The sequence below is a fragment of the Homo sapiens genome, chromosome 12 (assembly GCF_000001405.40).
Source record: "Homo sapiens chromosome 12, GRCh38.p14 Primary Assembly".
Classification (NCBI taxonomy): Eukaryota; Metazoa; Chordata; class Mammalia; order Primates; family Hominidae; genus Homo; species Homo sapiens.
The window spans coordinates 116,610,107-116,884,097 of record NC_000012.12 but is presented as its reverse complement, the minus strand read 5'-3'; the positions used below and the strand labels follow the sequence as shown (position 1 = coordinate 116,884,097).

The 273,991-nt window shown below is 46.8% G+C and overlaps 3 protein-coding genes, 2 long non-coding RNA genes and 2 pseudogenes across 15 annotated transcripts, besides 24 other annotated features; 4 read left to right on the top strand and 3 right to left on the bottom strand.

Moving 5' to 3' along the window:
- Positions 1,503–2,464: an enhancer, noted in NCBI's record as "H3K27ac-H3K4me1 hESC enhancer chr12:117319439-117320400 (GRCh37/hg19 assembly coordinates)". NCBI's record gives its function as "activates a minimal SCP1, AML or CMV promoter by ChIP-STARR-seq in naive H9 embryonic stem cells {active_cell/tissue: H9 hESC(naive)}" and the evidence as "EXISTENCE:reporter gene assay evidence [ECO:0000049][PMID:30033119]".
- On the top strand, positions 2,657–27,954 carry HRK (harakiri, BCL2 interacting protein). Of its 2 annotated transcripts, NR_073189.3 has the most exons (5): positions 2,657–3,122; positions 5,554–5,640; positions 7,298–7,407; positions 16,307–16,449; positions 22,632–27,954. NR_073189.3 is itself a non-coding variant. In NM_003806.4 (2 exons), the coding sequence occupies exon 1, from the start codon at positions 2,791–2,793 to the stop codon at positions 3,064–3,066; it is 276 nt and encodes a 91-aa protein (NP_003797.1). In that variant the 5' UTR covers positions 2,657–2,790; the 3' UTR covers positions 3,067–3,122; positions 22,632–27,954. The 2 variants fall into 2 exon arrangements, 1 of the variants encoding a protein (NP_003797.1); NM_003806.4 differs by lacking the exons at positions 5,554–5,640; positions 7,298–7,407; positions 16,307–16,449.
- Positions 2,970–3,049: a silencer, noted in NCBI's record as "silent region_4907". NCBI's record gives its function as "represses an Ori minimal core promoter by ATAC-STARR-seq in GM12878 lymphoblastoid cells {active_cell/tissue: GM12878}" and the evidence as "EXISTENCE:reporter gene assay evidence [ECO:0000049][PMID:35858748]".
- Positions 3,928–4,128: a silencer, noted in NCBI's record as "peak1984 fragment used in MPRA reporter construct". NCBI's record gives its function as "represses an SCP1 promoter by STARR-seq MPRAs in K562 erythroleukemia cells {active_cell/tissue: K562}" and the evidence as "EXISTENCE:reporter gene assay evidence [ECO:0000049][PMID:32103011]".
- Positions 9,887–10,096: a silencer, noted in NCBI's record as "fragment chr12:117311807-117312016 (GRCh37/hg19 assembly coordinates)". NCBI's record gives its function as "represses an EF-1alpha promoter that drives an FKBP-Casp9 reporter gene in an ReSE screen in HepG2 liver carcinoma cells {active_cell/tissue: HepG2}" and the evidence as "EXISTENCE:reporter gene assay evidence [ECO:0000049][PMID:32094911]".
- Positions 20,320–20,614: an enhancer, noted in NCBI's record as "tiled region #3661; HepG2 Activating DNase matched - State 13:Ctcf, and K562 Activating non-DNase unmatched - State 13:Ctcf". NCBI's record gives its function as "activates a minimal TATA promoter and a strong SV40 promoter by Sharpr-MPRA in HepG2 and K562 cells {active_cell/tissue: HepG2 | K562}" and the evidence as "EXISTENCE:reporter gene assay evidence [ECO:0000049][PMID:27701403]".
- A 2,512-nt stretch (positions 27,955–30,466) lies between the features above and the next one.
- Positions 30,467–145,783, bottom strand: RNFT2 (ring finger protein, transmembrane 2). 6 transcript variants are annotated; one of them, NM_001109903.2, is made up of 12 exons: positions 145,728–145,783; positions 143,577–143,753; positions 143,004–143,062; positions 133,791–134,257; positions 130,038–130,114; positions 117,184–117,284; positions 104,750–104,903; positions 50,157–50,306; positions 48,073–48,138; positions 47,816–47,917; positions 34,614–34,784; positions 30,467–31,760 (listed from the first exon to the last, which is right to left on the bottom strand). In NM_001109903.2, exons 2-11 carry the CDS (start codon positions 143,598–143,600, stop codon positions 34,650–34,652), a joined length of 1,335 nt encoding a protein of 444 aa, NP_001103373.1. In that variant the 5' UTR covers positions 143,601–143,753; positions 145,728–145,783; the 3' UTR covers positions 30,467–31,760; positions 34,614–34,649. The 6 variants fall into 6 exon arrangements, with proteins under 6 accessions (NP_001103373.1, NP_001369195.1, XP_047285701.1 ...); NM_001382266.1 differs by having other exon boundaries at positions 30,467–34,784; XM_047429745.1 differs by lacking the exon at positions 34,614–34,784.
- Positions 45,125–45,321: a silencer, noted in NCBI's record as "fragment chr12:117276582-117276778 (GRCh37/hg19 assembly coordinates)". NCBI's record gives its function as "represses an EF-1alpha promoter that drives an FKBP-Casp9 reporter gene in an ReSE screen in HepG2 liver carcinoma cells {active_cell/tissue: HepG2}" and the evidence as "EXISTENCE:reporter gene assay evidence [ECO:0000049][PMID:32094911]".
- Positions 64,366–64,725: a silencer, noted in NCBI's record as "silent region_4906". NCBI's record gives its function as "represses an Ori minimal core promoter by ATAC-STARR-seq in GM12878 lymphoblastoid cells {active_cell/tissue: GM12878}" and the evidence as "EXISTENCE:reporter gene assay evidence [ECO:0000049][PMID:35858748]".
- Positions 64,926–64,975: an enhancer, noted in NCBI's record as "active region_7101". NCBI's record gives its function as "activates an Ori minimal core promoter by ATAC-STARR-seq in GM12878 lymphoblastoid cells {active_cell/tissue: GM12878}" and the evidence as "EXISTENCE:reporter gene assay evidence [ECO:0000049][PMID:35858748]".
- RNU6-558P (RNA, U6 small nuclear 558, pseudogene) lies at positions 101,890–101,993 on the bottom strand (annotated as a pseudogene).
- Positions 123,168–124,367: an enhancer, noted in NCBI's record as "MED14-independent group 3 enhancer chr12:117197536-117198735 (GRCh37/hg19 assembly coordinates)". NCBI's record gives its function as "activates an origin of replication core promoter dependent on BRD2, BRD4, P300/CBP and CDK7 cofactors, and independent of MED14, by STARR-seq in HCT116 cells {active_cell/tissue: HCT116}" and the evidence as "EXISTENCE:reporter gene assay evidence [ECO:0000049][PMID:35650434]".
- Positions 123,168–124,477: a biological region, named in NCBI's record as "MED14-independent group 3 enhancer GRCh37_chr12:117197536-117198735".
- Positions 123,893–124,477: an enhancer, noted in NCBI's record as "H3K27ac-H3K4me1 hESC enhancer chr12:117197426-117198010 (GRCh37/hg19 assembly coordinates)". NCBI's record gives its function as "activates a minimal SCP1, AML or CMV promoter by ChIP-STARR-seq in primed H9 embryonic stem cells {active_cell/tissue: H9 hESC(primed)}" and the evidence as "EXISTENCE:reporter gene assay evidence [ECO:0000049][PMID:30033119]".
- RPL21P105 (ribosomal protein L21 pseudogene 105) lies at positions 128,181–128,745 on the top strand (annotated as a pseudogene).
- Positions 145,501–145,760: an enhancer, noted in NCBI's record as "active region_7100". NCBI's record gives its function as "activates an Ori minimal core promoter by ATAC-STARR-seq in GM12878 lymphoblastoid cells {active_cell/tissue: GM12878}" and the evidence as "EXISTENCE:reporter gene assay evidence [ECO:0000049][PMID:35858748]".
- Positions 145,951–146,210: a silencer, noted in NCBI's record as "silent region_4905". NCBI's record gives its function as "represses an Ori minimal core promoter by ATAC-STARR-seq in GM12878 lymphoblastoid cells {active_cell/tissue: GM12878}" and the evidence as "EXISTENCE:reporter gene assay evidence [ECO:0000049][PMID:35858748]".
- Positions 146,029–173,927, top strand: SPRING1 (SREBF pathway regulator in golgi 1). 5 transcript variants are annotated; one of them, XM_024449189.2, is made up of 5 exons: positions 146,029–146,244; positions 160,875–161,031; positions 163,651–163,802; positions 164,222–164,335; positions 166,205–173,927. In XM_024449189.2, the coding sequence occupies exons 1-5, from the start codon at positions 146,131–146,133 to the stop codon at positions 166,286–166,288; spliced, it is 621 nt and encodes a 206-aa protein (XP_024304957.1). In that variant the 5' UTR covers positions 146,029–146,130; the 3' UTR covers positions 166,289–173,927. The 5 variants fall into 5 exon arrangements, with proteins under 5 accessions (XP_024304957.1, NP_079014.1, NP_001340552.1 ...); NM_024738.4 differs by having other exon boundaries at positions 146,029–146,308; NM_001353623.2 differs by lacking the exon at positions 160,875–161,031 and having other exon boundaries at positions 146,029–146,308.
- Positions 146,291–146,340: a silencer, noted in NCBI's record as "silent region_4904". NCBI's record gives its function as "represses an Ori minimal core promoter by ATAC-STARR-seq in GM12878 lymphoblastoid cells {active_cell/tissue: GM12878}" and the evidence as "EXISTENCE:reporter gene assay evidence [ECO:0000049][PMID:35858748]".
- Positions 146,529–147,487: an enhancer, noted in NCBI's record as "H3K27ac-H3K4me1 hESC enhancer chr12:117174416-117175374 (GRCh37/hg19 assembly coordinates)". NCBI's record gives its function as "activates a minimal SCP1, AML or CMV promoter by ChIP-STARR-seq in naive H9 embryonic stem cells {active_cell/tissue: H9 hESC(naive)}" and the evidence as "EXISTENCE:reporter gene assay evidence [ECO:0000049][PMID:30033119]".
- Positions 156,969–157,470: an enhancer, noted in NCBI's record as "NANOG hESC enhancer chr12:117164433-117164934 (GRCh37/hg19 assembly coordinates)". NCBI's record gives its function as "activates a minimal SCP1, AML or CMV promoter by ChIP-STARR-seq in naive H9 embryonic stem cells {active_cell/tissue: H9 hESC(naive)}" and the evidence as "EXISTENCE:reporter gene assay evidence [ECO:0000049][PMID:30033119]".
- Positions 165,847–166,376: an enhancer, noted in NCBI's record as "NANOG-H3K4me1 hESC enhancer chr12:117155527-117156056 (GRCh37/hg19 assembly coordinates)". NCBI's record gives its function as "activates a minimal SCP1, AML or CMV promoter by ChIP-STARR-seq in naive H9 embryonic stem cells {active_cell/tissue: H9 hESC(naive)}" and the evidence as "EXISTENCE:reporter gene assay evidence [ECO:0000049][PMID:30033119]".
- Positions 166,377–166,906: an enhancer, noted in NCBI's record as "H3K4me1 hESC enhancer chr12:117154997-117155526 (GRCh37/hg19 assembly coordinates)". NCBI's record gives its function as "activates a minimal SCP1, AML or CMV promoter by ChIP-STARR-seq in naive H9 embryonic stem cells {active_cell/tissue: H9 hESC(naive)}" and the evidence as "EXISTENCE:reporter gene assay evidence [ECO:0000049][PMID:30033119]".
- Positions 174,747–174,926: an enhancer, noted in NCBI's record as "active region_7099". NCBI's record gives its function as "activates an Ori minimal core promoter by ATAC-STARR-seq in GM12878 lymphoblastoid cells {active_cell/tissue: GM12878}" and the evidence as "EXISTENCE:reporter gene assay evidence [ECO:0000049][PMID:35858748]".
- Positions 176,227–176,276: an enhancer, noted in NCBI's record as "active region_7098". NCBI's record gives its function as "activates an Ori minimal core promoter by ATAC-STARR-seq in GM12878 lymphoblastoid cells {active_cell/tissue: GM12878}" and the evidence as "EXISTENCE:reporter gene assay evidence [ECO:0000049][PMID:35858748]".
- LINC03088 (long intergenic non-protein coding RNA 3088) lies at positions 185,919–222,554 on the bottom strand. Its single transcript, XR_007063473.1, has 2 exons — positions 221,852–222,554; positions 185,919–186,243 (listed from the first exon to the last, which is right to left on the bottom strand). It is a non-coding gene; the product is annotated as a long intergenic non-protein coding RNA 3088 (long non-coding RNA).
- Positions 210,845–211,154: an enhancer, noted in NCBI's record as "active region_7097". NCBI's record gives its function as "activates an Ori minimal core promoter by ATAC-STARR-seq in GM12878 lymphoblastoid cells {active_cell/tissue: GM12878}" and the evidence as "EXISTENCE:reporter gene assay evidence [ECO:0000049][PMID:35858748]".
- Positions 217,754–218,305: an enhancer, noted in NCBI's record as "H3K4me1 hESC enhancer chr12:117103598-117104149 (GRCh37/hg19 assembly coordinates)". NCBI's record gives its function as "activates a minimal SCP1, AML or CMV promoter by ChIP-STARR-seq in primed H9 embryonic stem cells {active_cell/tissue: H9 hESC(primed)}" and the evidence as "EXISTENCE:reporter gene assay evidence [ECO:0000049][PMID:30033119]".
- Positions 220,706–221,330: an enhancer, noted in NCBI's record as "H3K27ac-H3K4me1 hESC enhancer chr12:117100573-117101197 (GRCh37/hg19 assembly coordinates)". NCBI's record gives its function as "activates a minimal SCP1, AML or CMV promoter by ChIP-STARR-seq in naive H9 embryonic stem cells {active_cell/tissue: H9 hESC(naive)}" and the evidence as "EXISTENCE:reporter gene assay evidence [ECO:0000049][PMID:30033119]".
- Positions 221,269–226,477, top strand: LOC124903028 (uncharacterized). The gene is made up of 3 exons (XR_007063474.1): positions 221,269–221,958; positions 222,152–222,414; positions 225,356–226,477. It is a non-coding gene; the product is annotated as an uncharacterized LOC124903028 (long non-coding RNA).
- Positions 225,066–225,569: an enhancer, noted in NCBI's record as "H3K4me1 hESC enhancer chr12:117096334-117096837 (GRCh37/hg19 assembly coordinates)". NCBI's record gives its function as "activates a minimal SCP1, AML or CMV promoter by ChIP-STARR-seq in primed H9 embryonic stem cells {active_cell/tissue: H9 hESC(primed)}" and the evidence as "EXISTENCE:reporter gene assay evidence [ECO:0000049][PMID:30033119]".
- Positions 226,478–273,991: the final 47,514 nt, after the last annotated feature.

Here is a 273,991-nt window from a genome sequence, read left to right as displayed (position 1 = left end):
CAAAGTACACTATTTGACAACTACATGATCCACTCTAAAATATTAACAGTAGTCAACATTTATTAAATGCTAGTGATGGGACCGGGCATGGTGGCTCATGCCTGTAATCCCAGCACTTTGGGAAGCCAAGGCAGGAGGATCACTGAAGGTTAGGAGTTCGAGACGAGCGTGGCCGACATGGCAAAACCCCATTTCTACTAAAAATACAAAAATAAGCTGGGCGTGGTGGCGGGTGTCTGTACTCCCAGCTACTGGGGAGGCCAAGGCGGGAGAATCGCTTGAACCTGGAGGTGGAGGTTGCTGTGAGCCAAGATCGTGCCACTGCACTCCAGCCTGGTGACAGAGCAAGACTCTGTCTAAAAAACAAACAAACAAACAAACAAAAAACAAAAAACCTAATGATGGGCCAGGAGGCACTGTGCTAAGTAAGGGCTTTCCTGGTATTTAGGCTGGGAGGTGGGTACTATTATTATTCCCACTTTACAGTTGAGAGAATGGAGGCTCCAAAAAGCCACCTCTCAAGGCCATGCTCCCCAGTTAGTAAGTGGTCCAATAGCACAGGATAACTCATGTGTGCAAATTAAGGACTGCCAGACTTAAGAGTGTCAGGGAGAGAGAGGTCCTTCCTTCTCTCCCACTTTTTCATCACCCCCTTCTCTTCCCCCTCTGCTGAACGTTGCATCCCCACGGCCAAGATTGCACCCCCTCTTCTACAGACAACATCCAAGCTGCTGGGACCCGACCCAGCGCCACCTTGCGAGCCCAGCATTTCGAGGGGCAGGCTTCCAAACAGGGTAATAATCGTCCCATTAAAATTAATGTCCATGAAGTGAGCCGTTAAAAGCGTGCAGATTAAAAATGGGGGGAGGGAATTGTTCAATTTAAATCCAAAGGGCTTTTTAAATAGACACTGTGTCTTCATTCTTGGAACGCTACACCCGGGCAATGGATCAGGTCCCCTCTGTAAAGACTAGGGGGATTAAGGAGGTGAGTCCCAGGAGAATGGGAAGTGGTTCTGGCGAGAAGCAAAGGGAACCAAGGTCTATCCAGGGCCCACTGCGTGCCAGGTGCTTGGCACACATTTCTCTCATTTAATCTCTGCCCCAATCCTGGGATGGAGGTATTATTATTCCCAGATTACAGGGGGCAGTATAAAACCGTGGTTAAGAGCTTAGAGCCTGCGGCATACTGCCCTAGTTCAGATGACGGTTTCATTCTTAGCTACTCTGTGAGCTAGGGCAAGAACCCTTACCTACCTGTGCCTCAGCTTCCTCATCTTTGAAATATTATAGTAATTGCATGTAGAATTGTTGGGAGATTTACCTTTAGGCAGCAGAGGCAAGGGCGCCCAAAGCCCACAGGTGCCAGACATAGAAGATGCGCAGTAGGTCTTGGCCATTATGAAGCCTAGAATAATTGGAGCTGGGTGAGGGAAAAGGCCACCAGAATCACACAGTGTTGTGGGCTTTGAGCCCTGACTTTGTTGTCATTTCACCACGCTGTGGGCCAAAAGGGACATTTCTCCTCCTGATCAATTCAGACCAAAACTAAGTTCACAGACTCGAAGAATCTTGGTTATACTCTGCGGTGGGAAGGCAAGAACGGAAGCTCCCTCAGCAGGTTCCAGACTCCCAACTTGGAGCCATCTCTGGACTCATCCCGATGGTCTGAATCCCAAAGTTGTCTGAATCCCAGTCGATTTAAGATCACAGGTTTCATTCTCCCCCACAGAATCCTGACAGCCGCCCAGCCCATCTGAACCTTCACCGTTTGTGACAACTGCAGACGCTCCAGTCTGGAGGTGCACAGGAGTGGCTGTCGGATTGGAAAAGGGGGAATTAAAGTCCCCCGCGCCCCTCCTCTCGCCGACCCCTTAGGGTCTCCACTGCGCATTAAATCGGGGTCATCGCAGAAAACTGTAACGCCATCAGGAAAATAATGTTCACAAAGAAAGCAGACAAGAAGTTTCCCTTTAGAAAGCCCCTTGCGAGGGTCTTTTGGGTGCGGGTGCCGGGCAGCGAGAATGCCTCCGTCCGCGCCCCACGCGAGCTCAGGTGGGCCCATCCAGCCTCCCACCGGGCGCTGGGGGCACTTTAGGGTCAGGTTTCTAGCCAGGCGCTGGGGGCACGTTAGGGTCAGGCTGAAAGCCTACAGGTGCCAAGTCAGACCTGAAACGAGGCAAGTTGGGTGTAATCTGACCCTTCCATAAGATTTTGAATCCACCCACCTCCCCCAAACAAAACAACAGCCTCGGAATATTTTTGAATAATGCAGCCGAATTCAGCATCAGCTTCATCCAAAACGGCAAACAAGCCTTTTTCCCTCGCCAAATCGGAACTCGAGCTGAATTCAGGAAAAGGGGAAGGAGAACAACCTTCCCTCGCGCTCCGCGCCTCCGCGGGGGTCCCCCGAGACCCCCAAAGCCCAGGACCTCCGCTGCGGGGAGCCTTCTCGCGCCGCCCCGCGCCGCGCTCCCCGTCTCCCAAACCTCGCGCTCCCTAGCTGCCGGCGCCGCTAGGGTTAAAAGTTACCTCTCGGTTTCTTCTGCCTGCAGCCCCCCCCCCAACCCCCGGGGGCCGGATGATGTAACCCCCCTCCCCGCCCCCCTCCACCATGTGACACTTTAATTAATAATAGCGCCGTCAGCACAACAAACGCACAACACAAGGAGAAACTTGGTGTCCAGGGGAGGCCCCCGGCGGCTGGAGCGCGGCGGCAGCGGGCGCAGAGGCCGGAGGGAGAGGAGGCGAGGGGCGGCCCGAGCGCGGGGCGGGAGCGAGGCCAGCGGTCATGTGCCCGTGCCCCCTGCACCGCGGCCGCGGCCCCCCGGCCGTGTGCGCCTGCAGCGCGGGTCGCCTGGGGCTGCGCTCGTCCGCCGCGCAGCTCACCGCCGCCCGGCTCAAGGCGCTAGGCGACGAGCTGCACCAGCGCACCATGTGGCGGCGCCGCGCGCGGAGCCGGAGGGCGCCGGCGCCCGGCGCGCTCCCCACCTACTGGCCTTGGCTGTGCGCGGCCGCGCAGGTGGCGGCGCTGGCGGCCTGGCTGCTCGGCAGGCGGAACTTGTAGGAACGCGGGGCTTCTTGGTGGGGCCGGAGCCGAGACCCAGCCGGAGCGAGCAACAGGTACGCGAGCGAGCGAGCGAGAGCCGGGGCGCGGCAGCTGGGCACTGGAGACGCTGGGCTGGCCCGGGAGCGGGAGAGTGGCAAGTTTGGCTTTCTTCTTTTCCCTTCTCCTTCTTCCTCCGTTCTCTTCTCTTGCAAGCATCTCCACCTCTCCTCTTCTACCCAGTCCCCAGTCTTCCCTTCCAAGTGTAAGGTCCACCGTTTCTGCCCCCATCTCTGCGAGTCCTTAAGCGCATCTTGCTACTCACTTATAGCTCAGTGGCTTGCGGAGGACTTCAGCCTCCATAATCCCCACCAGCCCCACAAATAAACACACAATGCAAGTAAAAAGTGTGCTTGCTATGGGAATGTAGTTGTAAGCCACGCCAAATACTTAAAATCTATCGCACTTCCAAGAAAGGTCCCCGGTCCCGTTCCAATCCTCTTGCCGTTCCTGAGTCGCCCCCGTCTCCATCACCTTTGCTCCCAACCTCTTGTCCCTAAGTGTCACTTCTCCAATCTCTGATCCCCATTATCTGGCACCCCAAGCGCATCTCGAGACTTCCTCCCCCTCCAGGTTTCTGGCTGGCCCAATCTTTCTTCCCAAGCTCCGCGCATTTGCAATTTTCCTCTGCCCTGCCAACTTCGCTCCTTCTCGAGTGAGGTGTCCTGTTTAAGGAGTTTGGCTTCCTTCTCCCCAGACGGTTGTAGCTGCTACGGGAAGGAGACGCCCTCGGAGTGGGCTGGAATAGGGGGCTTTCAGGGAAACTCCAATGGGAAGCCTTAAGGAAGGAACATTTATTGAGCTCCTTCGGGGTGCTGGGCACTGTTTAGGGAGGTCATGTGTTGAGAACTTAGGACAGGAAGTGGGTACTGAGCACCTAGTGTGGTTGGTATCAGTGGGAGGAAGGTACTAGGCTCTTGGGGTGGGGGGATCATTGTGCCCTAGCTGTGCGCCTGGCACTGTGCTAGGCGCTTTGAGGAAGCACACAGCGTAAGCATCGTCTTACTACTCTGGATCCTGGAGTAGCGAGGAGCGCTGCAGAGAATGAGGGAGAGAGAATCAGGCTGAGCCCACCATAGATGGGTCTAGGGCCGGAAGGTGAAGCTCGAAGGTGACATAGCCAGCCGCCCTTAGGTCCCCGCCCCCGAGCCCCGCCGCGCGCCGCAGACACCCTGGGAAGTTGGAGCGGCGCCTGAAGGCGAGGCCCGAGCGTCTGCGCCCGCGGGGAAAGGCGGCAGCCGGAGCGTGGGGGGTGGCAGCGCCCAGGGAGCTGCGGGGGTGCGCGGGGTGTGAGCCGGGACCGCAGGCGACAGATGTCGCGTGGGCCCGCGCAGCCCGGGCGCTGGCGAAGAGAAATGCGCGCTTCGGGGCGCTCTCTGCCCGGCTCCCGGGCGCCGGGGGTCCCATCCACTTCTCCCTACCTTCTCTCTCTCCTGTTGGAGAGGCCAGGGGCTCCCGCGACTGAAAGGGGCCAGGCTGAGGCTGCCCAATCCCAGGGACAGGAAGAACATTTTGGATGGATCGCGGGGTGCAGAAAAAGGAAGTTGAGCGACAGACGCGAAGCCCAAAGCGTGGAATTTGGGAAGAGGCAGAAAAAAAGTGGGCGAAGAGGAAGAGAAAAAACAAGCGACGAGATGGGGAGGGACAAGAAGTTTGGGGAGGATAGAGAAAAAGAGAAACTGCCTGGAAAACAAGTTGCAAGACAATTGAAAAGTGAATGAGAAGGAAAGAGAGGAAGGTAGTAAAATCAAATAGAACTGTGGAGAGAGGGCTGGGACACGGCTTTCTCTGGTTCTGTCGTCCAGGAGATTGGAAACGCTCTCCCCTTCCGGCACCAGGCGTGCGGGATGTCGGGTGCCCCTCCCGGGAGGCCGAGGACTCCGGGCCGGAGCCTGACTGTGTGTTCCTGTTTGCCGGTGTGTGAGTGTCGGGGTGGGAATGCTCCCGGGGCCTGGAAGGGGAGGCTGCGGGCGGGGCGGGCAGATTGCGCCGCTCTGCGCCGGAGCGCAGGGGAGGAGTTGGGTAACTGGGGCCTGCGCTGCAGGGGAGGGCGGCGGCCAGGAGTTTCGCTGTTTTGAGTCGGTGTTGGGGGGCAGCAGCAGGTTATTGTCTCTGTGGAGTTTATTTCCCCCGCCCCGCCCTCGCCTTCTACCCCAGAGTTACTTCCGTGCTGCGCCCTGACTCGGAGACACCCTCTTCCCACACCTCTGGGTTCTTCTCCTACCTGCCTTGTCCCGCCCGGGCGTCCCCTGCAGCCACACCCTCCAGGGTTCTGCAGCCTCTGGCGCCCTGACCTCAGGATGCCCCGCTCGGCTTCCCAGCAGCACCGCCCCTCATACCCTCGGGACACCCGTAGAATTGCTCACCACCCGCCTTCCTGCGCTCCCAGGCCGGGTTCTCAGTGCTCGGGCTCCCTGCACTGGCCCTGATCAAGTTCTCTCCCTGCAGCCTACATCTGACCTCAGAATACCAGCCGCTCCGGCCTTTCTTGTGCTTTTGATTTAATTTGGGGAAACTCATTTTTTCCCAGCTCTGGTAAGTTAAGTAAAGGGGAAAGAAAAATCACCGGAGGAAGACAGTCTGTTGCGTTCTATGCTGGATATGGGGTGCTCTCCACCTTCCCTACCCTAAAAGAAAAAGGGGAATGTTCACAGCTGTACCTTAGGTGTTTGAGGGAGGCCTGTGCCAGCCATATAGGGTGGGAACTACCACTTTCAATTCCCATAGGTTTAAAGGGTGTGCTCCGCTATATGCAGAATCAATATTTTCAACATACAGGCCAGGCAGGTTGGCTCACGCCTGTAATTCCAGCACTTTGGGAGGCCAAGGCAGGTGGATCACCTGAGGTCAGGAGTTTGAGACCAGCATGGCCAACATGGTGAAACCCCATCTCTACTAAAAATACAAAAATTAGCTGAGCGTGGTGGTGCACACCTGTAATCCCAGCTACTCGGGAGGCTGAGGCAGGAGAATCGCTTGAACCTGGGAGGCGGAGGTTACAGTCAGCCAAGAAGAGCTGAGATCACACCACTGCACTCCAGCCTGGGCGACAGAGCGAGACTCCATCTCAATAATAATTTAAAACATATATGTGTATATACACATACATATATCCAGCATACTTGTTTTGAGTCTCTACTGCGAACCAGCAATACTTTTCTCAGAAGTCATCCTTTAAAAAAATAACAAACAGAAACAAAAACCCAAGACTAAGTTTTCCCATATGTAAAATGGGGGCAAAAAATGGGGGCCCACCAGCCAGACTTAGTGCATAGGCACGTTATTAAGGGGGTTAAATGAATTCATACACGGAAAGCTCTAGAACAGTGGATATACATGTGAGCCATCATGATTATTATTGTGCATTTACTATCATTCTTTCCCAAGGTAGTCAACATTTTACCATTATTATTGCTGGCCATTCCACACCACTCCTACCTGCCCTCCCGGGAAGTCAGTGCCAGAAGGGTCAGGAGAGAATAATGGTTAAGAGACTCTTAAGTGTCCAGCCATTTGCTGACAGCGTGACCTTGAGAAAGAACCATTACCTCTGCACCTTTATCTGTAAACTGGAGCTGTATCCTTCCAGGGTTATTGGGAGAATGATAAGAGAACATTCATTTAAAGTGTCCAGTGCAGGCCGGGCCAGTGGTTCAGTCCTGTAATCCCAGTTCTTTGGGAGGCCAAGGTGGGCGGATCACTTGAGCCCAGGAGTTCAAGACCAGCCTGGGCAACATGGTGAAACCTTGTCTGTACCAAAAAAAAAAAAAAAAAATTAGCTGGGCATGGTGGTGTGCACCTGTAGTCTCAGGTACTCAGGAGGCTGAGGTGGGAGGATCACTTGAGTCCCAGAGGCAGAGGTTGCAGTAAGCTGAGATCGCACTATTGCACTCCAGCCTAGGCGACAAAGTGAGACTCTTGTCTCAAAAAAGTCCAGTGCAGTGTCTGTCTCTTAACTTCACTCAACAGAGGATGTCATGAAATGGTCAGTGTCATTCCTTTTAATTCAAAGGGGAAGCCGAGGCAGAGAGCATCCACCTAAGTGATCCCCAGTGGAACTGCAGCTTCTGTCTTTGAGGGCACACAGCGCCCCCCACCCCATGACTTGCGGGGGAAGAGGAGATAGGGGCAGTAAGCAGACCGGGTTGGTGCACAGTGAATTCCTGTACAAGTGAAATTCCCTTTCTTCCAGAGCCCCAGGGGAGGCTCCTCTGAGGCTGGGGAGGCCTGGAGGAGGATGGGTATGATTTAACCAGTCAATACTCAAAGATACAGGAGAGAGGGAACAAAAGACGCTTTATGGTGAGTGCTGGCTGGCGGAGGCGTGGGAGGGAGGGAGGGAGAAGCGTGCCTGGGGAGGGGGCAGGGAGGGAGAGAGAATGGAGCCGAGGAATCTGCCTGGGAGTCGGGGCCAGGGCTGGGTAGAATCCTGCCTTGGGAGCAGGGGAAGGGGAGAGAGGGGGACTCCGCAGGCCCATAAGGCGACGTGGTCAGTGGCAAGGAAGATAATGGGCCAGCGGGAGCCTGCTTTAATGAATTAATGACAGCCTGGCCCACCAGCCAGACATGCTAACTGGTTCTTGGCAGGTACTTTGGGGATTAAGTGGTTAAACCTGGAGGCGCATCCCGCAGGCCTCCCTCCCAGCTCGCAGCACCCCTGCCAGAATTACTTTTAGAGCTTGAAAGCTTGGCCTTCTGTTTGGCGAGGGAGCCCGAGGAGGACAGCTGTTGGGGAGGAACCCCCCGGGAAGGGGCCAGATGTGCAGAACCAGGCAGCCTTCCTGCCACATGGTCTCTGTCTGGAGTCATCCGCTCGCATAGTGAGAGGCCAGAGTACAAGTGACTGAGCTGTGGATGGAAAAGAGCCACACCCGGGGATAATTAAATATACCCCCAGATGTGGGCTGGCTGGATTTGGCAATCATAACTCTAGAGTTTTTGAAAAGTCAGCCTTTTAGACAGGCAGATAACGAGAGGTGGGGAGGGGGCTTCCGTTTCTTGGTAGTCCTCACTAGTGTCCCTGTGATAGGATTTCACGGGAATAGAAAGCTAACCCACAGTGTCCCTAGTCCCTGGCAACTTGCTTGTCTCATAGTAGGTGTACAATAACTATGTGCTGTGTTAAATGAATCAGAAACTATGCAACATCAGCCGGGTATGCTGGCTCACACCTGTAATCCCAGCATTTTGAGAGGCTGAGGCGGGTGGATCACTTGAGGTCAGGAGTTCGAGACCTGCCTGGCCAATGTGGTGAAACCCCATCTCCACTAAAAATACAAAAATTAGCCAGGCATGATGGTGTGTGCCTGTAGTCCCAGCTACTTGGGAGGCTGAGGCAGGAGAATTGCATGAACCCAGGAGGCGGAGGTTGCAGTGAGCCGAGATCGCGCCACTGTACTCTAGCCTGGGCGACAGAATGAGTGAGACTCTGTTACAAAAAAATAAAAAATAAAAAAAGAAACTATGCAACATAGTCACTATTGTTTCCCAAATTCAGGTTCTTCCACTTATACAACTGCTAATTATTGAGTACCTTCTGTGTATAGGGCACTGTGGATACAGGAAGGACCAAGACATAAGAGTTCCCTGCTTTCATGGAGCCCACATTTTAGTGGGAAGAGACAGACAATAAGTAAATATTGTTCTTGTTACTACTTCTGTGTAACAAATTACTCCAAAACTACTAAGTTTTGCTTCAAACAACTAGAGCCATCCCTCTGTCTCTGGGCGGGAGTGGTTCCAGGATCCCACTTTGGATCCCAAAATCCAAGGATGCCAAGTCCTTGATATAAAATGGTGTAGTGTTTGCATATAACCCACACACTGTAGGCTTTAAATCATCTTTAGATTACTTATAATACCCAATACAATGTAAGTGCTATGTAACTAATTATACTGTATTGTTTTTATGTGTGTTTTTTATACTTGTGTTATTTTTAAATTTTTTTTTCCAATAGTTTTGATCTGAGGTTGGTTGAATCCATGGATGTGGAACTCACCTATATGGAAGGCTGACATATTTGACCATGCTCACACATTCTGTGGGTTAGGAATTTGGTCAGGGCATAGTGGGGGTGACTTGTCTCTGCTCCAGGATGGCTGGGGACTGGAGTCATGGGTGGGGAGGCAACCTTATTTACATGTCTGGCTGTTAATACTGGGAGTCAGCTGGGGCTGTCAATTGGAGCAGCTATACTCAGCCTCTTCGTGTGGCTTGGGCTTCCTCACAGCATGGCAGCCGGATTCTGACACAGTGACTGAGAGCTCCAAAAGCAAGTACCCCAGGGAACTAGGTGGAAGCTGCTTTGCTTTTTCTGTCCCAGCTTCCAAAGTCACTTGGGTCAGAAGCAAGTCACAAGCTGATACAGATTCAAGGTGGGGCGGAATTAGACTCCACCTCATGGGGGAGTGGTGAGGTTCTAGAATAGCATGTGGAATGGGAGATATTTTAGTGGCCACCTTTGGATTATGCAATCTAACACAGAGATAATTTTAGAAACTCCTCAGGGCTTTGAAGGTAATACACAAAGGTAACACAATAGAGAGTGCCCCAGGGACTCCTCACCTGTGGTGATGAGGGAAGGCAGGACACTTTGAAGAGGAACCAGGGGAATAGTGGACTTGAATGACAGAAAGGAGCCAGCTATATGAAGACATGCGAGAAAGGTGTTTTGGGAAGAGAGAGAGCTAAGTCCAGTGGCCCGGAGGTAAGACTGCATAGTACGTTTCAGGAAAGAAAAACAAGCAGTGTAGCTTGGTGCCAGGGCTGGGTGCCCAGATGCAGGGATGCAGAGATGAATGAGTCCCAGCCACAGCCCTCAGGTGACCCCAGACTCTTTCAGAGACAGGAGACCCAGGCTTTGCCCCTGCCCTCACCTCTTAGTAGAAATAAACCAGTTCACCTCCTGCCAAGGTCTGAGAGGTCCTGATCCCTGAACCAACTCACTCATGCCCACTCCCCTCAGTGCCAGGGGAACATTGTGGACATCGATTGGGTTTCCATCACCCTTAGAACTCTCACCATTCAACTCAGCACTGGCTCCCCTCTCCTTTCCTGCTCTAAACTGGTGCCCCTGCTGTTGGGTGGGGGATTTCTGATTTAGCCCACATCAATAAGTTGCATCCTTTTACGACTTCTGGTTGGCCAGGCAAGGAGAAAGCTCCTTCCTTTTCCTGTGGGGAGGCAACTGGCTTATCCAAGATGGCTGCTTTCCACAGAGCTTTCCCACACTGAACCTTTGCTCCATGGGCCAGAGACTTGGGCAGGGTGGAATTTAATTGCTCTGGGAAACTTGATATAATATTACTTTTTTAAAAAGTAGCTGGATGTGGTGGCTCATGCCTGTAATCCCAGCACTTGGGGAGGCTGAGGTGGGAAGATTGCTTGAGCCCTGGAACTTGAGACTAACCTGGGCAATATAGTGAGACCCCATCTCTACAAAAAATAAGAAATTAGTGAGGTATGGTGGTCTGCACCTGTGTTACCAACTACTCGGGAGGCTGAGTGAGGTAGGAGGATTGCTTGAGCCCAGGAGACTGAGGCTATAGTGAGCTATAATCGTACCACTGTACTACAGGCTGGGCAAGAGAATGAGACCCTGTCTCAGAAAAATAAATAACTTTTTCTTGATGACAAAAAATATGACAAGTTCATTGGCAACTATTTGGAAAATGCTGAATAAAAGAAAATTGTAGTCAGGCGTGGTGGCATGTGCCTGTAATCCCAGCTACTGGGGAGGCTGAGGCAGGATGATTGCTTGAGCCAGGACTTTGTGGCTGCAGTGAGCTATGATTGTGCCACTGCACTCTGTCCTGGGTGACATAATGAGACTCTGTCTCAAAACAAAACAAAACAAAACAAAACAAAAAAATGAAAAAGAAAATTGTAGTCTTGCCTCTGGAGAAAGGAGGTTCAGCTTTGAGCAGAAGGTCTGAGTAGCAGAAGATTGCAGTCCTTTCCCATGTAAAGACCAGACAGATTCTAAGCCTTTCTACCTTTCCATTGCATTAGATTTGACCCTTTAGTGATGTGATTTTCTTTCCTTCTTTCTGCCATTTCTCTTTCCTTTCTTTCTTCCTTTCTCTTTTTCTCTCTTTCTTTCCCTCCCTCCCTCCCTGCCTGCCTCCCTCCCTCCCTCTCTTCCTTCCTTCCTTCCGTCCCTCCTTCTTCCTGTCTCTCTCTGTTTCTGTCTCTGTCTCTCTCTCTCTTTGTTTTTTTGAGACGGGGTCTTACTCTGTCACCCAGGCTGGAGTGCAGTAGCAGGATCGTAGCTCACTGCAGCCTTAACCTCCTGGGCTCAAGCGACTCTCCCACCTCAGCCTTCTGAGTAGCTGAGACTACAGGTGCACGCCACCACACCTGGCTAATTTTTGTATTTTTTGTAGAGACAGGGTTTTGCTATGTTGCCCAGGCTGGTCTTGAACTCCTGAGCTCAAGACCTCCTGCCTTGGTTTTCCAAAGTGTTGGGATTATAGGTGTGCACCACCATTCCTGGCTGGATAGGTACTTTAAGACTTGGAATCACTATAAATATATTATCTGTAACCTGACCTTTTCCATATATCACAGGCATTTGTTCAACAGCTTAATATTTTTCTATGAGACACTTCTTTTTGTTTGTTTGTTTTGAGATGAAGTCTCACACTGTCGCCTGAGCTGGAGTGCAATGGCGCAATCTCTCTGCAACCTCCACCTCCCAGGTTCAAGAGATTCTCCTGCCTTAGCCTCCCGAGTAGCTGGGATTACAGGTGCCTGCCACCACACCTGGCTTAATTTTTGTATTTTTAGTAGAGACAGAGTTTCACTACATTGGCCATCCTGGTCTCGAACTCCTGACCTTGTGATCCACCTGCCTTGGCCTCCCAAAGTGCTGGGATTACAGGCGTGAGCCACCATGCTTAGAAGTTGGTTGGTATTGCTTTATTTGGTTAGTCCATCATTTACATTCCCCATCCATCATTGTGAAGTCACTTGAGCCCAGGAGTTCGAAGTTGTAGTGAGCTACAATTACACCACTGTACTCCAACCTGGGCAGACAACAGAGTGAGACCCCCATCTCAAAGAAAAAAAAAAAAGAACTAATTAAAACAAATTTTTTTAATGCTCACAGGTGAGAGGATTGCTTGAAGCCAGGAGTTCAATACTAGCCAGGGCAACAAAGTGAGACCCAATCTTTACTAAAAAAAGAAAAAAGAAAAATTAGCCAAGCATGGTGGCTTGCATCTGTAGTCCTGCTACTCGGGAGGCTGAGATGGGAGGATCGCTTGAGCCCAGGGAGGTTGAGGCTGCAGTGAGCTGTGATCACGCCACTGTACTCCAACCTGGGCGACAGAGCAAGACCCTGTCTCAAAAAAAAAAAAATAATAATAATACTTTTTTTTTTTTTTTTGGCTGGGCACGGTGGCTCACACCTATAATCCCAGCACTTTGGGAGGCCGAGGTGGGTGGATCATTTGAGGTCAGGAGTTCAAGACCAGCCTGACCAACATGGTGAAACCCATCTCTACTAAAAATAGAAACAAATTAGCCTGGTGTGGTGGCACATGCCTATAGTCCCAGCTACTTGGGAGGCTGAGGCAAGAGAATCGCTTGAATCTGGGAGGTGGAGGTTGCAGTGAGCCGAGATCGTGCCACTGAACTTCAGCCTGGGTGACAGAGAGAAACTCCATCTAAAAAAAAATGTTTTTAATGCTCTCAAATGTAACTTTGATATCAAAACATATTTAGCGTTCTTTTGGCTGGGTGTGGTGGCTCACACCTGTAATCCCAGCACTTTAGGGGGCCAAGGTGGGTAGAGCTCCTGAGGTCAGGAGTTTAAGACCAGCCTGGCCAACATGGTGAAACCTCGCTTCTACTAAAACAAAACAAAACAAAACAAAACAAAACAAAACAAAACAAAAACAAAAATTAGCTGGGCGTGGTGGCGCGTGCCTGTAATCCCAGCTACCTGGGAGGCTGAGGCAAGAGAATCGCTTGAACCCAGGAGGCAGAGGTTGCAGTGAGCCGAGATCATGCCATTGCACTCCAGCTTGAGCGACAGAGCGAGACTCTGTCTCAAATACAAACAAACAAAAAACATAGTTAGCATTCTTGTATTATAAAGGCTGTCTAGAGCATAAAATCATGTCAAGATCTGGAAACACTGCCGTTGGCTCCCATATCTCATTCATGTCATTGGCCTTTATTTATTTATTTGAGACAGGGTCTCTCTGTTGCCCAGGCTGCGGTGCAATGGCACAATCAGGGCTCACTGCAGCCTCGACCTGGGCTCAAGTGATTCTCCTACCTTTGCCTCTCCGGTAGCTGAGACTACTGGTGTGTGCCACTAATTTTTTACTTTTTTTTAGAGATGGGGTCTCGCTATGTTGCCCAGTCTGGTCTGGAACTCCTGGGCTCAAGCAGTCTTTCTGCCTTAGCCTTCCAAAGTGCTGAGATTCCAAGTGTGAGCCACTGTGCCCAGCCCATGTCACTGGCCTTTATATGTCAGGTGTCTGTTGGCTTTTGAGCTGGCTGTGACTGGCCTCAGCTGAATCTCTGTTGCCTTGCTGTGGACTGGTCTTCATGGACCACACCTCTAGCCAGTGTGGGAGTGTGGATGACGCCTAGCGTGCCTCTCCCCACTTCAGGGAAAGGTTCCAAGTCTCAGTAATGTCACTAATCTGGAAAGCTTCTCTGCCTGACTGTACCTATCATCCTGGGGGCAGGAATCATGTTCATCTAATATTCTTGGAGCTAGCACATGGTACTTAATAAGTCCTGTAAAATGCTAACACACTGATGCTGGAGAAACTAAGACAAAATGGCTTGCCTGGGTGGAGAGGGAGGTCTTCCAGGAGTGGGGATGTGTCTGAGTTACTGGAATGGATTCAAGAAGAGGTACCATTTTCTGTTTTGTGTGTGTGTGTGTGTGTTTTAGATGGAGTCTCACTCTGTTGCCCAGGCTGGAGTGCAGCGGCACGATCTTGGCTCACTGCAACCTCTGCCTCCCGGGTTCAAGCGATTCTTCCGCCTCAGCCTCCAGAGTAGCTGGGATTACAGGTGCCCACCACCACGCCCAGCTAATTTTTGTATTTTTAGTAGAGAAGGGGTTTACCATGTTGGCCAGTTTGGTGCTCTAACTCCTGACCTCAAGTGATCCAGATATGCCTGCCTTGGCCTCCCAGAGTGCTGAGATTACAGGTGTGAGCCACCACGCGTGGCCAAGGTCCATTTTTCAAAGATAGCTCAGACTTAGAATATGTGAGACTGTTGGCAGACCAAAAAGCCTAAGGCTTGATTCAGAAAATTTAACTCTGGTAACTGTGTATCTTCCTCACCAATACTTTATGCTGAGGCAGGGAAGCTTCATGGAAAGGGACATGAATTTTGGAGTCAGGCCGACTTTCACATCACTTTCTCCATCTCGCATTTGCCAGTTGTGTGACCTTAGGCCGATCCCATTACCTTCTGAGCCTTGGTTTCCTCATCTGTAAAATGGGAAGAATAATAGCATCTGTGCTGGAGGAGCACTATGTATAAAGCAGCTGGCGCAGATTCAGCCCCCTCTACATGTGAGTGGCTTGGAGAATAAATTCTGTTTTATCTCTGTAGTGAGCTCCTAGCATGCTATAATCTACTCCAGTGCAGTACAAGGATGTACTGGTGTTCAGAACATGGTGAGTGACAGCCTATGATATGTGTTGTTCTTATTTGGTGTAAAATTGAGTCCATAGGCTGGGTGTGGTGGCTCACACCTGTAATCCCAGCACTTTGGGGGACCGAGGTGGGTAGAGCACTTGAGATCAGGAGTTCAAGACCAGCCTGGCCAACATGGCGAAATCTCGCCTCTATTTTAAAAAAATATGTACAAAAATTAGCCAGGCATTGTGGCACACACCTGTAGTCCCAGCTACTCGGGAGGCTGAGGTGGGAGGATCGCTTGAGCCCAGGAGGTCAAGTCTGCAGTGAGCTATGATTGTGCCACTGCACTCCAGCCCAGACAACAGGCTGTTTTTAAAAACCCTGTCTTTAAAAAAAAAAAAAAACGAAGAAGAAGTTTAGTCCATGGGCCCATCTTTATAGTATGGCCCATCTTTATGGTAAGCCTTTTGCTTAAGGCAGTTGCTAATCTGCTTTAATCCTGCCTTCCCCAATCTGGGACTCACCAAGGGCCTACTTAGGCCACTCTGACAGGGCTGGGAGAACCACTAGATCAGGGCTTCCCAGCCCGGGCAACACTGGCCTTCAGGTCCCAGAAAGATGCAAACCGCCATGCCTATTTTGCCCATTACTGTATCCCAGCACCTGGCCATGGTGACATTCACTAACTGGTGAATGAATGAATGAATGTAGGGGAGGCCTCAGGAAATTTGTGAACACCCAGTAATCAAGCTAATAACATGGCTGATTTCATCCTCCTCTTCTACTTTCCCCTACTTGGGACAGAAAACATAGTTTGGATCCAATTCTCAAAAGATCTGTGAGCCAAAAGGGTCTGTGTTCTGGAAACATAGCCAGAGCCAGACACGACATTAGAGACATCTAACCCATCTCCGTCATTGTACAGATGGAGAACCTGGGGCCCAGAGATAGCTGCTGAGGGTTAAGATGAGGCGAGCTTAAATGCCAGGGGATAGTAGGAGTGTCTGAGTATCTCAGGCAGGGTGAAAATGGGTGGTCTTCTAGCTGAATTTGGCTTGCAGTTGAGTTCTGTTTGACCTGCGTGGTTTTCTCCCAACACTTAAAAGTCAGGCATTTTAGCCAGGCGTGGTGGCATGTTCCTGTAGTGCCCATTACTCAGGAAGCTGGGGCAGGAGGATCACTTGAGCCCAGCAGTTCGAGACCAGCCTGGGCAACAAAGTGAGATCCCATAAAAAAAAAAAAATCAGTCATTTTCAGGTAGAAGCCTGTATTTCCAATTTTTCTTGAAAAATGAAAAGATCTAACAATGTATTCTAACACATGTATTCCCATGTGGCAGAAACAGGCTGGAGATGAATGTCAGAAACCCCTTTAGAAAGCACAAAAACACTACAGTGTCCCCAGCCCCTCCTGGGTACCTTTAGTGGGTCCAGTGCATTTCAGTTCATGACCCCTGATTTCAGGGAGCCCCCTATGCTCTTCCCTTGATGCATAGACACCCACACACGCATCCTATTTTAAATACATGAGCTCATACTGTTCATGCTGTTTTGTAACCTGCTTTTTCCTCACTAAAAATAGGTGGTTGAGATCTTCCCATGTCAACACGCAAAGGTTTTCCTCATCCTTTTTAATGGCTGCATGATGTTCTGTTGCTTGGATGAACCAGGATTTCCTTATATGGTCACTTCCTTGGGAACATTTGCATTGTTTCCTGTTTTCTGGTAGGGTAAACAAGGTTGTTAGGCACTTTTTTTGTTGTTTTAGAAACAGGGTCTTTCTGTGTCACCCAGGCTGATGTGCAGTGGCATGATCATAGCCCACTATAACTTAAACTCCTGAGCTTATGTGATCTTCCTACCTCAGCCTCCTGAGTAGCTGGGACTATAGACATGCACCACCACAATTGGCTAATTAAAAATTTTTTGTGGCCGGGCGCAGTGGCTCAGGCCTGTAATCCCAGCACTTTGGGAGGCCAAGGCAGGTGGATCACCTGAGGTCAGGAGTTCGAGACCAGCCTGGCCAACATAGTGAAACCCCATCTCTACTAAAAATACAAAAAAAATAGCGGGGCATGGTGGTGCATGCCTGTAATCCCAGCTACTTGGGAGGCTGAGGCCGGAGAATAGCTTGAACCAAGGTGGCGGAGGTTGCAGTGAGCCAAGATTACGCTATTGCACTCCAGCCTGGGCAATAATTGCGAAACTCCATCTCAAAAAAAAAAAAAAAAGTTTTTTTTTGTATATGTGTAGATGGAGTCTCATTATGTGGCCCAGGCTGGTCTGGAACTCCTGGGCTCAAGTGATCCTCCCATTTTGGCCTCCCAAAGTGCTGGGATTACAGGTGTGAGCCACTGTGCCCGGCAGGGGACATTCATATTTGGACAACTTTGCAAACAAAAAGTGAAGTTCCTGAAAGTGAAATTGTTAGGTCAAAGAATGTGCATAGTATAACATGTGGGACATGGGACATGGGCAACATTATCTTACAGGCCACAGTTTGCCTTAAGAAGAGTCTGTATTTTTTGTTTGTTTGTTTTGGCGTTGATTCTGTGCTGAGCTGAGCTACTACCCAACTCTCACTGCTTACCCTTCTGAAAGTCAAGCGAGTTGGGCTTCCAAGGCCCACCTGCCGTAAGTTCCTAGTGGGTAGGAGCTCAGGTCTCTCTCCATAGACTTTAAGTAATCACTATCTAGTAGCTGATAGCATTGATAACTGTTCACTGATAGAAGAGAGCTGGGCCAAGGAGAGCAAATACTTCTTCCAGAGGCTGCCAAATGGCCTCTTCCTTCCTCACACATCACAACCTAGCCATCTTTTCAGCTTCCTTTCCACAGTCTCCTGTGCACTCAGCTTCCTACCTGGCCGACATGAACTATACAGATGGAGATTTAAGGGATAACATGGACCGGAGCAATCTTCTTTTCAAGAGGATTCTGCATGGAGAGCTTCTCCTCCAAGTCTTTTTTTTTTTTTTTTTTTGAGACAGGGTCTTGCTATATTGTCCAGGTTGGCCTCAAACTCCTGGGCTCAAGCAATCCTCCTGCCTCAGCCACCTGAGTAGCAGGGATTAGGGACACATGCCACCATGCCCAGTCCTTCCTTCAAGTCTTAGGGACTAGGATGATTGGTACCATTGAAACTCCTTGGTCAAAATCAACCTGCTGAAACCAAAGACAGAAGATGCGAGAAACTGCTTTTTTTTTTTTTTTTTTGAGATGGAATCTTGCTCTCTCTCCCAGGCTGGAGTGCAATGGTACCACCTCAGTTCACTGCAACCTCTGCCTCCCGGGTTTAAGTGATTCTCCTGTCTCAGCCTCCTGACTAGCTGGGATTACAGGTGTGCGCCACCGCACCTGGCTAATTTTTGTATTTTTAGTAGAGATGGGGTTTTACCATGTTGGCCAGGCTGGTCTCAAACTCCTGACCTCAAGTGATCCACCTGCCTCGGCCACCCAAATTGCTGGGATTACAGGCGTGAGCCACCACACCCAGCCTGTCATCTTTATTCGTTTGCCACTTATTTACTCTCCCTCAGTAGATAATGAATTGAGCGCCTAGTATACGCTGGGCGTTGTGCTGGGCTCTGGGAACCTAATGGTAGGAAAAGAACAAAAAAGAGACATGGCGTATACAAATGACCAGAAAATACTCTGGGAGGCTACACAACCAGCCGGTAATACTGGCTGCCTCTGGGAAAGGGAGTGGGGCTTAAGGGTTGGGTTGAAGGGGCTTTCCTTTTATTTTTATATTCTTCTTTGCTGTTTGAATTTGTAACTTATCACTTGTGCAAATAGCAAGGGCAAAAAAGGTATTTTTTAAATTTTATTTATTTATTTACTTATTGAGACAGGGTCTGGCTCTGTTGCCCAGGATGGAGTGCAGAGGCATGATCTCAGCTCACTGCAACCTCCACTTCCCGGGTTCTAGAGATTCTCGTGCCTCAGCCTCCTGAGTAGCGAAGATTACAGGTGTGCACCACCACACCTGGCTAATTTTTGTATGTTTAGTAGAGATGAGGTTTTGCCATGTTGCCCAGGCTGGTCTCGAACTTCTGGCCTCCTTGGCCTCCCAAAGTGCTGGAATTACAGGCAAGAGCCACCACACCCGGCCAAGGTTTTTTTTTAATTAAAAATTGGGGCCTCTTAGGAGGGAATCCAAGAGTCCTAATTCTTTGCTGACATCAGAAAAAGGGAATAAGCCTCTTGCCCCATCTAATGCTGCACTGGGGTTTACGGTTTTCAGCTTTCACCTTCCATACCCAAAGCGGCACAACATCACTGCAGCCCACGGAGGCAGGACCTTGTGGGTTCAAGTTCTCCCTCTCTGCCCGCCTCCCCCCTCACACGGTGGATGAAAAATGGAAACAGGGACATTTTTTCAAAGGTATTTCATGAATCACTTCAGCCACGAGTTTTGGCTGTGAGTTAGCATCTGAGAAAATTCTTTACGAGCCAAGTTTAAGGGAACACATCCCAAGGGTGGGGCAGTGGCTCACAGGGGTTGATGGACTTGATGTTTTAAAAATAGTTTTAAATTGCACGATTACTACTGCTGCTTGGAAAAAAGAAAGAAAGAAACCCTATATATATAAAATATAGCCCATAGCAGCCTCAAACTCCTGGGCTTATGCAATCCTCTCTCCTCAGTCTCCTGAAGTGCTGGGATTACAGGCGTGAGCCATAGCACCTGGCCTCAATTCCTACAACTTTCTGATACAGTTCCCTGCTCATCACGCTTCCCTGTTTGTGCCATGCTTATCACTGTCCTTGGTCTTGTTTGGGCCCTTCCCCCACCTAAGCCACGCTTCCTTTTTCCAAATATGGAAAAAATATGTGTGTGTGTTCTAGGTCCTGATCAAATCCTGGGTCCGCGCTGAAGCTTCCCTGGTAATTGTAACCCCATTCTGACTTCTAGGCTATTGGTTCACCTCCAGATATTGGTCATTTACAGTACTGGTCTCTGGCATGGCATATCCTTCCAGTAAGCCTGGAGGCAAATTTAAAGCAGGCACCTGGCCTTATCTGGTGCGGATAACCATGCTTAGCACGATGTCCACACACTCAATAGCATAATAGGTACTTAATAAGTGTTCCTGTCTCTCCTTCCATCCCACCTGTGCTTAAGGCAGCATAATTATTTTAGGCTAATGCTGCAGGGTTACACTGACTTTCATTCTGTAGGTTTATGGCTAGACACCAACAGAGATGTTTAGGGGTTACAAAAGCTGGTTTCATAAACTAAATTTAGAATGTATTTATCAATTGAGTTGATTGATGACTAATTCCATATTCTATGAAAATATATGGTGGCTACATAACAATGCAGAGTTCCTACTGTGTTTGTGCCCTCGTGAGATAGAAGGGGAATTGGCCTGGTGTGGTGGCGCACACCTGTAATCCTAGCACTTTGGGAGGCCAATGCGGGACGATTGCTTGAGGCCAGGAGTTTGAGACCAGCCTAGGCAACATAGAAAGACCCTGTCTCTAAAAGAAAAAATAAAAATAATAAATTAGCCAGATGTGGTGGTGCATGCCGATAGTCCCAGCTAGAGGCTGAGGTGGGAGGATCGCTTGAGCTCAGGAGGTCGAGGGTGCAGTGAGCTATGATGGCGCCACTGCACTCCTGCCTGGGTGGCAGAGCGAGACCCAGTTTCTTTAAAAAAAAAAAAAAAAGCAAAAGGTTTGAAGTCACTGATTTGGATCCTTGTGACTGTCAGCTGACATAGACTATGGGGTCCATGTGTTTATGACTCATATCTTTCATGCAGTCAGATGTATCCATTAGGGCCCGAGTAAGAGGCAGAAAGTGTTTCCAAACTCAGTAATCAGAGGAGAATTTAGGACAGCTTCAACAGCAAAGGCGTGGGCAGGGTTTGGGAAACCAGCGAGAGTGAATGCAGTACCCAGGCTTGGCCATAGAGGGGAGCTATTCCCACCCTGGCCTGAAGGTGCCAGGGTAAGGAATGGGACCTGGAGTCTCCAGGAGGGTGTCACTGTACCAGAGTCCAGACAGCGGCTGTGGCCAACCTCTGACCAGTGGGAGGGGAGCTGGGGAACAAACACCTGATCTTACTTTCCCATTAGTGCCTCCTGTTGGCCAAACCCAGAAGGAAGCCAGAAGTCAAGGGTACCAGCTGCTACAGTTCATGCAAGTCAACATCTCAGACTTTTTCAAACCCAGAAGCCATAAAGTGATCTCCCTTCCACTTTCTCTCCTATATCACTTGGTGTGTATTACCCACATGCTCGTTCATATGCCACCTGCTTTAGAATAACGGGTGATACGTTCTTATCTCCCCCGCTAACTTATAGCCACCTTATCTGTCCTTTTAAGTCTGGGCACGGTGGCTCATGCCTGTAATCACAGCACTTTGGGAGGCTGAGGTGGGTGGATCACTTGAAGATAGGAGTTCAAGACCAGTCTGGCCAACATGGCAAAACTCAGTCTCTACTAAAAATACAAAAATTTAGCCGGGCATGATGGCATGCACCTGTAGTCCCAGCTACTTGGGAGGCTGAGGCAGGAGGCAGAGGTTGCTTGAACCCAGGAGGCAGAGGTTGCAGTGAGCTGAGATCGTACCACTGCACTCCAGCCTGGGCAACAGAACGAGACCTTGTCTCAAAAACAAACAAACAAACAAACAAACAAACAAACAAACAAAAAACCCTACCTTTTTAAGGTGTACAAGTCAATGATGAGGAGTATACATAGAATTTTGCAGCCATCTTCACAGTCAACTTTGGAAAATTTTCGTTTCCCTGAAAGAAACCCCATGCGCATGAGTATCACTCCCCAATTCCTCCTATCCGCCCCGGCCCTAGGCAACCACCATTCTCCTTTCTGTCCCAGAAGATCTGCCTGTTGTGGACATTTCATATAAATGGAATCACACAATATGTGTCCTTTTGTGTCTGGCTTCTTTGACTTAGCATGATGCCTTCAAGGTTCATCCATCTTCACGTATCAATACTTCATTCCTTTTTGATGGCTGACTAATAGTCCATTGTATGGAAAGACCACATTTTGTTTATTCATCAGTTGATGGACATTTGGGTTGTTTCCGTATTTTGCTATTATGGATAATTCTGCCATGAGCATTTGTGCACACATTTTGTGCATTCTGTGGTGGATGCTCCTGGGTATGGGCTGTTTTTTCTGCCCTGCCTAGGATGCCTCATTTTCTTATCCTGGTTAGTTTCCTGGCACTCTTCAATAGTCAGCAGGGGCCTGCCACTCTCTCTGAGGAGTCTGCTTTGTCTCCCTTATGAGCTGCCTCCCCTGGGCTCCTATAGACCACGTTTCCCCAGACTGCATGTGCTCTTTACATGGGACTGTCATTATCCACTTCTTCCCATCTCCCTGTTGGTTCTGAGCCCCTCAAGGGGCAAGAATTACGTCATTGAACCTGTAGCCCCTAGTATGGCACTTGGCATACTTGGGAATAAGTGAATGGATGAATGAACGAACAAACAAACAAAAGAGAACAGAGACTGCCCTACAACTCTCTCTTGAATCTGGGTCTATGAAATGAATCGAGGAAGGTCCTGTTCTGAATTTGGAGAAGCAAAAAGTTCATGTGTCTCTAGATTCTTCTTTTTAAAAACATCTCTGAAGATGCCTATGTAAATATCTAGGTCTAAAAGCAGAGAGGGGAGTGTGTGTGCACGCACAAATGTCTATTTGGGGAAGGCTGCTACATAGACAGAGATTCTGGTAAGGGGAAGAGTGCCAAGACTAGCTTTTGAGGCATCCTTCCTCCAAAACCAGAGCTTTGCATCCAGTAGCTCTCCCCTCCCTCCTCCCCCTCCCGACATCCGGGGCTGAGCGTGCAGAGGCCCACTGCACTGACGTCACCCCCAGCAGCTGTCTGCACTGACCAAAATACCAATCTTTATTTCTGCAGGTTGGTGAAAACCCTGTGTCCTTGGAGAAAGCTGGTTCCCGTTTTCCAGAGGGGGAGCCCAGAGCTTGAAAGGCCGCGGTTGGCACTTCGAGAAGGAAGTGGAGAGTAAAGACAGCGCCTGGAGCGATCGTAGAAACACAGAATGGGACTGGGGAAGCCCTTTGGAAATCCAGCTGCAGAAACAGACACCCCAATGCTATTTACATACAGCTCTATATATATAAAAAAAGAAAATATGAATATTACGTATCAGTGCATGCCTTGTTGAGGACGTGGTTGCCTTCCTTTTCTGCACCTTGCGATGTGAACTTTGATATTCTGTAATGTCTGGGGCGCCAGAAGAGAGATGCCTGCTGTGTACTTAGAAACTATTTGCAAAGACTGGTGGGAATTAGCCCCAGCATCGGCCAACTGCCTGGGGATAGATGCTGGTGGAATAAGAGGTAACAGTGCAAAAGGCATGATAGAAAAAAAAAGTGAGGACTTGGGACCGATTGTGTAGGGGCAGTCTGGGATGCCTCCATTTCTTGACTCGTCCTAGCCTCTCCCTCTGTACTTACCTAGGTCGATCGCTAGATCCCACTGTCACGTCAAGAGAAATGGGATTTTTGTGTCTCTGGTGCTTCACTTAAAATTTTGCTGGTGCTAAGTGCGTTCCTGCTGGTGCTGCTGTGGTATTCTGTTGACAGACTTGGAAGGCCAGGGGACAAGAGAGATTTCTATTTTGCTGTTTCAGATTCTTTTTTTTTTTTTTTTAAGGGACAAGTTGCAAAAGTGCCACTTGAGAGTCTCTTCTCTTCTTCTACCTGGGGACGAATATCCAGAGGTGGTTTGGAGCAAACCTTGGGGTCTAGGAGGGAGGATGGCATTGAGAGGCTTGCTGGTTATGAGGCAGAAAGCTGACCTCATGCATGACTTGGTTGCTATCTCCCCCACCCCCACAAAAGTGTCCTCGGAGTTCAGCCCACAGCCTCCTCCACTCCCCAAGGGGATTTCAGGGTTTAGGTTTTATGGATTAAAGAGCCAAGAAATGGCTACATTCTGTTCAAAGATGATTTATAACCGGGGGATGTTGTGGGAGGGAGTGGGCCATTTAAATGAAATGCACCAGCATCTCACTGATTGACAGAGGTCTGATTTTTTTCCCCCCAAGGATAAGCTACTATTTTCAGAAGTTTCTAGAAGGGCTAAAAAAAGATGTGTGCTGGACGGAGACTTGGCTGCAAAGACTCTTCAGGGAGCAGTGATTATTTTTTGCTTTCATTTTCGAAAAATCCAACATAAGCAGGTATTCTTCCTCTGTGCAGGATACCACACACTGCCATTTTCAAAGCCGAGGTGGCGAGGTGTCAGGCTGCAGATTCGGACGGTCATTCTCCAAGGCTGGATTTGCAGGTCACCACCCGGTACCTATAGACAGAGGGTCCAGCAGGCTGGTTAGCAGACACCGCTCCAGTTCTAAGACGCCAGCAGTGGGATCCATGTTTAAGGTGGATGCGGCTGAAATGGGAATTATCCCCCCACAGGCTTTGCTGTACAGTTCTAAGAAGCCAGCAGTGGGATCCACATTTGTTAAGGTGGATGCGGCTGAAATGGGAATTATCCCTCCATAGGCTTTGCTGTAAATGACCAGGTCCTTTAGAATGTACAACCTCTCAGTGCTGCTGCAAGCTGGGAGCTGGATTTCTTTCTGTCTTCCTTTTAAAATCCGTTCCTTGTGTTTTCCTAAATAGCCCTTTAAAGAGAAATGCAACCCCAGGGCTGCTGAATGCCAGGGAAGACTCCCCCACCCCGCAGCTTTGAACTCAGCAAACCAAAAAAAAAAAAAGAAGAATAATGCTTATTTTGGGAGAACGTGTTTCTCCTCATTACTCGTGCCCTCCCCCTAGCTGATGTTTGCAGGGGACCCTCGCTTAGCTGGGGACTGCAGAGAGCAGTGGGTAATATTCCCACAAAGCTACGAACTTAGAGAAGGCAAATTCATTAGAATAATATGAAATACAGTCACTGCTTCTATTTAATCACTTTCTTAGCCACAGACTAGGGTCTTTCCAGCTCCCCCCATTTTCTGGGGAGGGGCGTCCATTACTACACAGCTGTATCCAATCACAGTTCTCTGCTTCTTTAAGGCTGTACCTTCAAGATCGTAGTGGGGGCATGCTGACCACCTGTAGACACAGGAGAAGATGAAAGGTGAGAGGATCCCTTTTTCAGCCCCGACTTGCCTACTGGCTTTTGATGTTTCCCCTGGAGGATACAAACTCCAAACGCTGGGGTTGGCATTTTGGGTGATTTTGATTTCAATGAAGCCACTTTGCTGAGAGAACTGGGGCACCCACGACCTCCTGATAGAGCTTCTCAGCCAAGTCCCTTGTAGATATTCTCCTGTTTTATTAGAGACCACGTATTTATCGAATCCTGACCTTTCCTTGCACATCATTCATTGGAGTGCACTTCTCGACTGCCCCGATTTTTGACACGGGGTTGTTTTTAATGCTTGTTTTTATATGAGATTTGACTTCTTGATGGACATTTGTATTAGGAAATTGAAGCATGATATATATGTATATATTGTCTCCACCATCTCTCCTGTTGTATTACTTGGATTGCATGAGATAGTGGGGTGGTTCTTGTTTTTTAAAAAATATTTCCACAGTGTGCAAAGTGCTGGCAACATCCCTCCCTCTCCTCCACCGCTCCCCCACTTTTCTCTGGCTGCCAAGGAGTCATTGATTTTGATTAGCTTCACTGCAGAGCGTCTGTGAAGAGAGAGAGAGAGAAAGGGAGGGAGGCTTTGAAATAAATTTTAAAAAAGACCTCATATCGGGTTTCAGCAGACAGCAGTGTGTGTGTGTGTGTGTGTGTGTGTGTGTGTGTGTGTGTGTGTGTGTGACCGTACAAGCAGAGGGAGGCCTCTGAGATCATCGTTTAGGTAGCTTGCTGCATAATGAGATGAAGAGACTTTTGCCTCTTCATTTCTGATGGTGCTGCTTGCTCTCAGAGAGTGGGGAGCCAGGAACCGCTGGGACTGGAGCCCCCGGGACTTCAACACTCCGAATGAGATCCAGTCCTTTCTGGAAGCTTCTCACCCCCACCTGATCTCCCACAAACAAATACAATCTCTTCAAATTTGGGGGTCCGTTTCCTATTCTCTTTGTTATTGGTGTAGCTTGAGTAGGAAGTTTCTCTGGGGAGCCCATTGGCCCCAATGGCTGCTGTCCATGGTCCTAGGCCGTGCGCATGTCCTAGACCCCAGTTCCTGTTTTGTTTTTTTTTGGGTTTTTTTTGGCCCTGCGCATCTCTTAGAGCCCAGTTCCTGTTTTTTTGTTCGTTTTTTTTTTTTTTTTTTAGCCGCCTTCATTTGGATACTGGGGACTTCTTTTCCACTTCTTCTTCTTCTTCTATTTTATTTTGAGACAGAGTCTCACTCTGTCACCCAGGCTGGAGTGCAGTGGTGCGAGCTCAGCTCACTGCAACCTCCACCTCCCAGGTTCAAGCGATTCTCCTGCCTCAGCCTCCTGAGTAGCTGGGATTACAGGCACCCACCACCACGCTCGGCTAATTTTTGTATTTTTAGTGGAGATGGGGTTTTACCATGTTGGCCAGAGTGGTTTTGAACTCCTGGCCTCAAGTGATCCACCTGCCTTGGCCTCCCAAAGTGCTGGGATTACAGGCATGAGCCACCGAGCTCAGCCTCCACTTCTTATTTTGATTCTTTTCTGTTTTGATGGTGAGAGGAAAGGGTGATTTACCCAATACTGTCACAGAAAAATGAAACTGTGACTGGTTTTCACAATGTATGTAGCTGATCTCATGTTCTCCTATTATTATGTTTCTGACAGTGATAAAATATCACTCTCCCTCCCTGGGGCATTAGAGGAGTCCTCACCCACCCACCTCCTACACAAGTATCTTTTAGGGACAGTGGCTCACCATTGTGGACTTTTTGAGTGTCCACCTGATATTACAAGTTGCATTGACCAGAACACAGATTTTGCTCTTCTGTGTCAATACCCATTTCTTTTCTGAAGGTCAGAAGTTGGTTAAGGGTTTGGGGGACCAGCTAGACACTCTTCTTAGTCCCATGGAGCTGACTGGAAGTTCCATGAGGGGAGGAAATTGATGTCAAAGTGTCATTTTAAAGCTTAAGCTGAAAGTTTATTTTTTAAATTCTCATTCATTCATTTAGCATATATTGATTGAGCATCTACAATGTGCCAGTTGTAGAATTCCATCTCAGAAGAGACTTGACTTGTGGATGGTGGAGGGGCAGTCCTGCTCGGAAGCAGATGATGTGAAATGTTCCTTTCCAGTCTGGTTCACGATGTTTAACAGATTTGTCAGGTCACCACTGTGACCCCAAGCTTTGCTGGCAGATTGTTATATAGTATTTACTGAGAGCCCTGCTATCTGGTAAAGGCAGTTAAAAAGCCTGCAATCTCGACTCATTTCCAGCATGAACAGACTGGTCCTTGCTGCTTTACACAATAATCAAAGCTACCTTTTATGGCGTGCTCGCCACTCCCAAGCACTGGGCGAAGTGCTTTACCCGTCTTCCCCTCCGCGATGCCTCATGCCCACTTTAGCAGATAGTACTGTTAGCATTCCCATTTTACAGTGGAGGAAGCTGAGGCTCAGAGAGGTTAAGCAACTTAGCTGAAGGCCACACCACCAGCGAAGTGCCTGAGCCAAGATTTGGACTCGAGTCCATGGGACCCCCACGCTCGTGAGCTGACTGCTCTGCTCCACTGGGTCCCTTCATGAGGTCGTCCCACAGCACTGCTAGTTCCAGGGCGAGTGCCAGCACATGGCCCCACTGGGAGCCGGGGCCTGACTTAGGTCTACTGGAAAAAGTGTCACCTTTGGGGACACTCAAGGACAGGCTGGTTGGTTTCGTTGTGGATTTTATATACTCATGCCCTAACCCTGTGTTCCTGGTTTCTATAAGGCCCCGGGGAAGGTGCAAGGAATTTGCAAATAGGGCCTGTATGACTTATTTCCTAGGACACGGGAAGCTTTTCTTACCTCCTTTCTACCCTCTTCTCCAACCTGAACTCCCAAGTTTCTTCTCCTGAAGGTCTTTGCACTATAAGCGCCAAGGAGCCCGTGTGCGTGGCAGGGGCGGCTGGGAGGGTATCTGGAGAACCTTAGTGAGGCCTCTGGCCTAGCCAGAGAGGCAATAAGCTTGGGGACGTTCCGTTCTGGGTTCTGACGTTGTTGGTTCTGACGTCGTTGTGCTCTTTTGTAAGAGGAATTTCATACCTTGGAGACGCTTTGTACATATTTGTAATGACTTTATTAAAAAACTGATTGTGCACTTCTAGCCAAAGACATTTGTGTTTTCATTTCCTTTTGGAAGGCTGGCCCTCATAGACTCTGGGAGTACCCAGCTGCATAACAGGGACAGGATCCCTGCCCCTGGCTCCTGCCTGCCCCAATGTTCCCTTGGGCAGAAGGCCAGACACTTCCTTCTCTCCTCTAATTCCTAAGATCCACCGCCCCGCCCAAACCCTGAAGGGAAGGACTGGCCTAAAGAATGCCCTTGGGTTGGGCCACAGGTTTGGGAAACTTGCCCAACAGTTCGAGGTGAGTGCACACAACCATAATTTATGCATGGTATCCTGTGGACAAGCCAATGAGGCTGCAGATTAATGTCTCCAACTGCGGACAACTCGGGTTCTAGTCTCATCCTAAGAATGGGAGTTTGAGTACACATACCTTTTTTTTTGGAGACAGAGTTTCTCCCTTGTTGCCCAGGTTGGAGTGCAGTGGCACGATATTGGTTCACTGCAACCTCTGCTTCCTGGGTTCAAGCTGTTCTCCTGCCTCAGCCTCCTGAGTAGCTGGGATTACAAGCGTGTGTCACCACGTCTGGCTAACTTTTGTATTTTTAGTAAAGACGGGGTTTCACCATGTTGGCCAGACTGGTCTCGAACTCCTGACCTCGGGTGATCCACCTGCCTCGGCCTCCCAAAGTGTTGGGATTACAGGCGTGAGCCACCGCGCCTGGCCCAGGTTGTTTTTTTAGATACCAGACCTTCTCTTTTCCTTTGAACACCCATCCCTGCCCCACTTTCAGTCTACATGACTTAGAGGGGCCGACTCCATCCTCTCACTACCTCAAGAGCTCAACAGCTGGCCCAGGCCTGGCCAGTGCTCCACATCTCACCAGCTAAAGTAATTGGTTTGGGACAAACAAATGAGAGTCAGTCTTAGGACTTTTGGTGGAGCTTTCGGGATGCAGGGGTTGTTAAGCTGCTAGAACATAAACGCAGAACTGCTGCGGGCCATCTTACCACCACATGGGTCCAGCTGCCTGAAAATCAAACTGTCTCAGAGGAAAACAGAATTGAGGGATGGCCAAGACACAATTCTCTCTCTCTCTCTCTCTTTTTTTTTTTTTTTTTACAGAGATAGGGTCTCACTCTGTCACCCAGGCTGGAATGCAGTGGTGCTATCTCAGCTCACTGCAACCTCTGCCTCCAGGTTTAAGCGATTCCTGTGCTTCAGCCTCCTGAGTAGCTGGGATTACAGGTGTGGGCCACCACGCCTGGCTAGTTGTTGTGTGTGTGTGTGTGTGTGTGTGTGTGTGTGTGTGTGTGTGTGTGTGTGTGTGTGTTTAGTAGAGAGGGGATCAGGCTGGTCTCCAACTCCTGACCTCAAGTGATCTGCCTGCTTCAGCCTCCCAAAGTGCTGGGATTACAGGCGTGAGCCACTGCGCCTGACCGAGAGACACAATTCTATATCAACACTGGGAGTCTCTGAATCCAGCTGTGCCTGAAGCCCATACAGTTACGTAAACCAAATAAAGTCTTTATTTTACTTAAGCCATATTTGAATTGGTTTTCTTTTTTTTTTTCTTTTTTGAGACAGGGTCTAGCTCTGTTGCCCAGGCTGGAGTGCAGTGGTGTGATCACGGCTCACTGCAGCCTCCACCTCCTGGGCTCAAGCGATCCTCCCACCTCGGAGTAGCTGGGACCACAGGCGCATATCACCATGCCTGGCTAATTTTTTAATTTTTTTTGTAGAGATGGGGGTCTCGCTATGTTGCCCAGGCTGTCCTCAAATTCCTGGGCTCAAGCGATCCTCCCACTTTGGCCTTCCAAAATGCTGTGATTACAGGAGTGAGCCACCACGCCCAGCCTTGATGGCAACCCAAAAGTTTGGCCTGATGCGATGTTTTCATGGCTGGTGTCATAATGTTGCCCTGAGAGGCATGTACTGTCACCTCGTGCTATTAATCTACATTTAAATATCTATCATAATCTGGCGCCCTGGAAAACCCTTCTTGAATCAGCCTATACATTTTTGGTCCGCAAAACCTCCAGTTAGCCCCTGTAGTGGGCACTGTAAGTGCCCCACAGAGGCCCTTTCTGATCCCTTTTGCCAGATTCCTATCCTGCACTTTCGTGTGCTTTGCTGGTATCTGGGGCCTTCAGAGGCTTCCCCTTGGAGCCTCTTAGGGGAGAGTCTGAAGTGCAGGAAGTCCCCCCATCAGCCCAGTGCCAAGTATCAATTGGTGTGTATTTTGTGGGATGGGACAAACTCTGAGATGAAACTTATGCTCCTGAGCTCCCTGGGGGATCCGGCTAAGACTGAGAGTTCGCCAGAGCTTGGCTTCTTTCCCTTCCCTGTTCTATTTCACTCATGATTCCCTTACTGGTTTCTCGTGGGAGCACTGCTGTAATAAATCACATGCACCTGAACAGGATCTGCTTTAGGAGAAACCAACATAAGACAACCACCCACTCCGCGAAGGGCTTCTTCTCCTTTGATCTAAGACAGTTGCACTTGGCTTCAAGAGGTGAAAGGAAAATCAAGACCACAAACACAAGTTGCACCAACAGATGGTATTTATTGGCTGAAGGGTACTTTGGGAGACATTAAAACACCAAAGGCAGCTGTTTGTCCTACAGCAGAAGTCCTAAAAGATTCCAGGACCCACTTTATTTACCTCTCTTTCTTCTAATCCCGAGTCTCAGCAGCCCGGATGTCTTCCTAACACTCTGCACATCATTCTTCTCTTCCGAAGCTGATGCACCTATCATATCTGTGTCCAAAGCTTGCCTTTCTTATTCCCTCACATTTATTATTCTCAAGATATTTTACATGAAGAGGTCCATTTCTAAGGACTTCGTGGAACTTGAGTCAGTGAATCATAAAATAATAAGGGCAGGATACTGTGAACCTGATACTCGATTAACCCTACTTACAACAAATGAGTTGCAGAACCAAGATACATAAAAGAGAGTGGCATTGTTCTTTTCCAACGGGGACTCCTGGCTGCTTTCGCACTGGTATAGGGGAATTCATGTAGCCTGTGTTGGAAACACTCCTCATCAGACACTGTTTTCCCTAGGACAGAAGTTAAATCCCCCCACCGAGAAGAAAACCTCAGATGGGACGTTCCCCCAGAGGGTAGGGCATGCACTAATAAAATCCTAAACTAAACCATCCCATCTGCCCCTGTGTGTCCCCCACATGTTACATTCTTTACAGTGTTAACAGGCATGGCTCACTCTTTGCAGTGTTAGAGAATTTTGTTTTATTGTTTTGGTGGCATGGGCATAATTGGAGAAACCATTGGGGTATTCACTAGTAACCTACATTGTTAGTTTCCTTGGTTCCAGCAGGTAATACACTGGGTTCCGTCACCCTGGAGATGGCTACAGGGAGGCTGAGTGACTTCCCAAAGTAATAAAGAGTTTGGAATCAGAATTCCAGGTCTGACTCCCAGCAGACTGTTCTATTTCCTTACACACCTGCACTTTCATCAATCTTCTCCAGCTCCAATTTCTTGTGCCCCTTCAACAGCATCTGCAGGCAGGATGATCTTTCCGATAAAAACCAGTTGCAGAAGTTCCTGTTGCTTCCCTTTGGTTTTTCCTCAGGGTAGGGAGAACAGAGCAGCTGCATTCACATGGCCCCATTTCCCTCTGCTTCCCCTTCCCACTTGATTATTCAGGCAAGTGGGATTGTAACATCATGGCCATCGCCATAGTAACGGAGCTTGAAAGATGCTACACTGCCCTGGAACAGACGTCTTGCTGGGTACCAGGAGAGAGCCAGGGATGCCAAGCCAAGGGGAAAGTCCTGGTTTGGTGGCACACAGGGGCAAATGTCCTGAATCTACGGCGGGGCAGGGGGAAGGGGACATGTTAATACTGGCTGACAGCGAGGTGGCTACAAAGCTCCTCCATTTCTCCTGGGGCTTGCATGGTAATCTGCCCACTAGCCACACAGATTGCTTTCTCTGTAATGCCATTGGCGCCAGCCTGTTGTGCTGAGGTTGACAATAAGAGAACAGACTTGGGAGGAGGAATAGGGCAGGCAAGATTCTGGTGGCTTCTGCGTGGTCACCTGTGCCATCTCATGCCAGATTTCAGAGCAGGGAACATTTCAGAGGTGGAGAAGTGGCTCTGTCATAGAGATCACAGAAGCACAGATGGTTACGGTGCTCCATGCCACTACCCTGGTTGGTGGAAACATCCATAACATAGGTTGTCCTGTTTGCTCTGAAGGCTACCAGAGGGGATGGCAATGTCCACAGGAGCTGCTGACAGGCCTGAGACTTAAGTGAGGGAGATGACAGAATAGGAAGAGGAGAAAGACATAAAGACAGGAGACCAAGGGGTAACCACATCTGGGCCAAAGCTGACCTTTCTTTCTTTCCTTCCTTCCTTCCTTCCTCCCTCCCTCCCTTCTTTCTTTCTTTTTTTTTTTAGACAGAGTCTCACTCACTCTGTCACCCAGGTTGGAGTGCTGTGGTGCAATCTCGGCTCACTGCAACTTTCACCTCCCGAGTTCAAGCAGTTCTCCCTGCCTTAGCCTCCTGAGTAGCTGGGATTACAGGCACCCGCCACCGCGCCCGGCTAATTTTTGTATTTTTTAGTAAAGAGGGGGTTTTGCCATGTTGGCCAGGCTAGTCTTGAACTCTTGACCTCAGGTGACCCGCCTGCTTCAGCCTCCCAAAATGCTGGCACTACAGGCATGGGCCACCACACCCGGCCTCTCGTGTGCTTTTAGAAGACCGTGTCTGCTGGGCCCCATGCCTGGAATGTCTGAGGGGCAGAGCAGTGCGGAGGTTAAGAGTGCGGGCTCTGCTGGGGATAGCGGAGTGTGCCTGTAGTTGCAGCTGCTTGGGAGGCTGAGGAGGGAGGATCACTTGAGCCCAGGAGTTTGAATCTAGCCTGGACAACCTGGATTTTTATTAGAAACCTCATCTCTAATAAATTTATTTTTTTTTAGATGTGGGTTCTGAAACTGTACCAGGCCTCTGTTGGAAACTTGGCCCGCCCATGCTGGCTGGGTGACCCTGGGAAAGTTACCGCACCAAGCTCTGTGCCCAAGTTTCCTCATCTATAAAACAGGGGACCCAACAGTACCTCCCCCATCACAGGGCTGTTGTGAGGATGACAGCACGTAATCCAAGCAGGATGCTGCATGCTTTGCCTGCTGCGCATGAAGTATTTGGGACCTTAAGTCATTACAGGTATATGGTGGGGCCCAACAACTGTATTTTGAAAATACTTTGGGCCAGGTGTGGTGGCTCATGCCTGTAATCCCAGCACTCTGGGAGGCTGAGGCAGGTGGATCACTTGAGGTCAGGAGTTTGAGGCCAGCCTGGCCAACGTGGTGAAACCCCATCTCTACTAAAAATACAAAAAAAAAATTAGCTGGGCATGGTGGCACGCATCTGTTGTCCCAACTACTCGGGAGGCTGAGGCAGGAGAATCACTTGAACCCGGGAGGCGGAGGTTGCAGTGAGCCAAGATCGTGCTATTGCACTCCAGCCTGGGCAACAGAGCAAGACTCTGTCTCACAACAACAAAAAAAAAAAAAAAAAGAAAAGAAAAGAAAAAATACTTCACAGGGCTCACAGGGATTCTAATCTGCAGGCCTGGGCTATCTGGGAGGCAGTGATCTCTAGGCTCCTCCCCAGCCTGCACCATCAAGTCCTAGGTACTAGGTACTAAGTTAAAATAACCAGCAGGTGGGCTGGGCACAGGGGCTCATACCTGTAATTCCAGCACTCAGCACTTTGCGAGGCCAGGACAGGAGGATTGCTTGAGCCCAGGAGTTTGAGAACACCCTGGACAACATAATAAGTCCTCGCCTCTACTAAAAATTAAAAAAAAAAAAAAATTAGCCAGGCCTGGTGGCACACACCTGTAGTCCCAGCTACTTGGGAGGCTGAGGCGGGAGGATGGCTTGGGCCCAGGAGTTCAAGGTTGCAGTGAGCTGTGATTGTGCCAACTGCACTCCAGCCTGGGTGAAGACCCAGACCCTGTCTCAAAAAAAAAAAAAAAAAAAAAAAAGTGAGCCTGGGCACGGTGGCTCATGCCTGTAATCCCAGCACTTCGTGAGGCTGAGGCGAGCTGATCATTTGAGGTCAAGAGTTGGAGACCAGCCTGGCCAACATGGCAAAACCCTGTCTCTACTAAAAAATACAAAAATTAGCCAAGTGTGTTGGTGGGTGCCTGTAATCCCAGCTACTCGGGAGGCTGAGGCAGGAGAATCGCTTGAACCCAGGAGGTGGAGGTTGCAGCGAGCCGAGATTGTGCCACTGCACTCCAGCCTGGGTGATAGAGCGAGACCTTGTTTTAAAAAAAAAAAAAAAAGGAAGGAAGGAAGGAAGGAGGGAGGGAGGGAAACAGAGAGAGAGAGAAAGAAAAGAAAAGAAAAAAGAAAGAGAAAATAACCAACAAGTGGGAACTTCATGTATTGCCAGGTCCTTGACTTGGAGTGGAGAAGGAAGATGCATCTAGAAGGGCATCAAGTCTGAGTTAGGAAGACGTCCCCTTTTGCAGGGGAAGGAGGCACGCACTATACCACAGAACGAGAGAGGAAGATGAAGGTCAGAAGGACAAGACAGGGGCGGGACTTTGGGGTCAGAGGTGGTGGAGGGCAAGAGGCAGGATGTAAGTGCTTGAGGCCTGTTTCTCAGGAAGCCCCCGCAGGGCTGGGTCCGGGCATGCTGACCCTTGGCGTCCTTCTGGGTGTCCTCAGTGTTCGGTCCTAGTACACCTGGAAGTGTGCGGACGTGGCGCCGTCCTTCCAGCAGCGCAGGGTGTCCACGGCGACCGAGCGGCAGAGCGGGCAGGTGCGCTCACGGTCCAGCCACAGGCAGAGGCACTCCTCACAGAACACGTGCTGCGGGGACAGCAATCAGCAGGCACCAGGACTCTTTACTGAGCGTCTGCCTCGGTCTCGGGAGCAGGAGAAGGGGCAGCGGACTAGACAGACAACCCCTGCCTTCGGGGCGCCTGCACTCGCGTTGGGGAGACAATGCGACTCCAAAATACTGAGTTATCAGTAGGAAGCACCAAGATGAAACAGCAGGGGAGGGGACAGGTGTGGTGGCTCAGGACTGTAATCCCAGCACTTTGGGAGGCCGAGATGGGCGGATCACCTGAGGCAGGAGTTTGAGACCACCCTGGCCAACATGGTGAAAACCAGTCTCTACTAAAAAATACAAAAATTAGCCGGGCGTGGTGGTGGGCGCCTGTAGTCCCAGCTACTCGGGAGGCTGAGGCAAGAGAATCGTTTGAACCCGGAGGCAGAGGTTGCAGTGAGCTGAGTTTGTGCCACTGCACTCCAGCCTAGGTGACAGAGCAAGAATCTGTCTAAAAACAAAAAAACAAAAAACAAACAAACAAAAAGCAGGAGGGAGAAGGAACAGGGAGGGCTTGGGCGGGTTGGGACGTTAAGGACAACTTTACGGAGATACTGACATTTGGGTAAAACTTGCAGGACAGTGAGGAGTGAGCCCTGATGAGATCTTGGGGAAAAGCACTTCTAGCAGCAACAGCAATGTGCAAAGGCCCTGAGGCTGGACTGTGTTTGATGTGCGGGAGGAACAGGAAGGAGAGGATAGCTGGGCTGGGGTTGTTGGGGTGGATGGGAGAGGGAGATGAGGTCACAGAAGTGATGGAGGGTGAGGGGTGCATATGGTGTAGGTACTTGTGGGCCATTGTGAGGTCTTTGGCTCTTATTCTGAGAGAAGTAAGGGGCCCATGGTAGGGCTTGGAGCAGAGGAGTGACCTGATATGATTTGCAGTTTAAAGCGATCCCTCCGCCTTCTAGGTTGAGAATAGAACACAAGGGTCAAGAGGAAAGGCAGGTAACTAGTGCTACGATAAACAGATACATGCACGCATACGTTCACTGCAGCACTATTCACAATAGCAAAGACATGGAATCAACCCAAATGCTTATCAATGATAGACTGGATAGAGAAAATGTGGTACATATACACCATGGAATACTATGCAGCCATAAAAAGGAACGAGATCATGTCCTTTGCAGGGACATGGGTGGAGCTGGAAGCCATTATCCTCAGCAAACTAACACAGGAACAGAAAACCAAACACCACATGTTCTCACTCATAAATCAGAGCTGAACAATGAGAACACATGGATACAGGGAGGGGAACAACATACTGGGGCCTGTTGCGGGGGCTGGGGGAGGGAGAACATCAGGATAAATTGCTAATGCATGTGGGGCTTAATACCTAGGTGATGGGTTGATAGGTGCAGCAAACCACCATGGCACACGTTTACCTATGTAACAAACCTGTATATCCTGCACATGCATCCTGGAACTTAAAATTAAATTAAATTTTTTAAAAAAGAGAGAGGGCCAGGCGCGGTGGCTCACACCTGTAATCCCAGCAGTTTGGGAGGCTGAGGTGGGCGGATCACCCGAGGTCAGGAGTTTGAGACCAGCCTGACCAACATGGAGAAACCCCATCTCTACTAAAAATACAAAATTAGCCAGGCGTGGTGGTACATGCCTGTAATCCCAGCTACTCGGGAAGCTGAGGCAGGAGAATCACTTGAACCCTGGAGGCAGAGGTTGCGGTGAGCTGAGATCGTGCCATTGTGTTCCAGCCTGGGCAACGAGAGCAAAACTCTGCCTCAAAAAAAAAAAAGAGAGAGAGAGAGAAAGGCAGGGAGATTGGAAAGACCAATGGGTTCCACCGTTCTCTGGCTGTATAACTTGGACAAGTAATGCAACCTGTCTGTGCCTCAGTTCCCCCATCTGTAAAATGGGGATAGAACCCCCTCATTGGAAGATTAATTAACATGTTAAAAGTACTTAGCTATGACAACCAAATGCAGCACATGAGTCTTGATTGGTCCCAGGGGTGGCAAAAAAAATGCCAGCTATAAAGGGCACTTTGAAGGCAACTGGAGACATCTGAATATGTACCATATATTAAATAATATGTCACATTAATTTAAAATTTCCTGGGTGGCCAGGCACAGTGGCTTACACCTGTAATGCTAGCACTTTGGTAGGCTGAGGCGGGGGGATCACTGAGGTCAGGAGTTTCAGACCAGCCTGGCCAACATGGTGAAATCCCGTCTCTACTAAAAATACAAAAATTAGCCAGGCATGGTGGCACACGCCTATAGTCCCAGCTACTTGGAAGGCTAAGGCAGGAGAATCGTTTGAACCCAGGGGGCAGAGGTTGCAGTGAGCCAAGATCGCGCCACTGCACTCCAGCCTGGGCAACAGAGTGAGCTAGATTCCATCTCAAAAAAAAAAAAAAAAAAAAATCCTGGGCATGCTAGTGGAATTGTGATTATCTGAGAGTATGTCCTTGTTCCTGGGAGATGCACACTGAAGTATTTAGGGATGAAGAATCTAAATGTCTACCACTTACTCTTAACTGGTTTAGGGAAAAAAAAATTGATGTCAAAAAAAGGGCAAATGTAAAATGTTAATGATCAGTAAATCTGGATGAAGAATAGAAGAGTTTCATGCAACTTTCCTGCAGGTTTGAAATTTTTCAAAATGAAACATTTGAGGAAATAATAATAAAAAAATCTAAACAAAATGTTTTTTTAAAAGCAAAACCACAAAAAAGAAACTGGGCACAGTGGCTCATGCCTATAACCCCAGCACTTTGGGAGGCGAAGGCAGGAGGATGGCTCGAGGCCAGGAGTTTGAGACCAGCCTGGGCAACATGGCGAGACTTCCTCCACCCCCATGCCCCATATGTCTCTACAAAAAAAAAAAATTAGCTGGGCATGGTGGCATGTGCCGTCCCAGCTACTTGGGAGGCTGAAGTGGTGGGAGGATTGCTTGAGCCCAGGAGGTTGAGGCTGTATGAGCTATGATCATGCCACTTCACTCCAGCCTGGGAGACAGAGTGAGACCTTGTCTAAAAAAATAACAATAATATAAAAAAGAAGGCACTTGGAATAATGACTGGCAAATAGTAAGTGCTCTATAACTATTAGCTATTATGATAGTAATAATGATTATTATCTTATGTGTTTACAGTTTATTATCTGTCTCTCCATACCAGGCTGTAAGCTTCTTGTAAACCCCTTCATTCCTAGCATGGTGTACAGTGGGTGCCTAATTGTAGACAGTGCTCTGAAGGAGATTTCCATGGTATTATGGAGGTGTGTGACAGAGGGACCAGTTTGATCCAAGGGGTAGTCAAGGAAGGTTTCCTGGAGGTGGGGACACTTGAGTCGAAGCCTGAAGAACATTTGGCAGTTAACTGGGCAGAAGAGAGGGGATGGGATAGAGATAGAACATTCCAGGCTGAAGGAAGTCTCCTGTGCAAAGCTCCTGAGATAGGAAGATGTTTGAGGCACTTGAAGATAGCTGATGTGGCTGTAGTTGGGGGTGCAGGGGAGAGAGGGATTGGGGAAAGGAGAGAAGTCCACACAGAGCCGCGAAGACCATACTGGATTCTCATCATGGTCTGGAGGGCAGGACCCAGGGGTCAGCAAGCCCTGCAGCTTCTACAGATTCCCACTATGGCACCCATTACCCTCTATGATGGCCCGTCTCCCGTCCAGCCCCATCCTCACACCCTGGAGTAACTGATGTCATTGACGTGCCACATGACCTTCAACCCATGGCTTATTCACAGCCTTCCAACCAACTTTAGTATCACTCTGGGATGCCCTTTCTCCATCTTGACCAGCTGGGTGCATGCCCAGTTCTTTTGGAAGACTCAGCCAAGCAATCATGTCTCCCCTGTTTTATGATGTTGCCCCGATTCCATCCTGTTACTGTCTCCTGCAAATGTAAGTACTGATCGCGTCTTCTCTCCTATGCCATTCTTCCTGGTGAAAACCCCTCTCAAAGCATTGCATGAGGAATTATTTGCAAATTCATCTGATTGTTCACTAGATTAAGAGCTCTCTCTCTCTCTCTCTCTCTATATATATATATATATTTTTTTTTTTTTTTTGAAACCGGGTCTTGCTCTGTCATCCAGGCTTGAGTGCAGTGGTGCGATCACAGCTCACAGCAGCCTTGATCTCCTGGGCTTGAGTGACCCTCCTGCTTCAATCTCCCAAGTAGCTACAACTATAGGCACGTGCCACCATGCCTGGCTAATTTTTTAATTTTTTTGTGGAAATGGAGTCTCACTTTGTTGCCCAGGCTGGTCTCAAACTCCTGGCTTCATGTGATCCTCCCACCTTGGCCTCTCAAAGTGCTGGGATTATAGGTGTGAGCCACCATGCCCAGCCACTGGATTGAGAGCTTTCTGAGGGCAGAACCTGGTTTTATGCTGAGTACGGTTCTTGCTCAGATGCTCAGTAAATATCTATTGACCAACCAAATGGGACTTAACTATGCTACCCTGGACAAAAGAGGTACTTACATAGGAGAATGCAACACAACCCCTGTTCACATAGACTTGGTTAAGTGAATGGGAAATAGCCATGAAATTTAGCAGTTTTTTCACTCATTCATTCAACACATTCACTGAGGCTCTCACACTTCTAATTTAATAGTTCTCAGATATTCTGGTGCTAAGACCCCTTTATATTTTTTAAAAACACTGAAGACCTCAAAGAGCTTTTGTCTATGTGGTTTAAATTTGTCTATATTTACAAATTTAGAAATATTAGAAATATTTAGAAATAGAAACGGAGACATATTTAAAACATAATGGCCAGGCACGGTAGCTCACGCCTGTAATCCCAACACTTTGGGAGGCCAAGGTGGGCAGATCACGAGGTCAGGAGTTGAAGACCAGCCTGGCCAACATGGCGAAAGCCTGTCTCCACTAAAAATACACAAATCAGCTGGGCATGGTGGCGTGTGCCTGTAATCCCAGCTACTCGGGAGGCTGAGGCAGGAGAATTGCTTGAACCGTGACCTGGGAGGTGGAGGTTGCAGTGAGCTAAGATCGTGCCACTACATTCCAGCCTGGGCTACAGGGTGAGACTCTGTCTGAAAAACAAAATGAAACAAAACAAAAAAAAAACCCATAATACACAAGCACATATTCATGAGCCACCAGAGTGATGACCTCCTCGCAGGCGATGCAGCCTCTGGAAAACTCCACTGTATACTCATGAAAGAACCAGAGTGAAAAGGCCAATAATGTCTTAGTATTATTATATAAATGGTTTTGACCTCACAGACCCCCTGAAAGGAACCCCCAGGGGTACCCTGGCCACACTTTGGGAACCACTGTTCTAAATGCTTAGTCAACATCTGCCCTGCCCTCTAGGTGGTAAACGCCATGAGGGCAGCCATGTTGTTATCGTACTCCTACTGTCCAGCCCTGAGCTGGTACAGAGTAGGGGCTCTGTCAATGGAGAGGACAAATGAATGGGAATGCAGATGACAAATGACCAAACAGGAAAGTCTGGCGATACTAGGGTGATGAAGGACTGGTCCCTGCCCTCCGGGAGCTCACAATCCCTTCCTCAGAGAAATGGGAGGACAGAATCTGGTGTCAAATGAAAAGGTTCAAAAAACCAGGTTTACCCCAGGGCCCAGCTGAGGAGTTCACGGCTGTGGACTGCCTCCAGCATGTGGAGAAAGGGATGAACGTCTACAGAGGAAGGGGGAGGAAGAAGGAGCCCTTTCTCAGCTGGGAAGGATAGGATCGGGTGGATTGATGGGCAGTGGGGAAGGCAGGTGGCCCTGGATTGTTTTTTTGTTTGTTTGTTTCTTGGGGTTTTTTTTTTTTTTTTTTTTTTTGAGACACAGTCACACTCTATCACCTGGGCTGGAGTGCAGTGGTGTGATTAAGGCTCACTGCAGCCTCGACCTTTTGGGGCTCGAGTGATCCTCCCACCTCAGCCTCCTGAGTAGCTCGACTACAGGCAGGCACCATGGCACCCAGCTAATTTTTGTATTTTTTGTAGAGTTGGGGTCTTGCTATGTTGGCCAGGCTGGTCTCAAACTCCTGGGCTCAAGGGATCCAATCGCCTCAGCCTCCCAAAATGCTGGGATTACAGGTGCAAGCCACTGTGCCCAGCTGGCCTTGGATTGTTAACTGCCCCCTGGTCGTGCCTCCCGAAGCACAGAATTGGGGTTAAACCAGTCACCTCACCCTCACCCCAAATTCTATCCAGGTCTTGCCCAAAGATCCAGAGCAGGCAGGTGGGGCTTGGGACAAGAGCCTACAATCACAAGAGCCAGCCCCAATGTGAGAGAAGAGGCTTTGAGTGGGAGAGGGGCATTTCTGGACCTAGCACTTGGTGTTCAGCGTGAGCCGAGAAAGCAGGAAGCAGCCAGGCCTGGGTCCAGGTGGATGAATGCAGGTGAGGAGGAGAACAGGCAGTTATGAGCCACTACCCCTTATAAAGTATAAACACGCCGGGCACAGTGGCTCACACCTGTAATTCCAAAACTTTGGGAAGCCAAGGTGGGTGGATCACTTGAGGCCAGGAGTTTGTGACTAGCCTGGCTAACATGGCGAAACCCCGTCCCTACTAAAAATGCAAAAATTAGCTGGGCATGGTGGTGGGTGCCTGTAATCCAAGCTATTCGGGAGGCTGAGGCAGGAGAATCGCTTGAACTCGGGAGGCAGAGGTTGCAGTGAGCCAAGACCATGCCACTGCACTCTAGCCTGGGTGACAGAGGGAGACTCTGTCTCAAACAAACAAACAAACAAACAAATAAATAAATAAAATAAAGTAGGAACATGATACCAGGCCCTGCCAATGTTCTTTATGTGCATAATTGCACCCCAGTCTCATAACAGCAAACAGACAGGTCAGTGAGACTCAAGAGAGGGGGAGCTGTGCGCCCAAGGTACACAGCTGCTAAGTGGCAGGGTTGGAATCCAACCTCGGGCATGTGAGAGGCAGATTTCCATTATGGCCCCCAGTATCCCCTTCTCCTGGTGTTCATAGCCTCATGCATCCCCTTCCCTTAAGTAAGGGTGGCGCCTAGTGACCTGCTTCCAACAAGGAGGATACAGTGAAGGTGATGGGGTGTCCCTTCTGGGATTAGGTTACAAAAGACTGTGACTTCCAGAACTCAGGGTATCTACTGGCCACAAGAGCCAGTGAGGAACTGAGGCCTCCAATTTCACAGCCCATTAGGAACGGAATCCTACCAGCAACCACACGGCGGAGCTTGGATGCAGCTCCTCCCCAAGTTGAGCCAGGAGAGGACCACAGCCCTGGTAATACCTTGACTGCAGCCTGTAAGAGGCCCTGTGGCAGAGGACACAGCTAAGTTGTACCTGGATCCTCCCTCTCTCTCTCTCTCTCTCTCTCTCTCTATATATATATTTATATATATATTTATATATATATATTTTTATATATATATTTATATATATATATTTTTATATATATTTATATATATATTTATATATATATTTTTATATATATTTATATATATATTTATATATATATATTTTTATATATATATTTATATATATATTTATATATATATATTTATATATATATATTTATATTTATATATTTTTTGAGACAGAATCTTGCTCTGTCACCCAGGCTAGAGTGCAGTGGCATGACCTTGGCTCACTGGAACCTCTGCCTCCCAGGTTCCAGTGACTCTCCTGCCCTAGACTCCCGAGTAGCTGGGACTACAGGTGTGTGCCACCATGCCAGGCTAATTTTTGTATTTTTAGTAGAGACCGGGCTTCACCATGTTGGCCAGGCTGGTCTCGAACTCCTGACCTCAGGTGATCCGCCTGCCTCACCCTCCCAAAGTGCTGGGATTACAGGTGTGAGCCACCATGCCCAGTCATTTTATTTTTTTGAGACAGGGTCTCCCTCTGTCACCCAGGCTATGGTGTAGTGGTGCAATCTCGGCTCACTGCAGCCTCCGCCTCTTGGGCTCAGGCAATCCTCTCACCTCAGCATTCTGAGTAGCTGGGACCACAGGCGTGCACCACCACACTTGGCTAATTTTTGTATTTTTTGTAGAGATGGGGGTCTCGCTATGTTGCTTAGGCTGGTCTTGAACTTCTGGCCTCAAGCAATCTGCCCACCTTGGCCTCCCAAAGTGTTGGGATTATAGGCATGAGCTACCATGCCTGGCCTGTGCCTGGATTCTTGACCCGTAAAAACTGTGAGATAATAAACATTTGTTGCTTTAAGCTGCTGAGTTTTGGGGTAACTTGTTATACAGCAATTGATAACTGATACTAAAAGCATCTGACTTTGTAGTGAAAACCCTTACTCATTATAGGGAATCTGGGAAAGGATGTTTGAAGCATTTAATTACGAAAAATGACATTACTGAAAATGTGGCTACTACCAGACAGGACACACACACACACACACACAGACACATACCCCTAACCTCAGATCCTCTTTAATCACACAAACCAGGCCAGCCAAGTCCAGACTTAGAATTAAACACTAATACTGAATATCGGTATAATACACTATGATTTTCAAAACCCATATACAGCCCTATACATCATCTCATATGACTCTTAAAAAAGTCCTACAAGCTGCCCAGCAGCTTGTCAATCTTGGGTGACAGATGACATGGAGGGTCAGGGTCACAATGAAATGCATTGCTCAGGGTTACAGAGTTAGTGCCTAGGATATTGTTGGTGCTCAATAAGCCCTCAAAGCATAGATGACTGGATGGAGGAGTCAGAGGTAGGTGTCAAGAACTCTGATTCCAGCTTAGCCATTCATTCATTCCGAGGAGGCAACGTGCACAGGCCTGGCTGGACACAGCAGAGACTATTCCCAGGAATTTCTGGAAAAAGTGCTCTGATCTTGTAATGCAGCCCTGGGGGCATCTCAAAGCCTGAGACCAAGCCTTGTGGAATGGGCATGGCCAATGGCATCAGAGGCTCTGGATTTGAATCCTGGTTCTGTGACTGAGGAACAACGGGACCTCAGGCAAGTCCATCCCTTTGTTTTTCTGAGCCTGATTCTTTGTCTCTATTAAATAGGGTAACTACTTCCCGCCCGAAGTGTCTGTGAAGATGGGGACAGATAAGGTCAAGTATGAAGAACTTGTAAGCACGAAATCAACAGGAGTCACCATTCTCTTGCCCTCTTGCCTTCATATCATAAAACATGCAAAAAACCAAACTCATAGTGACCAAGAATTGGAGGACAGTTCATTCTCTAAATGCACTCTTACTCTTCTCTTTGGCAAAGGATTTCTTTAAATGAACCAAGCTTCTCACTTTGTGTTCAAAATGCCCTTTCCCTGGCTCCCTGTAGCCTGTCAGAGGGCACACCATAAATACTTGCAGAGTGCCTAACTGGGCAAGTGTGCTCCTGAGCAGAGTGTTCTAACCTCAGGACATGCTCAGTGTCTGCCCAACCAGCTTCAATTAACAATCTGCTTCCTGAGCCCTAGCTCAGGGGGTAGTGGGTGGAGTGGGAGTGACATATTGAGCTTAAAGGGGAGACAAGGTGTGGCTTTAGCCTAGTGGGCCCCTCCGCCCCTCCCTCCCTCCCTCCCTTCCTTCCTTCCTTCCACCTATCCATTCACCCACCCACCCATCTATATACCCACCCATCTGTCCATTCATTTGCTCACCCACACTGTCACTCACCCACTTATACCTCTATCTACCCACCTTTACACTCACCCATCCACTCCTCCACTTGGACACCATTCCATCCATCCGTCCATCTGTCCATCCATCCTATTTACCCACTCATCTGTCCATCCATTTGCCCATCCATACAGTCACTCACCCCCTTATACCTCTGTCCACCTACCGTTCACTCACCCACCAACTTCTCCACCTGTCCATCATTCACTTCCATTCATCCATCCATCCATCCATCCATCCATCCATCCATCCACCCACCCACCCATCCCATCCATCCATCCATCCATCCACCCACCCAACCATCCTATTAATCTAAACATTCCATCCAACCATCCCATCCATCCTTCCTTCTGTCCATCCATCCCTCCATCCATCCATCCATCCAATATTTACTGAGACAGTACTGTGGCTCTGCTGCTAAACAAGACAGACATGGTATCTGCTCTCATGTTGCTTGTGATTCACCAGGAGGCAGACAGACCTTGCCCATCTAATTACCAAATGAACTACCTAGTTAACAATTGGAATAAGTGCTAAGTAGGAAAAACACAGGCATCTATGAGACCATATAGCCAGGGACGTGACTAGTCTGGAGAAGCAGAGTCAGGAAAGACTTTATGGAGGAAGCAACATCGCAACCAAGTCATTCATTCATTTGTTCATTCATTCAATGCTTTTAGGAATCAGCATGACCCATTTACCTATGTGAATCATCTCTGCCTTTCCAGGCCTAGCTCACAGCAACAGAGCAAGACTAAAATGTGTGCCTGGCCTGGTCATATGTACAGTCTTCAACCAGCACTGGGTACAGCTGTTACTCCTAGATCTGGGACAATGGGTGTCTTGTCTGACTCCTCCCAAGAATTTCTAATCCAGTTGCACATAGTGGTATCAGGAGAAGAATGGAGGAGAGACAAACAGACTGAGGCTTAGAGAGCTTGTCAGACTTTCACCTTGACATCATGTTCAAATTGTCCCTGCTACCAAGAAGGAACTACAGATGGCTCTGAAGCATATGAAAAGATGCTCAACCACGCTCATAATTAGGGAAATGCAAATTAAAACTGCACTGAGATACCGTTTGTCACCTGTCAGATTGGCAAAGCTCAAAAGAGGCTTGGTAACGCTGTGTGTTGGTGAGGGAAGAAGCAAGCGGCTGTGTCATACTGCATACTAACAGCCTAAGTGGATACATTCTTTACAGAGGGCAGTTTAGCAATAACTGTCAAAACTGTGTGCCTTCTGACCCAGTAATTCTTCCACTAGAAATTTATCCTACCAAGAGCTCATGTGTGTGTGAAATGGGATGCATGCCCATAAGAGCTAATATTTATTGAACCCTGACCACGTGCCAGGAGCAGTTCTAAATGCTTCCCTTGAATTAACCTTTAATCAACACGATGGGCCCAGGTTGGTGCAATTGATCTCCCCATTCTGGATCATTCATGACAGCCTTATTTGTAATAACAAAAGATTATCAGCTACTAAATGCCTATCAATAGAAGAATGGTTAAACAAACTGGTCTATTCATAAAATGGCACATTATGCAGCTATAAAATAGGATAAGGAGCAATCTCTAAGATAGAGTTTTAAGTTAAAAAGGAAGGTGCAGAAAACAGCATAGGTAGAATGTACTATAACTTATGTTTTTTTTTAAAAAAATATGTTTGTGTGTGTATAAATATATACACACATATACATACATATGGTGACAGGCCTCCTTTTTATATCTTTCAAAGATTTTTTTTAAAGTAAACTTTTTATTTTGGAATAATTTAAGGCTTACAGAAAAGTTGCAAAGATAGAACAGAAAATCCCAGTACACCCCTCACTGGGTTTCAGTTTCCCCTAATGTCATCATCTTGCATTACCGTGGTACATTTGTCAAAGCTAAGAAACCCACGTTGATATGTTACTATTAACTCAACTCCAGACTCTATTTGGATTTCATCAAACCTGTTTTCTACTAATGTCCCTTCTCTGTTCTGGGATCCAACCCAGGTCCCAGACTGTGTTTAGTCATCATGTCTCTTTAGTCTTCTTTTTGAATGTTGATTCATGCAAATATATTATCCATTTAAAAAGAAATACAATTGAACATGAAAAACAACCTCCCCCTTCCAAATCTCCAAACAGCAATAACAACAGCAACAAAAATGCTTGTCGATGTTAAAAAGGAACCCACCTTCTATCCCCCTACCCGTAAGCCTTTCCATGCCTTTTAGTCTCCAGGCTATGCCTCCTCCAAAAACCCTTCCCAACCTGGAACTCATCGCTCTCTGCCTCAGTCCCCCGAGACACTGCATGAATCTCTCTTACACGGCACTTATCACTGCCTGCCTTGCTTCACAGTTATTTATGTAAGTGTCTGTCTCCCGGCAGAGACTGTGAGCTTCCAGAGGAGGGGACGGGATCTGTGGGCCCTCTGCCTCTCCTTCCTGGGTCAGATAGGATGCTTTGACCCCAATACACATTTGCTGAATTGACACCTAGTCCCTGATGTCAGGAGGAGGAGGAGGGATGCATTTAGGGATTTAAAAGGAACCGGCCAGCACTTACGACTGTGGGCTGGTGACCCACGACTAATAAAAACAAATGGTAATAATAATTATACAGATGACAATGATAATTCTAGCAACTTCTATGGTTGAATAATTGAAATTTAGTTCTTTCCATGGATGATCTACTTTAATCATAATAATAGCCCTATGAAGTAGCTGTTATTATTATGTCCTTTTTTTTTTCTTTGAGATGTAGTCTTGCTCTGTTGCCCAGGCTGGAGTGCAGTGGCATGACCTCGGCTCACTGCAACCTCTGCCTCCCGCGTTCAAGCAATTCTCCTGCCTCAGCTTCCAGAGTAGCTGGGACTAGAGGTGTGTGCCACCATGCCTGGCTAATTTTTGTATTTTTTTTTTAGTAGAGACAGGGTTTCACCATGTTGGCCCAGCTGGTCTCGAACTCCTGACCTCAGGTGATCTGCCTGCCTCGGCCTTCCAAAATGCTGGGATTACAGGTGTGAGCCACTGTGCCTGGCCACTATTATGTCCATTTTAGACATGAGAAAAACCAAGGCTCAGAGAGAGAGTGACTGACCCACAGGGGGTCAAGAATGCTGCTGAAATTCACATGCAGGATATTTTGATGTTACACCATACGGAATTTGGCATTCTACATCTTACTAAGGAAACCAAGCCTCAGAGAGGTGAAATAACGTGCCCAAGTCCACCCAGCTACTAAGAGGCAGAGGTGAGATTGGAACCCAGGTCTGGCTGACTCCGGTCTTAACCGGATTGCCCCCCAGAGACCCATGCCAGAGACCCGAGGACTGCCCATGGGGAAGGGTCCTACTCTCCCCCAGCCTTGGTCTCCAATGGTCCCGCCTGAGCCCTGCTCACCTGGCACAGGAGAATCAGAGGCTCTCGGAACTCGGCCTGACAGATGGCGCAGATGTCACCAGCTTCTGTGCACTGCTGCCCGGTGGCTCGGACTCCATAGTTCTTTGAGGGAGGGGAGAAGCAAATACAGCTATGGGCGCCCTTGGGAACTACGCCCTCAGGAGCACTGTGAGATCTGTGGGCTGAGGAAGGGGTCGCTGCTGTTTCCAGTTCCTGATTCTCAGGACCCTGGTGGGGACCACCTGAAGCCAACTCACCTGAGAGGTACAGAGAAGCTTCAGGGCTTTCCTAACTCCGCCCACACGTCCACAGATGTCGAAGGACTGAAAGGAGAGCAGGGTGGTGGCTGAAATGTACCCAAGGATCACTCGTGACCCCTGCACAATCACCCCACCCCATCCTCTGACCCTCCACCCATTTTTGACTCAGAACATTTTTAGGGCTCCTCTTCTCATTTGCACTTCTTCCTTCCCAACAGTGTTGCATGGCTTTTGTCTTGTTGCCTAATATCAAGAGTTTCCCCTGCTACCTAGGCCAGAATAGCAAATATATGGCATGCATAGTGCCTATTTCCCTTCCCAAGCCCACAGCAGGCATTGATAATCGATCACAGCACTCTTCCTCTGAGCCCAGCCCACCCTGATAACCCTTCTCCATCTAGCACTCCAGTCAGCCACTGTGTTGATCAGAACCAGCAAGTAATCAGTATGCCCCAATGGCTGATACTACATGGATTGCCTTGCCAGTCCTGCTGGAAGGAAGGAAAGAGAAGAACTCATGCATCCTCCCAGGATTCTCTAAAGCCAGAAATGGAGAACCAAAGAGAAAGAGAAGGATGTATGGATTTTTAGAGGGTAAAAAAACCTCTGATTTGTACTAATGATGAAAAGAAAAGCACTACATACTAATTTGAGGAGTTGAGGGTGTGCAATTTAACACGGATACTATTTTTGAGGTAAGAGAGATAGAAAACATTCAGTAGAAGTGTGGTTGGGAGCTTATGGCTTTAGAGGCAGCCTGCCTGGGTTCAATGCTTATTCTGTTGTCTTTACCTGAGTGACCTTGGGCAAGTAACCTCAGTTTCTAACCTCCCTGAACCTCAGTTTCTTAACCTGTAAAATGGGAATAATGGGGGCCAGGTGGGGTGGCTCATGCCTGTAATCCCAGCACTTTGGGAGGCTGAGGCAGGTGGATCACTTGAGGTCAGGAGTTTGAGACCAGCCTGGCCAACATGGTAAAACACCATCTCTACTAAAAATACAAAAATTAGCCAGGTATAGTGGTGAATGCCTGTAATCCCAGCTACTAGAGAGGCTGAGACATGAGAATCGCTTGAACCCGGGAGGCGGAGGTTGCAATGAGCCAAGATTGCACCACTCCACTCCAGCCTGGGCAACAGAGCGAGACTCGGTCTAAAAAAAAAAAAAAAAAAGGAGTAATAATAGTATGTACCTTGAAGGGTTTGTGAAGATGACTATTGGAAAGAATATCATATGGTGAGCTTCATAGGTGAGAAATTAGGGTAGATTAAACCATAAAAAATACTGATACATGTTACAATGTGGATGAACCTCAAAAATACAATGTTAAATGAAAGTGCCAGACACAAAAGGGCACCTATTACATGATTCCATTTATATGAAACATTCATAATAAGTATATTCATAGAGACAGAAAAAGCAGATTTGTGGTTGCCAAGGACTGGGGGAAGGGGAGGTTGGAAGAATGGGGAGTGACTGCTTAATGGGTATTTCTTTTCAGGGTGATGAAAATGTCTTGGAACTAGACAGAGGTGGTGGTGGTTGTGTGACATTGTGAATCCGCTCAATGCCATTTAATTATACACTTTAAAATAGTTACTGGAGGCCGGGCGTGGTGGCTCATGCCTGTAATCCCAGCACTTTGGGAGGCAGAGGTGGGCAGATCACTTGAGGTCAGGAGTTCAAAACCAGCCTGGCCAACATGGTGAAACCCTGTCTCTACTAAATATACAAAAAATTAGCTGGGTATAGTGGTGGATGCCTGTAGTCCCAGCTATTCTGGAGGCTGAGGCAAGAGAGTCACTTGAACCCAGGAGTGGAGGTTGCAGTGAGCCGAGACTGCGCTACCGAACTCCAGCCTGGGAGACAGAGTGAGACTCTATCTCAAAAATAAATAAATAAAATAAAATAAAAATAAAACAGTTAGTGGTTAATTTCATGTCGTATGAATTTTCCCTCAATTAAAATAAATAAATAAATAAATCAGCATGGGTATTCTAGGTTGCCCAGGAGCCCCCTGAGGCCTGACTAGTGAATGGGGCCCTCCTTAGGCCGGCCCTCCAGCCTTGGGGCCACCTCACCTTGCAGAGGCTGTAGAGAACGATCAGGACCCCGCCCAGGAAGTAGCTGTTGGAGGAGTCGTCACCCATGATGTATTTGTACCACAGCTGGATGGGGACAAGGGATCGGAACAGCTGGCTCAGCTCCTCGATGACCAGATAGAACTTTCCCTGCAACCACACAGAGAACATCAATTATTATTAGCAGTAAAGACCCAAAGGACCCAGCTGGGGGGCCCCCCGCCCCGGGCAGTGATGACATTCTAGGTCACAGGCAGGCCATTAATCAGCTCTGGAAAGCACTCAGGCCAGCTCCTAATGGGGCTGCGATATGGCCAGGGAGACGCGGCCCCTGCCCACTGCCCTCACCCGCCACCCAGCAGCCCAGAAGACCAAAGTGCCCAGGATTGAGGATCGAGTTTCAGGGTAGGAGAAACCCTACACCTTTGGGCAGAGGGCTGGAGAGTGGGTCACCCTCTGGGTCTCGCTGTGGCTTGGAAGGCTCAAAGCCCAAGGTGGGGGCACAGTCCCTGCCCTCCGCATCCAGGCCATCCTCATCTTTAGAGGGCTGACTCGAGCATCACAGGCGACTGCTCTCAGGGGCCTGGGCAGGATGGGCACAGAATGCAGGTAAGGCCAGGCAATAAGGCCCAAAGCGGGGAGATACGTGTCCTTCCTAGCTCCACCACCTGCTCTCTTCCAAGGAGGCAGGATGAATACCTAGTTGTGTTGAGAAAGAACAGGGGCCGGGTGTGGTGGCTCATGCCTGTAATCCCAGCACTTTGGGAGGCCCAGGCAGGTGGATCACTTAAGGTCAGGAGTTCAAGACCAGCCTGGCCAACATGGCGAACCCCCAACTCTACTAAAAATACAAAAATTAGCTGAGCGTGGTGGCGCACCTGTAATCCCAGCTACTCGGAGGCTACTCAAGCGAGGCAGGAGAATTGCTTGAACTTGGGAGGCAGAGTTGCAGTTAGCCAAGATATCACACCACTGTACCACTGTATTTCAGCCTGGGCAACAGAGCAAGACTCCATCTCAAAAAAAAAAAAAAAAAAAAAAAAGAACACGACTTGGGTACTCACACTGGGCTGGGATTGAACCTGACCTTGCTGGATGTTCATGACCCTTAGTTTCCCCATCTACAGAATGGGAATCAGAATTCCCACCTTACGGGGTTGCTTTGAGGATTAAAGGAGATGAACAGGATAAGCACCTAGCATTATTCCTGGAGAAAAATCCTATTTCTCTTCCTCCCCTTGACCTTGGACAAGTCCCTGAAGCTTTCTGTGGCCTGTGTTGTAAAATGGAGATGAAAATACACCCACTCTGTAGTGTCTAATAAAGTTGAATACATACCTACTTTATGACCCAGAAATTCCAGTCTGAGCTATTTACCCGAGAGAAATGAAAACATATGTCCACATGTATGCCAATGTCCTTAGTGGCTTTATTCATAAAATCCCCAAACTGGAAGCAGCCCAGACGCCCATCAATGGAAGAACGGATAAACAAATGATGGCGTATTTATACAACAGGATACTGTCCAGCAATAAGTATACATGAATGCCTGAGATTCGCGATGACATGGGTGAATGTCACAAACATTATGTCGAATCAAAGAAGACAGTCATGGAAGAATATTTGTTGTATAATTCTGGTTTATACTAAGTCCTAGAATAGGTAACACTAATCTGAGATAATAGAAATCAGATCCCTGGTCGTCTGGGGTGAGAGGTGGGGAGAACTGACTGCAAGGAGGTGTCAGGAAATTTTGGAAAGGGATAGAAAGATATATATATATATATATATATTTTTTTTTTTTTTTTTTTGAGACAAGGTCTTGCTATGTTGCCCAGGCTGGAGTGCAGTTGTGCGACTATGGCTCACTGCAGCCTCGACTTCCCAGGTTCAAGCAATCCTTCCACCTCAGCCTCCCAAGTAAATGGGATCACGGGTACACACCACCACGCCTGGCTAATTTTTTTGTATTTTTAGTAGAGACAGGATTTCACCATGTTGCCCAGGCTGGTCTCAAACTCCTGGGCTCAAGCAATCTGCCCCTTGTCAGCCTCCTGAAGTGTTGGAATTACTGGTGTGAGCTGCTGCACCTGGCCTAGAAATATGAAATATTTTATATCTTGATTGGGATGGGGGATACATGGGTGCGCACGTTTGCCAAAACTCATTGAAATATACACTCCTAACATGTGCAGTTTACTGTATTTAAATCCTGCTTCTATAAAGCTGATAAAATCAAACAAACAACACTGCCCCAAGCATCCATATCTGTAAAAATATGTATAATCTTTACTCTAACAATTCTATGTCTGGCAATTTACCCTAACAAAATAATCAGAGATAGGTGCAAAGATGTGCCTATAGGAATGGTCACTACAGCATTCTTTGTAATACTAAAAAAAAAAAAGTAAAAAACACAATGTACAAAAAAGAGGGTCTGATTATGTTAGAGATCTATAATGGAAAGCCATACAGCCATTAAAAATGTACCCTGAAGAAATAGCAACTTTATGGTGAAGAAAGGAAACATACATCATATTAATCAGGTGATCAAGGTTAACATCCCCAGTGAGAAGTCATTTTGACATCCTGAACCCTCTGACATGATGTCCTGAAAAGACACAGTATCACTTCTGTGGTATTCTCACCAAAACTCAGCAATAAATTCTAATCTAATCATGAGAAAACAAGAGACATATCCAAGTTGAAGGATATTATCTCTCTCTCTCTCTTTTTTTTTTTTGTAGAGAGACGAGGTCATGCTGTGTTGTCCAGGCTGGTCTCAAACTCCTGGGCTCAAGGGATCCTCCTACCTCAGGCTCCCAAAGTGCTGGGATTATAGGCATGAGCCATTGCACCTGGCCCCAAGTTGAAGGGGCCCAACACTCTTCAAAAATGTCAAGATCATGAAAGACAAAGGGAAGACCAAGGAGTGTGAGGTTGGAGAGAATTAAGGAGACGTGACAAATAATGTAACATGGGATCTTGGTTTCAATCCTATACTCTCTTTCTCTCTCTCTCTTTTTTTTTTTTTGAGACGGAGTCTTGCTCTTTCACCCAGGCAGGGTGGAGTGCAGTGGCACAATCTCAGCTCGCTGCAACCTCTGCCTCTTGGGTTCAAGCAATTCTCCTGTCTCAGGCTCTCAAGTAACTGGGATTACACACCACCATGCCCGGCTAATTTTTGTATTTTTAGTAGAGATGGGGTTTCACCATGTTGGCCAGGCTGGTCTCATATTCCTGACCACAGGTGATCCACCTACTTCACTTCAGCCTCCCAAAGTGCTAAAATTACAGGTGTGAGCGACCGCGCCCAGCCCTGATTCAATCCTATACTAGCAAAAAATGTCAATAGGCCAGGTGCAATGGCTGACACCTGTACTCCCAACACTTTGGGAGGCTAAGGTGGGAGGATCCCTTGAGCCCAGGAGTTCAAGACCAGCCTGGGCAATAGAGCAAGATCTTGTGTCTACAAAAAATTAAAAGATTATCTGGGAGTGGTGGTGAGTTCCTGTGGTCCCAGCTACTTGAGAGGCTGAGGTGGGAGAATTGCTTGAGCCCAGAAGTTCGAGGCTGCAGTGAGCTATGATTGTGCCACTGCACTCCAGCCTGGGTGACAGAGTAAGACCCTGTCTCGAAAACAAAAAAACAACAATAAAAATTGAAAAACAAAATAATGTCAATGGGGCAACTGGCAAAATGTGAATGAGGTCTTTAGGTTAGTAGTAACAGTATTGATGTTCATTTCCTGCCCTTGCTAATTGGACTCTGGTATATCAGATATCAACATTAGGGGAAGAGGAATGAAGGGTATATGGGAACTCGCAGCATTACTTTTGCAACTTTTCTTTAAGTCTAAAATTATCTCAAAATTAAAAGTTAAAAAAGAAATCATCCTGATGAAAGATATCATTTGACCCAAGCAAATGCTCATATTATTGTTCCAAATGGAAATAATAGAGAATGCAAAAAAAAAAAATCCTCATTCTCTTTGTGTTTTTATGCTCTCTCCAGATTTTTTATACTGAGCATGTGATATGTTTAAATTAGAGGGGAAATGAGTCTGGGCATGGTGGCTCACACCTGTAATCCCAGCACTTTGGGAGGCCAAGGTGGACAGATCTCTTGAGGCCAGGAGTTCAAGACCAGCCTGGCCAACATGGTGAAACCCTGTCTCTACCAAAAATACAAAAAAATAGCCGGGTATGGTGGCACGTGCCTATAATCCCAGCTACATGAGAATCACTTGAACCCAGGAGGTGGAGGTTGAAGTGAGCCAAGATTACATCGTATGCGTGGCATGTGGACAGAGATTTATAGCCAACTTTTATATTCCATCTTGATGGGCTGGGCACATGTCACTCAGAAGAGGATTCCTTGGAGCACGTACACCCACATCTACCAAGGACCAAGAAAGGGCATCCAATCATCACTCACCCCCTGCCTGATTTTTGTGACTAGTTCGCCACCTCCAGTTGTGAGGCCATTGTTTCCCAAAGGGCCCTCCTTTCCCCTCCTGACTCCCACCAGTCCCTGAGCCCCAGAAACATCCCCTGGAGGGAAATGCTGGTTTCCCTCTGGAACTTTTGGGAAGATGGGGGGTGACTGGAGTACAGAGATGTAGGGGGTGGCCGTCATGTTTGTTTTACATGGACAAGGGCATGATGGATGCTGGACCAATGGACAGCAACTTAGTGTATGGCCAGGGCTAACCAAGCCTGTCCATATCCTGCTGCAGACCCCAAGATCTGCAGAATATCCATGATTTGAACTTTCATTCCCTGAACCACCCACCCTCAGCTGCCCCATGCCTCCCTCATGTCTCCCAAATTGCTCTCACCCATGGTCTCTCAACTCTTGCATATTCCATCTTACCCTGGACTAAACTGTCCAACCTCTCTCAACTGCGAGTCTTGACCTGCAGTTTTTTTTTTTTCCACTTAAAACATTGTGTGTTTTAGAGATGGGGTCTATCTATGTTGCCCAGGCTGGTCTCCATCTCTTGGGCTCAAGTGATCCTCCTGCCAGCTTGGCTTCCTGAGTCCCCTGTAGGGACTACAGATGTGAGCCACCATGCCTGGCCTTAACCTGCTTTTGTCACTCTTCCCTACATTCAGTGCACCCCTAGATCACTCTTGTTTCCTTCCTTCCTTACCTTTCTTTCTTCCACCCATCTGTATTTCCTTTCTTCCTTCCCTCCCTTCCTGCCTTTTATCCATTGATGCTGCCTTCCTTCCCTTTCCTCTGCCCCTCCCTCCCTCTCTTCCTTGCCCACTCCCTTTCTTCTTCCCTCCCATCCTTGCTTCCATTTCTGGACACCTACTATGCACCAGACACAATGCCAGGTTCTGGAGGTACTAAGATAACTAAGACCTCATCCCTTCATCAGGAAGCTTGCTACCCAATGAGGAAGACCATCACTAAGCAAACTACTATAATACAGTGTGGTAGAACTCTGCTAGAGGTGAATGTGAGTGGGCCCCAGAATTGAGGCATGGGATGTGGAGGGGAAACTGATCAACAAAGTCTAAGAGAAGTTATCTTTCCAGCCACCCAAAGTGTGAGCCATGAACCAGCACCATCAGCATCGCCTGGGAGCTGGTTAGAAATGCAGGCTCTTAGGCCTCACCCCAGACCTCCTGAAATAGAATCTACAATTTAATAAGGTCCCCAGGTGACCCGAGTGCACATCCAAGTTTGAGAAGCACTACTTTAATGGATGAATAAGAGCCAAGCTGGTGAAGAAATGAGGGCAGGTAAGGGAGGAAGGGTGTTCCAGAGCCAAGAGGTGAAGGAAAAGATGGTCACTGGTCTGAGCGCCATCTTGGTGGGCAGCCTCCTGCTTCGTCTGCCTGGTCTCATGACAGGTAAGGACACGGCTACCCCATGAAACGTCCCTGTGTCTCTGGGAGCCCCTGCCTGCTGGCATCTGGCTGACTCTGGTCCCCTCTCTCTGTTCTTCCTTGCAGGCCAGTCTCAACAACCAGTCTGGCTTGGTGGTCAAGAGCACAGCCCCAGGAACCAAAGAGGCTGGGATCAGACCTAGGATTGTCACTTGCCACCTTAGGTTTAGTTTTGGTCACTGTCTTTGGATCTTCCAATTCTCAGGCCCCTGAGCTGCAGGCTGGTTTCTGGGCCAAATCCCAAACTTCCCACTTGCTATTGGGCAGCTCTAGAACAAGTGTTGGCAAACTTTTTCTACAAATAACCAGGTAGTGAGTACTTAGCCTTTGCAGGCCATACGGTCTGTGGCACCACTACTCACCTCTGTCACTACAGTAGGAAAATAGCTGTGGACAATAGGTAAGTGAATGGGTGTGGCTGTGTTCCAATAAAACTTTATTTATAAAAACAAGTGGCAGGACGTATTTGGCCTGTAGCCTGTAGTTTTCTGACCTGTGGTCTGTTCTATCAGAATCTAGATAAGTCACGATGGGGATTCTAACACATCCCCAGGATTTCCCAGAAGGCTCTAATACCAGCTTCTTTCCCTGTCTTTCGGTTGCTTAAGGACACCAAGCTCTTCCTTTGCAGATGGAATAGTGGTCCCTCTACTCTTTGCTGAGCTAACATCTATTCATCTTTTGGGTCTCAGCTAACTGTCACCGCCTATGAAAAGCCTTCCCTGACTTTTTAATTGAATCAGGTGCTCCTGTTATGTACACCTTTGAAGACTCCCCTAAATCACTCCTTTCTTTCTTTCTTTCTTTTTTTTTTTTTTTGAGATGGAGTCTCACCCTGTTGCCTAGGCTGGAGTGCAGTGGCATGATCTCGGCTCACTGCAGCCTCCGCCTCCTGGATTCAAACGATTCTCCTGCCTCAGCCTCCTGAGTAGCTGGGATTACAGGCACCTGCTGCCAGACCCAGCTAATTTTTTGTATTTTAGTAGAGACAGGGTTTCACCATGTTGCCCAGGCTGGTCTCGAACTCCTGAGTCAGGTGATCCACCCGCCTCGGCCTCCCAAAGTGCTGTTTACAGGTATGATTCACCACACCCAGCCCCTAAATCACTCCTTCAAAGCATTTTTCACAATATTAAAAAATTATTTTTACTATCCATCCCTCCCACTGGACTGTAAGCCCCTTACGGGAGAAGATAATTTGACTCTGGGTATATTCCCAGCATCTAGCATGTAGTAGGTGCTCATGTAACAAAGGAGGACCTCTTGAAGCTGAAGATTCCATCCTTATTACTCAAGTCAACTTCCTACAGTTTGCTGATGGAGGAGAGTTGAAACGCTGAAGAGAGAATATCTCTTTATAAGCAAGCACTGATGTCACAGCAAATAAATTTAGGAGAGTGAGAGCCTATGTGGCACCCCGTTAAAGGTAGCAATTAGCTGCCGGGGGTGGGCCACTTTGAAAAGGAGATCAAACCACCAAGGAAAACTGGGCATATCCCAGCAAAACCATCTCTCCCTAATTAAGCAGTTTTATAATTCCAGGTTTCTTAAGCATGTTATTTCTGACGACCACCAAATGGGATGTGTGGTTTCTCTGGGGCTTCAGAGAACAAGGAATACGATCAGATTATGAGCTGTCTCGCCTCCCTGCCACCGTGAAGGGGAAACGGTAGCAATTGTTGCAGGACGTGCTTGGGCATGGACGGTTCTCTGCTTGGATTCAGATAAAGGGGGTGGGAGTGTCAAGTTGGGAAGGCGGATTCTATTCCGACTTCCTCACTGCCAAGATGAGGGGTGGGACAATAAGAGAAATGGGAAACATCGAAACAACAGAGGGCTGGCTCCAGAAGCGGGTGGGAAATGAAGGAGAGTAGGATGCTGAGAAGCAGAAGAAATGAACAGAGAGGAGAATTTTTTGGAAGAACGCACCTACATGGGAAAGATGATTTGAAGACTTGTGGGGGTGGGGAGGAAGGGAGGAGAGGCATAATCAAGTATCTGTCAGCAGCTTCAATGTATGAAAAATGCACAGACAGAGATGAAACCTTTTTTTTTCTGTATCAAGATGAATAATATTTATACAGCTTTGCCTGTTTACGAATCTCTTTTATACACATTTTTTCATCTGTGGAGGCAGGACAGCCTAGTGGTTTAAAGGCGTGGGATTTGGGATTCTAAGGTCACATCTATCACCTATTAAATTGGTTGATTTGGCACAATAATTCAACCTCTATGACCCTCAGTTTCTTCATCTGTAAATGGGGTTGAATACACACATACATACACACATACATATAGATATGCATGCAGTGCTGTGCTGGAAAACTAGGTCTCTGGGGGAAAGAAAAGGCCCTGATTTGTGTGTTTGCCAATTTCTGTGGTATAAATGTTCCCACAAGGCCAGCTTCAAGCTACCAATGATTTAACAACTGTTTGCAAATTTCATGAAAATGTAACCATTGGCTCTCACATGTCAGTAAAACCTGTATTCAACACACCAAGGTGATCTTATGGATTAAATAAGCCAATAAATCTAAAACACAGGTACATAAGAAGGGCCCAGTACATGATACAGCTAGTACTGGCCCTCATGATAATCCAGAAATGTGGCCATTATGTTACTGCTGCCTTATTTTAGAGATGAGAAAATGCAGGTTCAAATGAACTAAGGTGAACTAGAATTAAGGCAAAAGTGATATCTGGGACTTCCAAGCCTAGGCCTTAAGAGATCAGACAGCTTTCACTTCCTTCCTTTTGCTTGTTCTCCCTCCTCCAGCCACCATGTTTGTGGGAAGCCCAAGCTATAAGGAGAGTCCCAGTGAAGAGGACATGTGGAAGGGGAGCAGCTCTGAGACTAATTGGAGGAGAAACATGAAAACCAGCCAACGGTGAGAACTGAGGCCCCAGATACAGGACCTTAAGAAGGCCATTCCTGCCATTGCAGCTGACGCATCAGACCTGGGAGTGAAGATGCCATCTTGGACAGTCCAGCCCCAGCAGATATCATGGGGAGGAGAGACAAGCTGTACCCGGTGTGTCCTGACTGAACTCCTGACCTGCAAAATTGTGAGAATTAAATGGTTTTTTCAAGTCAACAACAACAACAACAAAAACTAAAGTACCATCTAAGGCTACTCAGCTGGTGCTATAGACTGAACTGTGCCCACCTCAAGTTCCTTTGTTGAAGCCCTAATCCCTAATGTCATGGTATTTAAAGATAAGGCCTCTGAAAGGTAATTAGATCATGAGAGTAGAGCTCTCATGATGGGATTGGTTCCCTTATAGGAAGAGACATGAGAGATCTCTCTGCCACTTGAGGACACAGTGAGAAGACAACCTTCTGCAAGCCAGGAAGAGGGTCTTCACCATGAACACAATTATAAGCATCATGTAGAAACTTCAGAGAAGCTTTCACCTTATTCTTCCCCACTTTCTCTATCCTACTGTCTGGAACTTGGATGTGATGGCTGGTGCTCTTGCTACCATCTTGGACCATGAGGGGGAATCCCACACCCTAGAGCTGGTGAAGCAGTGGGCTGGAAGGTGTCATACTCCCAGGCTCGGGCTGCTTATCTTTGGCCTTTACATGAGAAAGAGATACATTTTTTAAATTTAAGTCTTATTATTTTGGATTCTTTGCTGTTACTATTTGATTCCAATCCTAACTAATAGAAAGCGTTTGGGACTCAGTAGGTGACCAAGAAATATTTGCTGAATGAGTAATGGACAAATGAGGGGGCAAAGTAAATGGCCTTGTGCTTTGAAACAGCTGGGTTTCCCATAGGCATGGCTCATAGAGAGCTCTAATGCTGAAGATACTAGGAATGGGAGTCTATACATAACAAATGTTCTAGAAAATGATGAGGGTAGGAGTGAGACGGGGAGGGTTGGCCAGTGACTGCCATGTTGGGCACAGAAATACCATGGGAAAGACCTGGGAAAGAAACGTGGCCCTGGGTGCAGATCCTAGCTCTGCCTCTTCAGAGATGAGGCCCTGGATTCTGAGCAAGCACAATGGCAAAGAGCATGGACTTGGGAGTCAGATGACCTGAATTTGAATTCTGATTCTGTCTCTTCCTGAGTTACCTGGGGCAAGTCACTTCATCCTTTTGTGCCTCAGTTTCCTCGCTAGTAAAATGGGGCTAATGGTAGCCCCTGGCTCCTAGGGTTGTTGGGAGGATGAATGAGCAAATGTGTGTAAAGCATTGAGTTCAGTGCCTGGCGCATGGTAAGTGCTCAATAAATGTTAGCTGCAGCACTGTTAGCAGCCTGGAAATATGAAAAAATAAATTAAGTCTGGTCAAAGAGGATGGCAGTGGACCAGGAAAGCAGAAGAATTATTATTATTATTTTTTTTAGACAGAGTCTTGCTGTTTACCCAGGCTGGAGTGCAGTGGTGCAATTTCGGCTCACTGCAACCACCGCCTTCCGGGTTCAAGCAATTCTCCTGCCTCAGCCACCAGAGTAGCTGGGATTATAGGTATGCGCCACGGCGCCCAGCTCATTTTCATATTTTTAGTAGAGACAGGGTTTTGCCACATTGGCCAGGCTGGTCTCAAACTCCTGACCTCAAGCGATCCACACACTTCGGCCTCCTAAAGTGCTGGGATTACAGGTGTGAGCTACCACGCTTGGCCTGATTTTTATATGTCACCATTTATAACATGAAAACAGGGTTAAAGTGTGGCATTTGAAGTCAGGTAGCTAGGTGCGCATCCTCTGTATCTGTGTGACTTTGGGCAAGCTGCTCTCCCTCTCTGGGCCTCAGTGTTCTGTGTGATGGGGGTGTTGACCCAGCTCCGCCATTCTGGGCCTCTATGCACTGTTAAAACAACTACTGGTGTCACTTTAGGCTATAAGTGACAGCTAACATGAAGTAGCTTCCACAAAGAAGGAAATGTATTAGGTCACAAAACTGGGAAGGCAGGGGTGGCTCTGGCTTCAAGGATTCCTGGATCCAGGAGGTCAAACAATATAGTCAAAGAGCCTTCTCTAGTTCTCTAGTTGTATTTTTCCTTTTGTCTTTTCGTTTTTTGCTTTTTGAGACAGAGTCTCGCACTATCGCCCAACCTGGAGTGCAGTGGCTCAATCTTGGCTCACTGCAATCTCTGCCTCCTGGGTTCAAGTGATTCTCGTGCCTCAGCCTCCCAAGTAGCTGGGATTATAGGCGTGCACCACCATGGCTGGCTAATTTTTCTATTTTTAGTAGAGATGGGGTTTCACCATGTTGGCCAGGCTGGTCTCGAACTCCTCAGGTGATCTGCCCGCCTCAGCCTCCCAAAGTGCTGGGATTACAGGTGTGAGCCACTGCACCCAGCCAGTTCTCTTTCTATCTCTCCTCTTCTTCCCCATCTCTCAGCTCAGATGTCTCTGTTTCTTGTGTGTAAGTTTCATTCTCTCCTGCCAAGGTTGGACTCACTGCAGGTGGTAGTAGTGGTGGTGATGATGATGATGGTGACTTAGCTGTTAACTATGTGCTAGGCACCACTCTGTGCACACCACTATGAGGCAGGTGCTATTAATACTCTCACTTTACAGATAAGGAAATGGAGGCACAGAAAAGTTAGATAACCTGCCCCAGGTGACGCAGCTGGAAAATGCTGGATCTGACAGTATCTAGTAGGAAAGATGGCCACTGGCAGCCCCAAGCCAACACTCTTACAGCTGGAATTGCCACAGAGAGAGAGAGAGACAGAGAGAGAGACAGACCCTGTTTCTCCTGGGGCCATTTGCCAAAATGATGGCCCTGCTTCCCTCTGGGAACCAAGCTCTGAGGCCAAGAGGTCATGGGGTTCTATGATTGGTCAGTCCTGGTCACAACCATGGGGGCAGCACTGTGACTGACGGTGTCATCAGAACTAAGGGGACAGAGAGGAGGGCTGGTTCCTCTGGTTGAAGGAGGTTGGCCAGGCAGGGTGGCTCACACCTGTAACTCCAGCACTTTGGGAGGCCGAGGCACACAGATCACCTGAGGTCAGGAGTTCAAGATCAGCCTGGCCAACACGGTGAAATCCCGTCTCTACCAAAAATACAAAAAATTAGCTGGTGTAGAGGTGCACACCTGTAATCTCAGCTACTCTGGAGGCTGAGGCAGGAGAATGGCTTGAACCCGGGAGGCAGAGGCTGCAGTGGGCTGAGGTTGCGCCACTGCACTCCATGCACTCCATGCACTCCAGCCTGGGCGACAGAGTAAGACTCTGCCTCAAAAAAAAAAAAAAAAAAAAAAAAAAAAAAAAGAAACAAGTAGTCAGAAAAAGGAGGATAGCTTCAAGGACTAAAGCTAGCAAGCTAGCACAGGGCCAGGAATCTGCATTTCAAAGCCCTCCTTCCACATGTGGAAAAATAAGCAGGAGGGACTGCTTCCAGCCTCCTGGGCCAGAGGGGGCCCTCAGCCTCCTGCGAGACTTTTCCTTGCTTGCTTTTCTTCCCTGGATGGACTGCCTGTTGGCTCCCAAAAGCCCCAGGGTATGGGGGCCACAAGTCCTGCTCCCAAGTGGGCGGCCAGGACAAGGAACTGAAAACAAAGACATGTTGTCCTGGGAAGGTGGCCTGCGGGCCTGTTAGGATGGTGGGGTTGTGGGGACCACAGCTGGCAGAGTCCTGCAGACCCAGCACCGACCTGGAGGCTTGAAGGGCTGGGCTAATGAGCTGAGGCCCGTGCTGGGTCTCCTCCAGTGCTGGGGGTGGGATCGGGGCTGGACCACTGACTTCACAGCAGCGCCCGGCCAGGAGGGGTGGGAGAAACAAGTGTGACGGGGCAGGACTGGGGATAGAAGCAAGGCTAGAGAAGAGCACAGGAAGGAAGGAGGGAAGTGGATAGAAACAGGAGGGGGAAATGGGGCTGGGGGCAGAAGAAAGGAAGAGAGAAATGGCAGAGTTAGAGGCCAGAAGAGAAAGAACACCCAGGAGGCAGAGTCCAGGTGAGAAGGCAACAGGGGAAGAGTAACCCCCGTATTAAGCGCTTACCAGGGGCCAGGAACGGCACACCAATTGCTCCTCTTGTAGGTAGTTATGACGCGTTCCCATTTCTTAGATGAGAAAGCTCAAACACAGAGGCAGGGGAGGGAAGAACAGAGTGGGAGACCCAGCAAGTGAGAGGATTACAAGAGGAAAGAGAGAAGGACTAGGGCTGGCTTCTAGTTTAGTGATGAGTTTCTCGGTTGAACACTTAGTACCTGCAGGCTGTCCCCAGACTCTGACAATCCCAGGAGATGGACACTGAAATTATTTGCCCCTGTTAACTGGTGAGGAGAGAGAGGCTCAAAGAGGCAGGGTATGTTGTTCGAAGTTGCTAGACAGTGGTGGAGCCGGGATTTAAATCCAGCCTGATTTTCCAGAGTGGCTTTGTGCCACTCTGAGAAACAGAGAAAGGGAGACCCTAGGAGACCTTAGGAGATAAAGTAAGATGTGGGAGAAAGAGAAAGAAAAGATACAAGCTATGGGGGTAGAGAGGGAAGGATAACTGAAGGATGATAAAATTCAGAATAATGGGTACCCCTGGTGGGGGAAGTGAGGACACAGGAACTTTCCAGATGCCGGAAATGTTCCATATCCACCACAGCCAATCCAGTAACCACTGGTCACATGTCGCTATGGAGCACTTGAAATGTGGCTATTCTGAATTGAGATGTACTGAAAGTCTAAAATACACAGGGATAGCTGGGCATGGTGGCTCACACCTATAAACCCAGAACTACGGGAGGCCGAGGCAGGAGGACCCCTTGAGACCAGGAATTCGAGACCAGACTGGGAAACATAATGAAATCCTGTCTCTACAAAAACTAGCCAGGCATGATGGCGCACGCCTGTAGACCCAGCTACTCGGGAGGCTGAGGCAGGAGGATGACCTGAGCCCAGGGAAGTCGAGGCTGCAGTAAGCATGATCGTACTTCTACACTCCAGCCTGGGAGACACAGTAAGACTGTCTTTAAAAACAAACAAACAAACAAACAATATCCCTTAAAAGCAAAAGAAACAAGGAATTTCAAAGTCTTAGAAAAACAACAAAAGGTAAAATATCTCATTAAAAATTTTATGTTGATTACATGTTGAAATAATATTTTGGACACATTAGGCTAAATAAAATATAGTATTAAAATTAAAGTCACCTGTTCCTTTCTAGTTGTTTAACGTGACTACTAGAACATTTAAAATCGTCTGTGTGACTACTCTTATATTTCTGTCGGACAGCTTTGTTGATACTTTGATCTGAGTGATTACATATGTTTGTAAAAATCCACTGAGCTTTATAATTAGGGCACTCCACAGTATGTAAGTTATGCCTCAATACAAAAGAAAAAGGAAAAAAGGCAAGAGAAGGGCGAGCCAGGATGGAAAGAAGCGCAGCAGGTAGGAGGCGGGGCCAGCGGGGCGGGGCTGGTGGCCGCGCGTTGCCTGGCAACGGGTGCTGCCGGTGACGTCACCACCCGGCGGCAGCCATTAATCCCCCTCCTGGCGGCGCGGGCTGGCCCGGCCGCCTGCCTCCTCCTCCCCCGGGCCCGGATGAGATCACCGCGTCGGGCGGCCGGCTGTCCCCGCGCTCCCAACAAATCGACTCCTCGGCGAGCGCCGGCATCTCATGATCTCATGGCCCCGCGGGACGGCGCCGGCCGATGAGGTCACAGCCCCGCGCCCCGGGCCGCCCCGCTCTGCGCGCCGCCGGCTCCGGGTCTGGCCTCCGGGCGTCCCGCGCCGGTACCAGGCCCCCGAGCCTGAGGCTCTTAGCCCTTCGCGGACAAAGGAGATCTCAGTTTGCGAAGGGCAAAGCTGCCTTTTCCATCCTTTTGACGCATCTTTGCGCGTCCACTCCCCGCTCTCTTATTTGGACATTTCACCCCGAAGACCCCTTGTCCAGCAGGGAGTGACCTCATCAGCTCCCCTAAACTTGAAGTCAGGGGCCATGCGACGCGGCTTGCCTGCAGGATTTCACAGCCACTGAGTGAAGGAAGTTGTGGAGCTGTGTCTTACAGACGAAGAAACGGGATCAGAGGGATAAAGGAATCTGCCCCAGATTACCCACGTAGGGAAGGGTGGCGCAGGAACCCGGACCTCCATGATGTGAATGAGCCCTTTGACAGCCTTTTTCTTCTCCTTACCTGTACCCCAAACCTCTGCACCTTTACCCCAGTTCCTCCTTGCTCTGGTGTAAACAGTGGTAACGGTCCCACTTGCGGCGTGCCCCCGCAATGCTGGGTCCTGTTCCACATGACAGACCACTGTAGAGGAATTATACGGACCATTTTACAGATGAGAACACAAGGCTCGGAGAGGTCAAGTTACTTGCTGCAGAACTGGGACTTGTACCCAGGTGACTTGACTCTACAGCAGAGCCTTTCAATTACTCGACACCACCTTCCCCAGAAAAAGAGGAAGGCTTCCGAATGTTGACAGTGGACGATACACCCTCCCTTCTCTCTCCGACAGGGTCGCCATCAAACCCAGTTGAAGAGGGTCCAGTGAGAGCCTATTAGAGGCTTCACAACTCACTTGCCAGCAGCAGATTTCTCCCATCGCTTAGAGACTGCTCACTCACACCACTCCTCAGAAGACCTCCAGCAACATACACAGCCAGGAACGACAGGAAGGAAGGGACATGACATTTACTGAACGGCAGTGCTGAACCAGGCACTGAGCCAGGGCCTGTTACTAAGGGCAAAGCTGGGAGGGATATTACCAGCCCAGGTTTGCAGACGAAAAAGCGGATTTTTTTTTTTTTTTTGAGATAGGGCCTCACTGTCACCCAGGCTGGAGTGCAGTGGTGCGATCTCAGCTCACTGCAGCCTTGAGTTCCTGGGCTCAAGCGAGCCTCCCCTCTCAGCCCCACGAGTAGCTGGGACCACAGGTGTGTGCCACCATGCCCCAGATAATTTTTTAAAGACTTTTTTTGTAGAGAGGGGGTCTCCCCTGTGTTGCCCAGGCTGGTAAATATTTTTTAAAACCAAAGTCAGATGTCAAGGAAGTACAAGTTTCAGCTCAAATGTCCATCCCACAGAGAAAGCCCTTTCCCGTTTCCCTAAACGAATTCTCCATGAATTGTTTTTATTTGTCTCTAGTGCTTGTTGAAACTTGAAGTTCTATATTTGCGTGTTGATATAGTTTAATGGTGATTTCCCCCAATGAAATGAGAGCAGGGACTCTGTTTTGGTCTGTTTCTTTCATTTATCATCTTATCCCCAACACCTTCGCAGTGCCTGTCATAATATGACACTGAAATATTTTTGGAGTAAATGCAAAGAATTGGTGGCTTAGGATGGTGAGCAGTGCTGCTCAAAACTCAGGTTTGTTTGAGTGTAAAGTGTGGTCTTACTCCATACTTTCTAGGAAGTTCAAAAGCCCCTTGCTACATATACTTTACTTACAGTGAAGTCCCTGTGGTGCTTTTCAGAGCCTATTAATTCTTAAGTGTACTACAGTAGTGACAAGTTTGGCATTCTGGTTTCCCAATCAGTAGTGTCCTCTGTTGGTAGCTGAGAGGAGAGGAAAATCAGAGGAACTGAGTAGGAAATTAGGCGTGGAAGGGACAAGGTTATACAGCTTATGCTCTCACCTTTAATAACAGCAAGGAAGAAGACGTAAAAACTACAAAAATCAGGCTGGTGCAGTGGCTCATGCCTGTAATCCCAGCACTTTGGGAGGTTGAGGCATGAGGATTGCTAGAGGCCAGGAGTTTGAGACTAGCCTGGGAGACATCATGAGACCTCCTGTCTCTATTTAAAAAATAAAAACAGGCCAGGTGCAGTGGCTCACACCTGTAATCCCAGTACTTTGGGAGGCTGAGGCGGGCAAATCACTTGAGGTCAGGAGTTCGAGACCAGCCAGGCCAACATCGTGAAACCCCATCTGTACTAAAAATACAAAAATTAGTCGGCCATGGTAGTGCGTGCCTGTAGACGCAACTGTTTGGGAAGCTGATGCATGAGAATCGCTTGAACCCAGAAGGTGGAGGTTGCGGTGAGCTGCGATCGCACCACTGTATTCTAGCCTGGGCGACAGAGCGAGACTCCATCTCAAAAAACAAAACAAAACAAAAACAAGGAAACTACAAAGACCAGACACAAGGAAAACACACAAATGGTAATCACAAAACTTTTCTTATGGGCAAAGGGAGGGAAGAAGATGGATGGAACCCAGGAGATATACACAAGGGGTTTCTAAGAAACTAGCAGTTCTCTACTTTTTAAGCTGGGTACACGAGTATTTGTTATTTTTTGTTTTTATACCTCATACATGTTATTTTTTTAAGGCCACAAGCTGAAATTTTGCTTACCCACTTTAAAAATAGACTATAACAACCCCATGAGGGGGGAAATTGTCACCTCCACTTTGCAGATGAGAGAAACTGAGGCTCAGTTTCAGAGAAGTTCACCATTTTGCCTAAGCTTATAGAGCTCAGATGTAGCAGAGGTGGGATTTGAATCCAGGTCTCTGATGTCTGTACAGATGCTCTTACCCACAACATCTGCCACTAGATAACTGGACACTCACTATTAAAACCAGAGCTGATGAAAATGTGTCATTTTCTCCCTCTCACCCCCAATTTCCTATAAAGATCCTCTCTCTGCTCTTCTGGCGAGGAGGGGGAGGAGGAGGCCGCGATCGCCTCTGGTGCTATGGTCCCAGGGGCCAGCTGGCAGAGTCCTTGGGGCCAGGCTGAGGCCCCAAAAGAGTTGCTGGGCTGTGAGTAAAAATCTTCCTGTCAACAGCAGCAGTGGGGTACCCAATTTCATTGGCCATGGTTCCCTTGATCTAAGAGCATCGGCCCCATGAACAGGAAGGGCCCAGCGCACGTGCCCCAGCAACTGCATCAGCAGCTTCCCTACACACAGGGCCCTGCTCCCCAGTACCCAGGAGAGGCCTAATTATAAGATGTTGATGATTAAGCCCATAGTGGCCTGGGACCCTGTTAGCTACGAAAAGGCGTTCTCTTCCCTCTGTCCTGGTCCCAGGTGGATGGATGAGCTTATCTGTCCCCAAGTCAGCTATAGTCTTAAGCACAAATGCTCTGGGCTAAACTGCCCAAGCCTGGCTGTTTCCCAAAACACTAGGGAGTGGAGGGAGAGGTGCAAGGGAAGGAGGGAGACAGGCAGAGATGGGCAGAGGGCATCTCCTTTCCTGGTGGTCTGGAGCCCATGACTTCAAACTTGACAAACAGGGTCCTCAAGTGTGGATCTGTCCTGCTGGGAGGGTGACTTTGCCGAAGTCATATCAATCACTTCTCTGGGCCTCAGTTTCCTCGTTAGCAAAGTAGGGGATATGGAAGGCTGAATAATGCCCCCGCCCCAAAGATGTCCATATCCCAATCCCCAGAACCTATGAATTTGGTACCTTACAGGGCGAAAGGAATTTTGTGCACGTGCAGATGTGATGAAATTAAGGCTCCTGAGATGGGGAGATTATCCCAGGTGACCTGGACGGGCCCAATATCATCACAAGGATCCTTATTAGAGGAAGGCAAGAGGGTCAGGTTGAAGGAAGACAATGAGACAACAGACACAGAGGTTGGAGAGATGCACTTTGAAGATAGAGAAGGGGACCAGAGGCAAGGAGGGCAGGGAGCTTCTAGAAGCTAGAAAAGACAAGAAAATGGATTGTCCCCCGGAGCCTCCCAAAGGAACCACAGTGCAGACACCTTGGCTTTAGCCCAGTGACACAGATTTTGGACATCTGACCTCCAGAACTGTAAGATAATACAGTTGTGTTGTTTTAAGCCACAAGGTTTGTGGTTATTTGTTACAGTACTCACAGGAAGCTAACACAGAGAAGAAATAGTTAGACTGTCATGAGGGTAGTGTCAGGATGGCATGGCTGGAGCATCTCTGGTGGGCTGGCTTCCATGGCAAGATGGGAGGAGGCCAGAGCACACCCAGGCCTGGGAGTGGCCTCTGAGCTGTGGTTACAACCACCTCTTTGACTACATCTACTACTACTAGGACCGGCTACATCATTTATGATACCCAGTGTAAAATTAAAATGCAGGGCCCCTTGTTGACATACTAAGAATCTCGGCTGGGCGCCGTGGCTCATGTCTGTAATCCCAGCACTTTGGGAGGCCGACGCAGGCGGGTCACCTGAGGTCAGGAGTTTGTGACCGGCCTGGCTAACATAGTGAAACCCCATTTCTACTAAAAATACAAAAATTTAGCTGGGCATGCTTGCACGCAGGTGAAACACCATCTGTACTAAAAATAGAAAACTTAGCTGGGCATGGTGGTGCATGCCTGTAATCCCAGCTACTCGGGAGGCTGAAGCATGAGAATCACTTGAACCCAGGAGGCAGAGGTTGCAGCCAGCCGAGATTGCACCACTGCACACTCCAGCAGTCTGGGCAACAGAGTGAGACTCTGTCGGAAAAAAAAAAAAATATCATACGGCAACAGTGGAGCATTAAACCAAGTGTTTGGGCCTTCTGCAAAGGGTGCTTGCCCATGAAGTTGCCCTGCCCCTTCTTCTGCTCCAGCCACACAGGCTCATTGCTCCTTAACCTTGCCAAGCACGTTTCCACCTCAGGGCCTTTACATATGCTGTTTCCCCAGCCTGGAATCCTCTTCCCCACATATCCACATGGCACACTCCCTTGCTTCCTTCAAGGCTTTGCATGAATGTTACCTTCTCCCTACCCCCCACCACTGTCTAAAAGAGCATCGCCCTCCCTTCCCCGCCCTGCAAACAATGACACTCCCTGTTTGATCTCCATCTGACATATTGCCTACTGATTTCAGCATCTTTTTATCTAAGTCCCTTGAAAGTGCATGCTCTGCTTCTTCACTGCTGTATTTCTGGGACCTAGTCCTGGGCCTGGTACAGAATAGGTGGCCAAAAAATACTGGTTCAGTGGATGAAGAAATGGATGAATGGAAAGTGCCTAGGACAGTGGCTGGCAGGTAGTACGTGCATGGTGACTGGCTTCTACAATGTTGCCATGACAATGACTATCATCATCTACTCCTGGAGAATGACACGGGGAGGGCTGGGGTCATGTTTTCCAAGGCCCCGTTTCCTCTGCTTACCTTGTTTTTTCACTAATTGATAAATCGAGCCTAGCACTTACTAAGCTGTAGTGATCAAAAGGCTTCATTCATATTAAAGGTATGGTCCTGTTTAATCTTCACATCATGAATACTATCCCCATTATATACGGAAGAACACTGAGGCTTAGAGAAGGCTACTGACTCATCCAAGGTCCATGACTTATAAGTGAAAGAGCTGGGAATGGAACCTGCTTGACTCCAAGTCTGGTAGACCCTTCCAACTGAATTCACACTGCCTGCTTCAGAGAAAATATAGTGAAGGGAGAAATATCTGCAACATTCTCATGAATTAATTACCTTCAGCGTATGTGTTTTGAGTACCTGCTATGTACCATGCACTGTGCTGGGAATAAAATGAAATATACAAGAGACTTGATCTCTGTTCTTGCCAAGTTTTAAGTCCTAATGGGGGAGACAAACCAGCAAACACAACATCACATGATGCATTCACAACAGAAGTGGCCTCGGGGCTATGGAAGCACACAGGTGAGTCACCCAACCACAAGTTTAGACTTCCAAGTGGAAATGATATCTAAACACCTGAGGGTGATGGGGTGATGAGGGGTCAGCCAGATGGGGCTGGGGAGACAGTGTTCCTAGCACAGGGAACAGCCACTGCAAAGGCCTGGAGGAGGTGAGAGAACAAGAGCATGATTCAGCCCTAAGAGGCATTCAAAACACTTGGCAAGCGATGGCTGAGGTGTCGGGCTGGGAAGAGAGGCGAAGGCCAGGCAAGCATTCAAAAGGACTCCCTTGGCCAGGAGGCTCACACCTGTAATCCCAGCACTTTGGGAGGAGGCCAAGGTGGGTGGATCGCTTGAGACCAAGAGTTCAAGGCCAACCTGGATAACATGGCAAAACCCTGTCTCTACAAAAAATACAAAAAAAATTAGCCAGGCATGGTGGCACATGCCTGTAGTCCCAGTTATCGGGGAGGCTGAGGCAGGAAGATGGCTTGAGCCTGGGAGGTCATGGCTGCAATGAATCGTGATCGTGCCACTGCACTCCAGCCTGGGTGACAGAGTGAGACCCTGTTTCAAAAGAAAAAAACAAAAACAAATGACAAAACAAAACAGAAAACCAAAGGACTCCCTTGCCTCTGAATGGCGTGGGATTATGGACAAGGTACTGAAACTCTTGGAACGATGGTTTCCTCCTCCTAAGATAGGAACAGCCCTAGCCAGGCGCAGTGGCTCACACCTGTAATCCCAGCACTTTGGGAGGCCAAGGCAGGTGGATCACTTGAGGCCATGATTTAGAGACCAGCCTGGCCAACATGGTAAAACCCCATCTCTACTAAAAATACAAAAATTAGTCAGGTGTGGTGGCGCATGCTGTAATCGCAGCTACTCAGGAGGCTGAGGCAGGAGAACCGTTTAAACCCAGGAGGTGGAGGTTGCAGTGAGCTGAGATCGCGCCACTGAACTCCAGCCTGGGTGACAGAGTGAGACCCTGTCTCAAGGAAAAAAAAAAAAAAGATAGGAACAGGCCTAGACACAGAAGGCTGGCTGCAGAGATCTCCCCGCCACCTCCTGGCCTCACCTAGTGTAGTGACAAGTCTGCTTTCAGTAATGCCACGCCCCAGGGACCTGCGGTAATCTGGTCAGGCCCATGAGGGAACAGAGCTGTCCCTCCTCTCCTCCCTCTGCCATCCCCGTCCTCTGCCTGCATCTCTGCGTTGTCACTCAACGTGTATTTATGTCGGGCTGCTATGGTCATCACTCAGTGTGTATTTATGTCGGGCTGCTATGTGCCAGGCACCCTGGATAAGGCTGCAGCAGGGAATAAGTCTGTGTTCCAGGTGCCATCTCCCTCTGTCTTGTTCTTGTTCTTTTGTGTGTCTCTGCCCCACCTCTCCATCAGCCCCTTGAAGTCAGGGTCAGGTCTTATCCCAACAGCTGAGATTGAGCAGGCACTGAAAACTCTGTTCTAAACCTCATGACCTCATTTGTTCCTCACCGGGCTCCTCCTGGAGCCAGGTAACATCATCAGTCATGTACACAGAAGAGGCATCAGAGTTTGACCCGGTGAACTCACTCACCCGAGGGTATATAGCTAGTGGCAAAGGCAGGATTCAAACCAGGCAGCCCCAGGACCCAGTCCAGGGCTGGTGCCTATTGGTAACTAGTAAGGATAATATTTCCTCCCTTCTTTTCCTTCCTTCCATTCAGGGTTCTGATCTTAGCACTTCTGGGCCCCGAGGAGAAGAGCCAGAGGCCAGCAAAGCCTCGGTGGGCTGCCAAGCCCCCTGCAACAGGGCCTGGATTTCCACGAGGGTCATGAGGGTGGATGCACACACACACAGACACACACATGCACAAACGCACGCGCACGCATGCCGGGTGCGTTGGCTCACGCCTGTAATCCCAGCACTTTGGGAGGCCAAGGCGGGCAGATTATTTGAGGTCAGGAGTTTAAGATCAGCCTGGCCAACATGGCGAAAACTCGTCTCTACTAAAAATACAAAAATTAGCCAGGTGTGGTGGTGGGCGCCTGTAATCCCAGCTGCTCAGGAGACTGAGGCACAAGGATTGCTTGAACCTGGGAAACAGAGGTTGCAGTGAGCCGAGATGGCCCCACTGCACTCCAGCCTGGGCGACAGAGTGAGACTCTGTCTCAAAAAAAGGAAAAAAAAAAATACACCCATTGAGCATTTACATGTGCCAGGGATTGCTAAAATCACCTCCACCTGCATTGCTTCCATTTATTTTTTAAATCACCTCCAGTCTCCACCCTACCTCCAGAGGTAAACAGGAATATTTCTTTTTTTTTTGAAATGGGGGTCTTTCTATGTTGCCCACCTGGACTTGAACTCTTGGGCTCAAGCCATCCTCCCACCTCAGCCTTCCTAGTAGCTGGAAAGACAAACTTCCGAGTAGCGTGAGCCATCATGCCTGGTGGATAACTTCCTTTTTTACAGATGAGGAAACTGAGGCATGGAGAAGGGAGGTGACTGACTGGAAGTGATACTGATGGAAATGGTGGAACCAAAATTCCAGCTCAGATCCACCTGACTCCAGAGCCCAAGCTCTTTCCAATCCACTCTGGAACCTTTCTGGACAAGCTAAAAGTTGAGACGTGTTATCAGTGGGCTCCCTGAGGCCAAATCTCAGTTCTGCTACCTTTTCTTCTCTCCAGGGAAGGAGAAACATCTGGGGGAAATATGGAAGCAGGGTAGTCCCCCCTACCCCAATGGAAGCAAAAAGCAGGAAACCAACACAGCAGTCCCTGTCTTCCCCCTCAGGAGCAGGGAGCCAAAGTAGACACCTCCAAGGCCCCCTCAGGGAGCCTGGCTGCCTTGCTTAATCATTGAGTTGAAGAAGAGAAAAATGATCAGCCCTTAGCTTGATGATTAATTCCCCCAGCACCCCACAGCAGGGGTTGCCACCACATACCCATGATGTAGTTTGGAAAGGTGGGTCAGGGTGGGTCTCGGAGCCAAGAACGTGAGTCTCCCTGCTTTGCCCTGTGAGCAAATTCATACCAACCACTGCTGTTTGCTCATCACTTTATTTGAGAGTCACTCACTCACCTACCCTGAGCCACTGGGCAGATTCTTATTCTGCCCCCATGGAGCTTAGAGTCTGGTGGGAATGGGATGTTCAGGAGTTATCTGGAAAAACGCACACCCCGAACTGTTTTCCACTTCCACACCATGGCTGCGGCTGTCCCCTCTTCCTGCCGTGCCCTTGTGGCTTTGCGATGCCTGGGTAACTCCCAGCCCTGCTTTAAAACTCAGCTCTGATGTCACCTTCTTCAGGAAGTCTCTGCTGGGGACTGGTTTAGGTGTCCATTCTCTGTTTTCCCAGAGGGCCTTGGAGTGACTGCTTCCTTGCCTGCAACACCCCCACTGGACTGTGAGCTTTCAGCGTGAAACTCCTGGTCTGCAGAACCCCATGCCTAGCATAGGTCTCGGCACTCTGGGGTGTCCAATATATCTGCAGAATGAATGCATGAGAAAACAAATCATGTGACCCAGAACTGGTCACTTTGGGGACTTGGTTTCCTCAAATCAGCAGAATAAGAAGGTCTTTCTGGCCTAGGCACGGTGGCTCACGTCTGCAAGCCCAGCACTTTGGGAGGCCGAGGTGGGTGGATCATCTGAGGTTGGGAGTTTGTGACCAGCCTGGCCAACATGGTGAAACCCTGTCTTTACTAAAAAATACAAAAAATTAGCTGAGCGTGGTGGTGGGTGCCTGTAGTCCCAGCTACTCAGGAGGCTGAGGCAGGAGAATAGCTTGAACCCGGGAGGTGGAGGTTGCAGTGAGCTGAGATTGTGCCATTGTGCTCCAACCTGAGCAACAAGAGCAAGACTTCATCTCAAAAAAAAAGAAAAGGTCTTTCTGGGTCTACCGGTCTGTGAAAAAGAGGGCAGGGGTGAAGCCCAGTCTTTGAGGAACCAGAGAGACCTCCGGGATGTCTGAATCGGGAACTGACCATCTTGGCATGGCTCCCAGTGAAGCCATGAGCAGGCCAAAGCCTCTCCCAAAGGGGCTGGTTGCATATCAAAGTGCTCTTTACCTGCGAGAACTGGAGCTGACTCTGGCCCATTCCAGCAAAAAAGAGGGGGCTTTGGAAAGATTGTGGATCTTCTCGGACTTCAAAGAAGCGCTGGACCCCCCAGGCCACATGAAGGAGTTGCCGAAACCTCACAACGAAGTGGAAGGACCTCTCCTCTCATCAGCACTTCTCAACTCCTGTCAGCACCTGAACCACCAGGAATCGAGTTCAAACGCAACCTCTGATGGAGGAGGACTGGGATGCAGCCACGACTCTGCTCCCAGGTGATGAATGAATGAATGAATGAATGAATGAATGAATGAACAAACTCAGCTCTAACTGTGCCCAGCCTCTGTGTTCTTCAGTTCCTGGGGGAGGGCACTGGATGGCTCCAGCAAGGACTAGGTGCCTGCTCAGGATTACCAGCGATAGGCAGGGGAGAGGGGCACCAAAAAAGCCATGGCTCCGGCCCTGTGCATCCAGTTATAACCACAGAAGGGTGGGCCTTGGGATGGGGCGGCCATCCTAAAAGGGGCTGATGGCAGCTGGGGCGGAGCCAGGCCAGCTCGCCAGACAGTGACCATCTGAGCTGGTGACAAGTATCATCTTTCAACCTGGAGGTCGATTTCCAACGGCCCAGTGCTGGGGGTGAGAGTGGGGGAGCCAGGGGGAGCACAGGACGGGGAGCAAGAATTTCAATAGCAGCTATGTTCCTAATTTCCCCAGGAGGAGGCCTGACCGCCCCTCCTCCCTGCCGTTTGCCATTAAAAACAAACAGTATCATTTGGTTCAATAGAAAATGAATTAAAGGAAATTAAACTGCGGGGGCCATGTGGCAAGCCTTGTCTTCCATTGTCTGAGGTTGTTTTTCATCTTCTCTAGTGGCGGAACAACAGCTTGGGGGGTGTGGAGCCAGGCGGGACTACATAAATAAATAAATCACCCAAAACCTCCCCACCATCTTCATCCAGTAGAGGGTGGGGTGTGGGAAATCCCAGGTGCCTGCTGGGGCCCTGTCCCTGCTGCGTCCCTTGGTGGCAGAATGTAGCCTTTGGGAGTCTCCCAGGGGGCAGAGTGAAGGGAAAAACAAAACAAAACACAAGGACAGCAACAAAACATGAAGGCTGGATGCAGCGGCTCGCACCTGTAATTCCAGCACATTGGGAGGCCAAGGCAGGAGGATTTCTTGAGGCCAGGAGTTCAACACCAGCCTGGGCAATGCAGCAAGACCCCGTTGCTATAAAAAACTTAAAAATTAGGCCAGGTGTGGTGGCTTACGAGCACTTTAGGAGGCCAAGGCAGGTGGATCACCTGAGGTCAGGAGTTTGAGACCAGCCTGGCCAACATGGTGAAACCCCCATCTCTACAACAAATACAAAAATTAGCTGGGCATGGTGGCGGGCGCCTGTAATCCCAGTTATTTGGGAGGCTGAGGCAGGAGAACGACTTGAACCTGGGAGGCGGAGGTTGTAGTGAGATCGTGCCATTGCCCTCCAGCCTGGGCAACAAGAGCGAAACTGTCTTAAAAAGAAAAAATTAAAAAATTAGCTGAGTGTGGTGCACACCTGTAGTCCCAGCTACTCAGGGGGCTGAGGTGGGAGGATCGTTTGAGCCCAGGAGTTTGAGGCTGTAGTGAGCCACAATCGCATCAAAGCACACCGGTTTGGGTGACACAGCAAGACCCTATCTCAAAACAAAAACACAGACTCAAGAAAAAGTGAGGTGCAGGCCCCACAGACAGAAAAGGAGGGTACCAGGGTAGTTGAGGGAAGAGGATGTAAGGAGGCTGGGGACAAGGGTGTATGGTGCCTGGGTTGGTGGGAGCAGTTTCGATGGTTCTGCAGGTGCACAGGGAGCAGTGGCTGCTGCTGTTTGAGTTGCAGTCTCTGGGTCAGGGGAGTGCGAGTGGGGAATGGTGCGGGGAGAGGCAGAATCATGCAGTGATTAAGAGTCTTAGAGTCTAAGCCCTGTCATTTACATACCCCAGGCAAGTCACTTACCTTCTCTGTGCCTCAGTTTCCTCATCTGCAAATTGGGGGCATTAAGAGTGTCTACCTCATAGGATTGTTGTGAGAATGAAATGAGTTCATGTTAATGAAGCATTTAGACCAGTACTAGGGACACTGGATATTTATTATTACTCCGTCGTATTATCATCTAATATTTCTTACTTTATTACTATCACGGGTCCCTAATGGCATCTCCCTTGGCATCTGGAAGACCTGGCCTCTGAAGTCACAGCCTGGCCACAGACTTGCTGTGTGACCCTGGATAAGTGAACACACCTTGCTGAGCTTCCAGTCTCTCATTTATAGACAAGGGATAATCACCCCGGTACAGAGATTGCTAGTGCCTCCCGATATTCCTTCTCCCCTTCCTCTTTCAAAATAAGCGTCTCAATCTTTGCTTAGGGCCATTGGCACCCAGCCACAAGATGACACTCCCCAGCCTGCCATGCGGTAAGTGTGACTGAGTGGTGGCCAATGAGATCTAAGTGAAAGTGACGGGAGCCATTTCCGGGAAGCCATGTAAAAAGGGAGAGGAACACTTAAGAACTTTTACAAATGAGGAGCAAAAATCCCAGCAGAACAGTGGCACACGGAATCCAGAAGTACATTCAAAGAATAAGAGGTTATGATCAAGAGGGGTTCACTGAATGTAAGGATTAATAGAAAATCTAATAATGCAGCTCTTCATAGCAACAGATGAAAGGAGAAAAATCAAATGCTTTTTGATCAAATTCAACAGCTTTTTTTTTTTTTTTTTGAGAGAGGGTCTCTTGTATCACTCAGGGTGGAGAGTATAGTGGCATGACCATGGCTCACTGCAGCCTCGAACTCTCAGGCTCAAGGGATCCTCAGTCTCCCGAGTAGCTGGGACTACAGGTGTGCACCGCCGTGCTCAGCTAATTTTTTAATTAATTTTTTTTATAGAGAAGGTGTCTCACTATGTTGCCCAGGCTTGGTCTCGAACTCCTGGCCTCAGCCTCTTAAACTGCTAGGATTATAGATGTGAAACACTGTGCCTGGCCATAACAACCATCTTTAATTTTAAACATTTTACTAGATTAAACTAGATGAATCTATCTATCTATCTATCTATCTATCTATCTATATATATATATATATATTTTTTTTTTTTTTTGAGACAGTCTCACTCTGTTACCCAGGCTGGAATGCAGTGGTGCCATCTGGGCTCACTGCAACCTCCACCTCCCAGGTTCAAGCTATTCTCATGCCTCAGCCTTCCAAGTAGCTAGGATTACAGGCATGCACCACCATGCCTGGCTAATTTTTGTATTTTTGGTAGAGATGGGGTTTCCAGGCTGGTCTCGAACTCCTGGCCTCGAGTGATCTGCCCACCTCGGCCTCCCAAAGTGCTGAAATTACAGGCATGAGCCTCAGCACCCAGCCAAGATGAATACTTTGTTAACATGATAAAACATCAGCGCCAGCTTCAAAGCTGCCCTCTTGTTTAAAGGGGGACTATATGTTTAGTTTAATGTCTCGATTCAGCTAGCTAGGCTGTAGTATTTAGTTATGCAATCAAACACTGATCTGGGTTTTGCTGTGATGGCATTTTGTAAATGTTGTTAACATCTACAATCAGTTGACATAAGCAATGAAGATTTTCCTTGATATCCTGGGTGAACCTCATCCAATCAGCTGAAGGGCTGTAAGAACAAGACTGAGGTTTCCCCGAGGAAGAATAAATTCTGCCTCAGGACTTCAGCATCAGGGCTGGGCACCGTGGCTCACGCCTGTAATCCCAGCACTTTGGGAAGCCGAGACAGGCAGATCAGTTGAGGCCAGGAGTTCGAGACCAGCCTGGCCAACATGGCAAAACCCTGTCTCTAATAAAATTATAAAAATTAGCCAGTGTGGCGGCTCACACCTGTGGTCCCAGCTACTCAGGAGGCTGAGGCACGAGACTTGCTGGAACCCGGGAGGCGAAGGTTATACTGAGCTGAGATTGCGCCACTGCACTCCAGCCTGGGCGACAGAGAGAGACGCTGTGTCAAAAAACAACAACAACAACAACAAAAAATGCAGCATCAGCTCCTTCCAAGAGCTTTCAGCCTGCTGGCCTGTTCTGCAGATTTCAGACTTTCCAGCCCCTGCAGTCCTACAAGGCAATTCCTTAAAATAAATCTATGTACATATATTCTACTGGTTCTGTTTCTCTGGCGAACCTTGTCTGTTACAGGCATCCTAGAGGCACTCCCATCAAGATTAGGAAAAAGAGAGAACTGCCCGCTATTACCTCTGTTAGGCAAAGAAAAATCAAACATCAAGAAGTAAACCCACCAAGCAGTGGGCGATAGAGGAAGTGATGGAGCCAGGTTCTGTGTCCATGTTTAAATCTAAAACTTCTAAAAAAAAAAAAAAAAGACAATGTCTTAACCCTTTCTTGATAATGTGTCTCTAGTACACCTTGAAGATAAGGGATTTCAAAGTAATGCGAAAAGCTTAAAGGAAAACAAGAAAAAACAACTTGTATCCAGCATTGGAAGAAGTGTAAATTGCTATAGCTTCTTTTTCTTTTTTGACAGGGTTTCACTTCATCACCCAGGATGGAGTGCAGTGGTGTAATCGTGGATCACTGCAGCCTCTACTTCCCAGGCTCAAGCAATCCTCCCACTTCGGCTTCCTGAATAGCTGGAACTACAGGCATGTACCACCATGCCTGGCTAATTTTTGTATGTTTTGTAGAGACAAGGTTTTGTCGTGTTGCCTAGGCTGGTCTTGAACTCCTAGGGGTCATCTGCCCACTGTGGCCTCCCAAAATGCTGGGATTACAGGCGTGAGCCACCGCACCCAGCCTGCCTCGAGAAAGAACCGTCTTGGGATTCTGGATAAAGCTAAAGCTACTCAATCCTAAAATTCAACAATTTCATTTCTAGATGGCTGTGTTAGAGAAACTTTTGTGCATATGTAGTGAGATGATCATTACTGTAATATACATAATGGTAAAAAAATAAAGAAACAATCTAATTGCTCATGAGTTAGGGGAATGGATGAATAAACCAAAGAATATTACATATTGCTGAAAAATGAATAAACTGAGAACTAGAGCTACACATATTAATAAAGATCTGTGGTTATCAAACTTCAGTGTGCATTCAAATTATCTGGAGGATTTAGAAAGGCACAGACTGCTGGCCCCACCTCACAGTTTCTGAATCAGTAGGTCTGGGGTGGGGTCTGAGGCTTTACATTTCTAACAAGTTGCCAGGTGCTCATGCTACTGGTCCAGGGACTGCACTTTGAGAAGCAAGAATACACACAAACCTCAAAAACACAACACTGTGTAACAGCACAAGTTGCAAAAGGATGTATGTAGAATATAAGCTATGTTAATTTGATATGCACCAAAACCAACACCATATTTTGTTTATGGACATAAATGTGTAGTAAAAGTAAGGAACCAGTGGTAACGTCTAGGGAAGGAGAAGGAATACACATTTCAAAGGATGTGGCAGAGATACTGCCATGGTTCCCCAAGTCCCACTTAATCTTCCCCCAGGCTCTCAGTAAGACAAAAGTTTCCCAGATTATCCGCTGTTAGGTGAGGCCTTCTGACTGGGTCCTAGCCAAGGAAAGAATGTGGGTGGAAGTGTTCTGCACCACTGCCTTGGGCCAAAAACCTTTCATGTAATTCTCCAGTTTCCCTTCCCTCATTGGCCCCCTGATGTTGAGGTTCCAGTGGAGACTGAGGTCTCATCCCCCTGCTACTCAAGGCTCTCCAGATGACTTTTATATACACCTCAAGTTGAGAAATTGTCCTATGAGAACATCCTGGGGGATGGTGATTTCATTCCATGGAAGAAGCCACGATCCCTAAATGACTGCCTGGAGCAGAGCACCTTGGCCAACCTCCACTGGACTCTGATGAGCTGAAAAGAATGTTGGGTGACAACTTTGAGACTTTGGTGTTGTTGACAGCAGCACCTGGGATACCCTGATTAATACAGACAGGAAACAATACAGTGGATGTAAGTGGGGTCAGCGGAGTGGCTTTTATTTCTCTAAAAGGAAAGAGGAAGATCTGAAGCAAGCATGGAAAAGGTTCAATCTCAATGGTAGGTGTGGAGATCCCCATTATATATTATTTTCTGTATAGTTGAAATATTTTATAATTTTAAAATATTCAAAAATAACCTAAAAATGAAAAATCTCAGATGTATACAGGCAACTAATGACAACTGGAACAAGAGGAGGGAGAGTATAAAACATCACCCCCGTGGCAGGTGGTGTCGGTTGCACCCAGAGGACTTTATAACCTCCACTGCTGGCATAACAAGACCAGGTGTTTCCTCTGCTGTTGTGAATGTCGCTCATGAGATGGACCAACTTCCTTCTCTGACAAATACAAGTGGCATAAACACCTGTGTATTTGTTTTTGATTTTTTTTTTTAAGACAGGGTCTTGCTCTGTTGCCCAGGCTGGGGTGCAGTGGCGTGATCTCGGCTCACTGCATCCTCTGCCTCCCAGGCTCAAGAGATTCTCCCACCTCAGCCTCCTGAGTAGCTGGGTCTATATGCATATGCTACCGTGCTAGGCTAATTTTTTTTTTTTTGGTAGAGACAGAGTTTCACCATGCCACCCAGGCTGGGTTCGAACTCCTGGATTCAAGTGATCCTCCTGGCTCGGCCTCCCAAAGTGCTAGGATTACAGGCATGAGCCACTGCGCCAGGCCCACCTGTTCATTAGTTTCTTGTAGCTCCTGTAGGAAATTGCCACATGCTGAGTGGCTTGAAACAAAAGAAACTTATTCTCTCCCAGATCTGGAGGCCAGAAGTCCAAAATTAGTTTCCTTGGGCCCAAATCAAAGTGTTGGCTGGGCCACATTCCCTCTGGAGACTCTAGAGAAGAAAGTCATTCTTTGCCTCTCCCAGTTCCTGGTGGCTGGTGGCATTGTTTGTCTTGTGGCTACATCATTCCCAATGTCTGCCCCCATCTTTACACTAACTTCAGTTTTAGCGGACTTTTTTTTAAAGGACCAGACAGTAAATATTTTAAGATTTGTGGGCCACAGAGTCTCTGTCATCATTCCTCAACTCTGCCACAGTACAGTGAAAGTCACAGACAATGCATACATAAATGGGCATGGCTGGTTTCCAACAGAACTTTATTTACAAAAACAAGCAGTGGGCCCACCTGTAGTTTGCCGACTCCTGAACTAGAGTCTGCAAGATGCTGTGCTCCTCAATAAAAGGGTCCCATGCTTAATAAGTTGGAAATGTGTCAGAGAAAACAAAGTGAAATGAATTTCTTTATTGCGGGACTTCTCAGAGCCTTTACTATGTGAGTGTGTGAGTAGGGGATAATATACAGAGCATTTCCCAAAGTTATTTAACCATAGAACACCTTTTTATAAAATGCCTATTAGGCTGGGTGCAGTGGCTCACACCTTTAAGTCACCACTTTGGGAGGCCAAGGCAGGTGGATCACTTGAGGTCAGGAGTTCAAAACCAGCCTGGCCAACATGGCGAAACTCCATCTCTGCTACAAATACAAAAATTAGCTGGGCATGGTGGCAGGTGCCTGTAATCCCAGCTGCTCAGGAGGCTGAGGCAGGAGAATCGCTTGAACCTGGGAGGCGGAGGTGGCAATGAGCCAAGATCGCACCACTGCACTCCAGCCTGGGCAACAGAGTGAGACTCTGTCTCAAAAAAACAAACAAACAAACAAACAAACAAACAAAAAAAACCCCACAGAAAACAAACAAACCAATAAAATGCCTATTAACATCTCCCTAAGGGCCCAGAAACATAGTTTGAAAAACGGTATTCTGTTCGATCCTGACTTTGGTTAGATTCTAACTTTCTTACTCACTTTAAATTATAAACAGATGGCTGCTAATGCTCTTATCTTCCTCAGAATGACAATAATTAACTAACCAGCCAGCACTTGACTTGTGTTATTTAATTTAATTCTCACAACAGTGTTATGAGTTAAGTCCTGCTATTCCCATTTTAAAGACAGAGAAACTGGGGCTCAATGAGGTTAATCAAGGTCTCAGAGGCAGAAGGAGCTAGAACTTCAATCTAGGTTTAATTTTAGGGTATAGTATGTGCTCTTTCGACGATTCCACAGGGCTGCAGAGAAAGACAATTACTTGCTTTTCTTGCTACATGCTCTAGAATCTTCCTGGCAACAGAAAGGGAGGTACATTTTGTAAAAGCATAAAGCCAACTAAATATCAGGTAATATTAACATTGCTAATGATTAGTATCTCACTGGCTTTCTCTTCTGTTCCAGTAAAACCTGACGGTGAGAAAAGGGACATCTTCAATAACAGCTGCAGGCAGACAGGGCACCCCCTGGGCTCAGCACCCCCTGGCTTTGCTGCTCACTGCTGGGTGGCATTCCCTTGCTGGCCCTCAGTTTCCTCATCTGTGGAATGGGAACAATAACAGCACCTCCCTTCTCAGAGTGTTGCTGAGAAGACCAAATGAAATCATGCAAATAAAGCACTTCACACAGTGGATAAATACACAAACAAGAAGAGAATCCTAGACGTATCAGCTGTTATTCTTATTGTCACCCAGTCAAGCTGAGTTGAGTCCTACTTTGTCACCTTCCAGCAGTGACCCTTCACAAACTGGTTAGCCTCCCTGAGCCTCTGTTTTATCTGTTAAATGGTTTTTATTTTATTTTATTTTATTTTATTTTATTTTATTTTATTTTATTTTAAGATGGAGTCTTGCTCTGTCACCTGGGCTGGAGTGCAACGGCACAATCTCAGCTCACTGCAACCTCCACCTCCCAGGCTCAAGCAATTCTCTTGCCTCAGCCCCCTGAGTAGCTGGGATTACAGGCACGCACCACAGTGCCAGCTAATTTTTTGCATTTTTAAACCATTTTTTTTTTTTGAGACAGAGTCTTGCTCTGTCACCCAAGCTGGAGGGCAGTGGCATTATCTCGGCTCACTGCAACCTCCCGCCTCTTGGGTTCAAGCAATTCTCCTGCCTCAGCCACCCGAGTAGCTGGGATTACAGGCAACCACCACCATGCCCGGCTGATTTTTTATATTTATAGTAGAGAAAAGTTTCACCATGTTGGCCAGGCTGGACTTGAACCCGTGACCTCAGGTGATCTGCCCGCTTCAGCCTTCCAAAGTGCTGGGATTACAGGTGTAAGCCACTGTGCCCGGCCAATTTTTTGTATTTTTAGTAGAGACAGAGCTTCACCATGTTGGTCAGGCTGGTCTCGAACTCCTGACCTCAAATGATCTGCCCGCCCTGGCCTCCCAATGTGCAGGGATTACAGGCATGAGCCACCATGCCCGGCTGAGACTAGGTGATTTGTAAAGAAAAGAGGTTTATCTTGGCTCATGGTTCTGCAGACTGTAGGGGGAGCATGGCACCTGCATATGCTCGGCCTCTGGTGAAGCTTCAGGAAGCTTTTACTCATGGCAGAAGGTGAAGGGGGAGCAGGTGTGTCACATGTTGAGAGAGCAAGCAAAAGAGATGCCAGGCTCTTTTAAACAGTCAGATCGTGCATGAACTAATATAGCAATAACTCACTCATCACCTTGGGGAGGGTACCACGCCATTCACATGAGATTCACCCCTGTGACCCAAACAACTCCTACTAAGCGCCACCTCCAACAATGGGGAATCACTTTTTACCATGAGATTTGGAGGGGACAAACATCCAAACTGTATCACCACACTACCCCTAATTATCCAGGCCATCATTTTCATCACTGGACTGTAAGTTCCAAGGGACAGGTACATATTTTTAGTAGACACGAGGTGACCTCAGGTGATCTGCCCACATCAGCCTCCCATGGTGAAACCCCGTCTCTACCAAAAAAAGGGATTACAGGCATGAGCCATCGTGCCCAGCTGAGGAATCCCTTTAAAAAATCCTTGATAAATCCAAACAACTTCCATAATACACACAACCGCTGTTAAAAAAAAACACAGCTAACTTATAAATACTGCATACTAAGAGATGTGCAATTGCATTTTCACAACAACCCTCTGAGATAGTGCGGTGGGCACCCAGCAAAATTTCCCATCTTAATGCCCAGTACTACGAAGGTAATGAAATATCACATCTAGATCATATTACAGGCTACACGATAAAAGGGATTTTGGAGATATAATTGAGGTTACTAATCAGTTACCCTTTAGTTGGTTAGCAGGCTGTCCCAGTGAGTCTAATTTAATCACCTAAGCCCTTTAAAAGCAGAGTTTTCTTGGGCTTGGGGAAAAGGAAGTCAGAGAAATGTCAGACACAAGAATAGCACTCTGCTTTTGGCTTGAAGATGGTGGCAACTGTGTACAAGGACTGGAGCGTGGCTTCTAGGAGCTGAGAGTGACCTGGATGGCAGCCAGCAAGGATGGAGGACCTCAAGTCCTACGATCACACAGAACTGATTCTGCCAACAACCTTAATGAGCCTGGAAGTAGACTTGTCTCCAGAACCTCCAGATAAGAGCCCAGCCTGGCCAACACCTTGTTTTTGGCCTTGTGAGACCCTTTGTAGAAAACTCAATCAAGCTGACCTGGACTGCTGACCTACAGAACTGTGAACTCATAAATGAGTGTTTTCTAAGCCACTAAGTCAGTGGTCATTTGTTAGGCAGTAAATGAAAACTAACACATGTAGGTACTGTTATGATTGGACCAGGCACAGTGGCTCATGTCTGTAATCAGCACTTGGAGGCGGAGGCAGGTAGATCGCTTGAGCTTAGGAGTTCGAGCCCAGCCTGGGCAACATGGTGAAACCCCGTCTCTACCAAAAAAAGAAATATATGAAAAATTAGCTGGGCATGGTGGCACACATCTGTGGTCCCAGATTCAGGAGGCTGAGGCGGGAGAATCACTTCAGCCTGGGAGGCTGAGGTTGCAGTGAGCTGAGATCACGCCACTGCACTCCAACCTGGGTGACAGAGACTCTGTCTCAAAAATATAAAAAATAAAAATAAAAAAAACCTAATGCAGATAGGTACTATTATGATCCCATTTTACAGATGAGAAAATGAATGCGAGAGATGCAAACTACCTTGCTAAGGTCCCAAAGCTGGTAAATGGCAGAGGGTTTCTCAAACAGGATTTGAACACAGGCAATCTGGCTCCAGGGTCCATGCATTTAACCACTGTGCAGTGTTTTCTCTATGTATTTATCCGAACAATCTCTAAGATAGATGGATAATAAAAGCAACGTGGGAGCTGTATATAGAATGTTACTATTCTATTTGAATATATAAAGGTGAGTAAAAAGAACACGCACATATATTTGCTGCTGCTGCTGCTTCTTTTTTTTTTTTGAGACAGAGTCTCGTTCTGTTTCCCAGGCCTCTCTCTCCTTGGCTTGTAGGTGGCTATTTTCTCTGTGTCCTCACGTGATCTTTCCTCTGTGCCTGTCAGTGTTCCAAATCTCCTTTACAAGGACACCAGTCCTATTGGACCAGGGCCCGTCCTAGTGAGGTAGCAGGCGGGACTTGACTCCAGAGATGGGGCTCAGATATGGGGCCAAGTTGAGAGCTAGCTAGAACAGGGACAGGGTGGAGGCAGCTTTCCATAAGCCATGCCCAACAGTATGCCATGTTAGTTTACCATTGCCATGGCAAAACCCAGGAGTTACCACCGCTTTCCATGACCATCACCCAGTGACCCAAAAGTGACTACCCCTTCCCTGGAAATTTCTGCATAAACTGCCCCTTAATCTACATGTAATTAAAAGTAGGTATAAATATGGCTGCAAAATTGCCCTGAGGTGCTACTCTCTGCCTATGGGGCAGCCCTGCTCTGCAGGAGTAGTCACGGTGCTGTAACACTGCCTGAGCTGTAACGCCTCTTCAATAAAGCTACCTTCTTCTACCCTACCACTGGCTCACCCTTGAATTCTCTTGGGCAAAGCCAAGAACCCTCACAGTCTAAGCCCCTCTTTGGGGCTTGCCTGCCTTGCATCACTAGTGACCTCACTCTAACTTAATAACTTTTTTTTTTTTTTTGAGATAGACAGGCTGGAGTGCAGTGGCATCATCTCAGCTGCAACCTCCACCTCCCGGGTTCAAGTGAGTCTCCTGCCTCAGTCTCCCAAGTACTGGGATTACAGGCACACGCCACCAAACCTGGCTAATTTTTGTATTTTTAGTAGAGACAGGGTTTCACCATGTTGGCTAGGCTGGTCTTGAACTTCTGACCTCAAGTGATCCACCTGCCTCAGCCTCCCAAAGTGCTGGGATTACAGGAATGACCCACAGAGCCTGGCCATCTTTATAGACCCTATTTCCAAATATAGCCAAATTCTGAGGTCCTGGGGTTTGGACTCCAACACACATATTTTGGGGGGCACAGTTCAGTCCATAACATTCGGGGAGCACAGTTCAATCCATAACATTTGGGGAGCTGACCCAGTTCCATAAGGCACACATTTAACCCAGAGTTCCTCAACTTCAGCACTGCTGACATTTAGGGCTGGATAACTCTGGGTTGCAGTAGAGGGCTGTCCTGTGCACTGTAGAATATTCAGCAGCACCCCTGGTCTCTGTCCACTAAATACCAGTAGCACACCCCCTCCAATGGTGCCAACTAAAAATGATCCAGAAATTACCACAGCCCCCTAGTTGGGAATCACTACTTAACCTTCTTCCAGCCCCTGTGTGTGGGTAGTTGGAACCAGTGTGGCTGGCTCTTCTCGAAGTTCTTATTCCAGGATGGGGCACTGTGTCTTTACACACAGAATGTTATGCAGCCAAAACCATAGCTGAGGCTTAGAATACTCAGACCTGCCCCAGCATAGACAGATGTCTGATTGGGAGAAGGGAAGGCGGGGAGAGGGGAAGGTATGACCTCCAGGAGCGAAGATGCCTCCAACAATGGGAAACCACTTTGAGAGCAAAAGTGCTGGGTTCAGGGCCTGGAAAATGTAGAGATTTTAATGGCACTGAAAGCCCCATGAATCCTCTTGGTTCTCATGTCAGAGAAGACCACCTTTCTTATTTTTGTCCACCTTCCCTCCCCGTCCCTGTGCTTAGAGAAAAACCAATAGGATTGAGAGCCTATGGAATCTCACCCTACTGGAACCTCTTGTCCAGGGATTTGGCTGAGCCTACTGAGCTAGAACTTAGTTAAGATGATTCAGGATATGGAAGGGCTTCCTCCTCCCTGTCCTCATGGAAAAGATGGCAAGTTGGTCAAATGCTGTGTTATTCAGAGAAATCAGTTCAGCTAAGCCTTTCCTTGTTTCTGATACAACCAGTCCTAGTAACCACCCAGCAATGAGATACCTGACCTTGCACCTTATGATAACCTTAAAGAGACAGAAATGACCACTGGAGAGGCTGGGCATGGTGGCTCACACCTGTAATCCCAGCACTTTGGGAAGCTGAGGCAGGTGGATCACTTGAGGTCGGGAGTTCAAGACTACCCTGGCCAAAATGGTGAAAACCCTTCTCTACTAAAAATACAAAAGTTAGCTGGGTGTGGTGGTGGGCGCCTGTAATATCAGCTACTTGGGAGGCTGAGGCAGGAGAATCACTTGAACCCGGGAGGCAGAGGTTTCAGTGAGCCGAGATTGCACCACTGCACTCCAGCCTGGGTGACAGAGTGAGACTCTGTCTCAAAAAGAAAAAGAAAAAGAAATGACCACTGGAGAGATGAAGAAGCTGGGAGCCTCAAAAGAGCAGCCAAGGTTACCTGGGGAATAAGTCAGGAAGCCAGGATTTGACCCCAGTTTCGTTGACTCCAGCTGTGTTCTTTCTACTCTGCAGTGCTGTCTCCCTGAACAGGGGACTTGTAGAGAGTTCTTAGGGAAGGGCCCGCTTTTATGTTTCTCCATCTGCTACCTGTACTTTTGGGAAGCTGAATTAAACTTTGTCCTAAGAACATTCTAGAACAGCGTTTTCTGCATGGATGGAAATATTCTACCTCTACATTGTCTACCCTAGTAGCCGTGAGCCATTTCTGCGTTTGAGCCCTTGAAACGTGGTTGGTGCAACTGAGGAACTCAATTTTAAACATAATTAATTTAAATTTAGAGAGCCACATGTGGCCTGTAGCTACTATATTAGACAGCGCAGTTCCCGGATCTTGGGCTAAGGGGAATTCATTTTCTTTCTTCTTTCTTTTTTTTTTTTTCTGGAGATGGAGTCTCACTCTGCCGCCCAGGCTGGAGTGCAGTGGTGTGACCTCGGCTCACTGCAACCTCTGCCTCCTGGGTTCAAGCGATTCTTCTGACTCAGCCTCTGGAGTAGCTGGGATTACAGGCACATGCCACCACACCCGGCTAATTTTTGTATTTTTATGGTAGAGATAGGGTTTTGCCATGTTGGCCAGGCTGGTGTCGAACTCCTGACCCCAGGTGATCCACCTGTCTTGGCCTCCCAAAGTGCTGGGATTACAGGCATGAGCCACCGGGCCCGGCCTTCATTTTCATAAAGAGGCAATGTGGACACATCAAATGTTTAATAATTAGTATTAGTATTATAGAAGTAGGAGTATATGATATATTTCTATGTATGTTTCTGGGACAGAGGATTTGCCTTCTTACCAAGGTTTGGGCTAAGTTAATATAAAACCAAGTTTCATTCACAGAGAATCAAGTAAGTGGACAAAGGTTACGATGATGTCTTACTCACTTTTATATTCTCAGGATCTAGCATTGCCCCTGTAAGCAAACAGGTCCTGAATAACATCAGTGAAATTGGTGAGACAGGGGCAGTGGCCGAGCCGAACTCCATGCGGTGGGAAATAAGCAGGCCTGGTTTTGTTTTTTTAGCTACTATATTAGACAGCATAGCTCTGGGATCTTGGGCTAAGAGTAATTCATTTCTTTCTTTCTTTCCTCCCTTCCCTTCCCTCCCTCCCTCCCTCCCTTCCTTCCTCCCTTCCTTCCTTCCTTCTCCCCTCCCCTCCCCTTCTCTTCCCTTTCTTTCCTTTCTTTTGTTTTTTGAGACAAAGTCTCACTCTGTCACCCAGGCTGGAGTGCAGTGGCACAATCTCGGCTCACTGCAGCCTCCCCCTCCCGGGTTCAAGCAATCCTCCCACCTCAGCCTCCCGCGTAGCTGGGATTGCAGGTGTGCACCACCACACCTGACTAATTTTTGTGTTTTTAGTAGAGACAGGATTTTGCCACATTGGCTAGGCTAGTCTCGAACTCCTGACCTCAAGGGATCCGCCTGCCTTGGCCTCCCAAAGTGCTGGGATTACAAACGTGAACCACTATGCCCAGCCCTGGCCTGGTTTTAAACCTTCTAATAGATCATTAATATCAGGCTTTTTTTTGAGACAGGATCTCATTCTGTTGCTCAGGCTGAAGTACAGTGGCCCAGTCATTGCTCACTGCAGCCTCAACCTGCTTGGCTCAAGCAATCTTCCCACCTCAGCCTCCTAAATAGCTGGGACTGCAGGTGCATGACACTATGCTTGGATACGTTTTTAGTTTTTTATAGAGACAGGGTCTCACTTTGTTGCCAGGCTGGTCTCGAACTCCTAGGCTCAAGTGATCCTCCCACCTCACACTCTCAAAGTGCTGGGATTACAGGCGTGAGCCACAGCACCCAGAGAAACTCTGAATTCAGCCCACAGTGGTACATTCCCTGTGAGTCAAGAGCAACCTAGGGGTCTTTGCTCACATGAGTTCACATTCTAGTGGGGAAGGACAGAAAATAAATAAAGACAAACAATCTGATTATTTCAGATACTGGTATATGCTAGGAAAGATATAAAATGATGGTGGAATACTGCAGGTTGGAGAAAAGCACTCTCAGCAGGGTGGTTAGGAAGGACTTTCCAGAGGTGGTGACATTGGAGTCGAGATCCAAGTGATGGGAAGGAGACAGCCATGGAAACATCCAGGAAAAAACTGCTCCCAGCAGAGGGAACAGCAAGAACAAAAGCCTGAGAAGGAAGGCGCTGGGTGCTTTGGAGGCACCAAGAAGTCACCAGCATGGCTGGTCCTGAGTGAGCAAGAGACAGAGTCATGGGTGATGATGTCGGAGAGGTGGAGTAGGAGCCAGGCCAGGCAAATGCAACACATATGAGCTATATAGAAGTTTTCTGGACCAGGCACAGTGGCTCACGCCTGTAATCCCAGCACTCTGGGAGGCTGAGGTGGGAGGAGCACTTGAGCCCAGGAGTTCGAGACCAGCCTGGGGCAAGACAGTGAGACCCTGTCTCTACAAAAATTTTAAAAATTAGCTGGGCATGGTGGCATGTGGGACACTGAGGTGGGAGGGTCACTGGAGTCCAGGAGGTCAAGGTTGTGGTAAGCTGAGATCACGCCACTGCACTCCAGCCTGGACAATGAAACCCTGCCTCAAAAAAAAAAAAAAAAAAAGCTATCTGGATATGTAATGACAAGTGGCAGCTCAAGACACCTGGCCAGTGTGATGGTTTTGGGGCTGAGGTTGAAGATCAGTCAATGCCACCTTTAACCCGTCTTGGCTGGCCAGGAAGCCCAGTTCTCCTAGAAGGCCCAGGTATGAGGATTCCTGACAGACCCTCCAGCGTTGCAAGGCACGTGGGAATTGGCATTGGCAGCGGGATGATTAAGAAAGGCAGAAAATGGAGAGATTCCCAAAGTCCCTAGACAAGGTGGCTCACCCAACCTCACACGTCAGGGCCATCAACCGACCCAAATAGCAAAAGCACTTTCAATATAATAATTATAATATTAAAACCAACCCACCTTCTCAGTGGATGGTGCGGAGGCCCAGCAAAGAGCATCTGTGCCGTGAGCCATTAGGGGTCTCTGACAAATGTGTCTTCCCCCCGCTGCAGATGAAAACCCATCCTTTTCTTCTCCACAGACAAGGATTGATGAGGATTCGGGAGAGCACTCAGACAGGCAAGGGAAGGCTGTGAACCTTTTCCAAGCCTGCAATTTATCTTGGGGAAGACTATTCACATCACTTTCTACAGGCTAGATTACGCGCTGACCTGGCACATTAATCTCACCGAATAAAATAATCATCATCAAAAAAAGGGAGCTGGACAGTTGCCAGGGAGGCATTAATAACTGTTGCCCACAGCTCGGAGGCGCAAGAAAGGGGTGCTGGGTCCATCCCCGCCTCCTCGGCCCTAGCAGTGTCCGTTTCAAGGAGAAGGAAGTGAGGTAGCTCTGGCCTGGACTTGGGGGAATTTTATGTGAATGGTTTAGGAGGACTTTTCTCCAAAATTAATTCTCAGAAATTTTCTAGGCTGGGCGCAGTGGCTCATACCTGTAATCCCAGCACTTTGGGAGGCCGAGGTGGGCAGATCACCTGAGGTCAGGAGTTCAAGACCAGCCTGGCCAACATGGTGAAACCCCGTCTCTACTAAAAATACAAAAATTAGCTGGGCGTGGTGGTGCACAGCTGTAATCCCAGCTACTCAGGAGGCTGAGTCAGGAGAATTGCTTGAACCTGGGAGGTGGAGGTTGCTGTGAGCCAAAATTGTGCCACTGAACTCCAGCTTGAGCAACAGAGACTCTGTCTCAAAAAACAAAAAAGAAAATTTTCCAAAGGAATTCAGGGAACATACACGGGAAGGACCGCGGTCTAATAATTCAGGGTAGCAGTTCTGGAGCAGGAGGACTGCCTGAGTTCAAATCTCCACATAGCCACTTGTGAGCTATGTGGCTTTGGGCTACTTTCTTAGCCTCTGGCTGTTTTCATTTTCTTCCGCTGGGCATGTGAAATGGTGCAGGCACTGTGGGAAGGTTTGACAGTTCCTCAAAAGGTTCAACATAGGATTACAGCATGATCCAGAATTCTCTGCCTATGTATTTACCACAAAAATTATGTTCAAACAGATACTTGTCTGCGAAAGCTCACAGCAGCACTATTCACAATAGCCAAAAAGCAAAAACAGCCTAGATGTCCATTGACAGAGGAATGGCTAAACAAATTGTAGTCTATCCACACAATGGAATATTATTTAGCCATAAGAAGGAATGAAAGCCGGGCATGGTGGCTCATGCCTGTAATTCCAGCACTTTGGGAGGCCGAGGTGGGCAGATCACCTGAGGTCAGGAGTCTCAGACCAGGCTGGCCTACATGGCGAAACCCCATCTCTCTAAAATACAAACATTAGCCAGGCCTGGTGGCGCACTCCTGTAATCCCAGCTACTCTTGGGGGCTGAGGCAGGAGAATTGCTTGAACCCGGGAGGCAGAGGTTGCAGTGAGCCAAGATCATGATGCTCCACTAAAGCCTGGGCAACACGGTGAGACTCCGTCTCAAAAAAGAAAAAGAAGAAATGAAGTGCTGATACATGCTACAACATGGATGAACCTCGAAAACATAGCACGGCATGAGAGAAGCCAGACACAAAAGGCCACATAGGGTATTATTCCACTTACACAAAATGTCCAGCATAGGCAAATCCATAGAGATGAAAAGCAGATTGGCAGTTGCCAGGAGCTTGTGGGAAGCGGGAATGGAATGTGACTGCTTAGTGGGGACAAGGTTTCCTTCTGGTGTGATGAGAATGTCTTGGAACTAGACAGAGGTGGTGGTTGTACAACACTGTGAATGTACTAAACGCCACTGAATGGCATACTCTAAAATGATTAATGGTTTATTTTTATTGTTTTATTTTATTTTTTTCAGACAGGGTCTCCCTCTGTTGCCTAGGCTGGAGTGCAGTGCTGCGATCAGGGTTCACTGCAGCAGCCTTAACCTTATTAGGCTTAAGTGATCCTCCCACTTCAGCCTCCCAAGTAGCTGGGACTACAGGTGAGTGCCACCATGCTCGGCTAAATCTTTGTATTTTGGTGGAGACAGGGTTTCACCATGTTGCCCAAGCTGGTATTGAACTCCTGGGCTCAAGAGATCCTCCCAACTTGGCCTCCCAAAGTGCTGGGATAACAGGCATGAGCCATTGAGCCCAGCCTAATGGTTAATTTTATGTTACGTGAATTGTATCTCAATAAGAAAACAAAAAATCAAGACAACAGCATTTCCCTCATGAGGCTGACATCAGATGGAAATGAATTAGAGCCCTGCCTGCCCATGTGAAAGGCTGGCCCCACACTGGCTGCTCCCGCTGCTATAAGTTTGTTACTGCAAGGTTTGCGCTCTTTTGCAAGTTATTTAACTCAGTTTCCTCTCTGTGAAAAGAGATATCAACAGCATCTACCCTCCTGGGACTGTTAAGATTAAATGAGACAATGTCTTTAAGAGGATATAAACTCACGAATACAGGGGTTTCTATTTACTGGTTCACTGATGTATCCTCAGAGTTTAGAACAGAGTGGGGCATGTAGCTGGCATTCAGTAAATATTTCTTGAACAAATGGCATTGCTTAACACATTGCCTCATAATAAATGCTCAGCAATATTTAGCCATGTTTATTATTATAAGTGTGGCTGCCAGATTTCTTTCAAAGGCCCTATATGGTCTTTTCTAGCACAGAGAAGTGAGTGCTACTTTGCTTATAGGTTTTTGTGTCTTCATGAAAGAAGTGTTTTGACACCTACCAAATATAAGAGGTTTGAGCTGAGCTGAAAATGAAATCCAAGCTCTTGCTGTTGCTGTAAGAGGAGGTAGTGAGTTATTACAACTGATTAGACTATCCATCCATCCATCCATCCATCCATCCATCCACCCACCCATCCACCATCCATCCATCCACTCTCCTCCCATCCATCCATCTACCATCCATCCACCCACCACTCTCCTACCATTTACCCATCCACCCATCTATCCATCTACTCACTCTCCTCCCATTTACCCATCCACCCATCCACTCTCCTTCCATTTACCCATCCACTCTCCTTCCATTTACCCATCCATCCATCCACTCTCCTCCCATTTACCCATCCACCCATCCATCCATCCATCTACTCTTCTCCCATTTATCCATCCACCCATCCATCCCTCTACTCTCCTCCCATTTATCCATCCATCCATCCATCCATCCATCCATCCACTCTCCTCCCATCCATCCATCTACCATCCATCCACCCACCACTCTCCTACCATTTACCCATCCACTCATCTATCCATCTACTCACTCTCCTCCCATTTACCCATCCACCCATCCACTCTCCTCCCATTTACCCATCCACCCATCCACTCTCCTCCCATTTACCCATCCACCCATCCATCCATCCATCCATCCATCTACCATCCATCCACCCACCACTCTCCTACCATTTACTCATCCACTCATCTATCCATCTACTCACTCTCCTCCCATTTACCCATCCACCCATCCACTCTCTTTCCATTTACCCATCCATCCATCCACTCTCCTCCCATTTACCCATCCACCCACCCATCCATCCATCCATCTACTCTTCTCCCATTTACCCATCCACCCATCCATCTACTCTCCTCCCATTTACCCATCTACCATCCATCCACCCACCACTCTCCTACCATTTACCCATCCACCCATCTATCCATCTACTCACTCTCCTCTCATTTACCCATCCACCCATCCACTCTCCTTCCATCTACCCATCCATCCATCCACTCTCCTCCCATTTACCCATCCACCCATCCATCCATCCATCTACTCTCCTCCCATTTACCCATCCACCCATCCATCCATCTACTCTCCTCTCATTTATCTACCCATCCATCCATCCATCCATCCATCCATCCCTCTCCTCCCATTTATCTATCCATCCATCCATCCACCATCCATCCATCACTCTCCTCCCATTTACCCATCCACCTACCCATTCATCCATCCACTCTCCTCCCATTTATCCATCCATCCATCCATCCATCTATCCATCCATCCACCAAACTTCCCAGATGATCATCTAATTCATCTATCTACCTACCTATATATCCATTCACCCATCCATCTACCCACTCAAACACACATGTATACATACTTACATACATACAATGAACACTTCTGGATACACAGCAGATACTGATGATCCATCAACAAACAAACTGGATGCATTCATTTCCTGCTGTCACAGAGGTTACAATCAAGCAGAGAAGGCAGACATTTAAACAAACAATTACAGTCAGAGTGGTGGGTGCCAGAATAGGGGAAGTATAGGGTGCTGTAGGAGTCCTCGTGGGAGCACCACACCTAGCCTGAAGAGGCAGGGTAGGTTTCTAAGAGGCAGTGATCTGCAGAAAGAACAGGAGTTATCAAGACATGAGAAAGAGGGAAGGCTCTTTGAGGCAGATGAATCAGTAGGTGCAGGTGGGAGACAGGGCAGCAAGCAGCCCACTCTAGAAGATTGTAGGTTAGTTTCTCAATGTCTCAGTGCCTCAATTTTCTCATCTGGAAAATGGGATAAGAACAGCATCTACCACATAGGGATGCTGCAGAATGGGGCGAGTTAATGAGTATAAAGGAGCAAAAGAGGCTGGGCGCAGTGGCTCACGCCTGTAATCCCAGCACTTTGGGAGGCCAAAGCAGGCGGATCACCTGAGGTTGGGAGTTTGAGGCCAGCCTGACCAACATGGAGAAACACCATCTCTACTAAAAATATAAAATTAGCTGGGTGTGGTGGCGCATGCCTGTAATCCCAGCTTCTCGGGAGGCTGAGGCAGGAGAATTGCTTGAACCCGGGAGGCAGAGGTTGTGGTGAGCCGAGATTGCGCCATTGCACTCCAGCCTGGGCAACAAGAGCGACACTCCATCTCAAAACAAACAAACAAAAAAGAAGCAAAAGAGGTAGGGTCTGTCTGTCTGGAGCACAAAAAACAGAGTAAGAGTAAGGGAGTGAAAGAGGGAGAGGGATGAGTAAGTAAGATGCCAGACAGGGAGGTGGGACCCATGATGATGGTCCACAAAGCCTCACCTGCCTCCTCTCTAGGTGATAACTCTTCATACACACATTATACACATTATATCTTTTTTTTTTTTTTTCTTTTAGAGACAACATGTCCCTCTATTGCCCAGGCTGAGTGTAGTGACATGATCATGGCTCACTGCAACCTCAACTCCTGGGCTCAATGATCCTCCCACTTCAGCCTCTCAATTGGCTGGGACTACAGGTGCGTTCCACCATGCCCAGCTAATTGATTTTTATTTTTATTTTTATTATAAAGATGGCATCTTGCTGTGTTGCCCAGGCTAGTCTCAAACTCTTGGCCTCAAGCAACCTTCTCACTTTGGCCTCCCAAAACAGGGATTACAGGTGTGAGCCACTGTGCCCTGTCAAGTCTTTTTACCTTTACAGTATCTAAAGAACGCTACTGTTAACATCTCGATTTTCTGCAGGAGGAAAATGCTCACATTAAGCGACTTGCTCAAGGCACCATGGCTGGAAAATTGCAGGTTAGGAATGGCCTAGGCCCTCTAGCACCTGGCCGATCTGGCAGATGATCTCCTGGTCCTCAGAAGTAGCCACGGGCTTGGGAGTTGGAAGAGTTGGATTTTCATTTTGATTCTATAACTGAGCAACTGGGTGTTTTTTGGACAAACTATCTCACCTCTCTTTCAGCCTCAGTGTAGTAAAGGAAATAACGGCCACTCAAGGATACCAGGAAGCTGTGAATGTGACATTATTTAGAAAATAATCATGTCTTTGCAGATGTGATTAAGGATATCGGCATGGGGAGGTTACCCTGCCTTATCCAGCTGGGCCCAAAATACCGTTACATGTGTCCTTATAAGAGAGAGGCAGAGAGAGGCATCATTCACAGAAGAGGAGAAGACCATGTGGCCATGGGGGCAGAGACTGGAGTGACACAGCCACAAGCCAAAGACACCAGGAGCCACCAGAAGCCCGAAGAGGCAAGGATCAGATTCTCTCCTTGAGCCTCCGGAGGCAGTGCAGCCCCGCTGACACCTTGATTTTGGCTCAGTGACACTGATTTTGGATTTCTGGCTTCCAGAACTGTGAGAGAACAAATTTCTGTTATTTCAAGCCACCAAGTTTGTGGTATTTCGTTACTGCAACCACAGGAAACTAATAGTTTTTCATCCAGAAAGAGGTGACAGTGAATTGTATCTTACAGGGGTATTGAGAGCCTTGGAAGAGCTGGACTATGAGAAAGAATCTAGACAGAACCCAGAAGGCGCCAGGTGATGAGTAACCTCAAATGCCTTCCTTATCTTGTCCCAAACCCACTCCTTTGAGGTAGAGCTGGAGTCTTGAAGTTGTAAAGACCTGTGCTGTCATCCTGACCCCACCACCGAGCAGCTGCATGACTGTAAGAACTACCCGATCTCGGCCGGGCGCGGTGGCTCATGCCTGTAATCCCAGCACTTTGGGAGGCCGAGGTGGGTGGATCACCTGAAGTCAGGAGTTCGAGACCAGCCTGGCCAATATGGTCAAACTAAAAATACAAAAATTACCCAGGCGTGGTGGCACGTGTCTATAATCCCAGCTACTTGGGAGGCTGAGGCAGGAGAATACCTTGAACCTGGGAGGTGGAGGTTGCAGTGAGCAGAAGTCACGCCATTGCACTCCAGCCTGGGGGACAAAAGTGAAACTCTGTCTCAAAAAAAAAAAAAAAAGAACTACCTGATCTCTTAACCTCCATCGCCTCATCCATTGATAAGAGTAATCAGCACCTATGTCAGAAGAATACTGAGAGGCTGGCTCTATTGCCGAGGCTGGAGTGCAGTGGCGCGGTCTCAGCTCACTGCAACCTCTGCCTCCTGGGCTCAAGCAATCTTCCCACCTCAACCTCCTGAGTAGCTGGGACTACAGTCATGTACACCACATCAGGCCAATTTTTTTTTGTATTTTTTGTAGAGACAGGGTTTCACCATGCTGCCCAGGCTTGTCTCGAACTCATGAACTCGAGCGATCCACCCATCTTGGCCTCCCAAAGTGCTGGGATTACAGGTGTGAGCCACAATGCCTGGCTTTCCTGTTTTATTTTCGTCTGCTGAAAATAAACCAGAAGGCACAGGGCAGGATTGAGCTAACTTCAGTTTCTCTGCCATTTCACTTACTCACCGTTTACAGAGCTCTGCCCAGTGCCCAGTGCTGGGCCGGGTCTTACAGATACACTGGTGGGCCAAACAGACTTTTCAAATAGTGAGGAGGCAGGAATGAATGTAATAATTACACAAGTACTTTGGAAGGCTGAAACAGGAAAATCACTTGAGCCCAGGAGTTCAAGACTAACCTGGGCAACAAAGTGAGACTCCATCCCCAAGAAGAATTAAAAAATTAGCCAGGCTTGGTGGTGCACTGAGCAGTCCCAGCTACTCAGGAGGCTGAGCTGGGAGGATCACTTGAGCCCGGGAGGTTGAGGCTGCAGTGAACTGTGATTGCGCCTCTGTACTCCAGCCTGGGAAGCAGAGCAAGACCTTGTCTCAAACAAAACAAAACAAACAAACAACCCCCCCCCGCCACACACACACACACACACACACACAGAAGTAGGTAATCACAAATGCTATGAAAGAACTGGACTTAGGGGGATCTAGAAGAGACTTCTGAACTGACGCCTCAAGGATCCATTAGAGAAGGAGCATCTCTGGGGGTCTGAAGGGCATGTGCAAGAGGCCGAGACAGGAGGGAGGAGGGCAGAGGGAAGAAACAGAGGGGGAACCAAGGCGTGTCAGGGCGTGATGCTGGTGGCAGGGGCAGAGGCAGGCTGGGTAGGCTTTGTAGCCTCACCTGTGGAGCTTGGTCTTTGTCCTGAGCACAAGGGCAGCCCCTGGAGGGTTTAAATTGGGTGAAGGTGAGGGGAAGTGATAGGAGAGGACAATCAGATTAATTTTCTTTTAGAGTCCTGCTCCGCTGGCAGGGAAAAGAATGAAGTGGAGGGGGTTGGAGTGGACACACAGAGGGAGACTACTTTGGTCTCATGGTGGCGAGCACTAGGGTGGTGACGGTGGAGATATAGAAGGAGGATGGGCTCCCACGTCACTGGGGAGGCAAAATGAACAGAACTTGGTTGCTGACTGGAAGAAGCAAGGAAGAAAGAGGAAGAGTTAGAGGTCCTTTCCAGGTTATTGATGTGAACAGTGGGGTGGAGGGAGGTGCTACACTCTGAGATCTAGAACAATGAGAAGAAGCCCAGGCTTTGGGGAAGATCCTGAGTTCCTTCTTGAAAATGGGTCTACTATGCCTCATTGCTTTGCCTGGTTCAACCCAGGCCCCAGATGAAAGAGCCTCCCTAGGCAGCCATGTTTTTTCGTACCAGCTGACATTGCCTCCTCCTTGGCAACAGTTGATTGGATAAGGACTAGGCACATGACCATGTGCAGCCCATTCATTGGCCAGCTGCTGACCTATGAAATAGCTGGTACACAAAATGACCGGGGCCAATCAGACCTTCTCCCAAGAGCTGAACTGGGGAATTGTAAGAGGACACGACACGTGCGGCGGATGCTGCCTACCACAGACCGTGAGCTGCAGTGAGAGCCAGGGAGACTGCTAGGAAGCCTTGGTCTAGCTTTGTACTCTCATCTCTGAGTCTACTTACAGAAGTGAATCTGTACAATGCCCCGTGCAGTAACTGGACAGCATCTCTGTTCTGACTACAGCAGACAGATTAAGAGCTCAGACTCAGGGGCCTGACTGCCTGGTGGTCTGACTTTGCTCTTCAATTTCTAGCTGTGTGGCCTTGGACAAGTCACTGAACCTCTCTGTGCTGTGCTGTAGCTTCTACATCTGTGAAAATGGGATGGTGGTAATAACAGGACCCTGTTCACAGGGATGTGGTCATGACTCAATGAGTTTGTACATGTAAAGTACTTGGGACAGTGGCCAGTACACGGTTAAGCGGCCTCTAAGAGTTTGCTATTACAGTTGTTATTCCTGGTCCTAACTAGAACAGGCAGAAAAATGATCCGTTGTTGACAATCTGTTCTCAAGTGTCACTTAGCACTCTGTGGGCTCCGCCTGTCTTGCTCCTCTGTCTGACCTGGCTGGCTGTGGAGAGCCAACAAGATTCCAGCAGCCAACAGGTGCTAAGGAAAGGTGGAAGACATTGCCACTTCTCAGCACTGGCTTCAGTCCAGGCTCCTTCCCATCCTGGGTTCCTGGGGTCAGAGCTTGGCTGTAGCTGGGCACAGGGAGGGGTGTTATTGCTCAAGTGAGGATGATGTGCCTTGTGCCTGCAGGTGGCTGCAACCTGTGTCGCCTTGCAGGAGCTGGTCCACCTTGACGAGGCAGCTGATGGCTGCAGCCTATTCCTGGTCAACATATGTGGTCCCCAGGAAGCCGACAGTATAGCTCTCAGACCTTCACTGGCCAGACCTGTCATTATCTAACAAGGGAGTGAGGCCTGAGCAGATGTTTCAAGGAGGAGGCCAACCAGAAGCATCCCCCTAGGGTTGCCAGCCCAAGAACACGAAGCCAGTGTAGGGGCACACAAAGCTATGGAAATAATCACCTGGCTAGGATTCTCAGAGGTCAGACAGCTGGGAGAAACCCTTGGGTTTGGCATAAGGCAGACCTGAGTTCAAATCCTCATTCTGACAAGTGTCTATGAGGGGATCTCTGAGCCTCAATGTCTTTGTCTGTAAAATGGGTATAAGAGTGTGTATCTCCTACCGGGTGGTAGCAGCAGTAGGAGGAGGAAAGATGGGCATAGTAGTGATTTAAAAGCATCACCCTGGTAGCCAACATGTATTGAGCACTTATGATGAGCCAGGCCAGCCCTGAATATTCATAAACTCTGTTCTCGCCATGAGGGAAGTCTCATGGTAGAGTGAGTAGGGTCCTGGCATACTAAAATCAGGTAACTGAAGAGTTTAATACCTGTGCTATTTACAAAGGTGCGGGCAGGGTTTGGGGAAACCAACAAGGAGTGGTCTAGTCTAGAAGGGTACGAGGAGGGCACAGTTACCAGACCTGGATAGAAAGCTGTCTGGAGGAGCTGCCTGTGATAGGAACTGTGTGTTCAGACTTATTTTCGGCATGTGAGAAAGGGGGTGGTAGGAATAACAGTGCCCGCTTCCCAGGGATGTTGTAGAGATTCAGTGGGTTACTGAGTGTGAAGTACAAGGAATAGCATTGACCCATGGTAACCTGGGAGGGAGGAAATCAGGTGTGGCAGGGAATGGAATGCTGCGCCCACCCAAAAATGTCCACGTCTTTTAGAAAATTATTTTATTTTTATTTACATTTTTTATTTTATTTTTTTTAAGAGGCAGAGTCTCACTCTGTTGCCCAGGTTGGAGTACAGTGGCACGATCATGGCTCACTGAAGCCTGGAACTCCTGGCCTCAAGCAATCCTCCCATCTTGGGCTCCCAAATAGTTGGGACTGCAGGCATGTGTCACCACACTCAGCTAATTTTTTAAATTTTTAGTAGAGAGTGTCTCGCCAGCAGGCTTATCTTGCCCAAGCTGGTCTCAAAGTCCTGGCCTCAAGCAATCTTCCTGCCTCAGCCTCCCAAAGTGCTGGGATTACAGGTTTGAGCCATTGAGCCACCACACACAGCCCTATTTTTTTTTAATTAAAAAAAAATATAGAATGCTTCATGAATTTGTGTGTCATCCTTGCACAGGGGCCATGCTAATCTCTGTATCGTTCCAGTTTTAGTATATGTGCTGCTGAAGTGGGCATGATGTCCACATTTTTTTTTTTTTTTGGAGACGGAGTCTCGCTCTGTCGCCCAAGCTGGAGTGCAGTGGTGCGATCTTGGCTCACTGCAACCTCCGCCTCCCGGGTTTAAGCAATTCTCCTGCGTCAGCCTCCCGAGTAAGTAGGACTACAGGCGCATGCTGCCACGCCCAGCTAATTTTTTTGTATTTTTAGTAGAGACGGGGTTTCACCGTGTAGCCCAGGCTGGTTTTGAACTGCTGAGCTCAGGCAGTCCACCCGCCTCTTCCTCCCAAAGTGCTAGGATTACAGGCGTGAGCCACCGTGCCCAGCCGATGTCCACACCTTAATGCCTGGAACCTGTGAATGTTACCTTCTGTGGCAAAAGAGACTTTGCTGATGTGATTAAGGATGGGAGATGAGCCTAGATTATTCGGGTGGGGCCAGTGTCATCACAGGGTCCTTATAAGAGGAAGGCAGGAGGGCGAGAATCAGGAGATGCGACAATGAAGGCAGAGGTGTAGGGGGAGGGAGAGGGAGAGAGGAGAGAACGCTCAACCTGCCATCACTGACTCGGAAGACGGAGGAAGAACACAGCCCTGCCAAAACTTCTGTTTTCACCGCAGTAAAACCCACTTTGGACTCCTAACCTCCAGAACGATAAGATAATAAATTAATGTTGCTTTAAACCACTAAGTTTGTAGCAATTTGTCACAGCAGCCACAGGAGACTAACATGCTGGGGGAATAAATACCTCTGCCTCTCTCTCCTCTTGGGCTTCCCATCAGCTGAACCCAACTGGAAGCTGATGGGCACAGGAGCCCATTGATATAGTTCGCGCAGGTCAGCCCCCTGGGCAGAGAGCAGGGTGAGAAAGATGGAGGGTGTAGCTGAAAGGGCCAGAGGAAGTCATTTAGCTGGAAAACTATTACCCCATTTTACAGATGAGGGCACTGAGGCTAAGTAATTCATCCAAGATTGCACAGCTAGTCAGTGCAGAGCTGGCAGTCATGAAGATTAGACAACACAGGTATTGTGAATCACTCATTGAGCAATTACTATGTGCAGAGCGTGGAGCAAAGCACTCTGTATTTCCCACAACCAATAGTTCTTACAAAGTGAGTACTTTGGAGGAAGGCGCTATTGTTATTTTCAGTTGACAGATGAGGAAACTAGGTTTTTGTCACCTGCCCAAAGTCACACAGCTGGAGAGGCGTATGGCTGGGATCTGAACATAGATGTGTCTGATGCCAAAGTCCATGGGCATAGCCATCAGGCCATGCTGCTTTCCAGTGTCAAGTGCGTGGTGCCGACCTGGAACCCTGCATGAGCTCAATGGGCAAAAGGTCCTCGTCATTCATGGTCTTGGGGAGGGTCAATGGGAGGCATCTTAGGACTTCCCTAGGCCTGTTGTTTTCCCTCTGGCCTTTCTTCTCCACATCTCTTTTTTTTTTTTTTGTCTTTATGCCATTTTGCGTTTCCTGGCACTGCCTTTGGGTACCAGAGCTGCGGCTTCATCTAAGAAAACCTCAACAGCCTAGGATTTTGGCTCAACTAGAAACCAGGGGTCCTGGGGCTGAAGACTGGTACTAGACTGTGGCCTGTTAGGAACCAGGTCGCACAGCAGGAGGTGAGCAGTGGGTGAGCAAGCATTACCGCCTGAGCTCCGCCTCCCATCAGATCAGCTGCGGCAGTAGATTCTCCTAGGAGTGGGAACCGTATTGTGAACTGCACATGTGAGGGATGATCTAGGTTGTATGCTCCCTATGAGAATCCAATGCCTGATGATCTGAAGTGGAACAGTTTCATTCCGAAACCATCCCCACCCTGATCTGTGGAAAAACTGTCTTCCATGAAACCGGTTCCTGGTGCCAAAAAGGTTGGGGACCACCATGTTAAGTCACACAGTGGAGAAAGGGAGTGGACATGAAAGGTGAGAGGACCAAAACAGGCCCAAAGATTGGGGTTATGGGTTGGGTTAGTTACCACTCAAGATCGATGGTCACTTCCAAGCTGCTCTGCTGCCAAGCAATGCCTGGGACATGTCTCAGCTTTCTGAACTTGAAAGATGGCTGTTTTTACAGAATGGAAAGCAGGAGACTTCAAACACTCTTTAGTCCACCTGCTTCGGTCCAGATTCCCTTTGGGTCACCTTACAGAGCCACTGGCAATCACTATGTCCTACAGGTGATACCTTGTCTGAGCCCTGCTCAGTCCTCTGAACTCCAATGTCTATTCCCCAAGGCCTCTTCATTCCAACACCTGCCTGGAGGCCTTTCTCTATGATACACTGCAAAGCATCATTGCCCTCACTCCCCACTGCAGGGTCTGTGGCAGACATCACTAATCAATCATGGAGCTCTTTCCTTCTGAGCCTCAGTCCCCTCTATAAAATGAACTCCTGGAAGCCACGAAGAGTCAAAACCTATTAGGGCTCTCCTTCCCTGGGAGAAGCAGGTCCCGGGGCATGCTAACATGCTTTTTTTTCCTCTCTCAGGTGAAATGTGGATGAAAATTGCATCAAGGGTAGCTGTGAACAACCTAACTTAGGAAATGCACTTGGAAAGTAGAGGTGTGACAAAGTGGTGATGACAAAGAGCCATGCTCAGCTTTGTGGAATTAGAAGAGGTGGGTGACAGGAGCTATGAGCTCAGGCTCTGTTTATTTTATATGCTGACATCAGTCCACCCTCATCCATTCTTTCCTCCTCAGAAGGCACCCTGAATCCTCTGCATGATCCATGTGACTGGGGCTACCTTGTGGCCGCAGCCAGTGCCTACCTTGGACTTGACAGCCAGGATGATCTTGGGCAGGGCCACGATGAGGCACTTGAGGGCGATGGTGATGTACTTCAGAACAAAGTCTGCGATCCCCACAATCCATAGCAGGTCAAAGAAGTCCAGCATCTCCAGGTTGGGCTTCAGGAATATGAGGCTGGGGGGAGGATTGAGAGAGTCAGAAGGTTCCCTTAGGGCCAGGCCTCAGCAGCTCCTTCTACTCACTCAGGAGCCTTCTAAGTATCACCTGTAGAAAGAGCGCTGAACTGGGAGTCAGACGTCTGTGTCCTTTTCCTGAATCTGCTACTAACCTGCTGTGTGACCTCACGTGGATCTTTTAACCTCTCTGAGTCTTAGTTCCCTTGAGAGTTAAATGGCCATATTGGCCTGGAGTTTCATTAAGGTCCTTGTTTTAGTCCTTTTTTTGTGTTGCTATAACAGAATACCTTAGGCTGGGTAACTTATAGAGGAAAGAGGTGGTTTTGTTTGTTTGTTTGTTTTTGAGATGGAGTCTTGCTCCGTCTCCCAGGCTGGAGTGCAGTGGCATGATCTCGGCTCACTGCAACCTCCACCTCCCGGGTTCAAGTGATTTTCCCGCCTCAGCTTCCCAAGTAGCTGGATTACAGGCACCTGCCAACTCAGCTGGCTAATTTTTTGTATTTTTAGTAGAGACAGGGTTTCGCCATGTTGGCGAGGCTGGTCTCAAACTCCTGACCTCAAGTGATCCACCCGCCTCAGCCTTCCAAAGTGCTGGGATACAGGCGTAAGCCACTGCTGTCGGCCAGAGGAAAGAGTTTTATTTAGCCCAGGGTTCTACAGGCTGGAAAGTTCAAGGGCATGGCACTAGCTTCTGGTGAGGCCTATTTTTCTGGTGCATCATAACATGAAGGAGAAGGCCAAAGGGGAAGCAGACAAAACCCCAGGGGCGTCTTGGCTTTATAAGAACCCACCCTCACAGGAACTAATCCATTCCCATGTGACTAATCCAGTTTTACCAGAGCAAGAACTCACTGTCATGAGAACGACACCAAACCACTCATGGAGGATCCATACCCATGACCCAAACACCTTCTGCTAGGCCCCACCTCCCAACATCATTGGGGATCAAATTTCAACATGAGTTTTGCTGGGGACAAACCCAACCATAACAGTCCCCTCTAGTTTTGTGGGTCCACAACAGGCTTTACGAGAGGAGGCAAAAGGAAGGAAGGAAGAAAGGAGGGAAGAAAAGAAAGGGGGAGGAAGAGAGGGAGGAAAGGCAGGGAGGAAGGAAATTAGGAAGGCAGGCCAATACTATGAAGGAGCGGGGGAAGCTGATGTGCCGGGAACTGTGCTAAGCTCTTTGCTCACTGTGTCTCACTAATCCTCACGACTGTCCTGTGCAGTGAGTGTTGCTTATCTCCAGTTTATAAATAAGGCACTGAGGCTTGGAGAGGTGGTCAGCTGCCCAAAGTCACACTACATAAGCATAAAGGCGTTGGTATCGGACAGACTTGAACTTGAATCCAGGCTTCTCCATTTATTGGACTCTGGGCAAATAAAGTTATCTCTGGAAGCCTCAGGGTTCTCATGAATAAAATGGGAATTGTTCCCTTCCTCATGGTGTTATTGGCAGGATTTGATGAGATAATGGACAGATTACAGACCCTGCGGTGCAGCAGTGATGATGACACTAACATTATGAGGCAGGTACTTTTATCCACCCCATTTTGCAGATGAGGAAACTGAGGCACAGAAAGGCAAATATGTGGAAGGTCCTAAAAATATTAAGGGACAGAGGTGGCCTGGAACCCAGACATCCTGGCTGCAGTTACAGTTCTCCATCCATACTCTACAGCTGAGTAGTGTAAACCTATCCATGACCAGATATGTGAAACCTCATGTTCAGTTTCTGTACTTAACTCACTGGAGACAGACAACAGGTGGCTCTCAAACTGGCACTGGTGAAGAGACAACACTTTGAGTGGCACTGCTCTCCAACATCCCCCAAGAGGGGGATGTTCTTTGTAATAGTGGCTAAAATATCCTGGCTTTAGATGTCACGCAGGCCCTGCTCTGTATATTTTATATGTCTTAACTCATGTTGTCTTCCCAAAGACTCTATGAAGTAGGTACTGTGAATATCCCATTTTGAGGCTGGGCACGGTGGCTCACGACTGTAATCCCAGCACTTTGGGAGGCAGAGGCAGGCAGATCACTTGAGGTCAGGAGTTTGAGACCGGCCCGGCCAACATGGTGAAACCCTGTCTCTACTAAAAATACAAAAATTAGCTGGGCATGGTGGTGCATGCCTGTAGTCTTAGCGACTCGGAAGGCTGAGGCAGGAGAATCACTTGAACCTAGGAGGCAGAGGTTGCAGTGAGCCGAGATCGTGCCACTGTACTCCAGCATGGGTGACAGAGTGAGACTCCTTCTCAAAAAAAAAAAAAAAAAAATCCCATTTTGAGCTGAGGACACTGGGGCACTAAGAGGTGGAGTCACCTTCCTGCAGCATCTCGGGTTGAATGTGGAGCTTAGATTGGAACCAGTACTCAACCCACGCTGGTCCCTCTCCTTTCTTCCCACTGGATTACAGGCTCTGGGCAAGGGCCAGACTGAATCCCATCTGTCTCCTCCAAAGCAGGGAGAAGTACACTCAGCATAGAATGGATGCTTTCTATATGCTTTGGAAATACTCAGCTGGGCTGGCAGAAAAAGGTGCAAAATGAGGCCTCTATTCTAGCATCCTAAGAACGGATTGGTCTGGGTTATTTTGAGTAGGGCAAAATTACTGACAAGTCACTCACAACACCTTCAGTGACCCTCCCACATCCCTGCCCTGTCTCCATGGAATTCCTCACCTGCAAGTTGGAGTGGTCATCCAGGTCATAATACAGGGAGAGGTTTGCGGCCCTGAGCTCCCGTCTTTAGCTCTGCTCTTGCCCTTCCTGGGATATCCCAGGCTGGTTGGTGGATTTCCACACTCTGCCAAATCTCCAGTGCTTCCATGATCATGATCAAATGAAGATCTGACTTATCCTTTCCATTTTATCTTGAAGATCTGCCTTATCCTTTCCATTTTATCTTGGACACAAGTTGGTGTTCAATCCATCTATCTGGGTTTTATTCTATCATCTTAGTGAGTTTTTTTGTTTGTTTGTTTTTGCTTTTGGTTGGGGGGTGGGTGCCAAAGTGTTTTTCTATGGATTCATCATCAAGTCCAATCATTTCTAAATTACTCTACAAACTTTAATGGACTGATATATTTTATTGTCAGTTTTGCTCCTCCTTAGGCACCTCCACCAATAATTACGAGTTTTTTTGTTTTTTTTTTGAGAGTCTCGCTCTGTTGCCCAGGCTGGAGTGCAGTGTCACAACCTTGGCTCACTGCAACCTCTGTCTCCTGGCTTCAAGCAATTCTTCTGCCTCAGCCTCCCGAGTAGCTGGGATTACAGATGCCTACCACCACGCCAGGCTAATTTTTATATTTTTAATAGAGACAGGGTTTCGCCATGTTGGCCAGGCTGGTCTCAGACTCCTGGCCTCAAGTGATCCACCCACCTTGGCCTCCCAAAGTGTTGGGAATACAGGCGTGAGCCACTGTGCCCAGCCTAATTATGATATTTAATCGTAAAAGAATCATATTAATTGTGATATATGTCCAATGTTTTATTGTTTACCCAGTACTTTAATGAGTCTTATGACATGTGGCCTTCCTAACTAGCCTGCAGGCAGATAAGGGAAGAATGTGGACTTGGTTCCAATTTTGCAAATCAGGAAACTAGGGAAGGCTCAGAGAGGTGACATGACTTGCCCAAGGGCACAAAGCTGGGAAGTGGTAGAATTAAGGCTCTGATGTTGGTCATCAGACATCAAATCCTGAGAAGATTCAAGCTCAGTGGTAAGTGTCGCCTCCAAGGCTAAGACTCCTTAGCAAGGGCTTCATGAAGTCTCAGTGTCCTCACCTGTGAAATGGGTCCCCAGGAGGCCAAGATAATGGTTGTTGGTGTCACATACAAGCACCGTCTAGACTGGTGACTTCTGGTGACTTCAGTAAGGACAAGGACTCAGCTATGTTGCTCTTCTCTCTCTCTTTTTTTTTTTTTTTTTTGAGACGGGAGTTTCACCCTTGTTGCCCAGGCTGGAGTGCAATGGCGCAATCTTGGCTCACTGCAACCTCTACCTCCCCGGTTCAGGCGATTTTCCTGCCTCAGCCTTCCAAGTAGCTGGGATTACAGGCATGTGCCACCACACCTGGGTAATTTTGTATTTTTAGTAGAGACAGGGTTTCATCATGTTGGCCAGGCTGGTTCAAACTCCTGACCTCAGGGGATCCGCCCACCTCAGCCTCCCAAAGTGCTTGGATTACAGGCGTGAGCCACCGCACATGGCCTGTTGCTCCTCTCTTAAGCTTCTCTCTCTCTCTCTCTCTCTCTCTTTCTGTGCACCAGTTTGACTCAGCCTGCTTTGATGGGGGCACAGAGGTCTGAGACTGGGAATATCATCATACCCAGAAAATGGCATGAGCTGGAAATTCATCCAAGGTTCTGGGAAACTCCACCTCCTCCACCCTCCATCCCCTCCACCCTCCACCCTCCACCCGGACCTTGACATTCTAGACCATGCACTGAATGCGGCGTATGAGATCTGTGTTGACGCCTCAGAACTGAGTCCTCAAATTGCTTTTATGGGTAGCCTCAGAAGATGGCAAAACCACTCAGTCCTTAAAGTTCATTTTCAAAACAGATGGATGTGATCTGAAAGGCTGACTTGAGTTTCATCCCTGTCCTAGAGGTCCTCTGGCCAACCCTACCCCCAACCATCCACAAAAGAATCTTCCCTCAATTCTGACAGCTCTGATAGTTTCCACAAACAGCAATCACGTTCTGATTAGCATTCGCTTATGCAGTGATCTCTAAATACTTTTTTTTAAATGAAGCTAAATGTATTCTGCTTACAGGATTATTTTTCTTTCCTACTTAATTCTTTGGTGTTAAAATAACCATTCTTTTATGAAATGATGTCAGTGGTAGATGATCTTTTTTTCTAATTGTGGTAAAACACACATAACATAAAAGGTACCGTCTTAACCATTTTTACGCGCACAGTTCAATGATGCTAAGTACATTCACATTGTTGCATAATCATCACCACTATCCAACCACAGACCTCTTTTCATCTTGCAAAGCTGAGACTCTGTACCCATTAGCAGTAACTCCACATTCCCTTCTCCCCCCAGTCCCTGGCAACCGCCATTCTTTCTGTCTATAAATCTGACTACTTTAGGTACTTCATGTAAGTGAAATCATACACTTAATGTCCTTTTTTATCTGGCTTATTTCAATTCACAAAATGTCCTCAAGTTTCATCCATGTTGCAGCATGTGTCAGAATTTCCTTTCTATTTAAGGCTGAATAATATTCCACTGTATGTACATACCGCAGGGTGTTTATCCATTCATCTGTCAATAGACACTGGGTTGCTTCTACCTTTTGGCTATTGCATGATGATCATTTTAAAAATATGTTTTCAGTTGCAAAAAGCAAGCAGATATCTACATGGTAAACCCCTGGACTTTGTTGTGGGTCAATTTACTGGTTTGTGAAATCTCTAAGTCTGGGACTTACACAATTTTGTATCTGATGTAGAGATGTGATTCCCATCACCCTTACACCCTCTACAGATTCTTCCAAGTAGTTGCATTTAGGGCCTCTGCTGAGCCTGTGACTATTCTGAGATGTGCTCACCACTGCCATCCTCAGGGAAAGCATCCACATCCCCACTGGACTCTGCGACCCAGCCCCTCTGGCCCATGAAAAGCCAACCAGAAGCGCTCTGTCTTTAATTTTAAAGGAGAAACAGAGACTGCCAGTGAACGGCTAAGTCATGCCAAGAACTGAACATCAAATTCCAGGAAGTCCCTGGTCCCTGCCCTTTCTCGAGGCTTGTTGTTTGGTTTTCCTAGGATTGTTTGAGTCCCTGCATGGAACAATGCCTAAAGGAAGAATTCCCTGTTTGCTTAAGTTAGTAACCCAAAGGGCCCTTAGTTGATATGTTTTCTTAATATAGTCCTGGGCACACACACAGGAAGTGTCAATAGACGTTACTTGCGGCTGGGCATGGTGGCTCACGCCTGTAATCCCAGCACTTTGGGAGGCCAAGGCGGGCAGATCACCTGAGGTCAGGAGTTCCTGACCAGCCTGGCCAACATGGTGAAACCTGTCTCTATTAAAATTATGAAAAATTGGCCGGGCGTGGTGGCTCATACCTGTAATCCCAGCACTTTGGGAAGCCGAGGCAGGTGGATCACAAGGTCAAGAGATCGAGACCATCCTGGCCAACTTGGTGAAACCCTGTCTCTACTAAAAATACAAAAATTAGCTGGATGTGGTGGCATGTGTCTGTAGTCCTAGCTACTTGAGAGGCTGAGGCAGGAGAATTGCTTGAACCCAGGAGACGGAGGTTACAGTGAGCTGAGATTGTGCCACTGCACTCCAACCTGGGCGACAGAGCAAGACTCTGTCTCAAAATAAATAAAGAAATGCTCCTTGCATTTGTTGACATTTCTTGTGCATTAAAGTGATATGCTGGTAAATGAAAGAGTTGTAAAATGGCATGTTCTGCACACTACAACTTCCACAACAAATATGTATAAATATGTAGAGAAAAATGTTAGCAGAGTTGCTGTTAGGTGACAGAATTGGAGGTGTTTTTGGTCCTTTTTAAATGGGTTTTCCAATTTTCACAATTAAAAATAAATTACTTTTGGGCTGGGCGCAATGGCTCACACCTGTAATCCCAGCACTTTGGGAGGCCGAGGCGGGTGGATCACGAGGTCAGGAGATGAAGACCATTCTGGCCAATATGGTGAAACTCTGTCTCTACTAAAAATACAAAAATCAGCCGGGCGTGGTGGCACATGCCTGTAATTCCAGCTACTCAGGAGGCTGAGGCAGGAGAATCGCTTGAACCAGGGAGCTGGAGGTTGCAGTGAGCCGAGATCGCACCACAGCACTTCAGCCTGGTGACAGAGCGAGACTCTGTCTCAAAAAATAAAAACAAAATAAAATAAAAATTACTTTTGAAATTAGAAATATAAGTAACTTTACAAACTGTGACCAGGTGTGGTGGCCCATGCCAGTATTCCCAGCACTTTGGGAGGCTGAGGTGGGAGGATCGCTTGAGCCCAGAAGTTCAAGGCTGCAGTGAGCCATGATGGCACCACTACCTTCCAGCTAGGGCAACAGAGCAAGACTGTGTCTCCAAAATAAAAAAAAATCTGAGATACTCATTTATTTGACAAATATTGATGGGGCAGCAACTATGGGACAGCATTGTATAGGCACCAGGGGAAACAAACTCATTAAAAAACATCGGAGGCTGGCAAGCAGCCCTGAAGGAACTCAGGAGGGAAACTGTTGACCGTTCGAGATGTTCATGGGAGTGAGTGAGATTCTGCCTGCTTCATTTACGTTGGCAGATTTGTGGAGGAAGCGTCTCGTTTCAAAAGAACTTCCAGGTGCATGGCTGCCAGGGTGACAGGGATATTTTAAGGAAGCTGATGATAAGTCGGGGCTAAGTAATCCATTCAATTTCCTGTGCTTTGCCTCCCCACTTGCCCCACCACATTGCGTAGAACTCTGAGTCAATGTCACAGAAGAGGGTGCCCACATCATGGGACATGTATTTGGGGTGTAGGAGCAAGAAGCCCTGTTACCTTGTCTCTGCACAGCTCAACCCAGATGGGGTAGACATTTTTATCACTTAACATTATTTAAAAAGCACTGCTATTACTATGTAAAAAAAAGTGTCCATTACAAAAAAATTATAAAATACAGATAATTCTAAAGAAAAAAATAAAATTGCTCATATACGTATTTTTTTTTTTTTTTTTTTTTTTTTTTTTTTTTTTAACGATAGGATCTCATTTTGTCACCCAGGCCGGAGTGCAGTGGTGTGATTATGGCTCACTGCAGCCTTGACCTCCCAGGCTTATGTGATCCTCCCACCCTAGTCTCCAGGGTAGCGGGGACTATAGGTGCACGCCACCATGCCCGGCTAATTTTTGTATTTTTTGTAGAGATGGAGTCTCACCATGTTGCCCAGGATGGTCTCGAACTCCTGGGCTCAAGTGATCTGCCCATCTCGGCCTCCCAAAGTGCTGGGATTACAGCGTGAGCCAACGCACCTGGACTATCCACATGTTTAACGTCTAGAGGACCACTGTTAATATTTTAGGTCAGGAGTCAGCAACCTTTTCCTTTAAAAACAGAGAGCAAATATTTTTGGCTTTGTAAGCTATATGGTCTCTGCCATAACCATTCAACTTTGTTGGAGCACAGATGAACTCATAAATGATACGTAAATGGATGGGTGTAGCTGTGTTTCAGCAAAATGTTACTAATAAAAATGGGTGAATGGCTGTAGTCTGCCAACCTCTGTTTTAGTGAGTATCTTTAAGGACTTTTAAAAAGTACAGGCATAAATGAATGAAAGAATGAATGAATGAAAAAAGAAAAAGCTGGTCACAATGGCTCACACCTGTGAGCCATTTGGGAGGCTGAGGTGGGTGGATCACTTGAGGCAAGGAGTTCAAGACCAGCCTGGGCAACATGGAGAAACCTCATCTCTACTAAAAATAAAAAAATTTAGCTGAGCATGGTAACATGCGCCTGAAGTCCCAGCTACTTGGGAGTCTGAGGTGGGAAGATTGCTTGAGGCTGGGAGGTCAAGGTTTCAGTGAGTGTGATCACACCACTGCACTCCAGCCTGGGTGACAGAGCAAGATGTTGTTTAAAAAAAAAATGAAAAAACAAAGAAAAAAGACATACATACTTAAAATAACTTTTAAAAGCTGTTACATTCATCAGATGGGGGAAAAATCAAATACAGTCATACATCGCTTAATGACTGGGACATGTTCTGAGAAACACATCCTTAGGTGACCTGGTCCTTGTGTGAACACCACAGAGTTGACTTACACAAAACTAGTTAGCATAGCCTACTACACATCTAGGCTATATGATATAGCCTATTACTCTTAGATTACAAACCTACATAGCTTGTTACTGTACTGAATACTATAGACAATTATAACACAATGGTATCTGTATATCTAAACAGAAAGGGCACAGTAAAAACACTGTATAAAGGATGAAAAAAGATACACCCATATAGGACACTTACTATCACTGGAGCTTGCAGGACTGGGAGTTGCTCTGGGTGAGTCAATGAGAGAGTGGTGAATGAATGTGAAGGCCTAGGACATGACTATACACTGCTGTAGAATTTACAGACACTGTACATGTAGGCTACACTACATTTATTTTATTTTATTTTGAGATAGAGTCTCATTCTATCACCCAGACTGGATGCAGTGGCACGATTTTGGCTTACTGTAGCCTCTGCCTCCCGGGTTCAAATGATTCTCCTGCCTCAGCCTCCCAAGTAGCTGGGATTACAGGATCCTGCCACCACACCTGGCTAATTTTGGTATTTTTTTTAGTAGAGACGGGGTTTCACCATGTTGGTCAGGCTGGTCTCAAACTCCTGACCTCAAATGATCCACCCACCTTGGCCTCCCAAAGTGCTGGGATTACAGGCATGAGCCACCATGCCCGGCCGTTACATTTATTTTAAAATGTTTATTTCTTCAATCATAAATTGACCTTAGCTTACTGTAACATTTTTACTTGGTACACTTAGTTTTTATTTTTTGACTATTTTATAATAACACTTAGCTTAATACAGATTGTACAGCTGTACAGAAATATTTTCTTTATATCCTTATTCTATAAGGTTTTTCCTATTTTTAAAATTTTTTGTTACAACTTAAGACATAAACGTACACCTTAGCCTCACCCTACGTGGGGTCAGAATCATCAATATCACTGTCTTCCACCTCCACATCTTGTCCCACTGGAAGATCTTCAGGGGCAATAACACCCATGGAGCTGTAATCTCCTACGATAGCAATGTCTTCTTCTGAAAGGCACTGCCTAAGGCTGCCTTACAGTTAACTTTAAGACGGAGTCTCACTCTGTCTGGAGTGCAGTGGCGTGATCACGGCTCACTGCAACCTCTGCCTCCCGGGTCCAAGCAATTCTCTGGCTCAGCCTCCCAAGTAGCTGGAATTACAGGCACCTGCTACCACGCCCAGCTAATTTTTGTATTTTTAGTAGAGACAGGGGTTTCACTATCTTGGCCAGGGTGGTCTTGAACTCCTGACCTCGTGATCTGCCCACCTTGGCCTCCCAAAGTGCTGGGATTACAGGTGTGAGCCACTGCGCCCGGCCAACTTTTATTTTTTACAAGTAGAAAAAGTATACTCTAAAATGACAATGGGTGGGCACTGTGGCTCACGCCTGCAATCTCAGCACTTTGGGAGGTTGAGGCAGGTAGATCACCTGAGATCAGGAGTTTGAGACCAGCCTGGCCAATATGGCAAAACACTTTCTCTACTAAAAATACAAAAATTAGCCGGGCGTAGTGGTGAGCACCTGTAATCCCAGCTATTTGGGAGGCTGAGGCAGGAGAATCACTTGAACCTGGGAGGCGGAGGTTGCAGTGAGCCGAGATCACACCACTGCACTCCAGCCTGGGCGACAAGGGCAAAACTCGTTTCAAAAAAAAAAAAGAGAGAGAAAAATAAAAAAAAAATGACAATGAAAAGTATAGTAAAAATATAAACCAGTAACATAGTCTTTTATGATCATTATCAAGCATTAGGTACTGTACATAATTGCATGCACTCTACTTTTATATGACTGGCAGGACAATAGGTTTACCCCAGCATCACCACAAATACATGAGTAAGGCACTGTGCTACAGCGTTATGATGGCTGCAATATCACTAGGTAATAGAATTTTCTAGCTCCATTATAACCTTATGGGACCACTGTTGTCTATATGGTCCATCGTTGACAGAAACATCATTACGTGACACATGACTGTAATATAAAAGGCCAAACTGGGCTGGGTGCGGTGGCTCATGCCTGTAATCCCAGCACTTTGGGAGGCCAAGGCCGGCGGATCACCTGAGGTCAGGAGTTCGAGACCAGCCTGGCCAACATGGTGAAACCCCATCTCTATGAAAAATACAAGAATTAGCTGGGCATGGTGGCAGGTGCCTGTAATCCCAGCTACTCAAGAGGCTGAGACAGGAGAATCACTTGAACCTGGGAGGCATAGGTTGCAGTGAGCCGGGATTGCACCACTGCACCCCAGCCTGGGCAACAAAGAGTGAAACTCCATCTCCAAAAAAAAAAAAAAAAGGCCAAACTGTGCAAAGTAAGTTTCTGATCTCCAGTGCCCACCAAGAGGCAATTATTATTTCTAGTTTCTTGGTTGTCCTTCCAGAAATATTCCAGACCTGCACTATTCATACAGTGTTCACTAACCATTTTGAACACTTGAAATGTGGTTAGTTGGAACTGACATGAGCTGTATATGTAAGATACCAGATTACAAAGAGTTAACGTGAAAAAAGAATGTAAAACCAGGGGCAGTGGCTCACGCCTGTAATCCCAGCACTTTGGGAGGCCAAGGCAGGTGGATCACGAGGTCAGGAGTTTGAGACCAGCTTGACCAATATGGTGAAACCCTGTCTCTACTAAAAATACAAAAATTCGCTGGGCGTGGTGGCGCATGTCTGTAATCCCAGCTACTTGGGAGGCTGAGGCAGGAGAACTGCTTGAACCTGGGAGGCGGAGATTGCAGTGAGCTGAGATCGTGCCACTGCACTCCAGCCTGGGCGACAGAGTGAGACTCTGTCTCAAAAAACAAGAAAAAACAAACAAAAAAAAAACATAATTTTTATATCGATCGTATGTTGAAATGACAATCTTTCGGGGCCAGGTGCGGCGACTCACACCTGTAATCAATCCCAGCACTTTGGGAGGCCAAGGCAGGTGGATTGCCTGAGCTCAGAGGTCCGAGCCCAGCCTGGGCAACACAGGGAAACCCCATCTCTACAAAAAATGTAAAAATTAGCCAGGTGTGGTGGCATGCACTTGTAGTACCAGCTACTTGGGAAGCTGAGGTGGGAGGATCACCTGAGCCCTGGGAGGTCGAGGCTGCAGTGAGCCATGATCACACCACTGCCAGCCTGGGTGATGCAGTGAGATCCTGTCTCAAAAAAAAAGCAAAACAAACAGACAAAACAAAAAACAAATATTTTTGATATACTGGGTTAAATAAAATCAATTATTATAATTGATTCCACCTGTTTCTGTTTAGTTTTCAGTAACTAGAAGATGTTAATTTACCTATGTGGCTTGCCTTGAAATTCTACTATTGAGTGCTGGTCTAGATATATATAAGTAGTAACAGCAGGGTGGAATTTGGAAGTTACAACATGACATAGAGCTTGTGCCTCATTCTCAAGTGAAAGGGTACGTGCCCCAAGCCCAGCCAAGTGCCCCACTCTCCCACCGTGGGGGTTGGATTCCCATGCTCACCTGTTGTACAGCTGCTGGGAGCTGAATGTATAAAGCACATAGAGGGTGTTCCCCGCCAGAAAGGCCAGGATCCACAAGATGACCAGCACTGACCTCTTCTCCTGAAGACAAAGCAAGAGATATGTGATATCAAAGGTGCATGTGGCAGAACCTTCCAGAATGTACCCTGATGACTGGCAGCTTTTCACTTTGTCAACATTTTGAAGGAAGTGGTGCTGAAGGTGAAAGGAAGGGCATTGGCACCTTTCTATTCCACTGATACCCAAGCGGTGGTCACGGAGAAGGTGGCAGAATGGTGGACATCTGCTTGAAAAACTATCTAGAAAGGCAAGAGAACACCATGGTTCGCAGCAGACTCCAGAGCAGCATGGCACACATTCAAATCCCTGGTCAAATCCTGTGTGGGAGCTGTCCAACTCCAGGCAAGTTATTTAAACTCTTTCAGTTTCCCTTTCCTCATCTGTAAAATGGGTATATCTTAGTATCTACCTTATAGAGTTGTAAGAATTAAAGTACATAAAATGCTGTTAAGAACTAAAGCACAGAGAGGTTAAGAAACCTCAAGGGGCTGTGTTTTAAGTCTCAGTGTCTTCATTTGAAAATGGGGTTGTTAAAGATTAAATCAAATTTTTTATTTTAATTTTTTTTTCTGTTCCCTAGGCTGGAGTACAGTAGTGTGATCATAGCTCACTGTAACCTTGAACTCCTGGGCTCAAGTGATCCTCCTGCCTCAGCATCCTAAGTAGCTAGCACCACAGGCAGGTGTCACTATACCTGGCTAATTAAAAAAAAATTTTTATTTTTTTTTAGAGACAGAGTCTTGCTATTTGGCTCAGGCTGGTCTTGAACTCCTGGCCTCAAGTGATCCTCCTGCCTTGGGCTCCCAAAACACTGGAATTACAGGCAAAAGTCAAATTTTTAAATGCAAACATTCAGTCTGGTACAGATTCATATTTAAAGCTTGCTAAGGGGTAGGACTGATTATTAAGAGTTTACAACCCAGCAGAAGATTCAGATCTAGAGGCTGGAAATTTCTGCTTTCACTTTTTCTAGGGAAGACCTCTGGCCCGCTGCCCTGGACTGACCATTCCATGGAATGCCACAGTGTAGAATTAAATCCAAGCTTATATACCTAATTCTCAAAGCCCTTCACAATCCAGCCCCATTTCTCCTTCTTCAGCCTCATTCCTGTCTAGTCCCCAGGAAGACAAATTGGAAATCCTCAGTTTGCTGTTTCCCAGCAGTTTCATAGCCTGACAGCAATCCTAGGAAATGTCTGAAGGAGATGCAAAGGGGGGCGTGTTCCTGCCTATGTACCCTGGGACACATAGGCAGATCCCTCTGCTGTTGATTCTCAACAGCTCGTGCCTTTTTTCAGACTGGAGTGGCTGCATTGCTGGAATAAGATGAGGTCATAACTTTCCCAGTGTAACCTTCCCTGTGGTTTCGGTAAATGCTCAATACACAGTGTCTCCAGACACAGCTCAGTGCCCCACGCACTGTTATGATGCACATTTCCAGAGAGTGGACGAAACAAATGCATCTCCATCCACCCATTATTCCAGGAGCAGTCAAGGTTAATGATGCTAGAAACCACCTCCAACCAACCAACTGCTCTTATCAATGTGATTAATCCACCTGGCAGCTCTTTTTACTCCAATGAATAATAGATTCCAGTTTAATTCTCTATGAATCCAAACCAAAGGTGGAATAGGAAGAGGGAATTAGCAATGTTCTGGGAAGACAGAAACTGAAGGACAAAGGAGGTAGTTCTCTCCTAATCAGCTGCGACGCCTAAGCTTACTAAGGGCCATGTAGACCTGCTCTTATGGAAGATACGCACATACAGGCAAAGTGTCACCTGTGTCTTCATGAGCATCAAGGACCCCTGGAGGCCCGTCCATGGATACAGAGATCCTCTCAGCTCCTAAAATTTAAGTCAAGGTGCCATTTGGATGTTACTGCATTTGAGACAGACCTAGCCCCCAAAGCTGCCTCCTACTGTTTTGTTTGTTTGTTTTTGAGACGGACTTTCGCTCTTGTTGCCCAGGCTGGAGTGTAGTGGCGCAATCTCAGCTCATTGCAACCTCCGCCTCCTGGGTTCAAGTGGTTCTCCTGCCTCAGCCTCCCAAGTGGCTGGGATTACAGGCGCCCACCACCATGCCCAGCTAATTTTTGTATTTTTAGTAGAGACGGGGTTTCACCATGTTGGCCAAGCTGGTCTCGAACTGCTGAACTCAGGTGATCTACCTGTCTCAGCCTCCCAAAGTGCTGGGATTATAGGCGTGAGCCACTGTCCTTGCCCCCTCCTACTGTTTTAACAACAGCAGAAAGGAGTTTGCATAAAGAAGATGAGACTAAGGGTCAGGAAGGACCTCTGACTCTGTCCCCAACTCCGAACCTCAATGTGCTCATGTGCAAATGGAGACTGGGTTGTCCTCCATGCTGCATGGAGGCCCAAGTGCTTTTGAGAAAGCAGACGATGCTATAGAAGGGTCAGTGAAGCTGGTGATTATTATGGGATCACCTGTGCAGGAGAAAGCACAGACTTTAAAAAAAAAATTATTTCCATAGGTTTTTGGTGAACAGGTGGTATTACATGAATAAGTTCTTTTGTGGTGATTTGTGAGATTTTCGTGCACCCATCACCTGGGCAGTATACACTGAACCCAATTTGTAGTCTTTAATCCCTCACTCCCTTCCCACTCTTTCCCCCAGAGTCCCCAAAGTCCACTGTATCATTCTTATGCCTTTGCATCCTCATAGCTTAGCTACCACTTATGAGTGAGAACATACAAAAGGTTTAGCTTTTCATTCCTGAGTTACTTTACTTAGAATAATAGTCTCCAATCCCATCCAGGTTGCTGCGAATTCCATTAATTCATTCCTTTTTATGGCTGAGTAGAATTCCATCATATACATATACCAGTTTCTTTACCCACTCATTGGTTGATGGGCATTTGGGATGGTTCTACATTTTTGAAATTGTGAATTGTGCTGCTATAAACATGAGTATGTAAGTATTTTTTTCGTATAATGACTTCTTTTCCTCTGGGTAGATGCCTAGTAGTAGGATTGCTGGATCAAATGGTAGTTCTACTTTTAGTTCTTTCCCCCCCCGCCCCCTTTTTTTTTTGAGATGGAGTCTCGCTCTGTCACCCAGGCTGGAGTGCAGTGGCGCGATCTCGGCTCACTGCAAGTTCCAACTCCCAGGTTCACGCCATTCTCCTGCCTCAGCCTCCCGAGTAGCTGGGACTACAGGCGTCTGCCACCACATCCAGCTAATTTTTTTTTTGTTATTTTTTTTTTTAACTGAGATGGGGTTTCACTGTGTTAGCCAGGATGGTCTCGATCTCCTGACCTTGTGATCCACCCACCTCAGCCTCCCAAAGTGCTGGGATTACAGGCGTGAGCCACTGCGCCCCACCTAGTTCTACTTTTAGTTCTTTAAGGAATCTCCACACTGTTTTCCATAGTGGTTGTACTAGTTTACATTCCCACCAGCAGTGCAGAAGTGTTCCCGCATTCATGCCGACATCTATTATTTTTTGATTTTTTGATAATGGCCATTCTTGCTGGAGTAAGGTGGTACTGCATTGTGGTTTTGATTTGCATTTCCCTGATCGGTAGTGATGCTGAGCATTTTTTCATAAGTTTGTTGGCCATTTGTATATCTTCTTTTGAGAATTGCCTATTAACATCCTTAGGCCACTTTCTGATGAGATTTTTTTTTTTTTTCTGAAAGCACAGACTTTTGAAAACTAGCTCAATTAAATGTTTCCTACATGCCAGGCACCATGCTAAACATTGCCTTCTTTTTATTTTTTCTTAAACAGAGAAGGTCTTGTTCTGTTGCCCAGGCTAGAGTGCAGTGGTGCAATCATAGCTCACTGCAGCCTCAAACTCCTGGGATCAAGCAATCCTCCTGCTTCAGCCTCCTGAGTAGCTAGGATGACAGGCACATGCCCCCACACCTGGCTAACTTTTTAAAAAAACTTTTGCAAGCCAGGTATGGTGGCTCACGCCTGTAATCCCAGCACTTTGGGAGGCTGAGGTGGTCGGATCACCTGAGGTCAAGTGTTCAAGACCAGCCTGGCCAACGTGGTGAAACCCCATCTCTACTAAAAATATAAAAATTAGCCAGGCATGGTGGCATGCACCTGTAATCTCAGCTACTCAGGAGGCTGAGGCAGGAGAATCACTTGGTAATCTTGGTGGTGCACACCTGTAATCTCGCTACTTGGGAGGCAGAGGTTGCAGTGAGCCGAGATTGCACCACTGCACTCCAGCCTGGGTGACAGAGTGAGACTTCATCTCAAAAAAAAAAAAAAAAATTGGTAGAGAAGAAAGGGGTCTTGCTATGTTGCCCAGACTGGTCTCAAACTCCTGGGTTCAAGGGATCCTCCCGCCTCAGCCTCCTGAGTTGCTGGGATTACAGGCATAGGCCACCATACCCAGTACTTGTGCTAAACACCTTGTATGCACTATTTCTTTCTTTGTTTTTTTTTTTTGTTTTGAGATGGAGTGAAACCATCTCAAACCATCAAACCATCTCAACCCAGGCTGGTGTGCAATGACACAATCTTGGCTCACTTCAACCTCCACCTCCCAGGTTCAAGCAATTCTCCTGCCTCAGCCTCCCAAGTAGCTGGGATTACAGGTGTGAGCCACCATGGCTGGCTAATTTTGTATCTTTTTAGTAGAGACGGGGTTTCACCACGTTGTTCAGGCTGGTCTCAAACTCCTGACCTCAAGTGATCCACCTGCCTTGGCCTCCCAAAATGCTGGGATTGCATGCATGAGCCACAGTGCCTGGCTCTTTTCTTTTTTTCTGTTTTTTTTTTTTTTTTGAGACAGTCTCACTCTGTCACCCGGGTTGGAGGGTGGTGGTGTGATCTCGGCTCACTGCAACCTCTGCCTCCCAGATTCAAATGATTCTCATGCCTCAGCCTTCTGAGTAGTTGGGATTACAGGCGTGAGCCACCGCGACCGGCCTGGATGCACTATTTCATTCAATCCTTTCAATGGGTTTGTGAATTGGTGCCAACAGGCTCTTTTCCAGAGGCGGCACCTGAGGCTGAGATCACCAAGGTAACCTAATTGAGGGTCTGCAGGTGGGTGGAGGAGCAGGGATTTGAACCTGGAATGAGCACGGGCTCAACTACCCAGGTGCAAATCATGATGCCATCACTTGCACTGGCTGTGTGACCTCAGGTAAGGAACTTAGTGTCTCTGAGCCACTGTTTCCTCAGTGGGAAAATGACAGAAAAATGATTTTGTTTCCCTCCCAGGTTGCTGGGATGAACCTGCTGAGATGAGCAATGGGCTCAGTACTGTGCCGGGCACGCAGTTAGTGCTCAGCAGACACAGAGGACATGCAGGAGGATGGTGGTGAAGCTCTATGTCCACCCAGCAGCATAAGAGGAATGGCCATAAGCATGAAGGTGGAATGAAAGTAACCTAATGGGGCCAGGCATGGTGGCTCACGCCTGTAAACCCAGCACTTTTGGAGGCCAAGGTGTGCGGATTACCGGAGGTCAGGAGTTTGAGACCAGCCTGGCCAACATGGTGAAACCCCGTCTCTACTAAAAATACAAAATTAGCTAGGCGTGGTGGTGTGTGTCTGTAGTCCCAGCTACTGGGGAGACTGAGGCAGAGGAATTGCTTGAACCTGGGAGGCAGAGGTTACAGTGCGCCAAGATCATGCCACTGCACTCCAGTCTGGGCAACAGAGCAAGATTCCGTCTCAAAAAGAAAAAAACAAAAAATGAAAGTGAGCTAATGAGCTGAATGTCTGCGGCGTAAAGGGACTGGGCTAGGTGTACGTGGAGGAGATGCTGCTGTTGGAGGGGAGAAAGAAGGAACATTCAGGGATCTACCCAGGGGTGATAGACCGAAGAATGGCCTCCCTAGGAGGCTGAGGTCAGAGGATTGCTTGAATCCGGGAGTTGGAGGCTACAATGAGCTATGGTCATGCCACTGCACTGCAGCCTGGACAACAGAGCAAGACTCTGTCTCTAAAAATTATGAAATAAAAGAAGAGGTTTTGGTGAGATCATGGCGGATGGGAGGCAGGACTAGATTGCAGCTCCAGAGAGAGCAGCGGGCGGCAGCTCGCATTGTGAATTTTAGCACCAGATTGACTGCAAGGACAAACCAGCAATCCCGAGAGGACCCACAGACTCTCTGAAGGAAACGGACTGCTCCTGCAGGACCCAGGAGAGCCCCCCAAAACTGCGAATGCCCCAACTGCGGAAGTGGGAAAGGGAGACCCTCCTCTCCCGAACACTCACCCTCACGGGGGAAGCTGAAGGTCTGTTTGCAGGAGAAGTTTCCAACTTTATCTGGCGCTGAGTCAATTTGGAAAGCCAAGCAAAATACAGGCGTAGAGGAAGCAGCAGCAAGGCCCTGGGAGCTCACTGGGTCCCCCAGCAGCCCATTCCTGTCTGGCACCACGGGGATCCAATGGGTAGGAGCAAGGGCTAAAACTCCACAGGGAGAAGCAAATCTCTAGCTGAACTGTGTAACAATTTGAACAGGGTAAGAAGCCTCCTGGCCAGAACTCAGGGGAGGGTGCAAATCCAGTGTGCAGACTCCACAGCGGCGGCACGAACTAAACCCTCTTCTTTGGCAGCTGGGAGGCGGATAGTCTGGGGCAGGTTTTCAAGCCCCTATCGCTCTCCACCTGGAAATGGTCTGGGGGCTGTTGTGGTGGGCATGGTGGGAGTGAGACCGGCCCTTCGTTTTGCAGGGGAGCTGGGTGAGGCCTGTGACTGCCAGCTTTCCCCCACTTCCCTGACAACCTGCATGACTCAGCAGAAGCAACCATAATCCTCCTTGGTACACAACACCAGTGACCTGGGAATGTCATCTACTTAACCCATAGCAAGACCCGCCCAAGGAGAGTGAGAGGTCAGAAACGCCTAGCCTCACCCCAACCCGATGGTCCTTCCCTCCTACCCACCCTGGTAGCGGAAGACAAAGGCCATAGAAACTCGAGAGTTCTAGAGCTCCACGGGTTCCTCGCCACGCTACCACAGCTGATGCTCTCTGGAAAGCGCCACCTCCTGGCAGGAGGCCAACCAGCACAAAAATAGCGCATTAAACCACCAAAGCTAAGAACCCTCACGGAGTCCATTGCACCCTCCACCACCTCCATGGCAACAGGCACTGGTATCCATGGCTGAGAGACCCATAGACAGTTCACATCACAGGACTCTGTGCAGACAACCCCCAGTACCAGCCTGGAGCCAGGTAGACTCGCTGGGTGGCTAGACCCAGAAGACAGACAACAATCACTGCAGTTTGGCTCACAGGAAGCCACATCCATAGGAAAAGGGGGAAGAGTACCAAAAAGAGGGAAAACCCCCTGGGACAAAAGAATCTGAACAACAGCCTTCAGCCCTAGACCTTCCGTCTGACGGAGTCTACCCAAATGAGAAGGAACCAGAAAACCATCCCTGGTAATATGACAAAACAAGGCTCTTCAACACTCCCCCAAAATCACACTAGTTCACCAGCAATGGATCTAAACCAAGAAGAAATCCCTGATTTACCTGAAAAAGAATTCAGAAAGTTAGTTATTAAGCTAATCAGGGAGGGACCAGAGAAAGGCAAAGCCCAGTGCAACGAATTCCAAAATATGATACAAGAAGTGAAGGGAGAAATATTCAAGGAAATAGATAGCTTAAAGAAAAAACTATTAAAAATTCAGGAAACTTTGGACACATTTTTAGAAATGCGAAATGCTCTGGAAAGTCTCGGCAATAGAATTGAACAAGTAGAAGAAAGAAATTCAGAGCTCGAAGACAAGGTCTTTGAATTAACCCAATCCAACAAAGACAAAGAAAAGGGAATAAGAAAATATGAACAAAGCCTCCAAGAAGTCTGGGATTATGTTAAATGACCAAACCTAAGAATAATCAGTGTTCCTGAAGAAGAGAATTCTGAAAGCTTGGAAAACATATTTGGGGGAATAATCGAGGAAAACGTCCCCGGCCTTGCTAGAGACCTAGACATCCAAATACAAGAAGCACAAAGAACACCCGGGAAATTCATCGCAAAAAGGTCTTTGCCTAGGCACACTGTCATCAGGTTATCCAAAGTTAAAACGAAGGAAACAATCTTAAGAGCTGTGAGACAGAAGCACCAGCTAACCTATAAAGGAAAACCCATCAGATTAACAGCAGATTTCTCAGCAGAAACCCTACAAGCTAGAAGGGATTGGGGCCCTATCTTCAGCCTCCTCAAACAAAACAATGATTAGCCAAGAATTTTGTATCCAGTGAAACTAACAATCATATATGAAGGAAAGATACAGTATTTTCAGACAAACAAATGCTAAGAGAATTCACCCATTACCAAGAATTTGCCATTACCAAGTCACCACTATAAGAACTGCTAAAAGGAGCTCTAAATCTTGAAACAAATCCTGGAAACACATCACAACAGACCCTCTTTAAAGCATAAATCACACAGGACCATAAAACAAAAATACAAGTTAAAAAGCAAAAACAAAAAATGAAAAAACCAAAGTACACAGGCAACAAAGAGCATGATGAATGCAATGGTACCTCACATTTCAATACTAACATTGAATGTAAGTGGCCTAAATGCTCCACTTAAAAGACACAGAATCACAGAATAGATAAGAACTCACCAACCAACCATCTGCTGCCTTCAGGTGACTCACCTAACACATAAGGACTCACATAAACTTAAAGGGGTGGAAAAAGGCATTTCATGCAAATGGACACCAAAAGCAAGCAGGGGTAGCTATTCTTATATCAGACAAAACAAACTTTAAAGCAACAGTGGTTAAAAGAGACAAAGAGGGACATTATATAATGGTAAAAGGCCTTGTCCAACAGGAAAATATCACAATTCTAAATATATATGCACCTAACACTGGAGCTCCCACATTTATAAAACAATGACTAACAGACCTAAGAAATGAGATTGACAGCAACATAGTAATAGTAGGGGACTTCAGTATTCCACTGGCAGCACTAGACAGGTCATCAAGACAGAAAGTCAACAAAGAAACAATGGATTTAAACTATACCTTGGAACAAATGGATTTAACAGATACATACAGAACATTTCATCTGACAACCGCAGAATACACATTCTATTCAACAGCGCATGGAACTTTCTCCAAGATAGACTATATGATAGGCCACAAAACGAGCCTCAATAAATTTAAGAAAATTGAAATTATATCAAGTACTCTCTCAGACCACGGCAGAATAAAACTGGAAATCAACTCCCAAAGGAACCTTCAAAACCATGCAAACACATGGAAATTAAATAACCTGCTCCTGAATGAGCATTGGATCAAAAATGACATCAAGATGGAAATTAAAAAATTCTTCAAACTGAATGACAATAATGACACAACCTATCAAAACCTCTGGGATATGGCAAAGGTGGTGCTAATAGGAAAGCTCATAGCCCTAAATGCTTACATCAAAAAGACTGAAAGAGCACAAACTGACACTCCAAGGTCACCCCTCAAGGAACTAGAGAAACAAGAAGAAACCAAATCCAAACCCAGCAGAAGAAAGGAAATAACCAAGATCAGAGCAGAACTAAATGAAATTGAAACAAAAAAATTCAAAAGATAAACGAAACAAGAAGCTGATTCTTTGAAAAGATAAATAAAACTGATAGACCATTAGCAAGATTAACCAAGAAAAGAAGAGAGAAAATCCAATGACCTCACTAAGAAACGAAACAGGAGATATTTCAAGTGACACCACTGAAATATAAAAGGCCAATCAAGGCTACTATGAACACCTTTATGCACAAAAACTAGAAAACCTAGAAGAGATGGATAAATTCCTGGAAAAATACAACCCTTCTCGCTTAAATCAGAAAGAACTAGATACCCTAAACAGACCAATAACAAGCAGCGAGATTGAAATGGTAATTTAAAAATTACCAACAAAAAAAAGTTCAGGACCAGACAGATTCACAGCAGAATTCTACCAGACATTCGAAGAATTGGTACCAATCTTTTTAACATTATTCCACAAGATAGAGAAAGAAGGAACCCTCCCTAATTCATTCTATGAAGCCAGCATCACCCTAATACCAAAACCAGGAAAGGACATAACCAAAAAAGAAAACTACAGATGGATATCCTTGATGAACATAGATGCTAAAATCCTTAACAAAATACTTGCTAACCGAATCCAACAAATTACCAAAAAGATAATCCACCATGATCAAGTGGGTTTCATACCAGGGATGCAGGGATGGTTTAACATGCACAAGTCAATAAATGTGATACACCACGTAAACAGAATTAAAAACAAAAATCACATGATCATTTCAATAGATGCAGAAAAAGCATTTGACAAAATCCAGCATCCCTTTATGATTAAAACTCTCAGCAAAATGGCATACAAGGGACATACCTTAGTGTAATAAAAGCCATCTATGATAAACCCACAGCCAATATAAAACAAACTTTCCAGATACAAGATTAATGTACAGAAGTCAGTAGCTCTTTTATACACCAACGGCGACCAAGTAGAGAATCACATCAAGAACTCAACCCCTTTTACAATAGCTGCAAAACAAAAAACAAAAAACAAAAAAAAACCTTAGGAATATACCTAACCACGGAGTTGAAAAACCTCTACAAGGACAACTACAAAACATTGCTGAAAGAAATCATAGATGACACGAACAAATGGAAACACATCCCATGCTCATGAATGGGTAGAATCAATACTGTGAAAATGACCCTACTGCCAAAAGCAATCTACAAATTCAATGCAATCCTCATCAAAATACTACCATCATTCTTCACAGAATTAGAAAAAAAAAATTCCAAAATTCATATGGAACCAGAAAAGAGCCCACATAACTGAAGCAAGACTAAGCAAAAAGAAAAAGCTGGAGGCATCACACTACCTGATTTCAACCTATACTATAAGGCCATAGTCACCAAAACAGCATGGTACTGGTACAAAAATAAGGACATATCTTTTCCTTTCAGCCGGAACTGCCATCTTCTAGTAATTCGCCAAAATGACGAACACAAAGGGAAAGAGGAGAGGCACCCGATATATGTTCTCTAGGCCTTTTAGAAAACATGGAGTTGTTCCTTTGGCCATGTATATGTGAATCTATAAGAAAGGTGATATCGTAGACATCAAGGGAATGGGTACTGTTCAAAAAGGAATGCCCCGTAAGTGTTACCATGGCAAAACTGGAAGAGTCTACAATGTTACCCAGCATGCTGTTGGCATTGTTGTAAACAAACAAGTTAAGGGCAAGATTCTTGCCGAGAGAATTAATGTGCATATTGAGCACATTAAGCACTCTGAGAGCCGAGATAGCTTCCTGAAATGCATGAAGGAAAATGATCAGAAAAAGAAAGAAGCGGAAGAGAAAGGTACCTGGGTTCAACTCAAGCGCCAGCCTGCTCCACCCAGAGAAGCACACTTTGTGAGAGCCAATGGGAAGGAGCCTGAGCTGCTGGAACCTATTCCCTGTGAATTCATGGCATAATAGGTGTTAAAAAAAAAAAAAAAAAAGACCTCTGGGCTATAAAAAAAAATAGGGACATAGACCAATGGAACAGAATAGAGAACCCAGAAATAAACCAAAATACTTACAGCTAACTGAACATAACAAAAACATAAAGTGGGGAAAGGACACCCTTTTCAACAAATGGTGCTGGGATAATTGGCTAGCCACATGTAGGAGAGTGAAACTGGATCCTCATCTCTCACCTTATACAAAAATCAATTCAAGATGGATTAAGGATTTCAACCTAGGACCTAAAACTATAAAAATTCTAGAAGATAACATTGGAAAAACCCTTCTAGACATTGGCTTAGGCAAGGATTTCATGACCAAGAACCCAAAAGGAAATGCAATAAAAACAAAGATAAATAGCTGGGACCTAATTAAACTAAAGAGCTTTTGCACAGCAAAAGGAACAGTCAGCAGAGTAAACAGACAACCCACAGAGTGGGAGAAAATCTTCACAATCTGTACATCTGACAAAGGACTAATATCCGGAATCTACAACAAACTCAAACAAATCAGTAAGAAAAAAACAAACAATCCCATCAAAAAGTGGGCTAAGAACATGAATAGACAATTTTCAAAAGAAGATATACAAATGGCCAACAAACATGAAAAAATGCTTAACGCTGCTAATGATCAGGGAAATGCAAATCAAAACCACAATGTGATACCACCTCACTCCTGCAAGAATGGCCATAATCAAAAAGTCAAAAAACAATAGATGCTAGTGTGAATGCGGTGGACAGGGAACACGTCTACACTGCTGGTGGGAATGTAAACTAGTACAACCGCTATGAAAAACAGTGTGAGAGATTCTTCAAAGAACTAAAAGTAGAACTACCATTTGATCCAGCAATCCCACTACTGGGTATCTACCCAGAGGAAAAGAAGTCATTATTCAAAAAAGATACTTGCACACGCAAGTTTATAGCAGCACAATTCACAATTTTAAAATTGTGGAACCAACCCAAATGCCCACCAATCAACGGGTGTATAAAGAAATTGTGGTGTATATATATGTATATACATATATACATGGTGGAATGCTACACAGCCATAAAAAGGAATGAATTAACAGCACTTGCAGTGACCTGGATGAGATTGGAAACTATTATTCTAAGTGATGTAACTCAGGAATGGAAAACCAAACATTGTACGTTCTCACTGATATGTGGGAGTTAAGCTATGAGGACGCAAAGGCATAAGAATGATACAATGAACTCTGGAGACTTGCCGGGAAGACTGTGCCTGGCTTGTGGCTTATTTGTTGCAGCAGCCACAGGAGACTAGGTCGGAAAGTGACTCACCTTCAGTGAGACCTGTTCTCGAAGCGTGGAGTTGGCATAGGCGAAGGTGCTGGCCATCCCGATGCACACAGCAATGCCTGTGGGACAGAGAAGGGCCTGATGTCACCCACTTAGACTCATCAGGCCTAGCCCAGGTGCTGAGCAACATGGGGGAAAAGGCACATCCCTGGTCCCCTCAGAGTTGACAGAAGAGAGAGAAAAATAAAAAAAATCCCACTTCTTGGGGATTTGGGCTGCCATCTAAATCTCTGGGAATTCTGAGCCATTCTGACTTAGGGACAGGATTTAGGTCCCTGTGGGGATACTTTATAGCACTGGATCAGGGGATGGGCTGTGCAGTCTGGTAAGGGCTGGGTTCAATTCCCAGCTCTGCCACTTCCTCTCTGTTTGAGCTTGGGCAAGTCACCGCACCTCTCTAAGCCCCAGTTTCCTCATCTGTAAAATGGACAGAACAATAACATTACTTATACCTCATAGAGGGATAAAGCTTCTAGATCATAATCCCTAGCAGTTAGTGAATGATGCCTCTTATTATTTCTACTTTTAAAAAGAATCTGATTGATAGAATCAGATAGAATTTGTGATAAAAGCATACATTGAAAAAACTCACCGCTGGGTGCAGTGGCACACACTTGTAATCCCAGCACTTTGGGAGGCCGAGGTGGGCAGATCACTTGAGGCCAGGAGTTTGAGACCAGCCTGGCCAACATGGTGAAATCACATCTCTAGTAAAAATACAAAAATTAGCCACACATGGTGGCATGTGCCTGTAGTCACAGCTACCCAGGAGGCTGAGGCACAAGAACTGCTTGAACCCAGGATGGGGAGGCTGCAGTGAATTGAGATCACACCACTGCACTCCAGCCTGGGCAACAGAGCAAGACTCTGTCTCAAAAAAAAAAAAAAAAAAAAGAAAAAGAAAAAAGAAAAAGAAAAAACTTACAACGCCATAAGGAATTCAAGTTTAATGTTCAATGAGAAAAAAAAATCCCAGCTAACAGACAAACATGACCCAGGCAGATGGCAGAACGGAATTGAATTTTCTTCCACCAGTCATTTCATTGCCACTGTTTGCCAAGCTACAATCTTGGAATTCTCCCCAAATAATGATTTTCGAGTCCTGCTTTTTGTTATTTGTAGACAGGATTCCTCTTTCACCTGATGCACTTACTGTTTATTTATTGAGACACTGTCTCACTCTGTCGCCCAGGCTGGAGTGCAGTGGTGCGATCTCAGCTCACTGCAACCTCCACCTCCTGGGTTCAAGTGATTCTTGTGCCTCAGCCTCCCGAGTAGCTGGGACTACAGGTGTGTGCCACCACACCTGGCTAATTTTTGAATTATTAGTAGAGATGGGGTTTCACCATGTTGGCCAGGCTGGTCTCGAATTCCTGACCTCAAGTGATCCGCCCACTTCAGCTTCCCAAAGTGCCAGGATTACAGGCGTGAGCCACCGTACCTGGTCGCACTTACTCTTTTAATAGGTATGTGTACTCCAGCTATTTTTCCAGATCTACTTTGTAGAAGCTGTATTTCTTCACTATAAGCACATAAAACAAGAATGAGTAGCCCCATAATCCTTTTTGGTACTCTTCTCTTTGATTAAAAAACAAAACAAAAAAAACCTGCCAAGTGAAAAATAAAATGATCATACTCACAAAACAAAACTTAGCTGTGATGCCAGAATTCAGGGTAGTGGGGAAGATGCCAGCTTTCACTTCTAGGAATAGAAAGGGTGGGGCTGATAGGGCAGCACCCCAGCAAGGAAGGTGGAGGAATCTGAGCGAGCTGGCAGTCACCAGAAAGAAGAAAATAAGAAATAAAGAATGGTCTCATCTCCTCTCGAAGCTTTCTCTCTCTCTCTTTTTTTTTCAGTAGAGATAGGGTCTCACTATGTTTCCCAGGCTGGTCTCGAACTCCCAGCCTCAAGCAATCCTCCTGCCTCGGCCTCACAAAGTGTTGGGATTATAGGCATGAGCCACCACACCTGACCGATATTTTCTCATGGAAAGTAGTAGACCACAAGATAATTCTTACCATCACTCCTACTGCAGTACTAAAACAACAGTGTATAAGCCCGCCAGGGCACAGCAACACCATGATCTAATAAGTAAGCCGGGTGTGGTGGCTCACACCTGTAATCCCAGCACTTTGGGAGGCCAAGGCAGGTGGATCACTTGAGGTTAGGGCTGAGAATCACTTGAACTCAGTGGGTAGAGGTTTGCAGTGAGCTGAGATCGTGCCACTGCACTCCAGCCTGGTGACAGAGTGAGACTCCATCTCAAAAACAAAAACAAAAACAAAAACAAACAAACAAAAAAACAGTAAGTAAGATTAATAATAACAATAACAGTATACTAGGCCAGGCACAGTAGCTCACGCCTGTAATCCCAGCACTTTGGGAGGCTGAGGCGGATGGAACACCTGAGGTCAGGAGTTTGAGACCTGGCCAACATGGTGAAACCCCGTCCCTACTAAAAAATACAAAAATTAGCTGGGTGTGGTGGCGGTTGCCTGTAATCCCAGTCACTCGGGAGGCTGAGGCAGGAGAATTGCTTGAACCCGGGAGGTGGAGGTTGCAGTGAGCAGAGGTCGCGCCATTGCACTCCAGCCTGGGCAACAAGAGCAAAACTCCATGTCAAAACAAACAAACAGAAAACAGTATACTAGAGGCCAATTATTGACTGTTGAGTATGTGTCAGATAGGAGGCTGAGCACTTTATGAATCATTATCTTATTTCCTAAAAATAACAATAGGTAGTATTTATTCATCATTTGCTGTGTTGAATATTTCAATTCAGGCTCTATGTTAAATATTTCAATGTGTGTTAATAACAAATATAGTAGGCCGGGGCAGTGGCTCATACCTGTAATCCCAGCACTTTGGGAGGCTTAGGTGGGAGGATTGCTTGAGCCCAGGAATTTGAGACCAGCCTGGGCAATATAGTGAGACTTCGACTCTATGAAAAAATTTAAAATTTAGCCGGGTGTGGTGGCACACGCCTGTAGTCCCAGCTACTCAGGAGGCTGAGGTGGGAGGATAACCAACCTGGGAGGCAAAAGTTGCAGTAAGCGAAGGTTGCAGTGAGCTGAGACCTGCACCACTGCGCTCCAGCCTGGCTGAAAGAGCAAGACCCTGTCTCAAAAAAAAATATATATATATATATATTATATATATAATATATATATTATATATATATAATATATATTATATATATATAATATATATATTATATATATAATATATATATTATATATATATACACACACACATATAGTAAAAATAATGTGTTTTACACATATTAAGTCAAATTTAACATCACTGTGATCCCATGAAGACTATAAAATCATACCCCCACTTGATAGATGAGGAAACTGAGGCACAGAGAGGTTAAATAATGCACCTAGCATCACACAACTAGGAGGGGACAGAGCTAGGGTGCAGACTCCAGCAGTCTGAGTTATTACACAGCACTCCTTTACACCAGCCAACCAGCGAGGAAGTTTCTATCCTAACCCCCACTAGACAGATGAGGAAACTGAGGCTCAGAGAAGCCAAGTGACTTGCCTGAAGTCACACAGCTAGTCGGCCAGGATTTGAACCCAGGTCTGACTCAGAATCCCACATCCTGAAGCCCATGTTGGTCTCTGCTGCCTCTCCCTGGGCTTCAGAGGAGGAGCCCCCACCCCACCGGCTGCAGGCAGCCTGCCTGTGAAGCCCATGGCTAGGACACCCATGCCCCCAGAACTCACCGAGCTTATGCTGAAAGCACAGTTTGGCCAGGAGGATCAGGATGAAGGGGAGTCCTTTCTGGAGCCAGCAGATCACAGCCTTCAGCTCGGACAGGGCGGGGGCGGGCGTCCCAGGCTGCTCGTCGCCTCCCTCCTCCGAGTGCCCCCGGTGGTCCCCACCCACGTGCTGCAGCAGGGAGCCCCCGCGGTGGCCGCCATGGTGGAAATGGTGGTGGGGCTGGCGGTGGTGGTAGGCGCCCCCCTCGCCCCGGCCCCCTCCTTCCTCCCTGGACGCGGGCATCTGGATGAACACGTCCCCGCCGCCAGCCGAGGAGCCCAGCACCAGGCTGGAGGGGAACGAGCTGGTGGGGAGGCTGCCTGATAAGCCCGAGAAGAGCGCTGGTGGGGAGGCTGCCTCTGCCTTCAGACTCTCAAAGACGCCACCTTCATCCACACTCGCCTCGGAGCTGAGCGCCTGGCTGCGGTTTCTGGGTGCCAAGGGGAGAGAAACCCCAGGAAGTCAGGCAGATGGAAAAGACCTTACTCCAGAGGAGGATGGGGACTAATAATATCAATTATGTTATGGGTTGAGCTGTGTCCCCCTCAAATTCACATGAAGTCCTTCCTCCCAGGACCTCAGAATGTGACCCTGTTTAAAGATAGGGTCTATACGAGGCAATGAAGTTAAAATGAAGTCACTGGAGTGGGTCCCAATCCAGTGTGACTGCTGTCCCTGTAAGAAGAGGTTAGGGCTGATGCAGTGGCTCATGCCTGTAATCCCTGTACTTTGGGAGTCAGAGGTGGGAAGATCACTTGAGCCTAGTTGTTCAAAACCAGCCTGGGCAACATAGGGAGACCCCATCTTTACAAGAAATAGAGCTAAATTAGCCAGGCATGGTGGCGCATGCCTGTAGTCCCAGCTATTCAGGAGGCTGAGGTGGGAGGATCACTTGAGCCCAGGAGGTTGAGGCTGTAGTGAGCCAAGATCTCGCCACTGCACTCCAGCCTGGGCGACAGAGAGCCTGTCTCAAAAGGGGTGGTGGGGGGGGAAAGAGGAAGAGATTAGGACACAGGTACAGAGAGTAGACCATGTAAAGACCCAGGGAGAAGACGGCTGTCCACAAGCCAAGGAGAGAGGCCTCAGAAAGAACCAACCCTGCTGATACCCTGATCTCAGCCTTCCAGCCTCCAGAATTTGTTATAAGAAATTTCTGTTGTTTAAGCCCCCTGGGGTGTGGTACTTTGTTACGGCAGTCCTAGGAACTAATACAAATAATATTAATAACAATAGGTCGTAACCTTTATTGAAACCTACTACGTGTCAGATAGTCTTCTGAGTGTTTTGCATTGATTAACTTACTAAATCCTCCCATCAACCCTGGAATTAGGTCCTACTGATATTCCCGCTTTACAGATAAAGAAATGGAGGCTCAGAGAGAGAAAGTAACTTGTCCAGAGTCACAGAGCTGGTAAGGGATGGAGCAGGGGAGATTCGAACCCAGGCCGACTCTCTCTAGAGCCCACTTTAGTAACCAGCACACTTCGTTGAAAAGGGAGCACAGAATTCTATGATTCTAGAATTACCTCGGGATCCCAAGGACCGCTGGCTCTGCAGTCTTCAAGTTCAATGGCCCCCAGTTCCCCAGAGGGGCCAGCCTTGGTCACAGCTGACATTGGGTGGGCGGCAGAGAGTAATGTGAAGAAGACTTAGCTGGGAGGCCCACATTCAAACTCCAGCTCCACCTGTTCTAGGGGCCTTATACCTCTGCACTCAGCTTTCTCACCTGAAAAATGGGCCTTTATTCCTGAATAGAATTTCTGGGGGTGGGGGTGTTAAATTTAAAATACGTTTTGCAATAATAGGTTCTCAATACGTGGGAACTGTTATCTCTAGTTCCTATGGAAGACCTGCAGTGCCATATTGCTTTCTCTAGTTCCAAGCAAGGGCCTCTTGGGTTGGAATCAGGCAAAGGATTCTGTAGCTCTTGCAGAGCCACTGCTGGCGGAGCAGAGAGCCCGGAGTTAGGCCTGCAGGAATGGAGAGCCCAGAATTGGGTGCAGTTTCCTACGAACATCAAGTTTTGGGTACCATCTTTCTATTCTCGGGTTCATCCTCTTTTCTTTCTTTTTTTTTCTTTTGAGACAGAGCCTTGCTCTGTCACCCAGGCTGGAGTGCAGTGGTGCCATCTCAGCTCACTGCAACCTCCGCCTCCCAGGTTCAAGCGATTCTCCTGCCTCAGCCTCCCGAGTAGCTGGGACTACAGGCACCTGCCATCATGTGCGGCTAATTTTTGTATTTTTAGAGAGATAGGGTTTCACCGCGTTGGCCAGGCTGGTATTGAACTCCTGACCTCATGTGATCTGCCCGCCTCGGCCTCCCAAAGTGCTGGGATTACAGGCATGAGCCACCGTGCCCGGCCGAGGGTTCATCCTCTTTTCAAGTGGAATCACTACATTGCAAACTCAGTCCACACCACAGATGCAAGCGGAGCCGATGTGCTCGACGTGCATGTGTTGGGGAGCAGGAGGACAAAGAGCCACTCCCTCCTTCTCTCACCCTGCAGGCACCTCCACAGACCACTAAGAGACTCCAGATGTACCATGAGCTTACTGATAATGGGCTGGGCTTCATTCATCCTCTGGACCCCACAACCCAGGGCACACAGTAGGTGCTTAATAAATGTATGCCAGATGTTATTCAGTCCGAAATGGCAGCAGGAGGGAGGCTTTGGTGGAAATTTTCCACTGTTTTCATACTTGATCTCATATCATCTATTATATGAGACCATTATCCACAGAGTGAGACGGGGGTCTCACTCTGTTGCCCAGGCTGGAATAGTGTGATCATAGCTCCCTAGAGCCTCAAACTCCTGGGCTCAAGTGATCCTCCCACCTCAGCCTCCTGAGTAGCTGGGATTATAGGCATGTGCCACTGCAATTGGCTCCAGGAAATATGTTTTAAAATATATAAAAGACCAGCCATGGTGGCTCACGCCTATAATCCCAGCACTTTGGGAGGCCAAGGTGGGCAGATTGCTTGAGCCCAGGAGTTCAAGACCAGCCTGGGCAACATTGCAAGAACCTGTCTCTACAAAAAATTAAAAAGTAGCCAGGCATGGTGGCACGCACCTGTAGTCCCAGCTAGTGGGGAGGCTGAGGTGGGAGGATGGCTTGAGCCCAGGAGGTGGAGGTTGCAGTGAGTTAAGATCACGCCACTGCACTCCAGGCTGGGTGACAGAGCAAGATGCTTTCTCAATAAATAAGTAAATGAATAAATAATAATAAAACACATATGTCCAGCATCTGTATTTAAGGATTCAACCAACCTTGAGTCGTGGACCAAAACCCACAGATACAAAAGGCTGACTGTCCTAGCCATTTTATACCAGGGACTTCAGCAGCTGCATATTATCATATCCGTGGGGTCTTGGAACCAATTCCCCCATGAATATGGAGGGCTGACTGTATTTGATTATTTCACGATCCCACTAAAAGCCCTCCCAGGGCTTCCCATTCTGTGTTCCTTCCCATGGTCTCAGAGGAACCCTCTAGACAGGTACAAATATCATTCCCAAATATCATGTTCCTTACTGACAAACAAACTGAGGCTCAGAGAGATGAAGTTGCCAGGCGCCCTGGATTATTTGACTCCAAACTCCAATCTTATCATGTGCCCCTTTCTCATCATTCAAGGGCTTTCTACTACAGGCTATCACCTTCACCGGATGTCTCCCCTAACCCGTACCCCATCCCAACTAGGTAATGCACGCTCATCTGTCAGATTTCAGCTAAAATCTCCCTCCCTGGATTGAGGCTTCACTCCTTCCTAGACAATGACAGTCCCCTGCTCCTTGCTCTCACTGCACCCTCATGTCACCTGCACAGGATTGATCACAGCTGTTATTTTATTCCTCATCTTTCCCTTGAGACCTGTGGCTCTCAATCCTGGCCATATATTATAATCACTTGGGGGAGCTTTTGCAAAAGACAGGTGCCCCGACCCCACTGGAGACCAACTGAATCAAAATCTTTATGGGTGGGCCCCAGCACCTGAAGTTACTCAGAGTCCCCTCAGTGATTCTTGTTTTTTTTTGAGCAGGGTCTCCCTCTGTCACCCAGGCTAGAGTGCAGTGGCGCGATCTCGGCTCACTGCAACCTCTGCCTCCCGGGCTCAAGTGATTCTTATGCCTCAGCCTCCCGAGTAGCTGGGATTACAGGTGTGCGCCACTATGCTTGGCTAATTTTTGTATTTTCTGTAGAGATGGGTTTTCACCATGTTGGCCAAGCTGGTCTCGAACTCCGGAGCTCAAGTGATCCACCCGCCTTGGCCTCCCAAAGTGCTGGGATTACAAGCATGAGCCACCATTCCCCACTGCCCCCCGCTACAGTGATTCTAATGTGTGGTCAGTGCTGCAAACCATAGCTTTGGACAGAGCTCCACTCCACAAGGTCAAAGACCATAACCTTGCTCCCCACTGTATCTTTACCACCCGGCACAATGCACCTGGCACTCAGAACATGCTTAATAAAAAGTGTTTGAAAGAATACATGAACAGGCATACTAAACGCTCTGAGAAGGCCTGCAAGTGAAATAATGGACTTTGCTTAAGCCCAGTGTTCCCCAAACTTATTTGACCACAGAATTCTTTTTATCCATGAAAAACCATTTAACAGCTTGCAGAACACCTGTGACACACAGCAGTGGGACACGGTGGTTTCCCTGGCTGCACAAACTGGGCCTGCAGGTATGTTACTAAAAACCTAGTGAGGCCAGGCATGGTGGCTCATGCCTATAATCCCAGCACTTTGGGAGGCTGAGGTGGGCAGATCACTTGAGGTCAGGAGTTTGAAGCAGGCTGGGTGTGGTGGCTCACACATGTAATCCCAGCACTTCGGGAGGCTGAGGTGGGAGAATCACTTGAGGCCAGGAGTTTGAGACCAGCCTGGCCAATATGGCAAAAAACCCTCTCTACTAAAAATACAAAAATTAGCCGGGCATGGTGGTGCATGCCTATAATCCTAGCTACTCAGGAGGCTGCGGCAGGAGAATCGCTTGAACCGGGGAGGCAAAGGTTGCAGTGAGCTGAGATTGTGCCACTGCACTCCAGCCTGGGCAACACAGTGAGACTCTATCTCAAAAAAAAAAAAAAAAAAATCTGGTGCAATGGAGGAAACTCACGATTGGATTCCCTCCCTCACCAAGCCCCACCCCTGCTGGCTCCAAAAGCCCAGGAAATATGCGCTCCTCCTCCACTGGGCTCTGGATAATAATAATGATAATATTAATAATGACAACAACAGCAAACACCATGGCTATGATCCTCAAGGGGCCTTGAGCTTTTTCTGCACTTCAAAGAGCTCAGCTCAGAAAGCAAGAGCCCTGGCAGGTACCCATGTTGGTCCATGAGGAGGCCACTCTCTCTCCGTGGCCACCCAAGGGGCCCTAGAAAGCCATCCTGTCCCCCTTGAGCTTGCCAGCACTCTGAGTTCACTGGGCTCAGGGGCCTCCAGTACAACCAGGGAAGACTCAACTCACCAAGGGGCTTTTTATAGCTGGCCTCCCTTCCCTGGGCCTCTCCCCTGCATCCAGCCGAGATTTCAGCCTGACTGGGAAAGAATATTCCTTAGGGGGACAGAGGCTGTGCTTCCAACTTAACCACTTAAGCGCCAGAGCTTGAGGCAACCCAGGAGGAAAAGTGGTTCTGCTCAGACACTAGGCAGCCAAAATGTGCTATCTCAAAGCACAGGTGCTGGGGGACACAGGGATGGGGGCCCAAATCTCAGCCCTGCTACTTCCTGGCTGTGTGACTTTAGGTAATTTCCTTCCCCTCTCTGAGCCTCAGCTTCTGCATTTGTAAAATGGGTGCTCTCACTGGGCTAATGTGGCGGTTGGCACAGCATAAGCACTCAATACACGGTTTGAGTTTCCTGCTGTGCTCTCTGCCCGCAAGAGATCTCATGGTTCACTTGAGAGCAGATGACAATGTTGTCTTTAGAGGCGGAAAAGGTTCCAACAGGCAGGCTTATTACAAGCCGGATGCTGTTTCTGCATCTTCACACTCACTCCTTCATCCATAAACAACTCTTTTTTTTTTTTTTTTTTGAGGAGGAGTCTCACTCTGTCACCCAGGCTAGAGTGCAGTCGCATGATCTCTGCTCGTTGCAGCCTCCACCTCCAGGGTTCAAGTGGTTCTCCTTCCTCAGCCTCCTGGGTAGCTGGGACTACAGGCATCTGCCACCACACTGGCTAATTTTTGTATTTTTAGTAGAGATGGGGTTTCAGCATGTTGGCCAGGCTGGTCTCAAACTCCTGATCTCAGGTGATCAGCCTGCCTTACCCCCGCAAAGTGCTGGGATTACAGGCATAAGCCACCATGCCTGGCCCATAAGCAACTCTTGAGTTCTGTTACCTGCCATTTTTGGATGGAGAAGCTGAGACCTAGGGGTGAAGTCATGTATCAAAGTCACCACAGGTGGGAAGTGGCTGAGCTGGGGTTTGGCTGAGCCCCGTGTTCTTCCCTGCAGAACAGGCAGGCACCATACAAAACTCAGTCCCAGTGCTGGGACCGGGGGATACCATTTGTGATTCTGTAGCCAACCCCAGAGTCGCAGGGGGTATGGGATGTGAGGAAGGGAAGGCTTGGCTGCCCGCCCCTTGGATGTATGTGCTAGGACAGGGCTTCTGGGGCTGGAGGCTGTCCCAATCTGAGAACAGGCCCCCAGGTGTGTTCCCTCTTGGGTTTCAATAGATATAAATTCTAGGCTGGGTGCAGTGGCTCATGCCTGTAATCCCAGCCCCTTGGGAGGCTGAGGTGGGCAGACTGCCCAAGCTCAGGAGTTCGAGACCAGCCTAGCCAACATGGTGAAACCCCATCTCTACTAAAATACAAAAAAATTAGCCAAACGTGGTGGTGCGTGCCTATGGTCCCAACTACTCGGGAGACAGAGGCATGAGAGTAGCTTGAACCCAGGAGGCGGAAGTTGTAGTGAGCTGAGATTGTACTACTGCACTCCAGCCTTGGTGACAGAGCAAGACTCCATCTCAAAAAAAAAAAATTCTAGCTCATGAGTGTTTTTTAACCGGTTTTTTTTTTTTTTTTTTTTTTTTTTTTTTTAGATTCTACCTGGTATCTATTAATCACAGGGCCAAACTAACGGCCAAAGTTATTTACATGTCCTTGTGATCCAGAGCCCATAACCCCAACCACTGCTTCATTTAACCTTTTTTTTTTTTTTTTTTTTTTTTTTGAGATAGGGTCTCACTCTGTTGCCCAGGCTGGAATGCAGTGGTGCAATCATAGCTCACTGCAACCTCCACCTCCTGGGCTCAAGCAATCCTCCCACCTCTGCCTCCTGCATAACTAGGACCACAGATGCATGCCACCATGCTGGGTAAGTTTTTATTTTTTGTAGAGATAGGGTCTCCCTATTTTGCCCAGGCTGATCTCAAACTTCTGGGCTCAAGCAATCCTCTCACCTTGGCTTCCCAAAGTGCTGAGACTATAGGTATGCACCACCATACGTGGCTAGTTTTAAAGTTTTTTAGTAGAGACAGGATCTCCTCATGTCACCTAGGCTGGTCTCCAACTAACTCCTGGACTCAGGTTATCCTCCCACCTTGGTCTCCCAAAGTGTTGGGATTACAGGCGTGAGTCACTGCATGGCCCTTCCTTCATCTAAGTTTTACACACGCAGCCAATATTTCTCCTGTCCTAAATCATCTAGGGCCAGACACCAAACTAAAGAGCACCTTGAGGCCAGGCGTGGTGGCTTGCGCTTATAATCCCAGCGAGCAGGAGCTTGGGCGGCCAAGTCGGACAGATCGCTTGAGCCCGGGAGTTTGAGACTAGCCTGGGAAACATAACAAAACCCTGTCCCTACAAATACAAAAATTAGCCGGGCATGGTGGTGCATGCCTTTAGTCCCAGCTACTCGGAAGGCTGAGAGGTAGGAGGATTGCTTGAGCCTGAGAGGTCGAGGCTGCAGTGAGCCGAGATCGTGCCACTGCATTCTAGCCTGGGCAACAGAGGGAGATCCTATCTCAAAAAAAAAAAAAAAAAAAAGAAACCACCTCGGTACCCCAGAGCCCACCAACATGATTCAAACTAGCCAGTCCTAAACTATTGCCCCTGCCTTGCCTTTCTTTCCCCCAGAAAACACAATAAAGGCTGTGGCCTATGCTTTTTCCTCGGTCCTTTCTGCCCTCTGACTATTGCTGGTGCTTCCCCAGGTGGCCCTGCAAGCAGTAGTATGCCCCTTCATCTTGAGAAATGGAAGAAATAAAAATCTCATCTTTCAATGTCATTAGCCTCTCCGTGTTGTTTCTCAGAGCTATGATCTCAATGTTTGTGTAGATTCTTATGTTGAAACCTAACCCATGCCAGGTGCAGTGGTTCACACCTATAATCCCAGGGCTTTGAGAGATCAAGGTAGGAAGATCGCTTGAGCCCAGGAGTTTGAGGCCAGTCTGGACAACTTAGTGAGACCCCGTCTCTACCAAAAAATTTTAAAAATTAGCTAGGTATGGTGGCACATGCCTGTAGTCCCAGCTACTCAGGAGGCTGAGGCAGGAGGATTGCTTGAGCCTAGGATTTGGAGGCTATAGTGAGCCATGATCACCACTGCACTCCAGCCTGGGTAACAGAGCAAGACTCTCTCTCAAAAAAGAAACCTAACCTGTAATTTGATCGTATTGGAAGGTGGGCCTTTGGGAATGATTAGGTGATGAGATGGGCTCTTCACGAATGGGATTAGTGCCCTTAAAAAGGAGACCCAGAGAGATCCCTTTCCCTTCACCACATTAAGACATAGCAAAAGAATGGCCATCAGTGAACCAGAAAGTGGGCCTTTCGCAGACACTGAATATGCTGGAGCTTTCATCTTGGACTTCCTAGCTTCCAGCACTGTGAGAGATAAACATTTGTTGTTTAAACCACCCATTCTATGATATTTTTGTGATAGCAGCCTGTATGGACTAAGACATCTCTATAAATCAAAATTCCACAGGTACATTCATTGATACAATGAGTCAGGTGGCTCACCTATCACACAGGACTTTGAAATTTAGCATAAAAGAAAGAGCAAGCTATTATGCGTTGAATGTTTAGTATGAGGCCATCAGTGTGACTCTAACAACTAACGCTGAGGGTGAGGTATTGTTCAATCCAGTTTTGGGTTGCCCCTCACCACCCGAAGCCTAGAGCCCTCAGATGGAACAGAAGCAGGGATGCCTACCTTTCAGGTGGAATGTTATCCGTGTTGCTGCTGTGGCGTCTCTGCATCTTCCTTAACACCTAAAACCCAACACATGGGTGAGCCAGAGTCTCCCAACACTCCCACTGCCTGTCAGATTGCCAAGGTAATTGTAAACTGCAAACCTGCACTAGTCGTATCTTAGACCCCTAGTGCTCTCTGGCATTTTCCAAAGTATGTTTCAATCTTTCATGCCATTCCATCCTCAATGTGACATTCTATCCCATGAGGAAAGCTATCACCCCATTTCACAGAGGAGGACGATGAGACTCAGAGGTGGAGAAAGTCCTCATGTGAGAGGATAACGCGGTAAACTGTGCAGCCAAGAGGTGCTGGATGAAGTGAAGTGGGCAGCGGACTGGCAGGAGACATGGATTCTGGGTTGATGCTGCTGCTAACTTGCTGTGACCCTAGACAAATCAGTAACCCCTCTGTGGGTTCAGATTCCCCATGTGTTACATGGGAGGGGTGGAGTGGTCAAACCAAAACTTCCTTCCAGCTCTCACATTTAATCAAGTAGTAATAAAGATGCAAATTCTCTTGGAGACGTGTCACCTGATTCACTGTGAAGAGCCACATGGACTTCAGAACTCCATGTTGACGACACTGGAGGTAGGCATTCGGGAATCCTCAGGGGGATGTGACCAATGGATCCCAGAGAGGACAGGCCTCCCCCTCCTCTTCGTCTCCAGAGGGATGCACAGTCAGGGGAGCTTGCCAGAGACTCCAAACCTGGATGGAACAGAACACCTGGATGAACAGTCCCTGCGATACCTTGAATCTGCTAAGAAGCCTTAGGACATTGTTGGTAGCTATAAGCAGATGATTCCATCTGCTCAGTATCTCTGGGTAGCCTCTCAGTGATCCCCCCTTGAAACTCCTTTTTTTTTTTTAAGACGGAGTGGTGCGATCTTGGCTCACTGCAACCTCTGCCTCCCAGGTTCAAGCGATTCTCCTGCCTCAGCCTCCTGAGTGGCTGAAATTACAGGCTTACAGGCATGCGACACCACGCCCACCCAATTTTTGTATTTTTAGTAGAGATGGGATTTCACCATATTGGCCAGGCTGGTCTCAAACTTCTGACCTCAAGTGATCCGCCTGCCTTGGCCTCCCAAAGTGCTGGGATTACAGGCATAAGCCACCATGCCCGGCCCTCTTTGAAACTCTTAAGGTATTGTATTTCATCCTATTGTCAAACTAAGAGTCCTGATTGGGGAAGCCAGAAAATATGTTTTAAACCCTCCAACGGCTGCCCAGTGCAATCAGAATCAAACCCGAGCTCTGTCCATAGCCTACGGGTTCTTCCTGATGTAGCATCATCTGTTTCCAACTGCATTTCCTCCCATTCTCCCTTTTCCCACTCCTGTCCACCCACAGTGGCCCTTCTGTTCCTCTAATGTGTCAGCGTGTCCCTGCCTCAGGGCCTTTGCACTTGCTGTGCCCTCCCCTTGGAATACTTTCTCCTCTAAATGTGGCAGGGCTTGGTCCCGCAGGGCAAATGTCGTCTCTTCCCAGAGGCCTTCTCTTCTCATTCTCCTGACTCCCCGTAATATTGCCCTGTTTTATATTATTCATAGCACTTATTTGTTCATGTTTGCTTATTTATTTATGATTTGTCCTCCCCATTAGAATATAAATGCCATTCCTGAAAGTAGGGATCCTGTCTACTTGGATCACCCCTCTGCCTCAGCATCCAGGACACTGTTTGGCACAGAGTGGCGCTCAACAAGTATTTACTCAATGAATAAAACATCTATGGGTCTCCCAGTTCCCCTTTTCTAGATCCCTTGCTCCCTGTCCCACCTTTCACCCTAGCAAGGTAATAAGGGCCATCTACTTCCCATGAAAAGGTTTAGCCTCCGTGAATATCTTCTTGTCTCTGGAGGCAGAGCCAATATTGTGGATATAGGGTGTCTATATCAGTCAGATGGTGTCTGACTTCAGTTTAGGGCACGATTATTGGCTGTTGAATGACTTCCTAATCCTGACCAGGCTTCTTGAGGGGGCAGCAATGGTGTCACTAGGGCCACTGATTAAAAATGACCCGCCAGTGAAGCCTCCTTTCTCTTTTGAAAAATTAGGTAACAAACCGGTCAGCAGCAGCATCTTCATATATCAAGAAAAGGTCATTATATAAATATTTTTCAAGAATTTGCAATCTCAACTTAATCCTCCTCTCGCCCCTCCCTCCATTATCCCACATTGCAAATCCTTGGGGGAAAATAAAATTCATATTCCAAAGTTCTCATCCACACATTTAACTCCTAAATCGAATGCTCGAAACTCTACTTTCGGATGCTTGTATTGGAAGAGGCTTCGGATTCTTTGTCGGAAGCAGGCCGTACATAATTCTGGAATAAATTTTTGCACGCGGGATGCATCTGAATGAATGAAACGCTTTTTAATCCTCTGCTCTGTACATCCCACTATGTCCCTTTGAAGGACCGCACCGAGACTTTTCGATGCTTGCGATGGTTCAAGTTGCGCCCCTGGGGCCCGTTACAGGACTGCACCGAAATGCACTCAGAGGAGCATCGCCTGCATCACTTGGACTGGAAGCCGGCAGGTGCACTTCGGGAACAACGTCGCGAGCGCTTTTCATCCCTGCAACCAACACACAGCGCAAAACGCTCTGGGACTGCAAGGGCAGGAGACTACACAGACCATGATGGGAGAAAAGAAAAAAAAATCGCGTTCTCTTTTTACCTGCCCAGACAATTCAGCAATCACAGCCGCATCATTCAGGTCCAGCCAAGCCAATCACCCGCGCAGCCTGGGCAGCATGTGACTTCCGATGCTTCCGGCCTCCTATTGGGTGGTTTCTTGGCGTCGCCGGGTCCGGCGCTAGGACCCGGGCACAGCTACGCCCGCAGCACTCACGCGATTGTCCGCCCCCTTTCCCGGCACTTAACCAATAGGAGGCCGCCGTTCCTTAGGGACCAATGGTGAGAAGATCTTGCGCGACTAGCCCTTGTCGCTGCGGAGCGGAGGCGGGGCGTAGGGCGGGGTCACGTGGGGCTGCGCCCAAGGCTGCCGGGAGCAGACTGGGCTGCGGGCGGCGGGGCCGGCGCCTGCCTGGAGGGATGGGGCTGCCGGGCGCGTAGGGGCCATGCCGCCCGGGACCCGGGCCTGCCGCGTTCCGCGCCCCGGCCGCCGCGCCCCACGTCCGCGCCGGGATGGTGAACCTGGCGGCCATGGTGTGGCGCCGGCTTCTGCGGAAGAGGTGGGTGCTCGCCCTGGTCTTCGGGCTGTCGCTCGTCTACTTCCTCAGCAGCACCTTCAAGCAGGTCAGTGGCCGCCCTTCCCCTCCTCCCCTTCCCTTCTTCCTTCCTTCCTCCCCCTTACTTTACTTTCTCCTTCCTTCCTTCGTTACCTTCCTCCTTTTTTCCTTCCTCCCTGTCTTCCTACCCCTTCCCTTCCTTTCTTTCTCCCCTTCCCTTCCTTCCTCCTTCCTTCCCTTCTTCCTACCTCCCCTCCTTCCTTATCTTCCTCCTTCCTTCCCCTCTCCCTGCCTCCCTTCCTTCCTTACCTTCCTCACCTTCCTCCTCCTTCCTTCCTCCCCCTTTCCTTCCTCCCCCTTCCCTTTCTTCTTTCCTCCCCTTTTTCCTCTCCCTTCCCTTCCGTCTTTCTTCCTTCCCTTCCTCCTTCCGTCCTCCTCCTTTCTGTCCCCCTCTCCCTTCCTTCTTCCTTTACTCCCTTTCTTCCCTGACATCCTCTTTCCTCACTTCGTTCTTCCTCCTTCCTTCCCTTCCTCCTCTTTTTCCTTACTCCTCGCGTTTGTCCGACCTCCCGACTTCTGCAGCGGCGCCGCCGGGGCGTCCGAGGGTGGGGAGAGGTGCGCATTCCTGTCCCGGTCTCAGCACGGGTGAGGGACCTGCCCACCGCCTTGGTCCCTGCAGCGGGAAGGGGTTGCTAGGCCAGGGCAGAGCTGGGACTAGAACCCCGAGTTGAGGACCCTTCAGCGGTGGGGACTGCTTTTATGAACACCTCCCTGCTTTTCACCTGCCCGGTCCAGAGCTAAGAGAGGGCGTGCATTTGCTGGCTTCATCTTCGCAGCAGGCCTGGGAGAAGTGGGGTTCCCAGTATTACAGTGGGGGAAACCAAGACATAGGTGGCGAGGGTCGGCCAGCCCTCGCATGGGTGCCCTTCGTTTAATTTGGGGGCTCTGTGTCCTCCTGGGTGACTCAAAAGGACCCACAGTTCCTTTTATGCTTTTTGTGCATAACTTGATTGGTAGAATTCCACCCCTCCAACACACTGCACCCTTTCATTTTTCTTCCATGTGAGAATTTCTGGGAGAAACAGCAAGGAGCACGGGTGGGGAAATCTTACCCAAAGCATTAATAAGTTTGTCTAGAAGTCCAGGTTGAGTGCTTAGTTGTGTAGAAAGGGTGGTTACACCCCAGGGTGCACCCAGGATAATGGGTTATGCTGTTGTCCTGACATGGTTATAAAAAGCTCTCCTTTTTACTCTCAAAGCTCAAGTGTGTAAATAAAATATATAAGTGAATAGAACATTGATAAAACTATGTGGTCACTCTACATTTAGTGGATTGGCAGGGGAGCTGTGAAAAGGGAAGAATAGGGAATTGTACGTGACCTGCCACCTTAGGCAAACAGAGAGGCTGAGTGTTGTAAGTCCCTTTTATTGGCCGGGATGTCTGGGCAATCATGTGACTACCAGACTTCTGTGACTTGTGTTTTCTGCCACCTCAGACACCTCCTCACAGTCGCGTGTTGTCCCTTCTCTGTCTTGTGACCCCTGAGTGGTGGGGTGCGCCAGGACTCCGTCCTCTGCCTTCCTCTCTATCTGACTCAGGTAATCTCTGGGCCATTGTTTAAATACTCAGGTGATCTCTGGAGGTATGCTGTTGATGCCAGTAGTTGATAACAACAGCCTAGATCTGTCCAGAAATCCCCAAATTCTTATATCCAATTGCCTAGTTGATATCTTTTTTTTTTTTCAATTTTTTTTTATTGTGGTAAAATACGACATAAAATTTCCCATCTTTTTTTTTTTTTTTTTTTTTTTTTTTTAAAGACTGAGTTTTGCTCTTGCCCAGGCTGGAGTGCAGTGGGACGACCTCAACTCACCACAGCCTCCACCTCCCGGGTTCAAATGATTCTCCTGCCTCAGCCTTCTTGAGTAGCTGGGATTACAGGCATGCGCCACCATGCCCAGCTAATTTTGTATTTTTAGTAGAAACGGGGTTTCTCCATGTTGGTCATGGCTGGTCTTGAACTCCCGACCTCAGGTGATCCACCCACCTCAGCCTCCCAAAGTGCTGGGATTACAGGTGTGAGCCACCACGCCTGGCCAGAATTTCCCATCTTAACCTTTTTTAACATGGAGTCTCACTCTGTTACCCAGGCTGGAGTGTAGTGGCATGATCTCAGCTCACTGCAACCTCTACCTCTCGGGTTCAAGCAGTTCTCCCTGCCTTAGCCTCCTGAGTAGCTGGGATTACAGGCATGCACCACCACACCCGACTAATTTTTGTATTTTTAATAGAGACAGGGTTTCGCCATGTTGGCCAGGCTGGTCTCGAACTCCTGACCTCAAGTGATCCACCTGCCTCGGCCTCCCAAAGTGCTGGGATTACAGGTGTCAGCCACCACGCCCGGCCCCATCTTAACCATTTTTAAAGTGTGCAGTTCAGTGGTATTAAATACATCCTTAACGCTGTGCGACCATCACCACCATCCATCCCCATAACGCTTGTAGAAACTGAAACTTAATATTCATTTAACAATAACTCTCCATTTCTCCCTTTCCCCAGCCCCCGGCAACCACCCTCCTACTTTCTAGTTGACGTTGAATGTGTTCGTGTTTGGACCAACAGAACTCTTGATTCTCTGCCAGCACTTGTTCCTCCCCGAGTCTTCCCAGTCTCGCTCAGTGGCATTACTGTTCACCAGGTATTAAAGCCACTTCATTCTTTTTTTCTCCTCTCACTCCCTATATCCACAATATTGGCTCTGCCTCCAGAGTGTATCCTGAATCTGCTCATTTCTTCAGAGTGTCACTGCTGTCACTCTAGGCCAAGCCACTGGCATCTCTCGTCTGGACCACTGCAGTAGCCCAGCTGCAAGTCTCTGCTTCCATTCTTGTCTTCTTCTCTTCCCCGCAGTAGGGGTGATAATCTTTAAAAAGATGGGATCATCATGGCATTTCCCCAGGTAAAATTCTCAGATAAAACTCTGGATTGTCTTCCAGGATCTCTGCATGGTTGAATCTTTTTTGTCATTTCAGGTCAGACTGTTACTGCTTCAGACCATACCTGGTGACACGGTGTAAATTACTTCAATTCCTTGCTCATAAACCTGCTTTATTTTCTTTGTGGTAGGCATCACAAACTGAACATTTCTTGTTCATTTACTTGCTTATCTGTCTTGCCTCACTCTCTCTTCTAGACTATAATATTCTTGAGAACAGAGACCTTGTCTGTCTTGTTCATAGACTCTCCAGCCCCTAGGATACTGCCAGCCACTTCATGGGAATCCAAATATTGATTGAACAAACAAGTGAGTCTTTTTAACTGGGATGAATGTTTCTTTTCAGTCTGGCATACTTCTGCTAACCTTTCACCTCTTGGCTCAGGTGCTGTCCACTCTGTCACCTTCCCTACAACCACCTTTTCACTACCCTGATACATCATCTTCATTTTAAGATTATAGTCATGCGTCGCTCAAGATTCTGAAAAATGCATCTTTAGGTGATTTTGCTACACCCCTGGGCTATGTGGCATAGCCTATTCCTCCTAGGCTCTAAGCCTGTACAGCATGTGACTGTACTGAATACTGTAGGTGATTGCAACACGATGGAAGGTATTTGTGGATCTAAATAGATCTAAACATAGAAAAGGTACAGTAAAAATACTGTATAAAAGATATAAAATGGGCTGGGTGCGATGGCTCACGCCTGTAATCCTAGCAGTTTGGGAGTCTGAGGCAGGCAGATCACTTGACGTCAGGAGTTCGAGACCAGCCTGGCCAACATGGCAAAACCCCATCTCTACTAAAAATATAAAAATTAGCCAGGTGTGGTGGCACACGCCTGTAATCCCAGCTATGCAGGAGGCTGAGGCAGGAGAGTCGCTTGAACCTGGGAGGTGGAGGTTGCAGTGAGCCGAGATCACGCCACTGCACTCCAGCCTGGGCAACAGAGTGAGACTGTGTTTCAAAAAATATAAGAGTAAAAATGGTACGCCCATAAAGAACACTTACCGTGAGTGGAGCTTGCAGGACTGGAAGTTGTTGCGGATGAGTCACTGAGTGAGTGGTGAGTGAACTCGTGAAGGCCTAGCACATTACTGTGTACTACTGTCAGCTGTCCACACAGGGCCACACTACATTGATTTGAAGATTTTTCTTTAATAATAAATTAACATTGGCTTACTGTAATGTTTTTACTTTATAAACTAATTTTTTTAACTTTTTGGCTGTGTTTAACACTTAGCTGAAAACACAAACACATTGTAAAGCTGTACAAAAATATTTTTCTTATTTATATCCTTATTCTATATGCTTTTTTTCCTGTTTTTCTATTTTGTTTTATTACTTTTTAAACTTCTTTGTTAAAAAGTAAGATGAGGCCGGGCGCAGTGGCTCACGCCTGTAATTCCCAGCACTTTGGGAGGGCCGAGGTGGGCAGATCATGAGGTCAGGAGATTGAGATCATCCTGGCTAACACGGTGAAACCCTGTCTCTACTGAAAATACAAAAAATTAACCAGGCTTGGTGGCACGCGCCTGTAGTCCCAGCTACTCAGGAGGCTGAGGCAGGAGAATCGCTTGAACCCAGGAGGCGGAGGTTGCAGTGAGCCGAGATCGCACCAGTGCACTCCAGCGTGGGCGACAGAGACTCCGTCTCAGAAAAGAAAAAAACTAAGACGAGCACACACGTTAGCCTAGGCCTTCACAGGGTCAGGATCACCAGTATCCCTGTCTCCCCCTCCACATCCTGCCTTCTTCTGTGTCCTTCAGTAACACTTAAAACGCTTTTTTCAGATAACCTTACAGATTTATTCCCCATCTTTATTACTGTGCTGTATATTTCCCTGACTAGTGGTTGAAGATGAACATCTTACTGGTTTTGGTAATTTGACTGTTGTGCATCTGAAGTGGCCTTATCATGTCCTTTGACCATTTTACTATTGGATGTCTCTGTCACTTTGTAGGAATTCCTTGTGCTTAGGGCTACTGTTTCTTTGTGATGGCTCAGGCTGGGACTCTGATTCAGGGCCACCTGATTTTAAAGCCCACATTCTCAATTTGTAACCATCATGATAGAGATGAAATGGGTAACATACAACCTTGGTTTTGCTTGCATGGTTTTTATTGTTTTCTTGTTTTGTTTTGTTTGTTTTTTGAGATGGGGTCTCACTCTGTCACCCAGGCTGGAGTGCAGTGATGCAATCTCAGGTCACTGCAACCGCCTCATCCCAGGTTCAAGTGATTCTCCTGCTTCAGCCTCCTGAGTAGCTGGGATTACAGGCGTGCACCACCATGCCTCGCTAATTTTGTATTTTTAGTAGAGACGGGGTTTCGCCATGTTGGCCAGGCTGGTCTCGAACTCCTGACCTCAGATGATCTGCCCGCCTCGGCCTCCCAAAGTGCTGGGATTACAGGCATGAGCCAGTGCGTCCAGCCTTTTGTATTTTTAGTAGAGATGGGGTTTTACTAGGTTGCTCAGGCTGGTATTGAACCCCTGAGCTTAAACAATCCACCCGCCTCGGCCTCCCAAAGTGCTGGGATTACAGGTGTGAGCCACTGTGCCTGGCCGGTATTTTTAAAAAGGGATTAAAAATGTATGAGATTTTATATAAATCCTTTCTTCTGGCTTCTCTTGAAATACCAGGATACTTGTCAGCACTGGGTCTATGTCTGCTCCAGCAGCAGTTGGGGAACTAACTGAGCCAAGCTGCAGTCCTTTAGATCTTGGGATCTGCCCTCCACTGGACCACTCAGTGACTCATTATGTCCTTGCCTGATCTCCTGGGGTAGTAGTTAGCAGGGTTGTTCACAAGGAGTTGGTCATCCTCCTCTGGGTGCATGGTGGGATTGGCTCCCACCCTTTTGGAAGGAGGGTGGCTGTGTGGCCTGCATTGGCTTATACAATGTGAACTGTCACTTGCAGGCAGAAGCCGTGGTGACCGTGGAGGACATGTGCTGAGAGGGGGCCTCATTCAGCCTGAGGGACTAGGATGAGCAGAACCCCTCGGCTTACCCATGTTAGACTTGTAGCATGAGCAAGAAACAATCTTCTGTGAAGCCACTGAGGCTTAGGGTTTTTTTTTAACTTGGTTTTGTTTATTTGTTTGTTTTTGGTACAGGGTCTTGCTCTGTCATCCAGGCTGGGGTAAAGTGGCACCGTCATAGCTCTTTGCAGCCTCGAATTCCTAGGCTCAAGGGATCCTTCCACTTCAGCCTCTCAAGTAGTTGGGACTACAGGCGTGGGCAACCACACCCAGCTAATTAATTAATTTATTTTTTTGGTAGATATGGGCCCTCATTATTTTTTCCAGGCTGGTGTCCAACTCCTGGGTTTAAGCAATGGCCTGGCTCAGCCTCCCAGAGTGCTGGAATCATAGGCATGAGCTACTGCACCCAGCCTTTAGTTTTTTATAATAACCTAACCCACTGGGTTCCAAAATGTGGTCTGTGGACCCCAGAGGGCCCCTGAGACTCTGTCAGGGGATCTGCAAGGCCAGAATTCTTTTCAGAATAACGACAAAATGTTATTTGCTTTTTTCACCTTGTTGACACTTCCACTGATGGTGCAGAAGTCATGGGGGGTCAAGCCAGTACCTTAGCAAGGGTCAAAGCAGCGGCAGCAGACTGTGCTACTAGTTGTCGTATTCTTCACGGCCATACTTGTAGTTTTTTTAAAAAGTACTAATTTCACTTAAGAATAAAGCAGTCAAAATTATTACTTTTGCTAAATTTTGATCCCCAAGTACATATCTTTCCTGTAGAATGAAATGGGAAATATGCCTAACAGTACGTTCTGCCTACAGAAATATGATGGGTGTCTTGAGGAAGAGCTTTGGCAATTGAGCTGCAAGCTTAAGTAGCCACTTTTTTTCATGGAACACTATTTTTTCTTGAAAGAACAACTGATACACTAGTTATTCAGATTTGGGTATTTGGTAGACATTTTCTTGAAAATGAAGTGAGCTTGTTACTTTACAGAAAACATCTGACATTATTTGCCAATGATAATATTTAAGCTTTCAAGTGAAAATTAGAATTTTGGAAAATGCGTATCTGCTACGCTTAGCTTGTAACTTTCTAACACCTAAAGATTAAATCCCTGGTGATATTAACAAGTGTGATTTTTTTTAGTATTGTATAATGAAAATGTGTCAATTAGAAGATCTGCGTAAGATCTGTTCAATGTGCAACACAGACTCATGGATCTGAACAGTTTATGAAAAATTCATTGATATGGTTTCAGATGCCACATTGTGCTGAAGGAACTGGGTTTTTTGGTAAGTTTTATTGAGATATAATTCACATATCATACAGTTCACCCATTTAAAGTATGTAACGCTTGTTTGTAGTATATTCACAGGCTGGGCATGATGGCTCAGCCTGTAATCCCAGCACTTTGGGAGGCTGAGATGGGTGGATCACCTGAGGTCAGGAGTTTCAGACCAGTCTGGCCAACATGGTGAAACCCTGTTTCTACTAAAAATACAAAAATTAGCTGGGTGTGGTGGCAGGTGCCTGTAATCCCAGCTACTCGGGAGTCTGAGTCAGGAGAATCACTTGAACCTGAGGTGGAAGTTGCATTGAGCCAGGATCCACCACCGTACTTCAGCCTGGGTGACAGAGCAAGACTGTCTCAAAAAAAAAATTAAAAAGTAAAAATAAGGCTGGGCGTGGTGGCTCACGCCTGTAATCCCAGCACTTTGGGAGGCCGAGGCGGGTGGATCATGAGATCAGGAGATTGAGACCATCCTGGCTAACACAGTGAAACCCTGTCTCTACTAAAAATACAAAAAATTAGCCGGGCGTGGTGGTGGGTGCCTGTAGTTCCAGCTACTCGGGAGGCTGAGGCAGGAGAATGGCATGAACCTTGGAGGCGGAGCTTGCAGTGAGCCGAGATTTGCGCCACTGCACTCCAGCCTGGGCGACAGAGCGAGACTCCGTCTCAAAAAATAAATAAATAAATAAATAAAAATAAAAACAAAAATAAAAAAGTAGTATATTCACAAACCAGTAGTTTTAAAACATTTTCATCATCATCTTCCCCCTGCCCCTCAGTCCTAAGCAATCAGTAATCTACTTTGTTTCTATAGTTTTGCCTATTTTAGATATTTCATATAATTGGCATTCTATAATATGTGGTCTTTTTTGATTGGCGTTTGCATTTAGCATAATGTTTTCAAAGTTCATCCATGTCCTAGCATGTATTAGCACTTCATTTTTATGTCCGAATAATATTCCATCGTGTGCATCTGTCACATTTTGTTTATTCATTCTTTATTGAGAGACATTTGGGTTGTTTCCACCTTTTAGTTATTATGAATAACGCTGTTGCAGACATTCATTTACAAGTTTTCATGTGGACATGTTTTAATTTCTCTTGGTATATTCCTAGGAGTGGCATTACTGGGTCAGATGGTAAATCTGTGTTAAACTTTTTGAGGAACTGCACAACTGTTTTCCAAACTGGCTGCACTGTGTGCAGTGAACTTTTAGGAACCTGCAGCTGTCAAATTCTGGTGTAGTATTTAGTGTCAAGTATGCTTTAGTATTATCCATAATTTTCTGCAAAAGTTGTTAAAGTAGTCCTCCCTTTTCCAATTACACATTTGTGTGGAATAGATTTTCTTGGTGTATTCCAACCCAGACAATATATTGTGACAGATATTGAATATAGAGGTCGCTTCGGAGATTCAGCTGTCTTCCATCGAGGGAGACATTAAAAAGGTTTGCAGAAATATAAAAACATTGCCCCTCTCCTTACTATTTTTTTAAGTGTTTTTTCACAAAAAACTCATGTACCGAATTCATTGTTGTTATTTTTAAATGAATAAAAACGATCTAAAATAAACATTTTAAGGATTTATGTTTTAATTTTCAATATGGTAAGCATCAATAGCCATAACTCACATAAACCCACATATTGAGGTCCTCAGTAATTTTTAAGATTAGAAAGGGTTCCAGGACCAAAGGCTTTTGAGCCCCGCTGTCCTGGGTGCTCTGGCAGAGGCGCTCCTGCATGCGTCTGACTTGGCCGTCCCTGCTCAGCTGGCCTCAGTTTGGGTGGTCTTCCACTCCCTAGCTGTGGGCCTTGAGGGAGTTGGGGTTCTTCCTCTGTAAAATGGAGATGGTGAGATGGAGTGTACGGGTCCAGGGTGTGTACCGTTGATGGAGAAGACGCTATGAACACTGTGAAGCTCCCCGTGCACCTTAGCTCCGCTGCGGTGAGACTGGAAACTCATGGCGCAGATGCGGCAGCTTTTGCCTGGAGAATAGTTGATTATCCTCTCTGCTGCTTTGAATTCCTCTTTTCTTTGGTTTTCATGTTAATTAATGCTATGGGGGATAACTTAAATTGTAGAGATGGGAGGCAGAAGAAATCAGTGATGATGGTGGGGATGCCATTGAGGGGAGGGTTGGGAATGGTGAATGGTACCAGGTTTCTTGGGTGCATTTATTTAACAAATAACACCAACTGTGTGCCAGGCACTGTTCTGCTGGATGGCAGAGACAGAGTGGGCAAAGCAGATGACGTCTCTCCCCTCCAAGAGCCTATATTCCACTAGCGGGTAAGGAGGAGAGATAGTAAATAAGCAAAATGATTTCAGATAATGATGTATGTTATGAAGAAAACAAAACAGGATGACATGATCTAGTGGCAGGGCGGGCCTAACTATGCGAGGCATTTGACCTGAGATTAAACAAGTTCCCATCTTGGGAGTCAGAAGGGTCCTTAGAGTTCCTCTCGTGTAACCAGATGTTCTCATACGTGTTCAAGTGGTGCAGCTCCTGAAAGTCTCAGGGCTGTTTGCATAACTCCTTGAAAATCTACGAACGTGTTCAGCCTTAAAGGAGCTAAGTGTGTAAATTGGTGCCAAGTTAGATACTGTCTAGAGTGAAGTATATATCATATAATATGAGACTTGCTAATTTGGTGGGGATTTTTTTGTTTTGCACTGATTATTAAGAGAGAGAGATATATATATATTGCAGAATGTTTGTCTCGTATTGCACAGGGTAGAGGAGAGGAACAGTTACCCATAATCTCACTAACCAGAGGCATCCACTGTTCATATTTGGGCATATTTTCTTCCTGCCATTTTTCATCCTTCTTGTTTGTATAGTTGAGGCATACTGTTTCTTCATTTAACATATAAGCATTTCCCTATCTTTAAAAGCTCTTTGGAAATAGGATTTTTATAACTAAAAATTTCCATTATCAGGCTGCATTTAGCCATTTCCCAAATACTAGACATTTGGAGTACCCTCTGGCCTTTCTCCCCCTCCCCTCTTTTTCTGAGGTTCATAAGAGTGCCTTATGTTTCCGTGCTTTACTGCTTACATGGGACATTTATCTCACTTGACCTGTGATAACTCCTGAAAAGTACACAGCACAGTTATGAATACAGCCCTTCTGAAGTGAGACACAAAGCAACGCATTAGTAATCACAGTGTGTTTCTGTAGCTCTTTACAATTAGGAAGAAAGCCCTCATGTACTTTTGGCTCCTGCTCTTCTCTTTGTACCTAGTGCACCCCATGTGGACATGTGTCACAGCATCTGCAGTGCCTGATCGCACTGATATATGGAGGTACCCCTTTCTCAACAGCTCTGAGGCTCTTCGAATACAGAACCAGACTGCCGTTCATCTCTGCATCCTTAGCATTCTGTAAGAACTAGATATCTTTGAATGAATTTCGAGTGAAAAAATATAAATATGAAGAAAAGCTTAAAATTGAGACAACCTAATAGGGTAGGTGAAACAGTTCAGGAAAGGTAGAAAGCTCCCTATCCTGTGAAGGAATGTCCTCAGCACCCTTTGCAAGACTGGGCCTTCAAAAAAGCAAACATTGCTAAGTTATTTCTGCCACATGCTTTCACTGTCCTTTTGGCAAGGTCTTGAATATTCGTGTTTGGAAACGCATTGAAGTGCTGGGAGAATTGCTTTCCTGTTTACCAGGAATGTCATGATGTGGCAGGGGTCCTTCTGGGATGCACTTGACTGTGAACTCTTGTTTTCTTTTGGAAGAACAACAGGATAGCGTGGGAGTAATGTTAAGAGCACTTTTAACCTTGTCGTAAAATCCAGTTTACTGTACTTTGACCAAGCTCTTAATAATCTTTATGGCTATTAATTTATCTAGGGTAGCATTTGCAGCTCAGTTTAGTTTGCACATAGCTTGATGGATGCAGTTAACTGATAGGGTCCCAGTAGAGCAGAAGAGTATGAATTTACAGGTAGTTAAGCAGCATGCACCTAAGTGATTTGTCCCATACTCCCAGGGCTCCTGCACCTAGCTCCTCTTCTTGCAATAACTGAGGAATACAGATGTTGCTTTTGTATAACCGCCCCCCTCCCGGTCCTGCTAGTACCAGTTCTTTCTTTGCAAAGAAACAAAAGGGAGGGAGCAGAATAGAAATTAAAGCCACCTTGAAAGACGGTAAATTAAAGAACAAAATCCGCTACTGGTGGGGTTGTGGTCAAATTGTAAACACTGTTATTTAAATGCTGGTACTATTACAGGTGGTAGATGTAATGTGGGACATTATTTGGCACTACATAGCATTTTACTACAAGTTATTCAAGAGAATTGTTTTAAAAGCTCCACATTTTATTGCAGTATTATCTATGATAACAAAAACCTGGGCCTAATATTGATCTATAGAGGATGTGTTTACTAAATGATGGCACATCAACATGATGGATTATTAGATGGCCTTGAAAATGTGATTATCAAGATAATGTAGGGACTTGGAAATGTTTTACTATCCAATTAGTGTCAAGAAGAGCTGAATGCAAAACATCCTAATTTGTGTAAATGTTGAGGTCAAAAGCTAGAAGTTAATATGCAAAAAGAAATAGAATTTATTTAAGTTGATGGGATTATGGACAATTTTTGCCTTTAATGTTGGTAATCGTGTTTTTCAAACAATTTTTTGAATAATTATATATTTACAGAAAAGTTCTTTTTTTTTTTTTGAGACGGAGTCTCACTTTGTCGCCCAGGCTGGAGTGCAGTGGCGCAATCTTGGCTCACTGCAAGCTCCGCCTCCCGGGTTCATGCCATTCTCCTGCCTCAGCCTCCTGAGTAGCTGGGACTACAGGCGCCCGCCACCACGCCCAGCTAATTTTTTTGTATTTTTAGTAGAGACGGGGTTTCACTGTGTTAGCCAGGATGGTCTCGATCTTCTGAACTCGTGATCCGCCCGCCTTGGCCTCCCAAAGTGTTGGGATTACAGGTGTGAGCCATGGCGCCCGGCCAGAAAAGTACTAAGTATAATAGAAAGTTCTACAGAATCTTTACTTAATTTCCTTCTGTTATTAATAATCCTGTTTTTAATGTTATCACTTTATTTTAAATTAAAAATATTCCCAAAATGATTAAAGATAATTTTAATAACCACATACGTCCCTCCCATGTTAGTAGTCTGTAGTATAGTAGTTCCCCCTTATCTGTTCTGAGACCCTCAGTGGATGCCTGAAACTGCGGCTAGTACCAAACCCTATCCATACTGTTTTTCCACCTGGTAACTGAGTGACTACTAAGTGACTAACATGGATATGCTGGATAAAGGAATGATGCACAGCCCGGGCGGGACGGAATGGGATGGCGTGAGGTTGCACCATGCTACTTAGAACAGTGCTCAATTTAAAACTTAGGAACTGTTTACTTCTGCAGTTTTTTATTTAATATTTTTGGACCACAGTTAACTGCGAGTAACTGTTAAACTTCAGAAAGTAAAACCATGGGTAAGAGAGACTACTGTATATCTTTCCATACCATTATCTTAGCTCTTACAAACTTATATGTGCATATTATCATAATTATTATCATAATATGTGTGATAGGCACATTATTCTGCAACTTGCTTTTTCCCTTGATAATACACTATAGGCATGCAGTGGTCTGCAACCCTGTCTATGTATTAAAATCATCTAGGTACTTTAAAAATACTGATTCCCAGGTCTCCACAGATTTTCCTGCCCATAGGTGGGCTTAGGAATCAGAATTTGTTTTTATGCTCCCTACATTAATCTAATGTGCAAAAGTCAGTTTGTAGAGCTGCTACTCTAGTTAAATAGCTATCAGTCGTATCTCAGTTTGGTTGTAACAGTATTGTTATACCAGTGTTCATTCAGTCATTTCTCTGTTATTGGGGTTTCAGGGGTTTTGTTTGTTTGTTTTTGAGATGGAGTTTTGCTCTTGTCACCCAGGCTGGAGTGCAGTGGTGTGATCTCGGCTCACTGCAACCTTTACCTTCTGGGTTCATGCAATTCTACCACCACGCCCGGCTAATTTTTGTATTTTTAGTGGAGATGGGGTTTCACCATGTTGGCCAGGCTGACCTTGAACTCCTGACCTTAGGTGATCCACCAGCCTCGGCCTCCCCAAAGTGCTGGGATTACAGGCATGAGCCACCACACCCGGCAGGTTTCAGGTTTTTTATACCATCGAAACGATCATGTAGTAAACATCCTTGTATTTCCCTATACATTGGTGTTTTCCATAGGACAGACCTGAGTTTCCTGGGCCAAAGTGTATGTAGACATATATTTTTAAAATACGAACAGAACTTCCTAGATTACTTTCCTAGATAAATTTTAGTAACGATAAAGATCTTTACCATTTTTTAAGTATATAAGCTTCTTCATCAAATTTTCAAGATTAGTCCCTTTTGCTTAAAAAGCAACACATGACAGGTTATTTTGAAAGGTAAAAGCCACAGAACTCCGTTAGAACAGTGAATGTTTCAAGTCCATCATTGTTTTATTATCCAGTAGCTTACTGAAGCGTTCAGAAGAGGCCGTCTCAAGCTCGGCTTGTTTTCTAGCACTTAGGCAGCTTCCTCTTTAGTTTTTTTTTTAACAGTATAGAAAAGATTATAACAGTATAGAAAACAGTATAGAAAAGGCAGTTTTGTAAGCTGGCTCCTAGCGGACATAGCTTCAAGACCAGAAGAGATGATCTTCAACTCTTGACTCCAGGGCAACTCTTCCAATTGCTTGTCCGGGTAGAGGGCTGGCCGGCCTGGGTGTGTTCCGTAGCGGGTTACATACTCAGTGGTCCTTCACAGAAGAAATTCACAAGTTGACATGCTTCATTTTGCTCCTAAAATCAATGTCCTAATTCACGTTTTCCCAAACGTCTTCCACCCAAAGTACCTGTAACTGCAAATGAAAGGGATTTTGTGCTCTAGATGTCTGAGATGAGAGTCACGAAAGTTTCTTCTGCTCTTTAAAAAGTGTATTCACATTTTAAGTTCTGTTCCACAATGTATTTGTTTTAATGTGAAAAATATTTTAAATTACTTGCCATCAGAAAGAAAAAGTCCAAAACTTTTCCTCTCCAATTTTTTCATAAAATTAACACTTTTATACACATTTATGATGTGCATGCCATCCAGGAGCCACGCATGTAAGTATGCCAGTTTTCAAGCATAGCACTAGCTTATTACTTTTTCCTACAGGTTTATTTTATGACTTTGGCTCAGGCTTTGCTTGTACCAGGAGAGGGCAGATTCTGGTAGTGTAAGCCTTTTATAGTATTTCTGTCCTCTTACTGTAGTTTCTGTGAAAAACTGGTGAAATTGTAAGAAAGGATACTGGATACTTAACCTTCTCACTTATGGTTTCTTTGCAGGAGGAGAGGGCAGTGAGAGATAGGAATCTCCTCCAGGTTCATGACCATAATCAGCCCATCCCGTGGAAAGTGCAGTTTAACTTGGGCAATAGCAGTCGTCCGAGCAATCAGTGCCGCAACTCCATTCAAGGGAAGCACCTCATCACGGATGAACTCGGTGAGGCTGGCTTCCCTTCCTCTCCAGGCGGTCAGGAGCGTAGGCTGGTTGGGCCATTCATAGGGTTTTTGTTTGAATAGGGATTCCTCTGCAACACATTTTCTCTCCTCGCTCATCTCCAACATTCCCCAGGTTTTTGTCTTCTATACCCTACTCATCATTCAAGGTTCCCTTCAACATCAGAGAAGCTTGTTTTGATAACTCTAACTCTTAAAAGTTCTTTCTGCCTACAACTTACAACATGAGCACTGTGTCACGCATCAGTCCCCAGGCCCCTTCTGACAATCTCTCCCCAGCCTCACTATTTCCCCATCTTGCCAATCTTTTTTTCTCATCTCGAGGGTGAACTCTATAGGATAAGAGCTCAGTTTTCCTTCTTGGTAACCTGAGTAAAATTCACATTGTGTTGACACTCAAGAAATGTACTTGTTGACTGACCAGAATGCATTCCCAACTCAGCAGTGATGCCAGTGACAAGCTATATTTTTCAGATCACATTGAAAAAGCAAATCATATTGAAAATAATGTGGGTTTTGTTTTTTAATAAGCAGAGTGAAGTTTAGCAAAAGGAAGTTACTTCCATAAGATGACATAGTCAGTGGGCAGACATTGACTTGGAGTTCAGGGCTTCTTACAGGATGTGTGACATTCAGTGAGAAAACATGAAATCTTACACTCTCACTTTAATGTTTTAGTGCTGGGTTGTGAGCACAGTTTGTCATCTTTTATCATAGCTAGTGAAAGAATATTCTTTTGATTAATTTGGGTAAGACAGAGACTCTTGGACTCTTTGAGTAAAAAATTCCAGGAGTGAAGGAATCAATCAATTAATAAAAATCCAAGAGCTATAGGTTTTATTTTTCTCCATGAGTATGGGTGAAGTAAGTAGTTTAGTAAAGAAAGCATGTAAGAACTTACGCTTCTTAGCAAGCAGATGCCACTGTGAATATTGCCGGGGTAACACATTATTAAATAAGATCATTTGCATTTACAAACTTTTCAAAGGCTGGAAGTTAATTTTCAAGGCAATAGCAACACAGTATGAGGTTGTGATCTTACAGGACTCCTTGTTGGAGATAACGTTTGAGTTAGTAGATGTCTGATACAAGATGAGAGTTCTTGATGAGCTTGCTTTCACCAAGCTAGAAAGAGCTGCATTTCAAGGCTGAATACTGTAAGTTGGCAGTGGGGAAAAAAAAGGATGCCTGAGATGCTGACACTTACAAGATGAAAAGTAAAAGGCAGAAAGAGAATTTCAACTGGCAGAGTTTAGGTCACATTATATACAGTTGCTATGTGTTTATTATTTTGAGCAGAATTTTGAGGAAAATGCTAACTAACTTAATTACATTTTGTGTTTGTTTCTAGTCCCTGAAAAGAAAATGAGTAGAAATAGGAAGAATCCCAAGAAACATTTACTATAGCATTAGAATCATCCTCTCTTAATTTAGAAGACAGAATAACATAAACAACAACTACCACAAAAGGCACCGATTCCCAAGTATCTGGAACCCAGTTCTCTATAGACCTCATTTGCCCAAGTCTTAAGTGAGGGCCCTTTTAGTTTCTTTGTTACTGTTGTTCTACTGGTGCCTCCTGCTTTTGAACAGACTTTGTTTTCTAAAGTAGTTTCTGAAAACAACCTTATACTTCAGCAAGTCTCCTTCTCTGAGGATGAAGAAGCTGGGGTGTTTGGAATGCAGTGATGTGGGGAGCAGCTGCTCTGCACCTGTGGGCCTGAACGTGCACCTGGGAGCTCATGTGTGCACCTGGGACTTTCCTCGGGGCCAGTGGTGGCCCTTGTGGACCTATCCTTACATTTTTCTGTCCCATTCCCAGAAGGATGTAGAGAAATGTCTGCTTAGCAGCTCTGAACAATACATTAGCTTTTGTAAGAAGATTTTTTCTCTAAAGTTGGCCATGAATGGGCTGGGTTGGAAGGGGCATGTGTATATAGATGATGAGATTTATAAGAAGTTGAGGGGGGGATTAAGAGGTTTTTTTCTTTCTTGAGTATTAGAGAACTGCATTCCCAAAGGCCAAAGGGTGATTGAGTCCGTGGCACGTACACGTATAAATCAGTTTATAAGGGTTAGATGTGAATATTTCTATTTTTGTAATCTCCAAATTAGTCAGTATGCAGCGAGCATCTGAAAGATATTTGTAAAGAGTGGTTTGTTTGTTAAATCTAGAAGGACCTCACTTTTGTGAATCAGTGCCTCGGTTTTTTTCTGTTTTAAACTTTTTGTTCAAAAAAGAATGACATTTTTCTTCAAGCACAGATGAGACGTTGGCTTGCATAGGTTAGAATAGGAGAACGTAGCCGTAGCTTGACCTGATGATGAAATCAGACATGTGCCAGCCGACTAAACAGTAGGTGTAGGTAGGTTCCGACGTGTAGCCTGGCGATAACAGGGGAGTGCCTGCTTCCTGGAAACGACTGCCTGGGGAAAGTAAGCCCCACTCACATTATGTCCAGTTTCCAGCTCTCCGGTGCTTAGGATGATGCCCCAGACTCCAGCTTCTGTCTGTGTACTTTCACTGCTGCTTCATGGTCATCCCTGGTAGGGAGGTGGCAAGGCTGCTGGTTTTATGCTAAGGTTGGTCTCTGACTTTCAGGCTACGTTTGCGAGAGGAAGGATTTGCTGGTAAATGGCTGCTGTAATGTCAACGTCCCTAGCACGAAGCAGTACTGCTGTGATGGCTGCTGGCCCAACGGCTGCTGCAGCGCCTATGAGTACTGTGTCTCCTGCTGCCTGCAGCCCAACAAGGTATGGGGAGTTGATCCTGGTTCTGCGGCTCCTTTTTTCTTTCGGCCTCTGTTTTATGATGAGCATTAGGCTCTTCATGTGAGATTCCTCTGAAAATAAAACTTAGAAAGGAGCTTTGTAGGTGTCAGAAATTGCTGCACAATAGCTTTTATCTAAGGAAAGGAGGTGGTTCCCAGTTGCTTGAATGGTTCTTTTGCAGAATGGATCATTGTATTGCTAATCACATATCTAATGAATAAGATACCCAGGGTGTTTTGGCATGCACGTGTGTGCACGCGTGTGTCCTTTCCCCTCCCTCCTTTTCTCCTCCTCTTCCCCCCTTCCCTGTATCAGCATTCTCTTAGTTTAGGAGAGATAGCCAAGGTCACCTTGTGCTGGCTTAGGTAATTTATTACAGGCACTAACTTTTGTTTCCATAGCAACTTCTCCTGGAGCGCTTCCTCAACCGGGCAGCCGTGGCATTCCAGAACCTCTTCATGGCAGTCGAAGATCACTTTGAGTTGTGCCTGGCCAAATGCAGGACCTCATCTCAGGTCAGAAGCTGTGATGTCTCTAGCTGTGGGATGGCAGCTGACGGGTTAGAAGGAAACTAGAAAATACACACTGTCGATCCTTTTGGTGGGGTGGTAAGGGAGAAGAGACTCGAAGCCGTGTCACGCTTTGTTTGGTGTGATGATAGTATTTAAAATGTCAACGTGAGATTTATACAAGTTAGGGGAGGTGAAGCATTTATATTAAATCAAGGTCTAATCAACTGGCATCTCTTCTATGTGGTTGGTACATTTGTTCCTTAAGTGGAAGCTTAAAATTATTTTTAAGTCTGGTAGAGTCCTAATAGTCAGCTTCTAAGAGAAGGCCCTCCTCCCTGTCTTTGAAATTTGACTAAGGCTTTCCAGTAACCACTTGTTTAGAGTAAGTAGCAATTTGTTCTGGGATGGAGTCGCTGTTTATTTTAGGATTCAAGGGGATGAGGCAGGTGAATGTTTAAAAATACACGAATAAATCTGTAGGCTGTCAGGCTCTCAATACATATTAGCGTGCTGTCATTAAATGCTTCACTCTTTTGGCATTAAATATTATTGCACCTGCTGCTGAAAGCATCTGAAAGTCTTTTGCCTTTTCATCACTGTCTCCTCGGCTCTCAGCTATTGTGGTTGGGCAGTTGTCATAGCTCTCTTTGTAAAATCACCAGACGTGTTTATTATACAAGCACACTTCTTCTGGCTCCTATTCATGGTGTCTCTAAGATTTTACTGGCTTCGTCTGAGATAACGGACTCATTTGTCATTCTCCAAAGCTCTTGTACCCTTTGCCAGATTTCTGTAGTCCACCTTTGGATTTTATGCCCCTTCTCATGTCTCTGGTTTGTTCTGCGAGCATTCAGTATCATTGGGTAAATGTTTCAGGGATTATAATGAGCATTTGAAAACATTAAGAAATTCCTGATGGTCTTGTTTTGCTTGAAGAGCTTTCCACTTGAATGAGCTTTAAAGGAAATGAGGAGGAAGGCTGAACACATGACTCATTTTGATTCAGATTCTCTCTCATTCTGAGAAACGCTAGAAAAGGCGAAGTATTTTCTTTCCTTCACTGATAAAACCCAGGAATTATTTCCAGTCTTCAGTGAAGCTACTATACTTTAGGACTTGGTCTTTTTTACCATAAAAAGATTTCCCAATTGCCATTTGATTTGTTTTGATAAAAGTATCCCAAGAAAGAGAAGACTTGGCTATATGTCTGTTAAATTGGATGAATATTTACAAGTTTGTTGCTTAGCATTGGTCTTGGACTAATTAATGAATTCTAGACTAGCCAAAAACCCAAGTTGCTTGTATGAAAACAAATTGCTGAAAAATTAGCCATCAGGAATGATTGTCTGCTTTAAATCACACTTCCAATTTGCTTAGCCAAATGAGGCTTGCATGGTATTGTAGGATTTGGCTCATGCCCCAAATTTTTAGGTACATAAACTTTATGAAAGCAATTTAAAGTGCATCTCCTTAGTGTCTCTGCAGGGTTCCTTACGGGAACTGAGTGAAGCTCAGGATCAGGTGCAAAACACCCATTGGATCTTAGACTGTTTCAAGTAATTTGAGGAAAAGTAGTTGTCTTGAGTCACCAGGTCACAGCAAAGTTATTTAAAAACTCACTGGTGTACATAAAAAGAAACAGTCCCACAGCGATGTTATGTCTGTGTTCATGCTCTTCATTGGCATTCTGGGTTGAGCATTCTTCTTTGTTCCAGAAAGTGCCCTGGAGCCTTTAGTGACATTTGGAGATGGACTCGGCCAGCCCCCTGCAGGGAGAGTCTGACAGTCCCGATCCACTCTCACTCTTCCGAGAGGGAGGTGTGTGAAGCTGTGCTCGCTCTCACTGCGCTCTTATTTTCCTTTTGCCAACAGAGCGTGCAGCATGAGAACACCTACCGGGACCCCATAGCAAAGTATTGCTATGGAGAAAGCCCGCCCGAGCTCTTCCCCGCTTGACGGGTGCAGCGGACTTGCTCCAGCCTGGGTGAGGAGGCCCCGCTGAAGAACTCGCCTCCTGGGACCCAGCTTCAGCCATCGGGCCAGGCTGCAGGAAGAAGACAAAGGCAGCGTGAGGAAACCTTGGCTTTGACCCCTTCTCGTGTTGTCATCTTTGGCTTCGCTCACCACCCGGGCTTACCAGATGGAACTCTTCTGTAAAGCAGCTTGGCCCCTCCAGCCAGTCCCATTCGGGAAAGATGAAACCGGAGGCCGGGCTCACGGTGGTGGTGGAGTTCTTGGATGACTCAGCCCTGGGACCTGCACAGGGACCTGTGACTTGTGTTCATCGGGGGCCGGTGTCACTTCCAGTTTTGATCCAGGCTCTTTCACTGTAAAATTATTTATTGGATTCCTTTGGAGTAATGGGAACATTCTAATGTTTTATGTAGGAAAATGCCTTGCCATTCTAGTTGAATATGTTCAAGGAAATTATTTTTGTTGTTGTTCTGTGTTCTCGAGTTTCAGGAGTTAAATCATTCTTCCACCCAGATACAACATTTTCTCTTTTAGGACGTGAATATTCTCTCTAGGCAGTTATTTTTGTTTGTATTTCGACAGTATCAAGCATAGGCCCTGAACGTGACCTGTTAGCCATATCCTGACGTGTAAAATTATCTAAAAACTCAGACACTCTTCCATTCTAATCTAACTGCACGATTTCTAACAGTGGGCACCATGTGCCTGCCCTCAGGTTATTTTCCAGTGGTAGTCGAATGTGCTCATATACCCTATGGAGAGCACTGTTTTAGCAGAAATCTAATTTCTCTTCCTGGAGGAATTTGTTCTCATTTCTTTTGCCACTTAAAATTAACTGTGGGCTACTCAGCCAGGGTACAGTGGGAGCCTCAGGAAGGTCAGAGGCAACCTCCTCCCCTGTTCTATCAATAGAAACCCAACGTTGAGGCAATTCCTAAACAGACGCACCTCGTAGCTTGCTGTATGTGTTTATTCTTTATTGCTTTCAGCTTTGGGGCTGTAACAGGTACAAATATTTGGTTTCCCTATGATTTATAGAGAAGAAGAAGAAACCCAGCTTTCTATCAGAGCACTGCAAGAGAAGAGTCTTACACCTGCCCTCAGTGGGAGATGAGAATGGTCATTATGACTTAGAGAATGCTACACGTGTAGGTTGCTGGTGTGTCCTGAATCCACAGGCATAAAGCACTCCCCATTTTTCCTACTGTAATGCAGATTCTCCGGCTCAAGGTCTAGAATATTTGATCCTAAGATCAAGACATCATGCCCTTCGAATAGTACTGCTCTTTGTTTTCAGGAGTCACGTGAACACACAACTCTCCTATATTCCTCACGAACCTCAGGATTGAGCAAGGTCTTTGTAATTTTTTTGGTTCACTTTATTGACCTGGGAGCAAGGTGCTAATTCTGTGGTCAGTATTCAATGTTTTTTTCAGTGGAGCTTTTTCTTTGGGCCATATTTGCCTTCTAATACATTCCTGCAATATGTAGTGGTGATTTCCCTTAGCTTCCTCCTACTACCTCTTATACTCATCTCCCCAAATTATTTGCCTCCCTTAAATAAGTTTTCCTAGAAGGTAAGCTGGTCAGGCAATTTGAAAAATATTAGATCCCAAGAAATCTATTCCGTTTGCATTGGACTTCTCGGATTCCATGTGTTTGCAGCAGGACTACATCGAACTCTGATGTGCCGGATTGTGGCATGTCTGCATGTCTCATCCATCTATTGTTTTTGGTAACTCAGTTTGGAATTTCAGTGTCTGTCTTCCCTGGGTTGACATTGGAATCAGCCTCTCCTTTGAGCTTATTTTAACTCTTGAGCAACATAACATAGATTTAATGTGAACAGTTTATACCAAAGGGCAGCCTGTGCCTGTTTATGGATCCTCTCTGCCTTTGTACTTGAAGAGCGCATTTTACATTTCCAGTCCTTTCACAGACAGGAGCTCCAACCTTACGATGGAGAATTAAACTTGCTTGTATTTCCACTTTGTGGATGAGGAACTATGAGAGGTGGAGTGACTTCCTGGGTCCCCGCTGAGACTTAGTGACAGATCCCAGACAAGAACTTCATCTCTGACTCCAGGTCTAGTCCTCTTCCCCCTGTCTCTTGCCAACTCCAGCCCTGACACCGTGGGCGTCTCCCCTGAGAGCAGATATATTTCAATTGTCCAGGCCAAAAGAGGGGCGAGGCGGCATAAACACCCAAATTAGGTGGAGGATCCAAAAGTCATTTTCATTTGGCTGTGGAATATGTTTTTTGTATTTCAATCAGCTAGGGGTGTGTTCACTGTTTTTGGAAATTCACAGCGCTTGAGCCTCCATAATGAAGCTGGGCTGCAGAGCACCTGGCACGTGCTCCAGGCTCCCAGCTCCCAACCTAGGACCTCTCCCTGCCCTCCACTCTGGTTGGTTTGTGGTTCCCTCGACCGAGGGTTTCTAGAATCAGGGACCTTGTCTAAGTTTTGTTTGCCCAGAGCCCAGCGAAGTGTGTGATACACCTTGGGAGTTTAGGAGATCACAAAAGGGATGAAAACACCTTTAGAAAACATTTCATTGGTGGGGCGTGGTGGCTTATGCCTGTAATCCCAGCACTTTGGAAGGCTGAGGCAGGTGGATCACCTGAAGGCAGGAGTTCAGACCAGCCTGACCAATATGGTGAAACCCCATCTATACTAAAAATACAAAAATTAGCCGGGTGTGGGGGCGTGTGCCTGTTTTTGTGAGACTCTGTCTCAAAAAAAAGAAAAAAATATTGTTAATAAGTGAGTGTTTTCGGCTCAAGGGAATTGAGTCATACGTTGCATCTCCCCCAGTTCTGCATCTTATTTGCTGCGCTTGCTGGAGTTGTAAAGATTGGTCCTAACAGGGAAAGAAGCACACAAGAGACTGTGAAAAGGGCTCTGAGACAAGCAAGGACAAAAGAGGGAGGGAAATACCTTCCACAGGGCCTGGGATCTGGCAATGCTAGAGCCTTTTTTTTTTTTTTTTTTTTTTGCGATGGAGTCTTGCTCTGTTGCTCAGGCTGGAGTGCAATGGCGTGATCTCAGCTCACTGCAACCTCCCCCTCCTGGGTTCAAGCAATTCTCCTGCCTCAGCCTCCTGAGTAGCTGGGATCACAGGCGTACACCACCACACCCAGCTAAGTTTTTGTACTTTTAGTAGAGACGGGGTTTCACCATGTTGGCCAGGCTGGTCACGGACTCCTGACCTCAGATGATCTGCCCGCCTGAGCCTCCGAAAGTGCTGGGATTACAGGCGTGAGCCACTGCGCCCGGCATGGAGCTGCTATTGATGGGTGAGCTCCACAGCTTTTGCAGAAGCAGAGGATATGACTTGAGAGCAGTGCTGTCACCTCTCAGCATGTCCCCAAGCCCAACTGGGGCCTCCTGGAGATGCCTCAGTCGGCACTGGCCCCAAGGGAATCGTGGGGAACAGTTGCACAATTTGCAAGTTTCTGAGTGCAGCTTTTCCCATCCTTGGGATCAGCAGATAAGTTGTAAACACAGGGAGGTACTGCTTATTGGATATACTTTTCATAAGTAGGACAGAATTCTTTTGGGACTCTAGAGTTGGGAACTACCACTTACTAGCGGCGTGGCTGAGGCAGTCTTCCTCCTCTGTGGCTCAGGCCCTTCATCTGTGAAATGGGGTCACAGCATCTGCCTCTCAGGGTCACTGTGAGGTGTCGATGTGAGCAAGGCCTGAGGCTTGGCAAGAAGTCAATGTCTGCAACTCAGCAGGGAGCAATGGCAGGGGCAGTCAGGGGTCGGCTCGGATAGGGGTGGGTGGGCTCCTGAGGTTGGAAGGGTAGGAATTACAGAGCTCTTGTTACTATTGTTGTTACTGTTTTTAAAGATACGATATTTCAGATAATTCAGGAGCACGTAAGGATGAAACTTAGGATAACCTAAAATCACACAACCTAGAGAGAAGCGCATTTTTGTCTTCCCCCATTTTCTAGGCAAAAATGAAAGTACTTTGTCCTCTTGAAAAACAATTCTCTAATGAATATCCTATGTTACATAGAGGCCTGTGTAATGCATTTGTGTGGCCACATGGTGTCAATTTCATGAATATACAATAATATTATTAATTCCCTGCTGAGGACATTAACTGGTTTCCAAGGCTGCTTGTTGTTTTTGCTACTACAAATAATGCATTGATGATAAATACTTTTACATACATGGTTGTATGTTTATCTGAACTATTTTCACCAATATATTCACCTAGTGTGTATGGAAGTGTCCATTTTTGTCATACCCCTGGTAACCCTGTGATATTATTTTTAAACATTTTGCTAATGGATCTCTGTTCTTGTTTGAATGTATTTAATTTCCAGCAGAATGAGCCCCATTCCTTATTTTGATTGGCCATTTATCATGTACATATGGTGAAATGCCTATTCGTGACTTAGCCAATGTTGTTTCTTTTTCTTACTGATTACTACAGTACATTTTTATATGAAAGCAGCCTTTGTCCCCTTCTCTTGTTTTTCAGCCCTGTGTTAGAAACAACTAAGCTCACATATTCACAAACCAACTTTTCCAGTTCATCTAGGGCAGTGGTGCTCAACAGGGGCAATTTTGCCCCCCAGGGAACATTTGGCAATGTCTGGAGACATTTTTGTCACAGGTGGGGAGGAGGGCAGTACTGTGGGCACTCGTGGAGGGAGGCCAGGGATGGTGCCCAACAGCCCCCACGACACAGAATTACCTGGCTGGAAGTGGGAGCCGGGTGGAGGGAGGGAAGCCCTGCTCTGGGGTCATATCTCCCCGTTAGATTGAACAGAGGAGCTCCTGGTAGCTGAGTGCTGACTTCATTATTTTTCCCCGCCCTTGCTTTCTACCCTGCTGAAGTGCTGCTGATTAAATTACCCTGAAATCCCCACAGGACACATTACTTCCTCACAGGTCTCTACTAGCCCAGCGCTGCCTCAAGGAATGGCATTATTCCTTTGCCACTGTGTCCTCACCGCACTCTTGGACTCCGCCGAATGCAGACACCCTCCTGTCTGCAGAAGGATCTGGAGGGGTAGAACGCTTCCCCTCTACGACGGATTGACTCCCCAGCACCTCACCAGCAGTTCTTTGAATGGAGTGGCTTTGGAGGTGGGAGTTGAGGAAGAAATGTGAGCCTGTCATTACAGGTTCTGTTTAGAAAACTAGTCATTCTACTAAAAAGGTATCACATAAGTAAGTAGGAGCAATAAAAACAAAGAAGATAGTGGGACTCCGAGAAGCTTTCCCCGCCTCTGGCCTGTTAGTCTATCGTTCGTTGGGCAAGGCTCTTCCAGTGTGTGACCTTTTGCGTGTTATCACAGCATGAGTGCAGTTTTGTGTACAGGCATCCCTATATTCAGCATGTATCTGCAACATGCCTTACCTCGTCTGCTGTCACAGAGCAAAGTGGAGCAAGTGGTCGCCGTTGGTCTGCACCTGAGCTGGGAGCCGAGTGGTGACGTGCATATGGGCCGACTGCGTCTCCACAGAACCTACTCAGTGATCTTCCTGTGTACGACTCAGTCCCTGATGTTGGAGTTGAACTGTAGGACTGTCTGTAAAATGAAAGTGCAGACTTTAATGTAGTAAAGAGAATGACTTGCCAGTTACAACCAATGAGCAAAGCAGTTAATTATTCAAATATTTTACCAAGAGTCCAGGTTTATTTTTTCTCAGGACTACACATTCTGTGAGACCAGAGGGACCAAGACATATCACTACCAGAAATGTGTTTTCATCAGCACTGCCAGAGGTTTTCATAGGGTAGTTTACTCTTGGAATTTTTAAATTCATACTTTTTTTTATGCAACGTGGGGTAGGTAAGCTTCTGATCACTGTGCACCCAGATTATCCCAAAATCGAAAGTGGTGTTGGCAGCCGGGTGTGGTGGCTCACACCTGTAATCCCAGCACTTTGGGAGGCCAAGGTGAGAGGATTGCTTGAGCCCAGAATTCGAGACCAGCCTGAGCAACATAGGGAGACCCTGTCTCTACAAAAAATAAAAAAAAGGAGCCAGGCATGGTAGTGCACACCTGTAGTCCCAGCTACTCAGGAGGCTGAGGCGGGAGGATGGCTTGAGTCCAGGAGGTCAAGGCTGCAGTGAGCCGTCATTGCGCCAGTGTGCTCCAACCTGGGCCACAGAGTGAGACCCTGTCTGAGGAGGGGAAAAAAGTGTTGTCTAAATGAGAAATCACCATTATCAGTAATTTAAGATTCCAGGCTATGTTGGTCACATCTCACTATTCTTTTTTTTTTGAAACGGATTCTCGTTCCATCGCCCAGGCTGGAGTGCAGTGGCACGATCTGGGCTCGCTGCAAGCTCTGCCTCCTGGGTTCACGCCATTCTCCTGCCTCAGCCTCCCGAGTAGCTGGGACTACAGGCGCCCGCCACCGTGCCCAGCTAATTTTTGTATTTTTAGTAGAGACGGGGTTTCACCGTGTTAGTAGCCAGGATGGTCTCGATCTCCTGACCTCGTGATCCGCCCACCTCGGCCTCCCAAAGTGCTGGGATTACAGGAGTGAGCCACCGCGCCTGGCCACATCTCACTATTCTTAAGGAAGAGAGAGAGCGAGAGAGAGTGTTGTCCTGTCCTGTGGGGATTGGGGCATTGTATTAAGTTGTACTGGGGGATGTCAAGATAGAAATGTTGAGTAAGTTACTACCTGAATAAATATTTGACCAGTTGATGCTAATTTGAATAGTAAATGTGATGACATTATATATTCTCAGGGATGTTTCCATACATTGGCTCTGTGTGTGCGTGTGTGTGTGTGTGTGTGTGTAACAAAAGCAGTATGAAGTATGTGAGCAATATCCTAATTTTATTGACAAGAGCACTGACCTTAATGACCTTGAGTAAATTACCCTCTCCGGCTTTGGTTTCCTCATTTGTCAATTAAGGGTGATGGCTAGCGTATCTTGCAGATCCAAATTCCAATTTTTGTAACAAGCCAAAAGTCCCCCTGGCTGTTAAAGCAAGACCAGAGCCCTCGTATCCCAGCGGCTGGGTCCCAGGCTTTTGATTTTCACAGGACAAATGTAGCCCAGCCATCTGGAGCCCGTTTTTCTCCAAACCAGGGCTTCCTCCTTCTCTCTTGCAGATTTCAACTGGGGCTCACCATTTTCTGCCTCTTCCTCCTCCAGTTTTAAAGAGACACCATATCCTTCTCTGCTGGGACCAACTTCCCATGTACTGCTGCCCTGCACCTGTGAAAACAGCTGCTGTGTTTTCTGTCATAAAAATAGCTGCCTTTTGGCAGAGAAGCACACAACGGTACTACGTTTCTGAGCCTTAATGCAGTGCTCAATTATTTAGGTGTGCTTCACCTGAGATACACAGAGCATCTTGGAACTCCTACTAAGCAGGGCTTCTACAGGCATTGCTCAGCTCAGTAAAAGGTTTTCCTTTCTCTGCTTTTGTGATTACCAGGCAGAAACCTTAAAATGTATGAACTTACAAAGAAATTAAATTGTGCCAAATTAGATTCCCAGCCCCTAGAGATAACCACTAATTAAAGTTCCGCTGGAGCGTTTTGCCTGTATTTTGTATATAAACGTGGATTTTGTATTTGTATGTAAATAAAGGTAGGACCCTGCTGTCCATATTATTTTAAAATAATTAGCTCCTGTTAGATTGATTTAATCCAATGATAGCGAATTCATTTGCAGAGCAGGCAAGCGCACTTTCCACTTCTATCATCCTGCCTGGAAGATTGAAGCCCAGTTAGAGGTTAAAACCCTTTCATAATTGCACAGGAGTTTAGCTTTGCCTGCTTTTTCCTTGTCTGATTTTATGCAGTGGGGAAGGAAGTCTTTTTGTTCTGCACAAATAAATTATAGGCATTTGTCGCGGCCGGAGTTGACCTGCATTAGGGATGCTGAAGAAACCTGTCACGGCAGGGTGTCTCTCGGCGTGACTCGACTTTCCTGAGAGAGCAGAGATCGGGAAAACTGCACTCCAGATCTCCTGAGCCTGTCATTTATTTTAGTGAATTGCTAAATGCAGAAATGTAAAATATAAAAAGGCTAGGGGAGGATCTGTGGACCGTCTTACTGGCTACCTGGTGTTGTAAGATTATTTGAGCTCAAGGCAGTCCACATTTCCCCCAGCACCAGCCAGCTCCGCCCTGTCAAGCTGCTGGTCTACATGGTGGTTTTCGAGGGTATAAAGGACTTCAGTTTCTAAAGATGTTCCTAAATGCTCCGTGGCATCTGCAGCAGGATGTCGGGAGCTGGAATCCACTGTGCTCTCTTCCCTAGGCACGTGCTGGACTCAGTTTCTCCCGGGAGGTTTGCATCTGGGCAGCACTTCAGGGCGTGCTCCTCGAGCTCCGTCCGTGGCATCCATACCTGCCTGGGCTGTGCCTGCAGCCTGCTAAATGCCAACCTGGAAGCCCAAGACAGATAGGCTTGGAGCAGCTTAGCAGCCGGCTGGGCTAATTTATTTGACACAAATCAGCTCATTGACCTGATTTAGCACGGGGAGGAACTACAGAGCCGAGTCACATGTGATCGTAAAGCCCTTTCTTCTCACTGCAGCCCTTTCAGACCTCGAAGGATGGCAGTGTAGTCAAATGACACTTGCGGTGCGATTTCAAGGGAAGGAGGAGAAGATGGAGAGATGGAAAGTGGAGAGCAAGGCAGCGCGGGTGGCACAGACACCGACAATTGCTTTCTGTGCCACTTGGTGGCACCAATGCCATAGGTTTTCTGTCCTCAATGTGATCGTTGTCTAGAGATTATGGGCCCCGTGCCTGCGTGGAGCTCTCTCTCCTGAAAACAATGAAGCTGTTTCTATAGATGAGAACCATCTGGTGGGGATGACAGATCAGGACTCTTTCCTGGGTCCGGGCGATTTTGTGAACAGGGACTCAGGAAAGTAGCCCTTGCAGAAGAGGGAACTGGGCATGCTGCTGGTGCAGAGAAGACCCAAGGCTTAAATAAATACTCACAGCTACCCCCTTCTTCCTCCTGCACCCTCCGCCAACACGAAAAGTGGGATAGGCCTCTTAACCATTCATACTCAGACAAAGAAAAACATTTATGAAGCACTTGCCATGTGCCACTCTGCACGTGCAGCGTCCCATCCCCATCTTCAGAGACCAGCATTCTTCTTTTGTGTGTGTGTGTGAGAGAGAGAGAGAGAGAGAGAGAGAGCAAGACAGGGTCTCACTCTGTTACCCAGGCTGGAGTGCAGTGGCGCGATCTTGGTTCACTGTAGCCTCAACCTCCCAGGCTCAAGTGATCCTCCCACCTCAGCCTCCTGAGTAGCTGGGACTGCAGGCACACATCATTACACCCAGTTATTTTTTAAAAATGTTTAGTAGAGATGGGGATCTCGATATATTGCTCAGGCTGGTCTTGAACTCCTGGGCTCAAGTGATCTGCCTGCCTCAGCCTCCCAAAACGGTGGGATTATTATAGGCGTGAGCCACTGCACCCAGCCAGGCATTCCTTTTCTTTTTTCTCTTGGAATGGAGTCCTGTCACCCAGGCTGGAGTGCGGTGGCGCGATCTCTGCTCACTGCAACCTCTGCCTCCCGGGTTCAAGCGATTCTCCTGTTTCAGCCTCCCAAGTAGCTGGGACTACAGGTGCATGCCACTATGCCTGGCTAATTTTTGTATTTTTAGTAGAGATGGGGTTTCATCATGTTGGCCGGCTGGTCTTGAAGTCCTGACCTCAGGTGATCTGCCCACCTTGGCCTCCCAAAGTGCTGGGATTACAGGGCATGAATCACCGCGCCCAGCCAGGTGTTCTTTTTTGTCATTTTATAGAGGAAGTCTCAGACGCTCAGGTTAATTTTAGCACAAGTTTACACCATGACATGGAGGAGCCACCTGCAACTCCAATCTGCGTGCAAGCAGGGCCGGGGCAGCGCGTTGCCTTGGCACGTTTTGATCACCCTTTGTTGTTTCCTGTGGGCAGGGGCTGTGCCTCAGTCTCTTATTTCTGGGCCCATTGGCCTGTCTATGAAAGGATGTCAACAGGATAATGCATGGGGTCCTTCCAGCCCTGGTATTCTAGAATTGTAGTTGGTGGCTTCTAGGACCTGGAAGGTGTTGCTTGAAACCAGTGCTGTTTAATCAGTGGGAGATTTTACACCACCCACTTCAAGCAATGTTTGAAGACATTTTGTTGTTGTTTTTGTTTCTTTGTTTGTTTGTTTTGAGACAAAGTTTTGCTTTGTGGCCCAGGCTGGAGTGCAGTGGCACAATCACTGCTCACTGCAGCCTCGAACTCCTGGGCTCAAGTGATCCTCCCATCTTAGTCACCTGAGTAGCTGGGACTACAGGCATGAGCCACCATGCCTGACTAATTTTTAATTTTTTTTTTTTTAGAGATGGGATCTTGCTGTGTTGCCCAGGCTGGTCTCCAATCCCTGATCTCAGGTGATCCTCCCACCTCAGCCTCCCAAGTAGCCGGGACTACAGGCCCATGCCACCACACCTGGCAAAAACCCATGCTGTTTAACCAGAGGGAGATTTTGCCCCCAGGGGATATTTGGCAATGTTCGAAGACATTTTTGATTGTCAAAAAATTTATGTGCAGGGGTGCTACTGGCATCTGGTGGGTAGAGGCCAAGGATGTTGTTCAACATCCCACAACACCCAGGACAACCAGCCCACAACAAAGAACTCACTGGCCTGAGTGTCAGAAGTGCTAAGGCTGAGAAACCCTGGGTTAAACTTTGTGACCCCTTGCATGGCAAGGATACGGAATTTTGAGCCCTGAGTATTCACGCAGCAGGTATTTAAAGGGTGCTTACTCTTCGCCCAGCTCTGTGTAGGTACTTGGGGAGTATACAGAACTGGAAGATGCTTCATCCCTTCCGGGGCTTAAAACTGAGTTGCTCCAAGCCTCTGGTTCTGGACACATTGTGCCTGAGCACCCTTAGATGTTGATGCTACCATCCCTCTTAGGATAAAATACCACTTTGGATTTCCAAAGAAAATATTTTATCCTCAACAGAGTAGCCACTATTTATTTATTTATTCCTACCTCATGCATAGAGCTACACTGAGTGTAGCTGGTTTATTTTCAAAAAGAAGTTGAGGAAATGCCACACATTAGACTCAAGGAAGAAAGTTAGAATCAGATGTGCAACTGTAAGCCAGCAACACAGTTGATGCAAGTAAGCTTCCTGGCAGCAAGGGCAAAAAGGGAAATAATCCTTCATGATAATATAAAGCATTGAAGGGACTGTATTACTGTCTCCTCAAAGGGTACAAAGTCTTGAATAAAATTTTAATGTAGGCTTCACACAGAAGATACTGCTTAGTATTTGGTAATGCGTACTATGTTCACCAGGCATATCAAAGGCAGGCATTTCTGGGTTTTGGATGGAATGATAAATTAGGAATGATATCTGTCTTCAGATGTCTGTTGGAGAAGATAAGCAATTATGCCACTACCTGTTAAACAGGGTTATAAATGTGAGGATAAAAGGAGTGTTACTATGTGAGTGAGGCAGGCAGAGAAGACTTACAGAATAAAACAATATGTTTTTATTTTTATCTTTTAATTTTTTTTTTTTTTGAGACAGGGTCTTGCTCTGTCACTCAGGCTGGAGTACACTGGTGTGATCACGGTTCACTGCAGCCTCAACCTCCCAGGCTCAAGTGATCCTCCCACCTCAGCCTCCGGAGTATCTGGGACTACAAGTGCACACCACCATGCCCGGCTAATTTTTTGTATTTTTGTAGAGACGGGGTTTTGCCATGTTGCTCAAAGTGGTCTTGAACTCCTAGACTCTAGCAATCTGCCCACCTTGGCCTCCCAAAGTGTTGGGGTTATAGACACATTTTAAAATACATATATATATTTTTCTAATTGCAAATTAATACACTGCATTACAGAAAATTAGAGCAATACAAATATGAAGGAGAAAATAAAAGCTCCATAACCTTTCTACCTGTAGACAACCACTGTTATCCTTTGATGTGTATCTATTTTCATGCACACATGCGCTTATATATTAATATATTTAATAGAAACAAAAATTGGAATCTCATTATATTTTACCATGTTGTAACCAAATATCCCTTAAAGGGCTTTGAAGGATGAGTTGGAGAGAAAGTGAGTTGCACGCCACTGCGGAGTTGGGCAGCCAGAGTCAATTTCCACCACGCATGCATGGATCATGGAGAGGGGTGAAATCCCACATTTCATTCTGCATCTCCAAGGGCCATCATTCACAGGGAGCTATGGAACCCAGCAGCCCTGGGGCCCCATTCTCTCTCTCTCCCTTTCTTCACCTAACAATGTAATGGGAATGGTTTTCCATGTTAAATAGTCTAGCATTTGATTTTTTGGTAACAGCTTTATTGAGATATAATTTACTTACAATTCACCCATTTGAAGTATACAAGTCAATGACTTTATTCACAGAGTTGTGCATCCATTACCACTATCAATTTTATTGATTGATTGATTGATTGATTGATTGAGATGGAGTTCCGCTCTTGTCAGCCAGGCTGGAGTGCAGTGGCACAATCTCAGCTCACTGCAACCTCCACCTCCCGGGTTTGGGTGATTCTCCTGCCTCAACCTCCCGAGTTGCTGGGACTACAGGCACATGCCACCATGCCCGGCTAATTTTTGTATTTTTAGTGGAGACAGGGTCTTTTTAGTAGAGTCTTTTGTGTCTGGCTTCCTTCACTTAAAATGATGTTTTCAAGGTTCAATCATGTTGTAGCATGGACCAGTACTCCATCCCTTTGTATGACCGAATAGTATTCCATTGTGTGGCTATACCACATTTTGTTAAAATACTCATCTGTTGATGGACATCTGGATTGTTTCCGCTTTTGGCTCTCATGAATAATGATTTTTTTCTGTTCTTTTCTTTATTTCTTTTTTTTTTTTTTTTTGAGACAGTCTCGCTCTATTGCCCAGGCTGGAGTGCAGTGGTGCGATCTTGGCTCACTGCCACCTCTGCCTCCCGGGTTCAAGTTATCTCCTGCCTCAGCCTCCCAAATAGTGGGATTACAGGCATGTGCCACCATGCCTGGCTAATTTTTGTATTTTTTTTTTTTTTAGTAAAGACAGGGTTTCGCCATGTTGGCCAGGCTGGTCTTGAACTCCTGACCTCAAGTGATCTGCCCGCCTTGGCCTCCCAAAGTGCTAGAATTACAAGCGTGAGCCACTACACCTGGCCAATAATGCTGCTTTAAAATTCATGTCCAAGTTTTTCGTGGACATGAATTATGTTTTTAGTTTTCTTGGGATATGAAAGAGTGGAATTGCTGGGTCAAATTTGATCAGTGTTTCCCCTTTTGAGGAACTACTAGACTGTTTGCCAAAGCAGCTATACCATTTTGCATTTCCACCCACAATGTACAAGGATTCCAATTTCTCATCACATCCTTGCCAACACTTGTCATTGTCTGCTTTTTAAAATTATAGCCATCCTAGTGGATGTAAAGTGGGGTCTATCGCAGGATGGTTTTGACTTGCACATCTCTGATGGCTGATGATGTTGAACATCTTTTCATGTGCTTATTGGCCATTTGTGTATCTTCTCTGGAGAGAGATGTATCTAAATCCTTTGCCCATTTTAAAATTAGCTTTTATGTCTTTTCATTTTTGAGTTGTTAGAATTCTTTATATATTCTAGATCAGATTTGCAAATATTTCCTCCCTTTCTGTGGTTGGTTTTTTTCACTTTTTTGATGGCGTTCTTGGAAGCATAGAAGTTTAATTTTGATGAAGTTCAATTTGTCTAATTTTTTTTTCTTTTTTTCTTTTTTTGAGACAGAGTCTCACTGGGTCACCCAGGCTGGAGTGCAGTGGTGTGGTCTCAGCTCACTGCAACCTCTGCCTCTGAGGTTCAAGAGATTCTCCTGCCTCAGCCTCCAGAGTAGCTGGGATTACAGGTGCATGCCACCATGCCCGGCTAATTTTTGTGTTTTTAGTAAAGATGGGGTTTTGCCATGTTGGCCAGGCTGGTTTTGAATCAGCCTCAAGTGATCTGCCTGCCTCAGCCTCTCAAAGCCCTGGGATTACAGGCATGAGCCACCGTGCTCAGACCACCACTTGGTTTTCTAATGACTGAAGATATTCCTTGGAATGGATGTGCCATAAGGGGATCATTGTTTGACCCTAATTTGCATCAAGTTCTTTGTTTTAACTCCCACCCCCATGTCTTTATTCTGGAGATTATCTGGAGTTCAAGCTCAAGCCAATTGCAAATTTCATCCGATCCTTGCAGCTGTTTTAAACACGTCATTGGTCGACCTTCCTCTGTTCCTCCCTCCCAAATGTGTTTAGTGGTGTTCGGACCTCTGCAAAGCAATAGATGAGGTTCCCAAGTCTCCAAGTAGCCAGCTTCAGGTGCCCTGTCCCTGACCTTTCATTGCCCGGGGTTGCACTAATGCAACATTGCAGGATCACGTCGCCATCTGCTGGCAAATGTGGGCAAATGCAATGCCAGGAACCCTACGATTTAGCCGTCTGTTGCTTCTCCAAGGCAGATTGGCAAGTCTATCATTCCTTTATTTATTTTTATTTTTTTATTTTTATTTTTTTGAGATGGAGTCTCACTTTTGTCGCCCAGGCTGGAGTGCAGTGGTGCGATCTCGGCTCACTGAAGCCTCCGCCTCCCAGCCATCGGCTGATTCTTTTCATTCTGGCCGACTCCTGTTGCTTTGTAAGGGCCTTCCCAACCTTTGGAGGTAGTGTCTAAATACTAAACCACTTATAAAACGGAATCTGTTTTCTACAAAGCAAGGAAGTTTATGTACTTCTTGTTCCACGGGCAACTCTTGGTGCCTGAAAAATGTCATCACCGAGTAGGAAGCAATAGGTTATTTCAGGCGAGGAAAGGACAATGGATACAAATAGTTTCTTGTGTCATAATGGTCATATTGTCAGCATTATATTTGTTAAGTCTCTGATTCTCCCGAAGCCAGAATTCTCTCTGGCGCATCATTATTCCTGCCTCTCCCAGGCCTCTGGGTCGATGCACTGTCCCTGCCTGCTGATGAGAAGAGGAGGCCCTGAAAAGACAAATGATTGACCTTTGATTGTTTTCTAGAACAGCAGCAACTTTGTATTTTTCAAGGAATGATAGGCCAGGTGCAGTGGCTCACACCTGTAATCCCAGCACTTTGAGGGGCCAAGGCGGGCGGATCACTTGGGGTCAGGAGTTGGAGACCAGCCTGGCCAACATGGGAAACCTTATGTCTACTAAAAATACAAAAATTAGCCAGGGCTGGTGGCATGCACATGTAATCCCAGCTACTCGGGAGGTTGAGGCAGGAGAATCGCTTGAACCTGGGAGGTGGAGGTTGCAGTGAGCAGAGATTATGCCACTGCAGTCCAGCCTGGGTGAAAAGAGTGAATCTCCATCTGAAAATAATAATAATAATAATAATAATAATAATAATAATAATAATAATGGAATGATAGACTAGCTAGGGAGTGAAATCATCAGTACCCAGGATACCATCTTATGCTCAGGAGATATTTTAATAAGTATTTAGTGAATGAATCAAAAAGATCAATCATTCTGTATGTTGACTTTTTTGTTTTTTTTTTTTTGAGACAGGGTCTCATTCCTTCACCCAGGCTGGAGTGCAGTGGTGCGATCACGGCTCACTGCAGCCTCAACCTCCCAAGGTTCAAGTGATCCTCCTGCCTCAGCCCCCCAAGTAGCTGGGACTACAGGCACAAACCACCATGCCCAGCTAATATTTGTATTTTTAGCAGAGACAGGATTTCGCTATGTTGGCCAGGCTGGTCTCGAACTCCTGGACTTAAACAATCCCCCCGCCTCGGCCTCCCAAAATGCTGGGATTACAGGCGTGAGCCACCATGCCCGGCCTTGACTTTTGACTCACTTTTCTTTTTACCATACCCAGCTGCTTTATCCTGCCCTAAATGCCTCAGTCGTTTCAATAAATATTTGTAACACTGTTCAATGAGAGCATGTGTTTATAACTTTTCTTTCAGTCTTTAACAAAAGGCACAAAAATGTGATTTTCTAAAATGTACGGAAAAATGTGTACACAAATATTTACAACAGCACTATTCCAGTAGCCACAAGGTAGAAATAGCCCAGATGTTCATCAGCAGAGGAATATTTAAACAAAATGTGGTCTACCCATGCAGTGGAATATTATTCAACCATAAACAAAATGTGGTCTACCCAAACAGTGGAATATTACTCAGCCACAAAAAGGAAGGAAGTGCTGATCCATGCTACAACATGGATGAAACTCGGCAGCCTGATGCTAAATCCTAAACAAGAAGCTAGTCACAAAGGCCACATCATCTATGATTCCACTTAACGAGAAATGGCAAATCGGAATATAGGCACATCTGTAGAGACAGAAAGTAGATTAGTGGTTGCTTGGGGCTGAAGGGACTGGGGGAAATGGGGAGTGATGGCTAATTGATATGGGATTTCTTTCAGGGAGGTAATGAAAATATTCTAGAATTGATTGTGAGAATGGCTGTGCAACTCTGAATATACTAAGAAATATACGAAGATGGCCAGGGGCGGTGGCTCATGCCTGTAATCCCAGCACTTTGGGAGGCTGATGTGGGAGGATCACTTGAGCCCAGGAGTTTGAGACCAGTCTGGGCAGCATAGTGAGACCCCAGCTCTTCAACGAAAAAAGCAAAGGAAAGAAACATACTAAGAATACACTTGTATGTGTGGCATGGGAGAATGGAACCCAGCACAGAGAGCTGAGTGGGCTTGAGCAGACAGACCTGGGCTTCCATCCAACTCTGCCCCTTACACGTGGCATAATTTTAAACCAATTCTAAACCCTTCTGAAGCTGGGAATTTTTATTTGTAAAATTGCCAAGATGCATCGTAATACCCTCCCCCACAGGTTTTTAGGGGGGATTAAAAAGATAACATATGTAGGCTGGGTGTGGTGGCTCACGCCTGTATTCCCAGTAACTTTGGGAGGCCGAGGCAGGCAGATCACTTGAGGTCAGGCGTTTGAGACCAGCCTGGCCAACATGACAAAACCCTGTCTCTCCTAAAAATACAAAAAAATCAGCTGGGCGTGTTGGTGCACGCCTGTAGTCTCAGCTACTCGGGAGGCTGAGGTGTGAGAATCGCTTGAACATGGGAAGCAGAGGTTGCAGTAAGCCGAGATCATGCCACTGCACTCCAGTCTGGGCAAGAGAGTTAGACTCAGTATAAAAAAAAAAAAAAGAAAAAAAAAGAAAAAAAAAGATAATATCTGTAAAGTTTTTTGCCCACACTGTGTACAACAGAAATTTGTTTCAGTCTCTCTTCTAAACCAAGAAGCTATGATTTGGTAACCCTCAGACTAGCAAAAATGCTTTCTACTGAGTCCTTTTGCTCTCAGAATCTTCTAGTGGGCAATGTGGCTGAGTGAGCCCAAAAACATAGCGGGATTTGAACTAAGCTAAAATCCCTATTTAGATGTCCTCTGTAAGTTAGATTCCACGCAAGCCTATTTTGTCCTGCACTGCAAGATCCTAATCCAGCACATGGCCATTCATGAGTCAGTGGGACACGCACACTAGCCTGGAACTAATTCCGTGATGGCAGTGGCTGCTATGGCTGTAGGGAGGGTGTCTCCCCATCTCTGTCTGGTTATCCCCACCCCTGCCTTCACCAACTCATTCTTGAAGGCCCCGATTTGCAGAGTGGCCTTATTGCGGGGGTGTCTCTGGGGGTGTACCACCTGCAGGGTTTTTCCTGCACCCTTTGAAAGGAGTTTCTCCTGGATGAATGAGGATTCTTCAAGCTACTTCACATAAACAATGCAGCAGATAAAGGTTTGCCTTCAGATAAGGATGTGCTAAGGAAGATGGGGGAGAAGGTAAGGGGTATCTAGAAATGTCTCCGCCAACCTTGAAGGTAAAAGTCACATTGGTCCTGCCTTCAGACACCCCAGGACCCAGATGAAATTAATTACATCCCCACCCCTGATCCCTGGCCTCTCATTCCCCAGTTGTAGGCATCCAGGTGACCATGAGCTCCATCCATGGAGAACTGAAGGGTCCTCGAACTATCCAGAAGGCAGGACTCAAAAAAGGGGAATGAATTCCCCAAGACGGAATCTCCAAACGGGGTGGTGGCGGCTGGAGAAGGGGAAATGTTTTGGACGAACTGCAGCAGAAGGCTGACCTTGCAATCCTTAGGAAAACGGAGTAAAATGGGAGAAAGATTCTATTGGGTTTTGTTTTGAGACGGAGTCTCACTCTGTTGCCAGGCTGGAGTGCAGTGGTGCGATCTTGGCTCACTGTAACCTCTGCCTCCTAGGTTCAAGTGATTTTCCTGCCTCAGCCTCCCAAGTAGCTGGGATTACAGACATGTGTCACCACGCCTGGCTAACTCTTATATTTTTAGTAGAGACGGGGTTTCACCATGTTGGCCAGGCTGGTCTCGAACTCCTGACCTCAGGTGATCCACCCGCCTCAGCCTCCCAAAGTGCTGGGATTACAGGTGTGAGCCACTGTGCCCGGCCTCTATTGGGTTTTGACATTGTCAAATTATCTTCTATACTGAGAGATTAAATTCAAATTCCCTTTCCTTGAATAACCTTTCTAATGGGCCGGGCATGGTGGCTCATGCCTGTAATCCCTGCACTTCGGGAGGCCGAGATGGGAGGATTGCTTGAGGCCAGGAGTTCATGATAAGCCTGGTTAACATAGAGAGGCCCTATCTCTATCTAAAGAAAAAAAATCCTTTCTACTGACCAGAGACACTTCTTTGGAGACCTTCATTTGGGGCCTAGACACTTAATAACAGTAATGACACCATGGGAAAAGAGCTGTCCAATCAACAACTGGGAATGGGGTAGTTTGGCCTGCAGAGCGGGAAAATCATAGGCAGATGCAACAGACCGCTGAATGCAGAGGTCTGCAAACTGTTTTCATAAAGGGCCAGACAGTAAAAATATTTCCAGCTTTCTAGGCCTTATACTTTCTCTAGCAGTCACTTAACCCTGCTGTTTTAGCTTGAGAGTAGCCAGAAACAATATGTAAACCAATGAGCATGGCTGTATTCCAATAAAACTTTAAAGAAAGGTCAAGGGCTGGATTTAGCCCTTGGGCCATAGTTTGCCAACCCCTGGCTTAGCAGACCAGCCTCAATTGCTCAAACTCCTTTCCCTGTGTTGTTCTTTATTTTAGAGGCTAAGTGCTAGAAAAGCTGGAATCTTCTTCTAAATGCTCCTAAATGCAGGTTGCAGAAAAACCATGAAAGGCCACCTTCAGAGAAGGACATTGACCAAGTAGAAGCAACAGGAATTTGGATTTCTATCCGTACAACAGATGCTCAGAAATGACAATTGTATGCTCTTCCCATTGTCCCTCAATGGAAGGCTGGGTGTTTTAATTAGCTAATGTTGGCAAATTGCTTTGAAGAAAATTGTAAAATGTTTCATCCTACAAGTGCCAAGAGTCTTAATTAGCTTTCCTTAAAGATACCACCTGGAAATGTGATATTGTGTTGCTTGAGGTCCAAGCGTGCAAGAATAACCTGCAGATGAAAAACCGGTTTTTAAGCAAACATCACCGAATAAATGGATCTCTGCATCGACGTCACATTTTCTTCCTCCGGCTGAATCTGATTCCCAGCAGCTGGGGTATTAAACCCCACAAATGGAGGTTGTGGTGGTGGTGGTGGTGGTTTTATTCTGCGAGAGCCTGGTGACAACGGGGGCATGAAACAAATTAACCCATCTATTTGTTGCCGCCGCCGTTGCCTTTAGGATTTTTAGCCTGTGCACTGGAGGCCCGGCTCTGGCGTGTCAAGGTTACAGAGAAGAGGAGGCTGGCAGCCACTCAATCATACAGCAGGGCTGGCTCTCAGATAACCCGGTCGGGGAGAGATGTGTGCATGCTCTGTCGCTCTTAACAGCTGGATAATGAATTTGCACTCCAACACTCTTGTTTCTTGTGGTGGCAGCCACGACAGCAGCAGCATCTGATCTGTGTCACTGTCAGAAGCAAGTGAGATGTAGTTAATATGGACCTTAGCCACTGAGATGCATTGATTTGGAATCTCTGGCCTCTGACAAAGTCCCCGCTAAGTTGGTGGGGCCAGGCCCCGTGTGAGAGGAGGTGGCAGGGTTTAGGGGGAATCAGGGGTCAGGATTCCTCAGTCTTGGCACTAGTGACATTCGGGGCTGGGTGACTGTGGTGGGGGCTGTCCTGGGCACTGCAGGACGTTCAGCAGCATCCCTGACCTCTCCACCCCCTAGATGCCGGTAGGAGCCAGCATCCCCAGCTATGACAACCCCGAATGTCTCCAGACATGGCCTAGTCTCCAGTGTCCTCTGGGGGGCACAATCGCCACTAGTTGAGAGCCACTGGCTTAGGGTTAGAAGCAGGGCTTGGAGTCCCTTTTGTCAAGGACACACCTGGAGCAGGGACCTCATGGAAAGTCAGCTCCAAGGTGGCTCTTGATTTCTGTCTCGCACCCTCAACTAATCCCTCAGCAAATCCCTTCTAGAAGCTACAGCCTGGATGGCGCAGTCTTTTTTTTTTTTTTTTTTTTTTTTTTGAGACAGAGTCTTGCTCTGTCATCCAGGCTGGAATGCAGTGGCATGATCTCGGCTCCCTGCTCCCTCCACCTCCCGGGTTCAAGTGATTCTCCTGCCTCAGCCTCCTGAGCAGCTGGGATTACAGGCACCTGCCACCACGCCCAGCTAATTTTTGTATTTTTAGTAGAGACAGGGTTTCAGAATGTTGGCCAGGCTGGTCTCGATCTCCTGACCTCAAGTGATTCGCCCGCCTTGGCCTCCCAAAGTGCTGGGATTACAGGCGTGAGCCATTGCGCCCGGTCCTGGATGACACATTCTGATCCAGACCACACCTTACCACCCTGGGGCTCCTCTTCCCCTTCCAGCCCCTACATTTCTTGCCTAGGTGACCCAGCATCCTCCCACCTAGTCCCCAGCTCCTCTCGGCTCCTCCTAGGCTGTTCTCCTTGCAGCAGCCAAAGGAACCCTTTGGAAGCTTAAGTGAGAGCATCTCTGGCCCTGCTGGGACCCCCAGGCTCCATCACACTTAGGCTGAAACCCCCAGATCTCTCCCTCGAGGCGTGCATGCTCCCACCTGCAGTGAGGGCGCCTCCTCCAACCCCATCCCCTCTGCCTGAGACCTTCCGTCCACAGACATCCTTCATCTGCTCTGGGTCCTTGCTCAAGTGTCCCTCACCGGAGGCCTTCCCTGACCCCTGCCTTGAACAGCAGTCCTCTGTCTTCCCTAGCCCAGGAGTTATCAGCCTGGGCACCAGTGACATTTAGGTCTGGATAATTCTTTGTTGCGGGGGCTGCCCTGTGTGTTGAAGGGTGTTTAGCAGCCCCCCTGGCCCCTACATTCCAGCACCTCCCTCCCCAGATGATGACAACCAAAAGTATCTCTAGACATTTCGAGATGTTCCCTGGGGGGCAACATCGCCCTGATTGAAAACCACTGCTCTATTCCTCCCGCTTTCGTTTCCCTCACGGCACTCTCTGATATCCTGATATCCTCCCGGTTTGGTTGTTTGCTTGTCTTGCTCCCTGGAATGCAAGCTTTGCAAAAGCAGGGACTTAGGTTTGATTCTTGCTCTATCTCCAGGGCTTGAACTAGAGCTTGGCACATTGTAGGTGCTCAATAAATGTGTTGTGTTGAAGGCATGAACTTCGTACTTTTGAACAACCAGGGGAGGTGATGGGGTCATGGAGTTGGGGCAAGACTGGCCTACAGAATGTGCTTTGCTGGTTATAGATGTCTGCTTTCTGCGAGTTCTTACAAATACAGAGAAAATTTCAGGAAACCTCCAGGAAACCTCATCCAGGAACTGCTCTAAGAAATGCTCTGGGGCTGGACACAGTGGCTTACGCCTGTAATCCCAGCACTTTGAGAAGCCGAGGCGGGTAGATCACTTGAGGTCAGGGGTTCAAGACCAGTCTGGCCAAAATGGGGAAACCCCATTTCTACTAAAAATATAAAATATTAGCCAGGCATGGTGGTGTGTGCCTATAATCCCAGGTACTCGGGAGGCTGAGGCAGGAGAATCACTTGAACCCGGGAGGCGTAGGTTGCAGTGAGCTGAGATCGAGCCACTGCACTCCAGCCTCCAGCCTGGGCAACAGAGAGAGACTCTGTCCCGCCCCCACCACCCCCCCCCCAAAAAAAAAAGAAAGAAAGAAAGAAAGAAAGAAGGAAATGCTTTGGGCACAGGTCTGGGGCAGAGCCCAGCAAGCAGTGTTTTTAACAGGTGCCCGGATGTGTCTGCAGCTCACACTTGGAGAAACACTAGCCTCTGTTAGGAGTTAACTGTCCCTTGGGTGCAAGCATTTGCAAACGGAAGGATAGGGTGGTCAGGAGATTCAGAGAACATTCTAACTTTTGTTTGTGGATGCATTGATGATTTCCTCTGTGGCTAGAGATGGCACCTGGAATCTGGTTATGTAGCAATTTTTCCGCCTTTCCTTTCTTCTCTTCTCTCAGCATGGCTAAGACACCCAAATGGTCAGCTGTGGTTCAGTGCCGAGTCCTACTGACCCAGGCACGTGCATTGGTGTTCCAGGCGAGCTGGGCATGCACAACCGCGTCTTCCTCCTGCCAGCCCTGCTGTTTTAGCTCTTCGGCACTTGCCTGCTATCTCTGCTCTCTGTAGTCAGGGTGCAGTCCCGAAAGGTTTAGTGATTAGGAGAAACTTACTTCCAATTGAGGTTCTTCCAACAGCTCTGTGACGTCGGGCAAATTACTTAACATCTCTCAAACTCAGTTTGCTGATCTATAAAATGGAGATGACACCTTGCCCTCCCTTTTGCCATGAGGATTAAATTAAATGAGCAGAGTCCTCCTCCCGGGCTATCCACTCTGAGCACCGAGGAGTTGCTACCATTATTTCCTCCTTATCAGGGGCCCTCATTTAACCCACTCGGCCCTTGCCAAGGGTCACCTGCCTCCTCCTCCCTCTTCCTCTCCCGTCCTGCTCCCCCACCTCTTCTGTGTCATCCGTCCCCACCAGCGAGCAGCCCCCCTCTCCTGACGATCCTCCCCTCGCCCTCCCCTCGCAGCATGCGGATCTCATCACTGTGATTACACCGTGTTAGCCACAGTGATTGTTCTATGCCTTGGCACCTCATTACTGAAATAAAGTTAACATTAATGGGAGTCCTGCAGCTAATCCCTCCGCTCACCTCTCCTGAAAATGCATTCCGGTGATTAGCAGGAGAGACACATGCATATATTCATTTTAAAACTGTTCCCCTCCTCCCACCCTCCCTTCGCTTCTACCCACAGACACTGGGAGATGGAGGCCAGGGGGTCTTTTAGCTGCCAACGGGCTGAGGACGGAGACGGGGAAACCATCCCGAACAGGGACTCGGCAGGGCCTGGGGAGCAGCCAACTACCCCCCCAGAAAAAGAAACATATCCGTTTCCTTTAGGTGGGGTGCAAGTAAAAACAAAACCAACTAGCAAAACACATAGGCCCTGGAGTGGGACAGATGAGGGTGTTGCGGGGAGGGGGGCAGTGTGGTCCTAGCCCTGCCACTTACTAACTAGGACACTTTGGTGAAATTGTCCTAACCTTGCTGATCTCCAGTTTCCACCTCCGATGAAGGGGGATGCTAACTCACATCTTAAGTTCCAGTGCCCTGGGATGAACGTGTCAGATTCAGATGTGGGAGATCCCAGCCCCACGACTCCAGCACTTGCACGGTTCGCTTCCCTCCCCTGGCCTATGGAACTGGGCGTCAGCTGTGTCCATGGGGTCCCTCTCAGCCCTCCCCACTCCCAGTGCCGGGATGTCCCCTCTCCTCTTCCGTTCCAGAGCGGGCGATGCCATCCCATGCACAATACAATGAAACTAATTGCTTGGTGGTGCATTCTCCTTTATAAGAACTACTAGCCCCCAGGGACTCTGCAAACCTGCCCGCTTGCCGATCTGCAGACAAATAAATGATCCTCCCCCAGGACTCAGGAGACGGGCTCCCGGGTCTGCTCAGGTAACCCGCGGCACTCCTTTGGTGCATTTTTCCCCGTCCTGATTAAAAGTGGGGGCAGGTGACCCCCGTGCGACTCCCACTGGCGGCAGCCAAGAAACGGGAGCCGGAGAACAGCAGAGGGAGGCGTGGGACCCTGTGTAATGAGATTCGCAGACGCCGTTCCTCACCCTCCGTGTCAAGGAGACATTTTCAAAAAGGTTTGACACAGCATCCTCGAAGATCCCTTTGCCAAAACACAAGGTGGAGGCCCCTGGAGTACTTTAAGCCGGCTTCTGTTAACAGAGCAGTCCGTATGCATATTATAATCACGCCGCTCCAATGCCCCGTTAAGCAGCTGTTCCCACAAAGAGGGACAATAGTCCAACCCCACCCCTTTTAGAGCTGATTTCAGTCTTGTCTTTGCTGGTGCCAATTCTTTGATCAGTTTTCACTTAGGATCTGGAGGGCATGTTACAAAGTGCTTTGGGCTGTCTGCCAACAGGCACCTCACTGGCACATGACAACAGCCCAGAAGTGTCAGTGCTGGGAGAGAGACAGAGCTCGCGGGATGCCTTTTAAAAAATAATTATATTTGAATTTTAAAAGCAATCTTCATATATGTAAGTAGCTTCATTTATATGGAAAACTATGCTGGTTCCTCTACCCTTTTAATATTTGATGTCGCATCAGCTTCCTTCACAGTTGGGATAAGCGGTCCGTGGCTTCTTGGGGACTTTTTGGACTCCTGGGTTAAGAAAAAACAATGAGAGGGCTAGAGACTATTATTTCTTTCCCATTTCTCCTCCATTCCCCTTCCTCCTGCACCTCAACTGGATGCTTTGTTGCTAGATCGATTGTAGAAGATCTGGAAGGGCAAGGTGGGGAATTGGGAGTTGAAAAATAACTTTTGTTTGTCGGTGGTGGTAACTATCATTTATTTTATTTTTTGATTGTGGTAAAATACACACAAGATTTGCAATTTTCCTTCCTTCTTTCTCTTTCTTTCGTTCTTTCTTTCATTTTTGACAGGGTTTCACTCTGTCACCCAGGCTAGAGTGCAGTGTTGCAATCTCAGCTCACTGCAGCCTCAACTTCAAGGCTCGAGTGATCCTCACCTCAGCCTCCAGAGTAGCTGGGACTACAGGCATGCAACACCATGCCCAGCTAATTTTTGTATTTTTATATATTCTTTTTTAAGACATGGGTTCCCCCTCTGTTGCCCAGGCTGCTCTCAAACTCCTGAGCTCAAGCAATCCTCATGCCTTGGCCTCCCAAAGTGCTGGGATTACAGGTGTGAGCCACTGCACCTGGCAAGATTTGCCATTTTCAATGCCCAAAAAGATTATGTCAGCTAATGTGTACACCTAAAAGTGGTGTGCAGTTGAGTGACATCGTGTGCATAGACACTGTTGTGCAGCCATCACCACCATCTATCTCCAGAACTTTTGCACCACCCCAAACTGAAATTCTTTGTGTGTGTGTGTGCGTGCGTGTGTGTGTCAGAGTCTCACTCTGTCACCCAGGCTGGAGTGCAGTGGTGCAATCTCGGCTCACTGCAACCTTTGCCTCCTGGGTTCAAGCGATTCTCCTGTCTCAGCCTCCCAAGTAGCTGAGATTACAGGCATGCACACCACACCCAGCTAATTTTTGTTATTTTTAGTAGAGACAGAGTTTCACTATATTGGCCAGGCTGGTCTTGAACTCCTGGCCTCAAGTGATCCACCAGCTTCGGCCTCCCAAAGTGCTGGGATTAAAGGCTTGAGCTACCATGCCCAGCCCCCAAACTGAAATTCTATAGCACCCATTAAACAGTAACCTCATCTCCCACTCCCTCCAGCTCCTGGCAGCCACCATTCTACTTCCTGTCTCTATGATTTTGACCGTACGACAGGCCTCATCTAAATGAGACCCTCATTTTGTGTCTGACTTCTTTCACTTGGTATCATGTCCTCAAAGGACATTCATCCACGTTGCAGCATGTGTCAAAACCTCCTTCCTTTCTAAGGCTGAATAATATTCCATATACATATGGACCACATTTTGCTGATTCATCATCCATCTTTGGACATTCGAGTTGTCTACCATTTATTGAGTCTTACAGGTTGCCAGCCAGCCATGTTAGATGTTTATCTACTTACAGACATCTAATTTAATTCTCACCAGTGTCATTTTATGGTTGAGAAAAAAGAGATGATCCTTGCTTGAAGTAAACTGCTATTGACTGGTAGAGCTGAGATTTGCTTTTAGGGATGTCTGACCCTAAAACTATGGTTCTCCAATGTCAGCGTGTTCCAGAATTGCCTAGAAGATTCTGTTAAAAAGAAAGGCTGTGTCTGACCTATTCTGATTCAGAAGGTATGGAATGGGACCCAGGAATCTGTATTTTTTATTTTTGTGGAGACTGGGTCTTGCTATGTTGCCCAGGCCGGTCTCAGACTCCTGGCCTCAAGTGATCTTCCCACCTCTGCCTCCCAAAATGCTGGGATTATAGGCGTGAGCCACTGCGCCCGGTCGGGATCTGTATAACAAGCTCCCGAATCCAATATAGGTTATCAGAGAAGCAGACCTTGCTAAATATGCTCTAAAGTTTAGGGATTTGACTGCTATGTTATATGACCTCATTCTTAAGGTTGTTGGAGGCAGCTCTTCAAAGAGCATTTCAAGATAAACAAAAATGTTCCAGGTAAAGGAAGAGTTGGGAGAGACTTATACAGGGAATCCATAAAGAGCTCATACACGGGAGAGTGTATGAAGGCCCACAGTTTGGGCTGCATGTGCGACTGAACTTTTTTTTTTTTTTTTTTTGAGATGGAGTCTCACTCTGTCACTCAGGCTGGAGTGCAGTGATGCGATCTCAGCTCACTGCAACCTCTGCCTCCCGGGTTCAAGCGATTCTTCTGCCTCAGCCTCCCGAGTAGCTGGGATTACAGGCATGCGCCACCACACCTAATTTTTTTGTATTTTTAGTAGAGATGGGGTTTCACCATGTTGGCCAGGCTGGTCTCAAACTCCTGACCTCAGGTGATCAGCCTGCCTTGACCTCCCAAAGTGCTGAGATTACAGGTGTGAGCCACTGTGCCCGGCTTCGATTGCACTTCTCAACGGCCCAAGCAAAGACTGAAATAGGATCAGCCACAAAATGTATGCCATTTGTGACATAAAACATACCAGCAGAGGCACAGCTAATCCATGCATTTTGATCTGAGGGCTCCTAATTGAGAAGACCCTGTGCTGTCATGGAAACAGTCACCAGCACTCCTGAGCCAATACCATAGGACTCCCATAGGTCTATTTCTTCAGGGTGAGCCAAAGTTCGATGCCAAAGAACGGTTCAGTAAAGACAGACCTGGGGGAAACAGTGCTGAACTGCTTCAAGCTCACTTTTCTGCAGGGCGTGATACAGTCCTGTGCCTCCCCTGGCTCAGTCTCTCTGCTTTGTCTAGTTTGTCTCCCTTGCAGATCCCCCTACCCCCAAGAGAGGAACACAGTGGGGGGCTTTGGCTTTAATGACTACGATGCTTGTGTTTAAAGTTTGCAAAGCCCCCAGTCTCCAACCACTGGCCAGTATGGCCCTTCTTCCTTCGGTATGCAAGAAAAGCCGCTGTCTGGTTGAGTGAGCTCTGCTATAAATCAAAGTGTCACCACTTAGCCAGTAGAAGTGATTTAATTAATCCGTTGTGCTGTCCCCTGAGCATCACTCCACCTGACTGCTAATCAACTTCCATCAGCAGGAGGAAAATACAGGCCCCCTTTTTCTGAACTGCATTGCATAAGATGAAGGAGGAGAGGGAGGGGGAGAAAAAGTTAATTGCAGTGAGGGAGCTCAAACTGTCACAAGAAGAAAGTCTCTTGTCTGGCATCTGCAGGCTGCCTCTTTATACACGGTCGTCCTCGTCTCGGGTGAACTGCAGGAGAGGACCACTTTTTAGTAATATTAATATAGACATTATCTATTGTCCATATCTATTTATCAGAAATAATGTCTTGCCTGGAAACCCATGACAGCTGGCATATTGCAAAAAAGGAACTGTTCTTTTATCATGCACCCGGTATTTAGACCTTAAAAAACCACACGCAACCTTCACTGATAATCAGATAGGACTTAGAGTTTATATATCTATCTCTCGGGCACAGGAACATTTTTTGACAGATGGCCACCCCAATTTCTGTCATATTCAGGCAAAACCAACGCATGCCATTTCCCTGCAATGTAATTAGGCAGGTCTGGTTAACGCTAGAGTGCTTTGAAGGTGAAATTAGCTAGTGGTGATGAGGACTCCTAGTCTAGGGTACTTGAAAGCTTAAGAGCCTTAAGTTTCCTTGAATCTTTTCACAAATGGTAGATAGCCTGGCTCCATTTTACAGATAGGAGAAACTGAGGCAAACAAAGACAAGGGAAAATTTTCCAGGAAGTTGCAGAGCTGGAACAGGTGTTCTGAAACTGGGATTCATTCTTTGTTGTGGGGAAGCAGGACTGCACAAGATTCTGGTTTTGTTTGTCTTAGAGACGGGGTCTGGCTTCGTTGCTCAGGCTGGAGTACGGTGGCATGATCTTAACTCACTGCAGCCTCGAACTCCTGGCCTCGAGTGATCCTCCTGACTCAGACTCCCAAAGTGCTGGGACTACAGATGCATGTCACTGTGCCTGGCTAATTTTTTAAATTCTTTGTAGAGATAGGGTCTCACCATGTTGCCCAGGCATGTCTTGAACTCCTGACCTGAAGCAATCCTCCTGCCTTGACTTCCCAAAGTGCTGGAGTTACAGGCCTGAGCCACTGTGCCCGGCCCCAAGATTCTGTTTTAAAGCAGGGGCTTATTCAGAATTGTATTCTTTTCTGATTACTGAGCACTTATACTGAAAAGTAAACTTGTAGAAAGGCTCTTTAGTAGTATGAAGACCGGAAAATCTTTTATCTGACCCAAAATATGACATCATGCATCGATTATACACAAACTTTGTTTTTTATTTCCCCACCAGGGGATACCCACCCACCCCACCCCACCACCGCCTGCTTCTGTGGGTGAGCCACACCTCTTTAAAGATGTGGGAGCAGCCAGACACCGTGGCTGACGCCTGTAATCCCAGCACTTAGTGAGGCCGAGAAAGAAAGATCACCTGACGTCGGGGGTTCGAGACCAGCCTGACCAACATGGAGAAACCTCATCTCTACTAAAAATATAAATTTAGCCAGGCGTGGTGGTGCATGCCTGTAATCCCAGGTACTCAGGAGGTTGAGGCAGGAGAATTGCTTGCACCCAGGAGGCAGAGGTTTCGGTGAGCCAAGATAATGCCATTGCACTCCAGCCTGTGCAACAAGAGACTCTGTCTCAAATAAAAAAAAAAAAAAAAAAAGATGTGGGAGCAGCGCAGAAACACTCTTTCAGCACACATGTACTTGGGATCAGAGAGCCTCTGCCCTACTGCAGGTGACGGCCATTCCTTTGAGAGGAAAGAGCTCTGGATCCTCATTCTGCGAACGTCCACACCCGCCGCATGCCAAGCACTGCCTCATTTTGTGCCTTATGACCGCTGGGCCACCCCTAGAATCCTGGTTGAGTACAGAGTGAATGACATAGTCCTCCATTGTGATGAGGTCGAAATCTGATCAAAATGGACATTTAGGGCAGCCTTCGAGAGAAAGAGGTGTCCGGAGAGAGGAGATAGCCCCTAAAGCTGCTGCATGGGTCTGAGCTGAGGAGGTGTGTGTGGTCCGCCCAACACCAGGGGGCACTGCCACTTCCTCCCCTGCTTTTGCACGTGCTTTCCCTAGGAGCAGAGGCCACGCGGATGCAGCTGGCTTCCCCTGCACTGAGTCTCCTGGGCACCAGAGGGAGGGCGCTCCTTCCCTGCAGAAGGGAAATCCTGCCCCTGTCTCTTGCCGCTCCAGGGAGTAGCCTAAAAGGGCTAAGATTGGAGCCACTTAGAGCGGGGTGGAATTCTAACTGTGCTACAGGCCACGTTTCTCTGTGTGTGGCCCTCCCTGGCCTCAGTTCCCTTATCTGCAAAATAGGAATGCCCATCTCCCAGAATGGACATCAGGATGAAATGAGATGATATCAATGCTCCCAGCACAGTGCTAGGCATGTAGGATGTAGGAGCTGCTAATTAAATACAGTTTCCTTCTTGCCATTCTCTTTTTGTTTTTGAGACAAGGTCTTGTTCTGTCACCCAGGCTGGAGTGCAGTGGCACGATCACAGCTCACTGCAGCCTGGACCTCCCGGGCTCACGCCATCCTCCCACCTCACCCTTCCAAGGAGATGGGACCACAGGAGCGCGCCACCACGCCCTGCTAGTTTTTGTATTTTTTTTGTAGAGATGAGGGTCTCCACCATGTTGCTCAGGCTAGCCTCAAACTCCTGAGCTCAAATGATCCTCCTGCTTTAGCCTCCCAAAGTGCTGGGATTACAGGCGTGAGCCACCATGCCCAGCCTTTCTTACCCTTTCCTTCCTTTGCTCTCTTATTCTTTCATTTCTTTCCACAGCTCCATAACCTATACTATAAAATGCTCAATTCGACAGTGGGGACCCAGATCCCAGAGTCATGCAAAGATCCAAAGGCTACCATGCCTCCCTCCCTCCGTCTGAGCCCAGGGTGCTGGGACCCCCTCCATCCCCACCCACCCAGCTGGCTGTTCCAGACATCATGGAACAGTTGTCTCCACATGCACCTCCCATTTCAAGGGTTTCCACCATGGCTGTAAAACCTACTCCAGGCTGACGCTGGGCCTTCCGGGTCCAGCCAGGGAGACGTTTGTCTGTCTCTAGCCACAATCTAGAAACATGTTTTGATGTTTTCCCAGTCGCAGACAGGAAGAGAACAAGGTTGATATTTCTCTGTGTTGGTGCTATAGTACAACTGTAACTGGAAAGTAAAATGGTACGCCTTGCCTCTCCATTTTGTCATAACCATTCCATTTGAAAGAGAAGGCAACGTTATTGTGCCCAGGGGTTACATTGTATGTAAACACGTATGCATTAAATGGGAGTCTTGTATGTGAGAAATGGCAAAGTATTATGGAAACCAACAGCAAAGGTCTGTGTAACTTTCTTTTAGACAAAAGACCAGCCACTTGGAGTTGGCAGCAGCCCTTTTCTGCTTCCTTGGATTGGAAGCATATTTTGTTTTTCTCAGTGAATCTCCTTCTCATGATGAAAATGATAAAGTTGGTGCCCAGAGGTTCACTGAGGATAGTTAAGCAAATGTATTTGTTCAAAAAACATTTGTTGGCCGGGCATGGTGGCTCACACCTGTAATCCCAGCACTTTGGAAGGCCGAGGCAGGTGAATCACTTGAGGCCAGGAGTTTAAGACCAGCCTGGCTAACATGATGAAACCCTGGCTCTACTAAAAATATAAAAATTAGCTGGGCGTGGTGGCACATGCCTGTAGTTCCAGCTACTTGGGAGGCTGAGGTGGGAGGATCTCTTGAACTTGGGAGGTGGAGGTTGCAGTAAGCTGAGATTGTGCAACTGCATTCCAGCCTGGGCAACAGAGTGAGAATCTGTCTCAAAAAAAAAAGAAAAAGAAAAAGAAAAAATCCAAAAAACATTTGTTGAGCATCTACTCTGCCTGGATCTGTACTACGTGATAAATAAGACATAGCCCTTGCAGACTTTCCAGTCTAGAGGAAGCAGGTTGACATTTAACATAACTAGAGTCAACGTGATGATTGTCACCATGAACAAATGAATTAATACTATGGGAATACAAAAGGGAGGGGTGTCAGGGAAGGTTTCATGAGAAGTTTTCTGATAGAAGAGGAAGAAGGAGGTTAGTACAGGGTAGAAGGAACAGGTTTTTTGAAGACCAGAAGAGGTAAAAATAAGAAACGCAGAGCCATCCAGTAGCATCATTTGATTATTATATGAAATATATGCTAAGCAATATGTTTCCTTCCTTCCTTCCTACCTTTCTTCCTTCTCTCCCTCCCCCCCTCCCTCCCTCTCTCTCTCCTTCCTCCCTTCCTTAAATTGAGACAGAGTGTCACTCTGTTCCTCAGGCTGGAGTGCAGTGGCATGATCTCAGCTCATTGCAACCTCCGCCTCCCAGGTTCAAGCGATTCTCCTGCCTCAGCCTCCTGAGTAGCTGGGAGTATAGGCGTGCGCCACCACGCCTGGCTAATTTTTGTGTTTTTTCAGTAGAGACAGGGTTTCAACATGTTGGCCAGGCTGATCTTAAACTCCTGGCCTCAGGTGATCCGCCCGCCTCGGCCTCCCAAAGTGCTGGGATTATAGGCATGAGCCACCACACCTGGCCAATTTTTAATTTTATCTATTTTTGAACAGTTAGTACGTGCATATGGTTTAACACTCAAAAGGGTTTAACAGTGAAAAATCTCTCTTCCCTGCTGACCCTGGCCACTGATTTCTCCTCCAGTGACACCATTTTCTTGTGTTTATGCAAAGGGAGTTATACATATGCAAACGAATACTTGCAGGTATTATTTCTCTTTTTCCTGTAAGTACAAGAGCTATATAGCATGCTGTATACACCTGTCTCTCATGTTCCTTTGCTTTGTGAAACAAACGTTTAAACTCCAATATTTAGATAGTTCCTACTAGATGTCTTAGTCCATTCTCTGTTGCTTATAAAAGAATACCTGAAACTGGGTAATTTATAAAGAAAACACATTTATTTCTTACCCTTCCAGAGGCTGAGAAGTCCAAGGTCAAGGGGCTGCAACAGGTGAGGGCCGTTTTCTAGAGGGGATGCTCTATAGAGTCCACAGGTGGTGGAGGGCTTCACCTAGTGAGGGTGCTGACTGTGCCAGCTCAGGTCTCTCTTCCTCTTTTTACAAGGCCACCAGCCCCAATCCCATGACAACCCATTAATCCACTAACCCATGAATGGATTAATCCATTTTGATTGGGTCAGAGTCCTCATGACCCAATCACGTCTTAAAGGCCTCAACTCCCAGTACTGCCACATTAAGGGATTTAATTTCAACGTGAGTTTTGGAGGGGACAGATATTCAAACTATAGCACTAGGTATCAGAAGCTTTTAAAACTGCTTCCCATGCATCATCCCACTGAATCCTATGATACCAGGCACTATGGTTTCCCACTTCATGGGGAAGGAAACTGAGGCACACAGAGACCTTGAGTGACTTTCCCAAGTTTATTCAGTTGGTAAATTAGCCCTGACCTCGTGCTGGAACTGAAATAAGGCAAAGGAAGGGATGCTCAGTCCAGCAGAGCTTGCTGGGGTTCACCAAGTGCAAACACTTCCATTATTCTCTTTATTCTAGAAACTTCTTAAAATAGCTCCTAGAGGTAGGGATGATGATGGGGAAAGCATGGCTCAGATGTGCTGAAGGTCCCAAAGCCACCCGTATCAAGTCAGTGGCAGGGTTGGGAAGAAGAGTTCATTGCACACAATGAAACAATTACCAAGCAACTACCATGTTTCTGGGTCTGCAAAAAGCACTGGGAAGACGGAGAGAAATACAATGTACCTCTCTTCTTAGATGGACTAATCAGGACTAGTCTGTTTTTTTTGCATATCAGTATTTCTTGGAGATCTTTCCATATCAGTACATATAGCCTTCTTCATTCTTTTTTTTCTTTTTGACAGAGTCTCATTCTGTTGCCAGGCTGGAGTGCAGTGGTGTGATCACGGCTCACTGCAACCTCCACCTCCCGGGTTCAAGCAATTCTCCTGCCTCAGCCTCCCAAGTAGCTGGGACTACAGGAGTGCACCACCACGCCCAGCTAATTTTTGTATTTTTAGTAGAGACGGGGGTTCACCATGTTGGCCAGGATGATCTCGATCTCCTGACCTCGTGATCCACACACCTCGGCCTCCCAAAGTGCTGGGACTGCAGGCGTGAGCCACCATACCTGGCCCTTCATTCTTTTACATGGCAGAAATTTCATGTTAGTTACTTCATCATTTGCTTACCGATGGATATTCAGGCTGTGTGTGCCCTCCTACAAATAGAGCTGCTGTCAAAACATCCTTGTATGTACGTCTTGGAGTGCTTGAGCAAACGTTTATCTGTAGAACGAACTCCTAGAAGTGGACTGGCTGGTCATGGGGTACACATACTTTGAATTTTGGTAGATATTGCTAAATTGCATTCCAAACAACAGCACCAATTTACACTCCCCCAAGAATGCATGAAAAGTGTTCATCCCCAATTTTCCCCTCCCCGGGCCTCATCAACCTGTTTCATCTTTGCCAACCTGACTGCTGAAAAATTAGCTCAATTAAATTCCCATGCATTATGAGCACATTATTTCATGGGTTTATTGGCCATTTATATTTCTTTTATGAACTGCTTTTTTGTGTCCTTTGTACATTTCATGTTTCGGCTTTGTCTTATTCACAGAGATATATAAGAGCTCTTTGGACACTAAAGAAATGCATTACAAAGATTTTTCCCATTTACAGTTTGTCTTTGTAATTTTTTTCACCATATAGAGGACTTTCATTTTTATGTAGTTGGAAATATTAATTTTTTCTTTATGGGTTTTGGGTTCATGTTTGCCTTTGCCTCTCCACGATTATATATATTTTTAATGACCCATTTTTTTTTCTTCTCAGCCTTTTTATGGCTTTCATTTTTAAATTGAACTCTAAGCATTTGAAATTTATTTTGGTGAAAGGAGTGGTATAGGGGCCTGGCTTAATTTTTTGGCTTTGAGGGGAGCCTCTTTAGATTCCCTTGTACCTGGCTTCACCTGACTCGGGGGTGGGGGGCGGGGAATCTCGAAGGGAGAGCCAGTGTCACAGCAAGCTGGGGCCTCCACCTGCAGAAGCTACCAGAACCCAGACAGCAAACCCTTCTGGGCTGGTTCTACTGGAGACATGGTGCACAACAGGGCCAGTCCTTTCTAAGCCAAGCACAGAGACCCTCTAAGGAGAGATTGGTACATTGTATTTCCCTCTATCTTCCCAGTGCTTCTTGCAGAACCAGAATCATAGTTACTTGGTAATTGTTGCATTGTATGCAATGAAATCATTCTTCCCAACCCTGCCACTGACTTGATACAGGTGGCTTTGGGACCTTCACACATCTAAGCCACGCTTTCTCCATCATCATACCTACCTGTGGGGACTGTTTTAAGAAGTTTCTAGAATACAGAGAATAATGGATGTGTTGGCACTTGGTGAACCCCAGCGAGCTCTGCAGTTGGAAAGTTTGAACAACTGGCTGTCCCTTTGCTCCTATGAACACGTCTCAGTTGTGTGCGGCCATTAACGTTTTAGTGGCTTTAAAGCAGAACAAACTTTTGAAATATCTTCTGGTCAGTAAAGTAATTAAGTTGTAAGAATTACAATTTATCTCCTTGTGGGACACAGAGGGTTTTTTTTTTCTTTTTAAATTTTTAATGAGAAAAGACAGCTTCTAAACATTTTTTTTTTCTGAATGAGTTCTTATAAAAAGTAATATTGTTCATCACTATCTCCAAATCCCGCCCGCCTCGGCCTCCCAACATCCTGGGATTACAGGCGTGAGCCACTGCGCCCGGCCAAAATATTCCTTTTCTTTACAACAAATATACCTTCTCCATTTGTCTGGAGGCTTGCTCAACTAGATGTTCTCACATTTGGTGGAGGCCTAGCTGCAAAATATGCTTCTCCACCATTAGTAAAACGATGTGAATGGTGAATGACAGCTGAGCCTGGCTTCAGAACCAGGGAGAGAGTGATTGCTCCACCTCAGAGGGCAACTACTCATGGAACTAGAGCTCCTACACTTGCAAGAGAAAGAAGAAATCAAGATTTTTGTTTATAATTTTTTAAATGTTGGATAAAATAATTTTAAAATATATTGGCCCAACACAGCATGCCTGTGGGGGTGAATTGGGCCCCAGAGCCCCTAGTTTGCAGTCTCTGCGTGTGGACCATCTTATAAAAGGTCATACAGACCGGGGGCGGTGGCTCACACCTGTAATTCCAACACTTTGGGGAGCCAAGGCAGGAGGATCACCTGAAATCAGGAGTTGGAGACCAGTCTAGCCAACATGGTGAAACCCCATCTCTACTAAAAATACAAACATTAGCTGGGTGTGGTGGCGTGCACCTGTAGTCCCAGCTACTCGGGAGGCTGAGGCAGGAGAATCGCTTGAACCAGGGAGGCGGAGGCTGCAGTGAGCTGAGATGGCGCCACTGCACTCCAGCCTGGGTGCAGAGTGAGACTCCGTCTCAACAATAAATAAATAAATAAATAAATAAATAAATAAATAAATGGCATACATGCAAATTAACATGCATTGCAAAGTTATCACATCAAAGGTATTGCCTAGCTAAGCAATTTTACTTTTTCAAATAAAGTATTGCATCATCACAAATTCCACCATTCCAACTCACAGGCTGCCGTGATCTCTCCATGCAAAGCTGCCTTTTAGGAAAAGGTAACACAAAGTGTAGAGCATGAACTGTATCACATACTGTTAAGATATGCAGAGTTTGCAGTCTAGAAGCTATTAAATCATGTCAATTGATTTTTTTTTTTTTGAGACAGGATCTCCCTCTGCCACACAGGTTGGAGTACAGTGGCACAATCGTGGCTCACTGCAGCCTCAAACTCCCAGACTCAAGCGATCTTCCCAGCCTCCCAAGTAGCTGGAATTACAGGTGTACGCCATCATGCTTGGCTAATTTTTAAAATTTTTTGTAGAGACGGGGTCTCACTATGTTGCCCAGGCTGGTCTCGAACTCCTGGACTCAAATGATCCTCCTGCCTTGGCCTCCCAAAGTGCTGAGATTACAGGCATGAGTCACTGAATCCAGCTTGTCCATTTATTTTTTAAAAACCAATTTATTGAGGTATGGCTGGCATACAAAAAATGTATATATTTAATGTATGCAACTTGATGAGTTTGGAAATAAGTGTACACCTGTGAAACCACCACCACAATCAGTGCTATAAACATATTTGTCACCTCCAAAAGTTTCCTCCAGCCCTCTATAATATTATTATTATTTGGTGGTAAGAACACTAAACATAAGATCTTAGCAAATGTTTAAGTATAAAATGTAATATTATAAACTATAGGCACCACGCTGTACAGTAGGTCTCTACGACTTATTCATCTTGGATAACTGAAACTCTACCTTTGGACCAACATCTCCCCATTCTCCTTCCTCCCTCTAGCTCCTGGCAATGATTATCAAAATGAGTTTGACTATTTTAGGTTGCTTGTATAAGAGAGATAATGTAGTACTTGGTCTTCTGTGCCTGGTTCATTTCATTTAGCATTATGTCCTCTGTGTTCATCCATCTTGTTGCAAATGGCAGGATTTCCCTCTTTTTCAAGGCAGAATAACAATCCATTATATGTCTATACCACATTATCTTTACCCGTTCATCTATGGATGGACACTTATGTTGCTTCTATGTCTTGGCCATTGTGAATAATACTGCAGCATGCATGAGAGTGCAGATATCTCTTCAGTATCCTGATTTCAGTTCCTTTGGATGTATACCCAGAAGTGGAATATCACTTTATGCCTGTTAGAATGGCTATTACTAAAATAAATAAATAAATAAATAAATAAGAATTGATGAGGATGTGGAGAAAAGGGAACTCTTGTACACTGTAGGTGGAAATATAAATTGCTGTGGCCACTATGGAAAACACTATGGAGGTTCCTCCAAACATTAAAACTAGAACTACCATATGATGTTAATTGCTTTGTTTGACAAGGCTGGGAAGACAATCCAATGGGGGAAAATAGTGTTTTCAACAAACTGTACTGGGACAACTGGATAGCCACATGTAAAGAATGAATTTGGATTCCTACCTCAGACCATACACAGAAACAAATAAAATACCTAAATGTAAGAACTAAAACTGTAAAAATCAAAAAAACACTTAGAAGAAAACAGGAGGCTGGGGGTGGTGGCTCACGTCTGTAATCCCAGTGCTTTGGGAGGTCGTGGCAGAAGGATCACTTGAGGCTAGGAGTTTGAGACTAGCCTGGGCAACATAGCTGACCCTGTCTCTACAGAAAAACAATTTTTTAAAATTAGTGGGCAAGGTGGTGTGTGTCTGTAGTTCCGGCTACTTGGGAGGTTGAGGCAAGAGGATCACTTGAGCCCAGGAGCTTGAGGCTGCAGTGAGCTATGAACCAGACCCTGTCTCTAAAAAAATAAAGTAACAAAAAACAACACAGGAGTAAATCTTCATGACCTTGAATTAGGCAATGAATTCTTAGATACAACACCAAAAACACAAGTCAGATAATAAAACATAAATTGGATGACTTAAAAATAAGAAACCTTTGTGTTGCAAATGACACCATCAAGAAAGTGAAAGATAACTCACAGAATGGAAGAAAGTGTTTGTGAATCAGCCGGGTGTGGTGCCTCATGCCTGTAATCCCAGCACTTTGGGAGGCCAAGGTGGGTGGATTGCCTGAGCTCAGGAGTTCAAGACCAGCCTGGGCAACATAGTGAAACCTCATCCCTACAAAAAATACAAAAAAAATTAGCTGGGTGTGGTGGCACACACCTGTAGTCCCAGCTCCTTGAGGGGCAGAGGTGGGAGGACCACTTGAGCCCAGGAGGTTGAGGCTGCAGTGAGCCGAGCCAAGACTGTGCCACTGCACTTCCAGCCTGGGTGACAGAGTGAGACCCTGTCTCAGAAAAAAAAAAGAAAAGAAAAGAAAAAGAAAATCATGAGTCATATATCTGATCCAGGAATTGTATCCAGAATAAATAAAGAACATTTACAACTCAATAATTGAAAGACAACCCAATTACAAAATTAGCAAAAGATTTGAATAGACATATCTCCAAAGAAGATCTACAAAAGGCAATAAGCACATGAAGATATGTTCATCATTCACCATTAGGGAAATGCAAATGAAATCCACAATGAGACCACTTCACACACACTGGGATGGCTGTAATAAAAAAGATAGACTAGAACAAGTGTTGGCAAGGATGTGGAGAAACTGAACCCTTCAACATTGCTGGTGAGCACATAAAATAGTGTATCCCCTTTGGCAAACAATCTGGCATTTCTTTAGAAAGTTAAAGTAAGAAGAAGGGGAACGAAGAGAGGTTGATTAATGAGTACAAAGATATACTTAGAAGAAATAAGATCTGGCGTTCAATATAGTAGTAGGGTGACTATAGTCAAATAAATCAATTGCACATTTCAAAATAGCTAGAAGAGAATAATTCAAAGGTTCCTAGTATAAAGAAAAGATAAATAGACTGGGTGCAGTGGCTCATGCCTGTAATCCCAGCACTTTGGGAGGCCGAGGTGGGCAGATCACTTAAGCTCAGGAGTTTGAGACCAGCCTGGCCAACATGGTGAAACCCCCATCTCTACTAAAAATACAAAAATGAGTCAGGCCTGATGGTGGGCACCTGTAATCCCAGCTACTTAGAAGGCTGAGGCACGAGAATTGCTTGAATCCGGGAGGTGGAGGTTGCAGTGAACCGAGATTGTGCCACTGCACTCCAGCCTGGGCAACAGAGTAAGACTCTGTCTTAAAAATAATAATAATAAAAAGAGATAATTATTTAAGGTGATGGACATCCCAATTACCCTGATTTGATTATATGGTTGTATCAAATTATCACAGGTACCCTCAAAATATGTACGTCTTATATGTATGGAAAGAAAAAGGAAAGAAAGAAAGAAAGAAAAAGAAAAGTCAAGCCAGTGAATGGATAAACAAAACATGGCATATCCATACAATGGAATAATAGTTGGCAATAAAAAAAGTAGCAATAGCAAAGACATGGAATCAACCCAGGTGCCCATCAATGGTGGGCTGGATAAAGAAAATGTGGTACATAGGCACCATGGAACACTACACAGCCATAAAAGGAAAAAAATCATGTCTTTTACAGCAACATGGATGCAGCTAGAAACCATTCTTCTAAGCAAACTAACACAGAAACAGAAAATCAAATACTGCATGTTCTCACTTGTAAGGGGGAGCTAAGCTTTGGGTACACATAGTCATAAAAACGGGAATGACAGACACTGGGGAATACAAGAGGAGGGAGGATGGGAAGGGAGTAAGGTTGAAAACAACCTACCTATTGGATACTATGCTCACTACTGGGGGTGAGGGATCCATTCATACTTCCAACCTCAGTATCACGTCATATACCTTTGTAACAAACCTGCACGTGTACCCCTGATTCTAAAATAAAAGTCAAAAAGAGAAAAAAATAAAGAAAATGAATAAAGTATATGGTACTGATTCATGCTACAGCGTGGATGAGCCCTGAAAACATTACGCTAAGCGAAAGAAGCCATTGCCAAAGACCACATATTGCATGACTATTTATATGAAATACACAGACTAGGCAAAGGCACAGAGGCAGAAAATGGTTACCAGGGGGTGGAAGAAAGGGGAACTTGGGACTAACTGCTATTGGTATGGGGTTTTTGGGGTTTTTTTTTTTTTGGGAGGGGGGGTTCTTTTAGAGGAGAAAAAGCTGCTCTAAAATTAGATTGTGGTGATGGTTGCACAGCTCTGTGAATACTCCAAAAGCCCTTGAATAGCATGCATTGCATGGTATATGAATTATATCTCAAAATGCTGTTTAAAGAGAAAGATTACACAGTTCTCATGCTTTCGTGATCTTGGCCACATGTAGAGACAGTATCCGTTGGTGTCATCCTTGAACACAAAGGACAGTGATGTAAGTGCTAATAATTATGACCTGTTAAATGCATAAGCAATTGGTAGTCATAGTCAGTTCAGATTTCCAATATTGGATTACTATATCTTTATCGTATCATTTACTACTGTAATATGATATTCTACATCCACAGCCAGCACTATAAACAGTGATGTTAATTTTAGGTCTGTGAGGGCAGGGGAATTTTAAGAGTGCCAGAGCCTCTTCCCATAATCTGCCTAGTTCCGACAAAGGGAAACGCTGGCTACTGTCCCTCTAAGCTGAAGTCAAATGTGAACCCAAAGGACTTTGGCATGCAGCCACCAGTCCATCCTGTTTGCTACCAGTTCGGGGTTTTGTGTGTGTGTGTGTCGTTAAGTTTTCTCCTTGGCTGTCAGTCAAGCCTCTTCTGTGGTTTTTTTTGGTTGTTGTTGTTGTTTTGTTTTTTGGGTTTTTTTTTTTGAGATGGGGTCATGCTCTGTTGTCCAGCTGGTCTCAAACTCCTGACCTCAGGTGATCCGCCTGCCTCAGCCTCCCAAAGTATTGGGATTACAGGCGTGAGCCACTGCATACGGCCAAAATTCCATCAATTTTTTTTTCTTTTGAGTCAAGTCTCGCTCTGTTGCCTCAGCTGTAATGCAGTGGTGCAATCATAACTCACTGCAGCCTTGAACTGGTGGCCTCAAGCAATCCTTCTGTCTCAGCCTCCTGAATAGCTGGGACTATAGGCATGAGCCTTTTTTTTGGGAGGGAAGGGGGTGGATGGGGTCTTGCTCTGTTGCCCAGGCTGGAGTGCAGTGGCACGATCTTGGCTCACTGCAACCTCTGCCTCTTGGGTTCCAGCAATTCTCCTGCCTTAGCCTCCCGAGTAGCTGGTATTACAAGCACACACCACCACGTACAGCTAATTTTTGTATTTTTAATAGAGATGGGGTTTCACCATGTTGACCAGGCTGGTCTTGAACTCCTGACCTCAAGTGATCTGCCTACCTTAGCTTTCCAAAGTGCTGGGATTACAGGCATGAGCCACTGCACCCAGCCCTCTTCTTTATAGTCTTTACCCTGCAACCCCATCCCTCCCAGGGTGGTGCTGGAACCACAGCCATGAGGATGATTTGAAAAATCCCCACTGCCTTGACCGAGTGAAATTGAAGGAGGGCAGTTAGTTGGCAAGAACCAATTTCCACCTCTGGCAACAGCCTCCTTTGCTTTCTCTTAATGGTCTGTTATCCTCTCTCAAAGTTGACACATTTGCCATCCATGGAGAGTACCAAGTGGTGGCTTGGAATGTCCTATGTACAAAGGTGCCTCTCTCCATCACTCTTGCCAGCGTCCCTCCCGAGAGCATGAAGGCCAAGGTCAATGTCATCCCCTTTTCCCCAGAGAACCTTGCCCAGGGCTTCAGGCTCAGCCCGTTTTCCCCAAGTTCACGTATTCATTTTGTTCCCCCGCTTATCTTCTGAACTCTGAGGTCGGCTCTCCTTCCTATTGCTTTTTGCTGGCTTCGTTGTTTCACACCGGACGGTCACTTAGATTCCTGCCTGGATAGGGAAAGATCTTCTGATGAAAGTCCCCTCCACGCTGGGGGCCCTGGAGCAGGACTGGCCTCTCTGCAGGCAGATATTGTCTGATTTCCGGGAGCTCTAAAGAGCTTGACCTGCATATAATTACAAAATGACCTACCAGACAAGGAAATGTTTGTTTACGCTAAATCTCTGCCGCCACCCACCTCCCCCGGCCTGACTCCCCTATCAGGGAGAAAGGTTGAGTACCACCAATTCTCTCACGTCCATTGTGAGTCTTTCCTCCTGGTTTCCGTCTTGCAGGCTTTTCCCCTCCCCTCCCCTCTGGCCTGCAGGAGAGGCAGGGAGTTAGAAGTAGATGGAGTGTGGGCCGGGTGCAGTGGCTCACGCCTGTAATCCCAAGGCCTTGGGAGGCTGAGGCAGGAGGACTGCCTGAAACCAAGGAGTTTGAGATCAGCCTGGGAAACATGGTAAGACCTCATCTCTACAAAAAAAAAAATTAAAAATTTGCTGGGTGCAGTGGGGTGAGCCTGTAGTCCCAGCTACTTGGGAGGCTGAGGCAGGAGGATCGTGTAATCCAAGGAGGTCAAGGCTGCAGTGAACTAGATGGTGCCACTGCACTCCATCCTGGGCAACAGAATCAACAGAATAAGACCCTGCCTCTAAAAGAAACAAAAAAATAATAGATGGAATGAGTGTTCTTGTGGGATGATTGTGAAGTCTGATCATTTTCGCTTAGTCATACTTGCAGCAAATGTTTATTGAGCATATAATAAGAGCCAAGTGCTGTGTAGACTCGGTGTTGCACAGAGAATAAGTCTGACATGGTCCCTGCCTTCATCCAGCTAGTGGTTTAGGGGCCAAATGTCAAGTTACAACCGTGGTACCTGCCTAGGCAGAAGAGTTCAGGGCAGAGTGAAAGCATCTTACTTAGGGAAGACCTGACCTAGCAGTGCTGGTGGGTTAGGGGGAGGCCAGAAAAGGTCTGAGGGACTTTTGCCCTGTAGGGGGGTGGGCGGGGGCTTTTTCTCATTAAAAAAAATTACATTTTGCAACTTTGTTGGTATAAATCCAGGTTGGATTCATCATAATATAGTCACTGTCTCCCTCTTCTGATTTTAAAAGAAATTAAGCCTTTTTTTCTGGGCCCCTAAAGGTATCATAGACCCTGGACACTATGCAGTTGTGCCTCTGGGAAAAGGTCGCCTCAAGGAAAAGACAACGGAATTAATATCTGAAGAATAAACAAGAGTTAATTCAGTGAATAAGGGGTGGGGTCGGTGGGGTGTGGGCACCATAAACAGCATATACAAAGGCCCTGTGGTGGAGGAAATGAGCAATTGACAAGCTTCAGATGTAGCTCAGGAAGCATGTGTGGATAAGGTGAGGACACAGAGAAAGCCGGGCCATATGCAGCCTTTCCCCAGAGCAGTGGGAAGTCACTGATACATCTCAAGGCAGGAAGTTGAATGACTTTGGAAGGCATCAATAGGAAAAGCTGGCCAGAAAACCAGAAGGCCCCCCAATTCTCCCTATTAAATCTAATCAACAGAATGAGAACCTATCTGGAACAGAACAGGCATTGATGTTACCCAGGTTAAGAAGAAGCTGAGATGTACGGGCCTGCTGGTCTGTGGTTACTGGAGAAGACAAGACAATATTTTCCCCCAAACTTTGTTATGCCTTCTTTCCTAGGTGGCGCCCTTGGGAAATAGATTCTGAGGCAGAGATTTGTGTGCAGGTTTATGGGTGTGTGTTCTTGGAAACAACATCCATAAGGACGTAAGGGCAATATTGGGCGGATACAAGGGAGATCTCAGGTTATCCCAGAGCTCCCTAGAACCAGTGAAGCAGGAGACGGGACTTAACTCCAGGGGTGGGGCTTGGACACTGGACCACATTGAGGACTAGCTAAAACAGGGATGGGGCAGTAGCACCTCTCCATAAGACACGCCCACCTGTGAGCGCTGACAGTTTACCATTGCCATGGCAACACTGGGAGTTACTGCTCCTTTCCGTGGCAAAGACCGAGGACCCAAATGCTACCACCCTTTCCTTGAAATTTCTGCATAAACTGCCCCTTAATCTACATGTAATTAAAAGTAGCTATAAATATTTTCGTTTGTTTTTTTGGAGGCTGCATTGAGCTGAGGTCACGCCATTGCACTCCAGCCTGGGCGACGAAGTGAGACTCTGTCTCAAAAAAAAAAAAAAAAAAAAGAAAGAAAGAAAAAAAAAGAAAATACAGGCATTTGTTGTGCTGTGCGTTGGGTATACAGCAAGCTTGAAACAGGCATGCAGGCACGGCTGTGGGCTCCTGGTCCTCACAGCCTGGCAGGAAAGGCAGGCCCTTGGACACTGAAGTGAGGGGAAGCAAAGTTACTGGAGATGAGAACAAGGGACCCAACTGTCATGTAAGACAGGATGTGGCATGTGTTACAGTAAAAGCAAAAGTTCACTAAAAAAGCTTCTGCACAGCAAAAGTGATAATCAACAGAGTGAACAGACAAGCTGCAGAATGGGAGAACATATTTGCAAACTGTGCATCTGACAAAGGACTGATATCCAGAATCTACAAAGAACTCGAACAACTCAACAACAACAAAGGGCAAATAACCCCATTAAAAGGTGGACAAAGGACATGAACAGACATCTTGTTAAAGGAGACACACAAATTACCAAGAAACATGTGAAAAATGCTCAACATCGCTAATCATCAGAGAAACGCAAACTGAAACCACAGTGAGATACTATCTCACTCTAGTCAGGATGACCATCATTAAACAGGCAAAAAAATCACAGATGTTGGCGAGGATGTGGAGAAAAGGGAACACTTCTACACTGCTGGTGGAAGGTAAATTAGTACAACCTCTATGGAAAACAGTAGGGAGATTTCTCAAAAGAACTAAAAATAGTCCTACTATTCGATCCAGCAACCCCAAAACTGGTGTATATACCCGAAGGAAAAGAAATCATTGTATCAAAAAGATACCTGCACCCATATCGCAGCACTATTCACAATAGCAAAGATAAAGAGGCTAAGTATCCAGAACACATGAATGGATAAATATCTCTCACACACACACACACACACACACACACACACACACACACGAAGACTACTCAGCCATGTAAAAGAATGAAATCATGTCCTTTGCAGCAACGTGAATGGAACTAGAGGCAGTTATCTTTAAGTGAAATAACAGACACAAAGTCAAATACTGCATGTTCTCACTTATAAGTGGGAGCTAAATAATATGAACACATGCACATAGAGAGTGGAATAATAGACATTGGAGACTCAGAAGGGTGGGGAGGGGGAGGGAGAGGGATGAAAAGTTACTTAATGGGTACAATGTACACTATTCGGGTGATGGCTACACTAAACCCCAGACTTCACCAGTATGCAATATATCCATATAACAAAACTGCACCTGTACTCCCGAAATCAATCAATCTATGTATTTTACCGATCATCTATCAGTCTATTTATCTTATCTTTCATCAATCTATCTTATCTATCAATCATCTATCTTATCTATCATCTATCAATCATCTATCCATCGTATCTATCTTCTATCAATCATCTTATCTATCATCTATCAATCTATCAAGTCTTATCAATCTATTATCTATCTATCTATCCACCCATCCAATCTCGCTCTCTTTCTCTTTCTCTCTCTCTCTCCCCCTCTCTAAAGCACAAGCTCGGCTGGGCGCAGTGGCTCATGCCTGTAATCCCAGCACTTTGGGAGGCGAGGCAGGCAGATCATTTGAGGTCAGGAGTTCAATGAGACCAGCCTGGCCAACATGGTGAAAACCCTGTCTCTACTAAAAATACAAAAAAAGTGAGCTGGGCATGGTTGGTGGCATGCATCAGTAATCCCGGCTACTCAGGAGGCTGAGGCAGGAGAATCGCTTGAACCCAGGAGGCAGAGGTTGCAGTGAGCCGAGATCATGCCACTGCACTCCAGCCTGGGTGATAGAGTGAGACCATGTCTTCCCTCACCAAAAAAAAAGCACAAGCTCAGGAAGTTGGGAACACACATGGGGAGACACGTGCTCTGGGATATGAGATTGGGGGTAGAAACCCCCAACGTGCATGCTCTGAGTTGAGCCTGGAGAGACGGCACTATTGAGAGATGAAGGGATGAGGAGGAGCACATGGGCAGAAGGAACCACAGCGGCAAAAGCAGCGACAAGCCACTGCACCCGGGAGGATGGCTATAACCAGGGAAACAAAAGAGGAAAATAACAAGTGTTGACGATGATGTGGAGAAACTGGAATCCTCATGTGTTGCTGGTGCAAATATAAATACAGAGCAGCCATTCTGGAAAAAATACAGTGCAGCCATTGTGCCATTTTGGGCAGTTCCTCAAAAAGTTAAACATAAAATTATCATGTGATATAGCGTATCCACCCCTAGATATATACCCCAAATAACTGAAAACAGGGGTATTTAAAGAGATACTTGAACACAAATGTTCATAGCAGCACTACTTACAGTAGCCAAAAGGTGAAAACAGCCTGAATGTCTATTGATGGAGGAATGGCTGAACAAATTGTGGGCTATTCATACAATGGAATATTATATGGCTATAAAAAGGAACCAAGTACTGACCCATACTACAACATGGATGAACTTTGAAAACATTATACTAAGTGAAGGAAGTCAGGCATAAAAGGTGACCTACTGTATGACAGCATTAGAGGAAATGTCTAGAATAGGCAAATTCATAGAGACAAAAAGTAGATTTGTGGTTGCCAGGGCCTGGGTGCCAGGGGAGAAACTGGAGAAACTGCCTAATAGGTTGAGAAATTTTACTCTGGAGTCATTGAAATGTTTTGGAACTATGTAGAAGTGGGGTTTGTACAACATTGTGAATATACTAAAACCCACTGAATTCTACCCTTTAATATGATTTTTTATTATGTGAATTTCACTTAAATATATATATATATATATATAATTTTTTTTTTTTGAGACAGCGTCTCACTCCATCACCTGGGTTGGAGTGCAGTGGTGCAATCTCAGCTCACTGTGACCTCTGCCTTCCGGGTTCAAGCAATTCTCCTGCCTCAGCCTCCTGAGTAGCTGGGATTACAGGCATGTACCATTACGCTTGGCTAATTTTTGTATTTTTAGTAGAGACAGGGTTTTGCCATGTTGGCCAGGCTGGTCCTGAGCTGCAGCCTGCCTCGGGTCCCGAAGTGCTGGGATTAGAAGCGTGAGCCACTGCGCCTGGCTCCACCTAAATAATTTTTTTTTTTTAAGCACAGGGAAGTGCAGTCTGTAGGGGAAGAACTGACGTTAGAGTAGGGAGCTAGGCAGACATGAGCAGGGCAGGAAAGGGCCCCCACCCCGACCCACAGGAATGTCAAGTGACCATCAGGTGATAGTCAGGTGGTTGTTAAACTCTCTCTCTAAAATACTAATTGGGCCAGGTGTGGTGGCTCACACTTGTAATCCCAGCACTTTGGGAGGTGGAGACATGTGGATCACTTGAGGTCAGGAGTTCGAGACCAGCCTGGCCAACATGGTGAAACCTCATCTCTACTAAAAATACAAAAATCAGTGGGGCATGGTGGTGGGCACCTGTAATCCCAGCTACTCAGGAGGCTGAGGCAGGAGAATCGCTTGAACCTGGGAGGCAGAGGTTGTAGTGAGCCGAGATCATGCACCACTGCACTCCAGCCTGGGTGACAGAGTGAGAAATCTTGCCTCAATAAATAAATAACTAAATAAATAAAATAAAAATTGGTCACAGCTGGTGCCAGAAAGGCAGGCTCCCAATAGATAGAAAACACCTGAGGCTGGTGATAACTGCTTCTGGATAAGATCTCAGCAGTTGGGCGAGTGAGCTCCAGCATGTGCATTAAGAGGCAAAATGGCTGGGGTTTAACTGATCTATGACCTTCTTCTAGCATTGCTCGAATGGTAAGGGAAGAACGCCTCACATGAGCATGCACACAACTTCAGTAAACACACTGTGCATGCGGACCCTCCTGAATGCACAGGTCCCCGCTCATATGGACAGCCCACCCCAAGGAAGAGTTAGGAAGAAGAAATGCAGACCCCGGAACCAAGCCAATGTATAAAACCCCAGGTCAAGGGTTGGACAACACACTTGGGTCTCTCAAGTCACCCACTTGGTCCTCCTCTTCCAAGTGTACTTCCTTTTGTTCCTGCTCTCAAATGTTTTAATAAACTTTTACTCCTGCTCTAAAACTTGCCTTGGACTTTCACTCTGCCTTATGCCCTCAGCTGAATTCTTTCCTCTGAGGAGGTAAGAATCAAGTTGCTGCAGGCCTGTATGGATTTGCCGCTGCTCACACTGATGGTAGATGGATTTCTGAGATTGACTTTGGTATGAGGTGAGTGAGAAGGCATAACCTTGAAAATGAGGGTTGAGGCTATTTGTAGATTTCTTAAGTGCAGTGTTAAAGACTTTCAACTTTATTTGGTAGCCAGGGGGATCCCTTTGCTTTCTCTGTACTCAGTGGCCTAGAGCAAGGATTGACACACTTTTCCTAGGAATGAGCAGATAGTAAATATTTCCAGCTTTTCGGGACACACGATCTCTGTTGGAACTACAGCCAGCCCTCTCTATCCTCAGGTTCCGAATCCAAGGATTCAACCAATTGCAGATAAAAAATATCAAAAACAATAAAAATAATAACTAAAATAATACAAATTAAATAACAATACAGCATAACAACTATTTACACTGCATTTACATCGTATTGGGTATTGTATCTAGAGATGATATAAAGTATACAGGGAAAATTTAAAGTATACAGGGGTATATGCAAGTACTATACCATTTTATATCAAGGACTTGAGCATCTGTGGATTTTAGTAATCTGGGAGGTCCTGGAACCAATCCCCCACGGATACCGAGGGACAACTGTACTCAACCCTGCCACTAAGGCACAAAATGAGCCATAGACAATCTGTAAACAGGTGGGCATGGCCATTGGCCAATACAACCTTATTCATAGACACTTTACTTTTGATTTCATTTTATTATTTAGAGACAAGATTGTCTTGCTCTTGATAAAATAAAAACTTCAGCTGGATTAAATTTAAAGTAGTTTAATTGAGCAATGAACAATTCAGAAATTGGGCAGCCTCCTGTGCCAAGGTACGCTCAGAGACCCCAGCGCAGCCATGTGGTGGATGATTGGTGGACTGAAAAAGGAAAGCGAGGTACAGAAAATGGATGTGAGGTACAGACACAGCCGGACTGGTTACAGCTCGGCGTTTGCCTTATTCGAACACAGTTCAAACAGTTGGCTACATTTATTGGCTAAAACTTGGTGACTGGCACAAGTGTAGGCTACGGTCAGTTTACACCTTCACTTTTTTGTTGAGACGGAGTCTCGCTCTGTCGCCCAGGCTGGAGTGCAATGGCGCAATCTGGGCTCACTGCAACCTCCGCCTCTCGGGTTCAAGTGACTCTCCTGCCTCAGCCTCCTGAGTAGAGTAGCTGGGATTACAGGTTCCTGCCACCACTCCTGGCTAATTTTTGTATTTTTAGTAGAGATGGGGTTTCACCATGTTGGCCAGGCTGGTCTCGAACTCCTGACCTCAAATGATCCGCCCACCTCGGCTGCCCAAAGGTCTGGGATTACAGGCGTGAGCCACCGCACCCGGCCTCCTCCACTTATTATAGTCCATGATGTACAGAGAAACCTTTAGGCTGAACTTAAAATATGTAAGGGGGAAGCTTTAGGCTAAACTTTAACTCTGTCACCCATGCTGGAGTGCAGTGGCGCAATCATAGCTCACTGCAGCCTCAAATTCCTGAGCCCAAGCCATCTTCTCGCCTCAGCCTCCTCAGTACCTGGGACTATAGGCACATGTCACTGCATCTGGCTAATTTTTTAATTTTTTGAGTGACAAGGTCTCACTATTGCCCAGGCTGGTCTCGAATCCCCGGGCTCAAGCGATCCTCCCACCTCAGCTTCCTGGGATTACAGGTGTGGGCCACCAAGCCTGGCCCATGTAATTTTTATGTGTCATCAAGTATTATTCTTTTTTGACTCCCCTCCAACTCCAACCATTTTATTGATTGATTGATTGAGACAGAGTCTCACTGTCTCCCAGGCTGGAGTGCAGTGGCATGGTCTCGGCTCACTGCAGACTCTACCTCCCAGGTTCAGCCGATTCTTGTGCCTCAGCCTCTCGAGTAGCTGGGATTACAGGAACCTGCCACCATGCCCAGCTAATTTTTGTATTTTTAAAAGAGACAGGGTTTTGCCATATTGGCCAGGCTGGCCTCAAACTCCTGACCTCAGGTGATCCTCCTGCCTCGGCCTCCCAAAGTGCTGGGATGACAGGTGTGAGCCACCACGCTGGGTCCCCTCCAACCACTGTAAAATGTAAAAACCATTCTTAGCTTGCAGGCAGTAGACCTGCAGCCAACAGTTTGACAACTCCTGGCCTAGAGGGATACAGGAAATATGGAAGTTGAAATTTGGGGTGTTAAAGTTGTCAGCTGTTCCTGGCTGACTACAGACTCTTGCCTTCTACCTTCAGCTTGTCAGTAAAATGGGAATAATTCTAAAACAAAGCTCTGGAGATGGGGGTTTAGTGGGGTTGGGAGGGGCAAGTTCTGTTGGAACAGTCATGAATCACATTTCAGAATATCAAGTATCATGAATGCATTTCACCATTAGCACCGTCCCTCAGGCTGGAGCATGCACGAGTCTAAAGATGAATGTGTCCAGCCAGGCGTGGTGGTTCACACCTATAATCCCAGCACTTCGGGAGGCCAAGGCGGGTGGATCACTTGAGGCCAGGAGTTCGAGACTGGCCTGGCAAACATAGTGAAATCCCATCTCTACTAAAAATACAAAAATTAGCTGGGCGTGGAGGCACGTGCCTGTAATCCCAACTACTCAGGAGGCTGAAGCAGGAGAATAGCTTGAACCTGAGAGGTGAAGGTTGCAATGAGCCAAGATTGTGCCATTGAACTCTAGCCTGGGTGACAGAGTGAGACTCCGTCTCACAAAAATACAAAACAAAAAACCAGACGTGTCTGATAGGGAACCTGGTGACATCCTGAAAAACTCAGGAGAGGGAAATGGAGTCATGGTTGGTTCAGGATCTTTGGGAGTGTTTTCCCAGTGTGAAACTCACTTGAAAGTAAAATCAAAACCAAACTATTTTCTCTCCTGTCTTTCCTTATGGAGGAATTGGCGATCCCCATTCGGGCCCTTGATCCCCCACCTCTGCGTCTCCCTGTGTCATGCGCATGTATAAGTGGCCCTTGTGGATTGCTGCCTGGCCGAGTGTTCTCATGGCACGTTGTATTCCACAGGCCCGGTTTACCCCGCCACAGCTGCCTGGAAGACCCTTCTAATGCCTGCGCTTGAAAAGACACACTCTAAGCCATCCTTTTCCCTCCAATCCCTACACAAACGCAAATGATAATTACACAGCCAGGAATGCTCAAAGGGAACATTTGGTTTGGGTTTGCAACTCGGAGACCCACAAATTCCAGGAAGAAACTAATAAAATATCAACCTCGAATCTCACCACTGACTCAGACCTCTTTCCTCTGCAAGCCTGTGGGCCCCTGACCTGTGCTCATGGCTCCGACTGTCATCAGCTGCTGTTGAATTTGAGGGGGCACAGAAGGCCATTTTAGAGAGCCACAGCTCCCAAAGCACATTCGGGAGGTCATTCATCTTTCCGGAATCTCTGCAAACAGGCACATCATGCTCCTTGTGCTGGTTTCTTTCCCCCCTCCTGGCATGGTGCGGCTTGGGCCTGGATCCTGCATTTTATAATTTGTTGTTCTGTTTAGCCGTTGCTCCCACCCCACCCTTGTTCTTGTTTTGTTCGATTTCCTTCCTCTCTTAGGCTGGAATTATTCCGGTAATCATGAGAGAATCAAGGTGCGGCGTTTCAATCCGTCACTCCGTAGTTGCCCATCCCCCCCAAAGGCAGTAGATCTTGTGACAGCCGGGACGGAAAGGAGCTGGCTGGTCTTTCCTGTGTCCTTTCTGAGTTCTGTAAGAACCATAGGTCTTACAGACCCATTTTCATTTTTGTCCCTTCAATCCTGGGATGTATTTGCTTCTGACAAAGTCGATTAGCCTTGTTGAGAAGATGTTTCTGAGTGGATCCACTAGACATAACCTCCCCTCCAGGGTCCAAACCATATCTTGTATTTATTTCTCCCATCGCCCCACAGTGCCTGAAATAAGATAGTATTCTAAGGTCATGTACTGACTGAATGGACAAATCCAGTTATTTCACAGGTTACGCTGTTCACCCCAACCCTCATTGTCTGTTCCTTGGGCTTTTATCATAATTTCGTATTTCGCCTTCCCATTCATTCTATGGTCTTCTCAGATGTTTCTGTCCATAACTTCCACATTCTGGCTTGTCAGTTTGATGGGGCTTCTGACATTTGCAGCAGGGAGGCCTGATAGGCTGATTTTTCTGGACTGTGTGAGGTTGAGGTGGCATCGCATTTCTTCATGTTCATATTCTTCAGTGTCATTCACAAGATCTGGCTCTGAGTAGGAACTCAATGTGTGTTGGGTGAATGAGTGAGTGAATGAAAAAGGAGAAACTTTTTTTTTTTTTTTTGGAGACAGTATCTCCCGCCGTCACCTAGGCTGGAGTGCAGGGGCATGATCTTGGCTCACTGCAACCTCCACCTCCCAGGTTCAAGCGATTCTCCTGCCTCAGCCTCCTGAGTAGCTGGGACTACAGGTGTGCACCACCATACCCAGCTAGTTTTTGGATTTTTAGTAGAGATGGGGTTTTATCATCTTGGTCAGGCTGGTCTCAAACTCCTGACCTCAAGTGATCAGCCTGCCTTGGCCTCCCAAAGTGCTGGGATTAGAGGCATGAGCCACCACACCCAGTCAAAAGTTCTTTAACCCTACCTGCCTCTAGCTTTCTAATCCCAGCCAAGATGAATTCTTACTTCAAGCAAAATTGTCGTGGTTCAGCATTTACCTACATTTACTGCCAAATCCTCCCCAAAAGAGAGATCCAGAAGGGTCCCAAAGTCAAATGAGTTTGAAAAATGCTGTATATTCTGGCCAGGCGCAGAAAAAAAAAAAAAAAAGAAAAGAGAAAAAAAAAGCTGTATAGTCTTTCCATATTCAGAGAGTCACTGCACACTCTGGCATTTAAAGTCTCTGAGACATTCCATATTTAGAGACTTACTTCATTTTCTTTAATCCTGAATTTCCAAAACTCATTTGACCATGGAATATTTGCTTCTCAGAACATCTTCCAGAACTAATTTTCCAAGATTTGAAAGCTTAATATATATGCCTTGTATCCTTATTTGTAACATATAACATATAATAACAATGCATGAAGCCTCGGTAGAATTCTTAGCTGGCGGCATTGAATGTATATTTAGGTCATCTCTAAGAATGAATGCTCGATCCATAAAAACATGCATTAGTAATGCAGACATGCACAGAAGTGGACATATTAAAATGACACAGATGTACGCATCAGTGCATTCTCACAGATCCCTGCAATGCAACAGCCACCAGTAGACCTGTCTATGTGCTCATTCATTCATTCAACAAACACCATTCTGGGCACTGGGGATATAGCAGTGAGCAAAGCAGACATAGTACCTGTGAGCAGAAGGGGGCTTACCTTTTCCATGTGGATACAAACAAATAAACTTGATAGAGACCGGGTGCGGTGGCTCACGCCTGTAATCCCAGCACTTTGGGAGGCTGAGGCGGGTGGATCACTTGAGGTCAGGAGTTCGAGACCAGCCTGGCCAACATGGTGAAAACCTGTCTCTACTAAAAATACAAAAGAAATTGGCTGGGCACGATGACGTACGCACTTGTAGTCCCAGCTACTCGGGAGGCTGAGGTGGAAGAATCGCTTGAACTTGGGAGGTAAAGGTTGCAGTGAGCAGAGATTGCGCCACTGCACTCCAGGCTTGGCGACAGAGCAACATTCCGTCTCAATAAATGAGTAAATAAACCGATAGAATTTGGAATTCCAACATATACTAGGAGAAGTGGGTCAACTCTGTGTCCTCATTCTTAAAGGACACTGTTAGGATCTATAATGGTCCTTCCATGCTTACAAATAGATTGCTCTATGAAATAAAATTGTTTCTGTGGAGGCAGGGGCTTGCCACAGATATGATTTTATAGAAACAATGAATTATGGACCTAATCTGTATACATTTTAAAAATTTAAATATACAGCACTCCCATTTTCTAATAAATGTACCTATTCTTTTCTTGGGTGTTGAAATTTCATTTCTAACTGATCTTTAATTCATAGTGAGATAGAACAGTTCAGCTTTAAAGCCCCCTCCTCCACTGTAGGTAGTTACTGACTTTTAAATAAAAGCTGAAATGCGCAAGGGTAGCAGAGCAGGGAGAGGTGGGGAGGGGATCTGTCAGCAACACTGGGTGCTAGGGACCTCTTTCAACAAACTCTTCTCCCCAAACCTGTTTTGTCTGAGAGTGGGAAACATGGGGACTGGCCGGGTGCATGTTGAAAAACCTCCCAGGTGATTCAATTAACATCTCCTTTTCTGGTTAAGAACTTAGAACCCACAGAGAGAAAAAATCATTGAATCGCTCAGGATGATCTCTGTGCAATGCAGACAGAGACATACATTGCCCGCAGGTGTCCACTTTGCAAACAGGACTTTGTTCCTATTGGATTTTCTTAAAGCAGGGCACCTGGGAGAGAGCCAGGGACTCGCAGACACAGCTGCCTAGGTACCAAAGAGGCAGTGCCTGCTGTCTCGTGCCTGGACAGGCCGGGGAGCTTCCTGACCTCTGCCCGCAGCCTGCACGCCCGTCTGAATAGCCTTGGCGGAAGAGGGGGAGGAGGAAGGACGGACAGCTCGTCTGCGTGGAAGGCAGCAAGCGCAGATGTTTTCAGCAGCAGATGGCAGACTCCAGCAGAGCCCTCCACAGCCCTCTTGGCCCCCGCAAGGCAAGGAGAAAGGAGAGGGCGGGGGAGGCTGGCCCAGCTCCTCTGAGCTGGGCCTCCAGCAGCACGCTGTGCGTGTGCCCGCATCGCATTCACATCTGCTCTCCCCCTCCCAAGTATTGATCCCGGGCCCAGAGTCTAGAGGCATCTCGGAGGGCTCAGGCTGGCTGTGGGCTTCCCAGCGCTCCTGAACGATTGCTGCCTGGGGGCTGTGCTGCTGCATTTCTGAACAGCCACGGAGCGGGATACTCTTGAGTTCCACGTGGGCCACTAAGTAGGGGAGGGAGCAACTGTTCACAGGTCTCTGGGCCCTTAAGAACCCCAAACTGAGGCCCCTTCAGACCTGGGAGAGGAAAAAAGAGGCCCAGAAACGTGGCCTGGGCACAGCAGAGGCCCTATCCTTACTCTCAACGAAGGGTGCCATTTCCAGGCAGGTGAAACAATGGCGGGTCGGGGGTGAGTGAAAGGATGGAGAAAAACCGAGGTGGCAGAGAGAAGAGGGAGAGGTAGAGGGGATGGCAGGCAACACCCACCTGGCTCCTGTGCTCACAGCGCAGCACCCCTTACCCGTCAGCCTCTTAGCGAGCTCTGCTGCACCTCAGAATCCTCCTTAACCCAGCTCTTCAGGAAGCCACCGCTGGTGAGTTGGGGTCTGCGCTGAAGAGGGAGAGCTGGTGATATGTTGGTCCTAGCTCTGACTCAGTGGCCTCTGTACCCCGGATAGTCCCTTTCTCCTCTCGGGGCCTTAGTTGTCCCAGCTGGAAAAAATAAACACCACCATCTCCTGGGTATTAATTAGGTCTCTCTTCCTCTTGGGCTGAACTTTGAAAAAGCCAGGAGAAGCCGCAGTGTGTCCTGTTGTGTCCGGAATTGGTGGGCTCTTGGTCTCACTGACTTCAAGAATGAAGCTACGGACCCTCGCGGTGAGTGTTACAGTTCCTGAAGGCGGCCTGTCCGGAGTTTGTTCCTTCTGATGTTCAGATATGTTACAGCCTTCCGGTGGGTTCGTGATCTCGCTGGCTCAGGAGTGAAGCTGCAGACCTTCGCGGTGTTACCGCTCTTAATGCGGCGAGTCTGGAGTTGTTCGTTCCTCCAGGTGGGTTCGTAGTCTTCTCGCCTGACTTCAGGAGTGAAGCTGCAGACCTTCACGGTGTTACAGCTCACAAACGCAGCGTGGACCCAAAAAGCGAAAGAACAAATCTCCCACAGAGCGGAAAAACACCCCAGCCAATTGCTACTGCCAGCTCCGGCAGCCTGCTTTTATTCTCTTGTCTGGCCCTACCCACATCCTGCTGACTGGTCCACTTTACAGAGAGCCAATTGGTCTGTTTTACAGAGAGCTGATTGGTCCGTTTTGACAGGGTGCTGATTGGTGCGTTTACAATCCCTGAGCTAGACGCAAAAGTTCACGTCCCCACTAGATTAGCTAGATACAGAGTGTGGACACAAAGGTTCTCCAAGTCCCCACCAGAGTAACTAGATACAGAGTGTCGATTGGTGCATTCACAAACCCTGAGCTAGACACAGAGTGCTGACTGTTGTGTTTACAAACCTTGAGCTGGATACAGAGTGCCGATTGGTGTATTTACAATCCCTTAGCTAGACATAAAGGTTCTCCAAGTCCCCACCAGACTCAGGAGCCCAGTTGGCTTCACCCAGTGGATCCCGTACTGGGCCGCAGGTGGAGCTGCTTGCCAGTCCTGCGCCGTGTGCCCACACTCCTCAGCCCTTGGGTGGTCGATGGGACTGGGCCCCGTGGAGCAGGGGGCAGCGCTCGTCGGGGAGGCTCGGGCTGCGCAGGAGCCCACGGCCGGGAGGGGAGGCTCAGGCATGGCGGGCTGCAGGTCCCGAGCCCTGCCCCGCGGGGAGGCAGCTAAGGCATGGCGAGTAGTCGAACACAGCAGCTGCTGGCCCAGGTGCTAAGCCCCTCACTGCCCGGGGCTTGCAGGCTGGCCGGCGGCTCCGAGTGCGGGGACTGCCGAGCCCGCGCCCACCCGGAACTCGCGCTGGCCCGCAAGCACCGCGCGCAGCCCAGGTTCCCACCTGCGTCTCTCCCTCCACACCTCCCTGCAAGCTGAGGGAGCCGGCTCCGGCCTTGGCCAGCCCAGAAAGGGGCTCCTACAGTGCAGCGGCGGGCTGAAGGGCTCCTCAAGTGCGGCCAAAGTGGGCGCCAAGGCCGAGGAGGCGCCGAGAGCGAGCAAGGGCTGCAGGGCTGCCAGTACGCTGTCACCTCTCACTGTAAGAGGCAGAAACAGAACCAGGAATTCACTGCTTCCCGGTTATTTCCCAGCCTTAGTGCTGGGAGACTGGGAAACGTGGGAAACTGTCAACACTGAACTGAAAGTGAAGGTGGGGGGTGGGGGTGCCCAGAGTCCTAAGTGATTGGGGAAATGATAGCGGCAATGATAAAAACAAACCCCTGCAGAACGCTTGTGCCGGCCAGCCTGCTCTGAGCACTTAGCACGCTCTAGTTCATGCAGCGATCCTCACGACCACCCTGGAACATAACTTCTGCCATCATTCCTGGTCCAGACACCGCGAAGCTGACTTTCAGCCAGGTTCAGTTGTCCACACAGTTGCTCCTCCTCTGGCTACTCCAGGGCCAGGATTAGACCCCAGGCAACCCGCATTCAAATTCCATACTCCTAACTACTATACTATGCTACAAAAGAAGACAACAAAAAACACTTTTCACCCACCAGACCGACAACAAATGATAGGTTTGATGTTATCAAGCTCTGGTGAGGCTGTGGTGTGGCATTGGCATCTGATTACCTCTGAGAAGGACCAGAGGGCTAGGATTGGAGTAGAGATCAGAGGCACTTTCATCTTATCTGTGTTCGTTTTGTGATTCAGAAAATAGTCATGCATGACTTGGCTTAATAACTCATTGAGAGAGAGAAGCGGTCAGAAAAAGAGAACCAGGCTGGGTGCCATGGCTCACACCTGTAATCCAAAGGAGGTCAAAGCAGGAGGATTGTTTGAGGCCAGGAGTTTGAGATCAGCCAGGACAACAGAGCAAGACCTCATTTCTACAAAAAATAAAAAAATTTAGCCAGGCATGGCGATGCATGCCTGTAGTCCCCTTTACTCAGGAGGCTGAGGACGGAGGATCACTGGAGCCCAGGAGTTTGAGGCTGCAGTGAGCTGTGAGCATGCCACTGCGCTCAAGCCTGGGTGATACAGGGAGACCCTGTCCCTAAAAAAAAAAAAAAAAAAAAGTAAATTACAATGTTAAAAAAGAAAAGAAAAAAGAGAAATAGAGTTCTCAGAATCTAGAACTCTGATAATTCCCTTTGGACATGACCTCTGGGTTGCAGAAACTCTGAGCGCTACATCTTGGGGGAAGTTCATTCTTTTCTTTCTTTTTTTTTTTTTTTTTTTTTTTTGAGATGGAGTCTTGCTCTGCCACCCAGGCTGGAGTGAAATGGTGCAATCTCGGCTTACTGCAACCTCTGCCTCCCGGGTTCAAGCAATTCTCTGCCTCAGCCTCCCAAATAGCTGGGATTACAAGCGCCCGCCACCAGGCCCGGCTAATTTTGTATTTTTAGTAGAGACGAGGTCTCACCATCTTGGCCAGGCTGGTCTTGAACTCCTGACCTTGTGATCCACCTGCCTTGGCCTCCCAAAGTGCTGGGTTTACAGGCGTGAGCCACCGCGCCTGGCTTCATTCTTTTTTTCAGCTCACACGTGTTTCCTGAGGACCCCTCCGTTCCAGGTTCTGTGCTGGGCTCTTTGTTCTCTCCAATTGAAAGGGTGTCTCCACTTTTGTCCCTAGTCTGGGTGCCTCTATGGCAATAAGGTCACGGCAACAGGGAGGAGCCGGTTCACCCCCGGCTCCGATTTGCAATGGGCTGTTCCCCCAGGGCAGCTGCTGCAACAACATTTACTTTGTACAGCGGCCAAGAGAGAGAGTGAGAGAGAAAGAGAGAGAGAGTGTGTGTGAGCCTACCCCATTCCAAAATGTTTCTGACAAAATCTGGCACTCCTGGTTCTAATCAAAATACTGAACTTTGGAACAAATTAACATTCCACAGCCCTCGCAGGGAAGGAGAATTCAGCTGAGACGACTTCAGTTCACAACCACAACAAAAATAGCTTCTCCCGGGGAAGACACATTCTGCTAACAAGGTCACTTTTGTTTTGCTTCCCCTGCCATCTGGTTGAGCGGCACCAGGGGCTGGCTTTGGTACCAGCTTATTCCGCGGAGAGGGGATGGGAGCCGGGTGGCGCTGCAGAAGGCTTCTCAGCTTCCTGGCAAGGGGCGCCAGCACAAAGTTACCTTCAGACATCCCCAGAAAGCACGCAGGCAGATGGAGCCCCGGTTTCACCCAGCCCGACTCTCATGCGCTCCTCGCCTGCAGAAGGTGAGACACCAGCAGAAAGCAACAAGCAGGTGGGCGTCAGAGGAGAGCAAGAACGCGACAGAATGGGAAAGCTATCTTCGTCTTGCAAAACATTCCAGAACTCCACCTAACTCACTCAGAGTCTGAGTTCCAGAAGGACAACAAAGAAGCATGATTTTGTTTCTTGTTTTTATTTTTCTTCTTTTAATTCCCCTCCTTTCTACCTTCAAGGTTCAGCTTCTTTCAGTCATTGATCCTGTGACCTCAGGGACACTCAATCACCTACCTTGGCCTCAGTGTTCGCATGTGTAGAATGGGAATCACTTGCGCAGACCTTATGCAGTGATGGGGAAGGTGAAAAGAGCAAATGTGATTGTCTAGGGGCCCCTGGCTGAGGTTCTTGAGAGAGAACATACTGGAATTCCATGCTTTGTAGCCTACAAGGGCTTTCATGCAGACAATTTAGTAAGATCCCATGACAGCCATCTACAGAGCTTTCACATGACTTAAATGGTCTGCCCCCGGTTACTTCAATCGACAGGTGTAGAGCTGGGATTTAAACACAGACATTTTCGTTAAAAAGACAGTGTTGCTTTTACTATGCGGTGATTTTCAATCTTTTAAAATAGGATAGGAAGCCATGAATATACACACAAAAGATCAGATACAGTTTTAAGGGGTTCACAACCTCCTAAAGCTATGCCCCTCCTAGGAGGAGTCCAGGGGTCTCAGAGGTCTCAGAATATTTGCTGGGGGCTGGAGAGGGGTGAAGACAAAACTTTTAGTAAAATAAAGGAGGAATCCTTAAAATGACCAAACATCTCTGTACTCTTAAGTCAAAGAGAATAAGCTCATCAGAACGTCTCTTTAAGGATTTTAGTAGTCCTTAAAAAGACAAATGAGGAAACTGATTTTAAGGTGAGTTGAACCTGGTTTATGAGGAGTCGGAGGAGGGGGTAAGGGAGGAGTCAGGCCTCTGCAGTTGGGGTGAGCAGTGGAATCCCAGGGCTGCGCAGTGGCAGGTGGTCTCTGAATCAGAGCCGAGAGATGACCTCTGGCCTAGGATTTCAAAGGTCTGGAAGAGCCCTGGGGCCATTTGCAAGTGTTCATTAGTGTTCACCCTCAGCTGGGAACATCACAGGGTGGTCACTGTTCAGCTCCGTTCACCGTTCACTTTTCTTAGTCTTCCTTTTGCTACCTGCCGTGGAGACCTCCCGCATCTCAGACTGACTTTATTTACTTGAAGGTCATCCAGAAATTGCCTGCTTTTTCATGTTCATGTGACAAATATTTATTAAGCCTTAATTATATTCCAGGCAATATGCTCAGCTCTTTGTATACAGCAGAGAAGAAACGAGCTCTTGCCCTCAGACAGATTTCAGTCTAGTAGGGAGCTAAACACTTGACATGAATCACTCCAAGAATGGGGTGGGGGTACATTTGGGGCAAAGGTTGACGTTCTAGGAAGAAAAATACAGGCCACTGGAAACTTTTGATATAGGAAAGAATGCTGGTAGCTCCAGAATGTTCTATATCAGTAATACAGAAAATGGATTATTTGACTTGAAGTTAAGTTTAAAACAGCACTTTATGTGACTTTGAGGAAATGAGAATTGTCTACATCAAAGAATGGGTGTGAGGGATGTCGGAGATCGGGGCTGATGGCTAAAGCCTGTACCCGGCCCTTTCTGGGCTCTGCAACAGGAGATCGTGCACCAGGGGAGAGCAAGCAGGACCAGATGAGAGAAGAGGCATTAGAGGTCAAATCTGGAGGACAGAATTTCCAAAAGAAGTTTCATGGGTGGCCTGCATCAGGATTCCCGCAGGGGGTTGTTGCAATTGCAGATGCTTGGGTCCATCTCAGCCTTGCTGAATCAGCATCTTGGCGCAGGAGCTTGGAATCTGCCTGATGAGCAAGCATCCTAAGGGATTATTTTATGCAGGGGGCTTCGGAGTCTGGATTTTATCCTAAATGCACATCAAGGCCAGTGAGGAGTTTGGAAGAGAGGAATGGATACAGTCCATTTTTCCAGATGTTTTGCATCTTGCGTAGGAACTGAGAGGCGTGGGATAATGGGGGAGGTGGACAGACCACTTAGATGGCCAGGGCAGAATCTCCATGGCCTTGGCCAGGTGCAGTGGTTCATGCCTATAATCCCAGCATTTGGGGAGGCTGAGGAGAGCGGATTACTTGAGGTCACGAGTTCAAGACCAGCCTGGCGAAATCCCGTCTGTACTAAAAATAAAAATATTAGCTGGGCCTGGTGGCACATGTCTGTGATCCCAGCTACTGGGGAGGCTGAGGCATGAGAATCACTTGAACCTGAGAGGCAGAGGTTGTGGTGAGCTGAGATCATGCCACTGTACTCCAGCCTGGGTGACAGAGGGAGACTCTGTCTCAAAAAAAAAAAAAAAAATCTCCACAGTCTCCCCCATCCCTTTGCTTCACTGGGTCAACTTGCCCCTTATTTCAGTCACCAGTTCCAGGGTAGCAGGGTCATCTGCACCTTCATGCAGTTGCTTCCTGGGCCCCAGAGAGACAAGGGCATTGACACTGACTGCAGATGTCCCACATCTCTGGCTTTAGATTAGCCATTGCTCCTTTGACACCTCAGGCAGTTGCTGACTGTCAACCTGGCAGTTGGTTTCCCAAGGAGTCCTCCTCCCCTATCATCTCCACCTGCCTCATGCAGATGGAGATGGTTCTGATCACATGAGAGGAGGGATGAAGCTCTCTGTGGCTCTCAAGTTTCCTTCTGGCCCTATGAGCTCAGCTTAGGTGGCTGGGAATCCATCAGGTTCCCTGCCCTGGGTCCAGGCAAACCCACTAGAGCTTCTCCGCATTTGAAGATAGGCAAGGAGGAGCCCTGTGTCTCAACCCTTCCCAATCAAAGACTGTGCTAACTGGCTGTTGGTTCAGGCTGGCGCTTACCAAAACCAGCCTCTCTCTTTCAGGCCAATGACAAATGTTTCAGTCTCTCTGCGTTTTGAAAGAGAGGCCGACAGAGAGAGAACGTCTCGAATCACAATCAGGGTTTCCTGCCGCAGAGCACACAAGATGAGAATTGATCTCAAACCTTTTAGTGCCATCATTTACTGAGTGCTGGGATGACATACACATAAGTCAGCAAAGGAAAACTTGGAATCCTGTTCCCTAGCTGCATGTCAACAGAACACCTGGATAACATGACCTGCTCAAAAGGAGAGAGACTCAAGCCGCCACCCAGCCAAACCTCCAATAATATAAAAAACTTTGCCCCTGCCTTCATTATTCTTCTAGTCAGCTTTGAGATATAATTTACGTGGGATAAGCTGCATCCATTTTAAGTGTTTGATTTGATGTTTTGACAAGTGTATACATTCAAGGAACCATCACTGCAATTAAGATATAGAATATTTATTTATTTATTTATTTTATTTCTTTTTTCTTGTTTTTTGAGGTGGAGTCTTGCTCTGTTGCCCAGGCTGGAGTGCAGTGGCATGATCTTGGCTCACTGCAGCCTCCGCCTCCCAGATTCAAGCAATTCTCCTGCTTCAGCCTCCTGAGTAGCTGGGATTACAGGCATTCACCACCACACCCGGCTAATTTTTGTATTTTTAGTAGAGACGGGGTTTCACCATGTTGGCCAGGCTGGTCTCAAACTCCTGACCTCAAGTGATCCACCTTCCTCGGCCTCCCAAAGTGCTGGGATTACAGGCATGAACCACTGTGCCCGGCCAGGTATAGAATACTTCTATTACCCCCCAGAATTCCTTCAAGTTCCTTTAAAGTCAATCTCCCTTTCACTCCCGACCTCAGGCAACCGCTGATCTGCTCTCTGTCACTCTAGTTTTGTATTTTCTAAAATGTCATAGAGTGGAGTCATACAGTATATATTCCTGTGTCTGCCTTCTTTCACTGGTTTTTAAGGTTCATCTGTGTTGTTTCGTGTGTCAGTAGTTTGTTCGCTTTTACTGTTGAGTAGTATTCTACAATTTGTTTATCCATTCACTTACTGATGGACATTTGGGTTGTTTCCAGGTTTTGAATATCATGACTAAAGCTGTTATAAACATTTGTGTATAAGTCTTTATGTGAACATATGTTTTCATTTTTCTTGGGTAAATATCTAAGTGTAACTGGATTGTATGGTAGGTGTATATTTCCTTCGTAAGAAACTGTCAGGCTGGGCACAGTGGCTCATGCCTGTAATCTCAGCACTTTGGGAGGCCGAGGTGGGAGGATTGCTTGAGCCTAGGAGTTTAAGTCTAGCCTGGGCAACATAGTGAGATCCTGTCTCTATAAAAAAATACAAAAATTAGCCCAGAGTGGTGGCATGTGCCTGTAGTACTAGCTACTTGGGAGGCTGAGGCAGGAGGATTGCTTGATCCCAGGAGGTTGAGTCTGCAGTGAGCTATGATCATGCCACTGCACTCCAGTCTAGGCAACAGAGTGAGACCCAGTCTCAAAAAAAAAAAAAAAAAAAAAAGAAAGAAAGAAAAGAAAAGAAAAAACGAAACTGCCAGATCTTTTGCCAAAGTGGTTGTATCATTTTTACATTTCCACTAACAATGTAGGAGAGTTCCAGTTGCTTTACATCCTAGGCAATACATGTTAGTCTTTTTAATTTTAGCCATTCTAATGGGTGTGTGGTGGTATCTCATTGTGGTTATTATTTACATTTCCTTGGTGACAATTGTTGAACACTTTTAAATGTGCTTATTGGCCATCCATATGTCTTATTTGTCTTTTCCAAGCTTTTATCCATTAAAAAAAATATATGGTGTGGTTTAGCTGTGTCCCCACCCAAGTAGCATCTTGAATTCCCATGTGTCGTATAGACATGGTTTCACCATGTTGGCCAGGCTGGTCTCAGACTCCTGACCTCAAGTGATCTTGCTGACCTCAAATGATCCTCCCACTTTGCCTCCCAAACTTCTGGGATTACAGGCGTGAGCCACCGTACCTGGCCCAAACCTTGGCATTCTTGTTGTGCAGCTGCAGCTCTGCCATTCTTGACTCCCTCTGTACATGGCGTCCTTCCTGCATGGCTCTGTGCTCTCTTTTTATGAAGACACCAGCCATATTGGATTAAGGGCCCACCTACTCCAGTATCACCTCATCTTTGCTAATTGTATCTGCATGAAACTATTTCCAAATAAGATCATCATCTCAGGTACTGGGGATAAGGATTTTAAACATATCTTTTGGGGGGATACACTTCAACCCATAACAACGCCTTAGTTCTTCCTTTGTCTGAAATTTTCTTCCCTATTTTGTTCTCTTGAAGAATTACTAGAAGGTTCAGTTCAAAGTTCACCTTCTTATTTTTCCTGAATACCACAGGAGAAATGGATCACCTCCTTGTCTATTTCTTTTGGTTGTTGTTGTTGTTGTTTGAGACAGGGTCTCTGTCACCCAGGCTGGAGTGCAGAAGTGTGATCTCGGCTCACTGCAACCTTTGCCTCACAGGCTTAAGTGATCCTCCCACCTCAGCCTCCCGAGTAGCTAGGATAGCTAGGACTACAGGTGTGCACCACTATGCCTGGTTAATTTTGTTCTTTTTGTAGAGACGAGGTCTGACTATATTGCCCAGGCTTGTCTTGAACTCCTGGGCTCAAGTGATCCTCCCAACTTGGCCTCCCAAACTGCTGAGATTACAGGCATGAGCCACTGTGCCCAACCGTCTTTCTCTATCTTTATAGCATTTTGGCATTTCTATTAGAGAATTTATCACATTATGTGCAACCTGAGGACCGAAACCACCTTATCCACCCAGGAATAGAGCTCAGAGTCCCAGAATTCCAGTTAGACCTCCTGTACAGAGCTGCCATCCCCTCTGTGGACATTTCAGGCACATACTCTAAAAATTCCTAGTTTGTAGATTTGTAGATTAATGAAAAAGATGAGGAAGCTTTGGGGACTCCATGTTATTTAATTTTCTATTTTAGGAATTGTATCAATAGGAACTACTATGAATAAACATTTGGAGTCCTATCTAAATGACTTTAAATGTAAAATTCTCTTTTTTGATTGAAAACAGTATGTTCAAAATACAAAGTAGAACTAGTCTTTTAATGTAAACACAGTATAACTGGGTTTCTCAACCATGGCACTATTAATATTCTGGGTCGGATTATTCTTTGCTGCAGGGGTCTGCCATGTGCGCTGTAGGATACTGAGCAGCATTGCACCCTCTGTCTCATAGATGCCAACAGCACCCTCCTTCCCAATTGTGATAATGAAAATGTCCCCAGACATTGCCAAGTGTCCCCTGGGGCAGCAAAATCACCCCAATTGAGAACCACTGTGGACTATCCTAAGGGAGTTGTGACTCTTAACATAAAAGTTGTAAACTTCGTCCAAATTTTTCTTGATTTTGTTTTCTTTCTTTTCTTTCTTTTTCTTTCTTCCTTTCTTTCTTTCTTCTTTCTGCCTTTCTTTCTTTGTTTCTTTCTCTCCTCTCTCTCTTCTCTTTCTCTCTTTTCTCTTTCTTTCTTTCTTTCTGTCTCTCTCTCCTTCCTTCCTTCCTCCCTCCCTTCCTTCCTTCCTTCCTTCCTTCCCTTCTCTCTTTCTCTCTTTCTTTTTTTCTTTCTTTCTTCTTTCTCTTTCTTTATGTTTTTTTTTGAGACAGAGTCTCACTCTGTCACCCAGGCTGGAGTGCAGTGTCACAATCTTGGCTCACTGTAACCTCCACCTCCTGGTTTCGAGTGATTCTCCTGCCTCAGCCACCCAAGTAGCTGGGATTACAGAGGCATGCCACCACGTCCGTTTAATTTTTTTTTATTTTTAGTAGAGATGGGGTTTCACCATGTTGACCAGGATGGTCTCAAACTCCTGACCTCAAGTGATCCGCCCTCCTTGGCCTCCCAAAGTGTTGGGATTACAGGCTCGTTTTCTTTTTAATACTTCCCTCGTCTCATAAGGCTGCTCTGCACTGAGACCATTGGCACTGTGAATAGATTGCGCGACCTGGCTTTTCCCTGCTCTTGCCTCGGCACATCTGGGATCCATGGGTGGCCTCATTGATGCAAAGGGAAAAAATTCATGCCCCTGCTTATGATGAAGACTCAAGCACTTGGGGAGTGCAAAGAACCAAAACACTGCTCCTTCCTGCACAGCCATGTTAACCTCACCCTCAATGTCCGCTATAGCTTCTAAAGCCCTTGCTCAATTCCCCCATGCCCCTCCCCACAACTCCTTGAGCTAGAAGAAATAACATTGTGGTTTTAGAAGAAAGGCCAAAAACCAGGTGTATTTGTCTGTTCTCATGCTGCTAATAAGGACATACCCGAGACTGGGTAATTTATAAAGAAAGAGGTTTAAAGGACTCACAGTTCCACATGGCTGGGAAGGCCTCACAATCATGGTGGAAGAGCAAGGAATGTCTTACATGGCAGTGGGCAAGAAGAATTTGTGCAGGGGAACTGCCCTTTATAAAACCATCAGATCTCATGAGACTTATTCACTGTCACAAGAACAGCACCGGAAAGACCTGCCCCTATGATTCAATTACCTCCCACTGGGTCCCTCCCACGACATGTGGGAATTGTCGGAGCTACAATTCAAGATGAGATTTGGGTGGGGACACAGCCAAACCATATCACCAGGGGTGGCAGTCATCTGGAGGAAATTTAAAAACATTATGTGGAAGGAAGTACTGGGGAAAGGATTCAGGCAATTACCCCCAAGCTCTCCCGAACAAGATGTACTTCCTCCTGGGACTTCCAAACCATGGAAGCAGCCAGTTAGAGGGGAAGCTACCGGCATTCACAGGCAGCTCAAATGATGACTTTTTGTATTTTTATTTTTGAGATGAGGTCTCACTCTGTCACCCACGCTGGTGCAATCTTGGCTGACTGCAACCTCTACCTCTCGTGCTAAAGCAATCCTCCCACCTCAGCTGCCGGAAGAGCTGGGACCACAGGTGCACGCCAGTATGCCCAGATAATGTTTTTATTTTTTATCGTAGAGACCAGGTCTTGCTATATTGCCCAGGCTGGTCTTGAACTCCTAGGCTCACGTGATCCTCCTGAAGTGCTGGGATTATAGGCATGAGCCACTGTGTCCAGCCTAGACTGACATTTTTAAGTGTGAGTTCTGTTTTGTGGCTGGAACAAGAGGAAGGCAGAGATTACTGTTTGGAAATGGCCTGGACTCTGTCCACTTTCCATAGCTCTCATCTTTGGTTTCACTTTGAAAGCTATGGTGTTGTCAGCTGGAGTTTGAAGCTCCCCCAACCCTTTTGACAGCTAAGGAATTGGGAGAATGTTGCATCTGAATGAAAAACCTGCCTTGGGTTCTGAGGTCTGCTCTGTGATGTAGATCCCTCAAATTATGCGATAGATATTTACTAAACCAAGAAACTGTTCCTCTCATACTGTTTAAAAAATGGAGGCAAGATTCATATAACAAAAAACTAACCATCTTAACATATACAATTCAGTGATATTTAGTACATTTGCAATGTTGTACAACCATCACCTTATCTAGTTCCAGAACACTTTCATTTTCATACTCCAAAAATACTCTACCTATTAAGCAGTCATCCTCATTCCCCCACCCCCACCCCCTGGCAGCCCCCGGTCTGGGTTCTGTCTCTATTGATTTGCCTGTTCTGGGCATTTTGTATAAATTGAGTTATACAATACATGATCTTTGTGCCCGACTTCTTACACTTAGCATGTTTTGAGGCTCATCCATATTGTGGCATGCATCAGAACTTCATTCTTTTTTAAGGCTGAATAATATTCTGTTGTATGGATAGACCACATTCTGTTTATCCATTTGTATCAGTTTGTTCTTCCATTGCTATAAAGAACTACCTGAAACTGGGTAATTTATAAAGAAAAGAGGCTTAACTGGCTTACGGTTCTTCAGGAGGTAGAGGTAACATGGCTGAGGAGGACTCAGGAAACTTACAGTCATGGTGGAAGGTGAAGGGGAAGCAGGCACGTCTTACGTGGCCAGAGAAGGAGGAAGACAGAGAAGAGGGAAGTGTTACACACTTTTGAACAACCAGTGAGAACTCACTTGTTATCATGAGAACAGCAAGAGGGAAATCCGCCCCCGTAATCCAATCACCTCCCCCCAGGTCCCTCTTCCAACATTGGGGATTACAATTCAACATAAGATTTGGGCTGGGACACAAATCCAAACCATATCACCATTCATCTGTTGATAGGTGTTTGGGTTGTTTGCACCTTTTGGCTATTGTGAATAATGCTGCTATGAACACTTCTATATCTCATAAGCTTATTTATTTTAGAGATGGGGTCTTGCCTTGTCCTCAGGGTGGAGTGCAATGGCGTGATCATAGCTCACTGCAACCTCGAACTCCTGCCCTCAAGCCATCCTCCCACCTCCACCTTCCAAAGTGCTGGGATTACAGGCCTGAGCCACTGCACCTGGCCCTCTCATAAGCTTTTGAAGAGCTTCTGTAGCCCTCAGCATAATGTTCTAACTTCTCAGCCTCGCTCCAATGGTAAGACCCTTTCCCCTCCCCACACTAAACCTCCTTAGGGCCTGACCTCACAGAACTACCTGTAGTTTCTGGAATTTGATTAAATATGTTTACAGTTTCTGAGTCTTTGCATAGGTGTGTCCTTGGCTTGAAATGCTTTCTTTGTCTCTCTTTCACCTGGCTACCTCTTGCTTGTCCTTAGAGACTGTCATGAAGTATCACCTTTGCTAGGGAGACTTCCACAGCACAGCATGTCTCATGTTTCCAACCCATCTCCAGGCTGTCTTGCAGAGAGTATGATGTAGGGGCAGAGGTTCACAGAACACAGGGGCTGGGATGGACCCAGGGCCCAGGCAATGGGAGAGCCCAGGAACCTCAACAATAGGTTGATGGGCATATGCTGGGAGGCAAGGTGGCCTTGGTGAATGGGATTGGGGTGTCAGGGACAAGACTGGCTTTCTGGCTTCAGTGGGATACGTTGGTAAATGTATTCAGGCCTACTGGCTCCCACTGTGTTCCTAAAACTCGTTCTGCCTATCTCCAACACAGCTTTTTTTGTTTCTGTTTTGTTGTTAGAGTTGGGGTCTCTGTCACCCAGGCTGGAGTGCAGTGGTGCAATCATAGCTCACTGCAGCCTGGAGCTCCTGGGCTCAAGCGATTCTCCTGCCTTGGCCTCCTGAGTAGCTGGGATTACAGGCATGCACCACCAGGCCTGGCTAATTTTTTAATATTTTTGTAGAGATAGGGTCTTGCTATGTTGCCCAGGCTGGTCTCAAACTCCTAACCTCAAGGAATCCTCCTACTTTGGCCTCCCAAAGTGGTGGGATTACAGGCATGAGCTAATACTCTACTTTTTAGACTGACTCTTAAATAGCCTCAGCCTTAGACACCTGCCACCCCATCAACTCCCGCTTAGATGTCAAGTTTGAACATCTGTGTTAGTCAGAAGATTTTTCCAGGCAGAGGATGAAGGAGGAAGGGGTGTGGGAGAGAGGAAGGGAGGGACTTCCTCCGTGGGTCAGAGAGGCAGCAGATACGTATGTAACTAGGACTGCCTGCCCTAGAAGATTCTAAGAAGAAAAGAAAGTAGAAGATGCAGAGAGATAAACAGGGAGAAAGGGAGGAATCAAAAACGTATTCCTTTGGGAAGTTTGCAGGGCTTATTTCTATCAAAAGAAACAATAATGTCACAGAAGTCACATGGAGTCGGGAACATTATTGGGATGTACATTCCCATGGGTTACATGAGTTGCTGACAAGCAGCGGCAGAAATGTAGCCAGGTGATTGGTCTCCAATTCTACCCCGACACTTTCAAAGAAAGTGATAAACATCACCTGCGGTCCCCATTCCGTCTTCTGTTGTCATGTGGATGAACGCAGTGATCTGCCTGTTGGATTTTAAATCTCCTAATTTAATAGGCTCCTGGACAGGTCAAAAAGTCGGCTGGGTGCAAATGTCTTATTTAAATATGGGTTTCCCTCTTTGTCCACTATGTTCATTTAAAAGAAGGAAAGGAAGGGGAGAGGAGGGGAGGAGAGGGAAGAAGGAAGGGAAGGGAAGAAGGAAGGGAAGGGAAGAGAGAAGGGAAGGGAAGTAGGAAGGAAAGAGAGAACAGAAGGGAAGAGGGAAGGGAAGAGAAGGGGAAGGGAAGGGGGAAGGGAAGGGAAGGAAGAGGGAAGGGAAGAGAAGGGGAAGGGAAGGGGGAAGGGAAGGGAAGGAAGAGGGAAGGGAAGAGAAGGGGAAGGGAAGGGGGAAGGGAAGGGAAGGAAGAGGGAAGGGAAGGGAAAAAGGAAGGGAAGGGGGAAGGAAAGGGGGAAAGGAAGGGAAGGGAAGGAAAGGGAAGGAAGAGGGAAGGAAGGGGGAAAGGAAGGGGAGGGAAGGAAGAGGGAAGGAAGGAGGACAGGAAGGGGAGGGAAGGAAGTGGGAAGGAAGGAGGACAGGAAGGAGAGGGAAGGAAGAGGGAAGGGAAGGAAAGGGAAGGAAGAGGTAAGGAAGAGGGAAGGGAAGGAAACCCACCCTTGTTTAGCATATCATCAAGAAATAACCATAAAAATGGGCAACCAGCTGCCCTGGGGGCTGCTCTGCCTATTCTTTTATTCCTTTACTTTCCTAATAAACTTGATTTCATTTTACTCTATGGACTTGGTCTGAATTCTTTCTTGTGTGAGATCCATGAACCCTCTCTTGGGGTCTGGATTGGAATCCCTTTCCTGTAACAGGGGTATGAACTTCTAGGCAGCTCCTGAAGGTAATACATGAAGCACACACACACACACACACACACACACACACACACACGGATAGGCTGTTGCCCAGGCTGGAGTGCAGTGTGCGATCACAGTTCACTGCAGCCTCAATATCCTGGACTCAAGGGATCCTCCCGCCTCAGCCTCTGGAGTAGCTGGAACTACAGGTGCGTGCCCCTGAGCCCAGCTCTGAAGGTAATATTACATCAGTGCTCTCCTGGAGTACCTGCCATTTGATAGACACTCAATTACTGTTAAACAAGAGGCTTATGTGTGTCTGGTGCATATGTATATGTGTTGTGTGTGCACGTGTATGTGTGGGATGTCCGTGTAGTGTGCATATGGTGTGTGGTGTGCGTGTTGTGTGTGTGTGCGCACATGTATGTGTGGTGGCAGGGGAGGTTAGGGAGGAGACCCAGACCTAGCATCAATTTCCACTGTGATCTGCCTTGTTGTCTCGACATCTCCCTGCCTTAGCCGGATGGAAGGAACCAGTGTTCTCCAAACACATCTTGCAGGTTCTCACTGTGTTCCACTTACCCCTCTTCCCAATTCCTTCTTCTCTCCTCCCCCACCACAGCCTTTCCCTTCCCCCTCTAATTAATGGATCCCTCCTCTCTGTCCTCACGGTGCCTCCTGCCTCCCTGTTGCTGCCGCCTGAAGCATTTCTCTCTGATTAGATTGCGAGTCTTATCCCCAGCTCCAGCATCAGCAAGGGTTTTGGCACAAATATTTGTTGAAATCTTGAAAGGAGCACCCTGCTTGAACAGTGGCTTCTGCTGCTGGCTGTCTGCATAGTGTAGTTGCTGAAAACAGCTGGAGGTCAAGATGCATCCCCCTACTGGGATCACACGCTGATGTCGCTCTGTGACCCAGTTAGGACAAGTCCCATACAAAGCCTCGGTTTTCTCATCTGTAAGTTGGAACTCATAGCACTTATTTCAAATTAAGCATTAGATGAAGAATCTAAGTTAAGTGCATGCCGCTGGTGGGTGTGTTCATTTTCCTCCCCTTCTGTCCTAACTTAGAAAAAAAAAAAATGGGCAGGGCGTGGTGGCTTACGTCTATAATCCCAGCACTTTGGGAGGCCCAGGCAGGTGGATCGCTTGAGCCCAGGAGTTGAAGACCAGCCTGGTCCACATAGTGAAACCCTCTCTCTATTTAAAAAAAGAAAGAAAAAAAGTTTATTGATGTTTCCTTATAAATGAGAAAGGATTTGGTCTTATTTCTTAAGGATTTGGTAGTTAAATCATTGAATAGGACAGGTACATGGAAAAGCCTAGATGGTATGGTTTTCTGATTATCTATTTCCATGTAACAAACAGTTCCAAAACTTAATGGCTTAAAGCAATTTATTATTAGAGAATTTTTTATGGTTCTGTGGGTTGACTGGAGCAGCTGGAAGTAGAGTCATCTAAAGGCTCAAGGATGGTTTATTCACTCAAATGTCTGCTGTCTCAGTTGGGATGATTGGAACAGCCAGAGCTGGCTGGCATCTCTCTCTCCACATGGACCCTTCCTAGTCTAGCTGGGGCTTCCTCACAGCATGGCCGTCTCAGGGCAGCTAGACTCTCACATGGCAATGGACTTCTTCCACAAGCATTCTGAGAGAGCAAGGTTCCTTATGAACTAGCTCAAAAGTCATGCAGCATCACTTCTACAGTAGGCTGTTGGTGACATAGGCCAAGCCCGAATTAACAAGTGAGAAGAGCACACAAGAGTGTGGGCACCTACCAGGAAGTGTGGTTCCCCAGGGCCATCTTTGAAGATTAGCTACCACCACACAAAGATAATATGCAAAGACATGAGAAATGACTTTCACTGTTGGATGCATCTGTTGCAGGGTGGGCAAATGTTCTCTTTATAGGGCCAGATACTAAATACTTTAGAGCTGCAGGTCATATGGTCTTGCCGTGACTACTGAACTCTGCTACTGAAGTGTAAAAGCAACCACAAACAATATGCAAGTGAATGGGCATGGCTGTGTTTCAATACAACTTTATTTACAAAACAGGTTGGGGAGCCAGCAATCACCAATTATTAGATACTTAGCAAATGCCAGACATGGGGTGCATTCGTTTTCTATGGCTGCTGTAAGAAATTACCACAAACCTGGTGGCCTCAAACAATACAAATGTATTCGTTCATAATTCTGGAGGCCAAACTCAGTTTCACTGGCCTGAAATCAAGGTGCTGCCCGGGCCATACTCCCTCCAGAAATTCCAGGGGAGAATCCATTCCTGGCTTCTTCTGGCTTCTGGAGACTGCTAGAGTTCCTTGGCTTGTGGCCACATCATTCTGATCTCTGCCTTCATCTTCACATAGCCTCTCTTCTGTATGCCTGAGTGTCAAATCTCTCTCTGCTTTTCTCTTGTAAAGATATATGTGATTGTATGTGGGGGCCTGCCTAGATAATCCAAGATGATGTTCTCATCTCAAGATCCTTAATCAGGCTGGGAGTGAGGGCTCATGCCTGTAATCCCAACACGCTGGCAGGCCAAGGTGGGCAGATAACTTGAGGCCAGGAGTTCAAGACCAGCTTGGCCAATATGGCAAAACCCTGTCTCTACTAAAAATACAAAAATTAGCCAGGCGTGGTGGCATACGCCTGTAATCCCAGCTATTCAGGAAGCTGAGGCAGGGGAATCATTTGAATCCGGGAGGCGGAGGTTGCAGTGAGCCGAGATCGTGGTGCTGCAATCCAGCCTGGGCGACAGAGTGAGACGCAGTCTCAAAAAAAAAATCCTTCATCACATCTTTCCCATAGAAGGTAATATTCACAAGTTCTGGGAATTGGAAGTAGATCTTTGGAGAGGTATTTTTCAGCCTACTGCAAGAGGTAGGCACTTTGTATACCTTTTTCTCTCATATTAAGGCTATGCGGTAGCTATGACTTTTACTATTTTACAGATGAGGAAAGTGAGGCTCAGAGAGGTTTGCTAACTAACTTCCCTGTATTTCTTATGCAGCTGGTAAGAAGGTCCAAGCTCTTTCCCTTACCCTTAGAGAATATTTCTGGGAGAAATACTGGGCCATGCTATTCCATTCTATGTGATTTCAGAGCATTCACTTTATTTTTCAGACACTTAGTGTTTTCAGCTGTAAAATGGGAATCATCATATATCCTTCGTAACCTAGGTCAGATGAAATTAGACAGTTTTTGTAAAAATCATTTCAAACGTATTATGTGTTATATAGGTGCAATGCGTTGTGATTATCTATGGTGGGTTCATCAGAAAGTTTTTATATGAGACAAGAGATGACTTGGCTGAGAGCTACGAATGAAATGCCAAAATATTTCTAGAAATCGTTGCTGGCCTAGAGTGCTGAATCTTCACTTAACATAGTGATTGAAGTTGTGATATGGATACATTTAAAAATATTCCCTGTTTGAGGAATTATACCTGGAAGCCACCCCTCAAAGAAAGCCAGCAGGAAATGCTAAATTATTTCAAGCTGAAAGGGGGAGGGAAGGTGAGTTTTAGTCTTTATGAGGTTTCTTCTCCTCTCAATTTTAGGCATTATACCCAATGTGTCAGAGTTTGATTGCAATGGTACCATGAGCTGTTTTTCTGTCTGTTAACTTTCCGTGGTTTCTATCATCTTGGTAATAAAAAAAAGGGGTGGTGGGAGAAGAGTGGGTGGGAGGTTGCCTAAGTGAGCAGCAAAGTGATGCCAGGAAGAAAAAGTCAGGCATGATAAAGAGCATTTAGGAGGAACCTAGACATCTTTATCAAAATTGATTTTGGACTGGACAGGCCTCATCTCTGCATTCATGCTGTATTTATAAATCTAGATCAGATGGGGAAAACATGGCCTCTCAGAATAGAGCACATCCTGTACCGTGGCAGACATCACTAATCAATCAGAGCAACCCAGCACTCCAAGCAGCCACTCCCAGTCAATGAACACTGTCGCCTCTGTGCTTGATGATAAGCCTAAAACATAAATTTTACTGCATTAAATAACTTCCCTAATCCAAAAGCCTTTTTGTCCTGCTGCTTATACCCAAGCTGAAGCTGCTTGTTTACTATTTTGGTAACACCTGGTTTATTTGCAACTCAACAGCAGCAGCTACGATTCACTCACTGTGCACAAAGCTCTCTATATTGAAGTCTTACCACTGTTAGTTTTTCTAGGTAACTGAAGCTCATCTGAATGCTATGCCAATCAAAGGAAGAGTTCTGCTACTTACAGACTGTTTGAAGACTGCTGCTCTAGTGAGTAGTGTTTCTGGAGATGAGTGAAGCATTTCATTTTTGTTTATCAGAGGTTATTGCTGTGTTTATGGCAGTGTTTATTGTTAGATAATTTGGGGAATGCAAAATAAAAACTAAAAAACTTATATTCATGGTGTGGGCAAGACGAACAAACATGATTCACTGAAGGAAAAAAAAAAAAAAACCAAACTCCCTGCGTATGGGCGGGCATTGGCAGAAAATGAGAGAGCATTCAAGCAAATGTTGCAAAATATTAACAACTGTCGAATGTGGGTAGGAGGTATTCAGGGATTCATTTCTTCAACCTTACTATATGTTTGAAACTTTTCACAGTAAAAACCTGGAGGGTGGAATAAAACATGGAGAATAGATGTATTTTTTAAAAATCCCTTCATCCATGAGATCTTTGCTACTTCTGTTTTAATTTTTAAATTTTTTATTGAAAAATAATTTATATAACATAAAATTCACCCTGTTAAAGTGTACATTTCAGTGGGTTTTAATATATTCTCTATGTTCTGCAAACCTTACTGCTCTCTAATTCTAGACCACATCCATTGCCCCAAAATGGAACCCAATACATATTAGCAATTTGTCTCAACTTCCCCCCTGCCCCCTTGGCAACCACTAATCTGTCTGTAAGGCTTTACCTATTGTGGACACTTCATATAAATAGAGGCATATACTATGCGGTCTTTCATGACTGCTATCTTTCACTTAGCATGATGTGTTCAAGGTTCTTCTACATTGCAGCATGTATCAGTACTTCATTCCTTTTTGTAGCTGAATAATATTCCATTGTATAGATAAACCACATATTATTTACCCATTCTTTTGCTGATGGACATTGGGGTTATTCTTCCTTTTGGCTACGATGAATAAGGCTGCTATGAACATTCATGTTCAAGTTTTTGTGTGAACATTTGTTTTCAGTTCTCTTGGGTATATACCTAGGAGTGGAATTGCTGGGTCATTTGGTAACTCTATGTTTAATCTTTTGAGGTTCTGCTAGGCTGTTTTCCAAGGTACGCCATTTTACATTCCTACCAGCAATGTATGAGAGTTCCAGTTTCTCTCCATCCTTGCCAACATTTGTTATTGTCCTTTTGCAATTTTTTTTTTTTTTTTTGAAACAGAGTCTTGGTCTGTCACCCAGGCTGGAGTGCAGTGGCGCGATCTCAGCTCACTGCAAGCTCCGCCTCCCGGGTTCACGCCATTCTCCTGCCTCAGCCTCCCGAGTAGCTGGGACTATAGGCGCACGCCGCCACGCCTGGCTAATTTTTTGTATTTTTAGTAGAGACGGGGTTTCACCGTGTTAGCCAGGATGGTCTTGATCTCCTGACCTTGTGATCCACCCACCTCGGCCTCCCAAAGTGCTGGGATTACAGGCGTGAGCCACCGCGCCCGGCCGCAATTTTTTAATATATCCATCCTGATGGGGTGGATCTCCGTTAGGAGATCTCATTCTAATGGGTGAGATCTCGTTGCATTTTTAACTTGCATTTCTGCCACTTCTGTTTTCTACTTCAATGCTGATGAACTTAGGAGAAATTGTCAGCTGAGATATTGAACGTACAAAAGCAGTAGGGGGTCTTAAAAATCATTGCATTCTGCAATTGCATCGATTCTTCCTTAAGAATCATCTTGTGCTCCCAGACTATCCCTGAGTTGTTGCTTAAGGCTTGTACTTGTTTTCTATTGCCGTGTAACAAACGACCAGAAGCTTAAAGACAGCTCCAACTTATTAGATCACAGTTCTGCAGGTTAGAGGTCGGACATGCTGTAGTTGGGTTCTCTGCATAGGGTATCACCAGGCTGAAATCAAGGTGTCATCTGGACCGAGTTCTTGTCTGGAACCTCCAGGGAAAATTCCCAGATCATTCCTGTGGGTGGTGGGATTCAGTGTCTTGTAACTGTAGAACCTAGGTCCCTGCTTTCTTACTGGCTGTCATCTGGGGCCAACCTTAGTGCCTAGAGGCTGCCCACATTCCTTGCTACATGGAACCTTTCATCTTCAAGCCAGCAACAGCATGTTGTATCCTTGTTCTTTGAAGCTCTGACTTTTCTGTCTCTGATCTCCAGACTCAGCTTTAAGAGGCTCACGGGATTAGGTCAGGCCTGCTCAGATCATCTCTGTATCTTAAGGTCAACTGATTTGGAACCTTAATGACATCTGCAGAATCCCTTCACAGCAATGCCTAGATTAATGCCTGAGTAACTGGGAGAGGTATGTGTACAGTATGGACTGGGAATCTTGCTAGCCATGCTAGAATTCTGCTTTTCAAAGTCTTTTGACATAAACACTAAAATGTGTCTTTTGCTGACCACAGCGTCGAAATGTTTTCATGCGCCATGAAAGCAGTTCCAGCTTTATGATTGACACTGGATAACAGCTATTTCAAGTAGGACAATATTCTGCAAATCCATTGGTATTGTCTATCCTGACTCTTGCTGTTGATTATTGAGTCAATGGCTCCTGTTGGCTTCAGGGATCTTAGCGTGTTGATTGGGACCTGGTTGAGTCATGACAAAGTGATAAATTGCATGCTTATTTCCTCTTGTGATTCTGTGGCTCTTTGGAAAGGACTAACCTTCTGGTGTGCCCAATAAAATCCTCTTTGATGTGCCAAATATGGACCTTTGAACTTTTAAGGAATTTTAAGTGGGGAAAATTAGTATCTGCCCATATTGAAGCAAGCACAGCCTTCGTATTTTTTCCTCATTGTGGACATTAGCGGCAGGAAACGCTCTTGATTCTTGGCCATATCATTTCTCTCCCCCGTCTAATCATTTAGCTCTCACATTCTGAAACGGGCATAAATTGCCCCTTGTTAAGTACAATAAACTAAAATGTGAATGCATGTGAGACGTACAATGACTTTGAAAGAGAAAGCCAATAGGAACCAGTTCCCATTGCCAAGGTCAAGTCAGAAGTGGCTAGACATTTCTTTCTTTCTTTTAATACTGTTGGAATGCAGTAGATCTCAGCGGGTCTGAAGACAGCATTTTCCAGTGTGAGATCCTGGGACACCAGTTTCCTAAGATGAATAATAGGCATTAAGTGGAAAGAGTTCTGTCGTCATGTAGGGTTTGCCATTCAAGTGAATTATAAACCTCAGGGGAGATGTTCTGTTGGGATTTCTAAGGGGAGATGTTCTGTTGGGATTTCTAAGGGGAGATGTTCTGTTGGGATTTCCAAACTTACTTAGAGGTTGAACACTCATTCGGGTTTTCCATTTATGAAGGGCTGTGTTGAAAGAATTCTTTGACTTGAGAAAGTAGGCATATGTCTGTTGGCACATTTGTGGCACCAATCCACAAAGGGACACATCTCCACATTTGAGTCACAAGTACACATCTTTGGGTCAGTCAGGTGCGGTGGCTCACGTCTGTAACCCCAGCACTTTGGAGGCTGAGGCAGGCGAATCACCTGAGGTCAGGAGTTCAAGACCAGCCTGGCCAACATGGTGAAACCCCGTCTCTACTAAAAATACAAAAATTAGCCAGGTGTGGTAGTGCATGCCTGTAATCCCAGCTACTTGGGAGGCTGAGGCAGGAGAATTGCTTGAACCCAGGAGGTGGAGGGTGTAGTGAGCCGAGATTGCGCCTCTGCATTCCAGACTTCAGGCTGGGTGACAGAGTGAGACCCTGTCTCAAAAAAAAAAAAAAAGTAGGATTATTTGCTAATCCCTTTATAGCCTATCAATACTATTCTCAATCTGAAGCCCTAGAAGTGGCCTCAGATACTTCAGTAACAAGTTTATATCTAGTAAATGGATAAAAGGAGGAAATTGATATTTCTTAATTATCCCCCACGGGATGGGTGCATTGTGTATTGTATCCTATTTAAACTTCACAATAACCCTGCTGAAGCGAGTGTTATTACCTTCAGTTCATAAACAAGGACACTGCAGCTCAGAAAGGCTAAGCAGTTTGCCTAAGGTCACACAGCTTGTACATGTTCTTGAATCCAGCATCATCTGACTCCAAAGCCCCTCCTCTTTCTCATATACCATGCTGTCTCTCCTCCTTTCTTGCTAATGTGTTTTAGTTTATGCTATGAATGAGTAATCTAAAAGCTGGGTGTAGATCAAACATTTTAAATTGAATTGTATTTTCCAATTTTTCAGCATTATGATTTCAGAGATGCTTCATCCTTATTCCAAAATCATCTTTAACTGGATGGGTGTGGTGGTTCATGCCTATAATCCCAGCATTTTGGGAGGCCGAGGTGGGTGGACCACTTGATGTCAGGAGTTTGAGACCAGCCTGGCCAACGTGGTGAAACGTCATCTCTATTAAAAATACAAAAATCAGCCGGGCATGGTGGCGAGTGCCTGTAATTCCAGCTACTCAGGAGGCTGAGGAAGGAGAATTGCTTGAACCTGGGAGGTGGAGGTTGCAGTCAACCAAGATGGCACTACTGCACTCCAGCCTGGGAGACAGAGCGAGACTCCATATTTAAAAAAAAAAAAAGACAAAAAATAGTCATCCTCAACTGACAGTGGTTTTGGATGCTTGAGTTCTCCATCGCCCCACCTCTTCCCTATTCTCTATGAAGTGATGAATAATCTGAAAGCAAAATTTTGCAATGCACTGGGAAAAACGAACTCTGATTTCATTTATTTTCCAATTTCTATGCTTCCTCAAAGGAAGTGTGTCTTTTCATTTATCTGCATAATTCTGGAGAGCTTTAGAGCCAGACGGGCTCCGGCTCAAATCACTTGACCTTTGGCTAGTGATTTCATTTCTGTTTCCTGGGCCTGTAAAATGGGAACGACAGAACTCTTGGAGGCCAATTAAGGACCATGAATTTAAAGCACTTACATAGGAGTACTCTGTAATTGTTAACTTCTCTTTGACTTTAGTATTGGGGATTAAGTAATATTGGCCAATAAGATAAAAAACAAAAACAAGAATTGTCAGGGACACCATTTAAGGACTCTGAAAAGAGTTACAAAGAAACTAGCCAGCCAAGGTGGTTCACACCTGTAATCTCCGCACTTTGTGAGGCAAGGTGGGAGGATCGCTTGAGCTCAGGAGTTCAAGACCAGCTTGGGCAACATGGTGAAACCCCACCTCTACAAAAAAAAAAAAAAAAAAATTAGCCAGGCATGGTGGCACGTGCCTGTAGTCTCAGCTACTCCAGAGGCTGAGGTGGGAGCATTGCTTGAGCCCAGGAGTTTGAGGCTGCAGTGGCCATGATCACACCACTGCACGGCAGCCTGAGCAACAGAGTGAGACCCTGTCTCAACAAAAAAAAAAAAAAAGAAAAAAAGAAAAAGGAAACTAGCACCTGTCTTCTCATTGTCCTTATCAGTTTTGCTGCTCGTTTCTTTATGGCCAGTCAGTACCAATTCAGAGTACACTTGAAAATTCAAGTAAACACGAACATACATTAATATTAACTGAAGAACAAATATTTGTGGAACTCCCTTGGCCCTTCATGTTTACTTTTGCTCTGAGAAACATAGTTAGCAGAAGTAACATCAAACAAAAAAGACTATTCCCATCATCTAGGGAAAGTTATACCCCCAGCTTGCCACCATAGGCCCTCAGCTACTCACTATCCTAAATTGAGCAAGAGACACTGGCATTTAACCACAAGGTATTTTTACCTAAACATGTGTCATTTCAAAATGCTCTTCTCTTGGTATTCCCAGACCTAACTAGCGCAGCGCCTTACCCATAGTAAGGCCATTTTGTTGAATTAATGAATATTTACAGAAACATGCTCACTCCTAGTTCCCTCCATATTTAACTCCAAACGAGATGAGCAGGTTTCGTTTTGCGTCCAAAAATAGTTCGGCTCCTAGAAAATATTTTCCCAAGGAGCATGGTGGAAGATGAAGTAGCTTGACTTTGCTCAAAATAAAGCTATGCCAATATTTGTTACCCAGACTCACCAGCTCTGACCTTCAGCTGTTTGAGACAGGCGTTCATGGCTCAGTGGATAGGGCGGCAGGGTGTCTAGCTTTTGCTGAAATCTTAAATTGATTCTAGACCCTTACACAGACACACACACACACCTCAATAGTTCTCTCCTTCAGAATCATCAGTTAACCCATGTCACTCATATCTCCTAATGTAGGGTAAATAAAGAACATTTTTGATTGGGGACAGTGGCTCACACCTGTGATCCCAGCACTTTGAGAGGCTAAAGTGGGAGGATCAGTTGAGTCCAGGAATTTGAGACCAGCCTGGACAACATAGAGAGATCCCATCTCTACATAAAATTTAAAAACTAGCCAGGCAAGATGGTACACACCTGTGGTCCCAGTTAGCTACTTGGGAGGCTGAGGTGGGAGGATCGCTTGAACCCGGGAGGTCAAGGCTGCATTGAGGTATGATTGCTCCACTGCACTCCAGCCTGGGTGACAGAGCGAGACCCTGTTTTGAAACAAACAAACAAAAAGGAATTCTTTCCATTCTGTTCATGGATCCAGTACCCACTGTGTACACACTTCACAACCCACTACACTTGGCTTCTCAAAGTTTCTTCCCTGTGTCTCCCAGTCATTGACCAAGTCCAACTTCACTTTGTTCACACTGAAGCCGCAAGCTTCTCTAATCTTGCATTCTCTTGCTTTTATGAGTTATCTGGCATGCATCCCCTGGATCGTATAGATTAACCCCATTTACAGCAAATTCTGCTCAGAGCCCTGGTGAGGCAAGGCCTGGCCACTGAACTGCACAGTCTTGGAGAGAGTGCTTTGCATAAAGCCCATTAAGAAGGTGACAGCTGAGCCTCCTTCTAATAACTCACAGTGGCAGATCGGAACAAATTGTTCTTGTTTTTTCATATTTGGAGGAGTCAGGGGGTTGGGCTGGGCAGAGCGGGGAGGTTGTGGTGGAAGACGCAGTTTCCCTTTTTGCTAATAGGGGATTTAAAAATAGTGTCTCAAGAAAATCGTTGGAAGCAAGAGACCGCAGGGATACTACACAGTGACACACAAAGAGGATGTTGCTATTTCTGTTAGCGTCTCGGGTTAGTACAGAGAGTGGTTTAAAAAAAATGGGGACGGGGAGGCAGGGCGGGAAAACTGTAGGTTTTGAGAAATTGAGAATGCTATTTTCCAAGGTTCTTGCTGATAACTCGTGTTTCTTGAGCCCAGGACAGGTTAACTTCTCTCATAAGAGGGACACTACCACTTAACCCCAAAGTATTTTTACCTAAACGTGTGTCATTTCATGTGTAATAGACCCTATACTCCCCTCCTTCTGTGCTGGGTAGGAACACATAAGACAAGAATCCAGATACCACGTAACTGGCATTTCCCTGTTGAACACGGCCCTAGCTCACTTTCCTTTGGAATCATTCATTACTATGTTTTTTATTGTGGTAAAATGCACATACATGAAATTTGCCATTTTAACAATTTTAAGTATGTAGTTCTGTGGCATTCAGTGCATTCACATTGTTGTGCCACCATCATTGCCATCTATCTCTTCAAGAACTCTTTTTTTTTTCTTTTTGAGTTAGGGTCTCACTCTATTGCACAGGCTGAAGTGCAGTAGCATGATCCCGGCTCTCTGCAACCTCCACCTCCCAGGTTCAAGCAATTCTCCTCCCTCAGCCTCCCAGGTAGCTGGGATTACATGCGCCTGCCACCACACCCGGCTAATTTTTGTATTTTTTTGGTAGACGCACATTTCACCATGTTGGCCAGGCTGGTCTCGAACTCCTGACCTCAAGTGATCCTCCCGCCTCGGCCTCCCAGAGTGCTGGGATTACAGGCATGAGCCACCCGTGCCCGGTTGCAAGAACTCTTTTCAGTTTGCAAAACTGAAACCCTGTACCCATCAAACACTAACTCTCCCCTTTCCCCATTCTCTCCAGCTCCTGGTCACTATCATTTTACTTTCTGTAACCAAGAATTAGCCAAATTCATAAAGGTACTTACTCTAAGTACCTCATATGAGAAGAATCATACAGGATTTGTGCTTTTGTGACTGACTTATTTCACTTAACATAATATTTCAAGGTTATCTGTATTGCAACACGTGTCAGAATTTCATTGCTTTTCATGTCTGAATAATACCGTATTCCATGATGTGTGTATACCACATTCTGTTTATCCATTCACCCATCGGTGAACACTTGGGTTGCTTCCAGCTTTTGGCGATTGTGAATAGTGGTGCTACGAACGCGGATGTATTCTAATTCCTTTTTAAAAACTCGAGTCCTGGCTGGGTGCGATGTCTCACACCTGTAATCCCAGCACTTTGGGAGACTGAAGCGGGTGGATTGCTTGAGGTCAGGAGTTCAAGACCAGCCTAGGCAACATGATGAAAACTCTTCTGTACAAAAAAATAAAAAATAAGTCGGGTGTGATGGCACAGGCCTGTGGTCCCAGCTACTCAGAAGGCTGAGGTGGGAGGATTATTTGAGCCCAGGAGGTGAAGGCTACAGTGAGCCAAGATTGCACCACTCCACTCCAGCCTGGGTAACAGTGAGACCCTGCCTTAAAACAAACACACACACAAAATTTATTTTATTACCATGTTATTACCATGTTGGCCAGGGCTGGTCTCGAACCCCTGACCTCAAGTGATCTGCCTGCCTCGGTCCCCCAAAGTGCTGGGATGACAGGCGTGAGCCACTGCACCCAGCTGCTTGTCTATTTCTTTTACCTCCGTTGATGAGCTGTTTCCCAGCCGAATAATCTGGCAAACACAGCCCAGGAGTGCAAACTTGGAAGCTGAACGTGACATTGGGGAGTCCCCTTGTCAGACTTCAGACTCACAAACAAGGTGTCCTTCCCTTCTAAGAAGCAGCTTCTGTTATGGTGACCATATGTCCCCGTTTGCCCAGGACGGTCTTGGTTTACACCTGTTGTCTCTGTGTGATCATTAAACAGCATGACCCTGCACTCTCAGAAGGACCCTGGGTTGGATGAGAAGTTATATAGTTGTGCAATTTATGGAGAAAGTTGTAAACTGGTGTCATCCGAGAGCAGGTGAGACTGGAAGATAAAGACACTATTACTTGGGGAGACTCTGGAGGGTGGTGTGGGACCCAGAAATGACAGCCAAATGTGTAGCTTTTGGGGTTCGAGGAGAAAGGAAAGAGGAGCAGGATTTAGGCTTGATGGTTCCCAGTGTGCTGAACCAATAACTTTCCTTGTGGCTGATCGATCTAAGACAGTGGTTCTCAACCAGCGGGGATTTTGCCTCTCTGGGGACGCTGGGCAATGTGTGGAGATGTTTTTGGTTGTCACAGCTTGGGTGGGGGCTGCTGCTAGCATCTAGAGGGTAGCAACCAGGCATGCTGCTCGACACCCTAGGGTGCCCAGCACGGCCCCCTCCCCAAATAAGTACCCAGCCCCAAATGCCAACAGTGCAGACGTTGAGAAAAATTGGTTTAAGAGTTGCAAGAAGAAAATGAAGAGGAAGGAAAGGAAATAGGCTTCAACAAGAAGAAGGGAAGATGCAAAGAGCAACAGAAGGAACTGCAGCCTCTGGGTCAGGACATAAACTTGGCTTTTCCTCCTGCCTTTCCAGTGGTCTTGATCCTTTTCCCACATTGCTTAGTCCCCTTTTCTGTTTGCCTCAATATCTTCCTCTGTGCAATGGGGCCAACCCAAGTCTCATATGTGTGATGTGGCGGCTGAGAGCAAGTTTCTGAGGTGGTTTGATTTTTTTTTTTTCTTTGAGACAGGGTCTCACTCTGTTGCCCAGGCTGCAGTGCAGTGGGGCGATCATGGCTAACTTACAGCCTCAACCTCCCAGGCTCAAGTGATCCTCCCACCTCAGCTTCCTGAGTAGCTGGGAATACAGGTGTGTGTCACCATGCCAGGCTAATTTTTATTCATTTATTTTGTAGAAACAGGGTCTTCTTATATTGCCCAGGCTGGTGGTAAGGTGATTTAAGTTTACAGTGCTTGACAAATATAGAATACTCGGCCCCAGCAGGGCACGGTGGCTCATGCCTGTAATCCTAGTAGTTTGGGAGGCCGAGGCAGGCAGATCACTTGAGGTCAGGAGTTCGAGACCAGCCTGGGCAACATGGCAAAACCCTGTCTCTACTATATATACAAAAATTAGCCAGGCTTAGTGGCGAGTGCCTGTAATCCCAGCTACCAGGGAGGCTGAGGCAGGAGAATCGCTTGAACCCAGGAGATAGAGATTGAGGTGAGCTGAAATCGCACCACTGCACTCCAGCCTGGGTGACACAGCAAGACTCTGTCTCAAAAAGAAAGAGGAATACTTGGCCTCCAGGCCACCCACCAGCACATGGGTTCTCGAGACTGAGAGGGAAGCAGCCATCACTCATTCCCACCCAGAGGTGAGAGGTAAGAAAGTAGGGAGACAGCATGGCTGTGTGTTTAGAGCAATTTCCAAATGCATTTTCTCCTAACACTCACAGCTACCACACTACACTAACTGCTAAGAGGTTCACTGTGTTTCAAATCCTCAACTGATATTCTCAGGACACCCAGATGACGTGTGGCTTTTATAAGTCCTGTTTTATGTGTTTTAAGGTATTCTGGGTTAGTGATGGAATGCAGAGAAGACCTAGCCTCTGTCCCCTTGGGTCCTGTTGATAATTTGCTATATTTTAATATGTGCGTACATCCCAACATCAGATGATGTAATTGTCTTGGTTGCAAGTACTCACCTGTCTGGGCTGAACTCAGTTTGCAATTGCTCCCTATTGACTCTCATAAATATTCATTTATGATGAGGTCAGATGAAGCCGTGGAATTCAGCAAAGGATCATGATGAACACAAACCTCAGCCTCCTCCCCACCTGGGAGGGGCAAGGGCAGACACAGGATCACATTTCAGGAGCTTAGAAGAAATCAGACTGAGCTTCAATGAAATCAGTCTGTGAGAAGAGATGCGAGATGTTAATTAAAGGGGGGAAATCCAAGCTCAGTGATAAATGTGCTGCGTCCTTGGGACCCGGCTGCTCAAATGTACTCTATTGCGGTAATTTTCCTAAGTGCAGTGGAGATTGGTGAAAAATCTTTCTGCCAATAAAAATATTTGCAAGACACTTTTTTTTTTTTTTTTAATTTGGTAAGCCCACCTAGAAGGCCCGCTTACATACTGATGAACTGGAAAATCCAAATGGCCACAGAATTCACCCTCCGACAAGGGAACGGTACTGCTTAAATACCAGAATTATTTTCACGAGTCCACGGATCACATATGAATGGCTTCGGCTGCTGGGGTTTATTGGCCCTGACGTGGGTCTCCGGGTTCTGGGGAGGGGGAGGGGCGGACTGCCTCAGTTATAGACAAAATAGATGACTAGCCTGGTGCCAATTAACCTCGCTTTAATTGATAATTAATTTTAAAACCTATTTACTCTCCCTGGAACAGCTGAGACTTTAAAGAGACCACTGCGAAAACAAATGGAGAATAAAGTCATCTCTCAGGAAATGAACCGGGACTCTCGGGGAAGGAGACAGATCAGGCCTTTCGGACGGGCCATTTTATTGAAGTATTCTGAATGTTCGTGAAGGTGACAGACCAAAGTCATAGGATGGTGACAGCTGCCTTCTGAGTTCACTGTCTCTTTATGGCCACCCATCCCCACTCCCTGGGAAGGTGACCAGCTGCCTGGGTGTGTCCAGAACGGAGGAGTTCCCCAGACGTGGGATTTTCAGAGCTTAAAATGGGAGGGCTCCATGCCCTCCTTCCTCCCTGGACCCTGATACCTCTGGATTGATTTTTTCACTCCCTGCCTCTTTTGATCCCCAGGCATTGCTTCTGTCTCTTTTCAACTTGATTCAGCCATACTCTCTGATTTCAACCCTTCAGTCAAAATCTCCCCACCTTGTTTTAACCTCAGGATGCTACTGAATAGCAAGATTGCAACATGGATGAACATCCAGATTATCAAACCCCTTCCATAGGTGACTTGTTCAAGAATAGGTTTCTTAGTAATTTTTTTTTTTTTTTGAGACAGGGTCTGGCTCTGTCACCCAGGCTGGAGTGCAGCGGCATGATCACAGCTCACTGCAGCCTTGAACTCCTGGGCTCAAGTGATCCTCCCACCTCAGCCTCCTGAGTAGATGGGACTATGGGCATGGCCCACCATGACAGGCTAATTTTAAAAATTTTCTGTAGAGACAGAGTTTTGCCATGTTGCCCAGGCTGGTCTCAAGCTCCTGGGCTCAAGTGATCCTCTGCCTTGGCCTCCTGAAGTGCTGGGATCACAAGCATGAGCCACCACACCTGGCTGTAGTTTTTTCTGACTATAAAAGCAACTAGAGCATGCTTACCAACAACAAAAAAAACCAGCAAACACAGAAATGCAGGAAAATATGAAGAGAATATAAATATGCAGAGATATAAATATAAACAGCAAAGCAGAGATTATTTTGAATCTCAGTGCCTGGAGAAGACACTGAAGTCATGAATCTTTTGGTCAATGTCCCATTTCATTCATTTAGTTTTTAATAGCCTGGGACGAATATAACTGTGATCTCCACCCTATCTCCATCATGATTATTCGAGATACTTGGAAGAAACCCAAACATGGAGATTCTAGTATTTGTAACATAATCTGATGATGTTTTGATAATTTCTACCATTGCTAATGAAAAATGTATCATACTTTATCCAGAATTCAGTCCAAAAAGTGTCTGGAGGAGCTAAGAGAATTATTAGCTGAGCGCATGAATTTGACTGCACTCAAGATGTGACATGAGATACCTTGGAGGGCTCTCCTTGGCCGTGGTCTAGACCTATTGACCAGTCCAGTTACTACTGCAGGGTTTAAAATGCTAAGCTGGAATTTTTACTCCCCTAAGGACCTCTGAGTTTCATGGGAGGGTCTATGATTCAATACACAGTAAAAGACCCGTGACTCTAACTTTGAAACGCCAATTCCCTCGTGAGATGTGGATGTAATAATATTTACAGTGTCTGGCGGGGGGATTGGTAAAATGCCCACGTGTGTGATGAGTGCAAAGGCCCATTATGCACGGCAGCTCCAGCCAGCTTCACCCGATTGAATAATAGAATCCCGGGACTCAAGGGAACCTGTAGAGCCCGCCCTGCTTTTGGAAATACTGAACTTGTGTAATACTTGTATAATACTCATTTGTTCACTCTTGCTTTATTTTAATCCTTCCGCCTTCTCTCCTCTCCTTCTGTCCCTTCTTCCCTCCCTCCCTTCCTTCCTTCCTCCCTTCCTTCCCTCCTTCCTTTCTATGAGACAGCCCTAGTTGAAACCATGGACTTTCAACCTAGATTATCTGGGTCCACACTCTCTTTCACTAGCTGTGTGCCCTTGGACAGATTACTTAACATTTCTGGGCTCTATTTCCTCATCTGTAAAATAAGGAGAATAATAGTACCTACTTGACAGGATTATTGTGAGGATTTATTGTGCATAGAGCACTTAAATCGGTTCCAGCACAAAGGTGCTCAATAAATGCTAGTGTTGTTCTAATGCACTCATTTAACTGATATTTATTGTGTTATTACAATGGAGCAGGCAGGGTGCTTGGTCTGGGGATCCTGCATTAATGAGGAAACATGATCTCTGCCCTTCCAGAGTCTGTAATCTAGTGTAATCTAGTGAAGGAGACAGCCTATAAACATTAAATAAGCAAAATAATTTCAGATTGGGGTGCATATTCCCAAGGAAATAAACAGGGTGGTAAAACGGGGAATAATAAGGGAGCTATGCTCTTTAGCTATGGGAGGTCCAGGAAAGCCTTTTGGAGGTGGAGACATTGAAGCTGCGATCCAGGGGTCAGCCATGGAAAGGACTGAAGGGGAAACTCTCTAGGCAGAGAGAAGAGTTGGTACCAAGTCTGGGATGGGAGAAAACTTGTGTTAGGGGCAGCGTGGCTGGAGCAGAGAGAGCCGGCGGCAGCGTGAGATGGGATGAGGCTGTGGAGCTGAGCAGCAACGCCGTGACCCAGAGGTGAGCGATGCTGGGTGACTGCAGTTTTTACAAGATGATTGTGGGCCAGGCATGGTGGCACATGCCTGTAATCCCAGCGCTTTGGGAGGCTGAAATGGGAGGATTGCTTGAGGCCAGGCGTTCGATACCAACTTGGACAACATAGCAAGACTCCTATCTCTACAAAAAAAAAAAAAAAATTAAAAATTAGCCAGGTGTGGTGATGCAAGCCTGCAATCCCAGCTACTCCAGAGGCTGAGGTGCGGCGAATCACTTGGAGCCCAGGAGGTCGAGGCTGCAGTGAGTCATGATTGTGCCACTGCACTCCAGCCTGGGTGATAGAGTGAGATCCTGTGTCTAAAAATAAATAAATAGGCCGGGCACGGTGGCTCATGCCTGTAATCTCAGCACTTTGGGAGCCCGAGGAAGGTGGATCACCTGAGATCAGGAGTTCGAGACCAGCCTGGCCAACATGGTGAAACCCTATCTCTACTAAAAATACAACAATTAGCTGGGCGAGTTGGCAGGCACCTGTAATCTCAAGAGAAGCTGAGGCAGGAGAATTGCTTGAACCGGGGAGACGGAGGTTACAGTGAGCTGAGATCCAGCCACTGCACTCCAGCCTGGGCGACAGAGCGAGATTCTGTCTCAAAAATAAATAAATAAATAAATAAATAAATAAATAAATAAATAAATAAGCAAATAAATAAAAATAAAAGATCGCTTTGACTTCTGACCCGACTAGAGATCAAATTGAAGAGGGGCATAGTAGTCTGTTCTTAGGGTAAACAACAGAATCCACTCTGGCTCTTCTAAGCAGAAAAGGGATTTATGTATTCAAGGAAGTGAGTTCACTCACAAAATTATCTGGGTGGGGTGCAGTGAGGACTAGAGAGAGTCAGACTTGAAATTAAGCCTTCAAGAGCAGCATCCCCACCCAAAACAGCAGTGCCTGCCAAGGCGCCTGAGGCCAAAATCTCTGTTGCCGCTGCTGCCCCTGCTAATCACTAAATACCAGGTTCTCACAATGCCCAGCACAAATGTCACACCTCGACCTGGCATCCTTTGGACCACTGGGGCTGCCATCGTGGCCACGTGCATCTGGGGGCTCCATCCTCACCCATGCCCATGAAAATGGCCCTTCTATACTCACCACGTGCCTGGGTTCTGGGTCACAAGCCCACAAGAGAGCGTGGGAATTTTCATTCTGTTTTCTAAAACATGGAGGAGGTGGGATTCCTGTCATGACAATTTCTTATTCTAAGAAGACAGCTGGGATTACAGGCGTGTGCCACAATGGCTAATTTTTATAATTTTGGCAGAGGCGGGGTTTCACCATGTTGGCCAGGCTGGTCTTGAACTCCTGGCCTCAAGTGATCTGCCTGCCTCAGCCTCCCAAAGTGTTGGGATTACAGGTGTGAGCCACCATGCCCGGCCCTCGTGTAGAGATATTTGACCATATTTTCTAAGCAAAAATAAAGATCTTTCTCCCAGCAACAAGATGGAATTTTGAAATTAATAATTCCTGAAAATCTGAGAACATATAGGACCAATATACCTGTTCCTTAGTAGCTTATCAATTCTCCCAGAGTATTCTTCTGTGTCTACTTTCTTTCCTTTTTTCCTTTTTTTTTTTTTTTTTTTTAAAAGAGACAGTGTCTTGCTTTGTTGCCCAGGCTGGAGTGTAGTGGTACCATCATAGTTTACTACAACCTCAAACTTCTGGCCTCAAGCGGTCCTCCCCACCTCAGCCTCCTGAGTAGCTAGGACTACTAGTGCACACCATCGTGCCCAGCTAATTGATTTTTTATTGAGACAGGCTCTTGCTATGTTGCAGAGGCTGGTCTTGAACTCCTGGGCTCAAGCGATCCTCCCTCCTTGGCCTCCTAAAGTGCTGGGATTATAAGCATGAGCCGCTGTGCCCGACCATCTATTTTACTTTTTTCTAAAATATCTTAATTATTCCCAGATATGTAGAGAATGAATAATGGGAGAGAATGAATAACTGATAAGCATCATTTTAGCTCCTGACCTCCCATCACCCCTCCATCCTCTTTCTGTAAGTGGGCTTGGCTTCTCAGTAATGAAATGGGCTGCTTTGAGCCTCGGCTCCTCTCTGACAGAAGTGCTACCAGGCCATGAAAGGGCTGAGAGGAATGACTGGAGGAGGCAGCAGGAAAGCTCCCATACTTCCTGGGTGCCTGCAGGAATCAAGACTCACAGGCTGTCCCCAGCTTGTGTTTGTGTTAAGTCCTTGTATCTAACAAGCCCTAATGGGGTAGGTGGGTGGATCTGGGGAGAAAGATGCAAAGTCATCAAAGGGAGCACCCCTGGGTGTGCTTCCGGCTTTTTATAGAAACACAGTCCAGGACCAGCCTGGTGGCTCATGCCTGTAATCCCAGTGCTCTGGGAGGCCAAGGTGGGTGGGAGGATCGCTTGAGGCCAAGAGGTCGACACCACCCTCGGCAACATAGCTGTCTCTGCAAAAAAATTTAAAATTAGCCAGGTGTGGTGGTGAGCACCTGTAATCCCAGCTACTGGGGAGGCTGAGGCAGGAGGATCGCTTGAGCCCAGGAAGTTGAGGCTGCAGTGAGCTATGATTGTGTCACTGCACTCCAGCCTGGGCAACAGAGCAAGACCCTGTCTCTAAAGAAAAAAAAAAAGAATGAAACACAGTCCAAAAAATAATTCGATTCTATAGACTATGGCACAATCAATATTTGTTTTCATGTGTCAGAGGCTTGCGTCAAAGAGGGGTAATAAAACAAGTTAAAAACAGGGAAAATGGCCAGGCACAATGGCTCATGACTGTAATCCCAGCACTGTAGGAGGCTGAGGCAGGCGGATCACCTGAGGTCAGAAGTTCGAGACCAGTCTGGCCAAAATGGTGAAACCCCATCTCTACTAAAAATACAAAAAATTAGCTGGGTGTGGTGGTGGGCGCCTGTAGTCCCAGCTACTTGAGAGGCTGAGGCAGGAAAATCACTTGAACCCAGGAGGTGGAGGTAGCATTGAGCTGAGATCGTGCCACTGCACTCCAGCCTGGGCAACAAGAGTGAAACACCATCTCAAAAAAAAAAAAAAAAAAGGCAGGAAAATGCCAGAAATCTCTAGACTCTGTGGTCTGTCTTGGTGACGTCCCCTCCTGGGGTAGCTGCATGCTTTAAAAAGAGCCAGGGAGGCCAGGCACGGTGGCTCACATCTGTAATCCCAGCACTTTGGGAGGCCGAGGTGGGTGGATCATTTGAGGTCAAGACCAACCTGGCCAATATGGTGAAACCTTGTCTCTATTAAAAATACAAAAATTAGCTTGGCGTCGTGGTACGCACCTGTAGTCTCAGCTACTTGGGAAGCTGAGGCAGGGGAATTGCCTGAACCCAGGAGGTGGAGGTCGCAGTGAGCTGAGATGGAGCCACTGCACTCCAGCCTGGCGACAGAGCAAGACTCCGTCTCAAATAAAATAAAATAAAATAAAAATAAAAAGACTCAGGGAGCAGTCAGTGCTGTCCTGGAGTAACGGAGCTCCACGGTAGTTCTAGAGACACCTTTCCTTCCATCCCTTCATTCACTCCGTGGTGGCTCCTCTCCTCTTTCCACCGCGACTATTCAGGCTGAACTTGCTTTCACATCGGCTTCTCCCTGTTCCCACACTGACATGGTGGCTTTGTTCTATGTTGCCTTGGCTGGGCTCACCTGTACTTCCCAGGATACCCTTCCCTGTGTGTTTCTGGCAAAGGTGGCCACAAGATAAGCACGTGTGGAGATTCTGGAGCGTGGAATTGAAGCAGCAGCCCTTCTGAGGCTCACAGACATCACGGCATATCTGCTGGCTCCTCTTGTTGGTTTGAGGCAGGAGCCAGGATCTGCAAATGCTGCACGTTTCCCTGGACCCTCCAGCTGCTCCAGCTCCCGGGCCAGGTGTGCGTGTTCGTCTCCACAACAAAGGGCCGCAGCTTCCTCAGGATACCCACACCAGTAATACTAGAGGCTACAACAACAGTGGCTTAGTGTGGGCTGCTAGAACAAATTACTGTAGACTGGGTGGCTTAAACAACACAGACTTCTTCTTCTTCTTTTTTTGAGACAGGGTCTCACTCTGTCACTCAGGCTGGAGTGTAGCACTATCATGGCTCACTGCAGCCTCGACTTCCTGGGCTCAAGTGACCCTCCTCAGCTTCCCAAGTAGCTGAGACTACAGGTGGGCACCACCATACTCAGCTAATTTTTATATTTTTTGTAGAGATGGGTTTTGCCACATTGCCCAGGCTGGTCTCGAACTCCTGGGCTCAAGCAATCCGCCTGCCTCCGCCTCCTAAAGTGCTAGCATTACTTGCCAGAAACATCTTTCTCACAGTTCTGGAGGCTTGGGAGTCTAAGATCAGGAAGCTGGCATGGGCAGGCTCTGGTGAGGGCTCTCTTCTACGTTTGCAGACAGCCACCTTCTCATTGAGTCTTCACAGTGGAGAACACAGAGAGAAAAAGCAAGCTCCCTCCTCCTCCTCCTCCTTCTTCCTATCTTCTTTCTTTTCATTCTCCTTCTTCCTTCTTCATTCTCTTTCTCCTTCTTCCTTCTTCCTTCACCTTCTTCTTTTGTTTGTTTACTTATTTTTTTTTTTTGAGATGGAGTCTCGCTCTGTCGCCCAGGCTGGAGTGCAGTGGCACGATCTCGGCTTACTGCAAGCTCCGCCTCCCGGGTTCATGCCATTCTCCTGCCTCAGCCTCCTGCGTAGCTGGTATTATAGGCGCCTGCCACCACGCCTGGCTAATTTTTTTTTTTTTTTGCATTTTTAGTAGAGACAGGGTTTCACCGTGTTAGCCAGGATGGTCTCGATCTCCTGACCTGGTGATCCGCCTGCCTTGGCCTCCCAAAGTGCTGGGATTACAGGCGTGAGCCACCGCGCCCAGCCTCACCTTCTTCTTTCTTCTTTTTTGAGACAGGGTCTTGCTCTGTTGCCAAGACTGGAGTGCAGAGGCATGATCTTGGCTCACTGCAATCTCTTACTCCTGGGCTCAAGCAATCCTCACACCTCAGCCTCCCAAGTAGCTAGGACTACAGGTGTGCACCAGCACGCTTGGCTAATTTTTGTTTTTTTTTGTAGAGACAGGCACTATGTTGCCTAGGCTGGTATCAAACTCCTGGGCTCAAGGAATCCACCTGCCTCGGCTTCCCAAATCACTGGAATAACACGCATAAGCCACTGCACCCAGCCTCATTTTCTTCTTATAAGGGCACTACTCCCATCAAGAGGGCTCCACTCTCACGACCTAATCACTTCCCAAATGTCTTATTGACAAATACTATCCCACTGGGGTTTAGAGTTTCAGCATATGAATTTTGAGGGGACATAAACTTTCAGTCCATAGTAAATATCCACAGGCTTCTGCCAGTCCTCCTGGTCTTCCAGCAAGTTCTTGCACTGCCTGACTTGGCATCTGTTGTATAATAAAGAATTTGACTGGCCTTTACCTCTGGTTTCTAGGAATGAGACTTTAAATCCTTGGAATTTCTCATGTCATAGGAGTGTCTTTGTTCTTCATGAGCCTCTTGGACCACACCTGAGTTAACGCTAAGAGATAAGAAGACTCAGAATGGGGGCTGGTCACCAATAAGACCACTCCATGATGAGAAGAGTTGGAACTTTGAGTCAGCCTGCCCTTTAGGGAAGGAATGGAGATGGAGATTGAGTTCAATCACATGGCAAGTGACTCAATCAATCATGCCTACATAAAGAAATCCAATAAAAACTCTGCACACTGAAGCTAACTGGAGCTTCCTGGTTGGTGAACACATAAATATACCCAGAGGGGCTGTGTACCCCGAATCCATGGGGAGAGGCACGGAAGCCCTGAATTTAGGACCCTCCCAAACCTTGCCCTATGTGTCTCTTCATGTGGCTGGTTCTGATTTGTATCCTTACAATAAAACTGTCAAGTATGGTGCTTTTTTAGGTTCTGTGAGCTGTTCTAATGAATTAGTGAATATAAAGGGGGTTGTGGGAACCTCCCCTAAGCTTTGTAGCCATTTGGTCAGAAGAGCAGGTGGCCTGAGGACCCCACTGTGGCTAGTATTTGAAGTAGGACAGTCTTGTTGGCAACCACGCCCTTAAGATTGTGGAATCTGACACTAACTTCAAATGCCTAGTGTCAGAATCAAATTGCAGTATACTAGTTGGTGTCTGAATAACATTCCTCTTCTCTTTCCAAATGCCTGCCCTGAGGACTTCAGGCTCCAGCATCAGGAGCAAAGACAGCAGCTTTACAGAGACTCCCACAATCATGTAAGGTCAAATCTCTATAACACACACACATATATGTATAAGTGCACAGATATGTATGGTGGCCCAGCCTCTCTGATTGAATGCTGACACATACACATGCCACATCAATTAGAGTCTCTCTGCCTTCTCTACTCAGTGTATTTCTCACTAACTACTCAAGTGCCCTGACCTAGTCATTTATTACACACCTGCCATTTGAGAGTCGCCTGGGCATACAGAGAGGGAATGATGCCATTCAGTTCTACACACGCTGAGTGGTTGAATATTGCAACCATGCTGCAAAGGAAGAACAAACCACTGGCACATCTGGACAGGCTTTGAGGAAATCTAGCATTTCCCTGGCTTTGGAAGCTTAGGGGAGATTTCTATGGGCTGAAGATCAGGTGAGGACTTGGCGGGAACCTTTCCTTTCTGAGAATTTTTCCAATGCTTATGTCCAAACCATACACAACCTGGGGTTGTGTGCAGTTTTCCTCCTTGCTTGTTTGATTTCCCATTTTTTTTTCTTTTTTTGAGGCAGAGTCTCACTCTGTGACCCAGGCTGGAGTGCAGTGATGTGATCTCAGTTCACTGCAACCTCTGTATCCTGGGTTCAAGGGATTCTTGTGTTTCAGACTCCCAAGTAGCTGGGATTACAGGCACGCACCACCATGCCCAGCTAATTTTTGTATTTTTAGTAGAGACAGGGTTTCACCATGTTGGCCAGGCTGGTCTTGAACTCCTGACCTCAGGTGATCCACCCACCTCGACCTCCCAAAGTGCTGGGATTACAGGTGCAAGCCACCATGCTCAGCCTCCATTGCTTTTATGTATCTGTCTCTCCCCACTAAGTTGTCACAGCAGTAATAACAGCTGCCATTGGGAAAGGACCCGCTCTGAGCCCAGCACTTACCACATGTTATCTTTAAAGCTTACAATTCACGTGTTGGCATTATTATTTCCATTTTACAGATGGGAAGACTGAGGCTTATAAAGTCCCCTGTCTTGGGTAGAGGACCATGCAAATGAGTCAGTGGCAGAGCTGGGATTTGAACCCACTTTCTCTCTGGTCTAAAGTCCAGGCTGAGGCCTCCCCTGAGCTCCTTCAGCGTAGGAAGACACCTCTGCCACCCTGCTGTGCAGCAATGCACATGGCAAAAATCGCTGCTCTGTGTATCTGTTGGATTTTCCTCCTCCCCTGTCACCCCTTAACTGGCTCCTTTTCTTGCAGGTGACAAGGAGGCAGCGGGAAGAAAGGCTTTCCTCACTTGCCCCTGCTTTAGGCAGATCACTGGATATTTTTAGCAGCCTAGGAAGCCTCCGAGTAACACGGGCTCAGGTTTTGAACTTGCCTGGTCAGCCCTGCCTCCTGATTCCTCTCGCAAAAGGTTTATGGTGGACTCCCAGCAGCTTTGCTGATGCAGCTAGTAATGTTTATAACCATAATCAAGCACTCCGAGAGCCCCGGCGCTGATTTCTTACCCATCTCTATCCTGTAACAGAGGATTTTTCAATCGAGTAGGTTTGCTTCATTCGTTTTAAAATAGCTCCAGCCCAGCTCTGAGGATCACACGGGGCCTCGCACAGGGATTTGTACTTAGAGTCATGGAAATACATTTATTTTACTTTCCTCTTTCTCTCTCTTTGAGGGATTTTAATACATCACGCAGGAGTATTCCTCACATGGCAGGAAAAAGCCTTGCTTTGCACTGAAGACAAAGAACTGCATGTCGTGTTTACTGATAGAGAAGAGCTCCACTCGGCTTCACCCATGGGCATCTCAGGATTAGATAATTAGGGAGCTCCTTAGTGCTTACCCTGGGGGTGTCAGCTGGAAATCTACTGTCACAATGGTGATCTTCCTGCAATTTAAATGCTGGATGTGGGGTTGGCGGAGGGAAGGCGTGTTAGAGGGGCGTCACCTTGCTAGGTTTAGTGCAGCAGGAAAGAGGCAGCATGTCTTGAATTGACTTGAACCTGATAGACAACATGAGGTCACAACCCACCCCGATTTATCAACAGGACAACTAGCCTGCAGATATCCACTCTAAAGTGCTGGGAGGGACAGGAAAGCCACGCCTAGGTGGACCCTGCCCAGGATGAAAGGGAGAAAACCAGACTGAGCTCAGTGATGACCTAACTTCAGAGGCATCACATTCTCTCATCCTCACTGTCCCACCTTCAGGGAACCTGCAGCCAGGGACCCAGGGCCTTTGAGCCTGCACTGCTGGGCTAAAAATCTAGAAAACCTATTTGTTTCTTTTTTTTAATTCGTATTTTTTAGTTAGAGACAGCGTCTCTCTCTGTTGCCCAGGCGGGAGGGCAGTGGCACAGTCACAGCTCACTGCAGACTTCAACTCCTGGGCTCAAGCAGTCCTCCCACCTTGGCCTCCAAAAGTGCTGGAATTACAAGCATATTTGTTTTTTCCTCTTTTCCTTCCCTTCCCTTTCCTCCTTTCCTTTGTTCCTCCCTTTACTCCCTCCCTTCTTCCTTCCCTCCCTTCCATGGAGGTACTCAGCTTTATTGACCAATCCCTGTTGGGTATTTAGCTTGGTTCCAGTGTTTGGCTTCTACAATTTCTGCTTTAATGAAGAAGCTTGTATGTAGTTATTTTGCATCTGTCCCAGTGTCTCTGTCGGATGAAGTTCTAGGAGTGGAATTGCTTGGAGAAAGAGGGTATCTGTTTCCTGTGGCTGCTGTTAACCAAGGACCACAAACAAAGTGGCCCAAGACAACGCATATTATTCTCTCACAGTCCTGGAGGTCAGAAGTCTAAAAAAAATTTCACTGGGCTAAAATCAAGGTGTGGACAGGGCTGGTTCCTCCCACGGGCTCTAGGGAAGAATCTGTTTCCTCGTCTTTTTCAGCTTCCTTGGCTTGTGGGCCCTGCCTTCATCTTCAAAGGACTTCCCTGTACCTCTGCTCGGTCATTACATCACCTTTCCTCTCTGACCTCCCTCCTCCCTCTTACAAGGACCCCTGTGATGACATCAGACCCACTGGGCCAACCTAGAATGACCCTTCCATGTCAAGATTCTTGCTTTAATCACATTTGCCAGGTCCTTTTTGTCACTTAGGTAACACTCACACATTCCAGGGATTAGAATGTGGACACCATGATTCAGCCTGCCTCAAAGAGTATGCACTTTTATACTTTTGAGAAACTGTAAATTTCACTTCATAGAGTTTGTAACAATTTACCTCCCCGCCATCAATATCTAGGCACCTTCATTTCCCATACTTTACCAATACATCTCTATCAAACCAATTCTTTGCAAATTTAATGATTAAAAAAATCATACTCAGTTTTTTCTTTTCTTTTCTTTTCTTTTCTTTCTTTCTCTTTCTTTTTTTTTGTCTCTATCACCCAGGCTCGAGTACAGTGGCATGATCTCAGCTCACTGCAACCTCCACTTCTAGGTTCAAGTGATTCTCCTGCCTCAGCCTCCCAAGTAGCTGGGATTACAGGCATGCATCACCACATCTGCCTAATTTTTGTATTTTTAGTAGAGATGGAGTTTCACTATGTTGGCCAGGCTGGTCTGGAACTCTTGACCGCAAGCGATCCATCTGCCTCAGACTCTCAGAGTGCTGGGATTACAGGCACGAGCCACCATGCCCTGCCTCAGTGTGATTTTAATGAGCATTTCTCTTATGAGTGAGACTGAGGATGTGTTTACATATTTAAGAGCCATTTGTATTTTATTTTGGGTACACTATCTTTTCACACCGTTTTTCTTTGGGCTGTTGGGCTTTTCCTTCAATTTGTCATTCCTTAGAGGAAAATTTTAGCCCTTTGAGTTGAATTGCTAAGGGTGTTATTACTAACCCCTTTTTATAGATGAAGAAATGGAGGCTCAGAGACCTTAAAGAAGCTGCTCAAGGCTACAGGCTGATGCCTGGCAGAGTTGGGATTGAACCATCCTTGATTTTGAATGTCATCCCTGCTATTGTCTCATAGGCTGGCGGATAAGTATGGATCATTTCTGTCAAACCACACAGTAGGGATAACAATGAACCTCTTAGATTGGACCATACTTTTGCAATTTTCCAGTGGCTTTCATTTTTATTATCTTATTTTTACTCTCCTAGGTCTTATTAGCCCATTTTATACATGGGAAACTGAGGCTCAGAGAGATGTAGGGGCCTGGTCACAGTCACATGACTGATAAATGTGAAAACCTAAGGTCAGAATCTGCCACTAGCCCAGCGCTTTTTTCCATATGCTGTCATAGGGAATGTTGAGGTATTTCACGTACCACTTAAAAATTGTTAACAAGGCCAGGCACAGTGGCTCACACCTGTAATCCCAGCATTTTGGGAGGCCAAGGTGGGTGGATTAATTGAGGTCAGGAGTTCAAGACCAGCCTGGCCAACGTGGTGAAACCCCGTCTCTACTAAAAATACAAAAAAAATTAGTCAGGCGTGGTGGCACACAACTGTAATCCCAGCTACTCAGGAGGCTGAGGCAGGAGAACTGCTGGAACCCAGGAGGAGGAGGGTGCAGTGAGCCGAGATCATACCACTGCACTCCAGTCTGGGCAACACGGCAAGACTATATCTGAAAAAAAAAAAAAAAAAAAAATAGCTGGGTGTGATGGGGGCGCCTGTAATCCCAGCTACTTGGGAGGTTGAGGCAGGAGAATCACTTGAACCCAGGAGACGGAGGTTGCAGTGAGCAGAGATCATGCCACTGCACTCTAGCCTGGGCGACAAAGCAAGACTCATCTCAAAAAATAAAATTAGCTGGATGTGATGGTGGGCACCTGTAATTCCAGCTACTTGGGAGGCTGAGGCAGGAGAATTGCTTGAACCCGGGAGACAGAGGTTGCAGTGAGCCGAGATCATGCCACTGTCCTCCAGCCGGGGCAACAGAGCAAGACCCTGTCTCAAAAAAAATTTTTTTTACCCTATCCATGTACACCAATACAATGATTTATTCACTATAATTTTGTAATTAACTCATGTTCTAACAACTTAGCCTCATTCTAATCACTAACAGTGTTAAAATCACAAGTTTGATGTCCTCCTTCTAATGTTCCCTAATTCCATATATCTAAGAAATTCCACGTATTGCCTAAAACCCTCTTCTTGTTTCCCATCAGTGGTACAAGTACTGCACATTTTGTAAGCACTTCATTAAGTTTGTTAGGCCTGATGGAAAATGACAGGCCCTCATAATATGCGTCCTTTATCAAGCACCGATTAAATGCCAGGAGTTTCACTGAATCCTTACAGCAACCCTAAAGGGATGGGTATAGGTCTTCCCAGTTCGTAGAGCAGAAAACAGGGGTTCAGAGAGGTTAGGTGGCTTACCCGAGGTCACACAGCCAGGAACTGGCAGGGTTGGGACTCGCGCTCCAGTCCTGCATCGCCCCAGGTCCCCCCAGCCTGGCACTAAATTTGCTGATTGCAGAGCTAATCGCCAGTTGGTGATTGCCAGCCAGGACTATAACCATCCATGTAAGTAAAGGCATTTAGCTGTTTCACTGCATGCAGAGTTAGGAATTCTCAGGCAGCCCACTGAATGAGGAAAGGGCCTTTCTGTTTCACCTTTCATTGTTTTATCTGCACAACACTTCTGTGAGGTGGGCAAATATAATTAACCCATTTACAAACGAGGAAAGTGGAGAGGTTAGAATGATTCCCTAAAGTCATTCAGTAAGTGAGCGGCACAGCCAAGAATAATAAATAATATTATTTCAGGAGACGCAAACTCAGTGAACCTAAAGGCTTCCTGGTGCTCAGACCATCAGAAGGTGCTTCTGGGCCCTGACCCTTCAAAATCAACACTTCCCCACCACGGCAGAGGTCTAGGTACAACATTTGAAGTCTGGAGTTATTCAAACTGTCCATGTGAGTTCAGACCACCCCCAGGATTTTCTCCCCATTATTATTCTTTTCAGATCATAGCTTGATTAATTTTTCCATCAAGAGAATGGCACTACATATTTTGTAGAGGCAAAAGTAATACAGAATTTGCCTAATGGAATGCTTCCAAGGTTACCGTGAGGATGAATGGACTAGCATTCAAAAAGCACTTCTGAATCCTGGACAGGCTGAAGTGGAGGGCAAGTCTATTGTTATTCATCCTAACAATAGTAATTGATTGCTGGGGAGGGGGGCTTCCCATGATAACCTTTTAATTTTCCTATGAAAAACTGATGGAACAAAAGGTTGCTAGTTCCCGTTGGTGAAAGACAATTCACACCCGCTGGTCTTCAGCCATTCCCTTCAGCCCTTCTCAGCTACATGTTTTCAGATCCTAGTGACCAATATGACTTCCACAACCAGAGTGGAACAACCAGAGTTTCTTTGAACTTCTTTACAGTCTGCAAGCTGCCAGAAGGATCCTATACCTCTGAGACACAGCTGGTTTGATTTTCTTTGAGGGCTCTTCAATATTTTAAAACTGGGAGGGGCCAGGCGTGGTGGCTCATGCCTGTAATTCTGACATTTTGGGAGACTGAGGCGGGAGGATCATTTGAAACCAGGAGTTTGAGACCAGCCTGGGCAACATAGGGAGACCCTGTCTCTATAAAAAATAAAAAATGTAGCCCGGTGTGGTGGTACATACCTATAGTCTCAGTTACTCGGGAGGCTGAGACAGGAGGAGCCCTTGAGCCCAGGAGTTGGAGGCTGCAGTGAGCTATGATAGCGCCACTGCTCTCCAGCCTGGACAACAACAGAGTGAGACCTTGTCTCTAAAACATAAATAAATAAATAAATAAATTAATTAATTAATTAAATTAAAACTTAGAGTGCTGGTTTCTGGAGATGTCCATTTTACAGAGAGGGAAACGGACGGGAGACTTAGGGGCACCTCTTATCCTGGGTCTCCTCACCTTGTTTTCACTGTGTCCCATCTGCCAAAGAAAATATTTGTGTGTCAATCCACCCATGACCTGGTCACTCACTCCCAGGGTGGAAACCTGCCAACCCTGACGATGGTGGCCCCCGAGAGCCACCCTCCCCCGGAGCCTCCGTCTTGGACATGCTTGCTGTTAAAGAGGGTTGGTGACAATCATCTCTTAATTGCAATACCTCCTGTTGGCCTGAATAATAGTTGAAATCTTGTGGGCGCGTTGGCTGGGCATTAGGGGGTGTTTCTGTTGTGCCTCGAGCAAAGGGAGGCTTTATTCACACCAGCATCTGTTCCAGAGAGGTCTGAAAAGCTCAATTAGTCAGCAGAGCATGTTGGAAAAATAAAACCCCGAACTGATGTGTTTGAGGTCATCCCTTGGCTCATTTGAATGTGGGGAGCCAGAACTCCTGACCCTTTACTTCCATTGGCCTCAACTGGTACTTGAAACTCTCTAATCTGAACTCTAATTCTATAAATACCTCCAGTTTTTAAAAATGTATATATATATATATATATATATATTTAGCAAAAAGCTTGAAACCAAGAAACTAGTTAGCCTCTTCTATCTTTGAATTGATTTAATTTCAATTAATAAAGTTGGATTAAGATTGGGGAGCCTAATTCGGATTTGCAGGGGAGAGGGGGCTTACTCTGTGCCCAGCAGAGCCAGGCAGAGTTCTGGCCCCTTTTCTATTTCCTCTGACCAGCAGCTGATTCCTTTGATATCTCATCTTGCATCTTGTCCAAAATAAATGATGGGCGCGATGCAGGTTCCAGTAGCATGGAGAGACCGTCTGCTGGTACCATCTGATTCCTCAGCAGGCAGAGCCACACAGTCCTGGGAGGCAGTGGCCACTGGTGCGGATTTATAGGCTGCAGGTGGGGGATGCTACCTTGCCCTTCACACAGGAAAACAGCCTAGGGAGAGGGCATGCTTTGTACCGCCTCGGGTTCCCGTCCCCAGAACTCATGCCGGGAATTCACCTGGACTGCAGATCCTACAGGAAGCTGCCTGTGTGATGGATTACCACCAACTTGCTGTGTGACCTTGGGCAAGGCACTTTCCCTCTCTGGGCCTAATTTGTCTTACATGTAAACAGAAAGGACATCATCATCATCATCACCATCATCATCATAGTTAATGAGTGCATCCTAGATGATCTCTTAGTATGCTTGCCAAAGAACCTCTGTGGCTGATATTATCATCCTCATTTTACAAACAAGGAGTTGTGACTCAGAGAGGTTAAGTCACTTGCCCGCTTTACAGAGCTAGTAAGTGACATAGCTTCAATTCGGGCTCAGTCCCCCTGACTTCAGATCCTAAGCTTTTAGCCTCCCACATTATAACATCAGGCACTTCTGCACATTCTGTCTGTGAATCCTCAAAGCAACCATATAAGGTCAATGCCATTGTTACCCGCATTTTACAGATGATCAATGGTCTCATAACATTTTTTCCACCTGTGAAGAAAGCTATTATTATTTTTCTTTCTTTCTTTCTCTTTTTTCTTTTGTTTATTTAATTATTTATTTATTTGAGATGAAGTCTTGCTCTGTTGCCCAGGCTGGAGTGCAGTGGCATGATCTCGGCTCACTGCAACCTCTGCCTCCCGAGTTCAAGCAATTCTCCTGCCTCAGCCTCCCAAGTAGCTGGGATAACAGGCACCCACCACCATGCCTGGATAACTTTTATATTTTTAGTAGAGACGGGGTTTCACCATGTTGCCCAGGCTGGTCTTGAACTCCTGACCTCAGGTGGTCCACCCACCTTGGCCTCCCAAAGTGCTGGGATTACAGACATGAGCCACTGTGCCTGGCAAAAGCTATTATTTTTAAGTTCAGGAGAACAGTGACAGGCGTAAGATGAGGAAGGTCAGTGCTCAGCCTTCCTGTTGTCTGAGGGAAAAGGATGGAGCACACGGGATGAAGAGTAGAAGAAAAGCGAAGACGTGACCCTGCAGAGTGCAAACTCCTTGGCCAGGCCCGCAGAGCCCTTTCCAAGCTGCCTCTTGTGCCTCTCCCATATCAGAACGGCCTTTAATTGCTGCAAGCCTAGGCGGTAGGCACTGTTCCCATGAGCGTTTCACAAAGGCAGAGCAGGAGCAGCTAACGAGGTACTCCAGTTTGCAGAGCTCTTATGTGGAGCTGCAGGACTTGAACTTGAGCCTGTCTGAGTCCAAAGCCCTAGCTTTCTATCCCTTTGCCATCTATCCCACCTCCTGGCACTGACCCTGACCTTCTGCTCTGGGCCACTTGGGACCTCCCTGTTCTACAAACACCCGTGCCTTCTGCTGTCCTTGTTTTTCTGTCCAGCACACCCCTTGTCTATTGGTCACATTCCTTTACTGTCATTTGATCAGGGCCAGTTCAGCAATCACTTCTAAAACAGTTTTTCCTATGTATGCCTGTAGTCCTAGCTACTCGGGAGGCTGAGGCGGGAGGATCGCCTGAGCTGAGAAGTTTGAGGCTGCAGTGAGCCGTGATCACAATACTGCACTCCAGTCTAGGCAACAAAGAGAGATCGTATCTCTCTAAAAAAAAAAAGAAAAAAGAAAAAAAAAAGTTTTTCCTAATGCCTCAGGCAGAAGTCACCTCTCCATCTGTGTCTCCAAGCTACAGAAACGACTGTTGGATGACAGTGGTGGCGATCATCATCACCGTTACTATTATAAAATTGTGTGCAGGACGTAGTGCTCAGCGTTAACACAGACCCCATTCGACCCAGTCCCATCAACCCTGTGAAGTGGGCGCTCTGACATCTCCAGCTCACTGATAAGGACACAGTTTCAGAGATGCTAAGTTCCTTTCCAAGGGCCCCTTGGCTAGAAAATGCAGGGCCTGTGCTGCCATCAGCAGGAGGAGGTATGAGGACAGAGGCAAGAGGTTGGAGTGATGCAAGGGAGAAACCAGGAGCCAAAGAATGCTGGCGGCCTCTAGAAGCCGGAAAAGGAAAAGGAGTCCAGGTGTGGTGGCTCAGGCCTGTAATCCCAGCACTTTGGGAGGCTGAGGTAGGCTGATCTCTTGAGGTCAGGGATTCGAGACCAGCCTAGCCAATATGGTGAAACCCTGCCTCAACTAAAAAAAAAAAAAAAGTACAAAAATTATCCAAGCATGGTGGCACATGCTTGTAGTCCCAGCTACTCGGGAGGCTGAGGCACAAGAATTGCTTGAACCCGGGAGGCAGAGGTTGCAGTGACAGAAGGAGTCTCTGTCTCAAAAAAAAAAGAAAAAAAAGGGGGGGAAAGAAAAGGGGTCATCACTGTGTCACCTTCCCCCAGGCCTGGTGTACAGAAAGACTCAGCCTGTGCTTGTTCAGTGGGCACTCATAGGCTGGGCGTTATCGATGTGCATACAGGACTATGAAAAGATTTCATGACTGGGGGAGGTGGCTCACACCTGTAATCTCAGCATTTTGAGGGGCCGAGGTGGGCAGATCACTTGAGGCCAGGAGTTCGAGACCAGCCTGGTCAACATGGTGAAGCCCCATCTCTACTAAAAACAGAGTGGGTGTGGTGACGCGCCTGTAATCTCAGCTACTTGGGAGGCTGAGGCAGGAGAATCACTTGAACCCAGGAGGCAGAGGCTGCAGTAAGCAGAGATCGCGCCACTGCACTCCAGCCTGGGCAAAAGAGCAAGGCTCTGTCTCAAAAATATATATGTATATATTTCCGTTGTCGGGCATGGTGGCTCATGCCTGTAATCCCAGCACTTCGGGAGGCTGAGGTGGGAGGATGGCTTGAGCCCAGGAATTCGAGGTGGCAGTGAATTATGATCACACCACTGTACCCCACCCTGGTCAACAGAGCAAGAGCCCATCTAAAAAAAAAAAAAAAAGGATATCAAGCTCCCGTCCTGGAATGTGAGCTTGTAACCCAGAATCTCCCAGCTCTCAGCCTGGCTTTTCTGACCATCCCTCCAGGTCAGCAGGACTGTCACCCAAGCTCATGCTATATACATCCTATTCCAATGAATGTGGTTCTTTTCTGTCTGGATTATTGTTTCCAATTATTTGTCCATCTCTATGGAAACATTTCTTAAAAATACTGTACATGAACTTGAATTTTTGACCGGCAAGGTCTCTGGAACAGGTCTGTGAGCATGGAGCCGGTTTACACCGAGGGAGGAGGCACCACCCTCCCATCCACCCCTCGGTGACAGACTAAGCAGTGGAAACACATAGCCTCTGGGTGGGGCAGGAAGCCTGAGCTCTGGCCCCAGGCCCACCCTTAACACTCTCTGTGACCTTGGACGAGTCATTTCACACCACCTCCGTGTACTTCCACTTTACTTCCTTACTTGATTTTTGTTTTTCTATAGAGACCGGATCTTGCTATGTTGTCCAGGCTGGTCTCGAATTCCTATACTCACCTAGTCCTCCTGCCTCGACCTCCCAAAGTGCTGGGATTACAGGCATGAGGCACCATGCCCAGCCTACTTCCTTACTTGTAAAGTGAAAGGTTGATCCAAATAATCTCGAATGTTCTTTTCTGCTCAAAATTTGATCTTCTCTACACTCTCCTAGTCAGGAATGTTGTTGCTCTGCCTCCTGAGTGGCCGTGCTGTGCAGCATCTTTTTGCACCCTCTAAGGCTTGAAGAGCTATGAGCAGTTTTTTGAACATAGAATAATAATAACAATAATAATACCAATGAACACTTTCCATCTGATACTCCTCTGCCAAGCACTTTGCCTGTCTTATTTCATTTAATCCTCACTGCCCCAGGGGTAAGCCTTCCCCCTCTACATTCCAGAAAGTCTTTTTCACAGAAGACCTTTGCTTAGAAGGTCTGCCTTTGTTTAACGGAAGACAAACCTTAGTTCTCTTCTTTTTATTTTTTAAATTTTGAGACGAAGTCTCGCTCTGTTGTGCCAGCTGGAGTGTAGTGGCGCCATCTCGGCTCACTGCCACCTCCACCTCTGGGATTCAAGTGATTCTCCTGCCCCAGCCTCCCGAGTAGCTGGGATTACACGTGTGCGCCACCATGCCCAGCTAATTTTTGTATTTTCAGTAGAGACGGGGTTTCTCCACGTTGGCCAGGCTGGTCTTGAACTCCTGAGCTCAAGTGATCCGCCTACCTTGGCCTCCCAAAGTGCTGGGATTACAGGCAGGAGCCACCACGTCCGGCCTTAGGTCTCTTCTTGAGCTGACCCGCTTGGTAGTCTGAGTAGTTTCTGGAGGAGTATCTGGAATGTTCTCCTAGCTTCTTAGAATAGAATCATCCTGGCCGGGTACAGTGACTCACACCTATAATCCCAGCACTTTGGGAGGCCAAGGTAGGTGGATCACCTGAGGTCAGGAGTTCAAGACCAGCCTGACCAACATGGTAAAACCCCATCTCTACTAAAAATACAAAACATTTGCCGGGCACGGTGGTGGGTGCCTGTAATCCCAGCTACCCGGGAGGCTGAGGCAGGAGAATCGCCT

Excerpts from the sequence above, each read along its gene's own strand:
- HRK (NM_003806.4), top strand. The coding sequence starts at position 2,791 with ATGTGCCCGTGCCCCCTGCACCGCGGCCGCGGCCCCCCGGCCGTGTGC.
- RNFT2 (XM_047429745.1), bottom strand. The coding sequence starts at position 143,600 with ATGTGGCTCTTCACAGTGAATCAG. Across the intron at positions 117,285-130,037 it reads GAGAACAGGTCTCACTGAAG|GAGAAGAGGTCAGTGCTGGT; the intron begins GTGAGTCACTTT and ends CTTTGTCTTCAG. Across the intron at positions 48,139-50,156 it reads TTCTCTACAGCCTCTGCAAG|TCCTTCGACATCTGTGGACG; the intron begins GTGAGGTGGCCC and ends CTCTCCTTTCAG.
- SPRING1 (XM_024449189.2), top strand. The coding sequence starts at position 146,131 with ATGCCGCCCGGGACCCGGGCCTGCCGCGTTCCGCGCCCCGGCCGCCGC. Across the intron at positions 161,032-163,650 it reads CCTCATCACGGATGAACTCG|GCTACGTTTGCGAGAGGAAG; the intron begins GTGAGGCTGGCT and ends TCTGACTTTCAG. Across the intron at positions 164,336-166,204 it reads AATGCAGGACCTCATCTCAG|AGCGTGCAGCATGAGAACAC; the intron begins GTCAGAAGCTGT and ends TTTTGCCAACAG.